Below are 288,358 nucleotides of genomic sequence, written 5' to 3' on the forward strand. Positions count from 1 at the left end.
GCTTAGTGTGTACAAGATCCTGGGTTCAATCCCCGGTACTGCTTCCAAAAATAAATAAATAAATAAATAAATAAATAAATAAATAAATAAATAAATAAAAACTTGATTACCTCCCCTACCAAAAAAAAAAAAAAAAAAAAGAAGATTCATCTGGCAACAGAGTGGACAGTGCATCAGGGGAAGAAGAATCAGAAGAATATCACTGTAATTAAAGTAAGGGTCATGAGGCAAGAAACTGAATGATGGCAGCGGGTGAAATGTATATGGAGCAGAATTTGGCCAATAACTTATTCCTTTATTTTTCATACATCCTTGAATAGACCATGCAATTACAAAGGAGTTAGTAAATATATGAACTAAGCAAAAATGATTGAGATATGAGAACCAATGTCTAAATATATGCATCCTAGAAAAAGAAATATTACCATTAACTACTGAAGAAGAGTATGGAATCCTATCGACCATTCAGGAGGTCTACAACAATTTTTATTCTTAATAATACCACATGAGACTAAACAAATAAAACATGGTGATTAATTTTCCTAACCAATTTATCTGCTTTTAAAAATTTTAACTATACTTTCCTTTCTTCTATAACTATCTCTACATATTTAAGGATTTAAATGAAAAGATTGCTTTCAACTAAAAATTGAATTGCGTATAAAATATTTAAAAAATACATAAATGTTATGTAATTTATTTTACATCTGGTGAAATAAAATATTATACAGTATTATAAAAGGAGAAACATAAAACAGTATATACACAGTAAAAAATAATCCATGTGTAAAAAAATCTGTGTGTAGGAACTGACAGGTAGGAAGCCACACCAATCCTCTGTGTCTAAGTATGTTGGAACCAGAAGGATTTTTTTCATCCTTTTCTTTTTTTCCAAAATGTCTATGATGACAGTGGTTATATTTTGCAACCAAATGGAAATACATGCATTAAAAAGAAAGTTTGAAATAATTTTTCCAAGTTCACATTGCTCTTGATTCTTCTAGGATCAGTTTAAATCAACTTGTCTACTCAATACCAATTTTCTGTCAGATTTAAGTGCTTAAAATGGAATTCAAAAATTTAAAGACAAGATTTTAAAATATGAACTGAGGTTTTTAAAAGCATTTATTTATGTTTAGATAATTAATTGGCAAATAAGAAGAGCACAGAAGAGAATGCACTGAATTCCTTAGATGAAGCAATAACATACATAAAAATCGTCAAAAGAATAGCATAGGAAAGGAAACTGGTTTCATTAAATCCATGCTTTATATGTTGAGTGAAAAAACACTTGTTTTGATGGCTGTGAATGTTGTATTTATATCTCAGTAGTCTGAACTACAAATATCCAATGTATTGTGTAGTTTTTAAGGACTCCATTGTATTCTTAAAGTACTTCCTTAATAAGAGGTAAATTGTATAATGGTAGAACACATCTGTGTTTGATACAAAAATTCAATGAAACAATTTAATAATCCTCATAAAATATTTATCTACTTGAGTGAATTAACTAAATACTCAATGGGAATTGCTTTAGTTCTCCATAGCCATTTACCCACGTGGTGTGCTGTCTGCACAAATGCTCCCAGGAGGTGCGCTCTCCATACACTGAAGGAAAACTCTGTTGTACTGATGGAAATTTACAGATGCAGACTCCATAAAAGGAATAAGCAAGGGAAAATCAAATACTGAAATGACTTGATTACATCCCTCTTTAGTCATAGTTATGTATTTTCTTTGGGGAATAACTCTTGAAAGAATTTGAGGGCCAAACTGAAATTAGAAACTATATGACCAAAAAACACAGCAAGCAAAGTCAAAAGATGACAGACTTCAATAATTAATTAGTAATATATGTTATAATTAATGTCTATATCCCTAATACATAAGTGACTCTTAAAATATGAGGAAAATCATAAAAACCAAGGAAATAATCAAAATCCTAGCTGGAATTTTTAATGGAAAATAGCAATATGATTTTATATATATATATATATATATATATATATATATATATATATATATATTTCATATATATATATGAAAAAGTCCAGGAAATAGCCAAAACTATCTTCAAAGAAAGATAAAGTCAAAAGATTTGCACTATGATAAACATTTTTAATTGATTAACACTATTAAAACAGGGTAATATTCATACAAAGCTATAGACAAATGGAACAAAATAGTCTAGAGACACATATATGAGCATGATTTTTTGTCAAAAGTGTCATTGCAAAGCAATAGGTAAAGGATGATGTGTTCAATAAACAGTGTTTTAAACATAAGTGGAGAAAAAAGAACCTGAACTCTAGATCATACTTCACATAAAAATCAATATGTAAAAGAAAAAATGATAAATGATAAAGCTTCTGGAAAATATTATAAAATAATATATATATGACCCTGGGGTTAGCAAACATTTCTTAAAACTCAAAAACTGAAAATAATAGATAGATAAATTGATTCATTAAGATTAAGTATTTCTGTTCACCAAGTGATAACATTAAGAAAGTGAAAAATTAATCTATAGGCTGGGAATAGATATCCATAATTCATATATTAACAAAGAACTGATTTGTGCCTGTATATATATATATATAAGGACTCTTGCAAATCAAAAAGAAAGCAACAGAAAATGCAATAGAAAAATAGAATAGCTGGATGGACACCCTCCTCTCCAATAAAGGAAAGAAATAAAAATATACTCACCTTCATTTGTCAGGAGGAAAATGAAAATTAAAATCACAATAAAATGGCATTACATTTTGACTAGAATGGCTAAAACTAAAATGGCTGATAATAACAACTGTAAAATGATAGAGCACTCATACATGGCTGTTGGGAATGTAAATTGATACAACCACTTTAAAAAGTGTTCACTCATAGCTACCAAATCTGAATACATACAGGACTATATATCCTATGACCCAGCAAGTCTACAATCTACTCCTAAATAAATAACCAATAGACATGCATATACACATGAAAAGATCTGGACAAGAATATTTGCACAGCCCCAAACTGTAAAAAGGACTAAATATCTCTAAGCAGTAGAGTGGATAAATTGAGGTATGTTCATTCAATAGAAAAGTATACAGCAATGACATTGAAAAAGAACTGTTGGTATCTGAGACAACACAATGGATCTTACAAACCTAATATTATCAAAAGAAGGTCGATACAAAAACAATGAATACTGCATGGTTCCATTTATTAAAGCCAATAATAAACAAAAGTAATTTATAATACCAGAGGTCATGAGCGTGGGTTCTTCTGGGTTGGTAAGAAGCAGCTGTAACTGGTATAGGGCAGAGGTTCTCCTGAAATGCTGGAAATTTTTAATTACCAACCTACATGTTGGTCATGTGAGCTTACTTACTTTATGATAAATCAATCTGTTGTACTTGTACACTTTTCTTTAGGTTTTATGTTGATAACAATTATTTTTAAAAACAAATAATTATTGTTCATTGCTAACCATTCTCTTCAGTGCTCACATACACACTTTCTCTCTTTTTCCCATATATCTAATTCCAAAAATGACACAACTGATCTCTTTCAAATACCTACGCCCAACTGAAAATTCATCATCCTCTTCTCAAAGAGAGACACCAAAATTCACGTCCAGTTTCTGAATTCTCATCTGAGTTTGAGATCTCCGGAGGCTGTGAATCCCTCTTGGTGGATTTCAAATGTGGCTCCTCATGGTCCAACAAATGATAAATGGTCCAGCTAAATGATGAATCCGATCATCTCAACACGTTCATAGCATCACAGTAAAGGACAAACAGTATCATTATCACAAAAAGAGCTTCCATTTGTAAAAGGGAGAAGGGGAAGGGCCACAGAGAGGTGAGTGGTCTACAATGTGTATCCCAGGGGGATACACTGCTCTCTAAGAAAATGAAGTCCTCAGGGGACAGTCAGATTCTGAGGACCTTCCTGCCACACCTGAAGGAAACATGGTGGAAGACTCCCTTTCTGGGACCGCATTGCTTTGGCACCTCTCTTTCTGCTGTATATTTTGAAGGGATAATGATTGCCTTTGCTTAAGAGCATTCAAAGTTTTGTTTTCAGATGTTGGCACTTTCTGGCAATAAACTCCCTTAAAATTTCAACTCAATGCTAAACCTTTATTCATCCCACAAATATTTACTAAATGTGTATAGTTTTCCAGGCATTATTCCAGGTGCTTGGGATACATGAGGGGGCAAAGCAAACACGAACCCCTAGCCTCAAGGAGACTGTATTCTAGTAGGAGCTGATTGACAGTCAACAAAGAATGCAATAGTTACAAAAATATGTACTTAAGAAGGTAATTAGTGCTGGTTATAAAGTAGCTGGGCATGATCTACTAGGAAAAGGAAGGTCTGGACTGGAGGACAGAGAAATAGTGGAAGAAAGGATGGCACTTTTTAGTATGCATGTGGTCAGGGGATGCCATTTTGCAAAGGTAAAATTCTAGCAAAGATTTGAGGAAGAGAGAAAGTCAGCCAAGAGAAGAGAATTCAAAGGGGTGGAAAACAAAAAGACAATTCAGGGGTAGCCCTCAGGGGTAGCATGCTGATAAGTCTAAGGAATATAGAAGGACGCTGTGGCTGGAGTGCATGAGGGCAGGGGAAGCCGACAGTATCAGGAAGCACTGCAGAAATCCAGGCTACACGTGCTGGTGCCTCACCCTTCCCTGATCTCCAGGTCAGCTTAGTAATGATGGAGCCAATAGGAAGTTTTGTTTCTGGATGTATATTTATCTCTCGTGATTCCATGGCTTCTGTTTGATTACTATTGATGGGATTACCTAGGAACCAAAGCTAGAAATCTTACTGAGTTATGATCCGCAAAGATCCATAAAATCATACCTTATCTTTTCTTTTTCTCCTCTTTGTAACTTGCTCTAGTCCCAGCTCTTTAAGCCTCAACATCTATTCTTCTACCTTGTCCTCTGCCTCAGGGCAAGGTGAAAGCCAAAGTTCAGAGACTGGAGGCTCAGCTAACCTGTTCCCTGATCTCAGCCTGACCCTCAGTGGTAGAACTAACACCTCTATGCAGGGGGTACACAGGTGGTGTTTGGGAGGGGCATTCAATCAGCTCGTTTTCTAATGCAGAACAAGGATGTCCAACTTCTGAAGAAAGAGACTGTCCCTCTTCTAACCACATCTGGATTTAGCTAAATTTATCAGTTAAAGTTTCCTCTGCAACATTTTGACAATGTTTGTCAAGTACAAATTTTTGTCAGTCAGAATTCTTTTTGTTGCAAATGACAAAGGTAAAAATCTCAAAATGGCTCAAACATTCTTGTTGGTTGACAGGACTGGAAAGTCCAGGGTAGGTCTGACTTGAATCCTGGAACTGAAATAGTACCATCAGCTCTGTCTTATCTCTGCTTCCCTCTAAATTGATGGCCCCATTCCAAGCGGCCAGGCCAGGTAGCCATCAGCAGCTTAAGATTCCCAGTATCTCAGTTTAGCAATAACCACAGAAACAGCTTCTTATCCCAAGTGTAAATCTCAGTTCTGGTATCAATCAGGAGCCCAGTCGTCTTGGCAGATCACCTTGCTCTGTGTGTGTGTGTGTGTGTGTGTGTGTGTGTGTGTGTGTTTGTATGTGTGTCTACGCTGGTGGAAGGAGAGCATTTTTGGCCAGATATAAGCTACTTTATATCCATCTCTGTGATGATGGGAGGGCAGGGTGGCGATCCACTATGATTGACAGCACCACCAGGACCAGACAGAATTGGAAAGGGGTGGTTCCCCCATAGAAGGGATGTTGAACAGTCAAAAAACTGACAAAATTAAGTTTCCCGGTGTGAGCAAAAAATATTGCAAACTGTATCAGTAAACAAAGAATGCTGAAGCCATCAAGTCAGTGAAGACAAGCCTGCAGCCCGGCCTCTGCAGACACTCACAATGGTGCCCTCTGAGGGGACTCAGAAAAATAAAGGACAAGACACTGGCCCTAGGTAGCTCGGTGTTTGTCAAAGGAATGAATTCAATGAGCTCAAATGTTTGCTTCCTCCCATACATAGAAAAGCACCAAATTCTTTAACTTGAGATGCCTGGTTTTCTTTAGGTAATTAGTAACCTTTTATTGTTCCAACTACCTGGCCTTTGTTGTAAAGCTCCTATGTATCCTGGCTCCTCCCCTACCTCTTCAGAGCAGTCCCCCAGAGTGATGTGAGAGGCTGTCATCCCAGCTCGAGTCCTCCCACCAAATAAAACAAAACTCTCAACTTCTAGGCTGCACATTTATTTCAGTTGACACTGGTATTGAGTTTTTAAACACTACTCACACTGCATAGAACTGAAAGTTTTATTTTTGTTTCTGTTTCTAATTCTGACTCGATGAACTATTCAAATTATTCCTTCTGTTCCGAATTTCAGACTTTACTATCTGTGGGGCCAACTGAAGTCCTTCAAAGTACAATGACCCCCATTCCTGGGCTCTCGGGTGTCTGCCTGCAGTCCCTCAACAGATAAAGTACATCCTTAACTGGGCAGGTTTGCCCAAACAAACTAATAGCCCCAGGTAGTGCCTAATGTCACAATAGCTCACACTGGCCTGTTTCAGCCCACCTTATCAGAGTCACAAACCCCATTGCCCTTTACGGACTGTAAACTTCTTACCTCACCTACAACCAATCAGAGACTTGTGTACAAGCCGATCAGGCACCTTGTGACCCGATCTTATAAAACATCCTAACAACCAGCCCTCGGGGCTCACACAGGCACCTCTCATCTGTGTGGACCACTGTTATCTATGACAGTGTGAATTAATAAACTCCTTTACCATCCTTCTCCTTCATCTTTGGTAATCTTTTACCAACCCACGTCCCTGGCCCACCACCACGTTATGTCCCACAACACTTTCTCATTGTTTAGTATATGTCTTATGTTTCGCTTCCAACTCAGATTTACTTCTAAAAACATTGGGTCTTCTATTACACTGGAAAGGATCCTTTTTTTCCTGCCATGTATTTGCCTACATATAGTACAGTAATTAATAAAGCAAGTTTTGATGTCAGAAAGACCTGGCCTTGAATACTGGCTCTTACCATGTGCTAACTAGGTATCTTCTAGCAATTTACTTAGTTTTTCTTCTGTAGAATAGGAATAATAACAGGATCTTCCTTTTAATCATGTTGTATTAAGTGAAATAATCATGTAAAGATTTTAGCCTATTATTTCTCACATAAGAAAGATTCTAAAAGGCTTACTGTTAAGTATTACTATTGTTAATCATAAGAATTGCTCTTGAGAAGATGAAAATAATTGTAAAAAGACCATAAATATTTAAAATATAGACTTCTCTATAATTCATAACTTCTGATGAGTTGTCTCATTAAATTCCACAAGAAATTTTAGTGACATTTATTTATAGTTTTAAATGTACGAGTGAGAAATCCTGGCCATTCAGGAGACAAATTGCTGAATAATATATCATACTGGTATAAAGTGCCATAAAAATGTACTTCTTTGTGTTTTAATTATAACAATATTCTATAAGTCTACCAAAACCTTATAAATATTATGTACCAGGCCACGAGCCTTAATTTAGAAAAAGTCTGGATTAAAGATCCAACTTCTGTTCAGTGACGACAGCACTGTTGCCCTTTCTACTAACAATGAAATATTATGCAATTAGCGTAAAGGACTATTTGAGTGGATGGCAGAGTGAGCTGCATAATGAGAAGCTAATTACAGGGAGAGATCCTGGCTGCAGATCTTTGTCAAATATTTCTTTTCTGACAAAATCCAGAATATTCGTGTGACATTTATGTGCATCAGCTAATTTCTAGGATGAAATGGGGCAGCAAAAGACTGGTCTCAAATCAAGGGGAAGTACTCCACGTGCCCATTATTTCACACTTAAATTTCACGTTCTTTCATAATCAATCAACATGTAAACACTGATGTTGCCGCCTGTGTATACAAGTCGAGTGGAGAAAGATGGATGGGCAGTTCTTTACCACCAGAAAGAGTAAGTAATTTGTGGATTCCTGACGAACTGTTTTCTGACTCTTAAAGTTTGTAATAAACAGTTTCTTGCCCATGAGATGGATAGGTAGAATCAGAAACTGAGTGAAACAGCTTATATTTTCTTCCCTGTACTCAGTGACTCAGTCTCTGCTCAGTGTGTCTAAAATATCTCAAAAGGACAACAGCGATATTTCCTTCCTTGTCCCACCTCTACCCTGTCCAACCTCCACCAAGTTAACAGAGACTCTAACCAGGAGTGTTGGTCTAGAATAAACAGACCTTGAACACCAAAAAGGATGGGGGAGTCTTCTGAATATTATGTTACTTTTAATAAGTCTAGGTCCCAGTCAAGTAGGTTTAGAGACTGATTGGAATGTGTAGGATTATGGCTGATTACCTGCACATTCCAAACCAACAATCAAGGGCCAGGTCGAGCACACAGTATGACAATAGACGGAAGACGTGAAGTTCAGGCTTCCCCAGAATAATTTATTTGAATGGTAATGAAAAATATAAATCTAAAATGTATTATAATAACTGTAATATAAATTTACTTTTCTGTAATCATGTGCAGTTTGCAAACTGCCTTCACATATATTATACTTTCCCCACTACCTTGTGAGCATCTCAGAGCGGAGATTTTAATTCATTCATGTTGTAACCTTCAGGCCTCCCAAGTTCCGTGGGTGCCCTCTGGCAAGTTCCTAGGGTACCGATTGTAGCCAGGAAGCCCCCTTCCTCATAAGTGTGGGTCCCAAATCTACAGAGCTCTACAATTAACTTCTGATTTGATAACCCATCCTTTCTCTTTTGTCCCGTCTGTAGGGGTGAACCCACTTCCAGCAGTTACTCCCTCTGTGAATCCCTCATCCTACCTATCTGAATTTTCACTGCTCTAATAGCTGATTGACAATTCTTCATTCCAAATCCTATTAATTTAATTGCTGTGGTTTCTCTTTCTTGACTGAATCCTGGCTGATAGAGGAAAGAGGGTTCAAATAATGTTGGGAAGACTGGAGTAGTGTCTTGGCTGAGTTCATCACCTTGAAAGCTTACTTGTGCCCTTTACACCCAGATCTTGGTACACAAATGATATTTTTAAATAGACTTTTCCACTGGGGTCTTGCTGTCAAGTTGCCTCCATTCTCATATCCCACTCCTACTGGTGAACGCGTTAAGGCTTCTAATAATGATAACTAGGAATTTTCTTTTTTTTTTCCTATTTTGAAATTTTATTGAGTTATAGTCAGTTTACAATGTTGTGTCAAATTCCAGTGTAGAGCTCAGTTTTTCAGTTATACATGAACATACACATATATTCATTGTCACATTCTTTTTCACTGTGAGCTACCACAAGATCTTGTATATATTTCCCTGTGCTCTACAGTATAATCTTGTTTATCTACTCTATATACACTTCTCAGTATCTACAAATTTTGAACTCCCAGTCTGTCCCTTGCCACCCCACATCCGCCCCGGCAGCCACAAGTTTGTATTCTATGTCTATGAGTCTGTTTCTGTTTTGTATTTATGTTCATTTGTCTTTTTCTTTTCTTCTTTTTTATTTGGTTGATAACTAGGAATTTTCTGATGCTAGCTAATTTTCCTGGAAATAGATGTCTTTGACTTCAGTTTTTACCACCACATTTTGTGAGTGACCTGAGCTGATGAGAGAACGAGAAATAAGTGAGAACAAAGACAATATTTCAGTTAGTCTATTGCCTTGAGGAAAAGGAAAGGAAATACATAGAACTGAGAGTCTAAACCTGATTGCCAACTGTACTGTAGGAGAAATGGTCAGGTGGATTTGCCTTTCTTGTTTCTTGAGTTTTATTAAGCACTCTGAAAAATTTAGGTCTCTTTGTGTTGAAACAGAACGCAAAAACACACAAAGTCCACCACTGAGGCAGCTCTTTAAAGAAAGTGTTTCAAACATTCTGAAAAAAAAATGTGTTACAAGGAGGCAGTTTCTGAAACTAGCCAATTCCATTTGTTTTGAACTAAAAACAAGCAATCATGATACAGATTGATAGAGGCATGATAGTACCTTATACTGCACTCGCTGTTTTTAAGAGCTCCATTCGGCTGCTAAGTCGAATAATTCCCAAATCCTCTCCATCCACGATCTCCTAGTCAAACCTGTGACCGGATAGAAAGGCTCAGCACTGTCACTTTTACAATCCTTCTTCCGATATTCCTTCTTTCACGATCACCACCAACTATCCTTTTTAGAAAGATTTTCCTTTTTACTGACATTTTCAAATAAAATATTGAAATACCTTCAAGCACTACTTTCTAAAAAGACAATAAACCCCCGGAAATCACATAACTTCTTCATCCCTCAAGTCTTTTCTCTCATTCAGTAAGTGTTTTTGCTCACACACTATGTGCCGGGCGCTGGGTCCGTGCTGAGCATTGGAAATTGAGAGACAACCCAGATCTGGAGCCTTCCCCCAGGGAGCTCAGCATTTCTCAAGATAAACAAATGTCTATAACACAGGACTGGATATGGTGACTAGCAAAACCAAAGGAAACAAATAGAGAGCAATGGAAGTTCAGAAAAGGGCAAGATTAATCTGAATCGTAGAGGGTCAGAAATGGAAGAGATGACACTTGGATTTAATTCAATGCTGATGAATTTCGCTACACAGCCAGGTGGGTGTCAGGATGGATTGGAATTAAATAAATTAAGACTTAAATAAGATACACCCACAAAGTAAGAACCAAACTTAGGGAACTGAACTTTGCTATAGGTTCTCATACTTCAAGAATATCCAGCAGTAACTCCATCAGAATGAACTAGGTAATTCCTAAGAGACTCCTCAGACCAGTTCCTAAGGTTTCTGATTTATTGGCTGAGGTGAATGAATGCAAAAATCTACTTAAATGACACTGCACATGATCCATGTGTATGCCTTCATCTGAGAGTCCTGATCCCAGGACATGATTTTAGACCACAGGTGACAGTGCAGAGACACCGCCGAAATTAGGGACATCCAAGCTGACAAGAGCAGGCATTCTGACAGTTACATGCACAAACAGAGCGCAGCAACAGGTCAGGAAACCTGGGAGCAAACAAGACCCAGAGAGACTCACAGCAAGGCAGCTCACAGCAAGGCAGCTCACAGCAAGGCAGCCGGGCTATTTGGGATTTAGAACCGAGGACTCTGTTCTAGGTGAACATACAGGGAGAAAGCCAGTTGCAAACAGCAAAGTAAAGCCCACAGGTTTAAAGTGTTCTAGGTAGTGTGCCAGAAAGGACTTGGACACTGGAGAACATATCCAGGATTTAGTTAAAGAAATGGGGGACAGGACAAGGAAGACAGAAGCCTAGTTACTAGAAGTGATACCAGAAGCCCATTTTCTTAAAACTTTTTAGCACTTGTTCATTATCAGAATCACCTAAGGAGTTTTATAATAATATATACATATTCCTACATTGGACCTAGAAAATCAGAATCTCTGGGCATGGAGACCAGAAATACAAATTTTTGTAAAAAGTTTTTTAGGTAATTCTGATTTATTCAGGTTTGAGGAGCACTAAACAAGGACTCCTTGTACTTCTCTTCTCTGACCACAACCACCACGTAAACCCTCACCAGTCAAAGGTCACGACAGCCTGTTGCTGGAATCAGGTGGTACATGCTGGGGATAAAAAAGCCTGCGGACTGGCTGTTGACGTAGTGACGTCACAGCAGAGGAAACGTCGACGTGCAAGTTCTGTGAGTTTTGGAGCCAGTAAGAGATTTCCAGCCTGGAAAGTCATCCACGTTTGTTGTTGTGGTCTTTCTGTCTTGTAAAGGTATTTAAAATAGTTCTCTGGCACATCGATACTTAAAACAGTTAAAAAAAATGTCTTCGGCCAGTTCTCCTGCTCCATCTCAGCAAATGAATATCATTTTCAGGGATTGCTGAGCCCTCTCCTTTGAGATTTTTTTTTTCACCAAGCGACAAAGAGCAGTGTTGAATCTGATGTTAGCGTAAAGCAAACAGCGTTGGCAACGTTAAAATATTTGCTTGTTTCATGGCCCTATGTCACATTATGCTGTATTAAAAACAAAATCTGCCTTTAATTTCAGCTTTAATTTTATCTCCATCTAAAACAATAAATGGCATCGGCAAATCACAGGAAGCAAAGTTTGAGCTAGAAAGGCAGTAACCTAACTAAGCTTCATAACAGATGGACCCTCTCTTGGTAAGAAAAGAGCTGCAGAAGCACAAGACAATCTGTTTCAAAAATCAGTAAATTTATGCTAAATAGGGCCCAATGCGATGGGGCACCACCCAGCTGAAATTCAGCCAGGCCACCTGATTCCTTCTTCTATTGGTAAAGACCATGTCGTATGAACCAGCTGCCATGGATGTGGTTCAGAAATCTGTCCCTAAAAAGAACTCTGGGCCATCTGTGCTTGTAGTTCTATTAATAGAATGTTCTCCAAATCATAAACCTTTGTCCCCATAAACCTCACAGCAAGACCTTCTCCAACATGAGATTGGAAGAACAGAACTCATTGGCATTTCTTGTGTTTGACTGAGAGGGTACCTGATCTGAAGGGAAAGGGGGCCACGGCTATGGTGAGAACCCAAAAAGACTGTGAACTCCTTGAGAACAAAAGTGTATCTTTCCGCTTTCATTTTGCTAGAGTCAGACACTGTGCCTAACAAAAAATCATCTGTTGAATGTTATTGAAGTGCTTTGTAAGTGCCAAGCACAGCACAGAAGTTTTATAAGGTTATCTCATGATGGAAAGAAGAGTCGGTATTATCCTAAAGAAAGATAAGGAAACTTAGGCTCATTGGGTTAGTGGTTAACTGAAGCTGATGCAGACAGCGAGGCAGGCACAAAATTTAGACACAGAACTCGTTTATTCCACATCTCTGGCAATTTTCATTTCACTTTATTTATCTATTTATTTTTTGATCTTTTTGGTTCTGCTTTGGAACTTCAGCTTTGATTGTGATTTGTTTTTCTGGAGTAAACTTTTGACAGAAGGCTTCTATGGCTCATGAGAGAAAGGTGAAATGACTAATGAAGTGAGGCTGAAGTAGCAGTGAGATCTTTAGGAAAATTATATTTAGGAGCTAGAAAAACAAGACAGCATTTGAGACACAAGAGAGTCAAGCCAGGCAGAAAATATATGTTTGATAAACATCAGAGAAATGGCAGAATACGTGACATTCTCCAGGGCCATACATGTTGCTGCAAATGGCATTATTTTATCATTTTTTATGGCTGGGTAGTATTCCATCATATAAATATACCACAACTTCTTCATCCAGTCATCTATTGATGGACTTTTAGGTTGTTTCCATGTCTTGGCTATTGTATATAGTGCTGCTATGAACATTGGGGTGCAGGTATCTTTTTGAAGTAGGGTTCCCTCTGGATATATGCCCAGGAGTGGGATTGCTGGGTCATACGGTAAACTGCCCTAAGTTTCAATTATGTTAGGAGGGAAAAAATGACTTCATAGAACATTGTGCTATACAGTAAAATTCAGAAGATTCCTTCCCTCAATGGAATGTGAATTTTATGATTGTCCCTTTCCCTGAGCTGACTGACCCTTGGTTAGGACACATTACATGTTCACAATGTTGGTATTCATGAGACTGTCAGCTGGTAACTCTTGCAATAAGTTGTTTGCATCAAGTACAATAACAAAAGCATTTTCATTGTCTTTTTGTTAAAAAGCTGATGCATAGGCAATAAATCACACAAATCACTGCATTATCATCATCCATCCAAATTGTTCATAAGTGGATGAAAGAAATTCTTTCATTATTCCAAATATTTTCCAAATATTTAATTCTGGACAGTAAAAAAATGAATATTTTCAACTTATTCTTTCATTCTTAGTTTTTCATTCTGACTAGGTTTAGGAAAACAAAAACACAATTTTCTTATCCTACTTCAAATAATTCCACAAGACTAATTTCTCCAACAAAAACTCCCAAATCTCTGTTAAACCTGTATCTAACAGAAATGAAGACAAAATTAGTGAGCAAAATAAGAGCCAAACCTAAGGTCTAACACTGTTTTGTTTATTCTTAGACACCTCTTTATGAAGTGGATTGTCTAGAATTTAAATCTATTTAGAAAGAAGCTTGGGATTTTACCTTGATGATTGGACTAATTAGATGCTAGGTAATAGGATGGAAGTTATTATAAACAGGGCCTCTGGAGACAATAAATACACCTTTGCAAGGATTTCCTACTTTGTAATGGAGGCAAGGATGCCAGTGTTGTGAGAGGAAAAAACTGCACTGTATTTTCTGCTTTCTTCTGTCAGCAAATATATATGTATACACATATGTATATATTTACAGTAAGAAATCATGGTGAATAACCCTTTGCTTTAACGGATTTGCATAGTCTTCCCATAAGGGTTGAAACTGTTAAATGTATTGCTTGTTAAGAAACATTGTATTAACTCATTTAATTTTAAACTTTTCTAGGTTGTATTTAACACATCTCAGAAAAGGTGACTATAAATCCAAATTTGATTGGGTCCATAAACATCACATTTACAAATCACTGCTTTGGGAACCATGAGTAGTCACAACCTGTTAAAATTCTCCTTGTCTCTTCTATTACCAAATGGAAGGACAGAATACACGCCAAGATAATCTAGACCAAAAAGAAATTCTCTCTAGGAAACAAAGCTGAAGAGAGGAAAAATGGAGTTTCCAAAGGAGCATCTGATTAAATGAAAACAGCCGGGCAGACAGCAGCACAGAGGATAACATAATGGTTATTTCGCTCCTGCGAGTATTGACCACAGGGAGAAAGGGATTTACATTGTCACCCTTGCTCCTGTCTGACAAAGTCTAAAGTTTTCTAGGTCATCACGTACCCAGTTTTATCAAAGTGACTCTCAGACCTCACATAACTATATAGTTTCTCTTTTGGCTGAAGTTAATCAAATAAACTAGGAGGTCTTTGAGGACCAGGTTAATCCTGACCTGGATGTATTCATTTTCCATAGCTTGTTCAAAGAGGAAACTATTTAAGTCTTAGGCAGCCTTAAAAATAACAGAAGAAACATTTTCACCAGAACCTATACATTAGATGGGGACAGGGGTGGGTGCAGAATAACCATTTTCAGATGGCTTTTCTCTCCAACATTTGATCACACTCATTATGTTTTGGATGTTAGACTTTCAAGCTTGCCGACATTTACAGGGACGAGGAAAGAAAGATGACAGTGACTGGTCACAAACACCACTGATTAGGAGGAAAGAATAACATATAAAAATATGGTGAAATTGACATGTCTAGATTAGGGGTTTAGGACTATTCAACTCTGATCTGGGGGATCACAAGAGAGGTTGTCCTGAGTGAGGGTCAGAATGTGTGGGGAAGCAGCTCACCGGAGTACAGCAAACGATGACATCTGGAAAAACCATTCCCTGAATAATCTGACCATAAAAAAAGGTGAATGACTTACAAAACAAGTTCTTTCTTTTTCAGTGTCATCAATGCATTCTCAACAATTCACCCTTAAATGACTGAATTTAAGATGAAAAGCATTTAGTTTCAATTTTGTGAGCTATAATGTATTCTATTAGAATTATCTACTCATCTTGTTTGTGTTTAATCTAAAATCTCACTTAGGCATGATCAGAAATGTTTAGCCACTCATGAATACATTGTTTTTAATTTTGTAAGGCTTTGTCAAAGCTGTACAGGCATGTATTTAGTCAAATCGTTCTCCAGGTTTATTCAAGAATACATTTTGAGTCAAATAGTTCTTCATGAACTTACCAAAAACCAAAACAAAACAAAAAACATGGTGTCCTTATACCCTTCACCTCTATCTCATTCTCCAGGTAACAATTTTAATTCTTTCAATTGTTCACCTCTGTATAACCAACTTAGACTGCCACTCCCTGAGTTTTCAGCTTTAGGCATAATTATGGATTTCTCACCATGGAAACTGAGGATTTAGCTTCTTTTCTTCACCACTCCCTACCCCATAGTTGTACAACTTTCTCCATTCTCCCAAAACTGTACATCTCATTGTGATTGGTTAAATACTTAGTACCAAGCCATGCAGTTTGCTACAGTGACTTGTACAACTTTTTTTTCTCCCTGGAGTCTTCTATGATTTGTTTCCTTAGTTTACTATGTACCTAAAATTAACTCATCTTCTATTTGTCTCCTATTTGTGTAACTTGTCTTATCAAGTTGAAACATACCATACATTCTACTAATTTCAACTTTGACAGGCAAGTTTCCTGACGCTTCCTGACTTAGTCCCATGTGAACTGCTTGCTCTCTGGGTCTGTTGCACAAGTCGTCATCTTGAGAACTTCTGGACTGTAATCCTGGGGACTCCCTGAATGTCTCTTGTGTATTTCATGTCTCTTTTTCTTCCCCTTTAGATGTCCTCTCATTTTACTGGAATGCATCTTCCAGTGGCTTCCAGATAAAGGACGTGTGGACCTTGATTCATTGTTGTTTTGCTTCAGGTGTTTCTAACGAGAAATTCAATTACATTTTGCTTTGAACAGGGCAGAACAAAGAAATGCTCCTCTCACTAGGCACCCTGAAACCAGGGGAGACACTAACAAGGTTATCGAGGCCTCTGGAGAGGATGAAATGCGAGAAGGGAAAGCAAAGCCCCCGAAGGCCACTGGTATTGGTACCATGCCCTCCCTCTCCTATTTATTGCCTGGCGCCATGCCCTCCTTCATCACAGCGGTTCACAGTGAGTGGAAAACATTGGACAAGGCCCATGACCTGCTGTGCAAAGTTGGCTCCCATGGTCCAATGGATTTATCATTTTTATGACTATAGTGACCCAAATGACCTCCCCCTCATTTTTAACCACCAAGAAGCCCCATTTGACCCTGAGTCTAGAGAATTCTTTTTACAAAGTACTCCCCCTACTGACAGGGTGAGGCTACTACATTTTATTGAGACTTCCCGAACCACCCAAAGGCACCAGCGGGCACTGACCAGGCTGCTAGACATGGAGGAAATTCCCGCCAGACACACAGAAACTCCAGCCATAGATACTCAAAACTTACACCATTCTACCTTCGCTGGCCCAGAAGGGTCCCCCTGGAGCAAATTTCCCCTGACAGAAGGGGCTCCCCACTTCCTCTCCAATAAATCCCTGACCTAACTTTGCCCATTATAGAATACACATGCAAACCACTATTGGGAGTTATGAAATTTCAGAGTTCCTGGTCACCCATCTCTGGAAGGCCAGCATCTAAACTTCAGGCCCTAAAACTAACGTTCTCCCAACTCCAGCCCCGTCTGTCCGTAGTCCATCCTCTTGCCACACGGCCACACCCTCTAACTCCTTTTGTCTCAACCCATACCTAGCCACTCCCTCTGCCCCTTTCCCCAGCCTCTAGGACTGGCAGCCACCGAAGCCCCTATCCTAGAAAACTGGTGGCTCCCCAGGGTTTATCCTACTTGCCAGTGACAAGCGCCCCCTACACCAGTCTGGTGGCCCATTGAGGCAATAAAAATACACAGTCCTTTTGGACCCTATTAAATGTGGAGCTCAAGTCACTGCCATGCCCTCTAAATTCCCAGGAGGGAGCCCTTCTACATACAGGGCATGCCGGTAAAACCATCAAATGTACAAACCTATTCTGATTTAACTATTGTGTAGCACCACATACCTCAAAAAGTTTTCCCGCTTTCCCTGGTGGTGGCCTCCTTGGTTTCTTCTTTTCCTATTATAGACATGGATGCACTGACACAAGTCCCTGCCACGTGGAAGCAGCCCACGTTCCTGGCCTTCCTGGTGGAACTTGCCCAGTGGATGCTGTTGACTCTTCCTCCTCTGGTCAGGATGGTAAACACCCACCCCCACATACTGACCTTAGGGCACTGAAGACTTCTGTCTCTTGATATGCTTGAGACAAGAGTCATTATACCCACAATCTCCCCTTTCAGTGGCCCCATTTGGCCTGTACTTAAGCCGGTCACTCCAGAATGGTGCCTCGCCATGACTATGGAAACCTCAGTGCTCAGGTTCCCCCTATTAGGGCTCCAATTCCTAATATTATAGAATTGATTGAAGACGCACAACCAGCACGAGGAGCACCCTCCACAGTCACTGACTTGGCTACTGTGTTCTATTCTGCTCCCACTGCAGAGGCATCCCAGACCCAATCTGATTTCCCTTCTGAAAGGGCTCAATGTTCATTTCCGCAGCTCCTAATGGGATATTTAAACATCCCTACAATCGCATGTAACCTCTGCTGCCAGGATGTAAATACCTTACAGTTGGGAAATGGCCCATTTGGGCATTATATTAATGACATTAGGAGGTCTCTCTGAAGAAGTGGATTTGCACACTTTCACACACCACTTTTACCAATGTCACTGGGCAATGGCCCCTCCCAAGACCCAAGGCCTAGCCTCATTGGTCAAGTTTCTGGCGTTATCTGGTCCTCTAAGTGCTGGGAGATGCCCCAGCCATGAGATAGCAATTCCTCACTATTAAACCACCCACTGCACTCAGATAGGCATGACACATGCTAGGCCTTCTCATGTTCTGTCACTAATTCTTTGCCCTGTATATCCAATCACAGGCAGGTCTGCCACCTTCACTGGGACAAGGCTCAACAGTGAGCTTTAGAAGCCATCCAACAGGCCATCCAACAAGACTTACCTTTACTCCCACCTGGCTTCATATTCCCAATTGAGTTCTTGGCCATACCTTACTATGCCTCCCAGAGTCTCTGGACCAAACATGAGCCTACCTGACTTCCTATGGGGTTTTGGACTAAAGGCCTACCCACAGCAGCAGCCCAACCTATTTCCCTTACCTGACAACTTTTGACATTCTACTGGGCTCTTTTAGAAACCAAGGTCCTAACCAGCCCCCACCTGGTACTGCTCTGCACCCACGTTCCCAAAATGCTCTGGGTTAGCCATGACTCCCAGCAGAAGTTTGGCACAGCCCCTGATGCCTCCTTGGTGAAATGGAACTGGTGCCTTCAGGGGAGAGCTCAACCTGACCTCAGAGGCTTTTTCAAATACAGGAGGATGTGGCTTCTCCCATGCTTAGCCCATTGCCTGAGAGCCTTGTGGAACTGGTAGCAGCACCCACACTTCCTCCTCCTCTGGGTACTTGCGGACCCCCTGGAAGCAACTGTCTGAGATGGACAGGGAGTTGGTATTCTGCATCAGTGGCAGTGCCACCATGGTGAGGAATGCCACTCACTGGAGGGTCCCAGAACTCCCCCTGACCTCAGGCACCTCTCTAGTTGAGAAGGCAGTTCCAGCTCAGACCAGTGGATGGAACTCACATAGCCCTTAAGGAGGTTGCAAAAGGGCCCTTTCATGCACCTCGCGTTCTCATAGACTCCTGGGCTTTTGCTAATGGCCTTGTGGTTTGGTCTGGCCATTGCAGTTGTTTTCAGAAACGCGTACTTGAAACACAGACCAAATACAACTGCAGGCGACGCCCAGGCTGCCCGTCACTCTGCTCTTCCAGGGTATATTTCAAATGCTGTGCTGAATATTGCATTCTGCCAGCCTTCCATCTATCTGCATTACGGAACAATAACATATGTAAATAACCGAAAAGAACCCCAAAGCCTTCTTTATTTCCATCACAGTTAAAATATGTAATTAGAACCCAATGATCTGAGACTACAATGCAGCTCCATAGGAAATGGCAAAATCCAGATGTGTGATTCCAAACGCTATCTTGGGGGAAAATAAGTCTGTCTTCAAGATCATGGCGGAAATTATGAAGAGTAAGTACCACCCCATTAATGGCTATTTCACTCCCATCAGCAGCTGCTCTTCAGAAGGGATGCCTCATGTTGCCAAGGGCCAACAGGCACAGGAGAGAGGTAAACAATTCTCCGTACACTTATTTTTTTCTTAGTACACAAAATTAGGAAAAATGACCCAGAAACTCCTGGAATTAGCCATTTTTGTTATTTAAGTGTTGATAAAATGATCATTATAGACATACTTTTATTATATTATTATTATACATGTTACCATAGAAAATTTAGAAGATAGAAAGTAGTTTTTAAAAATTGTCCATAATCCCACCAGCAGCTGACCACCACACTTTCTGTCTTTTCTGCTACCCTTCTAGGCATAATTCCAATCATTTAAAAAACTGTTTTACTGTGTTTGCACAAATAATCTGATTCCAGGATTAAAAAAAAAGTGCATTTCTTACAACTTCTTGACATTCTCTGTTACTGTGACTGAAGCAGCATGACTTTTGGGGAATTCAGTGCTTATCTGAGGCAGCTATAGTTGCCATGTACCTTATCAGTGTGTATATTTATCTACATAACTCCTCATTTTCTCTCCTCTTGCTTTTACAGGAAAGAAAGGGTTAGCAGTGTACACTCAACCCCCTTTCCCCCAGTAACCATAAATTTGGGAGTATGAGATTTGCAAATATTAACCAAAACATCTCTATATTTTATGTATAGACATAAAAATAGATGAAAAAACCCTGAAATTTCTGTATAGCACAGGGAACCATATTCAATGTCATATAATGACCTTTAATGAAAAAGAATATGAAAATGAAAATATATATATGTATATGCATGGCTGGGACATTATGCTGTGTACCAGAAATTGATACATTGTAACTGATTGTCCTTCAATTAAAAAAATAAATAAAAATTTTTTAAAAATAGAGTACATTTGAAACTCATTTTCATGACAAATACCACAACTTTTTCTTCTCCTCCTTTTTTTGCCTCTTTTCTAGTGCTTCTCAAATATTGTACCGTGGTGTAGTTTAAAAGGGCGAAGCATAAAAATTGTCAGTATGAAAGGTTAAATTATGAGTGCTTGTCAGTGACTCACAGTTTAATCAGTTGGAGTGGATAAGCTAAACTTTCCATCAACTTTAGTTCTATTGTGCTTTCTGAACAATTAAGAAAGAAAAAAGCGACAGGAAGGCTGGAGTTGCAAAGGGAAAGGTGGATGTGAGCGTACCCTGGGGCAGACCCATGGAATGTCCTACAGCGTGAGTATCAGTGCAGAGGGGAGACTGAAACACCTGGGGTCGCACATCCCTGTTTTGTCATTGTTAGCCCAAATACAAATGAAAAATAAAAGGTTTGATTCTACCTGTTGGAAATAAGGGAAGAGACTTCCCCCTCCTGATTCCTTCATCATTTACTTTGGAAAACTTGTCATTGTCAATTCTTTTTCTGTCCTTTTAGAGATGTATGTAAATCCTTTTCAAAGGCTAGATAAGTGTCTGTCCAGTTTTATAGCCCAGGGATGTTCTTCTTAAGGACCTGGGAGCCATCTCCTCAGACTCTCATCCTCAAGATAATACTCCCATCTCAGTTGAAATGAGAAAGAAAACGCTTAACTTCCTGTGGGCATCTGGATCCAAGTTGCAAAGTACCTCTTCTTTTCTTTAGATAGAGCAATTAGCAAACACAGGTGTCTGCCTAGGCCAGTGAATTTAGAAAGAACTGTGTGCTAAATGGTGCTGCCAACTCCTCTCACCTAAGAACTAGTTACCGGTCATCTTAAGATAATTTATGGCATGTGTTGTACCTGCTTAACTCTACAAAAGGGTCAAATTTCTTCCTGTCTTTGCAGTCTCTCTAGTGGACTGTGTGTGATGTGCATCACATCCTAGTTCAATGCTTATTCAATAATAAAACTCCCTTCTTTCTCTTCTACCTTCATGTAAAGAATTAGGTGTTATCAGCCAAATTATGTCCCCCTAAAATTTATATGTTGTTCTAACACTTTGATCTTCAGAATGTGACTGTATTTGGACATAGAGTCTTTAAAGTGGTCATTTCTTTAAAATAAGGACATTAGGATGGGCTGCAATCCAATTTGACTGGTACCCTTATAAAAAGAGGAAATTTGGACACAGACACACAGATACGAGACCAGGTAAATACACAGGGAGAAGGTAACCATCTACAATACAAGGAGAAAAGCCTCAGAAAGCACCAACTCTGCAATGCTTTCATCTCAAACTTCCAGCCTCCCAGAGCTGAGAGACAGTAACTCTCTGCTGTTTAGGCCACTCTGTCTTTGCTATGGCAGCCCTAACAAACTAATATAGCAGATTTTAATTCTGTTTCCTCGACTCTTTCCATACTTGCTTCCTTCCCTCGTTTTTGCCTTCCACAAATATTTATTGAACATGCAGTGTTTGTGCACATCATGTTCTGGGCTAGGATCTGCAGATATGAAGTTGAATAAAACATGGCCTTTCTCTCGCAGAACTAAAGGCAACAGGAAGGGACGAGGAAATAAATGAATTACTGGAGTGTGATGGATGAAGCGTTAAGCGGCGTTCATTTCGTCTTCCACCTTATCTTCAGTGCCTAGCTCCTGACATAATCCATAGTAGACACCAAGTAAATATTTGTTGAATGAATGAGGGGATACACAGAGAAGGAGCCTCCAAATTGGACTTGTGGGTCAGAGAGGACTTCCAAGAAAAGGTGATATTTGAGCTGAGCTTTGAGAGATAATTAGGGGTAAATTTTTTCCAGGTAGGAAGAAAATTTCAGGCTGAGGAAATGCTATGCTTTATCACAATATGGTACCATGAGATGCATCAAGCAGTATTTCAACCAGATTCTGCATCATGAGATCTAGATTAGTTATTAAAGAGCTCTGCAGTATGTATCTTCCTCTGTGCCACTTCGAATTCCTAACCTGAGATTGATCGTTAGAGTATCCTTCCTGCTTCTCCAATCATAAGGACAAATCTTAAACTTTGATTGAAAACTAAAAAGTAGCATACGTAGTTAAAAAAAAAAGGACTGAGAGATCAATAAGATATGAGATGAAGCTGTAAATTTTTCAATAAAAGCAAAATAATTCAAGTTTTAAAATACTTACTTCTTTAGATAAAGGGATAGAATTCAATTGGGATTATCTATAATTTATAAGTGATAGATTATTCCATTTTAATTAATATTTAATATGATCCAATGCATTACATTTTCCAAAATTTCCTGTCATCACACTCAGGGTTCCTTTTCCATAAGCAGTACAGTGTAATTGGAAGGCCCACTGGCTTTGAAATCAAACTACCTAGGTTTGAATCCCTCCCACGTACAGGCTTGATGATGTTAAGCAAGTAACTTAATCTCTTTGAGTCTAAGTAGGTTCATAAATGACACTAACACTAAAATGACACTAACAATGGAATTTATTTCATAAAGTTGTTTTTCAAGATTAAAAAAGACATTGTCTTTTAAGTATTTATAACACATGACAATGCATTTTATCATTATTTCACCTTATTTTTAATAAGGGGCCAAATCAACAAAGTAAGAGAAAATATCATGCTTAAGGTTATGTTGCACATATTGGTTTTCAGATTACCGATACTCTAAATTTGAATCTGTGTAATTATTGACAAAGGTCATATATGTATATATTTTTAACCTTAATGCATTTTATTTTTAAACTTTAGGAATGCAATAAGAAAAATACAAAAATATTAAACACTTAAGACCAAATTTATAAAAATAGCTTAAAACTCCTTTAATTTTTTGCAGTTTAATTATAGAACAATAATCACACTTATAAATGGTCATGTGAACCTAGCAAAGGTTTATGTGAGATTATTTTTCTAATCCAAGCTTTTTTTTAAAGCAAACTTTATAAATCATAAATTACTCATTTGGTTAGCATAATGATATGAGGGAAAAAAATAGTTGACCTGGTATTCGTGCATACAAGTGAATGTAAAAGAAATCATTGACTTTAGCAGGATCTAGGAACCATGCAGTAGTTTTATTCAAGCTTATCTGAGTCAAAAGATAGAGTGAAAAAAAATAAGAACTAGCCTGCAAGAGACTTGAATTATTTAGACTAGAGAAAACATGAGTGAGTAGTAATTCAATATATACTTCAGTATATTATATTTTATATATATATATATATATATAAATAATACACTTCAGTATCTTCTATATGCCAAGGCGAATTACCATATATCTAAGGAAGACAGGAAATAGGAAAGGCATTTCAATGGAAGTTTTTGAAAGTATGAAAGACATTTTAGCTATTTCTACTTCTCAAGCAATGGAAAGATCACTGAGGTTGGTTCTCCATAATAAAAAAAAGAACTCATTGTTATATAAATGAGTCAAAGACTGCCTCTGTGGACTGGCACCTGGGCTGACTTTTTCACTGTAGAGTGAGACCTATTAGTGCAGAAGTTCATAAGCACCAAACTCAAACTTTTATGTACCCAATTTTTTTTTTCAAATGGCACAAAAAGTGGATTTTGAGCCATTGAGAGCCTACCTACTTTGTATACCCCACAAAACCTCACCAGCCATCTGGTCATTGAGAAGTCTGAGACTTGTGATTATAAAGCCCCAAGTTGCTATGGCAGTTCTGACCCAGGGACTCCCCACAGGGCTGCTGATGACATCAGAGCAACAGCCCCTGGAAGCACAAGTCCCTTCTCTGATCCCCCTCCCTCCGGTGCTCCCCTCTGGTTACTGGCCTTCTGCTGTGAGCACCACCTGTGAGGCACTGCCCCCTCGCCTGCAACCTTGTCCAAGTAGTGCCTAATAACGTCTGTTATGTGGTCATCGCTGTTTCCTTTGATTAGTCCCCAGATCTCTTGAACCCTGACACCATATTGCTTGAGAGCTGTCAGAAGCTTACTTGGCAGAAACTTATTTTCTGCTTTTAATGGCCTGCCTTTTAGACTGATGAAGAGGAACTGCTGGTGCTGCTGGTGAAATGACTGCTGGGCATTTACAAGAAGCCAGTACAAATAGTAGATGCCGCCCTGGGAGTGGAGGCCCCCGTGTGGGACAGCAGTGGATAGAGCTCGTCTGTCCAGCTGGGCCATGGAATGTGCTCTGTCCTCTGTTAACGTCCAGGGCAGACTTTCATACCAAATCAGAAAAGCAAAAAACTCTCATCCTGGCTACACCTCTTTATTTCCGTGTGGAATGTCTTCATGGAGGAATAATATAAAATTGTATAATCAGCTGTTGTCAAGAAGCCATGTGAGAAAAACATACTATTTAAAAAATCCCCAATGTTCGTATAACTACATAAACAGTGTCAATATTGTTTTGCGGCATGTGTGTAAAGATGACCATGAGAAATTCAGTGCCATAAAGATAAGATAATTCTCCTAAGAAAATCTTATGACGAACCCTTATTAGATGGTAGCTCATTGATACTAGTTTTTCCTTAGTCCAGTTTGTTCTGTTTTGTTTTTGGCCATGTCTGCCTCTGCCCAAGGCAGGACTCGTTCTTGTATCAGAATTGCAGTGATTTTGTGGTCTTATTGAATTTGTCTTTTCTGATTGCATTAGAGCACTTAGCTCAGATCACTACGGTACTACTGACAACATGTATTACAGTTCATTGCTATCCTCACTAGGCAGGGAGTTTCTTGGGTGCAGAGAACACATCACATCCATTTTGGTATCCCCATCACACAGCGCTGTGCCAGGCACACATAATACCAACACAATTTTATTGATTTGTTCCATTGAACTACTGTAAGCTACCTCAAATCCTTTTCGGTAGCAGACAAAGTAAAATATAGCTAAAAATCTTCAGTCAGATTTCAGAAAGAGCATCACTGCCTCTTGACATTGAAGTAGAACAAATATTGTACTATCATTGTTCTTCTAAGAAAAGATAATTTCCTACGATGTAATACAAACATTTCATAAAAGATATTAAACACTGTCAGGACAGATTTGGCCTCTCAACAAAATATGCTGACTGTAGAGGATGTATGTAAATCACTGTTGTAAGCACTGGAGGAAACGGTGACTATGGTGGAAGCTGAAGGAAGAGTGAGGAAGGTATGATCTGTCGTATCCGGATTCTATCAATTGGTCCCAACTTTCCTGTATTTCTTAGGCACACGACAACTAAAGAGAATGGTAGTGATTATGAACATGTCCTGAGTCTGTCCTTGAACAGAATCTCTTTAAACTCCAAACGGAGGCTTTGAAATAACTGTCATTTAGGTAAATATAGGATGAAGTGGAATAGAAGCATAAATCTATTTCCTATAACGTTCCCTTCAAATAAAAACTCATTTTGACAGTAAGAGGCTCAAGGCAAAAGGCAAAGTTAGCAGCTGCGTTGTGTGGAAAACCTTTATTTGGGCACCAGTTTAACTTGCTCCAGAAAGTTGTAGAAAGGTAGTGGGAATTCAGGATTCTGGAGTTCCAGTCCACCATCCTTCTGTGATCTCAGGACAGTCACTCTTTCTTGGTATTTTATGTGAAGCTCTAGTTAGAGTGCAAGGGATGTAATCAGTACTAATATTTGACAACTTCCTGCTTTCTCTACATATTAAATGATCATTTTCCATCTACACTTCCCTATATAGGAAGTATGGATTCTGTAATATTAAGGTAGTAAATACATTTACACTGAAAATAGAACATGTACAATAATTTTAGTTAATTTAATGGTTAGTATTATTCATGCAGTTAAATTTCATGCTAAAATAATATTCTTTCTTATTTGAAAGCAATGGACAATAGATAGGGAGTGCTGTCTTGGAACGGGATTCAGATGGGAAGAGATTTAAATGGGCTCACAAGATAGATTCCTGTAGACTTTTCAGACAAACTTTCCTTATTAGATTAAGACCCACATTGTTTTTAGGCTATAAAACTTAAATCTAAAAACTAACTAATTCTATGTCCAAAGTTAGAACAAGTCCTTTTCTATGGAAGACAGCACTTTTAAAAAAAAAAAACTAGCATTTTGGTTGCTATTGTCAAATCATAGGGATGAAGCAAACTGAAAACCTACCTATTCTGTTCTCTGACATTTACAGCCACCCAGCAGCTTCCCACTGGACTTGAATAAAACCCAAACTCCTAACTGTAGCCTGCAAAGCTTACAGGAACTTGGCTCAGCATCTCACCTTCCTGTCCTCTCCCTGGCCTTATTCTCTGGACACTCAAGGCTTCTTGTCTTGCAGTGGTGCCCTGAGTTCAGGCCAGCTCAGGGCCTCTGTACCTGCTATTCAGCCTGTCTGTGGTGCTTTTCTCCCAGACTTTGCATGGCTATTTCCTTCTCATCATTCAAGTTCCAGCATCAACGTTGCCACCTCCAAAGAGACGTCCCTAATTCCCAATTTGAATGATAAATTCCCAACTTGGCCACTCTCTTTCCTGTTGTTTTATTTTGTAGTCTTCATAGCACATCTTAATATTTGAAATTCTTGTCTTATTAGTTTATTTATTTACTGTCTCTTTCAATATATATATATATATATATATATATAGTATATATATATACTAGTATACTATATAGTATACTATATAGTATATAGTACTAGTATATATGTATATAGTATATAGTATATACCCTAGTATAATGTAAGACCTAAGAGACCAGGGATCCCTTCTGTATTGTACATAAATTGCTGTTCAATAAATACTTGTTGGATGAATGGACGAATGAACAATTGAACATGATTCCAGCCTGCCTTAAAATATCTCCAAAGAAGGATCCGACTTTAACTATCTAGTTGAACTAATTGTAGAGTTTTTTCCTTATATTATTCAAAAATACTTCTCTTTTAGTTACTACTGCTTATTCTTGCTCTGTTCTTCTTAGAAAAGATATCTCATATTTGAATTCTTTTCCCCAGATCAAGTAATTTAATTTCTTTAGGCTTTTCTCTTGAGGTTTAGGCATTAATATTCTAACAATGTAGATGTCTGGTTCTCCCCTGAAACCTATTCAAGTTTTCCACATTGCTTTAAATCTTTAAAGGCTGGAAAAGTAGTCATTATATGAATAATGTCCCGACTAGTGTTGAATGCATATGAATCACCATTTAATTCACAAAAGGGGTAGATTGATGGCTAATAGCAATTTGTTCCCTTTTCTTTTCCTGATGAAAATTAAAATCTTATTACTACAGTACACATGCATGTAGAAATATTAAATTAAAGTTATATTCCTTATAGTAATAATTTCCTCTTTTCATCATTTTTGAAAAGAAAGATGACTTAATGTTTCCAGACTTTTAAAATGTAGCTCAATAACCTTTAAATAAGTGAGTAACCATAAACAAATGTTTTCTTCAGATCCTTATTGGTAATTAATCCCTTTTTGTCCTTCCTTCTTTGTCACGAGTTTCAATAATTTTATGTTCAATTTGTTGAGTGGCCTCTGACATCTGGGCTGCACAAATTGAATCAATGGCATCTGACATTAGACAGCTGCTCATGATGCGTGTGTCACATTTCACATCACCTCTGAAGCACAGCCTCTCAAAGAATCCCAAAAAGATCAGGTCCCCTTTAATAAATATGGTTAGAAAGTTATTTGTTCTGCATGTAGAAAGAATATCGTCATGTAGTAAGAAGATCTCTGACGTTAGCCGTATTCCTTCTGATGCTAAGTACACTGTTTAGAAAAGAGCGTTTTCTGAGAATGGTAGCTCATTCGTCCCACTATTTTGCCAAAGATGAAAATCTGTCCTGCTTTTAATCCTTTTATCAAAGTCTTTACTGTATAACACTTTTTCACTGACCAGAATCTGAAGATTTATGAATATAAATTGTGTAAGGCAGCTATCCCTTTGCCACACGGGGGCAAAAAATCTTTCCAGTATGCAAAAGATTGACAGCCACTGAGGTATCTTAATATCTAAATAGTACTTAATGACATCTTACTGGTTTCATTGCTTTTTCGCTTTGTTTGCACGGAGAGTGTGTGTACACAGGATTTCTGAGTAAAATCAAATGAGAAAAGCTTGGTGGAAAATAAATGCATTTATTGATTGATGACTTGATACAGGTGAATTTAAATTTTTTATGTGCTTAGGGATGAAAAGATGTGGCAAATGATGGTATGGACAGAAAGGAAGCAGTGTTTTGGACAGGACAAGGCAAAATATAGAAGCCCAAAGAAGCAATTCTTGGAGCTTAGTAATTTTTGAAAGTATTTACAAGGCTAATGCACTTTGTTATCTGTTTAGAAACGTTTATTAACCTGCAAACCCATGATGCATAGTTTGCTTGGCCATCACAAATGAGATGTCAGATCTCACCAGAGAGATTGTGCTTTTCCTCTAAATACAGCACAGTGCCTGGCGCATAGTGTGTGCAATAAGTACTTGTTGACTGAGTTAACCAACTAATGAATTTCTAAATATTTAAACTATGAGCATTGACACTGAATCTAGGCTAACTGTTTAAGCTTAATTTACACCCTTCAGTCACCACCAAACAAAAGGCCTTGTTGACTCTCCCCTACCCTGTGTTAGGCCCCTATCTTAGACTGTTAGGGCTGCTAACCCCAAGATACCATGGACTGGATGTCTTATGAAGAACAGAAATTGATTTCTCACTGTTCTGGAGGTTGGGAAGCCCAAGACCAAGGCACAGGCAGGTTCAGCGTCCGGTGAAGACCCACTTTGGGGTTCATAGATGGCCTTCTTCTTGTGGTGTCTTCAGGTGGTGGAAGGAGTGAGGGAGCTCTCTGGTGCCTCTTTTAGAAGGGCACTAATCTCATTCGGGAGGGCTGCATCCTCAGGACTTACTTACCTCCCAATGACGTTATCTCCACATACCAATGCTGGGAGTTAGGTTACAATATGCAAATTTGGAGGGATTCATTCTACAACAGTTTTCTTGATATAGCTACTCATGACTGGACACGGTGGGGACATATGGATCTACAGCATCCATCACACTTGGATATTATTGTTTAATTACTTGTTTTCCCAACTAGACTTGGTGCTATAGATTCTGTGAGATCAAGGACCATATTTGCCTTTCTCACAGCTGAATCCTCTGTGCATAACAGAATCTGCTGCCCTGTATAAGATAAATACTTGAATGAGTGAATGATTCACTGGCAGTATCACTGGGGTGTCTGCATTTTTCCAACCTCCGTTCTGTCTGCTTTTTCCACAGCCCTCTGTATTTTAAAGCCAGATATTTTGTGAAGGTGAATTTGCATCAAGTCAATAATCCTCCTGATAACCACATAACCAGTATTTTAATGCTCATAAATAAAAGAAGGCCTTTGATGACCTTTGTCTTTTAAACTCATTTTAATATTACAAAAGCATGTTCAACCAGAAGTATATAGCAGTTTCTAATAATTATAAATGTATACTTTAAAAATAAATGTATACTCAAATTCAGAAAGAAAGGAAAAACATATTTTGGCAGATATTCCCATTTATTTTACATACTGCCTACAGATAATGTTTGGTCTACCTATTTATTATTCTCCAATTCTGAATTTTGTTGTGAATTATATAATCCTAGTGAGCATGTTAAAAATAATAAATAATATCATTTAATAGTAACTTATGGTGAAAAAGAATATGGAAATGAATATATGTATGATCATGTATGACTGAAGCATTGTGCTGTACACCAGAAACTAACACAACATTGTAAACTGACTATACTTCAATAAAAAATATATATTTACAAAAATGATTTAATTAATATATTTTGCTATTACACTATAATTGTAAGGGAAAATTAATCTCATTAAGATTATTCTAGGATTTTAAAATAATCTTACTTCTTTTTTAACTCTGATGACAACTAAGAACTGAATTACTCATAGTCATATTATCTCATAATAATACACACAGATTTTTTCATGCTTGCATTATTCAATCTGCCTGAATAAATCTGTCACTTTTAATAAAATGCTCAATATTTCAACATCATCAATTATTTCCACCTAATAATGTTTTGCCCTGTAAAAGCTATTAAATTAATAGTGTCACACAGTAAAAGGTTATACTAAACACGTTTCGAATGAATTTAAGGAACAGTTAGTAAAGCATTTAAAAATATAAGATAAACTTGGTATAAAATGAAAACTACAGAAAAAAAGAAAAATACACATAACTTCTAAATTGATACATGGTGCTTAATTGTAAATATGCAAAAGAGGATTCTCTATACAAAAGCCAGTTACATGATGCTAAATCACATTTAAAATATCATTTTATCTGTCTGATGTGTCTGTTTCTCTTATAATCTTATTAAGAAGCTATCATAAAAATTTCTGAAGTATTTTGAAAAAGCAATAAGAGTAATAACTCCGTCTCCACTCTGATGAAAGGTAGTTTATACTGAATATGATTGTCACCTGGGAATAGTTACAATATCATTTTCTTCCTGTGACTCACTTCTACGTCATATGCAGCTTTAGGTCTTTTTTTTTTTTTTTTTTCCTTGTTTTTCCTCTGAGATGGCAGTCGTAGCTCCAGGATTGGAGAGCAAAAAACCGGTGGTCCCTAGAAAGGTCAGTCTTAGTCATAAAGGAGATGAACATCTGTGGGGTATAATTTCAGAGGCATCAGTCAAGTTTCCTGCTCCCAGAATACCTTCTCACCAATTCCAAATTTCATTCCCAAGATTCATTATTTTACTTCAGGTAGGAATAACACCAAAAATAATGAGTTCTTCAAAGACATGACATTTTGACTTAAAAGTTTAGTGAGGTTTACTATCAAACTAAACCTGCTAGATGGAAGGGCAGAGAAGAGGAAGGTACAAAGATCCTGAGTGCCCAATGTGGGTGGAGCTGATGGGAAGGTATTGTACATGCAGACCTAAGGGGAGTCTTAGGAGTCAGATAACACCTGAATTTCTTACCTAATTGCTGTGAGTCCCAAGAAATCATTTGTAAAATGAGAGTTAACAAAGCACCAGCCTTTTTTGTTTTTGAGGGGAGGAGGGGGTTACATGGGTCAAATATTTCTTTACTATGTAAGATGCTTTGCTTAATTCCTAACACACAGAAGGCACTCAGTGATGTTAGTTGCCCTAATTATCCTCAACCAGAAAAGGTGCAGAAAATCTTTGTAATGTTTTTTAAAAAGTAACAAGGCAGAGTTGTCCCATTCGATTGCATTTACAAAAAATAAATTATTGAAAAAGGTAAAATTATTAAGGATTTCAAGAGGGTGACAGCACTATAGTCAGCCGTCTGGACTCCTGAGAGCAGATCCCAGTGTGACCGTGCGGGTCACCACCCGTGAAGCTGGCCCTGACTACAGCATCCCTCCTAAGGCTATCAGCGAACTGAAACTCCCTTGAGGACCATTGTTTTTTTTCCGAAGACTTTTGTTCGTCTGGAGCGTCTAATACACTGTCTGATTCACTTTTTATAAATATCACTCTTACATTAGGTGGAAATTTGATGGGGTGGAAGAAAGGAGTCCAGTTAAGAAGCTCTTGAAGTGGTCTTGCTGTTAGTAAAAGTATTCATTCTATTTCTCCGTCTAACTGGGCATCATGGCATACCTGGCATTAGAAATCCCTTGAAAAATGTTTTCCTTATCAGTCCTCAGAGATCACATTTCCATAGAATATATTTAACCGGCAAAAAACCAACAGTGCATGCCTTTCCTTGTATTTAGTGCTCCTTTTTCTAACAGATATTGAATCATGAGGTTAGGACTTTGGTCACGAATTCCATAATACACCGAAACCATTTTTAACTAAAATAAAATAACAATATAACAAAATATAGCCAAAATCATGCTTCGTAAATACTATTGCACTAATGACCTAAACTATTGCTATGGAGGAAATTCTTTAATTTGACTACGTTTCCGAATAGCTTCGATAATCAGTAAAACACGGCCAAAGCTCCCTTTAGTCTCTACAGTCGCATTGTCTACAATAGTATTCAAAAGGGGAGAGAGACAGAGCAAGAGAGCACAGCCGTCTTCACAAACAAGTACAAACGCTTTTCAGGAGAATGAAGCTCCTGCTTTATGGAAGTAAATGTAAGATGGCAGGTTAAAGGCAGTGTTTTTCAGGTGAACACACTGCAGCAGCCAGCGACGCCATTTAGTCCCTTCTCTTTACTTTCAGTAGAAGGAAAGGGTCTTCAAATGCACAGTGAGCTCACTAATACTGCTGTTCTTATTGAATTGGATTTTGGAGTAAGGACAAAACACTAGAGATATAAAATCCATGACTTTGTGCAATTTCATAGAGATTTAAAGGGAAAGAAACTACCATTTTGGTTTTGAGCTTAAGGTAATTTCAGGGATAATCTAATCGGATATTCGATATTACAGATGAACTAATTTCCAGTCAGAGAGGCATGAGTGACTTACCCAAGAATAGTAATCAAGTTCATGTTTTAAAAAGACAGAGTTCAATTTTGTAGAGGAAAAATATACCTGTAGATAATTTAATGAAAGAAACTGAATCATTGCTTTACTACTATGTTATTCCTAGTTTGCTAACAATTTTTTAATATTATTGCACTATATGCAGGAATGGTTGGATACTAAAAAGAAAAAAAAATCTACCAAGATATTCCATTGCTATTACTCTCGGTTGGAATTTTTTTTAAAGTAATTACAACAATGTGTTTTTACTATAACAAATTATATTATGGTGCCCATAAACTTTTGCAAAGATGTGAGAAGATATTACAAATGTTAAAGAAGTTATGCACATTTACATGTAAAATACAAATAAATAAAATACCACTGAAGTGATATCTACAGATGTACACATGTATAGTATATAAATACACATATATACGTATGTGTGTGTATGGTGTATAGTATACTAGACAAAGATGTTTTTACCATGTTTTTCCATGTAACTGAAATATATATATATATATCACTGCAGATTTTTTTGCCTTTTCATAGACAGAATTTTTATGACCTAACATGAGGCATCTGTCACAGAGAATGACAGTTCCATAAATTTTAGCTCAGCTGTCCACATCCACCTTGGACTTAAGGAACACATTTTGATGATTCATACATACAGGGTAAAGGCATCACTGACAATAAAATGACTTCAGGCTATGTAAAGCCATAAATAAAGGGAAATCAAAACTTTCATACACATAATCCATGCAAGAAATCATTTTGTAAATTTGGCATGATGGTAGCAAATCCCTAAAAAGAAAAATAAATGTTTATAGTTTTCATGGTTTAACACATTCATAGTTCTCCTTCCCTTCCTTCTCAAAAAATGTTTTGGAATTTTATGGTGCCCAGCATAAATTTTCTTCCAGTTCCTTGTTTTTTGAAACATGCCCAATAAAAACTGATTAATTAATAAGTTAATGGAATCAAGCATTTGCTTTCCACAATTAACCATACTGGCCAGAGCCTCCTCGCTTCTCAAACCTTAATGTGCGTATAAATCACCTGCGGATCTTATGAAACTGTAGAATCCGATTCAGTGGGGCTGGGTGAAGATGTGCATTTCTAACAGCAGATCCACGTGGCTTATTAAGGAACTAGAATACTTAGCCATGGTTGTCTCTATTCCCTCTCACACACAGTCATTCAACAAACATATATTGAACATGAACTGTAAACCAGCCATTGTGCCCTCCCAAAAATAAATTTAAGTGTAAGCAGACTTTCAAAAATTCTTTTTCCTTTATATTTTGCTTATTCCATTTCCATTGTAGGAAATAGGGTGCAAAATGCCCCAGGGAACATATGAATGAGGAATACTGGCTAGGCTTGCTGGAGAGTAATTAAGTAACACCTTCATTAAGTTAATTTTTTGCTAAACATCATTTAAATTCTAGGGGCCACAAGCCTCAGAAATTGTTACGAAAAGGAATGTCTCACATCCTCCCCTCTAGCAGTATAAAAACCCAGCCCGACAGTTCAGTTATGAGGGTCAACCAAAAGTTCATATCCTTTAACTCTTCAACATTTCCAGCCTTTATTTAAAGTAAGAAAACCTCCACAGAAAGAAGATGGGTTTTGAAATCAGACATGTTTGGTTTTAGATATAACATATTCCACTAATGTGTGTAATTCTAGGCAATATACATCAATTCCTTGGGCCTCTATAAACATGGATTAATAAAAATAATCTTTAATTCATTTAAAACATATTTACTGAATACCTCCAAGGTACTGGGCACTGTTCTAGCCCTTGGGATGGGTCAATGAACAAATGGACATAGACTTTTCACTCATGTGTCCGTTGAGTGGAAATAAAGCATATAAGTAGGACCTGGCTCCCACTTGACCCTCAAAAAAAAATGGTAGTAATTAGCATTCCTTAGTAGCTTTCAACCCTTTGGTGCTCTCCAGGTAAGTCCTAGGTGAGTGGAACTGCCATTTTCATAAACTTTCATAGCAGCTCTCACTCACTCATGCTTACAATAGACCAGGCTTGGTTCTAAGTGCTTCAAGTACGTGTCTACGTTCATTTAATTCTTAGAACAAAAATATGAGGCACATTGTTATTTTCATTGTACAAGGATAGGAACACTGAGGCTTAGAGAGGAAATTAAGGAATTTCCCAAGACTGCGAGCTGGTAAATAGCAGAGCTGGGATCTGAACTCACAGAGAGTTTGGCCTCGGAGATCCTGCCCTTAACCACGATGCCTTGGAGTAAGTGAATTAGAAGCATTTAAACTAGTCCAAATAGTTTCACTTCTCATGTTAAAAGTGCCTGGACCAAACTGTGTATTAGCTAGGTTTATCATGCCCTCTGGTGGAAAACCAAAGAAGGAATGACAAGGAACGTTAAGTGCAACAAGAAAAGGAGAAAGCAACTGATGTTCTGGGCTCTTGAAAAGCTCATGCAAATGGCTGGAAAACAATTCAGGAACAAGACATAAGAATACTGAGTAAGACTAAATAGTCAGCAGGATGTGGATCTCTCCCATACTGCTCCGTGGAGCAGAATCTCCAGAGTGACAACTGTGAAAGGGAATCTGGAGGTAAAAGCTCAAGGAATAAACATCAGAATTACAATGAAACGTTGTAAATCAACTCGACTTCAGTTAAAGAAAATCTAAGTAAAAAAAGAACACAGGTGATGGGATACTTAACATAAGATTATTCTAGTCTTATAAAATTATAGAATTATTTAGGAAGGAGGTCTGTTTATTGAGACTATTGTAAAAATCCATGAGTTTCTAAGCATTAGTATTTGGGCTATAATAAAAATTACAGCAGCTACATTTACTTACTATATGTCGGGTACTGCATGAGCTCTTTACCTGTATTTTCTCACTTATTCATTATGTTGATAGTATCAGGTAGGTGTTATTACCTTCTCTTTATAAATATGAAAACTGAATGTCAGAGAGGTTAAAAACTTGCTCAAAGTTAAATACTAAGTGGAAAAGTTAGGATTCCAGACCAGAAATGTCTGACAGTAAAGCTATCGCTCTTTCTGTTTTGGGACACTACTATCCCACAGGTGCTTTAAACAAATATAAATTCAGGTTTATGTAAGATGTGACTATGTACCTACTTCTGTTCATGGGTTGCGTTATCTTTTGAGCATCGACAGCACAGAATGACGTTAACCAAATGCAGTGGATGTTAAGCAGCAGAGCTTTAAAGAAGGAAGGAGTGGTTTCCTTCCTCTTCGCTTTCATCCTAATGACCCACCACATTTTTTTCCACTAACTTTGCCTACTTCATAATTCTTTTGAAAGCAAATGATGAAGTATAGCTGGACATTCTCATCTACGTCCAATACGTCAAGTGATATGGGACCAGAAAACAAGCCCTCATAACCAGAACAAAACAGGCATTAGCAAAACAGCATTTTACGATCTTCAAATTATAGGTTCCCGATGGCCCCCAAAGCACAGGGAGAAAGGAAAAGCTTATTCCTGGGGAAAGTGGGTGGAGAAGGATTTGTAAAGGGTCACAGCAGGTTCCACCACCGGGGTGGAGACAAAGCCCAAGTTCAGCTGCACACAGAGATGTCAGCCTGAATCCCTCCAGGTTCAGTCGTTCTTTCATTCATTTCTTCCACAAATATTAAGCACGTGCCGGGCGATGGGGGTAAGGACCTGACTTATGTTGGAAAGAGCAGTGGCCTGTTAGTTTGGGAGAGAGGATGGGGCCGAGGTCAGATGAGGAGCAAAGCTGGTACAAAACCATGAGTGGTGTGGGCGCTGAAGAGAAGTGTCCCAGTCTATTTAGATGACCCCTAGTCCTTCAGTCTCTAGCCAATGCCCTCTTACCTCTGTCCTGAGACCTAAACTTAATTTTTTAAGTGTGGTAGATCTGGGTCCTCGGGTACTAGCGTGTGACATGTTTAGATTTTGGGGCCAGAAAAGCAGTCCTCTGCTACTTAACTATTGTGTCATCTTAGACTAACGCTGTCCAACGGAAACATAACGCGAACCACATATGTAATTTAACATTTTCTATTTGCCACACTAAAAATAAATAATAAATAAAAGAAACAGGTAAAATTAATTTTCGTGGTATTTTATCTAACCAAGTATATCCAACATAATATTTCAACAAGGGGTCAATATAAAATTTATTCATGAGATTTTGCTTTTCTTTATGCCAAGTCTTCGATATCTGGTGTGCATTTGACATTTACAGCACAGCTCCGTTTGGATTTGAATGAGCCTCATTTCAAGTGTTTGGCAGTCACACGTTGCCACTGCATTGGACAGATCTAGACTTAGAATATAAACAATGAATAAAAATGTGGAACATAAGGAAGGCTTCTGTTCTTGATACCCAAGATCAAAATAGAAATTGTTTATATCAATTTATTGTAGTTAAACACTCTGTTGTGGGCTTTCTGTTGTAAGCTGACAATACAAATTGAATAGAAAAGCAGTAAACTTGTTTCATTCATTTTTATATTAAACTTTACACGAATGAACAAAATCAAAAGTGCAGCGTTATAAGAGCACCACCTTGTGGCTTTGTGCTGTTCACATTGTTGGAGTGGAATTCGGGGAAACGGGAACTACGCCAAGCAACCCAGGGGAGATTAGGATTTTAAGAAATTACTTTAGTGGAAGAACTAGCACTGTTCTGTCTTACACACAATCGTTTGGGCAGTCCCTCAAATTGTGTGAACTGAACATGGCAAAAGCTAACCTCTGGGTGTCAGATAACACACCAACATGAGCCTTGGTCAAAGGCAAACAAGGCTTTTGTGCTAATATGCAAATATAGTATTTGCTCCAGTGAAATATGACAAGGAGATCACTCACAAAAGACCAGTGCATATGAACACGTTGAGATTTTAGCAGAAACGCTGGAATATAATCTCCACCATCATAAGTGGTACAGAATGAATACAGAGCTGCCAAACCTTAACCTTCTTCGGTAGAATAAAGGTCTCAATGAAGTAGCATTTGCTACTGAACGGTCGCTCCAACTAATCAGAAACACCAGCGGTCCTGGCTCTGTGTTAGCGTGGCCAGGAGTGACTGTGTGAAAGTACACACCGCCCATCGGCCTGACCAGAGATGCCTTGGAAAGGAAGTCGCCTTGGAGACCAGCTCCTAGGAGAGACCACGTCTGAGCGGCGTCAGCTTCAGGGCCCTTCTGAATGTGGTCATCTATTCTTGCCACAACATGAACCACACCTAAGGAATCATTTGAGGTAAGATGTATCTAGATTCAACTCGTAAAACATAAAGGATGCCAGAATACAAAGAAAGACGTTTTAGTAAGCTTTAAGCTAGTACTGTGACTTTCTGTAAAAAAAAATGACTAAAAAATATATGTATCACAGTAAACACGAAAATACTTACATCTATGTTGTTCATTCTCCCTTCTGTAGCAGACTTCAAATAGCCTAATAATTTTGATGATCATACTAGTCCCAAACCTATCTTGGTCTGGGAGTGTGAGTTTTTTGTTCGGGGACCTTCTACACAGCTGTAAGGTGGCTTTTTCTCCTGTGCTTATGCTAGAATTGTTTCCAGGCCAAGAAATTACATGTCTTGGAGTCCTGGGGAAAACTTGAACTTCTTAACATTCATTAGTGTAGCTAATTGGGGAGCATGAAGAAAGGCTTCTGTTCATCTTTCTCTTGTCCGAAGCTCCTAGAAAGGTGTGCCCACTTTGAATTAGTTGTCTATTATCGCATAAACAATCATCCTGAAACTTTGGGGCTTAAAACAAGAAACATTTATGATCTGGTGGTGGGGCCAGGAATTTGGGAGCAGTTTAATTGGGTGTCTCAAGTTGTATTCAGGGACTAAAGCTGTCTGAAGCCAAGACTGGAGCTGGAGGATCTGCTTTCCAAAGACTCACAGACTCAGCAACTGGAAGAAAGCTCAATTCTCCTCCACGTGGGACTTTTTCCAAAGACCTCAGTTCCTCACAATGTGGGCCCCTCTGTAGGCTGCTCACAGTGGACCGTCCCCCAGTGGGGGATCTGAGAGAAAAAGAAATATAAATCACCATGGCTTTGATAACAGTCTTGGAACTGACATGCCATCACTTCTGCTCTGTTCTATTAGTCACATAGACCAAACCTCAGGCAGCGTGGGAGACTGCACAAAGCTGTAAATACCAAGAGGATGGGATCATTGCAGGATATTTTAAAGGCTCTTCTATTGAACATTTTGCTGGAGGCTTAAGCCAGTATAATATGGCAAGAAAAAGAAATAAAAGGCATATAGACTAATGGAAGAAATAAAACTGTATTTTCAGAAGACATAGGTGATCTACATAGAAAATCTGATAACTAGTTGACTTTAGCAAGGTTGTAGGATATAAGATCAATCAATTACATTTCAATATATTAAAGATAAATAATTGAAAACTGAGATTAAAGACACCATTTACAATAGTATTAAAATATAAAATACTTAGGAATAAATCTGACACAAGATGTGTAAGGCATGAAAAGAAAAAACATTGCTAAGAGAAATTTTAAAATACATAAATAAATGGAAGACCTACTATGTTCATGGGTTGGAAAACTCAGTGTTGTTAAAATGACAGTTCTCTTTTAATCTAATCCAATAGATTAATAGGTTCATTGCAATCTCAATCAAAATCCCATTTTGTATTTCTATAAAAACTGACAAACTAATTATAAAAGTTATGCATAATTGCAAAGGACCTAGAATAGACTACTTAGAAAATACTTTTTTTGAAATAAAAGGAAAAGGACTGTCACTACTTGATTTTAAGATTTATAAAGCTAGTTATCAAGGCAGTGTTGTTTTAAAGTTCAAGACACAAAGAGATTAAACAGAACAGAGTCCCGAAATAGTCCCTCATGTTTAGGTAAAACCAATTTTTGACCAAGAAGCAAAATTATTTCTGTAGAGAAAGGACAGTCTTGTTAACAAATGATGTTGGAACAAGCAAACAGTCATTTCAATCCATACCTCCCACTATATTCAAAATTTAACTGCAGATGGATAATACACATAAGTGTGAAATTTATAACTATAAAGCTTCTAGAAGAAAATATAGGAGAAATCTACATATGCTCTTAGGCTAGGCAGGTTTCTGAGATACAACAAAAGTATGATCCATTAAAGATAAATAATTGATAATCTGGACTTGATCAAAAATAAAGTCTTCCAAATACACTAAGAAATTGAAAGACAAGACACACTTTAATAAAGCACTTGTGCCTGGAGTATATACTCTCAGATATCAACAATAACACACATACACACATATAAAACCATTTGACTAGACACTTGACCAAAGAAAATGTATGATGGCGAATGACAATGGCAAACATCACTAGTCATTAGGGGGATGTAAATTAAAACCACAATGGGACACTGCTACACACATACTAGAATAGCTGAAATTAGACTGACAAGTGCTGATGAGAACGTGAAGTAAATGCGACTCCCACACACTGCTGGTGAGATTGTAAAATGATACAGCACCTTTGGAAACATTCTGCTATTTTCTTAACAAGTTAAAACATACACTGATCATATAATCCAACCATTCTACTTCTCTAGACATTTACCAAGAGAAATGAAAGAATACCACTTACAAAGCACTTGTATACAAATGATTACAGCACCTTCAATCCTAACAGCAAAAAACTGGGAGAAAAATCTCAATGTCCAACAAAAGGTGAACATACATATAGACGAAGTGGTATATCGAACAGTGTATTGCTTATTAAGTAAAAGGGATGAACGCAAAATGCATGAATCTCAGAATATTTAGTGATAGTCAGACGAGGAGTACATAACAAACTTATACAAAATTCCAGAAAAAACAAACTAATCTACAGTGACATAAAGATCGGTGGTTGCCTGGGGACTAATTGGAGGGATTACAAATGGGCAGGAAAACACTGGGGTATGATGATTATGTTCATTATCTTAGTTGTGGTGATGGTGACGACTTCATGTGTGCATGTCAAAACATCAAATGACACACTTAACGTTTTTGTCTGTCAACTTTACCTCAACATAGCTCAGGAAAAACCAGTGTTAATTTTATTGGTGGTTTTACTCCATTAGACAAGACACACCCACAAATCCGAGATAAATCCTCTACTTCAGGCTTCATCTGAGATCAAGAGCAAATACCTTTTAAGCTTCTTTGAGGCCCTATTGATTGAGAGGATCTGTGAGGCCCTCTTAAGTCTTTAGGCATCTGGTCTGAATTCAAACTCTTAATTTGTCTGTATGCATAATTGAAACCAAAATATATTCAACTTTAGAATTTAGGGGAAAAAATGTCCTTGTCCTAGGCTCTTATCAGCACAAACGTTCTGATTGCAGTCAAAGATAACATTTTATTCTACATACTCTTTTTAATCCTTTCAATACAATTTTTATTTATTTATTTATTTTTGGTGGCTGTTTAACCCATACAGTTTAACTGGTTTAGTGATGAATTAATACACCAGTATTTCTCAAAGTCTGTTTTATGGTCTTGTATTGAACCACCTCGAGATGCTTATTTCAAGACCCACCTCTACAACTACTAAGATACTGAGTGGGGAGAAAACTCTTATCAGAATAGAGCCTGGTAATCTCACAAGGTCCCCAGGCAAGTAGACAGATAAAGATCAACTCAGTTCCTTCACATGTAGCAATGAGTCCCCTACAGCTTCTTACCTCAGCTGTTTCTAGGATTAAAATGTTTATCTAAATAAAATACTCATAATATTTATTAAGCTTGTAATACTTTTATTCATAACAGGAAAAAAATTTATTCACATGTATATACAAAAGACATTTATTTTCTTATTTTGACACATAAAAATACAGAAATATTTACATATGTACAAAATATTAAAACATACAAACTTTACAAATAAGGAAAACAAGAAAGATTTCACAAAAGATACTTTTTGGGATATATACACACTGGAAAAGAGGTTAAAGGTGACAAAACATTTAAATTAACAGACACCAGAAGTTGATATTTCAATTGGTATTATTAATTTGGTAAAGCAAATAAAATGTCTCAAATGCTAAAAGATGGTAACCAAGAATTATATTTAAGACTGTCTAGGTAAAATTACATGGCTTTCCTTTACCATAAAATTGAATCAACTTTATTTTACCTCTGAATCACAATCATCAGATAACTAGTTTCCCTTTTTCTTAAAATATTTAAATTTTCTGGTTTATATTGAGTTTTAAACTTTTTCACATTAAATTGTAAAATATTTTAAGAGGTGTACATCCTCTTTGCTCACTGGGCAAAAAATCCCATGTACATTGATTTCAACATAAAATTGAAAATCACAAGACTTTTTTTTTTTTGTTTTAAATTAAAATCTAACATTTTTCTAACTAACCTTCATGATCAGTTACAATTGATTTCGTAAGAGATCACAATCTTCGTAAATTCTTCTTGCTTTTCTTAGTGCCAGGTAGAGGACCCATTTTATAACTGGCTTTTAGGGGCTTGCCATTTGAACAGTCTTTGGTGGTGTGATAATTACATAGGCACCTTGTACAATAATCAAATCCACAGCCTTCCCGTTTACAGGTTGCCCGTTGTAAATAGCAATCATATTTTGCAGGTGAATTACAGCGAACACAGGCTTTGAGGCTTTCGTTCTTTTTCAAAGTCTTGGCAACCTGGAAAGAAAAAAAATTCATAAACAGATTTTAGTAAGGACTGAATGTAACTTAGTAAAAACAAGGGCACCTCTACCCCAATACATGTATAAAGCACCAATGTCACACTCAACTCCCGCCCTTAAGCTTACTGTTCAAAGGGTGAGAGTTATTACTTGTCAATTGGTCCAGTGGTCACTTCCTAATGCTACAAAATGCTCTTTTATTCATGAATGCTACCCACACATCATTACCTAACTTAAATGCCCCCTTTTCTGTGAGGTCTTCCTGGTGTCACTCAGGAGTTGGTTACTCTTTTACCTCTAGTTCTATTTTTTTAAAGCACCTACCACATTATATGGCATTGATCTTTATGTAGCTGTGAAGGGTACCATGTTTCAGTATCTATGCAGTGCCTGATAAAATGCTCAATAAGTGTTTTTGAATAACTTTACGTGTTCTGTTAGTTATGTCAGGAACATTTAAGACAGAAAACTAAATTTTATTATATATTATATAAGACAGTGAACATTTTATTTCAAAACATGCAGATGGTGGTTTTTAAAATTAAGCTTGCAAAATTATTCACGTGTGAGTAGAATACACATTACTCAATGATTTAAAAGTATACTTGGAGGCCCTCAATTTCTGAAAGTTGACCTCTTCATGCTTAGCCCTGTTCCTCAGTTATTTAGGGCAGTAATTGTGAAACACAATATTGAAAAGTTTTATAAGAAACTTCAAAATCAAGGTTTTCCTTATCTTCTTAGTGCTTCCAAATCAGATCTCAACACCACTGAACTATCATAAACAATGACAAATTATATGTATTATTTTGGCATAAAAAGACATCTGTGTACTTTCCTAATTTGCTTAGTTGAATTATAAATGGTTTTCATACTCTACACCCTTTTAATAAATCCTCCATATATTTCTAATTTATTAAACAAATAATTACCTCAGAGAATTCACTGTGTCGACTATAAGTAGAACCTTTCTGATCACCTGGATCAGGTAACTTAGTTCGAGCATCTTTTTTGGGGAGAGTCTGGGTTGCTGATTTTTGCACAGACGCTAATGCAGTTCTGAATAAAACGTATTCTCTGGTTGAAGCATGTGGTGAAAACTTGATGTTCTTTTCCTAATTAAAAAAAAAAGTTTTAATAGGACTAAAAAACATTCTCTAGTATTCTCATCAAGCAGGCATTTTTATGTCTGTACATGTAAAAAAGGGCAAATGAGAATAAAAAGGATTTATTCTTGCATCCGATTTACTTGCACATGGTTAAGCACAGCCACACACAACTATTCAGACATTTAAAGCCTAACAACCAAGTTATTGACAGAAACTGCAAATCAGAAATTGACAAAGTACTTTACATGTTTAGTATATAGCACTTAATACATGATTTATAAAGCACTACTGCCAGGACAAAAGGTCACTCTTCCAGGCCACCAGCAGATGGCAATAGTCATGTTTACGTGTCATCTCAGTGTTATGAATGGATTCAAAACAATCTTTTAGATTAGAAAAATTTCCATAACACCAGTTTATAGATAAAGACACTGAACTTGGAGAATTTAAGCAATGTTTGTCTAAGTTACAGGGCTAGTAAGTAGCAGCACCAAAATTTGGACCTAAGTATGCCAACTCCTAGGCCTGAAAATTTTAATCATGTATTGATCTTTATTCTCAGAACTATCTCCAAAGTTACTATTTTGGAAAGTAAATTAATCCCCTTCCTACATTAAGAATCTTCAATATGTAGATAACTTACTGAATACCTGTTAACAGAAAAATACAAATGGTAACCAAGACTGGCTATACGGTCAACCCTCACCATCTGAGACCTGAGTAATTTCCCCTTTACTTTTGGACATTTCATTTCTATGGAGAACCTAAGAAATAAACGACTGGGGTGGGATTCCATCCCCTTTATCTTTGAATTTTTTAATGAGTTATGATATAAAGGATTTCCATATCATTTGTTTTCTTTACTATTTTCCTCTATTTCTAAAGGTAATAAGCACTGATATATATTAAAATTACAACAACTGCCAAGACTTACAGTAATTCTTTGTATTGCTTTATTGTACAATTGCAATGCCCCCTTATCATCTTCTAGAATCTTCTTCCAAGTTGTGCTCACCTTAGACACACTGGAAAAGTAAATTATAAAGGAAACAATTAGAGCATCACAAAGAGCTAAGATGAATATATTACAGGAACAATGACAGTGCAAAAGAGAAATTTCTATTAGCTGTGCTATACATTAGAATTGCCTGAGGCATTCATTAAGATTTAAGGATGCCCCATGGATAGTCACTTGGGTTTAATTAACAAAAATGGGGGCCAGGGCTCTGGATTTTTTGAAAGCTCACTATCAAGTAATTCCAAGTGCATCCAGGCTTAAGAACCACTGCTTCGTACTTCATTTTTTCACAATATCAACAAATATTACATAAGTAGCCCCATTGTATATATGGCACCATCTTGGCTATTTGGTAATGTTATAGACAAATTTCAAAGAACTTGAGAATAAACTGCTGTTAATAGAAATCAATTAAAAAAAATCCATTTTGTTAACTAAAATGTTGTGATGTTGATTATCCCTCAAGAAGCTAGCCGATAATAAAAATGAATACTTATGTCTGTTTTGCTTCAGCTATACTTCATGAACCAGTGTAAAGTAACACAAAGAGTACCTCTAAAAATTTTTTTTCAAAAAGCCAAAAATGAACTCAGTTGAGCTGGAGGCACTCTAATCCAACAGTCTTTATAAACATCTTAATTCTCAGTTACCTCAGCCTAACAGATTTTCTCTAGTGGAACAAGGAAGAAAGGGTAGTTTAACAGAAGGTTTCTAAGAAACAGTCATAATCAGATCCATTTGTGGGTTTCCATATTTTCATCACTGTCCAATTTAGGAGCCCTACATTGAAAATGGCCTAAGAACAGAAATTATTTCACACTTTCAAGTGGGACAAAAACCATAATTCTTATTGGACCTGTACATTAGACCTCGGCTGTTGTTTTCAAGGTAAGCCCAAAAGATGTAGCTTATCTATTAGCGATTTCAGAACAACAACAAAAAAACCCAAAAGACCCCAATCTAACAGAAAGTTTTCTAACATAGCATAAATATGAAATTTGAAAGAACTGGATTAAATCATACTTTCATTCTTTCATCTCAGTGGTACGCAGATAGTAAAATACTAGCAACCAGACAAAAGTTGTTACCTCAATTATACAGCACAAGACTACCTACTAAGTCTTGGCATGAGCTGGTGGTACTGAGCCATCTAACAAAAATGTTCAGTGGATTATACTAATACACTCAAAGCAACGATACTTACTTGATTAAGTCCATATCACTGAGCTGTGTTAAAATATTTGCTAAGAGATGTCTGAGTCCCCTTCGAAAGAGTTCACTGAGAATATCTACACATTCTAGGCCCATTTTCCTGCCAATTATATTCTGTAATCTGAAATTTCCACTGGATATAAATTCTTTCAGCTTCTCCCGGTCTATTTTAGGATTTCGCTTAGAATTTTTTTTTAACGTTGAACAAACCACTTTTGCAAAATGAAGAGCGGGCAGCAAGTTTTTGTTGGGATAGTGGTCTGGGCTTTGCGTCTGTGGCAGGCAGGACTGCGGACTGTCACTGAAATTTTCCACCAGGGGAAGGCTACTGTCTTCATGTTCACTGAGGCCACTTTGTTGTGAAAATGAAGAGTAGCCACTGTCTTCATAAGGGCCACTGGTCTCTAGTTCTTCTGTGTCATTTGAACTATTAAGTGTCTGTTGCACATGCTGATTTTCCTTATTATGCAAGGGCTTGTTTTCAGTTTCAAGTTCTACAGTCCTGGGGCTCACAATTGGTGACCCAATGTCTGATAACCTTTCATAGTCTTTAGTGCGGCCTTTATAAGAATCTTCCAAATATGCAGGAGTGCAGGAACCTTGTCTTCGACTGTCATCGGGTTTTACAGGTTTAACTTCAGAATGAACACGGTTATAATTAAAATCACACTTCATCTTAACAGAGAGAGTAGAACTTTCTTCTTTATAACCTACAAAAAGAACATGACATTATTTATCACCTAATGGCAAAATTTCAACATATCTCTACTTCTTAAGTTTGGGACATAGAGACTTAGTTTCCATTCTCTCAGCACGTGTATTGCCCATGTAGCTGTGAAACTATTCAAGTTTAATTATTGACATGAAACAATAATATAAGAAAATATTACTAAAGTCTTGTAAGTATATACATCTTCTTAAAGGGGCGCTTCAGAATAGTTTGCTTTTAAATCTATATAACATCTGACTTTTAAAGTCTACATCTGATTAAGCAGAAAATAGTGACAAAAGGGACTATTTAATAAATAGTTGTGCTTATGGGACAAATAAGGAAATGTGATACATCTAGAATGGGGTCTAAGGTAAAAGATATAGTGATCAAATACTTCTAGAAATATATTTAAAACAATGGAGGGGAATGTATAAGGGTCAAAACAAAATTTTGATAAAAATAACAAAAAATCATACATTTAAACATAAGCAATTATTATAAGCCTCACAATAATTAATCAAGAAATCTACAGGTAGTTTGGAGAAAGGACAGGAAAGGCGGTAAGTTTAATCATCCATAAGTTAACCAAACTATTGACATTTGGCCCAGACTATTCTGTTGTTGGGAGCTGTCCTGTGCACTGTAGGATGTTTAGCAACTTTTACCCATTTGATGCCACGAGCAGCCGCTACTCCCTAGGCAGGAAAATAAAAAAAAAAGTCTCCAGTTACTACTTACTGCCAAATGTTGGCAGTTGGAGGAAGGCAGAAGAAACAAAATTCCCCCCATTCCTCAGTTGAGAACAACAGCTTTGAAGGATGTTTAGGATTTTGTCAGGACATAGAGGCTGGGAAGGGGCATTCATTTTGAAAGATAATGTGAACACAGGCATAGTTCTGGGACAGAAGATAGTAGATGAATTCATAAAAACTGCTTAGCATTTCTGAAGGCAGAGTATACAGATGGTATGTACTTCAAATGTACCCCATCTACTATACCTCCTGCAAACCAATCATATGTAGGTAACAATTTACCCTGTAAGTAAATGTATGTACATGCAGCACATTTAGTCCATACTAAATACTGGTAATCTGTTCATATTAATTTTACTGGTTTTACTTAGAGTGGAAACTTTAAGTCAAAGTACTAAAGAACATCTTAATAGAAAAGAATCCTAGTTCCAAATGTCTAGCACAGTGAAAGACACATGGTATGTGCTCTAGGACCCAATAAACCTTGAACTGACCCTAAAGATTAGATTTAAACCTAGAGTTTAGGGGCATAAAGTAATTAACCCCCAAATTAACCCTACCTCTAGAACAAATTATTCTGAGTGGTTCTCTTTTACTCCGAAGAAGGGTAAAAAAATTTGAAGATATTTTTGTTTTTGCCTTAAGAATTACATATGATTTACACAGGACTGAATTTTATGTGTGAGGATTATAAAGAAGCCACCTACAAAGACACACCTTTTCTTTTGTTTGGCTGCCTAAAGGGAAGAGACCTGAAACCATATTTCAGAAACCCAATTCTTTTCAAAGTCATTCTTCCTCTGCTGTCTTTAGAACTCAGTTACTGGGAGACTATCCTATAGATCTTCTTTCATTCCACATTATTCTTTGAATATGGACAGTTCTTTAAATTTAGAGCTAGTAATGATTCAACTACCCCTTACAATTGTTTAAGTGTTAATAATTTCCAGTTTGTTTCCAAACACTTGGTTCTCACAATCTTATAAGGGAGAATGGAGAGGCACTATTATTTACAAATGAGAACACTGAAACTTATCTAAGTAACTTGCACAGGATTTGACAGGTAGTTAAGAGGGCGAGGTTATTCTTCTGGACAGTAAATTCAGTATTCTTTCCTCTATCTCACCTGGGAAGTGAGATAAAGAACATTAAAAAAAAGTATAAAAATACAGACTTCCAGACTTCTGGTTATAATCTAATAGTACATTATTTATGTTGTTGCTCAAAATGTCCCAACGTTTGCCATTGTAAGTCCATGTTCACTTGACATTCCTTACTTTTTGGCACTAAACTAGAAGGTCAGGCTCATCTTGTTTTTCCCTCGTTCCATCCATAGAATCAGTTATTTCTCCAAGGAACTCTGGTTCCTTTCACTAGTTCCGAAATCTGCATGCTGGTTGTAGATTTAAAGTGTGAAGTTACGTAACATTCTTTTAAAAATCTCCATGTAAAACTGCCACCTTTTAATATAAAAGGAGGCTGAAAGCAGACTATAAAAAGCTGATTCCATATCTTCTAAGTAGTTCAGTGCTTCCCCACCACCAATCCAAATGTCCCTAAACAATTTGGAAAATATAACTCATCTGATGCTATCCTGGAAGGGAAAAAGAGTATTACATGGTTCTGTGACTTCTTGAATCAGATAGATGAGAGTTGAGTCTAGTTTTGCCACTTCATTCATTTATCCAATGCCTACTTAATGACAGCATGTGGAGAGGGAAAGAAACCAGTCAGGGAAGATCTTCTGGAGGTGACATTATGAAATCTGAAAGCCTTGTCAAAATTCAGACAGAGGTGGACCTGGATGCAAGGACAAGTGCAGAGCTTTCAAGAGAATGGCTTGCAGGGCTGCAACTTAGCAAGCTAGGGGAAGAATTGATTGAAAATTAAGGCTGGAGAGATATAGAATGCTCTATAGAATTTTTAAGGTAGACGGATTTTATTTATCGTGTAATAAAGAGACTTTGAGGGGTTCTAAATAGAGACATTTGGTTTACATTAAAAAAAAAATGATTGGCAGTTGTGGAGAATGAATTGTAGGAAGGTACGAGTGGAAGCAGGGAGACTAGTTAGAAGAGCTAATCACAGGCGTCCAGAATGTAAGGCCCCTGAGACTAGGATAACCACAGTGGAAATGAGGATAACTGGATAGATCTGAGATATTTTTTAGAAGGGTAAAGTCAACAGAGGTTGGAGATATACTGTATTCGTTGTGGATGATGAAAGAAAGTGGAGTAAACAATTCCCTGGTGTTTAAATCTTGAGCATCTAAGGTTTCAAAAACAAAATAAAACAAAACAAAACACTGAGCAAGTAAACTCTTAAAGCCTGTTTCCTCATTTATAAAATGTGGTAAAACAAAAATGGACTAAACGCATGGCAGAGCCCCTGTCACGTATGGTTCAATAAATACAATCCATTTTCACATTATTTTTGAAAGCCAAATCCCTTCATATTCTTTATAATGCAAATCATGAACATTTTAAAGGTAGCAAAATACACTCTACACAGACCATGCATTTCAGAGAATTAAATATTTTTCCTGGGAATCATATCCAACTTCAAATGAAAATCCTTGCTCAGTCTTTTGACTAGCTTTGTGATCTAGAACATTCAATTACTCTTTCACTTTTTCTAAAATGGAGATACTAATATCTACCTCGTGGAGCTGGTAGATTCAGCACTACATTTCTTAAAACTCTTATTTACTGACTCAATAGTCCAATCATGAAAAACTGTATTATAGTTCACTGTACTTAACCTATTTAACTTTCCAATATGGATCTGACACTTCATGTTAAAATATCATAGTTAACTAGACTACAGTGTTTAAAATTAAAAATCTTTACAGCTATTCCAATACTAAATAATTAAGTTCCATAATCTCCAGTACCTGCAAGATAACCAGCATGTGCCCAACGTGAGAGCCATGGCTATTCCTTAAGAATTTAAGAGAGCCCCAAGGCTTGCCGCCATAAACTGCAAATCAGCCATAATCCCTAAGAGAAAATCTTAGAAAAGACTACTTTCAGAAGCATTTGAATATAATACATTTTTTCATTTCATTTCCTCAAACTTGTAAACAGGGAAAAAAAATCCAGAGGGACAGTAAATATTCTCTTGAGGGTCTTGAGGAGCAAGGTAGTAAAGACAACTGGAATTAAGAAATCAAAAAATATCCGTTCTTAAAGCCACCAATCTTTAGAACTTCACAGGGAGATTTAAGATCCAGGGTCTTCTACAAATAGACTTAACCTGTTAAAATTGTTTTTTGAGTTTTCTAAATTCCTTTCCTTAAAATAAGGGGCGTCTTTCAGTGATTACCAAATATCACAGTATCAAGTTGCTAATTTTCAAAATTTTGGGTAATTTCTGAGGTAAAATGAATGCATCTGGATCTCTTTTAGAGATAGCAACAAAGGGGATAAAAGTAAGCGTCTATTTGAGTGCCTTCCATCCAGGAGTTGGAATAAAAGACTAGCTTTTCAGGAGCACAGAAAAAAAAAAAACCCAAAACAAAAAAAGGATTCTTCAATTCTCAAATCTTCTTCCTAAGTTCTTCAAAATCGACTACGTTTGGATAAATTCATGGTTTTGTATTAAAAAGTGCATTCTTTTCCCCCTCTCTCCTTTTGACTCCAGGCCTTGAGACTTGAGTCACTGGGTAATAGGGGAAAAAGGAGAAATTGAACGTTTTTGTTTGGACATCCCAACAGGGCCCAGTCCGATGAGGGGGGTCCCTCCAATTGGCGGGAGTGGGTTGAGGGGAGACCCTGGAAATCCTGAGGGGTCGGAAGGGGGCCCTTCAGGGCGCGGGCCTGGCGGAGGAGGCGGGAGATAACCGCGAGCACGATCTCCCGCGCCCGCCAGGAAGACCGAGGTGGTGAAAACCCGGGGGGACTGACATCGGACCTGAGGTTCGGGGCAGACATGGAACAGGGGCGCAAGAAGTGCGCGTCGGGCCCCGGCCGATCCTGGGGGTCCCCGCTCGTGGGCCTGTCAGAGATGCAGCCCGGGGTGGGGTGGGGGAGGGGAGGGGGCATTTGGCGCCCAGGCCGGCGGGGTGGAGATAGGTTGCCCTTCCCCGCGAAAAAGGGCAACCCGGGAGGCCCTCACCTGCACCTCCCCAGGTACTGGCGCCCAGGTTCGGCGTGCACGGCGGGACCCCGGCCCGCCATCCAACCTCTGCACCCCTGCTCCCCCTCCCCGGACCCCAGCCATCGTTCCCCCGGTCCCGGGGCCCGCTGGGGCCCGCCGCCGCCCGCCCGAGGCCCAGCGAGGGGCCGCACGCGCAGCCTCGGAAGGGTGTCGGGGCCGGGTCGCGGTCCCCCCTGTCCCCCTGCACCGGGCACCCCTCAGGGAACGCGAGCCCCGCTCGCGCCCTCTCCTCTCACCCACCGTCCAAGGGGCGAGGGCGCCCGGCGGCTGTCAGGGCGCCGTAGCTGCAGCGGCAGGAACCGGAGGGCGGCCGTGGGGAGCAGCTGCAGGGGCGCCGGCTCATGCCAGGACAAGTGGAGTCCGCCTCAGGTGAGGGAACTGCCACCGCGACGTAAGACGGGGCGGCCAGCTTCTCAGAGCTCTAGCTTCTAAAAGGCGCCAGCTGGTACTTTTAAAATCTTTGAATTTGGTGCCCAAATCCGCAAGGCCCAATGGGGTGCGCCGCTTGCACGCGCGCTCCAATGGGAAGGCGGTGGGAGGGGGTGCCCTCACCCAAGCCCAATAGGAGAGTGCCGAGGCGGGGCCGAGCCGCGAGGCCCAACCTCCTTCCTCTTCGCCGGCTCCGCGCGTCCGGAAGGATGCGGAGGCCGGGGGCGGGGCCGGGGCGGGGCCTCCGAGCGCGGGGAGGCCGCGGCCCGGCTGCACGTGGAGAGAGCCTACCACGCATGCGTGCCCCCGCCACGCTTCTCTCCGCTGTCTGGGGAGCCGGCCTCCTGCGGGTCCAGATTTCATCCTGAAGGCTTCTGTCTGAAGATCTCCGATGGGTACAGAGGGTAGCCGACTTTCTCCGGTCATCTCACAAGCGGGAGTTTGGTGAGCGGCGACTCTGCTCGTCCGGGAATGCAGACTTTCCGGAAGACGAGCCCTCCCCCAAGCCCGGCTTTGCCCGCCTCTCTAGCATTTACGCGCGCTCCTCTCTCCCTCCTGGTTTCGCCCCTTCCCCTGCTCAGTCTTGTGCGCAGGCGCTGTGGCGGGCGGCGGGCCTACACTTGGCGGGTTGGCGCGTGCGCACTGGGGTACCCCGCGTTTCTCTGGGGGAGCAGAGAGCGGCGGGCCGCGGTGGGTGGGGCCGCGTCCCTCCCAGCGCGGAGCTGGTCCAGTCCCCCTGATGGCGGGAGACCTGGAGCCGCGTCTCCCGGAGGCCTTCCCTCGGTGATGAGCTGAGACAGTCACTTCTTTCTTGTAAGAGTGCTTGTATTTTCAACCACCGCTCCCCAGCCACCAGTGCTTTGTTACGGAAGTTAAGCTTATTAAATTTGTATCTACACTAATCTCCCGGGTTTCGTTTCTTTTCGTTAAAGACCAAGCGCACTCAAGTAGTCCTGCTTCTGAATGAATGAATGAATCATCCTGCCCTGGGAGTTCCAATTCTCACACCCTGGGACCGAAGGCTCCTGGTCGTGGTTTTCTAGTGGTGGAGGAATGGGTGAGAGTATTAATTGTTAAGTCTTTGATGACAAGTTGTACCGTATTATTAGTCATGCTGAACGTTTTACTCTTTGAATGTGTACTAAAGTGACAGTGCATCAACGCTCTGAAGCCATAGGACATAAGCTCTCAAAAGTCTAAATCCCAGTCTTTTGTAGTTTTCCCGTTCTTTTGCTCTTCTGCAGCCTCAGGGAGCGTTAATACTTGGCTTGTGGTAAGCGCTTAGTTAAATTGTTGGCAAGTCCTGTGTGAAGCAGGGCCGGCATCAGGATGAGCCACGTAGGTGCTGAGTGGATCCTGTCTTTACTATGTAAAGTTTTTGATAGTTAAGCATGGTTTTCTGCATTAATTTTTATTTTTTAGAATGTTGCATTAGTACTTTCCTGGATTGCTGGACTATTTGGCATCCTCAGTTTTGCATCTGAGTCATGTCTCTCACCTCAGCCTGGCCTGGAGACATAGGATTGAAAAGACAAAAGTCTTGTCCTTCAGGGAGTTTACATTCTAATTGGAAAGAAATTGGCAATGAACAATTTCAGTAAATGAAAGAGGGATATAAAACAACGTCAGCGGGTGGAGAATAGGCATAGTTCGGGTGGTCAGGAAGTTTTCTGAGGCTTTGGACCAAAATTGGGAAGTTGAGCTGGCAATACAAAAGTCTGCCTAATAGGCAGAGGAAAGAGACTGAATATGTTTGGTTTGTTACAGAATGACGAGAAGTAGATGAGGTCAGAGAAGTGGAAGCCAGAAGCTGTAGAACTTGGTTTACATGTGGAGTTTAGAGTTTCTTTAGCAGTGGGTAGCTGTTGGAGGGATTTTAGCAAGGGAGTGATTTGTTGAATGACTATTTTTTTTAAATCTACTAGGCACTTTTTAAATGTTAGCCTTTAACTCTCACAGTAACCCTAGAATTTTCATTTTTTGGATTGTGCTTAAAGTTCATCCCCACAGAACCACACAGCTAGTAAGCAAAAATTCCATCCCCGTTGTCTGGGATAAATCCATGTGTTTTCCTCTGTGTTATAGTGAGGAGTAATATTTGTCAGAGGCCTGATTGTTTTCAGTACGTTTTCACATTACTTCCCCATTTGACCTTAGAGATCATCTTTACTCCTTTTATTTTTAGGTGCAGACAAATATATGATGGGGGTGGGGTGGAGCGGTTCTCATTAAAATTAGTTGAGCACTTGAACTATAACCTTTGAATCTTAACCACAGCTTAAAAGTTATTCTCCAGCCATTATTTTTTAAATTTATTTTCAGAAAAAAGGCTAAGATTTAGGAAAATTAAAATTACTATGGTAATATAATATAAAGAGTGAAGCTGGAATAGTTTGAGTCTTTTTGCTTTTTGTTTATTAAGTTACTTAATACTTGATTTTAATTGTTAGAGCTTTAATTATGTTGAAATATCCTTAACTGACAATTAACTTTTTCAGTAGGTTCACAAGCACCTGTTAGTTTCAGTTTTAGTGAGAAATTTAGAAAGGGTCATTCTGAATTTTAACAAATGTCATCAGATGTATGTACCTCTTTCTGCAAATCAGTATCAATCAGAACTATTGAGTTTTTAGGTGCAAAATGACGTGCAGAGAGAAGTGCTCTGATTCTTTCAGCAAATCCTTATTGTAGACTGACAGCATACAAGATCGTGGAGTGTCTGGAAATGTTCTAATGGACAGGAGATTTGAGAATTGATGGAAGATTCTTCATGATTACCACTCTGACATTTTCTTTTTCCTTGGGACAGGGTTTGGAGGAGTGGAGGATGGGGAAGGAATAAGTAAACTTAACTGGCTCTCACAGAATGAAATCTAACATTACAGACCCTACACAATCCCAGTCCAACTTTCCTAGTTATTACCGATTAGAAGAGGTAAAGAGAAATGAAGTAATAGTATATTGTAATATTTAATAACCTGTAGATAGGTCCCTTTCATTCAAAAAGGAAACCAGAAAATCCAGGGGGAAAGTGATAAACCTGGCAGACACAAGCTTGCATCAGGCCTTAAGCAGACAGTGAATATTATGGAATGAACATATCTTGCTGTAGTCGAGAGTCACATAGGTCACTAAAAGCTGAATTCATCAACTGTTCCTTTGAAGGTAGAATGCCTTTTATGAGCAGAACATTATAGAGAAGAGGGATACTCTTCAAATTAAAATTCTCTGATGTGTATGATAACCTTTGGCCAGCTTAAATTCTAAACTGCCTTTAATGCTTTTTCTACACCCCCCTTTTAGAATAAGGTAAAAATTACCAATATAAAATTATGCTAAAATTTAGCACATAATGTGGCTTGAAAGGAAATCTGGCTAATGTTAACTTAGTAAAGAGGAAACAATTACCTGAAAATAATATAGTTTTGAATTTATGTAGTACATATGCTCATAAAAATTCAGACTACTGTTGATTCTAACAAATATGGAAAAATGTGCAATTTTGAGAGTTAACTAAACGTCTCCCAGTCCTCTGACATTTAAATCATACAACCTTAATAGTAAAATTGCCTTTGTTTCTCTGGAAATCCTACCTTGTTGTAAATAATTAAGTAGAATAGTGTCCTTATTTTTTTTAAATACGAGCTGAAATATTTAAATGTGAAGTATAACGTTTGTAACTTCTAACACCAAGCAAATACGAAAACATCTCTTGAAACTAGACAACGAGTATGAGTGTTTGTGCCAGTTAGTGATTTATTGCCTTACTTTGTGATATTGGAGCTGGACCTATAAACATTTCTCCTTTGCCAGCTGGTACCATGTTAAGCTTTGTCAGTAGGGGATGACAGACAGACAGTGCAGGAGGAAGGGGCTTCTTTTGTTTCCAGTGTGCTGCTATGCACACCTGCCAGGGGTGCTCTCGGACACTGTGGTGGTGAATTTTACGCATCAACTTGGCTGGGCCACAGGGTACCTAGATACTCAGTCAACATTCCTCTGGGTGTTTTGGATGATATTAACATTTTCATCAGTGAATATCTGAGAAAATCACAATGCCCTCCATAATGTGGAATTGCCTCATCCAATCCGTTGAAGACCTGAAAAGGGCAAAAAAGACTGGCCTTCCCTGAGCAAGAGAGAATTCTCCAACAGACTGCTTTCAGGCCGCAACTGCAGCACCAGCTTTCCTGGGTCTCCAGCCTGCTGGTCCACATGGCAGATCAGAGACTTGCCAGCCTCCATAATTGTGAGCCAGTTCCTCAGTAAAGCTCTTTCTCTACATATCCGCATCCTTCTAGCCTCCAGGTTCCAGGAGAAGCCTGACTAACGCAGACGCAAGGTGGTGCTTACCCTCCAGCAAGTTTTGCCAACCCCCTGGGGGGAGACTTATTGCTTACCATTCCCTGCAGGTCTGAGGTTCTGCTTGTGAGGTCTGATCCCCCACTCTGGCCCAGGGCAACCCAGGGAACGTCTCTGCCGAAGCCACAGTCTCCATAGGCCTGACTCTCCGCTCTGGGAGAAGGGATGCCCTTTCCAAGGGGCTGTTCTTTCCTTGGGGAAGCGTTCTGTCCTAGAGTAGTAGTCTTTTATCCCCTAACAACTTATCCCACCATCAGTTAAGTATCCTTTATATCAAAATTATCCTTGTTCAAATTAAAGGTAGGTTTCTGTCTCCTGACTGGGTACAGTAATTAATGTCGTATCTCTATTATTTTAAGTTTAAAGTTTTTCTTAAGAGTTAAACCAAATTTTCAATCATCCATTAAACAGTTTACATAAAGCAAAGGACTGTTTTTTCCTTTGTCTACTTCTTATAAGGAAGAGTCCACAATAACACAATCAGAGTCATGATTATATTGTATGTTTTTTACTAATACATTGAGAGAAGATTTATATAAATTACCTATGTCTTAAAAACACGTGTTACTCCCAACTGTGTTAACACATGTTTTTCAAGAGAATACTGATATTTCCACAATGTGATTTGCTATAATAGAATTTTCATAAGCTATACAAGTCTTTAATAATAAATCAACTTAAACTTTTTTGGAAATAAGTTCTACTAAAGATTCATAATTAGCATAGTCCTTCAACGACTGTACAAGTTCATCCAGTAGATACTTTCCTTGCATAAAAGTTTCAAGATCATGAAGTGACTTATTTATTCTGTGATCTGTGACCCGGTTCTGTGGAAAATTGTATGTTCTTATTTTCTCTGACCTTCCTTTAGTGCCAATCTATATATTAAAAAAAAAATATGAGATAGTTAAATTCAGGGCAACTAAGCCTACAAATTTAACTTACCTGGAGGTTAAGTTCTTGGTGTATAATTTGAAACACAACGTTAAGAACCAAGTTTTAAATATTTTGAACCATTAAATAACTTGGGAATATGATATGGAAAAAAGAATACAGGCTTTATAGTCACACAGGTTAGAATTTGAATTTTGAATCCTCTCTCTTCAGTAATTTATGGCTTCAGACAATTTATTTCAACTCTAAACTTTAGTTTCCCCATCTGTTAAATACAGACTAACAACACCTACTGCACAGCGATGATGCATACATACAGCCTGGCACACAGATGCTATTCAGATGGTAGCTAAATACATATAGTCTAACTTAATCTGGTCATCATCAGTCATGGTGAAGTGATGACCTCTGTGTAATAAGGAGTTAACAGAAGGGCCCTGTAATTATAAAAATCAAATGCCAAACAGGAAGAAAGTAAGTTCAGTTTCCTTTCTAGCTTTCTTCCATAATTTTCAAAGGATTCAAAATGAATGGGAACTCCAAATACCTTTTTAAAATAACCTGGATGAAAGTCTGAGAAAAACACCTTTGCATATAAAACAGGGCAGAGGTGTAGGTTCATATAAAACAAGTGTGGCCCTCGGTTGGGCCACCTGAAGTGCCCTAATTGTGACAGATACACTGAAATAATTTTAACATATATAAAAACTGGGTTCTTTAAAAATATTTTTATCCTTTAAAAGCATTTTTTTTTAAATTCACTTTTACCTGAATTTTTCTAGCATTGTATCTTTTAGTTGTTTCTTCTTCTAGATGCAGGCTGTACAGTTTTGCACGTAACTTTTTCATGGCCATCTCTCTATTTTTCAGTTGAGATCTCTCTTGTTGGCATTCAGAAACAATACCTGAATAATGTTATGAGAATTAAAGAGTTTTAATAGAAAAATCTTCATTTATTATCAAGGAATACTCCTTTTCTTTCTCATCCTTTTTCTTCTTCCTTTATAAGGGGAAAAAATAGGACTCTAATATAAAAAAGGAAGATCATAAACTTAACAAATAACTTTTATAGTTATCAGAAAACTGAAAATTTGAGTTCTAGCTCAAAGTATTATTGAAGGCATACATACTAAACAATAAGCATTAATCATTTAATATGGGTTTTTTGGTAACTTCAGCTAGCCACCATAATTTTTATTAAAGTAGTAATTACTTATTATACAGACTGAATTATAAAAGTTAATCTTATTACCAGACGTAATCACTATTAATATTTTTGAGGCTATCCTTCCACTTTTTTCTATTCCTGTTTGTGTTACATGACATCATCTTTAAGTTTAACAAGAGGATTTCCTCATATTGAAAAAAAAAAAAGTCAACCCAGCATGCCCATCAACCACTATCAATTAATAGGAATTATGCCTACTTGAGATCGTTTATAGTAAGAGGTTTTTGTATTCGTTCTAGGTTACTGAGGTTTACTATCCATATGCTCTTTACCATATGTACGTCACTACATTAATACTTGTTCTACCTAATAGTATTTTGAAGACTTAACAAATACTTAGCTATAGCTCCACTGCATAACTGCCTGGAATCAGAACCCCTGGGTGTCTGTAAATGGACTTAATAGAAAGGAACTCCTAAAATTACTTGCAAAACTTTGCATATAAGTATGTTTCTGGGTAGCAGATCCAAGCTTTCATTTTCTCAAAGGAATTCATTTCCTCCTCCTTCCAAAAAAGGCTAAGAACCTGTAACATTTAGAGCATTTTCTGATAAAGAAGAACCCATACTACTTCACTGTGAAGATTTTTTAAATTAATGGTATAGTCACTAACATGGCATTTCCTGGGGAGATCCCTCCCTCTTCTTGGCTTTGTCATTATCCTGCAGTGTCGGCTAAGGGTTCTAGATAAACTAAGTACTGAGTAACAATCCCTTGTAGCCTGTATTCCCCTGGTAACTGGGGATCTGTTTTGGTGGAAAATTAATCAAGTCGTTCAGAATTTGATTTCTTTCTTAGTGTTTTCTGCTGAAGAGGCAAGTGCGTACCTGTTGGAAGATGCACTATACGGACAGCGCTGTCCGTGGTATTGACGTGCTGCCCTCCGGCTCCACTGGCTCGCTTAGTATCAATTCTCAGATCTTTAGGGTTAATCACCAGATTAATCTATACACAGAAGGAAAAGCTGAGATTTTAAACAATTACATGTATGATCTGTTTAAAGGGCAGAACTAACCATTTATAAATAAAAATACCTGCCATGTAGAGAATTTATACAAGATTTAGAAGGTTTAAATTTAAGAATAGTTGGAAGGATACCATTTTTAAAACCTTTCTTTTTGGAAGAGCAGAATAACAAAATATAATACAAAACAAAATCAAGCCCTCCCTAATCCTCAAAACTGAGCTTCTCTCTCTATGACCCTCTACTTACCAACTCAGAACTCAGCTACTAATAGAAGTGTGAATGTAACAGCTAAAATGACATTTTGTGAAATATTTCTGAGTTTATAAAGACTTCAGCAGAGGTAAAAAAATGACGCTAGCTTAAGAACTATGGGAAGGGTTTATTTTAATTTTAAACAAAGGAGGACTTAAACATATTTTGAGGCAGAGGAGAGATAAATGGAAATCGCAAAGGCCAAGAAATCAAGGGTGTAGACTCAGTTCATAAATACACTGGGCTCTGACATCAGGATAATGCTCTGTCCTGGAGTCTGAAGCCCTGTATTTAAAAAGCTATTTCGTGAACATCTGTGGACCACTCTGACAGGTCCACCACCCGGGCAGCAGGGATCCCACCATTCAAAGGCCCTCCATGTCTCACAGCTTCTTATGTTACTAGAAGAACTAAATGAGGTGATATATGGACCTCAGTCTCCATCTTTTCCTGAAAACTCCTTTCATCTCCAAGATGCTTAAGCCAAAGTGACTAGTATCTAGGTGTGGCTCCTGCCATCTCTCCTACTTCCTTCTCTCCTTGAACTGTTCTGTTCTGCATCTCAGCTTCACACAAAAATTAGATCTAAAGAAAGGAACTCCATTAACCCTAGAGAGTCAAACAGGTCTTTTCCCCAAAATTAATAAGCAGAAACCCTCAAATTTCCTTCTCAAATCGGAAAAACAAGTCAGAAATTTCCTATCACTTTTCAGCAAAAGAGACGTTAAGCAAAAGAGAACTTCCCAACTAAGTTACCTTACAAATATTATACGCTGAGAATTTATTTGTGAAAATAAAGTATACTCATTATGAACACTTAACAATGTATTTCCATTTTAATATGATTGCATTATAAAGTAGCAATTCTGTTAAGCAGTCACCCTTTGTTAAAACAGGATTCTCCCTACTAATACCCTGGGAACAAGTCACGTGCAGAAAGTCCTTATAAAGATAATCACTCTTGAACTCTATTTAATACTATGTCTCCTGTAGAGATGGTCTCAAAATACCTACTTTAAGCTTAGTGGTAGGAAAAAATTAATAAATAGACAATCCAAGATTAGATAACTTATATCCTTAATTCTTACCTTCTATTGTTAAAATCATACTCTTTGGACTGAAATATTTGTAAAACCAACTCAAAATATGTGATGAAGGCCAGATAAAAAAAGGAGATACTCAGTTCAGTACAGTGAGTGTATTCTGGGGACAAGGCACTGCCCTGGGCCCAGGATTCCAGGGAGAGGGGACTGCAATGCCTCACCTCTGTGGGTTGGGGTAAGATTGCCACGGTCATGGTGCTTGTGTGGATGCGGCCTTGCTTCTCTGTCTTGGGCACTCTCTGTACTCTGTGCACACCTCCTTCAAATTTCATGTGCTTATAGGCTTCTGAGCCTCCAATGCTGGCAGACGCATGTCTAAGGCCACCTTGAAAACATTGGGAACACCTTGAAACATTTTATTATACCTGCCATTTATAAACAACTGACTATCACTTCTACCATCTTGAAATACATTTAAAAGAGCTTCAAAATAATAAGCATATCGATTATAAAACATATTGAAAATCTTTAGCACATCTATGATATTCAGTGTTTTAAGACTTGATATATTAATATCTTTATTGCTTATAATTATTACATGTAAAGCATTTTTGTTAAAAGTGATTCAATAACACTTCTAAAACCTTACTTTTAAAAGACCATTAGTCATTCAAAGGTTAGTACTAAACGACTAACATTTTATAGGTCATTTGAAAATTGGTATATTTGCATTCAAAATAATTATTAAGTAAATAAGCATAAAACTACTTAAGCATCCTTACAAATATATTATAAAGCCTTGTCATGGTCTTTCCAATCCTTTTCCTAGGATATACAGATAAATTAAATCTATACGTTTCTTGAAACAGAAAATCGAACAGTTTACTGACCTGTTTCACTTGGGAAATATTCCAGGGTTTCAAAATGCCATCTTTTAAATGTGGCATATTGCTGATACATATCAAATATCTCTGAAGTAAACAACATTGCCTCCTGACCCCCAACTCCAGCAGTTACCTCCAGGATCAAGTCACTTTCATCTGTTTCTTCTGAGGGAGCCAAAAGTAAGATAATCTGCAAATAGAAAAATATCACCTGTCCTATAATTAAGATTTAAAACTTAAACCATATTGCCAGTTAGAACTGTATAATGCATAACTTCCAAAATATATGACTGTTATAACTATATTAAAAATGCTGTAAGGTTCAACTAAAACTTACAGGTTTGTTTTCATTTCTTTTTGGTCTTCATGTATACTTTGTATCAGTTCCCTATTCAGTTAATAATTAAGTGCTTGCTGTGAGTAGGGCATTATATTGTGTGCAGAATGCAAAAGAAGATTCTAGCTGTGTCCCTTGGAAATGGATAGCCTAGTATGGTGAGAAAAAAAAACACTCAAATTGCATTTGTATTTTTTTGAAGCTTCTATAATATGAAAGACAAACTTGCAACTTTGGAACTGAAGATGGCCTGACAGATGACCTGGTCCAATTCTCTCATTTTACATGTAAAAGAAAATGAGTTGCCAGAAGTTAAATGACTTGTTAAAGAGCCAAACCTTAGTTACTGGCAGAACAGGCACAAGAACTCAGATCCTTGTGCCTACATCAGTCTTCCTCCCATTACAGCAGTATGCTTCATGCTTCAGTATGTGCTAATTAAGGAGATACAGAAGAAAGACTTCTTAGACGAGGGAAATTAAGTAAAAAAAGCTGCCAACATTTATTGGTTCTTTAATATTGCCAGGCACTCTGCTAAGCACTTTATGTACTTCAATTCTTGAACTATCTTGGGCAGCTACTACTAACAGCTCCACCTTAGGCTGTGAAAACTAAGTTTAGTTTGGTTGAGTACTGAAGTTGCCCAGTATCATACAACTAGAAAATGAAAGAGCTGGAATTTGAACCCAAGTCTACCTGAGTTTTGAAATACCACACTCTGTGTTGGTCAACAGTAATACTTGTTTTCTTACTTTTCCATCTCTCTAGCCTGTGCCAACAGTATGTGACCATTCAGATCTTGAACTAGCAAATGAGAGAATTTACATCTGTTTGTTAATTACTAGCCAGTGAGCAGAAATCGTTAATATATATGTCCTTCGACTTCACAAAAAAAAATTAGAAAATGGGTAGAAGACACGTGAATTTTCACTCTATCGTGGAACTATTCTCCTAGAGTGGGTGGTGGGGACACTAATTTTTGGTAAGTTCCGCACTTTGATTGAGAGACAGAATCTCTAAACTGAGCACCCACTTTCCAGGCTCCTTCCTCACCGTACCATGTTCTTACTTCTGTCTCCAGAGATAACAGCTCTGCTTTACAGAATTAAAGAGTGGATCTAATTTCACTATTCTTCATCTAACTCCGTGTGTTCTGCAGTTCTCCTAGGTATGACACTGAATCAATGCAATTCCATTTTAAAAATCCTGAGGGCCCATGCTAGGCTGGCACTCAAATAGTGTCAGAGGCACAAAGATCAAGAAATGTTCCTGCTGCCTTTCTGGCAAATCCTATTAATATGACATTCATCTTTCTTTCAGAGTTCTATAGTCCTTTTAGTACGTAAAAAAACAGGACCACAGGCAGTATGCTTTTTCCTGCTTTAGAAACCAGTTTATAATTATAAATACTAGCAAGCTGCTGAATTCTTGACTTGCTTTTATAAACTTCCAGTAAAATCCATTTTTACTAGAAGTAACAGTACGAATGCTTTATGCTTTGCACAAATACTATACCTGATGCTTCAACTGAGCTATTTCTTTTTGACACGAAGTTATTTCATTCTCTGCAAGTTTCCTTAAGTCTTCATTTTCATCTAAGAAAAAAAAGGTAGCAACTTAAGTTTTCCTTAATTAGTGTTAAATTGCTAACAAAATTCAAGGTAATAATTTTGTTATTATAACTGAAGGAAAAATAACAACTTGGGGGGTAATTTTAGTGGTGTCTGACACATAGTAAGTCAAGATTTGCCAAATTACATTTTCTGTTGTTTTTAAGCTAAGATACATTCTGCCAGCAACAATTTTCTAACATTGTTTACTTCTCTATAATTTGATTTTTAAAATATTTAACCCTTAAATCCACTTGGACTTTAAGCTTGGCTTAAAGTATGAAATCAATTTAATTTTTCCCCAAAATATATTTTTTTCTAATTTTTTACAACTGTCTGGGCATTTTCCTTTTCTTCTAAATGACTTAATTCAGACTCTCCTTAACTCTTACCTAAATGACTGCATTAGCCTTCTGTTTTCCATGGCATCTTCAGTCTTATTCCAGGATGATTCTAAACTGCGACAAATCAAGGTTCCTAAGCAACAAGGCTATCTCCATCATTCACTCTCCAATCTAAAAGCTTCTGCTGGCTCCTTCTGCCAGCAGGATAAAATCAAACTTTTTAGATTAGTATTTGAGCCCCTTTCAAAATGGTTCCAACCTCCAACTCCCCATAATTCTTCCTAGGTTAACACAGAGTTCAGTGATTAAGAGCTTGGGATGTAGAGTCAGTCCAATCCAAGGTCCATTCCTTACAAGTTGTACAACCCGAGCTGAGTTACTTTACTTTTATGCCTCGGGTTCCTCTTCTGCTGCATGAGGCTAATAGAACCTACCACATAGTTTATTATGTGAACTGAGTGAGTGAATAAAGAAAGCTAAACAAAGCCTGGAGTGTGGTAAAGGATCAATAAGGGTTAAACTATTACTGTATCATCTAACGGTGGGCCTTTATCCCTGTACAGGCTTTTTCAACAAGTTCTCCTTGCTTTCCTAAGTCTTTATTCATATATGTTCTCACTTTCAGCTGTATTATAATTAATTTTCTTGCCCCAGTAGATTGTAGCTCTCTCTAGAATGTTGCTACCCAATCTGTTGTCCACACACCTGCAGCTAGGCGTCCCCAGAAGCTTGCAGAAATGCAGAAACATGGGCCCCACGCAGACTCAAATGGACACTAATCATCTGTGAAACTTGTAAAAAATGCATATTTCTAGGTCTCATTTTCTGAGTCTGGGTCTCCTTAGCAGCCCCTTTCCTGTCACTTTTGCTGCTGGTTCCCTTACCACGCTTAGAGAAACACTGCTCTTGAACCCATAATAGGAATAGTGCCTTATTTGTTCCGGGTTAGCTAATGATCTCCTGCTATTAAATACGCAACCGATAAAAGTCAACTTAAGTTTTGTAAAAGGATGCAGACGGCTGTGTCACGGGAGCACAAGGAGAGGATGGGACCAGGACCCACATAAGGATGCCCTGGCCTCTGATGCAAATCAAAAAGGCCTACAGCTGGGTGGACTTCAAACTCGGAGAGACTGTGGACACCTGACCAGCGGCTTAGTGGAAATGACAAGCGAAGAGTCAAGAATCCGCTCTGAATCCCGTTCTCCTGGGCCTGGCCCTTACCATGCAGCAAGTGCTCGGTCTCCTGCAGCTCCTGCTCCTTCTCGCTCAGAAGTTTGGCCACCGCCACCAGCTCAGTCCCTCTGACCCGCAACTGGGCTTCAGACCCTACCTGGCGCTCGAGAAAGGTCCGCAGGGGCCCGCCGCGGGCGAACAGCTCCTCCACCGGCAGGCTACCGCAGCTTACGTGTCGCCGGGCTGGACCAGCAGCCCGGAGGGCCCAAAAGCCCCGAGCAGCACTCAGCAAAAGCCGGGACCGCATCGCTGAACTCGGACCGCCAAGGCCGAAGCGAGCCGTAAGTTCTGGACAGAGCAAGTCCCGCGACACCGTGCAGTTCGCAAAGAGGGGCGGGACCTAGCCGAGCCCCGCCCACCGCACGCGCAGCTCTAACAGGGCCTCCCGGAAGTCTGGCTGGGAACTTCCGGCCAAGCATTATTAAATGCCGCTTTACTAGCGGAAGCCGGAAGTTGAGGAGGCAGAGCGGAAAGCGATAGGGGCGCATCCGGGAGACCTTGGACACCTCCTCTAAACGCAAGGTAAGAAACGCCTACTTGAATGAGCCGGGGTGGAGTGTTGGGCCGAAGGAGGAAGGGAATAGGTCGTCATCACGTTTTCTGACGTCGCGGGTTTGTGTGCGAAGCACTCAGGATTTCAAGTACCGCATTGGAGGGCAGTGTAGTGTCCGCTTCGGGGGCCGAGGCCACAGCATGGTTGTCCTTTCCCGTGCCAGCCTGGACTGTCGTCTCCAGGAGAGAATTGTGGGATAGTCATCAGTGTGTGCATGTGTTTACTCCTCTTCCGTTTTTCCTGCTCCTATTTCTCTTTTCGACAGTGGTTAAAGCTCGTATTAACGAAGACGTGGCAGGTGGCTTCTAAGGCAACCACAAAGTGATTTAGCAAAATCTGCTTTCATGTCCTTTATCTGTTTATAAACGACTTACTTTCACACTGAGTCTCCTGCCCATTCTCACTTACTCCTTGTTACTCTGCTACGTTTTAAAGAGGTTGAGCATTTCCGTGTTCCAACAAACCACAGCCCGGCAAAGCCTTCAGAGCCCTGCCTCCTGTAGCCCAACCACCATTCCTCCCCCCACAACTTCAGATAGCGGATTAGTGCCAGGACTACTGAAGTTTATTGGTATAATGCTTTTTGCATTTTTCAAAAGACCTTTTATGGCTCACTAGAGGAATGTATATGAAGGCATAATACAACCAAGACAGCCTGGAGATGCAAGGGCTAAACGCTCAGTCTGGGAACTCCCACTACCTAATTGGTTTGAGCGGAGTTTACAAAGTGATGTTTTCTCTGTGCAGAAGACTGCCATATTGAAAAAGCTTCCATCTCATTAAAAAAAAAAAAAAACACGATAAAATACGGGAGCCCTGGACAGGGTTAAGCCATCCTTAAGTCATCTAATCAAAATGATTGATAAAATGAGCCTCTTTCATTTCTTTGCTCTACATACAAATGCAGAGTGAAGTAGAAGAATAAGATAATTATTCAAATAATTGAAAGCCGAAATAGGATTTGCTACTTTGAGGCTTCAGCTAACTCAATTCTTCTTTTCACTTTGAATGTGTATTAAAGCCAAACTACTTTATATATACTACTATATATATATAGTTTTAAAATACTGGCCAAAACCCAATTTAAAAAATTCTAATCTGAGTATAGAACAGGACTGATTAGATTGCTTATGTCTTTTTTAAGGAATAGTTATTTCCCAAGTCTACTCTCAACTTTGAATATTTTTTTAAGCATAGAACTGTGGGAACCATTTGAACTCAACATAAATCTCTCAGCTGAATTCTCAAAAGGAGTCATTTTAAGAATATATTTTATTATTTATAAAAGGTGCAAAAATGTTATAAGCAATAACCTGAGAGAACAATGTAGAGACTCCAGCCAGAAATTATTTTCCCTCAGATGGGTAAATAATTTAAGTGACATAAATAAGTGTACCTATACTCCTACAGTGTTACACCAATGAGGAAACAGTAAGTTGTCTAAGGATACATTGGTGAATTCTTTATTAATTCAAAACATTTTTAAAAAGTCAGTGTAATGCATGTGCATTTTACAATAATATCCATAGGTTTCCACAATAGAGTCAAATGACAACAGCTGTAGTTTGATTTACTTTGAAAACTCAAAGAAATATACTTAGTTTGAGATTTCTGAATTTCCTTACATTATTGTCATGCTCAAATTCTACTATATGTTGAAAATTCTAGCATTTTCAGGAATTCTGTTATTGTACATAGGTAAAATAATAAAATAGATTCAAGGAAGGGGGAATAAAAACCCAAAACAACTTGAATTGGAGGGAAAATCATCTGGATTGTCTATTCAGTTTATAAGTACCTACAGTTATTCTGGCATTGCAAAATAACCAAGCATGGTGTCTCAAGTTTTATTCATGCATTCAAAACTTCTTTATGGTCCACTAATAAATATTGGTGAAGTCCAAAATATGGATATAGAGTATTAAGTACAATGAACATAGTAGCAACAAAAATACATACGTTCAATATGATAAATTTTACAGAACCAAACACATTGAAATTATTTTTAATATTTAGCAAACATCCTAAAATCATATACAAGAAACGCTGTATTTATGACAAATAGGTTAAACCAAAGGGGAAAAATCAAGCCTTTTACATTACCCCAGTATTCAGTGTTCATTGTTCAGTGGAAGGCTGAACAATATAAAAAAGTACTCAGCAAATGATCATTGATTTAGATTACCTCTTATGACCATTAGTAAGACTAAAATCTTCACTACCCAAGGGATACAGAGGATTAAGGTAATTATACAGGTAGTTCAAGGGAAAAAAATCACTTTCACCTCCATTAAGTGAATACTGAACCTAACACTATTTTGGAGTTTTATTTTTCCATTTGAATGTCCAGTTCATTATGTTTTCTTCATAGAATTAAGTTCACATTCATTTAATGGAACCTAACAGCAGTGCTGAGGAGTCTGCTCAGAATTTTTTTTTTAATCTCAGTGTAAATGTCTAGTAAATTTACCTCCAATATAACCTCTTAAACAGTGGAAAAACCTAACAGACATGCCTCAGCCAGGTGATGAAGTTCAGCATCAACAATAGTAAGTCATGATGACGATATGTATTTTTGATTTGATATATGAATGGCACTTTGTAGTCTTCCTTCCAGAAACCGGAAACACCTGTCTAATCATGGGAAAAACATCAGACAAATTCCAGTTAAGGGACATCTTACAAAATACTAGACCAGTACTCCTCAATACTTCCAATGTCATCAAAAACAAGAAAACTTTGAGAAAATGTTGCAGCTAGGATACATGCTGACTAAATGTGATGTGGTACCTGGAATAGAATCCTGGAACAGAAGAAGGACCTTAGGTGAAAGCTCTGAATGAAGTGTGGACTTAATGATGCATTGATATTGGTTTATGAATTGTGACAAATGTCTCATGGATGTGCAGCCTCTGGGACCATCTGTACTGTCTTTGTAATTTTTCTATAAATCTAAAATACTCTAAAATAAAAGGGTGTAATGAAAAATGTTACGAACACACAGCCACCTTTTGTTTTATTTTCATATTTTCATGATAAAACTATTTTAAAGATCATGCTACTTCAGTATTAAAAAGAATACTTTCTATTTCATGCCAGTATCAATGTTTCTCCTGGCCAGTTGCTTTTAACTTAATTTTAGCTCTGACTGCTACATATTTATTGGACAAATTACCTGATAGTTATATTCTTCCGATCCTTGGGAATGTTGTTTTATTTCCTTTGGAAATAAAATTTTCAAATGGTTTCTCTTATTTAAACTTCGATTTAAACCTACAGCATTATACACACGTTTGCGCACACCCACACCCACACATGCACATCTGTACATCTCTGTGTGTGTGTGAATGTCATTGAAAGAGACATATTTCTTGTTTGTAGATTTAGTGTGATGTTGGTGAACTGAAAACACTGATTTTAATCAAATTATTGAATATTTGAAGCAATAACATATTAATATATTCCTCCATCTTAAAATAAGCGTGGCTATATTTTTTTTGGATGAATAATTAAATCAGATTTTTAAAGAACAACTTGAAAAAAATAGAGGAAAAGTGCATTAAAATGGCATTGAGACATACATTCTTGAAAATGGGAATTATTACTGAGCTGGAGAATTTTGATGCAATAATAATATTGTATGTAACACTTCATTCTTTCCATGTTTATTTCACTTAATTCTCATGACCATCCTGTAAATTAAGTATTATATTCCTCATTTGAAGATGAAGAAACAGGCTCAGAGAGAATAAGCGATTTGCCCAAAGTCACATGAGACAGAAATGTAACTTAAAGTCCAGTTTATAATTAAGGCCTGGTCTTTGGAAACAATACTTAACCACTCTGTGCACTGTTGTGTGTTGCAGGGGGTATTACTAAGAGTGTTGCAGGGAAGATCTGAAGCAAGTTTTTGGTATCAGTTTTATTGATAAATATTTGCAGTTGTAGCAAGTAAGAATAACTAAACTTTTTACAGATTGAATACTGTTTTTTTCAGGAGAACAAATATTTTATATTGTTTAGAAATTTTAAAAAAGCTGAAGAGAGCATGCAAATAAAATAAAAGTGTTTGCAAAGTATATTTTGAAATCTAGGGTCATAAGCTGTCAATATAAATAGACAGGCAAGAGAATTTTCTGTAAATATCTTTATCACTTATTAAAATAATCTACCAATCAATGAAGTGCAAAGTTTTCAAAACTCATGTTTGATAGGGTTCTATCTACAGGCATTTTGGATCTAAGAAATTTTAGGTGGCTTATTCTCCTATTTCTGATTGTATTTTAAATTTCTTCCAAAGCATCTGATATATTGTATTTTTTGCAAATATAATTTGTCGCAATTAGAATATGACTTTTTTCAGTATAAGTTAAACAGGTATAGAATAAAATGGATAAATTAAAAAATAAGATTTAAGTGTTATTTTTAAATCAGCATTTTAATGGGGTGAAAGTGTATTTTTGCCCCTAAGAAATAAATATTTACCTATTTCTAGCATCCTTTTGCAAAACTGAACTATCAGGTAAATATATGATACACATTTCATTCCATAAGTAAGAACATAGGCAGCATTAAAGGATACTAATAAACACCCATGCACCATGACCACATATCAGAACTGGTCATCCTATGTACATATTTTAAGATTAAAAAAAAAGACCACTTTATGGTCTTGATTTTTGCACTTCATAATGTTAATATCAAAACTGTGTTTTGCTTTTATTGTTCTTTTGCCAGTGTACCTACTGTGCTTTGAGCTGCTCTATAACACTGTCAGGACATACGTATTTCTTTTAGATAACGTGCTAATAACAATTAACTAGAGTAAAGAAGCATCATCATTCATTACTAGTGAGCTCTATGTTCAAGATCTATCTCTGAAGAAATCTGGCTCTCCAATTGATATATATATAATATGTATTTTTAATATAATCTATATCCTTATATTTCCATTATAGATACATCTGAAGTTAGACACCATAGAAAGAGCATTAACCTCTTTCTGTGTGCATTAGCAGATTCTAACAGCATGGAAAGGTATCTTGGCAATCTAAAACACAAAGGGTACCCTCTAAAGTGCTGCTTTTTCCCCAGGGAGGAATTTACTCACTAGGAAAAATCAAACTCTACCAAAACAAATATTGTGCTCTTGAAATGGTAGCATAGACACCAGTTGAGGGCTCTTTTTGTTTGTTTATTGTAGCTCTGTCATTAAAACAGAAGGAATTATACCATACTTTAAAAAGTGGTAGAGTTGCAAATATACAGACATACTCTTAGATAGAAACTTTAGATATTTTGAAATTAAAAGAGAAACCTCCCCTCCCCAGAAAATAGGAATTTAGCACAGAAATCCTCACACAGCGTGATTACCAGCACCTGATGTGTAAATCTACTTTGGAGTCATTCTCAACACAACTTCCTGACCAGGTTTCAACAGGGTGTATACCAGCTTCAAAGTCTCTATTCTTCAAATGCCCAGGGTTAGCAATTAGGACTCTTTATAAGGGTCCTTATCTTTTACATTTGGTAAAATGTTAAAGGTATTGTCACACAGACAATTCATCTAATAGTCCAAAGTATCTTATAAAGATAACTTACGACTAGCAGGTCACCATCATATATAGTAACAACAAGAATATAAAGTCTACGTTTAAAAAAAATTTATGCATGCAGTGTATCATAGTATATTACATATTTTCTAGTCATGTGCACCAATTTGTTGTACCTCAAACACAGCAACAAGTATGATATCACAACATATATTTGTATACATCACAGTAGCATAACAAACTCAATTCTAATCAAGAAAAATAATTTAGGAACAATAAACTTCACAATAGAAGTGATGATTCTTTTAGGTTTTTCTTCACTCATTAGGAAAAAAAATACGACTTTTTGTAAACATCTTCATAGCTATCTTTTTTCAACATATTAGTGAAAACTGTTATTCAAATAGTAAGTATCTAATAGACCTGGATTAAGTATGTCTTAACACACTAACACTTTCAGACAAAAACAGGCATTTGTTAAAAGAAAAGATTATTATAAATATTTTCTATCTTGTATTTTAACTACATTTTCATAAATAATGTATTTAAAAGTGCTGAATATGATAGGATAGTCAGCAACGCCAGTGTAAACAGAACATTTTGTTTTCTCCTCTGCAAACTTTTTTTTTTAATCCCATTTTGTCAAACACTGCAACAGTTAAAATATTTGCATAGGGAATAGATAATAGCCCTTTTAACCATATCTCCTGAATTCTATTTAAATTAGAAAATAAATTCACTTACAAAACAATTCTTGAAATGTTTTAAGTTTTATGGAAAAAAGAAAACTATGATGCCAGCCTTTCAAGTAACATAAATTAAAAAAAAAAACCCAAACTTGTTTTTTTAAAAAAAAAAAGTTTAATAAATTAAAAAAAATGAGAGGTAGTTAAAAAATGACAAAGGAAACCTACAATTTTAATAACATCCTTAATATAAGGCCAGTATTCTCAGTGGATATAAATATTTTTAAAACTTTCATTTTAGGTTACTCAATATTATGTTTATTAAGTTCACGATTAAAAAAATAGCCTCCAGGGGATATTAATATTCAAATGTAACACCTTGATATAAATATGACACTGACATTTTTGCGTGTGTGCGCACAGTAGGATACTGTTTTCTTGAATGTCAAAAGTACATGCCAGAATCAGGCAGGTATTTTTTTTTTTGTCTTAAAGATTTAATGGTACTTATAAAAAATAATATGGCAGCTAGGAGATTTGAGCACTGCACTGCCTTTCAGTTATGGATGAGTATTAATAGTTTGGTTTTAACATTTTTTAAATAAGTCATTTTTAAGATACTATGTGAAAACAGTTAAGGTCTGAAGTAGAGAATTACCTTCTAGATAACCCTTATAAAACATTTCTTGGTTAAAAACTAACTTAGCTTTTCATTGGATTTCACTTTCAAGGAAAATATGCCACAGCACAGGTGCTATTCATCAAAATGTTTTGTGATGCTACATGTAGGCATTCCTTTATTAGATCCTTTCTTTATATTCCAAAACTAAGTTATCAAGCTTATTATTTTTTTCTTGCTGAAGTACATACTTTACACAACCATTTTAGAACTGGAGAGCCAGTCTTTAATAAATTAATTACAGTATTGGACATCTATTATATACATAGGTTCATTTTCTTCTATTACAATTAAAAAACAATATCACTCTGATTTGTCATTGAGATAGAAATCTTCAAATTGTTTTGTGCTTTTTTTCTCTTTTCTTCTTACATATATATAGTTTTTACATAGCAAACTCTTCTGTAATGAAAATGCCGCAGTTTTGGCAGTGAACAACCAGAGGAATCCCCCGTTAGGATTTCCAACAAACAGAGATAAATAGCTCTTTTTTTCATGTACAGAAATATTGGCTTCAAAATTAGTGTACTGAACACAGTATATAGTATGTTAAATGTCATAGTTAACAATTTAAAAATTGGCTTTTTCTGTCTTAGGTTATATTTAAAAATGCAAACCACAGCCAGTTTTTTGGCAATTATTTCTATAAGACCATATTGCACAAAAGTCCTTAAATACAGATATAAGTTATGCCGTTGGATTAAATATTACAACAGCTACGTGGCAAATGAAGCAGTTTTACTTTGCACATGCAGTCCCTGGATACACTAGGAGACTGTTCATAGGACTACAAATACAGTTTGCTTGCAAGTAGAATGCGTGTTGAACAAAAACAAACTTAATATGGCAATTCATTGTTTTATGTGGTATTTTCTCTCCAAACTTAACCACAGATAACCTTGATAAAAATGGAGACAAAGACTATATGGTTGTATTTTCACAGTAGCCTGAGGAATGCTAAACTGTAGTTCTCCAGGAACTCAGTTTCAGATGTTACTTAACTACTTTTCTTTCTCATCTCAGCCCTCCAACATGATTTTTTTAAATAAAAATTAAGATTCAGAAGTAGAGCTGGCAGTACTTTCAACAAATGACTTATAAATTTGAGAGTTCAAAAACCTTGGGAAAGAATCTCTGTGCATTAAGGTATAGATCTGAAGCTGAGCATCTTCATACATGTGAGGATTAGGATCCAAGAGATTTCTATCGATCACCTCTCTAACTCGAGAATCGAGACTGACCTAAAAAGAAATAAGAGCAGATACATTAAATAATATTTTTTCAAAAGATCTCAATTCAGTAACTATAGGTTTGTGACAATTCAGAGAAATCTAAGAGTAAACCTCAAAGAGTAAACCTAAAATCCTGAGGTTATGTTTTCAAAGGTTACATAACCTTGCATACTTTTCTTCTTTCAAAGTTGAATTAAACAAAAACCAACTTTTAAACAAGAGCTTTGGTTCATAAATATCTTGGCTTACTTGGATTTACCTTTTCTATGCATTTTTCTCTGGTGTGTTTGACAATTTCTATTCATTGTTGAGGTACCAGAGAATTCTGGAGCCAGAACATGAATTTCCCTCCTCCTATTATGTGACTGCCAGGGTGACTTTCTCCATGGAACAAGATAAAAAGTCTGGCAGAGAGTAGTTCTCTGTCAAAACGTAACGTGTATATCAAATGCTGATTCCCAGGGGTTTCATATCCCAGTAAGTCCTACTGTGTCAGAGGTAGGAAACCAGGGATGTGGGAGGGCTGACCCCAGTGGGCATTCTTCAGGTCTTACGTTTACTGGCAGGGCATAGCAAACTCTGTAGTCCTCACAGAGCAATACATCTAGAGATCTCTGTTCTAAAGATTAAGCAGAACAATTGCTTGAAATGTAGCCTTTGAAAGGAGAAATGTAAGTAGGAATTCAGAGTACCTGTTAAAGTAATCATACAGAATTATTTGGAAAGTTTCTTTCTCACTAAATGCTAATCCTGTTGGAACTGGTAGGGTATGTTGGATCCAGAAGGTGGGAAAATTAAATAGCAGTCAAGGCATGCCTGGGGAGTAGGACTAAGCTCTGCCCTGAAATGACCTGTTAGCAAAGCTCTCTAAGAGGCGAGCACCATCTCTGAGTCCTGATTGGTGTCCTTAGTTCTCACTGCTGAACAAGGACCAGGGCATCGGCGTCCACAGTTATCTGCCTCATGATGTACTCAAGTCTAAACAGGCTTTTCATGTATGTATCTAAACTGTCACAAGCGTTTTGTGAAAGACTTTTTGGTTCTGGCTTCTTTTCCCACCCACTGTTTGGACTAAGCTTGGGTCTGAAACAGCCCCAGTGACTGAGGCCCCTCATATTTCATCTGGTGTCCCCAGATTCCCAAGCTCTGTAACCTGTGTGGAATTGGGTTCAATGATACACCCGAGGGATGGTGGCCATGGGAGGACGTGTCAGGAAATGGTGCTCCAGACCCCATTTCAGTGGTTTGGCTAGACTAACTTACACATAGAAGAACTTAAAACATTTCTCGGCTGAACTATCTATTCTTCTCTCTAAATTCTAAAGGAAAAAAAAGAAAAGATGTTCTGGAAATGGATTGTTCAAGCTTTATTCTCTGCGTTGTTGCCATAAGGGTCATCATAAAGTATAAAGTAATAAAAAGTACAGAATTTTTATCTAAGTTTTATTTTTGAATGTCATTTGTGTTTATACTCAACAGGAAAATGTTTAAACTGGAGTTTAAACTGATTGATCTTATCCTGAAATGTAGTATTATGGTAAGGTGAGTCATAAACACATTTCTACTATTTTTGTAAATGGTGCTCTTACTTTCAAACTTAGGAACTATTTGTTTCATGGGAAAAAGAAACGTTAGATTAGTGATAAAGAAAGAAGGTCATTTATTTCTTAAATAATAGCATAATGAAATATATGCTATTTACCATATAACATATATTTAACATATTTAACATATGATAAATGAAACAGTTTATCAGGAGCTAGAATGATATTGGTTATCTTAAGACAGAGAAATAAGATACTTTGAATTACTAAATGTCTTGAGTCCTCATTGCGTGATTTAATTTTTTTTTACAAATTAAAAACAGTAGTGAAATATCATAGAGAAAATAGTACCATTCAACATTTAGTAATCTGTAACAAAAACACATTTGCTGTTTCCATTTAAAAAATAAAATATTTACCTTAATATCTGGTTGTTTGTTTGAAAAGGTTGTCGGTCAGTCAAAAGAAGTGTAGAGAGGTCAGATAACAAGGACAAACCCCATGGGTATTACAGTCTACAGTTTCATCTTGTGGCATCTTTGTGCTTCAGATTGTGGAACATCTATAATACAGGTCAGCAGGGGTGGATCCCAGCATGGACCTGAGCCACATTCACCCTAGGATTCATGCATCATTGGATGGCTTATAAGGCCATCTTATCTGGGTCCAGTGCATAAGGGACTGAGGGGTTTCCTATAAAAAACTCATCCTAAGGGAAGAGAAGGTTGAGCAGCACAAGACAAGAGCTATCCTTGGACAACGGAAATTCTTTTCTTACTCAGTCCTCACAGACTCCCCTCTGGGTGGGGCGCAGTAGTAACAGAGTTAAGAAAAGAACCACTGCTGTGAGATAGGGCACCAGACAACATGCTGATAGACTTGGCAGCATTTAACTGTTGGTGTTAGCAGTGGTGGGGACGTTGGCAGTGTTGAGAGGTGGTAACTGAAGCAAAGGCTGAAATGACTCTGTGCTAGGACTCAATGAACTCGGAAGCATCCATCACCATGGGGAGTAGGAGGTGGGAGAAGAAAGATGGGTGGCTCGCAAACATAAAAATACCCACCAGCAAGTGCATGAACTAGTTGGGAGGAAGATGAAGCTAAAGGTTCAACAGGAGTGTGGGGGTAAAGTGGGGAGAATGAAAACAAATCTTTCTAGTGTGGCTGCCAAAACCTGGGTCAAACTGAGTTATTTACCATGCTTGACCTTACTAGATTTCCTACCCCTGGCTCCAGTTCCCTCACTGATGATAGGTGAATATTACCCAAAGGGAACACCCTGAGTTTTGACCCTGCCTTTCTCTTCTAGCCTTCAAGAGGCAATGGAAATTTTGACTCTTTGGGCCTTTTTTTTTTTTTTCCAGGATTATACTGAAAATGGTGAATTATCACTGAAAGTCTTTTACCCTCATAAAGACCCTCCTTTAAGTCAGTTAATTCTTTGAACAATTATTTTACACATCATGATTAAGTTTTCAACCTGTTTTTTCTATTTTATTTTAAATTTTACTTTATCATGATTGAGTTTTCAACCTATTTTTTTCCATTTTATTTTAAATTTTACTCTTAAGTTGCTTTGTTTTGGATTCTCTTCCAAGTAAAATTCTGATTTTTTTCTTTTTCTTTCATAAGTCCATATTAAATTTTACCAATTATAGTTTCTGCCATTTGAGATGTTCTTTATAATTTTAACTAAATTTGGTCTTCTCATGTTAAATTTTATAGATCTGAAGACTGATTCTTTCATTTTAATACATTTTTTTACCATGAGTACTTTTAGTTGTATTATTTTGTGTTGTTTCTACTGAAAATAATTATAAATTGCAAATAAGACTGATTATTGTTTGTTTATTTGTTTTTGATGGGGGGGTAATTAGGTTTACTTATTTATTCTTAGAGGAGGTACTGAGGATTGAACCTGGGACCTCACACATGCTAAGCATGCGCTCTACCAGTTGAGCTATACCCTCCCCCCAAAACTGATTATTGGGGTGTATTCCTTAGAGCAAGGATCAGTGAAAGGATAAAGTGGAGTAATCATATTCCTGGTGGAATATAAGTTATGGGAAATTATCTTGCTTCTGAGGGGGAGTTCAGACATGTGATTAAGGTTGCTCATTCTCATTGTGTCTCGTGTTCTAAGTTTGGGTTCACAGAAATCTATAGTTGTGTCATGAACAAAATACTAGACAATGGAATAAGGAATCATCATACTGCAGTTGGAGGAGCACCACAACTGGAGCCAGAGCACCTTGGGTTGTGTCCTATCTCTGCCAGATACACTTAGTGTCCTTATTTCACCTTCCTTTGCTATAAAATGGTGCCACCTGTCCTAGAGGCTACAGGATTGTTGTGAGACATATTGTAATAATAAGACCATTTTGTCAAAACAAAATTTAAGCCCAATGTAAAGTAATAATAATAATAATTGATCATATGTATAATGATACCTTTTGGTCAAACCCAATGTCTTTAGACTTTGTATCAACTTGAATTTTTCTTTCTCAGAGTGACCTTACCTGACTAACCCTATTCTAACTACATCATTTGACCTCCACCCCCATCATAGTGGTTACCATGATTTTTAATTACTTATTTTTGACATGATTTGTCTGCCTTCCTGAAACAAAAGCTCCATAAGGTATAGGCCAGTGTTTTTCTTGTTCACCATCACATCCCCAACATCTAGCCCAGGACCAGGCTCGCAGGAAGTACTCAGCACATATGTTTTGAATTATAATAAGCATAAGAAATGACTCTAGGAAAATACAATCAACTGAGTCCTGTTTAGAAAAATGGGTTTAAATCATAAAAATGCTACATTCCCATAATTTTGCTTGAAGAGTCATCTGTCTAGATGCCCACATAGAACCCACATGTCTATCACATATGCATTATTTTTAGATAATCCTGGTGCTTAAATAGGCTTATTACTTTTTTTTTTTCCGTCCCAGATAGCCGCTGGAGGTTTAGGGTGAAATCAGAAGAAGCAAACAGTTTCTACTATTATTAAAATTGCCATAAAGCGGAGTCTGAAAGTCATAGACAGAGTGGGTTTTAGAGCTTTTTCCACACCATCATTCTACAAAATGAGGAAGCTGAGGTCACAGAGCATCGATGTGAGTTGATCAGTATCAAACAGATGGTAAGTGGCAGGGCTGGATTACAGCCCTGGTTAAGGACAAAGCCATCGCTAAGGGGATTTGTAGAGAACTGAACACACATAGTTTTCTTCAATTCCGCTGTCTTACATTTGTTGCAGGATTTATAATTATCTCTTTATTCAATAGTTCAGTGCTATTGAACTATTGTTGGTCATACTTCTTAAGTAGACTTTTTATTAAAGTTCTTTATTTTGCTGGGTTTGTCTTTCCAACACTTAATAAATATAAGCTGCCACTAGCATCAGTGATGCATAGCAAAGCTACTGTTAGTCTTAACCTCTTCTTTATTACCTCTGTTTTATTTTCCCCTTTGAGGATATCACATAAAAAGAAAATTTGCTTTTGAAAGAAATCCTGTGTTTTATTTGTTTTTAGATTTTTAAAATTTTTAATATTTGGTCCTTTCCCCTCTTGAAATGTATACTGTACCAGAATGGAAGTTATATTGCCTCCTGATTATAAACATCTATTTTATAACACTATGCTCAAAATATTAAAAAAGCATAAAATGTGCTCTTAAAGCAATGAAATTTAATTTTCAGCACACTGGCCTCATGAAGGAAATATGCTATGTATATATAGATAATTTTAAGAATGTAGACTTCCTGTACACTTAACAAAGAAGAACATGATAACTCAATCAAATTAAGGGAAAAATGAAAGTCTAGAGAAGAAAAACGAGGCTCTGGTTAAGAATAAAATCGTGGCATTTTCAGCTGTTTAGTCATTATTTTATAAATGACTCAAATGTTCATATTCTTTAAGAATATTCTGAGTATAAAGAGTTATAGAATTTCAGAGGTGGAGAAGCTAGATTAGTTAGCTCCAAAGTGGGAAACAGATTCCCAGCTCCGACGGTTTGCAGAGGCTGCTCTGAGTTCTGTGTTGAGAGGGAGTCTGAGGCTGGCTCTGGCAGAGCTGTAAGGAGGACCACCAGTGGTTAGCCGTGCCATTTGCTGGGGAGGATGCCACTGTAGCCAAGGGCCTTACAGCTGTCTTTCTGGATTTGGTTTATTACCCTCTGTACCTTTGTTTTTATTTTTGTAAACAAATCAACTGAACATGGAGGCCCAGAAAACTGAACTAATTTATCCCCGGCGACATAATTAAGTTGAAGCAGAGCCAGGGCCAGAGTCCTGGGCACGTGGATGTTGGTTCACTGTCCTTCCCACCGTGTAGGCAGGGCTCACTTGAGGGGATATGTGTTCTCGCCAGTGCTGGAGGACAAAATCTGAAGGATGGTAACTCAGTATTGTTAAATGGTTAGTAACGTACTGTTGATTAGAAGCTGACAAGTTTTTGTACAGGAAGGTTAGTGAGATACAGTATTTCAGGAAGGACCCTGGCAAAGCTAGAAAGTGCAGGCCATTTTATGAGATTATTAGTGAGTCAAGTCATTTGACTCGGCTCACAAGTAAATATATCTATATCTGGGCATTAAAATATAACTTTTTAACAGTTAACCATTTGTAATTGCCTACTTTAGGTTTATTAAGTTTTTCTGCTAAATAACAAACCAATATAATTACTATGCTGACAGAGGAGCAATCATGCAGTCCAGTACCTTAGGTCTGTGTCAAGAGTTATTTATAAGTCAGCCACCAAGTAGCAAAATGATGAAGATCTGAATTTCACCTTTGTCTCCCTCTATAGTATTTAGAGGATATTAAAGAGTGTGTAATGGCCCAAATGTAGATGTTAGAAAAAATAAAGGAGAGAGTAAATATGGCAATTACACTAAGTATGAGTATTTAATTTAGGGAAGGTCGTATACTTAATCAGGAAATAATATTTTAATGACTTTTTGGTGAAACTCATGTTCAGAGTGAAGAAATTTGGCTAAAACAAAACTCCATTACTTTTGTAAAATGCAAATCCAATGATTTATATTTCAGTAATCAATAACTATACTGTCTCTAAACTGTGGCCCAAAGAAGCAATTTTGTGAAAATTAAGTGTTTTATAAAGCTTCACCAATGTGTGACATGTGAAAATCAAAAGAGTTGTCAGGACAGTGGGAAAATGTTTCCCATAAAAACTAAAACTTAGAAGATGGAGACTGTAAAATAAAGGAACTGCGTGCACTTAATATGGAGAATACTTTTTCTACTAATGTTACTTTAAAATGGGACAGTCATCATTTTAAGATGATACATAGACAGTACAAAGGAATGGACTAGATTATCCAGACAATACTCATTTAAAAATGATACACATTGCACATTTTGGGGAGAGAAATGGGCTAGATAATCTTCCCAAAGACTCTAATTATGTGTACGTATGGGCAAGAAAAGCACATCTCTGGGCACACTGGGTTTATTTGATACGCTTGTCATGTACCACAATGTTTCAAAAAATGGAGGTGAAATTAATACGCTAATAAAATTTCAAGTAGAATTGGTTAGATGCTGAGGTTCTAGAAAGTCCAGGAAACTGAAGGATGCATTTTTAAGATGCAGAATTTTAACGGTGTTAGAAATACTAATGGCATCAGTAATAAATGTATTGAGGCTACAGAAACAATTGTCCCCTCCTTGTTTCCATGAATACTTTTCCTATGTTAATACAGGAAATAAAAAAAAAAAAACCACCATCTTTTGTGTATCTAGTTCAGGTTTCTCATTTTGTAGAGACATTACTGGAGTGCCCTGGAATACTAATGGCACTTATAGCCTAACTAATGCATTAAAAAAAAATGATGTCACTCATATGTAGAATCTAAAAAAAAAAAAAGAGAAAAAAGAAGGCACTAATGAACTTAACTACAAAAGGGAAACAGACTCACAGACATAGTAAACAAACTTATGGTTACCAAGGGGGTAAAGGGGGTGGGAATGGATAAATTGGGAGTTCGAGATTTATAAATACTAACTACCATATATAAAATAGATAAAAAATTAAATTCTTCTGTATAGCACAGGGAACTGTATTCAATAGTAACAACCTATAATGAAAAGGAATATGAAAATAAATACATGTTTATATACGTATGACTGAAACATTATGCTGTACACCAGAAATTGACATACTGTAAACTGACTATACTTCAATAAAAAAAATCATTTAGGTATATACTTCATTAGTAGTGAAATAGCATATACAGCATCCCAAACACACAGATTGATAAAGTAGATACAAATTCATCTTATAAATTTTGAAAAGTAAGGAGGATAAGGCCAGTTGGGGCCACATCAAGTGTTGGACGAGGCAGATGAGTACAGACTACTTCTGGGGGACTTCATGTCTGTGTGCACGAAGAGAGGGGTGTGGAGGCTAAACTCTGGGACCAGAAAGTACCAGATCAGAACATTTAAATGCAAAGGTAAAAATCACAGTGGTTTAGGAGAGAGAGAAAAGGCAAGAAGTGGCGTGCAGAAGAGAGGCATTCTAGAAACCTCTAAATTCAAATGCTTAGAAGCATCTCTGGAATTCAGTCACTCAGCACTCCAAAGGCCGGGCAGACTATTAGCACCTCCCTCACCGAATGTGTGTAATTCTGGTAAATGGAAAATTTCTCATGAATATTTGTACTGTACGTGCATGACTGGGACATTGTGTTGTACACCAGAAATGGACGCATTGTAACTGACTGCACTTCAATTAAAAAAAAATTTAAAAAATGGAAAATTTCTCAGGAGCAAATTCATTTTTAAAAAGTTAATGGAAAAGTGTTCATCCGGTTGCTTGAAATGTTCCTTGTTTACCAGGCACATCCTGGCAATGGGAAAAACAGCATGTACTTGCAAAAATGGAAACAGAACCAGTAAAATAACTCATGACCCATCTCTCCCTCAAGAATATTAGTGGGTCAGAAAGACTTATTCTTCAGTTCTGTAGAAATTCTATTATTTTACACGCATCAACATGGCAGGATTTTTTGTTGTTGTTTTTTACCTCCTACCAGAGGTATTCAAACCAGTACATATGTGGAAAATTTGCTAAAAGTGTGGATTTCCTGGGCTGTCTTTCCAAAAATTCAGATTCAGAAGTCCTGGGTGGGTCTCAAGAATTTGTTTTTCAAACAGATGCTCCAGGGGATCCTCTACAGGTGATCTAGGGATCACACTTTGAGAAACACTGCCTCAAAGTAAGTTCTTTTCCACTGCAAAGTCATGGCTAATTGTATTTAATAGGCTTCCTAGTGTTAGTTCTGAAATAATCAAGTAGACTGCTACCGGAGTCAACCATCAAAGCACCGTGGGGAAACCTAACCTCAAACACGAGGTCAGGTGGATTCTCAGAATGGAATCTGGATTATCTGCCCAGGGAAGCCTTCTAGCCTGTCCACACCCCAGGCATGACTCAGTTTGGACAGAGGTCCTTTTCAGTTCGTCCTTGGTCTTAAGAAGCCCACATCACTATCTGCCAGATTTTTACCTCTTTTGGTGATAGGATAGAAATGTAATCTTCATATATCATTCTGGCCTTTTCTTCTATGACTTTTTTGTTCTGCTCTTTCTTCAAGTCTTCACAGGCAAGCCAGAAAAGTAGGTTCTCCTCACTGTATTCTGTTCGGAGGAACTCTCTGAAGAGGTTTCTTCCGGCCGGGGCCTTCATCATCTTGTCAAAATTTTGAGACCAGGACAAGACTTCATCTGAAGTGGGGTTTTGGCTGCAGAGACAGAATGGGGCCATTATTAAAGGCAACTTTGACATGAAGGCTGGCCCAGGTGTAGGAGAAGGCAAACAGAAACGCTATTCAATTGCTGCCATCTAGTGGTCATTGTGACTCAGTTCGGCCTGAGCTGGCAAACATCTGCCAGGACTAGGCTAATTATTTCTGGCTCTTGACAAAAATTCCTGTAGGCACAAGCTACGTGTTAGGGAGTCAAACATTCGGATAGCAAGGGGCTCCACATACCATGCACGTGGTCATCATAAATTCCTAGTGAAACTTGGAAATGTTCAAACCATAACAACCTATTGTAAGTTGATAGAAACAGTTTATACATTACTTTGAAAGGCAAACTGAACTTTTTTGTTTGCATCAGATGTAGCTTTTAGTTTTCAATCCATAAGATACAGTTTCTCTTCCCATCTCTGGTATTTTTTATTTTCATTTTCACAGGATCTAAAATAAGAATACATAGTGTGGACTTGTCACGTATTTTCCTAAACTTTAATAGTTATTCTAGTCAATATTGTGAATGGAGTTATCACAGTTTAAAAGGACCAGACCTTTATCATGACATGAGGGACTTTTTAGTTTTCCATATTCAGATCTTCAACAACTACTTTCCTGCAGAAACCACCAGTTATTACTTCCTTATCCATCAAAGAAGTAGAGGAGAGAAGCTTGGAGATTCTTGTGGTTAAATTGATCCTGGTTTTGCTTTCCCATTCATTGGTCTGTTTAATAATTTTCCAACCTAAAAATACATTTGTTCCAAAAAGTACTTATATTTTATTTATTCTTACCTTTTTGACCGAGTATTTTAAATAGATTTGCTACCATTCCAAGATGCTTGAACTTTCTCATTCAAACATTTTTAAAAGACAGAAAAATTACTATGAAGCATCCACATCAAAGCGTTCTCATGAGAAGTGGGAAAAGAAAGCACCTGTTATACCAAGAATCTACTTCAATTTTAGTTTTATTCTGTAAAGACTGCAATTTAGCTTCTCACTTTGGAGACAATATTTGGTTAGAGTATGACCTGATGGAACTGGGGCCAGGGGCCAGCTGGGTGTCCTTTCTGACTGACTTAAGTAATTCCATCTTTTTGTGTGTGTGTTTTAGACTCTTCCCCTATAAAGAGAACAACTTAAAAAATAGCCTCAGAAAAGAGAAAAAGAATTAAGGCAATTTGGGGAGCTAATTCACATAGCAGTCATTATATTCTGAAAGCGGTTAAGCTCAGGTAATGCTTTAGCCAACAGCACAGCTCATAGAAAAATCAACAGAAAGCTATTGCAATCACAAAATAAGATCTCCCAGGCTGAGTGTGCATGCATCGCCCAGAACCATTCCGAGAGGACCAGGAAGCCCGGGACTGTGTTTCAGCGCTGGGTAGGTGTGAACAGTGCGCGCACACAAGACACAGTAACCATGGGAACCGCACTCACCACTCCTCTAGGATCTGGATGCTCTCCATCTTTGTGGTGTGTGTGGGTCTTCCCGCGCTTTCCCCTCTTTCTTCGTTCCTAACAGTGAGGCTGCAATGTAGTACAACGCTTTATTTTGTCAAGGGAAATCATTTCACGAAAAGCAAAAAACTCCAGGAAACTACTTCACGGAAGAATTTTTTTCAGCTATGTGAGAATATTTAGAGCACAGAAAGAGCACCACCATTTCTACATGACGAGTGAGCCTGTGTCGAGTAAAGGAAAGAGAACCCTTATTTAACAAAGGAATAAAGTGCATCATAACCTCAAAAAATGGGCACTGTTAGGCATTTGGACCTTGTCCTTACATAATTTGAATTACTAAAAATCTCTGAGATACTTACGTGATTCTATGCTTTAATATGCGATCTATGTCTTTATGTTACTCTTTGGTGTAATGTCATTTTGACTTTTGGTTAATTCTATTCATTGTCTGTTTTCCATTGATTTTTTCCCCCATTGATAGCTAAAAAGATAAAAGATAGAGAAATCTAAAACAGAGTTTGCTAAGTTCACATCACCCTTCTCTGCAGACCAGGTTTGGAATCTCATTAATTCATCCTTCCATTCTTAGGAGCAAGGATGAGGGTGGAGAGAATGTAGCAAAGGGGAGACTTTAAGGAACAGGGGCCAATCTACAACTGAAAGTGAGACTAGACAGAAATTTTAGTTGAGAAAACGGATTACCTGGAGGAAAAAGACCCCGGCAGGAATTGGAAAGGATTCTTCAGTCTGAAAGAGGACACTTTAATAGAAAAATAAAATATAATAGTGAAATTGAGTTTTTTACTTATTTCTAGGGAGTGTGGTAGATTCATTGGTGGAGAAAGGAGGGACCTCTCACAAAAGTGGTGTGGCCCCAAGAATTCTGAGAAGCAGCTACAGTAGCCAGTTGGTACTCAAATGCCCAGCAAGCTGAGCAGTGCTCTTCAGGGAGGTAGTGATGTCAGACGCCTCCCAGCCTTCAGTGCAGGGGAGCCACGAGGAAGCAGTGAGCTGGAATTCAGAGGGAGCCCACCATGGGTTAGGTCTCTGCCTATGGGCTCTGTGAATGTGTCTGCAGCCTGAGGCAGCCTAGGAAGCCACCGTCCCTGATGATGCCACACGATTAGGTCAGGGATGTGTTGAAGGGGAGAGCCATTCACTTCTCAAAGTATCTTTGAGTTAAGACTGCATCTCTGGCAGTTGATGTATTTCCAGTAATTATGGGAAAGTGGGTGGGAGGTAGGACTCCACCATTGACAAAATTCTCTGAAATTTCCTGGGAGAAATTAATGATGCCAAATGTATAAAAAATGCAACTTGGGGGGGTAAATTCTAGAAATATCACATTTAAATGGGAAATTTGTACTCATTCTGCCAAGCTTCACCGCGCTCAGATGTTTGTGCGTGTAAAGTAAGGAACTATAAAAAGACTAGAAAATCAGCTTGCTTTCACTGATTAAATAATAAACTCCTTGGAAATTTATTGCTGTTGCATTTCCCCACTGTGCCCCACAGAGTGTGGCACACCAATGCAGGTATACTTATCTGAGGCAACATCTTTGAAACAATTTGTTCTCCATTGTGTCTTTGCTGTAGAGCAACAAATCTGGAATCCACACCCATGATTCACAAGTTTTTGAACATGAATTCTGGCTCTTGTATCTGTTTCTGCGATATTTACAAACATCCCAAATGCCACCATATTAGAGTGAACACTGTGAAATATTGGATTGTGTTTATATCTTTTATTTCTGCAGATGGTAAAATATGGACACACATTTGTGCTAAAACTACTTATAACTGACATTTGGTAAGTGCCTAACTGCTCACCGTTTGCCCCATTTCCTGGTTTACTATTGGACACAGCAGTGCTCTGTAGAAAGAAACTGACCTTTAGCAATCTATGTGTTCTTTTTAATCAGATGTCCTTTAGAAACTGGTTTCAAAGTTTCATTTATCAAGAATCACTGACAGTGCCCTTTTAAGATGACGAGACATGGAGAAAATACTAAGAGCGTTGGTACTAGGCTGTTTGCCACTTTTCAAACAACTAAAGCCAGGAAGAGACCAGCATGTACGTACAGTGCTCACTACGGAGTCTTGATCAAAGCTTAGATATTTTACGGAAGAAGGCGCCAAGAGCCTATGCTAAGAATAGTAAAACAAGCATTTAAAACCCCATTAGAACCACATGATACCACTCATATGTGGAATCTAAAAAAGAAAAATAGAAGACACTAATGAACTCATCTGCAAAACAGAAACAGACATACAGACACAGTAAACAAACATGGTTACTGGGGGGAAAGGGAGTGGGAAGGGATAAATTGGGAGTTTGAGATTTGCAGGTATTAACTACTATATAGAAAATAGGTAAACAAGTTTCTTCTGTACAGCACAGGGAATTACGTTCAGTATCTTTAGTTACCTATAATGAAAAATAACATGAAAACCATTATATGTATGTATATGTATATGACTGAAACATGCTGTACACCAGATACTGACACAACATTATAAACTGACTATACTTCAATTTAAAAAAAAATCCTTTTAGAGATTTTTCTAGAATGATGACTTTGAGAAGAGACAACACTTGGTACATTTCAGAAAATAAGGAAATAGACCCTTTGCATGTGGGTGGAATTTCTGTTTGCTTACAGCGGAGTTTGGAGAGTGGGGTGGGGAAAACAGGACCTACTGCCCTTTACCTGGTTTACTTTGTCCAGTTTGCACACTATCTAGTTTACCTGCCCATCATCATGGGTACTTGAGGGGCCTATTTTGGAAGACAGTCTGCTTTTTAAAGAAAAATAATTGGTTCTGAGGGAGAATTCTTGAAACGTTTGCAAATAAGATGAGAACTTGGCAGTAGGCATGGTAACCCTGGGATAGAGGCCGATCACAAAACCACATATATGTACACAAAACCCTACTGAGGGATTAATAATATGCTTAAATTTAATCCAGTACAACATCAAGGCTCAAGAAAGAACCACTGTCATTTAGTAAAGGCAAGCCATTGTTTTAATACTCTCATATCGTGATACCAGATTTTCTTTTATATTTAATGCTTCTACCTCAAATTTCCCAGTGCAAAAATGGAATCAACTTCCTTCAGGTTCAGAAAAAGAATTGGTAAGTTACTCTTCAGCTATTTCATTTTTTCTCAGTCAAAATATCCTGGTAAAATCATACTACAGCTCTATTTAGGAGTCAACAGCAATTTACAAATACGTGTGAGACACCTGAGTTACGCAACGGTGCTTGGAAAATCAAGACAAACGAGGGAGAGGTTCTGAAACTGAGGATTTCCGACAGGTTAATGGCATCACAGAGCATTACAATGAGAGCTAAAACAGAGGTGTTTGCTGGATGGAGACCTAGCCAAAGGGAATTCCAAACAAGGGAGGAAAATCATGTGTAGAGTTGTTAAAAAGGCCTATAGAAAAAAATGGTCAGATGGGATGTTTCTGGACAGGAGCCATACATTAGACTAGGCAGGGAGGTGTGGTTATGCAGGGGCCAAGAACACAATGAGGTGGACCCTAAGTGTAGGATCTACCTCCTTTCAGACGGTTTTGGCTTTCCATGCTTTATTGTCTCCATTCACAATGGGAACGACAGTAGTGACCTACTGCACAAGGTTGTGAAGCAAAGACTCCACGCTTGTGACAAAAAGGCAAATGATTACACATGCTCGATTCAATGGAAGGGCAAGGTGGCTGTGTATTCAAATGACAATCCGAGGTTTACCAAAGGGCTTTTTATTTCAACCCAAGGGAATAAAGCCTGACACTTTGCCATTATTATAAAACACGTCTTCATACATCACCTGACCACTTCTTCCTCCCAACAGTCTGGTAAGGTCAGCAGGGGATTTGAGATTAATCACTCCCATTTTACTTAAGAGGAAGCAGCCACTGAGGTTGACCTACTCAACACACACGCCTAAAACACAGCGGGGCTAGCACTAGAATTCACGCCTTCTGATTTCCCGTCTCCTGCTCATTTTCGCTGTGCAATGCTTCCTCTCTTGACGTAGAAGACTTCACTGTGGTATTTTGCCTTTTCAGTTATTTACAAACACTGATTGCTCTTAAATGTTTGGACAGGGTAAATCTCCTAGCACAGAGCCCTGTATTGAGTGCACAGCATGTCCCACAGCCATCAGACTCTATGCGGTATTGCCCAGAGGACTAAATATACAATAAATATCAGCGAGGAGCAACTTTCGATTCCTGGGGACTTGAGATAACCAGGGAGAAAGGAGCTCTCACGGAAGGTTTGACAACAAAGCCTGACTAAGGAAAAGAAGCAGGGATGCCACTCGTGATGGCAGAACAGGTGTTGCTCCTGCAAAGAGTCTCCCTGGGACGTACCACCTGCTCCCATCAGCAAAGACAACTCTGGGGAGAAGGGAATTCAGAGAGGAGAGGAGCGCTGATGCATTGCTTTACAGAAAAGAAGGAAAAAGGCAGCAGAAGGGGGCACGGTAACCACATACCACCTACAATCTCAGGCATAGAAAACCTCAGTTATAATCAAACCTACGACTGAACCGCATCTCTTTCATTTATACGTTTTGGTAAAATAATTTAGTTTTGAATGGGCTGTGTGAGGATGGGAAGGTTGGTTAAAACTTTGTGTCTGGAAATGTTCCACAACACTTGTCGCAGAAAACACTGCCCCTATAAGTACTCCTTCTATTTTTTATAATCATTTATCACATGTTACAAAACAAGTGTTTCATTTGGCTTCAGCTTTTATTTTGTAAACAAACCTCTTCATAGTAAAATAATTTGTTATTAAAAATCTTTCCACTAGATGGCTGTGTTGCCTTTATAAACAATGTTTTAATCCAAATGAAATCTGAAAGTTTGTAAGTGTAATCACCCTTATTTGGGGGGTGGGGGAGGACCCAAAAAACTATTCTTCTATGTATGGAGTTTTAATAATTACATCTTTCTAAGAAATTTGAAAAGAGCCATCCAATTTTTCTGTGAATGAAATAATGAAACTCCAAAGGGATAAATTCAATCTTGGGAGGTGTGCATAATTGCACCCATTTTTCCTTTTTGCTATTTAGAACATCTTCTGGATCCCCCCCGGCCCCAAGTCATTTAAGTTAGGAATATTTTAGTCTTGAAAAGGGCAGGCATAATCCTATTCACATTGTAGTTATCCTTTCCAATAATGAGATGTTTTGAACTCTAGTGATTCTTGCTGGGGTAATATAGACCTTGAATGATACATTCTTAGAACAAATTAATTAGAAAGGGTTTTTAACTACCAACAGGCAGGAAATATTTTTATTTAAAATGATTTAAGAGTCATCATGAGAGTGAATCCTCCAAATGCTTCTAGTCCCAGTTTGGGTTGTCTGTATATGCTAATCGCTTCTTTTGCTGCATGGAAAACTGAAGACAAAATCTCTCTACCTCCCCTGCTTGCTCTCTTTGCTACCAATTTCCCTCTGCACATGCCTCTGTTTGAAAAGATGGGTTTCCAAAAATCCCTTTTTCTATTGGTATTATATTTTTATTTCAAACTCTAAGCCACATATTCTAGGTGCACAAACACATTCATTTGACTTAGAATGCCAACTGCCTTTAACAAGCTATTACATGGCTAAAATCCAGGTCTACTATGTCAGCTTATGTTTAATTAAATAACCAAGGCCTCTATGAGGCATAAATAGAGTTTCTTTTTTTTCCCTTAAAATTAAGAGAATTACAGGATTGAATATTTAGATGTACTTTATATAATACACACCAATCATTAGAATCTTCTACCTCAGTTCCCAGGTTGATTGAAATCCTATTTTAAGCTCTTCCTTCAACCCACTGTAATTTTCCCTGTAAGTCATAATTAAGTTAGTGGACGCATTTGTGGGAAACTAAGTATCTGGGAATGTGAAAGGCCAAATGGACTTTTATTTAGTTAGTGGACACTGTTATTAAAACGGCATGTAATCATCCAGGTCCTTAAATGCATCAGTTAAGTTGGAGCTGAGGCTTCTAGGTTGAGTTAACTTGTGTCTCTATCATAAAAAGCAGAATGAAAAGGTTAGAACTTGAGCAGCTGATACTCAGAAAAACACTGGACAGCGGGCAGGGCCACCTCCCATCCACTCATTCATTCTTCCCTGGGTATTTTCCAGTTACTGGGTGTGAGTGTGTTTGGGAGGAGGTGGGGAGCATCCTTGAGAACAGCTACGACTGAAGCAACGATCCCGATTTGTGGGGCAAGCTATCCCCAGCAGATGATGCACTTACAGCACCTGGGAGCCTGTGAGCGTGTGGTGCCAGCCACAGGGATGCGGGTTACACCAGACTGGACAGAAAGGGCCAGGGATACAAAACGCAAAAAAACAGGTTCAGTTACATTAACTGACAATACGGAAATGGCACATGCTGAGTGTCTGGGGCCACGTCCTACAAAGTCTGGTCACTTCCCTTCAGCCTGCGACTTGCAAATAATATCCATCAATAAAGGATTATTCAGGGGGTCCCTAGGAAGTGTTGAACCATAAACTAACTGGTTTCTATATGTAGTTAATCACATCTTACAGATGAAGAGACTGAAGCTCAGAGAGGCTGAGCAACTTGCCAAATATTTCACAGTTACACGTTATGAAGCCGGGATGCGTCTGGGCCGAATCCCAGTGAGGTTCTCTTCCCTCACCGCAGCTACCTCTTGAAAGCAGGCTTTGCTTGACAACGGCATGTTGTTAGAATTTGGGCAGAATCTTTCAATACAGCAAGACCTCGTCTATTTATAATGAAACACATGGGGTTGTTACTCGACTATGACTTGTAAAACTGGTTGATTAAAAGGGTTCTGGACTTTTCAATAATCTATGTGTCTTTATACCAAAAAGTAGCAATGGCAGAAATCCGCTTTCTACTTAGGAACCCATGCTCCCAGGCTGCACTGCCTTCCCTTTAGGAGCTGGTACCTCCCGAGGGTTCAGTCTGTAGCTCACTGCTCTGCACGCCGGGCCATCAGCTCTACCTCCTGCACGCTGTGTGCTGACGAAGCCCAGATTGTCATCTCTCACCAAGACCTGCCCTGCAAGGGCCAATCATCAAAATCGCCACCGCTAACTCCTGGGGACCTCACACGGAGCATGTCCAGGCCACCATCCCATCCTGCCCTCCCACGTCCTGTTCCAGCCACCTCGCGTTTCATGGCCTCACCGTCCACCCGGCCACTCGAGCAAGCAAGAGCATCATCCTTCCTCTCCTCGCCTACTGCAAATTCTCTTCTTTTTATTGAAGTCTTATCAATGTACAATGTTGAGTTAAATTCTAGTGTACAAAATATGACACACATGAACTTAGTTACTGCAAACTCTTGACAGTACTTCCTAAGTGCTTCTTGAAACTGGAATCTCTCCATTTCGTTTAAATCACCTTTTTATTTTGAGCTCCTGGCATCTCTCAAAGAGACTTTTACAGTAAAAGTCTCCTACTATCCTCCTTGTCTGTCTTGTCCTTCCACACACTTTGCATTGTCTCTGGAGGAATATACTTAGAACATAAAATGGACTTCACTCCCTTCTTACTTAATAACCCTCCATCACTTCCCACATCCAAAAGAGGTGTCAAGTACTAGCTTCTTAACACAGCAGAAAAGGCATTTTGTTACGTGGCGTTGACTCTCTCCAGTCTCCTGTCTTGTCCTTCTGGAATTTATACCCCAGCAGTGCTGACCAGAGCTTACTGCTCCCTCCAGGAGTCCTAGCTTCTACCCCTCGCCAGTACGACCAGTGTTGGTGCTGATGCTAACACACACACAGGAGAAGGAAGAAAACGGTGCCTAAGAAGAAATCCAGTGTTTCCGTAATTGGCTGCCACATAATTATATTCAGGCCTGGGAGGCTGCGCTTGTAATTTTTGGAAAAAAATTTGGTGACACAAATTTCCCTATTTTACAAAGTAGACTCAACGGGAAGAATCCAAATTCAACCATCCATTCAACCATTCAATGCCTTAGTATTAATTCAACACCGACTGTGTGCCAAATAATAACTTATAAGCCAAAATACATTTTGGGCTATTTTAAAGCATGAAACTTCTGTGTATGTTTTTGAAAAGGCCCAGAGCCAATGGATCAACATGAACTTGTGTGAATTCCACTGTAAAATCCACATAATATGTTTCCTGAAGGCAGTCACCGAGAAAACCTAAACACAAGTCCCAGAGGAGAGTTCCTAGTACGGAAACCAGCGCAGGGAGCTGGGCGTCAGCTGGCCCTCCACATGGGCAGCCTTGTCCAGGGTGGGGGAGGCGTGGCCGCGGGTTGCCAAGCTCCGTTGCCAAGGTCACCCAGAAGCTCCGCCACGTCCTGGCCCACCCAGGCCCAGGTGGCCCTCACCACGTCACCACGTCTAGTGAGTCAGCCGAGATTGGAGAGAGCCTCCCTGGCTCAGACCCGGAGATGGATGGAGCCAACTGGGGTGTCTGGGCCAGTGGACGCCACCCCTGTCTCCCTGTGTCTGTCCTTGGGGGCACTGCCCGGCCCCCCACCCACAGTCCCCGCCTCCTGTCCCTCTAGGATTCTGGGCTTCTTCCCCAGACTGAGGCTCCTTCTGTCATCCATTCTCTTCCCGACTGAGGACTCTTCCTTGCTTCCTTTGGAACTCCCTTGCCAGGTCACACCCCCTTCTGCATCTCAGCCTCGGGTGGCCCACGTCCTCCCCGGCCCCAGCCAGCACCCATCGCTGTGAAGGCTCTGTCTCCTCCGAAGCAGCTCCTCCACACTCAGCACTGGGCAAGGTGCAGGTTGGCCTTCCTCTTCCGCATCTTCTGAGGCTTCCGCCCTCTGACTTCCCCTTCTCTGCCCCTCCTCAACTCACCGCTCAGCTCTGTGATTCCGTACCAGGCTCCTCCTCCTTGGACCCTCCCCTCTATTTTTTACCCTCCACCTCAGGGCCGTTGTGACACAGGTGTCCCCACAGGTGCCCGCAAGGCTCCCAGCAGGACCCTTCATCGGTTCCTCCCTGACCTGGTTTCCTCCCGCTGGCTGTGAGCTGCCTGACCGTCACGGCTGGTCCTTGCCTTCTTCCAGCCAGAATTAACTTCATCTTCTTTCTTCAGACTTTTTCTGGTTCATCCTTTCTACTTTCCTAAATCAGCTGAGGTCTAATACTTTCATCTAACACTTATTTTCCTCACATCTATCTTTCCATTGTTGGCCTAAGGACTGCAGTCTGACACTCAGAAAAACTATGCATTTACAGTAAACAGAGACACAAAGAACAGTATGCTTTCAATGGAAAAGAGTCAAGAAATTCTAGTGGTAGTTTTCCAATAGCTAGCCCTCTGGTCATGGGTAACACAGACTTGGCTTGAAGAGTAAGCTTTTCTGGAGGGTGAGCTGGGGCGTAACGCCAAGTATTCATGTCTAGATTCAACTGCTTATTGAGAGTATGTTCCCTGTCGATGCAGAGACAGGGAGAATCTGGGGAAAGCTAATGAAGTGAACAGCTCCTGGCAAAAATTAGCATTTGATAAGCTGTAAATGAGCGAATTAAACGCATGATGCGGAGAAGGTCCACAGTCCTGAAGCACACCTTCGGTTTTGTGTGCGTGTCCTGGGAAACCTGGGTGCATTTTGGTAGATGTCTTTGGATCGTGTGAGTTTAAAGATCATGTAAGTCATAGAAACTATTGAGAAAATTCATCTATGACATAGCGAGACAGAGTTTCAAAGCTGGAACTCTTGGGAAGTGGTGTTTTTGATGGTCTGGTTCCAAGCCCTTTGGAAGTCCCCTGCAGATGACTTGTGCTCCCACTTGAGATGAATCACATCTGCCAGGGCAACAGGTGGAGAAGACTGCATATTCACTGGGGCCTCAGATGAAGTGATTCCACGTGCATGTGTGAGTGGATTTGTTTTCAGGGGGTGGTGCTTTCTTTACCATGGAACAGACTTGGATTTTGCTTTTTCCATCAAAAAATATTCTTTGGCTTTTAAAACGTGCGTTTCAGTATTTCCATTGGCAAAGGGCTAACGTGTCACAGCGTCAGAGGATAAAACAGCACTGTTTATCAGAAGCTGTGGTACTTGTTAGAAATAAGGGGAGGGGCAACCAAAGTACGTTTAAGAAGTGCTTAACATATACGTGGTCAGATCTGTCCCGTGGTCTGGAAACTCTGGAAACTAATGTGTTAAAAGGGAGACAATTTTAGGTTTCAGAGGGCTAGTTAATGTACTAAATTCAGTTCTGACCCATTTTCCTGCGAAGAATGAAGACTATCCCATGCGGTGGGCCGGATCTTGTAGTCCATGGGATTGCAAATCCCGTTTGAAAAGTTGTTTTTAATATAATTCTTGGAGCCTTTGCAAAGTCAAAAGCTTGGGAAATGGTTCATAAAAAGCCTGGAAATGAAAAGTCTGGCTGTATCATCTTCAAGTGGACAAAACAGGGGGCTGGCTATTAAGAGACTCGCATTTCAGTCCCACTTAAACTGTCATTAATGAGCTTAACGACAACAGGCAAGTCTTCAGTTGCCTTATCTGTAAAATCAGATGCAGAATTTTGCAAACACCAGTTTTTTAGTGAGGACATCTTTTCTTTCATACAAAAGTGTATACTTTAATCTAAAGTAAAATAGCTAAAGAGAGAACTACTCCCTTGGAAACTGCAAGTACCCACCCCACCTCCGTCCTGTCCCAGAACCACCTCCTCAGCACCACGCATGAGAAGTCATGGAACGTTCTGGAGGCATGGAATCGGAAGTCTCCTGAGTTTAATTTTTTATGAGTGGAGACAGAAATCTGTCTTGCTTGATAGGACACTCCCAAGAGCAATAAGGAATTAAAACAGAAATAGATTAGCACCTACAGACTCCCTTGTTAAAAATAGTCTGGCTTATTTTAGTACAACCTCTGATGTTTAGGGAGGGGTCCTGGGACAACTTGGAAATTAGCTTTAAGCTCGAAATGCATTTTGAAAGCTCTCCCTTTCTGTCTCCTTTGGAGTCATTTTGTTTTGTGAGCGCAACTCAGTTTCTAGTTTGCAACACACTTTTTCACAGGTGTCTGAATGGCCTCATGGAGTCACACTGTCTTGGTGATGGCAGTTTCATGAGGAGCCCACATCTTTCAACGGTTTCTTTCTCATAAAGAAAAGGGAAGAGAGGTAACCACCTGCAGAGGCAGGTCACTCTGAACCCTGATATAAGGCGAACATTAAGTTTTGACAGTGGCAACCTTGAACCTCTAGACAAGTGATCTTGACAAAACTCTCCTGCTTGAGAACAACTTGGTCCCACGTACAGAAGGGCTGCAAGTTTATAGACTGCCTGCTTTGCAGCCAGATGGATGCTTGGGCATCCACGACTCACACAGCACAGGATAAAGGGTCTAACCCTCACTGCCTCGTTTTCTCTTCTTCAAATGGAGGGCTGAGGGGAGAAGAGGGAGGCTGATCTGGGGAAGAGGAATGATTCCTTTGCGGGGACAGAGGGCAGATCAGCTTAAGAAGCCATTGTGAAGTAATCCTGACTTTTTTAGCTTTTTGAAGGAAACTGGAATTATTCAGCGGTTATGTATTTATCCTCTGTATCATCGCCCAAAATAAGGCATAGTGGTAATTTTATAAAGACAGAGATAAATTTAAAAATGAGAGAGGAGCTGACAATGAAATATGAATGAGAAATGCAAATTTGAGGAAAATACGAAGTTGTTTTAAAAACTCCTAACATGTGAGGCTGGAGTGAGGTATTTCTATTTATTACTCGATATAGAAATTTATTTTCTTAGCACTCTATTTCCTTAAAAGGAGGTAAAACCAGCTCCATGACAACTGTTCCTGGTTACGAATGACAGTTACTTCATACTTTGATTTCTAACTTTTTTGTCCCTAAATTAGGTTTTTCAGTATTTCTCTTTGTTCTGCTCCTTTGACCTAGCCTGGAAAATTTGAAGAACAGTTCTTTCCCTTTTTTTTCTCCCCACTCTAATAAGCCTTTACAAATTCTTTTTCTAAAGTCAAAGTACAAAAATTATGGTATTTAAAAAATGCATGTGTGGAGGACATTTCCATTTATAATGAGATAATGGAGGTACAATTAAAATCCAATTTAACTTCCATTCCTTTTTTTAAACAGTTGCTTACATTAGAAATTACCTATCATTTATCATGTATAGAAGACTTGCACGTTTATAGACTGCATTTTATGGCGTAGACTTGGGTATCCATGACTCATTGTCAGCAAACACAGTTCTTGACAACGTCAAGAACTAACAGAACACTCATCCAATGCACCACATGTTTAGGGTCCAAAGACTTGTCACCCTGGAGGTGTGGAGAGTTAATGCAGCTTTCAAAAGCTGTTTTATTCTCGATCCAGTTTGTGTCCTGTGACAATCTGATGCTCATGAGCTCACGTTGAATATTTTGTTATTTAATGTGCACTTTAAGAATTAATAAAAGCAAGTCTTGCTAAATATCTGTAGGACAGATGAAAGCAAATCTCACTAAACATCTGTTTGACAGCAAATATTGTACAACTAAACTTCAATGTTTGCTGTTTTAATCCTACAGCAATTCAGGAATAAGTTTTTGTAGGCAAATAAAATCATCTACTAATTACTGGAACCTGGCAAACTGCAAATGACAAATAGAAGTACAGTCCTCAACATGATGGAACAATATATTCTTGATGTTTTATACGAACTTTAAAATCAATAACTTTCCTTTCCAAGATAACTTTTTGTTTTATAAACACAAGTTGATCTTTTGAAAAATATATACATTATCTGAAGGAGCCCCTCTTTAAAGAGATTTCATTTTTCCAGTGTGAAGTATTCCATAGCCCGGTAACTTAACTCTTATTAAATGCATACTATAGGTCAGGCACTGTTTTCATCTTGTATGTGTTTGATTTCATTTAATGTTGAAAACAACCTTATGAGGTAGGGATTCTTAATACTATCATTTGACAGATAAATTTAAGGATACTAAGTAACTTGTTGAAGGTCAGACAGTGACAGATGGCACAAGATTTGAAACAGGTAGTCTGACTTCAGAACCACCACATTCAGTCACTACCCTGTATTGCATGGATTAAGACCAGACCTAGTTCATTTCCTTAGAAGATGGAGCAAAAGATTACACAATTGTACTGAAATCTTTCTCTCCTCTAGAGCTCTATTTCCTCCTTCTGAAACACTTAACTTAAGATTTAAGAATGAAAGAAAAAGGAATCATATATGACTTCCCCCAACAAAGACTCATCATCTAGGAAGCAATTTTGATATTTATAGAAACTATCTTAAGCCTTCCAAATTGCTAAAGTATCGCACTTCTGGCAATGAAGTTTTCTAGAGAGCTCAGAGCTTGTTCAACAGCAAGCCTGCCATGGGAGCATTAGATGTTTCCTTGTGTATTTTGGCCACCATGATAGACCATCATGCCACTGTATCATCACAACAACCTGGATGGATGCTGGGAACCTGCAGAGATCAAGCACAAGAAGGTGTCTCAATCATCTGGGCCTTTCCTTAGGGTTGGGAATAGGTCAGCGAGATCCAGAGGACCATTGCTAATCCTGTGAAATGGATCTTAGAGGATCCCAAAACGTTTGGTTCTATGGAAAGTTCCATCAAGTCTAGCACTCCCCCACCCTGCCCCCGCCAACCGAGAAAGCTCATCTCATAAATCTTGGGACTCTGGGCCTTATTGATTTTCTTATCTCGATACACGTTGGGCATTTGGAACTAGAGCAGGTTTTCTGAGGTGTCTGAATCATGGACATTTAGTACCAGACGGGACCTTGAGAATCAACTGGTCTAAATCCTCACCACTATGCCAGTGAGGAAACCGAAAAATGGAGACTACAACTGTGTATGATGTCACAGAGCCTATCGTGATAAAACCACAGTAGAAAGCAGGCTGTCTGGCTCTAAGTTCAGAGTTTTTAACCCACTGGCTTCACACCCATCACAGCCCCTGAGCTTCCAAACCTGTGGATGTGCATCTGTGGCACTTCTTCCGGCGTCCTTTTCCGGAGTCTGTGGCTGAGGCTGCCACCTGACCCTGATTAATCTACATCCTAAGAAACAGCACAGAACTAAAACACTACAGTGAATACTACATACAGAACCTCTAGATATTACTTTAGTGTCCCCACACCTTCTGGAATGTGGGAGAATGTTGTTTACTGTTAAATTAATATATAACCATAATCTTATTTTTACCCATAACTTTAAGAAGCATGGCTGGAGAAAAACATGATATAAAATATAAAACAATATAATTTTAGAACATAAATTTTTAAATATAAAAGTATAAAATAATATAAAACAAGATGAGTATGGAGAAAACCATGATATAAAATCAATATAACAATATAAAATAAAGTAATCATTCTTTACCTTATTACCAATTTACAGGTAGATTCTTAGGATATATTATATATTGCCTGTGAAAATGTCTGCATCAAACCAATGATTGTTTCCAGTAATTCCTACTGGTATAGGGGGAAAATAAGGCAGATTGAGACATTTCTATCACCCCAAGAGCTGACGTTCACGTTCACGCCAGTTCTGAGCCTGCTCAGGGCTGGTTGCATCACACAGAGAAGAGGACGTACCAGGAGCAGCTACAACAACAGCACCAACAGAAGCAACACGTGTTGTTGGGCCTCTGGTTTTCAGGTGCTTGAGACACAGCAGGTGCTTCTTCATTCTGGGGCTGCTGCCTTTTCCGCATTTCAGCTACTGCAGTGCCCAGCCGGCTAAAAGAAGAGAGAAAAACAGAAGGTCTGAAAAAATTATGATGAAGGTAAGCTGCCTGTGCTGAAGGAAGCACCATTTGACTTAAGGAGTGGGGAAGAAGATAATTTAAGAAAAGGTAAAAACGAATACGCTTTAGCAGGCAAACTGAACATCCTCCAGAAAAATTTTTTTAGGAGAATATTTGAAAAACTTTGGGGATAAATTTCCACCGTCATCTGCTGCATACAATTATAGGAAGTGTTGCCACGTAATCAAAATCAGTTGGTAAGGTAAATATGACAAGGTTTGAAAATTTATTTTGAACTTCCTTCTTTACTCAACAATGATTACACCTGCTTTCCTTTATGAACACCTTTAAATGGTTATAGGGGGTGTGAATAACTCGTTTGTCCCCTGATGTTTACAGTAAGGTTAATTGAGCTTTGCACATCGTCAATGCCAGGTTTCTAACTCATAACATCATGAGGAAGAGCAGTTTGTTTTTGCTGCCCTCTTACCTCCTTTTGAAACATTCAATCTCCTTTTTGGCACTTCTGGCTCACTGTCCAGGGGTCTTATCTTGATAATATTCTCAAAATACCTTATTCTGTGTTAGGAGTCCTTGTTGCAAAGGCATCGCCTCCCTTTCCTCCAGTCCCCAAGTTTATTTTCATTTAGTATGTAATTGTGAAAGATAAACACTGTCAAATCCAGGAGAATCATTTTTGTGGAATTTGTATATCATGGCAGATAAGAAAATATTTGGGTACACAATGTCCTACCTGTGACCTTACAAATCAAGACAAATGAGTTGCCACATATTTATAAGACTGACCCTGATCTAGGCATTTAAGAATAAAAAGTAAAGTCTTGTTTTAGTAGATTTCAAATTTAGTGTGAACTTTTAGAAAAAAGAATGAATTCTACTGAATAACGTATTCACAAATATGCAATGTATGTAAATCATACATATATATATTGTCATATGTGTGACTGACAGCAATGCTTATTAAAAATATAAAGTACTTTGGGTCATTTTGGAATTGTGAGCTCATGACCTAAAAAATACATCTTCTGTCCTGAATACAATTATAGACACTTAAAAAAAAATACTTTAGTCTTGAAAACAAGATAAACATCTCTTTAGACCAGAAACAGACCAGAAAATCACATTGGTAGGTGAACAGGGGCTAAAGCCACAGTCATTTTGTAATTCAGGAACTGGAACAGAAAAGTGTAAAGGTTCCTTCCTCCAGTGGGGTGAAAAATGCCATGCCTTGAGTAGTGGGAAACCAAAGTTCAGGTTACCTGAATAAAATCAGGGGCAGTGGTTCTGCCACTCATAAAAAGACGCTGAAAAAAACTATCGGTACCCTCCATGGTACCTAGCTGCAGGAGGGAGAGGATGCTGAGAGAGCCAACCAGACCTAACGTAGGTCCAGCAGCCCACAGGTTCCGTGACTGAGTCAGGGATGTCTCCAAAACTATTGCTGGATGAAAGGAAACCCTGAGATGCTGATGAAAGAGCTGCTTTGGGACTGAGGGTCTTGACAGACTAGTGAAGACAAGTGAAAAGCATTGCATTACAAAGAATGAGAGTGCGAAATACACCTCTTACTCAGTGTGTTTCCTGAAAGCAAAACATCCAACTTACCACTAAAAACCACAGAGCCAGCTCAACAAGCAGAAGATGAGTGCGCTCCTGACCAGGTGGAAATCGCAGAAGCATACATTCAGGACGAACAATGTGATAAAGGAAAAAAAAGTTTCATATAAAGGAACAAGAAATTATAAAAACAAATATAGGCAACAATGAAACAAGAATAGGACAGAATGAAAAATGGAAAACGTACGAACAAAACACATAGCCATGAGAAAGAGAGGGAATAATCGCTCCCCAGAGCAACTCCCAAGAGAATGGGGGACTGACAGGGTCAAGGGCTGTACCCAGAATTCAGCCACAAGATATAAAAAGATGAAACATAAAGAGGGAATTGAGACGAGAACAGCAGTAACACTGAAAGGCTCTAACATGAACCCAACACAATTTTCATCATCAGGAGAGAATTAACAGATGGTCAGGGAAGTAGTATTTTCAAGGAGGGTGGCTGAAAACTTCCCAGAATCAGAAGAATGCCAAACAAAACAAAGCCTTTCATTGAAAGAGAATACCACATGCTGAGCAGGATTAGCAAAATAAAAATAAAAGTAAATCCACACTTTTATGCATTAGAATAGAACCACAGAACTCCAAGTTAAAGATACAAGCGGGATTCCCCACAGGGGAGTAGCAAGCACTGACAGCAGACTTCTCACGAGTGGCATTAGATGCCAGAAAACAGTGGGTGATGGGGTAACACCTTCCAAGTGCTGAGGGAGAAAAGCTATCACCCTACAATTTTATATTTAGCTAAACAAAAATTCAAGAGCGAAGGTGATTTCTGACATATAAACTGAGTTTATTACTCAAATACTTGCTGGACTCTACTTCAGTCAGAAGAGGACAAGATCAGAGAGACGACTGGAATACAAGAGGCAATTAAAAACTAAAATTGATAAAATATGATGCTGAACTTAATGACTGGCTGAAATAAAACCCCATGTATCTCTGTTTAGAAACGGTCTAGAAAGAAGTCTAGTCTTCATCATAATCTTCTGGGCCAATCAGCAGCATTTGACACAGTGACCACTCCATCCTCTTTGAAACACTATTTTTTTCTTGTCTTCCTGGGCACCACACCCATGTTTGCTTTCTATCTCACTGGTCACTTCTTCTCAATCTATTTGCTATTTCCTTCTTAACTCCCTCACCTCCAAGTTTTGGATGGCGGCAGTGCTCTATCTTTAGAACTCTTTTCTCTCTCACTTCTTGATGAACTCATTGAGACTTTTACTAGACCTGACAGTTTTCTGTTTGAAATTCTCAAATTCGCAAGTCCAAAGGTGATTTTTTCCCCTGAATTCAGGACTCATATGCCTAACCACCTATTTGACATCTCCACTTGGTTTTCTCAACTTGGCATTTCAAATGTAACATGTTCTAATCTGACCCTCTTACCTTCTCCCCCCAAATTGTTTCTCCCAGTCTTCCCACTTTCAGTAAATTAAAAGCCTCATCTTTCTAATTACTCAAACAAACAAACAAAACCTTTGAAATCATCTTCGACTCTATTTTATTCAGATCCCACATCAGCAGATTGGCAAATGTGAGACCTCTTAACTGGTCTCCTCCACCACCGTCTGTTTGTACCACTCCTCATCTCTTCCCTTTACTCTTCCATTCCATTCTATTCTCAGCACAGACTGTGCATAGAAAACACCCTTCTAAATCTCTTGTAGGTGAATAACCATGCAGAAGAGTGGCATGTTTTTGGGTATTGGATGATCACATTCTAGAACCCTTAGATGCATCTACTTCCTGTGTATCATGGCAAACAGTGGTACTGAGGGTAATTTGCTGGGGTTTATCTGTAAATACAGAGGGTAAAATCTACATAACTGTTACATTTTTCCTTTCTAGAGTTCACTGATTCTAGTTTTTGCCAAAACAAATCTTCTTAATGTCATAAATGAAAAAAGAAAAATAAAAGTTTTGCAAAAAGATACACATTCCAAGGATTGAAACAGTCAAACACTTTGGAAGATGTGGGTGCCAATGCTTTTTCCTTCCTCTCAAACTCCTTAGGGAGAAAGATGGTTAAGAGACCACTTAATTTCATAGAGTAGAAGAGAGTAAAACAGGAAACTGGTTTCTCCTTTGCAAAGAAATACATTCCTGTGCACAAGATCAAGGCCTCAGATTTTTTGAGCTGTTCAGCCCCAGAAGGACCCAGCACCCAGGGGCAAAAAAGGGTCGGGAGTAGGTGCAGCGGCATCCCAGGCTGCTCCTCCCACACTGGCCACCTTCAAGAACATTTCATTTAGTTCTCGTAGTGAGGTGCAGGGAAAGCTGTGATGGAGTAAGATTAATGGCTCCAGCACCACCATTTTCCCCTCAAAGCTTAGACAAATCTGTTAACAAGGATAACCCATAATTCTGAGATAGTGATCAGAGAGGGATTTCCCTTTGCTGTATGTTACCTGTATCTTCCAAGAAATGAGTAGAAAATTAAATTCTGACCTCATTTCTAGTTGTACAGAATTTTACCCCATGTTGTTTCTTCTTTTTCTGGATTAGATGCAATGATGAAAATCATCCTTATGGAACAAAAGCGAAAATCAACAAGTGGAACTACATCAAACTAAAAAGTTTCTGCACATCAAAAGAAAAATCAACAAAATGAAAAGGCAATCTACAGAACAGGAGAAATATTTGGAAACCATATCTGATAAGAGGTTAATTTCCAAAATATATAAAGAACTCATACCACTCAATAACAAAAAAAAATCTAACAATCTGATTAAAAAATGGGCAGAGGAACTGAATAGACAGTTTTCCAAAGAAGACATACAAATGTCCAACAAGGACATGGAAAGATGCTCAACATCACTTATTATCAGGGAAATGCAAATCTAAACAATAATGAGATGTTATTTCACACTTATTAGAAAGGCTATCATCAAAAAGATGAGCGATAACAAGCACTGTCCAAAATGTGGAGAAAAGGAAACCTTTGTGTATCAGTGATGGGAATATAAGTCGGTTCAGTCACTGTGGAAAACAGAATGGGGGTTCCTCAAATATTTAAAAATATAACCATCATATGATCCAGCAATCCCACTTCTGAATGTATGTCCAAAGGAAATGAAAATAGGATATCAAAAAGATATTTGCCCCACCATGTTTATTGCAGCATTATTCACAAAAGCCAAGATACAGAAACAACCTAAGTGCCCATCAATGGATAAATGGATAAAGAAGATGTGACACACACACACTGGAATATTATTCAGCCATGAGAAAGGAGGACATTTTGCCATTTGTGACAACATAGATGGACCTTTTGGGCATTATGTTAAATGTGATAAGGCAGACAGAGAAAAACAAACACTGTACACTAACACTTATGCATAAGATCTAAAAAAAGCTGAATTCATAAAAACAGAGAGTAGAATCATAGTCACCAGAAACTGGGGGGTAAATGGGGAGATGTTGCTCAGTGGTACAAATTTGAAGTTAGGAGATGAGTATGTTCCGAAGAGCTAATGCACAGTGTTGTGGTTACAGTTAACAATACTGTATTACATATTTTGAAGTTGCTAAGAGACTTGATCTTAAATATTCTTACCTTTAGAAAAGAAAAGAAATGATAATTACATGATATGATGGAGGTGTTAGCTAATACTATTGATGCAATCATATTGCAATATATAAATTTGTTTGAATGATGTGCTGCACACCTTAAATTTACACAATGTTATATGTCAATTCTATCTCAATTTAAAAAATACCTTCACAGTTTGAGCAATGAGCCAAACAAAAAATGACATTTAAAAAGATAAATAGAAAGATATGAACTTAGATCTAAAAAACCAGAATAAGGCGAGGATGGGAGAAATATGGCTTAATAGGAGTATATCTAGGCAATTTACTGGACAGTAAATTCAGTGTTAATCAACAGTGTGATATAAACAAAATAGTTAATGGAAATTTAGAATGTATTAAACAAAGCATGTTTTCTAAAACAAACTGTTCACAGGTCTTCTCTGGGCTGGTTAAATAGTTACGTTTAATTTTGGTCACCACAATTTAAGAAAGAAATTGAAAATTTCTCAGAAGACTAAAAGAACAAGAGTTTAAAAAAAAACTCAAAAAATATCTCATGAGAATACTACTCTTGGAACAAAGGTGTTTAAAGACTCAGATAATCTGAATCGTAATATTTGAAGTGATACCATGTAGAAGAGAGTACCAATCTGCTTTGTAAGATCCCAAATGCTAGAAGATGGATCGATGAACAGAAGCAATTGGGAGAGTCTTGCTTCCATAAATAGAAAGTCTGTCGGATACTCAGATAAGACCTTAATTTACCAGTGAGGTTAGTCAAGCTTTCCTGAGCATTCAAGTCAAGGCTGGACAATTCTGAAAAAGGTTGATTTCCAGGGGCCTCATGGATGGTTTCACTGAGAAAATTGTTCTTAGTTCTGAGGTTATTGCTCTTGAAATGGGCTGCCCAAGCTGAGAACTCTCTTCAAGATACAGTGGCGGAAACTCTAATTTGCAAAGATGCAGGCACCCCAAGACATGGAAGCAACCTAAATGTCTATCGATAGAGGACTGAATAGAGAAGTTGTGGTGTGTGTGATGGTCAAGATGTTGCTATTGGGCAGAGTATTGATTACAGAAAATCAGACTGAATTGGCAAAGAGCTGGCTCTGCACAGCAGTATCAGTGACTTACTGTCTCACTCTTGGTGTGACAGTATTCTTAGAACCCAAACTTAGAAATACACCAGTGGTGATGCTCTCCATTCCCACCCCCAAGCTGTACTCCACCCATGGCGTGTAAATGACCTCTGGGGTCAGTCTGCGCCTACATCTCGCCTCTGCCATCCACTGGATGACCTTCGGTTAGTTACCTCATCTCTTTTTGTCCCAGTGTCCTTACCTGCAGATAACTTGATGATAACAGAACACAACAATACACCATCACTACCGTAAGGATTAAGTGGACTGAATGTGTAAAACACTTGGAACAAATCCTTGTGCATACAGTAAGTGCTCAATAGTGACAGCTCTCTCAAGGTAATGCTGGACAGAGCTGTTCATAATGTTGCCAAAACGTTGGTGTTGTACAGCGTTTTCAGGCTACAGATGTTGAAGATTTCCATCACCATCTTTCTGCTGAGAGACCATTTCACGTCTTACAGGGTGGGTTGTAGTTTTGTGTCCATTGGTTAGACTCTTCCTGTCTCAGGGATCTACATACACAAAGGCTTACTCGGTGAAGAAAGAAGACCAGTGCTTTGGTTTTTCCTTTTACCACGAACACTGTAATTTTTATCACATGTAAACGAACCGAATCTCAAGTGACTCACAGTACCCACAATCAACTCCTTATCCGACAATCACAATTCATTATAATTGCAGCCATCTTGTCATGTTTAGTGAAAGCATTCAGTTTCGTCACATAGTTGTTGATTCAGTGTTTAGCCCCCAAAAGATATTTGCTAAATAAGCCAAATTTGTGAGGCCCTTTTTAGCACTGGGACGGACAAGGAAGCTGTTCACCATGTACAGATATTTATTCCTAGTTGGGACTTCTTTTCCCTGCGAAGGAAAACAACTCAATTCTCAATTTAAAATTTCTGATAACTCCTCTGCTTGAGCTAACTCAGCATCTATCTATATAAAGGAGTAAGCTTTCATTGCCACTTCTTACCTCCTAACATGCTCATCTAAAAAGAGTGCTATCCAAACCGGGTTTTCCCTTTTTGGGGGTGTGTGGAGAGAGGGGTATTTTTTCGCATGCTTTTTTCAAAATTACCATATTATGATTACACTAAAAGAAATTCAAGAAGTAAACCCTTAGTGCATTCAGAGAATAATCGCTAAGAATATGATTCAGTCCACTCTTTTGGCGGTTAGAACCTGGCTCCATCAGTAAATACGTTCATGTGTTTCTTTTTCCTTGGCAATATATGAAGCTTGCTAAAATGCCACATTATGTTGAGTCAGCAATTCTTTCATTATATGTTCATAAATATTCATGAACACATAAATATGTATCATAACATATAAATATATAAAAGGACTAAAAATTAATTCCTCCTGTGCTTTTCTTTATCGTTAAAGCACAGAATTAAATCCATGTCCTTCCTCTCCTTGTTTTGGCTCAGGAGTATCTATCGGGTACATCTGAAAGCATTATTTGATGGGGCTGTTTGAAAAAGGCACCTGGGGCAGCTCAGCTGCTAATTTTTGTCCCCAGAAGATTCAGCCATTTCCATTCTGTAAGACATCACGCCTTCTACTCTGATAATTCTGTACTTCTATCAGCTTTCTATTCTATTTTCTTCTTCTAACTATGTGTACCAGCCTATTGATATGAGAACCAGACTGTGACCTCTTCAGGAGTCTCCGTTTTCTTAGTATCCCCAGCACCGGCGGGGGTGCCTCCTCCAGGCGGTCTCTGCAGACCCTCCCAGCCTGTGGGAAGGCGCCTGGCACTGCTTGACCTCCTTTGACCTGCAATTCCATCTTGCTTTGTGCCTTTGTCATTGGTGTTTTTCTTCCCTACTAGACTATGAGGGCAGGGTCTGGGCCATTCACTGCAGTACTCTTGGTCCACGTGGAAGTACACTTATGAGTCTCAGCTAAGAACTGATGTTTTGTGAGCTGGGGCAAGTATTCCACTCCTCATGGAACCACCCTGCTGTTTTGCTCTGAAGAAATTTAATTTAACTAGGAGAATTTTCTTTCATCAAGTTTATCCCATCTTTTTTAATTCTTTATATGTTGGTACCTACCCATGTTTGTGTATTTTGGAATCTAACCTAAGCCAGTATTTAATTCCACACATAAGTATAAAAATTTGTTATTTTGATGCAAATATCATCAAAGTGATAAAGTGGTTAAAAAAAAAAAGCACCATATTTTCCAGGAATCTCACCACATGAATAAACTTGAGAGTCAGTGAACTCAGTCAAGGCACATTCAGTGAGTGAAACTGAGAAAAAGAAGGCTTTTCTAGCACAAGTGAGTAACAGATGCTCTCACAGAGGCCAGATTTGCTCCAAGTGAAGGGAAAGATTATGCAATTACTTAGTCATTTCAGAAAGTCTAGAAGACCAATCCAGATAAAGAAGCACTTTAAAAAAATCTAATGTTTTCTTGGCTTATTTAGGCTTTGCTTCGGATTAGAACAGCAGCATTAGCTTAGGGTGAATGTTTTAGAAATGGGACCAAAAATACATTAGAGCAAGCAATTTTGTCATAAACACTGCCTGGCGACAATGAGACTCCTTAGCGTGGCCCTATTACTGCCATTGTGCCATTCTAGAAAATACCAGTGATTAATATGGAGTCATAATGTGTTTACTTAGGGAAGTAACTGACAGCACTCTCATCTATGTGACATATTCATTTTGGGATTCATCAAGCTGCTTTTCAGAGAGCCGACGTCCTCATTGTTTCAATTCACATAAAAAAGGATAAGCAAGTTAACATAAGGAAAGGAAAAAAAGAGACAAAATGGGAAAAGAAAAAAAAATTCAGTAGAGAAATCACAAAACCACAACATTTGGACAAAGGGTGTGCCAGAGACTGTTTCTCCTAATAGTAATTATTCATATAATTATTTTAGATAGTTACACAAGCAAGGATAATTGCTGTGAAAATTCAACATAGAGCAATGTTATATAGACACGTTAAATGGGAATAAAGGGATTAATACCATGTGGAAGCATCTCCAGAAGGAGCTAAAGCATCCGAAATGCATCCCATTTATGTTTGTGTTTAAGGTAACGTCCCTGTATGCTGTGCAGAGCCTCTTCTACCACTAAGCCAGCGCAGGTTACCTCTGATTCTCTCTTGCACTTTGTAACACGTCCATACTGAACAGCAGCTCAACTCTGCCGTCTCCTCAGACGCATTCAGCACATGAGGTAGTATATGGTATACACTTTGGTATATAGAAGTACAGTATATTCTTTCCAAAGTTACCTTCTGTATACTTTGTCTTACATTAATAGACATCTTAAAAACAGAACACTTAAAGCTGCAATTAGTAATCAGTACACTTTCTCAAAAGCCCATGTTCGTATTCAAGGTGAAGAGGATTTATGATCATCTTTCTACTTAGCACATTATTATGTCTATTTAATCAAAATAATTATTTCCTTTCACTCTGCCTTTAACGTAAGTCATTTCAGCAAACTGGTCCCCGTTACAAAGTTCATACCAGTTCAATCTCTCTCTCTTTTTTAAACAAATACACCAACCTCCAGGAAGTACACAATGATGGAATCAATTCAATCAGCTCTCTTTACTCACACAGCAAAACATTTTTACTCATTCCGGGAAGAGTGGGCAGCAGCTATTAGAGAGGCTGAACATGACGATGGAGGAATTAAGGCTTTACCCAGAAGCCCCCGACGCAGCCATCCCCAACCACCCACGAAGTACCCTCCAAAACACAGAAAAGAGATACAAAATAACAGGTTTTGTATTTCTGGGGGGAGGCCAGGAGGTGGGGAACCATAATTACTCTCCATCTTCCTATATCCATGGAAAAGCACTGGTAATGAAAGAAACTGTTGGTTTGATTTTTAACAAAGAATAACTTGGAGGGACGAAGTGGATGTTGGCAGTAACATCCAGGACATAATCAGGTCAGATGGGCTTGATAAATACCAACTTCAAACTTCTAGGGTTATTGTGAAGATATTAAATATTCTCTCTATACAAGATATATACGTATATTCATGTATGTGTGTCTATGGTAACTGTATATATATATATACATAAATATATATATATATATAAATACCAGTTATCTGTATGTTTTTTACATATGCATGTTTTTCACTGTCTCCGAAATCCTCTGTGCTCTGCTCACTACATTTTATGGTACATACGTGTATACATATGTTAATATGTGTTATATATATAATACTATTACACATACAATACACACATATAAGTATATATATTTACAGAGAGAGAAGCTAGCAGAATGATAGGCACATAGTAAGTGGTCATATCATTAGCTATTCACGCTGCCATCATAATGCTACTTTCCCAGCTCACTGATCCTCTGATTGAGAACAGTGACTCTCACACTATTGATGGTAAAGGACCAGGGTGTTTCTTTGTCTTGTTCTTTGTTTCTAAATTTCCAATCAGCCATGGAGCAATGCTTTGGTCAAATACAATAAAAATAAATAATAAAGTGAAAAAAAAAAGTAATGTACAAGCCCCAATTACTTTTTACTATCAGATTTAACAGACACAAAATTACTCTGTCAAAGTGCTGGAAACATTGCTAGATGCTTCCTCTCCATTTCGTTACTTACTTTGTTGCTGACCAATGAGAAATGTTTTGCAAAGCAGCACAGGGATACACACCCTGAGTAGCAATATTCTATAGTTTGTACCAAATGCTGGAACTGGCTTTGTCAGGAGAATATACTCTCTTATAGTAGTGACAGGTCAAATCATAGCTCTACCTCGTACTCTTTGGACAAGTCACCATTCTGAGCCCTAGGCCACGCAATTGAAAAATGAAGACAATAGCATGATCTAATTCTCCAGGATGTGTGAGGGTTAAATGAAAGGGTCCTTGTAGTAAGCACAGTGCTGGGCACAAGGTGAGCTCTCAACCTGTGTCAATCACACTTATTTTTATGCTTCTGTCCTTTCTATGCAAGTGTTTTGAAGATAAGGGAACTATCGAATAGTTATTTGTATCTCCAGCATCTCAGGCAGTGCCCGACTATCACTAGCTGCTCAGTTAATGTTGAGGATAATGATTTCTCAGGTGGGGTCTGAAACATTAGTGTACTTAGGAGAGTGCAAAAGTATATGCAGTTCATACACTGTTGGAACACATGCCATTGCATTGCTCTGTTCCACGCAATTCATAAGCCATTAAGATATTTAAAAAATAAAAGATGGTGATTATCATAGGTCTCAGCGAACGTTGGCCTCATGAAACTGGGGCTTCTGACACTGTGTTACTGAGTTAGAGAAGAGAGAAGTGGGCCATATAATTAAATAGAAGGGGGGGTGCAGAGAATTCTTTAAAACATTTTTTTTAAAGACTACTTTAAAGAGCAGCTGTAGGTTTGTGACAAAATTGAGAGGGAGGTAGAAAGATGTCCCATTTACCTCCTACCCACCTTCAGCATAACCTCCCCCATTACCAACACCATTCACCAGAACGGTGCCTTTTTTTTTTTAACCAAGGATGAACCTACATTGGAGCATAATAATCATTCAAGGTCCATAGTTTACCTTAGGGTTCACTCGGTGTTGTGTATCTTACAGGTGTGAACAAACGTGTGATGGCATGTATCCATCATTATAATATCATAGGAGCATTTTCACTGTCCTAAACACCCTCTGTGCTCTGCCTATTCATCTCTCCTCCCTGCATTCCACCCCTGACAGCCACTAATCTTTTTATTGTCTTCACAGTTTCGCCTTTTCCAGAATGCCTTATACTTTGACTCGTACAGGACGTAGATTTCAGATCGGTGCCTTCACTTAGTAACATGCATTTAAGGTTCCTCTGTGTCTCTTCACTTTTCATGGCTTGATAGCTCATTTCTTTTTAGAGATGAATAACACTGGATGTACCACAGTTTATCCATTCACCTATTGAAGGACATCTTGGCTGCTTCCAAGTTTTGGCACTTATGAAGAAAGTGGCTGTAAACACGGTCCACAGGATTTTGTGTGGACCAAAGTTTCCAAACTCCTTTGGGTAAATACCAAGGAGTGTGATTCCTGGATCTTATAGTAAGATTATGTTAGTTTTGTTAGAAACTGCCTAATTATCTCCAAGTGGCTGTGTAATTTTATGTTCAACCAGAATTTTTTTTTTATCTAGAAATTTTTACGTACGTTCTCATGCAACCCTCAGAAAAAAACCTATGAGGTAGCTACTGCCATTTTATATATAAAGAAACTAAAACCAGAGGGATGAGTCATTGGGTAGCTGCCTAATACTCAGGTGTATGAAGACTTGACTGTTGATCTCTACAGAATATGATCCTTCTTTAAACTTAAGACTGTTCATATCCAGAGTCTATGATCTTTCTCTGTGAAGAACTCCTAGGCAACGTGGTCTAGCACAGATTTCTACAGCAAAGCTCTCATAGGATCTAACAAGTGATCATAATCTGCAGTAAGACCCTCATGCAAATTTCTCTGCCAGGCAATGGGCATATCCCAGATGCTTCTGAGAAGCTGGGTGGCTCAGTCCATCCATGGTGTGTGATTTTGTCAGTCTCTCTCGATGGTCTAGATTTCTCTGCCTTTCCATAATAACTTGGAGTCATCAGAGTTGAATTGCTGTTCAGAAAAGAAACCTATAGAATGGTCAGCACTTACTTAACTATCTCCTGGTGGTTCATGATATAAATATATTTTCAGTTATTTTGTTTCCATTTCATATCAGCTATGAAATGTTTGAGCTCAAGTGAAAAATACACAGACTGTGGTTTACAATGGAAGGTTTACAAATCTAGAAAATCAATGAACATGCATCTGTTAAGTTCTACATACGGTTCATATCTAGCCAAAGACAGTGTCTTAATTTTCATCTTTGACGCATCAGTTTTTATTAAGTTGGTTGCCATGAAAAATTGTACATTGGCTTTGCAACAGAGGGGCAACCCCTTCATCGCAATTACATCTCCCAAGGGGCTTCTAAAATGTTTCAGAAAACAGTATAAATGTTATTTCAGTAGAATTACCATAAGGAAACATATCACTCATCTCTTGTACAACCACCCCATTCTGCTCCATCCTCTCTTCCGGTCTCTCCTCAGTCCCAGCCCGGGACATGCAGTTACCATCTTTTCATCCAAAAGGGCTTGCCGCACTGAAGAACGTCTTATAGGCTTCTCCTACTTTTCCAGCTTGATGTGCCATTGGCAGGCCTTTGATAACTTGAGGATACTCTCTGAAATTTTCAAAGAGTGTTTAGCAGTCAGGGTCCCAAGAGGTAACCAATGGCACAGTCAGATATAAAGAGTATTTAATAGTGAGTTGTTTAAAGAAGGTATGGGAAAATGTAGGGAAACCCTAACAGATAAGGCAACACCCTGGGGTTAGGTAACAGTAATAAGTAGTAACAGGTGACATCACCACTCCTAGTCATGCAGGACTGAGGAGGGAAAGTAGTTCCCAGAACCTAGGGACAGAGAGGACTCGGGGGGAGAGGCCTGACCAAAGCTGTGACCTCAGGTAGGTCAAGAGACGCCATCAGCCCAGGTGACTGTGCAGGAAATAATATCCCAGCCACTTCCTCTGCCTCCCCTTCATCTCCTGCCGGTGCTCATCATTGGCCACATACATTGATGTAACCCATACAGATCAGTTTCCTGAGACACAAGAGGGCAGAAAAGAGAGGGGACCATTCTGGAGGGGCAAATGAAGGCTCCCCAGCAGTGACAGCTGCTCTGTTGGCCCATTTTCATGTGTGCTCTGTGTACTGACTGACTGATGACAAAATGTACTGAAACGGGTTCACTTACCCTTACTTAACGTTGTTAAGTGTTATATCTAGTCCTAACACAAGATGGAAACGAAACTCGGATATGCCTTAAGAGGTGTGTTAGAATTCAGGTGAATTTAATGACTATTAACTTGAGAGTTTCATGTCATTCTTGAAATATACAAAGGAGGATTTTTTTCAGCATTTAAAATTTTTTGAGGAGGAAATGAACTCTGCTATCCTCAAGAAAAGAGCTGCCCCTACTGACGAGACCAAATTTACACAATTTCTTCTATTTCCAAAGCTTATAGTGTTTTCTGTGGTGTATTGTAAAACAATTAACTTCTGGCTGTTTATTCTCACACATCCAGCACGGCTAAAAGTCAGCAATGTTCTGTGGATCCCAAGTCAGTGTTTCTGAGTTTTAACACAAGACAAAATTAATTCAACACGAGTGGCATTTCTCCCAATAACACAGCCGCTTCACTGTGTTTGGCTCTGCGTCCCTCTATTCAACTAGTCATGTAAAATTTGTTAAGAAACTATTCATTTCCAGTCTTTTTTTTCCCTGTTTTTTCTTTAATGGAGGCACTGGGGATTGAACCCAGGACCTTGTGCATACTGAGCAATACCTTTCCCCAAGAACACTATTTTCAAAAGCTTCCTCACAACAAAATTCCCTCTTAAACCAGAATGAATGAGAGAAACACTGGGAACTCTCTAGTTACCATATTGAAAAGACCATGGAGTAGAATGGAAAAAAAAATATGTCTCCTTAATTCTGTAATTGGCAGGAAAAAGGCTGCCTTCCTTGTTGTGAGGTATGGAGATGTTACAAACAGGATCCAGTTTATTAGAATTCCTCCTGAGCCTTACTTAATTGGATGTTGTCAGCAATCTTCAGTCTCATTATTGGTTGCATTGGTTGTATTTTTAAAAGGATTTTTGCACATACAGCTGCCCATGGTTTGTATCGATGCTAGATTACTTTATAGATCGGTTGACTGATTGATTGTTTGCCTTTCGTATGGAAACGTCAGGCTGGGAAAGGAACTAAAATCCATTCTTTGAGCTTTTCTTTTGAAGTACAGTGTTGAGAGAAAAAAGCTTGGCGAGGCAGAGATCATCATCTGATCCCCTGTTAGTGCAATTCAGCGTGAAACCACAGGCTACCCTCCCTGGGTGCTGATTAGAATAGAGAGCAAAATTGGGCTGATTATTTCAACTAGATGAATTTACAAAATGATGAGTAAGTAACAATACAAATAAACAAATTTGTGCGTTTTATTCTGTGCTGTGCTTAAAATTATTTATATAGATCAAATTAGGCAACCTAGCTTTAAATAAACTGAAAATACTTGGATTTGTTATTTTTGTAAAAGTCTATTCTTATTTGTCATTCACAGGTAAACCTGGTTCAATGTTCATACCATTTTCAGAGAAAACAATTGAAATTTAGTGTATAATAAAAATGAATATTACTCTTTTTAAAATAGGGCTGGAAGATACAAATTGCCATTTGGGAAGGATAAGATTAATCAAATCTCCAAACTATATGCCAGAATGTACACTAAATATATTCCAGACATAAGTGCAAAAAATTGAAAATATACAAGTATTACAAGAAAACGTAGGTGAGTTCCTTTATAACCTGGGAGAGGGGAAAGTCTTAGAAATCATGATCAAATTCCAGAAAAAAATAAAAGAATCTGCATGGCAATAAACAAAGCAAAACAAAAAATGACCACCATAAGCATAATCAATGGACAAATGACAAAGTAGAAGAAAATACGTTACATTCATACCTTAAAGGGTTAGTTTCCAGATAAATAAAAAGCTCTTTTTAGAAGAGGAAAAAGACCAAAAACCTAATAAAGGATAGATAAAGGTGTATACAGATGGTTCACTAAAAATAAATATATAATTGCACTTCATAATAAGAAAAAAATTTAACCTTATGCATAACCAAAGAAATACAAATTATATTACATTGATACACCACTTTCCAAGTATCATATTTATAAATCAAAAGTTTGACAACATACCCTGTCAGAAAAGCTGTGAAGAAAGAGCTACTTTCTGTATATTACAAGGGAAAAACTTGCTCAGCCTTTGTGATGGGAAATTTGACACTATTTAACAAAAGTACATGAATTTATCCTTTGATCTAACCAACCCCACTTCCAAGAATCTACCATGAAGATTCATTTCTAAAAATATGAAAGAGCACACGCATGTGGTTATACATTACAACATAATTTATAGTAACAAAAGACTAGAAACAACCAAAATGTCCATGGCGACGGGGGCTGGCTGAATAAACTGTGATACAGTCTGTGGTGAAGTGTTAGCCAAGCCCTTTTCCCTTCTACACTCAGTTAACTTATGCTTAACTGTACTCCTGGCAACTTGGTAAATACAGAATATCAACTATATCCCAGCATTATTGTCCCTGATACAAATGACCCCTGCCTGGTACATTGTTTCTGGACTAGGGGGAGTTGTAAATAAATTGTAAAATATCTTCACTGAGGATGGTGACTTTTATAACTAAGCATATGCCTTGTGGGGACACTGAAAACTATGCCTATGGAAATGTTACAAGACATACTGACTCCTGTGGGAACCTGGGTTCTCCCCACCCTTCCCCAACCCTTACCCTCACTCAGTCTTCTGTGGATCTCACCTCCTTTTGCCTGAGATGTGTCACCCAGGGAGAAGCCCCCTGCACTGCCTTTTGGGCTGAAACCAGCAGGGACTATGGTGTGGATTTCTGCTGATTTGGGATTCCTGTCCTTTATCCTTCTAAGCAGACTGACAGTCTTGGTTAGGAGAGCCTAAGAAAACTCACTGAAAGGCACGCCTACAAAGTGGACAACTATGCACCCATGAAAAATGAGAAATCTCTCTCTAAACTGATATGGAATAATTTCTAGCATATTTAACATATGTGTTAAATGAGGAAAGAAAAGGACAGAATAATGTGTGTGTGTGTGTGTGTGTGTGTGTAAAAGGGAAATAGAATACAGGTGAGTGTTTCTGTGTATAAACACATACATATTTTTGCACACATATTTGTTTACTTTCACTGAAAGGAACAAAAGAGATAATCATACTGGTTACAGGGGTGGATAGGTAGGAATAAAGTAAAAGGAATAGGGACTATTAGTAGTCAGATTTCTCAGAGTATAACTTTTTACATAGTTTTGACTTTTGAACCATGTTTTGCATGTTCAAAATCTAAAAATTGTTTAAATTCTGAAACTGAACACAAATATAAACAAACTAATAGTATATTAAATGAATAATATAATCGTATACAGAAAAATGTACTCAAGAATTTTTAAATACCATACTCTGACTATACATCCTTGGTGGGTTATAAATAAAGAAATCTTAAACTTTACTCAGTAGGTTTTGTGTTAACAGTGAGACTGGTACTGCCATTATGAAACTATTATACACACATATAGGATGATACGAATATATTATTTATATAATAAGTTCATGTAAAATAATAGTATTATCAAGAACCAAGATTCTCAATGATAAAAGAAATAGAACTATAAAATAAAAGTTAAGAAAAAATTACTATTGTAACTGAGTTAGAATTATTCATGTGGTCTTATGATTTAAAAAAATGTATTTCCTTGGTCTTGCCACTGAAAACCTTAAAAGTAATGACAACTCAGTAGCCATAAACATACATAGCATCTGGATCCTAGGTTCTAAATATTATTCACTTAAAAAAAGGAACCAGAATTCCTTGGAGAAATGGTGATTCTGGGCCTGATATAGGAAAATACTAAGATGAGCCAGGGACATCTTGTGCCAGATAGTAAGGAAATGCTTAAAGACCAATGGATCCACATAAAAAGAACTAGGAGCCAGTTTGGAAAGGCTCCCATTGGCCAGAGTTAAAATAATTTAAGCATCTGAAAAATAATGGATGATAACCTTTCAGGTTACACAAATAAAGGAGAAAGAGGAACAAGTTAAATGACACTAATAAGAAACAATAAGGCAAATCCAAAATACAGGAAATTCTCAAGTACGACTCCCTGCGCTCCTTGCAAAATCATTGCTATTATTGCTGTGGGGGGAAAAGTGGGGAGAGTGTTCTAAATTAAAAGGGACTAGAGAAACAGAACCAAATGTGATACATAGGTTTGGGTTAGATCCTATAATTCGTATTTCTATTTCAAAATTGTTTTGGCTAGTCTAGATGCTTTGCATTTCTATATACTTTTTTAGAATCACTTTCTCAATTTCTACAAAAAGTCTTTTAGTATTTTGATTGAGATTGAATTAACTTAGAAGAAATTGGCATCCTAAATATATTGACCCTAATGATCCATGAACATGGTATCTCTCTATATATTTAGTTCTGCTTAAATTTTTCTCAGTGCTGTACAGTAGTTTTTCAGGGTTTAGAACTCATATATTTTTAAAGACTTATCTATAAATATTTCAGGCTTTAAACAGTTATTATAAATGGTATAATTCAATTTCAACTTCCAGTTTTTCCTTGCAAGCATATAGAAATAGTAGCTTCTTGCATATTAACTTTGTGTTTTGACTAAATAAAGTCACATCTTAGTTGTAGTGGTTTGTGTGTGTATGTGTGTGCAAATTCTTTAGGATATTACACAAAAATTGTCTTCTACACACAAAGACAGCTTTTCGTCTTCCTTTCCAATTTGTAGTTCTTTTTCTTGGCTTATTGCACTGGCTAGGACATCTAACACAATATTGAAAAGAAGTGATAAAAATGAACATCCTTGATTTGTGCTTGACCAAAAGGGAAAGCATTCAGGTTTCACCATGAATCGTGGTGTTAGCTATTGATTTTTCATAGATCCTCTTCAACATCTTGAGAAAATTCCCTTCTATTCCTACTTTGAAAAGTCTTTATCACAAATGGGTGTTGAATTTTGCTGATTTTTTTAAAATATACTGATGTGATTTTATATGGTTATATGGTTTTTCTTTTTATGTAATCAATATGGTAAATTCAATTAATTGCCTCAAATGTCAAGCCAAATGTGTATTCCTGAAATAAAAGCTAATTTGTCATGATCTATTATCTTTTTTCATGTATTGTTGGGTCTGAATTGTGAGAGTATTTTAAATAATTTTTGCGTCTACATATATGAGATACTGACCTATAGTTTTCTTTTAATGTGTGTATTTAGTTTCCATGTACTAGTAGTGCTGCTCTCATAAAATGAATTGAAAGTGTTCCTTCCTTTATTTTCTGAAAGACTTGATGAGGATTAGCATTATTTCTTCTTTAATATTTAAGAGAATTAAGCAGCTATGTGGACCTTATTTTGAGGGAATTTTTAAACTGTGAATTTAATACTTTAATAATTACAGTAACATTTAGATGTTCTGTTTAAAGTTCTATGTCTTTCAAGGAATTAGTCCATTTTGCCTAAGCTGTCCATCATTGGCATAAAATTGTTGACAGAATTCTCTTATTCTTTTAGGATCTACAAGATCTGTTGTGATGTTCCTTTTTTCATTCCTGATATTGGTAATTTCTGTTATCCCTCTCTCTTTTTCTTGATTGGTCTCACTAGAAGTTTATAAATGTTAGTTATTAAAATTAATCAGCTTGCAGTTTGAGCAATTTCGTATTATTCATCTGTTTTCTATTTTCATTATTTCTGCTCTTATCTTCATTCCTGCCCTTTGTTAATTTTGGATTAAAATCTCTCTTTTTTAAGCTTATTATTCTGGAATTTTAGGTAATTTTGAGTTGAGACCTTTCTTTCTTACTAACAGAAGCATTGAAAGCTATTAAATTTCACATATACACTGCTTTAGTTGCATTAGAAAAATTATGTTTTCATTTTCATTTAATTCAAAACATTTTCTGTTTCTCCTGTGTGTGTTTTTTTGACCCAAGTTTATATAGAAATATGTTGTTTAATTACTAAATATTTGCATGTTTTCAGGTATCTCTGTTAATTTCTAATTTAATTCCATTTTGTACTGAGAACATTTGGTATATATTTTTAAATTTAACTTTAATTTTTAAAGTTAAAAAACAATTTATGGCTTAGCAAATGGTTTGTCTTTGTAAACATTTCACGTGTACTTGAAAGCATATTGTGCTATACTTGAGTGCAGTGTTTGTAGATTGCAATTGATTGATAGTATTATTTGAGTCTTCTATATCCTTTCCAATCTTCTATTTGTTCTACCAATTACTTACAGAAAAATGCTGATATCTCCAATTGTTATTGTCAATTTTTCTCTTTCTCCTGTCAGTTCTACTAGTTTCTGTTCTGAGTATTTTGAAGTTTTCTTATGTGTCCATATACATTTATCATTGTAATTTCTTCTTGATAAAATGTCCCTTTTTATTCCTGATTCTATTCTTTATTCTGAAGTCTAGGTCTCTAATAGCAATATAGCTCCTCCAGATGTTTTATGATCACTGATTTGACAGTATACCTTTGTTTATTCTTTTACTCTTTACCTACCTGTGCCTTTATATTAAAGTGAGGTTTTTTGTGGCAATATATACAGTTGGGTCTTGCTTCCATGCAGCCTGCGGATATCTTCTAAGTGGAATGTTTAGACCATTAATATTTAAAGTGAGGATTGATATGGTTAGCTTTAAGTCTATCATATTGCTCTGTTTTCTAATTGTCTCATCTCTTCCTTCTCCTTTTTCTCCCTTGAGTAAATTTCCCTTTCACATGTCTCAGTTCTTTGTGTTATTTTTCTTGCACATTTTAGTTTTTCATATGTCATAAACCCCATAATACACTATTACTATTGCTCCTTTAACCAATGAATAGATATTTGAAGAAAATGAAAAACAAGAAACAAGTATTTCATATTTACCCACGTATTTACCATGTCTGGCCAACTTCACTTCTTTGTGCAGACTTATTTCCTCATGCTATCACTTTCTTTTTGCCTGAATAACTTTCTTTCATACATCATGTAGTCCAGTTCTGCCTGGCACACATTTTCTCAGCTACTGATGATCAGATAGAACTTTAATTTAGATGTCTATCTTGGGAGATAGATGGAGTATGTAAAAATTCTAGGTTGACTGTTTCTTTCAGTACTTTAAAGTGCCATTCTATTATCTTTTGGTTTGAACAGTGTTTGAAAAAGTTTGTAGTCATATTAATCTTTGTTTTTGTGTACAGTGTGTGTGTGTGTGTGTGTGTGTGTGTGTGTGTATTTTGGCTACTGTTAGGATTTCTACTTATTACTAGCTTTTATGTTATTATAATGTCTATGTGGTTTATTTTGCTTGAGGTTCACTGAGTTTCACAGAACTGTGAGTTTACAGAATTAATCAAATTTGGAAAACTTTTAGCAACTATTACTTCAAATATTTTTTGTGCACTGCCCCCTTCCAAACCCTGGAACTCTAGTTACATATATAATACACTCTTGACACTTTTTATTTGAGTATTTTTTCTCTTTGTATTTCAAGCTCAATAGATTCTATTACTGTATCTTCAATGTCACTGATTTTTTTTTTTGCAGTTATCTACTCTCTTGTTCAGCACATTCAGTGATTTCATGGTATTGTAGGCATTATATTTTCATCTATAAGTGTTCCACTTTATTATTTTTTTCTATCTTTCGTTTCTCTTCTCATTATGTTCATGTTTTCCTTTAATTCCTGAACACTGCTATAGCTTTATTAACATTTGTTTTTTACTAGTTCCATCATCTATGCCCTTTTAAAATTCTATTGCTATAGCCTTATATTTCTCCTGGTTATGAGTCATATTTTATTGTATTTTTGTATGTCTTGTAATTTTTTTATTGGACACTGGACAAGGCAATTTCACATTGTTGGATGCCTACATTTTGTTTTCTTCATTTAATGGGAGTTGAACTTTGTTCTGACAGGCTGTTAGGCTACTTGCAGATCATCGTGATCCATTCAAGGCCCCTGTTTTAAGCTATGCTAATATAGTTCTAGAGCAGCGGTCACTCCTGGGGCACTTCAGCTCTACTACTGAGGCCTGAGCCAACTGGGGTGCCCACTGAACGCTCCAGGTGATTCCTGTGGACCATCCATCTAGTCTGGCTGGTTAAAGCTTGAGTGGCTTCCTGTCTAGCTTTAAGCTCTAGGAACTGTTTGGCTTTCAATTCTCTCATTGTTTGACTTTGTGGAGTGTCACCTTAAACATCCAAGACCTAGTACCCAGCAAAGACTTAAGGAGACCCTTGCAGATTTCTGAAGTCCTTTGTCTGGGAAGTTACTTCCTCTATGGAGCTCTCCCTCACAAATTCCAGCCTCTGTCTCCCCCAACATAAGTCTGTGTCTCTAACTGGATACTTCTCTGAGTTCTGTGTCTCATTCATAAAGAATACTTTATGAAACTAAGAAAGTTAGTCTTTTTCATTAGTTTGTAGGGAATAGATTAAAAATAGTTATTATGGATGTCAGTACAGATTTTTTTTTTTAAAGTCTTTTTTGGTAAGATTCTGAAACAGAGTAAGGTCTACATCCTGGCCAGATTTATGGGAGGCAAACAGTATCTAATTTCTTTTACATTTTTAACTAATGGATCATTTCCTACAAGAAAGCTTCCAAAAGGAAAAGCTGGCAAAGTGGTGAGTCTGGAAATGGATTCATCGTTTATGGAAATCAGGTCATTAGTACTAACCTTTGATGGACGCGATTCATTAATTCTTGGACAATATTGATGGAGGAGGGAGAAGGAGAAATAAGCAAGAAACAGAGCCAGTAAATATTACTGCATGGCTAGACCTTGGAATTGAAGTGTAAGAACTGCTAGCACATGAGTTAATTTTAAACCCAAAGAGCCATATTTTAACAAAGAAAAGTCTGAATCATAAGCTAAAATTGTTTGAATTTGTTGATGCCGCAAACTATAAAATGGTGTGCTCATCTTGAGAAGACAATATTAGTTTTATCACATCAAAAGCTGTAATATAGCTTTCCAGATAAAGAGCTTATTTTTTAAAGAGACAGACAACACATACATACACATATTGAAAATATCACTTATTATTATGAAATAGGAATGCTGGCAGTATTCATGCATAACATTCAGGTATGATGTGTGATCTTGGGTTGTGAGAATGCAGTGATGAGTAAACTGTTGGAACCTGGCTGAATGACTAGTTTGTTTATTCAGCAGAGGAAGGAGATGGCCACATTGGAGAGAACTGGTCTGCTGCCATGCATGGTGGTGGAAGGTTCTGGCATTGCAGGGATGGGAGTGGCAGAGCTTCATCAATGCTAAACAGAAGCAGCAAGGGTGTCCTTGTTACAGCCGCCTCAGCTGGGCCCCTGAACAGTTAGCCATAAAGCCTGTCTCACTGGCTCTCTTAGAAATCTGTGAGCCACTTAAAAGCCTTTAACAAATCTGTTTTCTCTTTTATTGTAGAGCGGATTCTATATCTGAAGTCAATAAAACTTATTGGGTTTAGCTACATAGGGGTCAATGACAACCAGAGGACAGGCTGTTCTAATACAGTCAGAGGACGTCAGTCTGATTGGAGGGTGACGTACAAAGAGGAGGTAAGGAAAGGAAGCCAGCTAGCTTTAACAACTCTTCCAAAAGCTCGGTTGTGTTAATGCCACCCTCCTAATTTGTCCCTCCTGCTTTGCTTCTCCTCTTTGGTAACCACAAGTTTGCTCTCTGTATCTGTGTCTTTTCTGTTTTGCATATACATTCATTTGTATTATTTTTAGATGCCACATGTAAGTGATACCATACAGGACTTGTCTTTCTCTGACTTACTTCACTAAGCATAATATTCTCTAAGTCCATCCACATTGCTGAAAACTGTAAATCAATTACATTAAAAGAAGAGTTTGGTTGTGAAGGAGCGAGGAATGGCAGAGAACAGCTGGAAAAGGATGTAGAGTCAAGGGGGGTAGTTTTGATTTGTACAGATGGAAGCGACTTCAGGCTCCTGAGAAGGCTGGCATGTAATATAAGGGACAGGTAGAGACGGCCTTCGCTAGGAGAAGCTGGGCCTCCTTTCATGTAACATAAAGGTTACATAAGTCCAACAAACAGCTTCCTTAACTCCAGAGGGGCTGGGAGTAGGCAAATATTTGTTCTGGGAGAGCCTTAGCTGGTGCAGGATGAAGGAACTGAGAAATACGTAGGAAATCCCAAATGGTGACAACAGAGCAGTTACATTCATTTAGGTACATAAGGAAAGACTCAGAATTGTAGCTGTGTTACGTTTTAATTAAACACATTTGTGTGCTATTTCTTCATTTCTATTTGTGAACAATATAACCATGTTGTAAAAAATTAGGTAATGGAGAAAGAAAAAAAGTCAATACCTAGACTTTATAATTTCCCAATGCTTTTAAAATTGTTTTTTTTTAATTTACACCCAGTCTTTTTTGCTTATTTGTTTCTATCTTGTATGATATTCACAGCCGTCATTTTCATAGTATAATATTTAATTGCCATAATTTTCTTAGCCTTTTCTCTATTGCAAGCCAGGACTATACCTAAACTCAATCATTGCAGAAATTTAAATTCTAGCTCTGAAAAGGAGCTCGGGGATCATCAGGTGCCATACACTCTTCACATAGAGGAGAAAACCAAGACACAAGCAGCCGAATGAATCCCATCAGGACCAGACAGCAAATGAGCAGCGAGATGAGGACCAGACCCCTGAGCCAGAGCAGGGATGGAGGGCAGCTCGCAGACCTGACTGCACCTACAATAATACTCTCGCTCAGTGCTTTTCAAAATTCTAGTCTGTAAATTGTTTATTACTGGTCACACTGAGACAAGAGTCTTGCAAAAGAATTTGGGAAGCAGGCCACTGATTTATATTTTGTGGGTTATCAGAAACTATCAGCTCACGTTCCAGCATTAAGCCGCAGATCATGCCCCGAGCAGGACAGCTCTAATTGAAAGAAAAATCATCCACAGAATCTCTGTTTCTCTCTCTACCTATCAATGGCATTAGTAATTATTACGCTGGAGTTTCACAGCCACATTTACTTCATTACTCTTTAACGGTTTTTCCTTAACGAAATCAGGTAAGTGCCCAAGAGATTCACCTTTTGAAAATAAAGCACACATACTCGGTCTGCAAGTATGAACGTGATGTGTTTACCGTGCAGGGGTACGTGGCTTTATTTGAAGAGGTTCACATATGAACATGGGGTGTAGAGGACGTGGGCTGTCCTTTTAACCTGGTCAGTTTCATTGTCTGCTAATTCAACAGAGTTTTCGGATCCATGTTCTCCTGTTTGGCTCTAAGAGAAGTAAACCCTTGAAGGATAATTACATCCCTGCTAACTCATAGGCTTCAGTTATTCCTGACCACTACGGAAATAATTATTTCAAGAATTTTTATAGATTTAATCACCAAATGCGCAGGGTAATTGTAACCTTCTTTCCCCTGCAAACAGTAGAAAATAACAGTACTAAAAACAAACAAACAAAGAACAAAACAAACAAAAAACCCAGGATGGCACAATGTCAGAATTCATCACACACAACGTGAACTGATTTTCAGAACTAATGACAAACTTGGATACAGGGCTTCTTAAAGATACATATGATAACTCAGAAACTATCTGAAAGTTAATTCCAAGCCTGAGAATAATTCCTATTGAATCACCAGGGTGAAACAGAACACCAGAGGTCACTGATTTCATTTCTCACTCTACAACTCAGCCTGTGCGTCAATTATGCTGAAAAGAAATTATGAATTCTGTTTTTAAAAATCTTGAGAAGAAGTGATGCCTCAGTTGTGATGGATAACGTATTTACAGCCACCCTGAAGGAAACCCTGAGTCCTACAATTATTATTACTGCTGTTGATGGCAGCAGGCAATATTCTAAGCACACCAACTATACTAAATCATTTAATTGTCACAAACATCCTAAGAGGCAGGCACTATTATTTAACTCCATCATATAAAGGAGGAAACTAAATTACAGAGAGGTTTAACTTGCTCCAGATCAACAGTACAGTGGTCAAATGTGAACCCAGGTAATTGGCTGGAGAGCCTGTGCTCTTAATTACTAACTAATTGTTTCTCAATGATTTAGGATGAATTAATTCATGACATTACCTGGAAGTGCGATTGAACCAATTCTATGGTTCTTTTCATCTCAATAGCCTTCTGAGCTGTCCAATATAGTAGCCACAAATCACATGTGGCTACTTAAATTTAAATTAGTTAAAATCAAATGCTATTAAAAACTGACTTCTTCGGCCACACTAGGCACATTTTAAGCAGCTAGCGATTACTGGATTAGATAGCACAAGTCTTCCATCACAAGGAGCTCCACTGGATGGCCCTGGTCTAAAGTAACACGAAAATTCTTAATAATCGATCAAGCATTTTGCTTTTGTGCACCTTCTCGTTTTGTAAGGCACTCTGCAAATAAAGATGGTAGGTGGAAGTGGCAAGGTTTACAGGGGAAGAAAATTCTACCAATGTCTGAGTGACGAAATTTTTAAAAAGCAATTTAGGAAGTGCAACCAAAATATTTTTTAGGTGGTGCAAGAATTAACAATAAAGCAACTTAGAACTCTCAGAGTAAAATCAGTGAGAATTCAAATGTAAAAAGTATTTGTTATTTGCAAAAATAACCCTTTTTTTTTTTTGGTAGATATGGGAACAAAGTGGCTTAGGAGACATGGTACAAATGCAACTGTATTTTAAAGGACTGTAATCTAAGCCCCTGAATTTTATTCTGTGAGGAAGACTGCAATAACTGAGGAGATGGTTTCTTCACCCAGAAAAAATAGATTTGAAAGGCTAACCCAGCCCAGCTCAAGTAAATGTTTGGTTTGACAAAAATGACTCAACGTAACCAACCAGTCCACAGCGGAAACATTTATCAACTTACAGCCTGAAGACACTAGTCACTTAATGCATCTCTTGCTCGAGTGCAATGGTCACCAAGTGGCAACCTTCTCATTTTGACTCCGTTTTCACATGATCTGGTAGTGTAAATCATTAGAATACCTCTGGTATTCTACTTGGATTAAGTGTATTTTCCCCCATTCTTAAAAAAGCTTTTTGTATGTGTGTATATGTGTTTATTACAAAAGCTGAAAATGTTTATTGCAAAAAATTTAGAAAGCATATTCACAATGATAAAAAATATTCCATAACCTAGAAACAACTCGCTAAGACACACATTTGTGTGTGAGTGTGTATACTATACAAAATATAAATACATACATTTCCTCTACACATACATTTCCTATAGTCTTTTATAAATGCAAATATCTACACACACCACTCAGCTGCAAACACAAGTCACCTTTCAAAAGAAAGGAAAGATGACTCAGACACAGAGCTGACAGCCATGGAGAATTTAGTCCTAAGCCTTAAAATCTAATCAAGAACTTTCAACATTGTCCCAGCTGGACTCCAGAATTTCTATGGGGCAGTATCTTTTGTGAGTTTCCCATTTCCCCCCCTTTTGAAAAAATGTCTATAGTGGTTATCCTTTGCCTGTCCCACCATGCTATGTTGGGTGAATGGGAGGCAGGTCACCTGAATCTTTAGTCTTCAGATGGAGAGAAGGGTCCTCAGTGAGCTCTCAGTAAGGAGAGCTATGCCTGAGCAGCAGCACACTGGAGCTGACTGAGAGAACGAGGCTTTGAGCTGATGATGTGCAGGGAGGAGACTTTTGAGAACCTTGAAGTGGTCCCCAGTGATCCCTGCCTCCCCAGACTCACACAAGTGTGTAATCCTCTCGTCTTGAGTATGCCCTGGACTTACTGACTCACCGTTAAGGACGAAAATGTGGTAAAAGTGACGGGATTTCATTTCTGAGATGAGGTTATAAAAAGCTTGTGGCTTGTCTTGGTCTCTCTCTTCTTCTTCCTCCCTCTTGTACCCTCCTCACTTCTCTCATCCCTCCGTCTGCCATTTTATGGCAGAGCCCACGTGGCAGGGAACTGATGTCTCCAGCCAACAGCCAGACAGAACTAGCGGGCTCCTGCCAACACACGCGCGAGTGAGTTTGGAGGTGGGTTTTTCCCCAGCTGACACCCTGACTGCAGCCTTGTCAAAGAATTTAAGCTAGAAGAACTCAAGAAAAACTGTGCCCAGATTCTGATCCACAGAAACTGTGAGATAATATTTGCTGGTTTCACTAATAAGTTTTGGGATAATCTGTAATATAACAATAAGTGTCTAATACAGATGATGAGTATGAGATAAAATTGAACCTCTGTTTTACTTTGCCAATTAAAATTTCATATGTATTAAACCTAATCTATTCTTGTGTTTACAAGTAAATGCATAAATTAAATGAACACATGACACTTTTCTTTCTAAAATGCCTTTTACTTTCAATATGTCTAATTGTTTCCTTTTTATAAGTTAATTTTTAATTTACAAATGAGGTATTTTATATCTTACGGATCCTGAGGGAGTCATTATTCTTATTTTACAGATTTTGCTTTCTCATTTGTCAGTTCTCTCATTTGTTGGAATTCTTGCTTTTCTTTCATGATACTTGTCTTTCTCGGCCATCCTTGGCTGACTGCTCTCCTTGGTGTGTAAGGTTCCGTGTTTGCCCGTCTGTGGATGCTTCTGGTGGTTGCGGGGTGCAGAGTGTGGCATGCTGGGGGTAAGGTGTGTAGGTAGCTTATCTTTGGAGTATGTGGTTTACCTGTTTATAGTTCAGATTACAAGCCACCTGGGATAGTACCATCTCCTTTTAAGCCATTTTTGATGCATTAGCCTGGGGTAATTGCTGCAGCTGCCCACTTATCATTATAAGGGGAAAAGGAATGGGTAGCAATGCAACTGTTCCAAACATAATTCCAATTGTTCACCTAATGGTTTTCCCAGAAACATATCCTGCCCTATGTATTTTGTGACTGTATGTTTGTAACTCTCTAGCACTGTTGCCACCTACAAAAGAGTTTTCTGAAACAGTGTTTGGACTGTGGTTCCCTCTAGTCTTGTTTCTTTCAGGAATGCTTCAAAATCTCTGATTGGCCAATAAAACTGTCTTTTTTTCCTCCTCCATTATTGTTAGGGAGACACACACACACAGATATGTTTTTGTTTATTTATTTGCTAGGTAGGCAGAAATAGATTTACATGCTCATTTTGCCAATTGAGTCCAATTAGTAAAATACACTCATGTTCTTGAAATTAGAATTCTACAGACGATGTCATCTAGAAAAGACCCTTTTTAGTAAAACCGAAAACATGGATCTAAACTAATTGCAATACTGGTAATTAGGTAGTTGAAAGGAACAATTAGGAAGTGATCTAGTCATCTGGTGAATGTTGCTTCTGCCATCAACATGTTAAGGAGTTATGCTACTTTGTAAGAAAGTGATATTTTAAAAATCTGGGTAGATGTATACAAAAAGTGTGGTTCTGAAATTGGTCCAGATGATTACACAATCTTTTTCTCAAGGGCAATTAACCACACTAATGATCCGTTTGGACTTGGTTTTCCTTCCACTCTACACTCATTTTACAGTCTGCCAAAAAAAAAAAAAAACCCAACAAAACCTAATATTTTAGCTGATGAGTAGAGCAAAGAGAAAGATGATTCGGGTTTTTTTTTTTTTTAGCACACATAATTATATATGTAAGACAAATATATACATAATTTAAAAGCTTGTTTTATAATTTTTATACCATACTAGTGAATGTGTCTAGGCTGTATCCATGGAATGTGTTATGAAAGCTTTTTTTCCAGAAAACAAAAAGTGTTAATAAATCTTTTCCAGACATCAACATATAGTCCATACGATCTTTAACAGGTGATTGTCTCGGCAGCTCCACCTTACTCATAATCTGTTTCTCTTTGATTAGCTCAAGGATTGAAGAGTGTATGAAGCTTTCAGGAAAATCATTTATTATGCCCAGTTTAAATTTTCCCTTTCATAAATGTTTTTATGAGAAAGAAATCCATTTAGGTAAAAGAAAAATTATTATCAATTTATGAAAAAGGAGAAATTGGGATGTTGATCGCTTCTTCATTATTAAGAGTGCTCACTTTTACAATAGGTAGAGGCAAAAGTGCACATTTCATCTCTTGGATTCTAACGCTTACAACATGACCCTTTAACAATTAATACGATAATAAACCAATAATTTAGGCAAAATGAAAGTATTTATAAAGACTTAAAAATTTAAACATTTTAAAGAAAATTTTAGTATTTAACATTACCTAATTCTCTATGGCAGAAAGTCCTAAGGAAAAATGTTTGGTTTAGAAACAGCATGGATCTGGGGTAGATTCCTACCAATTAATCTCACTGTAAATCTCACTGTAATCTCACTGTAAACTAAGATTCACATATTGTTGCTGCCTCAGAACACAATATAAAAGCACAAATGACTTTAAAATGTGTTCCACTGGTGTACTGAGATACTGGATTCCACTCCTGGACATGAAAACATGGCTATTTGGGAGAATTGTCTTATATGATTTTGTCAAGTGTAAATGTATGAGTATTTTTAAGGAAATACTTTCATTAATAGTTGTTGAGCTAACATCCCCATAACTACATATTATGCAAAGACACAACAGTTAAAATCCATACACTAAGTTTAATGATCTTAATACAAATACTTGGCTTCACAATACTATTTCCACTGAATAATATTCTGTAAATTTAGGGGAATTAAAAAAAGAAAATTTTCAATTGGTATTTGACAAGACACATTTCTAGACCAAGACATGAGTTTTTTCGATGAAAAAGAGAGTGCATTAGAGAAACTGGTAGAAATATGATGTCCAGATTCAGCTGAAATTACCCTAAGACTGATAGTTACTACCACAGTACATAAAAATCTTAAGTCAATTGTTAAACATTTTTCAAAAAATTACTGGATCTACTTTCTGTATATTTTTCTTTTAAAAAGTCCAGGCATCTATCATCTTCTTTTAACCTACCTAGATAAGTGTTATGTTAGAATTCTACAAAATACATGATTATCCACTTTGGATAATTTTTCTTTGCCTGAAGAAAATGCTGTCTTGTTGATACAGCTAAACACAAAAATGCAACTTTAACATTATGATTTTCATGGTAGTAGCTGAAGACTTAGGTAACATTTTCTATAAAATGGTCAAAACAGTTCTTGCTGTTTGGTTTTTGACATCGAAGCTTTTATCAATATCTGTTTTTATTAAGATTTCTCTAAGAAACCAAGGGAATTTGGTATCAGTATTCTAAAGTAATGCCCCATTAGTTTGATGGTTTTGTCATAGAATGTTTCTTGTCTTCACTCACTTCCAACCTCATCTTTACTCATTCTACCTTTTGAAGGAAAAAACGCACAATTATACATGGCTTGGAGCAGACTGGGCTTGGGATGCCACAAAATTAAAGTGACACAGTCCACTTACAAAAAAATCTGTAAGCCACAAAGTCAAGTGAGACTTGGAAACGCTAGAGGTCAGAACATTGCTCACAAATTATCCCAGTACAATTTAGGTTATGAATGTTTTGGAATTATACAAACAGCATCTGATGACTCATAAAACTTGTACCTTAAATGTGTTTTGCTGGGGTGCATTCCTTTTAGTCCGAGTACCCCCTGAGGAACAGAGTGTTACAGAAGCAGTTATGGTTTCAATTTCCCCTGTATGATTTGCTTTCATTTGAAAGCCAGTAAAAGGGGGGAAGATGGACTGGCTGACTCCTGACATTCTCAGGGCTGCAGAGTACCACATTTCCACTCTCTTTTTATCAGGGGATAGAGTCCTATTAGTGACAAGTAATAACTTGGGGAAGCCAGGAAATAGGAAGATGTTACTTAGGAAACATTATTATCAACAGTAACGAATTAGTCTTACCAGGCTCCATGTACTTGAGACTTTTTTAAGTTTTAAAAATATTTCATATGTAGTGTTTCATTTGATTCCAAATTGTGGGTTGGTATCCTTCAACAATGGGTATTTTTATGGTATGTTCATGCTATCTACAGGCATATAAGCTGCATTTTAGATTATCAGGGCAGTCTGACCTGATACTGTATCTCAGAAACTCACTGTTCTCCAGGGATGTCTTCTCCTGGATGCCCAGTATGGTGATTCTTTTTGTAAGTCAATAAAGTATGTGTGATGTTAGTATTGCTTTGGTTTATCTTTCTGTTTTCTACTTGGAGAAAGCTCACTTTATTTTCCACAAACACCTTACCTACAAGGCAAGGGACCCAACTCCTAATTATGATCATTCCTCAGCTTTCTCCAAGGATGAGAAATAAACAAAGACACAAGAGGTGAGGACACTGGAACACATTTGGGGAAGGCAATTAAAGGGTAGGATAAACGGTACATAAACTTCACAGAGTCTATAGAGTTAGGGAGAACAGGGAGGTACGCAGAAGGTACCAGTCTTAACTTAGCAGATGAGGAGATAAAAATACAACAAATGTCCATTTATATCCTTCTGGAGACTGGAAGTAGTATAGCAAAAAGATCATTTGTCTTGGACTCAGAAGACTTTGGCTTCAGCCCTACCTGTACTAAATCAGTGGGTAAACTTTAACAAGTCACTTAATGTCACTGAGCCTTGGTTTCTCCATTTGTTAGGAAGGCTGGCTCTGTTAGTAGAATATAGATGAGCTACAACTTAACAAATTTAATTCTTTGTCTGTTTTTTTTGTAGCTCTTTGAGATGTTTTCAATATATTATTAACTTGACAATTATATAAGCAATCAATGGGAGAAGGACAGAAGTCTGAAAATAATTTTCTAGCCTCTTTTTTTTCCTTTCCCCTCTTCATCTACTCACAGAAGGAGATTTCTAGTGGAAGGCTTTTATACCTTCTCTCAAACAGAATATCCACTTTATTATCTATTAAAGCTCTGTTAAATATTTTTGAATTATGATGCTCAATTTTTAAAAGTTTTAACCTTTCTTATAATGACCAGATTCACACATGAATATAATTTTGTGGTTAACATCATCTTTGTAAATAAAAGAAATCAGATCAATATCTCCCCAAATAATCATTTTAATAATAACACAATACCCCAAATATGTCCATTAATACAAATTTGTTGGGTCTGTTTTTGTGGGCATTTCTTAAAAAGTCATCATATTTTTAACCACATGCATGTCATTTTTATTAATCTATCACGGATATGCTGTTTATTTGTGTGTGTGGATTCCCAAGTTCTCATTAATATGTCTGTCAGGGAGCGTGAAGTCAATGAGGTAAATGGTACCTTTTTTGATGAAATATCATCCAAGAGCTGAGCCAAAGGCTGGACATACAGTGGGCATTCAATAAGCATACTGAGTTAATGATGATGGTGTTGAAATTAGAGCACCACACTCTTGAATCGCTTTCAATGAAGTTCTGGTTAAATTTTGGGGAAATAACATTGAACAACTCTTACTTCATGTTAACATTATTTTCCCAGGGTGAACAAACTTTCAGGTGACTATTACAACTTTTTTCCTGAATTTTTTTATTGTGGTAAAATACACAAACGTAACATTTACCATCTTAACCACCATCCAATGTACAGTTCAGTGGTATTAAACACATTCATGATGTTTTACCCTCACCACCATTCACCTCTTGAACTCCTTCATCTTGTAAAACTGCAGCTCTGTGCCCATTAAATAATAATTCTCCATTCTCCCCTTCCACCTAGCCCCTGGCAACTACCATTCTACTTTCTGCCACTATAATTTTGACTACGAGTAATTATTATACTTTTTCAAGAAAAAGTAATTAAAATAGTTTGGGGAAAATAGAAATTTAAGTGACTTATTGTCTGAGGAAACACAATATTCATGAAATTCAGTTTTGTTCAATTGCTAGCAAATTATTTAGCGATCCTGAGTAGCAGAGAGAGCAAATCACTATGTTTGGTATAATAAATGCATTTTGATGTTAAAGAGAGTCTATTAAAAAGAATTTAAAGGAGTATATCTTGGCTACCATGTGATAGATATTTTTTAAAAAGCAATCGAATGGAAGCAGCAACAACAACAACAAAAAAGGAATAAAACAGGAGAAACATTTCACGTTTCTAAAATAGTATCATCATATTCGTAATTTTAAATATTTCTACTTTGTGTTCCAGGGAAAAAAATGCTGCAATTTAATAAATGATTTTGAAATTGAATGACAGATGTATTTACTCTAGGAAAATCTATCTACTTAATAACTGAAGCTGTCGTACAGCAGGCTTTTGGACGATACACACTGCAGGGATACAGAAATGAAATTCTAGAACTACTCCAAGTGACTCTCTGAAATTGACACTTTAAGAGGGAGACTCTCAAACTGGTTCTACCAGAATGCCATTTCTCCAACTTTATGGGCAGATTATGAAAAAATTATTGAGTTATACTATATATTAGTCATAGTTGCTGAGTCATGAAAGGAGAGGCGTGACTCTCCACATGGGAAGGCACTTGATTGTTTAGTCTATGAGAAATATTTGTAGCTTGGTTTGCCAATAACTCCAAACAACACTTAGTTTTCAGCCCTGAAAATTTGAATATATCAGCTCAGGTCTCTAAAACACTTAGTTTGTCTTAGAAGATGGTCATCCAGCCAACGCTTATTAGACATCTGTGCCCCAGATAAGTGTTAAGTCCAAGAAATACGAGAGAAAAATAAGACAGAGAAAAAGAAGGAGCCAACGTCACAGGACTGCCAGGGGGAAGGAACGCCGTCGGCAGAGGCACAGGGTTAGGAAAGGGCGTAAAGCGTTGGGGAAACGAGAGTTCAGCGCGGCTGAACCTTACTTGCTGTGTGATGTTGCAGAGTTATTCAGCCTCTCTGGGCTGTTTCCTCACTTGAAACACAAACAGGGGTGATGCTAAGACTTACTGTCTCCTTGTGAGGACTTTGTGATGCAAGTGAAACGCCTGGCGAAGTGTTCGCTTCCTACGTGCACACCCGGTAACAAGCCTTCTTAGCGGCCCCAAGTGGGAGATCGCGGGTATCGGTTTGGGCTCTTTTCCTTACCATGTTAAGCTGGCCATTTAGTCGCGTTGGGTTTCCCCTTCGTTTTCTACAACAGGAGAAGGATCAAACTAGATGACACACAGAGATCTCTAGTCTCTTCCAGCTCACAGATCAGGATTGCTACAAGGCCATTGCCATGTAAATAATAGTTCCTATTAACATCTAAAACGTAATTTTTTTCCCTATAAGAAATATTTTCCTTTTCAAAACTTTGTCATGTCAAATTTGATAAATAGAAGGGGCAGAGAATTGGCCCTCATGTCTGCAGGTCGAATGATTAATTTAAAACCCCAAACCTCCGACTTTCCTGTTTATTTCTGATAAATTAACTTTTCTTGAAGGATTTCAGAAAGATGATAAAAAACATCAGAAAAACATGGTCAAAGGCAGAGACTGTCCTTTTATAAGAAGGCTTCTTCCTCCAAATATAACATTGGCGATAGGAGAACCATCTTAGAATCTGTTTTGTGGCTGTTTCAACTCAGTATCTTGTTGGATTGCAACTTAAGGATGAAATGTAATAGCTTGGCGGGCACTCTGACTTACTTGTTCCTTGACAAGTCATGGAAAAAGCAGCGAACTAGTCAGCTGTAATTTGTGGCTTTTGATAAAATATGCATTGTAACTGCATGAGAGAACAGTCAAATATTTCTTAAGAGCAAAAGCAAAGAAAAACGATCCATGAGTTTAAATGTTTATTACACACCTTTCTTCTTTAATCCAACAATGTTTATTGAACAACTATTACGTGTCTGGTAGGGTTGAGACAATAGCGACCCAGAGATGAATTTTTAAAAAGCTTTAGTAGCCAGGAGTGAGAAGACATCACAGAGATGAAGGGCAGTGAATTAACGAGTTCAGGTCCCCGTGTGGTCAAAGGGTTGCTGATGTTTGGGAGAAAAATGAGCAAGTACTCAAAAATGAGCAGTGGGTCAGAGAGGACAATGCCTGATACAGAGATTACGGAGGAGGTGCAGAAATTTGCCATGTGTCAGTTTCGGGAGGCATGACATCGGAGTGAGTGTCTAGCACAGGATGGAGAACGAGATCACTGGGAAAGAGGCAATCAAGGAACTCGAGGATGGATCTCTAAAATTATTAAGACTAGGAGTGAGGGGGTGAGAGTGACAGTATGCCAAGTGTGAACATTGGTGAGAAATGAGGGAGAGCGACAGGAGTTAAAGAGATCACAGTACAGAGACTGGTGTTAGGTGATGTAATCTGATTACGGGAGATTCAAATTTGGTGATTTTTGGGCAGGAGGGGGAGAAACTGGTCTGGAACGGGCCATGGTGAGCAAGAAGGATGACCTCGGGGCAATGTCCCTAGGAATAATTATAAGGAGGTGAACTGAGGGAGTGAGAGAAAGAAGGGCCAAAAGGACCAGAGTGGAAGATTCTCTGGGTTGCTGTTAGGTGACCATTTTTTCCGATTTTCATGCATCTCTTCATGGCCACGGGTCTTATCTAAAGGCAAATGTTTCCAGAGCCCCCTTTCCCTTTCTAAAGTGAAACGGACTTGGAGGATACATTTTATGTTATGATCTAGACATAGTGGGCTGCAGGAGGAAGATGGACTTGCACACATACACATGGCATTTAGCTGAAATAAAAGTTTAATCCACTCCCTCCCTTGTACACACTTTTTAAATGAAGCCACAACTTTCAAACCTTTCCTTCTCCTTCTCTTCTAGCAGTTTAGTGAAAAGTGACCTTGTCTTTATTTTTAATATTTAATATTTACTGATTTACATTCAGGGACTTTCAGAACTTTTAATTAATCTTTTTTTAAAAAAAGATTTAATGGAGAAGATTTGGAACAAATTTTAAATACCCCTGGCGGGGGTTGTGGGAATGAAGTTAAAGTAAGTATAACTCTGACTTAATTTGAATTATGTTTCTATCTATTATTAGAGAAGCCTAACTATGAAAAAAAAACCTCTTCTAAAATTTATCCATAAATTAAAAAGAAAAGCTGTGTCTGTCCTTAGACAAAGTATGCAGTCTGCCCACATCAAGTTTCTCTCTCATTGGAATCTGAGTGACTTTGTATTTTATGAGTGGCTTTGTGAAGAACTAACAAAGAAGAGTTTGGGTGGGAAAAAAGAAAAAAGAGAGAGAGATTGGGCTTTTAAACCAGAAGTCCCGGATTCAAATTCTGATTATGCCACTCATTACTTCAATACTGTATATTGTAATATAGTAACACTTAAATTCTCTCCAGTTCAGTTTCCCTATCTGTACAGTCACTACCCCACAGGGAGCGCAGCACTCTCGGGGGGGTTAGAGGATCAAAGGAGAAGACACACATGAAGGTCTCATCATGGCCCTTGACCCTTCATCCTCAAACGGTCCCTGGCTACTCCAGCTTCAGCGTCTTCTCTTTAAATCTCCAGCCTTTTAAATGAGAGCGAGTTCTAACAGTGATATTTTTGAGAGGTTACCAGTTCCCCAGTCGAAGTCTATACTGAGGACATTCTCCTGGAGGGGGCAGAAGAGTGAATGATACATACTTTCAATTTGACAGGAATTTTCCCCCAGGAAATCAAAGGAGACTAGTTGAGGCATAATTCACCTGGTAGATCATTTACCTAGAGGATCCAGTCCCTGAATGTTCTGGTGAATCAAAATTTCATGTAAAAGACATAGCAGACAATTTATGTCTTAAAAGACAAAATACTTTATTTGTGCCACATTTCTCTTGTATGTATTTTATATTTTTTTTTCTGTAAGAAGCAATAATAGGCTACAGTTTGGTACAGTTTATCTGTTCTTTCTTCCAGAAACTTGTTCTTTCTCTTAGACACTTGTTTTATAGTCTGATGTAATTCTCCACATCAACCTCTCTCTCTAGGATCAAATGTTATAACTGGAATTAGAATTCAGAGAGCAAAAAGGAATGGGGATAGAAGTCTAAGTACTAATACACATGGGACATTATTGCTCGATGTTTTAATTTACCTAATTCATTCCTCATAATTCTATCAGATAAATAATCTCTCCACTTTACAAATAAAAAACTTGAGCTTCAAAAATTCTAAGAATTTGCCCATGTTCTAAGCACTGGAAGTAATATTTGAACCTAGCTATATGAATTTCAAAGTTCAAGCCTATCCTACCTACCCTATTCGTGACTGTACTGTAGGCTATTAATTTAAAAGTAATGGTAGATGTCATTTCTATGCGCAGCAGAATCCTTTCATAAAATGGAGATGGAGACCGGTAGGACTGATCTTGGCAGCTCATGGCATATGCCACCCGTGGTGACTGTTCGGGTAGGGTGGCTGTGAAGTGGTAATGACCAGTGAGATACCAAATTCACTGCCTGGCATTCCATCAATGCGGAGACTTTCCTTCGTACTTTGATGGCATTTTGCTCCTCCGCAGCCTCCTGTTAGGGAAGTGATAACCTTATCACCTACGCCCTTCAGCAGGCTCTAACAGTGGACACCAGACGACGCTGTGAAAAGCCTCACGGGGCACAGTGGGGAGGAAAGGCCAGGAAAACACGCCAGGGACACCCGCTGTCTGTCATCTTCTCTGGAGGTAAAACTAGCAAAACTCACACATCTCCCAAGTTAAGCAAAGTCACAAACATGACGTGTGCTTGTACACGCATATGGGAACACGCAGAAAGACCAGCTCTAGAGTCGTTCCGTTCCTGGAGATGTGATTTGGACAACAGAGGAGTAGAATCGTTAACTGAACTGGAGCTTTTTATTTGCTATAAAGCTTTAGCCTTTCCTAGTCAAAGAAAACCATGTCTACAGCTTTCCATTCTAGAGTCCCGTCCTCATCACCCTGTGACCTATTTCCACCTTTATTTTGGATGGGAGCATACCCGAATGGGAGCTAATGTCATTTTTTAATGTTCAGATCAAAGGGAAAAAAGAATCAAAGAATCAGCTGGCACAGGCTCGGGAGTTAGACGGGCTGGTTTCCTGCATGTCAGTCTGGTTAATCAATTCTTCAGAGAAAGGAAAAATGAAAGTAGCTGGATCATACAGGCCTTGCAACTGGATGAAGCAAAGTGCATGATCCTTACTCTGAAAAATGTAGATACAGAATGTAATACAGGTGCAACCAGATTTGGACTTTATCCAGAACCCGTAAAGCATGTAATGAAAACATTAGGACAGACAACTATCTGAGTTTCCTTAAAATGATTCAGGGATTGTTCACTGACTGACTGACTGACTGACTGACTGTAGCCCATCTCACTCCAGTGGCTGTGACAGTGTCACAGCCAGCAGTGCCTCTGAGAGTGCCCCCGGGCCCTCTGTGCGTGTGGAGGAACCAAACCACCGTTGCCACCCGAGGGCTGGCTTATGTGGATGCATCCCCAAATATTTATTTTTCTCTTAATATTAACTCTTTGAAATGCTAATAAGGGTGAAGCCCAAAACATTTTGGTGCCCTCCTCACATAAAGCCTACGATGCAAACATCTCTGTGTTCATCGTCTGTGTGTCTTGTTTTCTGCATTCTATCGTAAAACATTTAATTTTAGCCACAGCCCTGACACTCAGTGGCTGGCACATGGCAGAATCTCAACCATAATTGCTGAATGAATTAAATGAATTGTGCAGTGAGCTTTCTCTATTGAAAGTCATTACGACACTTACGATGTCCATCTCAGAATTTTTATAGCTCAGTGAATAAAGAATATGTCTAACGTACAGAGAATGTCTTGCAATAACCCATACAGCTGTTGTGTTAACTGAGAACCCAGGCCACTACCCAAACCTACGGACATCTAGGATGGTATAACGTTTGAGTGACGACTTACTGCTAGCCTAGGACGTTGGATTCATCATTTCAGTTTAACAGAAGAGTGTGTAAGAAATAATGGGCAGAAGTGTTACCTATTTTTATGATGACACCTTTAGTAGTGACTTTTTTGATTCCTTTTGCTTTTATATTTTATTTAAAATAGGCTGTAAAATATTGCTGTCATGGACAGAGGGCAGGACAGAAGAGGTCTACTTCCACGCCCTTCCACAGAAGGCGGGCTGCAGGATGCCGCTTCGATCTGGTAGTTTCAGCCCACTGGCTCCTCTGGGATGAAAGAGCCACGTGTGCGCTTCAAGTGCAGCTACTATCCTCTTCTCCTAGCAACCGTGTTATGTTAAAGCCTGGCTGCTGAGGTTGCCAGGATATTCTTCTATTCTTGTCCTCCATGACCAAACCAGAGGGAAGAGAAAGTGTAAACCAAACTAGAGATAAAGATGCAGAGAGAGGGGGACTCAGAAAAACAAAGTGCCCTCCTCCTATCATGAGGAAGTAAACTGAGCACATGACTTTGGGGTTAATGCTGTAAGCAAATTGATCATGTCTTTTCTTTTGAGTAAAGTCAGAAAAAAAAACCAAACGTAAAGACAACCTACAAAATCATGATGATTGAGTATCTTCAGACAAAATTGACCACTTTAGCATTATTCATTGAAAACCACTCTTTTCCAATAGAGGAAGAGAGGAAAATACCTCCAAATTGTCAGAGTGACCTAGAAGATTCTGAACTATGGTTCCCATTATGCTTCATGCAGGAAAGTTTTGAAGTACGTACCACATGTCATTGAACCAAAGACATCGTCGGTTGTAAAGTGCATGCTGATTTCTGAAATGTGAAAATGTGAAAAAAAAAAGTGCATCTGAGAATTGTTGAAACATGGTGCACCATGTTACTTCATCTGGTATTTCAATCAATTCTGAGATAAAATATCTTCCTGATTGATAGAAAAGGAGGCAAAAAGTTTCTCAGAGTCATCTCGCTAATAAGTGCTAGAGACAGAATTCAAATCCGTATCTGTTTCACTACTGTGTTCAAAGTCTTCATGATGCCATGTGACCCCTGCAATTCCCACACAGGTCATAAACAAAAATAGTTTCCAGCTGACATGCTTACAGAACTTTGTAGTTATTAAAGCGATTGTCATATTCCTACTAATTCATTAGGTATCATTAGCCCTGCTTTAAAAATGAGAAAAACTGGACCCAGGAAGATGGGATGACTTGCTCAAGGTCATATAATTAGCAAGTGGCAGAGGCAGGAGTAAAAACCCAAGATAAATCACCCTTAATCCAAACCATGTTTGACTAAGGTCAGACATTAACTAACTACTGGGCCTGAAACCGGCATTGGCATAAAGATTATTTAGAGAATATCTTTGTTGGATATAGAAGAAGAGCTGTTGAGCACGTCAAATGGATTCACTGATTTATTCAACAAACATTTATTGAATGGCTACTTTGAGCTGGGCTCTGTTTTGGTACCTGGGATACAGCCGTGAATAAAAGACATAAAATGCACGCAGGAACTTCTGAGCGCTGCAGAGAGAAATAAGGAGACAGACAGGGAGGGGGAGATTGCAATTTTAAACAGTGGTCAAGGAAGGCGTCCCTGAAATGCAACATTTGAGCAAAGAAAGATACAGGAGGCAAGCAGGTGAGCCACATGGATAACTGTGGGAAGAACATTCCAGGCAGGAGGAACAGAGGGCCTGAGTTGGGAATGTTCTGGCCCACTGTGTGCACAGCTAAGAGGCCACATGATGGGGTCAAAGTTACAAAGAGGGGAGAGTGGAAGGGGATGGGTTCAGAGAGCTATGGGAGTAAAGTTTTGCAGAGGGTGTGTATAGACAGATCACACAGGGCCTTGCAGGTCAGTGTAAGGATTTTGGGATTTACTCAGAGCAAGATAATAACTTTAGGCACAGCAGCCTCATGGAATTTGGCATCTGGTCAATTTCAGTGACCCTGTCCTCAGCATCCCAGGGATGTCTACAGCATCAGTCCAATTTAACCGTAAACCAACTGGCAAACATGTTACTCTGTGTCTGCTTTGTTATTGGGTTATAAAGGATGGCCTGTTTTAAAGAGTGTTGCCAGGTAAGCTTTCAATTCATGGACAACTATTACATACATACATATTAGAGACCTATTATTTGGGCTGGGCATCTTAAGAAAAACTTCTACTCCCCCCAGAATTCACCCTACTTTCAATAAGCTTATAACTTGGCTGTGAGATCGTAAAAGTCTGCACCAAGGGTTCACTGGTGGAGGAGTAAGTGCAGAATTATGTTGGACGTAGCCAGAGACACTTCTATTGAAAACAGTATGGGAAGTGAGATTTTTCCGAGTAGGTAAAGGCAGGTAAAACGTTCCATCCAGAGGTAACAGCATGAGTACAGACTAGGAGATTTAGAATAGCACGGCCTATCTTTTAAAGGTAGACTCATTCATTCAGTGTGACTGGGGCGTCAGGTGTCTGAGAAGAAAAAGCAATGGGGACAGCCAGGCAGGGTGGAACCAAGAGGGAGAGAGCCATGCAGAGTATTTGGATTTTATCCGTAGGTGATGGGGAGACACTGCGTGCTTCCTAAGTGTAAGGCAGCTTCAGGAGTGACATGTTTGATCATTCTGGCACCAGTGTGGAGGACAGGTGGAGGGAAGAGAGCAGGCTGGCAAGGAGGCTGTTGCAGTAGTCCAGGCAAGATGCTGATGGTGAACTGGAGGAGAGGAGTGGAGATGGAGGAATGGGGCAGAGGTAAGCAGCACCCAAGAGGTTGCCTAGGCCCGGGTTGGGGGTAGATTAGACAAGAGCAGGGTGTGAGCTGGGGGATGGTCACAGTTGACTGCTGGTGTTCCAGCGTGGGTAACTGGGTAGACGCTACCCAATAAGAACATGGGAAGGGAAAGGGCTTGCTCACAGAGAGGACAAGAACACACGTGTCATTGTTAGGATGCAGGCAATTTCAGTAGGGGGAGAGGCCACTCTGAGGTGGCCAGATAGGATTTATGAAGGTCTCAGGACTTTAGCTTAGACCTTCCAAGGCGGTCAGGATTTAGAAGAGTGCAGGGAGACATGCAAGCATTCCACACAGAAAGTGTGTGAGCAGAAGGCAGAGAAGCAGCAGAGCAGGAAACATTTTTCTGGACGTGATATGCACGCTGGTCTTTGCAAGCAGGAGAGTGGTGGAAGAGAGGGAATGAAGAGGTGCTTCTTCAAACAGTACACAGTCTGCATCTGAAATCTTCCTTTTGGAGAGAGAATTCACTGCTTTGTAAAGCATCCAGGTCCACTGTTGATCAGCAATCCCAGGTGACTAGTGGGAGCCGCTGGAAATGTCCTGATGACATTGACAATAATCTTGTATGAATATTACAGTTCTTTGTCATGCTAGGATTTCTGAGTTCACTGAGTAACTTTACAGCTATAGTTAGAACTCAGTTCTCCTGACTCCCATCTCAAGATTAAACACACATTTTAGTGGTTTAGTATTCATAACCACTGGCACCAAGTTTTCTGCAAACAGCTAATATTACAGTTATATTTAACGTGTCAAAAACAAATTTAACACAAGTTTAATACTTTAGTTAAATTTATTACATCTCACTATGAAGCCTTTCATTGTTCTTTTAAGTTAAACTCTCTCTATAATAAAATGTTCACATTTTATAAAACAATTACTAGTACAAGTAAATTTCTTAAAGTCTACATCACATTTTCTATTGTTAAGAGGCACGGTGAAAACTAAACTTAAATTCCATCCAAAAGACACTTAACTTTAAAAAGTTATTATTTAAAAGTCTCAACTATAAAAATATCACTTGCTCTGTTTAGCCTTAAATTATTGCAAATAGAGGCAGAATACTTGTAATTTCAAGTCCATCATTGCAAAACATAAAATATCAACTAGAGAATTAGCTACGGTTACTTATTTTCCTGGAATACATTCAGAATTCTTTCCTTCATTTCCCCTTGGTAACAATCAAATTCCTAACAGTTCTTGGTAATTCACCATTTCTTGCTTCAATGCCATCCTTGAAAACAAAGCCATCCTGTGATTCTGTATATGTTATTATGAACCAAAATAAATCACAAGTAAAAGGGGAGGTCAGATTGCTCCACTTGAGTTCTTTCAGGAAACAGTTTCTCCTATAGTGTAACTGGAAACTCTGAGTACATGTCAGTTATAGGGCAATCTGCTAAACACCTGTCAAAAAAAAAAAGAAAAAAGCACCACATCCTTCCGCGTAATTTTAAGCTGCCTCTGCCTCTTCTCTTTTACATCTTTACTCATTTTTATTCATTTCACTCCCATTCTGGCTTTGCATATTATACAGCTTCCATAGATAATTTTTCCAAAAGCTCAGACACAGTAAAACTGCATTCCTATCTTATTGCCTAAATCTGCATTTCAGGAACATATTCCTTTTGGTTTTCTACCTCTGTTAAATGTGATCTAAATTTTCTGATGTTCCTCTGAATTCTGCTACATCAGTTAATTATGCTCTAAATTCTCTGAAATGCACCTCAGAGCCCAGAACACTAGGAAGCAAGCTTGGCAGGCAAATGCAAGAAACAGCTAAGGGATGGAGACGAAACAGGCAGCTCATTCCTGGGAAATTCCTGGAGGGAAGTCAGATTTGTAGCCTAAGAAAAATGAGCTCGCTTCTCCCCCTTGTGCCCAGAACTTGGGATGCTCTCAGCTCTGTATTACTTTGAATGACAGAAGGCAGGAGAGTGGACTATCCTTCTGACCTCTCATTCCAGTATCTTCTGAACTGCAATTAATACAGTTGGAGCAGGACAATATATGGGTTTGAAATAGGCTGATGTCATGTCAGTTTCTTAAACAATTAAATGTAGAAAATTCCCATTATATTTCAGTCTGCTACAGCCACCATGCCCTTGGTACACCCTCATTTAGCCTCATTTATTTTCAACCAATGGAGGAGTAAAAGAAAAAAAATATACGTATATAATATATACATATATTATTAGCAGTAATGTATTTTATATATACATATGCATATGTATATATATTTGATAGCCCAGCTTTATGAAGGACCCTGAACACTTTACAAAGGAGTCCCTCTGTGAGCCACGAGCCACATACATGGCTCATGGAGGCAGGCATTTTTGTCTGTTCTGTTCTCTAATAAATCTGAATCTCCCAGAACAGAGCCTGCCACATAGTAGATGCTCAAAAAGTATTTGTTAAAAGAGAAACTTCACTGGATGAACCGAATGCAAGAAGTCTGCCTCTCATTCAGCATCAATCCCTTTTACTTTACAACTTTTTCCCCAAATCACTTATTCTTCTTTCCCAGATTATTCCTGTAAAGGCCAGATGCAGCGGGACATGAGAAAGAGCCAACCACAAAACACCATAGAAGGTGAATTTCATTTCTGCTTTGTGGTTTCAAAGAGCTGCAGTTAAACACTGATTTCTTCCTTTCGATTTTAGTATCTGAACTTCAGTTTCCTGTTTATCTCTCTGCTTCTGAATGACAGTTCACGGCTCTGGCTTCAAATAAGAGAATGAACGTATGTGAAAATTTACCTGGTCTCAGATTGCATTTAAAAGACTCTTTTCCCAGTGAATTTGTGACTTTTCTTTTAATACTCTGTTTCATTATTACCTGATCAAAACTACAGTAACTTACTCTTGCTCATTACACAAAGGCAACATTTATTAGATCGACATCCCCTTATGGAACAATTTAACCGACTATAAATAGGAAACTCTTTGTTCACTTGTTTGTTTTAACAGACAAACATTTGGTCGACGGACTAAGTAATACAGTTAATACTATGATCAAAACTCCTCACTCAGCATACAAAGAAAACTAGATTGAGCATATTTTATTCTGTCTTTTCTAAGCAGAAAATATTTTTTGGCATTTTGGATGCGTCTAACAAAGCCCCCCCACCAAAAAAAATTTTAATATTTGTCCCACAACATCTTTCTCCTGGCTATGAGTTAAAATATTAGAGATGAGGAGATAAAGGAAAAAAAAAAAAGAACCCATTTATGTTTGCAGACTCAGATAGTTTCAAGGTGTCTCTAGAGTTTATTATGCTCCATGATTCTAAAATCCCTTGCCTGTCCATAACCTTGGGGAAATTCCACTATCTCTAAAATGCTATCCTGGTACCCTAGAGTCTGGAAGCAAAGCCCAAATAGGGCTCAAATAATCAAAAAGCCTTCTAAGCATCAGGTCTAACCTTGCATGAATGAATGAATGCATGAACGATAAATACTGCATGCTGTTCCCTAATATTTCTTTTTATTCTGATATAGAGGCATTTTATATTTCTCAGGAATGAATAACATTGGTGCTCCAGGAGATTCCACGGCATTTTCCCCGTACCTTCTCCATTGATAATTTTGCTTCACACTGCCAACAAACCTCGTCCTCTCTAAACCTAAAATGTTGATCAAAAATTTTCTTGGGTCCCACTACCACCTCCGGCTGCCATTACCTCCTCTCCGCATAGTTCGCTCCTCTCCACAGTCTTTCAAACAACAGCTAGCCTACATTCGCCGTGCTCTCGGGCTCACCTCCTACGCCGGCTTTAGTCTTGCATGGACCGGTTCCGGTTTCCTCTCCAGGATTCAGGAACTTCTCTCAACTGGCACCTCAGCTTTTCCATTTGTGTGTCAGCGACTTGATTCATGCTTGAGGCAGGTGTGATGCCCTCCTTGGACTGCTAACATACACACGTACACAGCCCCCTCCACCCACATTTTAACACCAAATTGTTAACTGCCAGGATGGATCATAAAAGAAGATGCACCTAACAGCCAATTACTTTTAGAAAGAGTCCTGCAACATGATTTATGTTAAAACAGCATACAATATTTTTGAAAGGCATTCTTCAAAAGTTAAACGGATGATGTTAAACAGTTTTAACCAAAATGAGAAAAAAAAAATGGAAGTTGTCACTTTGTACGCTTCCCACTTAGCTCCTCCCCTTAGAACCCTGACCATTGAATGAATATTCATGAACTTAGAATTCACATTCGGACCCCTGCTCCTTGCAAGTGGAAAAGAAAATACACAGAGCATCCATGCTCTACTTCCAAGCCCTACTGTTCTTAAAATCCCCAGTACAAAGTTTGTCATGGTCATAACCATCGCTCTCTTCTCAGCTAGCACTTTCAGGAAAATTCACTGCATTCCTAGCACCTCCATCCATTCAGTCATCACATCAATCCCGAGCTGAGTTCTTCCCCAACCACAAAACATTTGTCCCTTCAATGTATTGTGCACCTACTCTGTTCCTGGCTTTGTCTGATGTACTAATTTACATTCCCTCCAGTGGAAGGAGGGAGACTGATAATAAAATAACTTAACAGAGCAGTAAATGCTACAAATTAAATAAAGCAGGTTATTATTAAAGAGTGACAGGGAGTGAAGGGAGGAATAAAGAAGGGCCAACAATAGTCAGAAAGGACAGAAAAGTTCTCTTTAAGGAGATGACGTTTGAACTGAAATGTGGATGATGAGAAAGATCAGGAGGAGAGTTGTTTGGGTAGAGGGAGTGGCAAGTGCAAAGGACCTGAGGTTGCCAGGCACTTCGTGCCCTTTCTCCCCAGAGTTCTTGGAACCAACCTAGTCTCTCCTGTCTAGAGTGTTCTCCTCTCTAATGCTATCTTTTTTTTTTTTCAATTTTGTTAAATTGTTCTCTTTTTTTTTAGTGGAGGCTGCAGATTGAACCTGGGACCTCATGCATGCTGAGCATGTGCTCTATCACTAAGCTCTATCCCCCAGCCCTTTCTAATGCTATCTTATATGCTGATTTTTTAGACTCAAGAGTATTTGCATGAACAGCTAGTCTAAAATTATCACTGTCTCACTGGTTTTTAGAGACTTCATCTTAATAACTACATCCTTGACCTTCAATGGCTTAAGAAAGAAAGAGCAGTTCAAAGCAAGCCTGCACCTGATTCAGCAGAACCACTGTGGACCTCGATGTCTAATATGTCACCCTTCCTTATCCAAGAATACATGGCACATACAATCCACAGAAGCAGTGCCGGGGGGCAAAAAAAACCAACTTTTGAAAACTGTTTTCTTTCATTAGCCAATGAGTTACAGGGAACCTGTCCCATAAACCCTTTTATTTTGGCTGCTGGAACCTCAGAGCTGAAGTGTACTGCTCCTGTTATGATAACAACCCTACGCGTGTTTTGTGGCACGTTCACCCCTCCCCCCATTTATTTCTCTTTGTGGCTTCTTATCTTTCTTTTGTTTAATTTTCATTGCCCTCTGTGAATGTGTTTTTATTTAAGCTGCCTCGAACCTTTTGGAAATAGATGGTGCATAAATCATTAATCACAAGTGCTTTCTAGACAATCGCAAGTTACTTCCTCGTTGCAGAATCTAACGTGTTGCCTTGGTCCTGATCTCACCCTGTCTGCCCCCTGACCTAACTCCACTGCTCTTCCTTCTTACACCTGTCTCCCTTTACTAATCTGTTTGGGAGATTACTAAAAATATGTATACGATTGGTTAAAAACAAAATTCCACTTCCTTGGTTTCATAGTATAGTACGTCTTCATTCTCTTTTTAACAATTTTTCTCATTCGGACTACCTTAGGTATGAATATATGTATATATATGTATGTATTTTAGTTTCTTTTTTTTTCCCCACATGCCCATTCAATATAGACATACTCCAGGATTCTGTTCTAAGCTCTACAATTTTTCCTTTAGCAATCACCTATTACTGTTACCTCTAAGTAAAAGATTTTCAAGTCTTATTTCTAGCCCCAGCCTCTCTCCTGAGTTTGCATTCCAAATTCCCTGGAATCATTAGAACCTCAGAATCAGAATGAGGCCTTGCAGTTCTCTTACCTTCCTAATCCTTAACACTCCTCCGTAACATCTCTGCCTTCTGTTTGTCCACCAAGCACTTGACAGGCGCTTACCACCTTGCAAGGAAGCCCATCTACTAAGCTGGCTTTGACTGCTAAAAAGTTATTTCCAATAGGATGGCAAAATCTATCTTAATGACCTGTGCCCACTGGTTCTAAAGCTATTTTTAAGAGTCACAGCAGGAGCTAAGATACACTAAGTGCCAAATGTGTGCCAGGGGCTTTGCTCGTGTGGTCTCCTTACCACTCTGCCATGTGGTTTCATTATTCCCATCGTGACACTAGCACAATTTAAAATGAGTCTAATCATTCCACATGGCTCTTCTCCAGGTGGAGAAACACACACATTCTCTAGGGGAACCACTCTATTCTAGGCTAAGAAAGTACAAATTCCTCTAATCACTTTTCACATGAATTACTGGTTTTTGTTCATTTTACCTTCTGTATTGCAAACATCTAACTATGGTGTCTAGAAGGAAAGAAATTAAAAATAACATTCCAGTAGTGGTTTGAAAAATGCGGAGTAGGCATTTTTCCTACATTTTTCCCATATCCAGAGAAAATCATAATTTGAAAAGACCTATGCACCCCAGTGTTCACAGCAGCACTATTTACAATAGCCAAGACATGGAAACAACCTAAGTGTCCATCAACAGATGACTGGATAAAGAAGATGTGGTATATATGCACAATGGAATATTCATACACACAATATGAAAAAGAATGAAATAATGCCATTTGCAGCAACATGGATGAACCTAGAGATGATCATACTAAGTGAAGTAAGTCAGAGAAAGACAAATATCATATGATATCATTTTTATGTGGAATCTAAAAAAGTGATACAAATCTTATTTACAAACCAAAAATAGACTCATGGACATCAAAAACACACTATGGTTATCAAAGTGGAAAGAGTAGGGGAGGGATAACTTAGGAGTTTGGGATTAACTCCAAAAGATATATACTTATCTACAAAATAGATGAATAGCAAGGACCTACTGTAGAGCACAGGGAACTGTATTCAATTTCCTGTACTAACATATAATGAAAAATAATCTGAAAAAATATATATATATGTTTAAGTTAATCACTTTGTTGTATACCTGAGACTAACATTGTAAATCAACAACACTTCAATAAAAAAACAAAATAAAAAATAAAATTTCAGTGTCCATAAACAAAGTTCTATTGGAACACGAGGGAAAAAAAAGAAAGAAAAATGCAGAGCAGTACAGAAGTGTCATCCACTTCATTCTGGACACAGTGCCTCTCTGGACATAGCCTAGCACCAGATTCCTACAGAATCAGCAGAGCAGAGCCGATTCCTACACAATTGACAAGGCTTTTAATCACCAGCCCACTAAACACCTGCTAGAGCTCCGATGGATGTGGCAAACCCCTGCCCATGCTGAACTCAGCTTATTTCCTCCCTAACCTCTTCATCAGTTTGGTCTCTCCAGGTCTTGACGGCATCCGTGTTACCCAGACACACAAGCTCAAATCCTCCATGTTGGCGTTAAGGGTGTTTTCACATCTTCTAAATCCCATTGGTGACCAAGTCACGAAGGCTCCGAGTGGAACTCATTTTCATGACGTCATCTTCCCACTGCCTTAGGCTGTTGAGTCTTTGGCTGTTTCCCAGTTCAGGTCTCCTCTTCTCTCACCTGGCCAGCTGAAGCCCTGGTCCTGCCCCACCTCTCCTCGTCACTGCCCACACCTGACATGCCCATCCCTCACTCTGTGATGCCCCACTTACATGGCGCCCGTGACACTCTGGGCTCATCAAGGACAATGCTCGCTTTTCATGTTGGTATTAATGCCCCCTTCCTCCTTCCTGGCTCTATCTGTGGTTTCCTGCCCGTACTAAATGCTTCTGGAAAACTGTGCCATGAAGTATTTTTTGAATTTTCCTAGTTCTGTGCCTTTATTCACGTTGTCTTTGAGCCCGAGGAGCAGTTCTTTGCCTGTCAAATTTCCCCCTTTCAATACTTAGAGAAAACGTTACAACCTCTAAAACACTTTTGCCAGATCCTGGTGTGGCCATCTAAAATGAATCGAAAGCTCCTCATGGCATTTTATCTCTCTCCTAGGGCATAATAGTTAATAGCAATTTACGTACATATTTTCTTTCTTCAGTGAGTCTTTAGTGTCCTTGAGCCTTGGCTACGATTTATTTAATTTGACTATTCCCGATGGCAGAATAAGGTTCCAATTAGCTGCATTAATTGTGAATCAGGACGCAGGAAATAACAAAGGTGAAAGGGATCAGTAGCTAAGCACGAAGGAAAGTTGGAAATCTCATGGAAACAGTTGCCGGATCAGACACACGCAGGCCACCTTTACAGGTGTACCAAAAGACCTCTCTTTCCTTCCATGATTTCTGCCTGCTCATAATTTAATTTTTTTAGATTATGAGCTCTATGCTCAAGCACGTGACCTCCTTCTTTTTCCCTGAGATCCAACCAGACTGGAACTCTCAGGGGCTGGTGGTCAGAGGCCGGCACACTCAGTGCCAACGTTGATTTTGGTTGTCATTGGCAGCTTCCCTAAGTAACTCCTTTCAGTGTTCCCACTAAGCCATAAATCCACATTCCCTCAAAAATAATCTCAGTGACAACGAGCAGGCAAGCTTCTCCAAGCACACTTGTCACTCCCCCGAAGTCTTAATAAATAGTTTGGACATTAAGTCACTGTGCTGCCCACTGCTCAGTAAAACAAAGCTTAGCATGTGCATTTATTCACTGCTGGTATTTTGAATCAAAATGTAAAGATCCCTTTACGTCACAAAAATAAAGTTAATTTTATGTAAGATGGACGTAGGAATAGTTACATTTAAAAAAGAAAATTTGGAGCAGATTTTTAAATCAGAGGGATTGAATTTTGGTATCACCTACAAGAATTTCTCACTATTCAACGTAACCTATGTCAGGTCAAGAAAAGTGCTCTGCATTTTTTTCCTTCCTGGAATTAAGATTTATTTAATGATATTCTACCTCATGAAACACCACTTGCATTACTCAGATGTTCAGTCAATGAAATTACTGAATTAATGGAAAAAAATTACCCTCTTAAGGTTAGGTCACATGAATTTACAAAACTGGAAGTGGTTACATAATACAGCAGAGTTATGTAATAATGTATTGAATGATATTATACCTGAAGATATAATACGTTTTTGGCTAATAGTCTTGTTTTCTGAGCCTGGCCTTCCTGCTTTATACTTGACTTCCCTTCTCATCTCATTGGTATCCCTCCTTGTATTCTAAAGTACGCATCTCTTCCCCTCCAGCACTTGGCTATGGTTACACAGCCATCAGGTCAGTTTTTTCCTGCTCTCAACTCACACAAAAAGAAAAAAAAAAGCAAAACACATCCATATACTTAGACATTGACACATAAAATAATCTATTCAAAACACTAAACTTGGGAGACAAATCCAGTGTGCAAGGATTTCTCCATCTCTTGGTTTTTAAGCACTAAGATTTATACACAAATACATCCTTCAACTAAATCCATCACTTATATACATGTAGGTGGGTCATTAAACACTGGACTTAACTAAAGGTAATTCAGTCTGCAATGTTTCTTCAACAGCAAAAATTCAGATTACTGGACATGAGCAGGTGAATAAAACATGGGTTCTAGTAGCTTGAATCAAAATCGCCCAAGTTTACTTACTCATAGACTAGCCAAGAGACAACAATCAGGCCAGTGTATTCTTGACCATCAGGAGGGAATAAAACAGCAGCACTTTCTGTTTTGTTTGGTTTTTCCCTTACAGACGGAACATTTGAATTCTTGATAGGTTTTAAGTATCAGGGAAAAATTATGTGACTGTCTTAAAAATTACCTCGGATATCATTAACACCTATTTTTCTGTAAAGTATTTGATGTTGATTCCTTCCTCTTCAATTTCTCTATGTACAATCGATATTTGTACTACTACTACTGCTGGTACTACTGCTGCCGCTAGTACTGCTACAAGCGAGAAATAGGAGTCAAATGTCAAGCTCCTCCCAAACAGTAGGTCGAAAAAAACTTAATACTCCAACTCACACTCTAATTTATATTAGAGTATTTAATACCTCAATTCAATACGCAGCATCAGCTAGTCATAACCATTTGCAGTTATATAGGTTATTATATTGCTTTATAGCATGGCTATGCCTTCGTGTTCTCATGAAAGATACTCATCTTTCCTTTGCTTTTATCTACTGAGTCTCGACCATGCTAAACTCACAGGTCACCAGCAACATGATGTACGGTAGTGCTAAGTGAAATAAATAGAGAAAGAAATAAGTTCAAACCTCAAATTAGCACATAGTTACTTATTAACAGCCCAGTTAAAGGTTTAATGACAAGTTAGATTTGGTGGCTGAAGTGAGGGTTTAGCTTACTTTCCAGTTAATTCATTCATGATGGCAGTGTCTTTCACTGCCACACAGAGGCAAAGCAGCTGTATGTTCACAGCATTTTGCTAGGAAGGACTTGAAGTCTTTACTCTGGTTTTATAACTGATATCAGATCTTCCTAGATCAGGATAAATCTAGTTGCTAGATTTAGAGATCACTCTAGTGATTTCAACAAGTAGGTCTAAAGATGCTCTTCTCCAAAATCAAATGTATGTTTTTTTTCATATCTGACAAGAGTATTTTGGATTTCTGGTCGACTTACTATATTACACAAAGACTGTCATCAATGAAAGAACTGTAGTAATATCGGGAGAAAAATTTCTATTTTTACCGCATAGGAAATGTGGATCGTGAGGGAGGGTGGGGCTGTCACTTTCTCTGTCTCCCTTTGCTCACCCCTCCCTCAACATTTTAAAATACCTTAAATTAGATTCCGATGATCACCCAGGACAGCCTTTAAGTGAGGGGGAAAAAAGGCACAGCGCACTTGTATGCAGACACCTTGTTTACTTTTAGTGAGGGAGAATTAGGAGTTGGGTAGGTTCACAGAGAGGGCTGCGCCTCAGGGCTTCCGTTGTTTGGACCCGGTGGTGGTGGTGAAATCACCCACAGCAGGGCCACGTCCTGCTCCGCCTTCCTCCCATCTGAGCCTCTGCCTAGCAGCTTTCTTCAGGAGTGGAGATTCTACACTTTGAGGTCAATTAGCCTAAAATTCCTAAATCCTCAGGAGATCTTTGCTCCTTACCCCCGTGTTATATCTGGTTACGACTTGTAAACTTAGAATGACCAGTGCTCACCTGGAAAGCAAAATAACACCAAGTTGAAGAGGCTTCTCTGTAAACTTGCAGGAAGGGGCCACACTGGATTATATTGCATCCAAAATCCTATCACTGAGCCTGGCACCTAGTAGGTGCTCACGGCTGTTTATAAACGAATGAACGTTCATTTCACAGGTTGGTTAAACAGGCTGGATGGGAAAGGATCACACGACAGACATACACAGAGAACAACTTCAACATTAATATGGACCCATTAGTCAAGGCAAATACTGGCAAGAAATTAGAATCCTTCGGGCACTTATCATCTCCATGATGCTAATTGGGTTTCTTTTAATTATTTAACTCTAGTGCAGTATGTAACGCTCGCATAGTGATTGCAATACATGAAGCATTTTTACGGACATAATTTCATTTACTCCCTCAACATTTTAAAAGTATGTTCGGTCAGTCTGCAATTGATAGATAATGATACTAAGGCCCAACAAGATTAGGGCTAAATCTCTGTTCATCTGAGTCCAAAATTTGGACTCTTCCTACCAAAGTACATTCTCTGCTTTCAGAGTCTCTTTCTTTCAAGGGAAAATTTCCATATGCTTTTTCACACTCGCTTAATTAAATCATATAGATTGCCACTTTGCATATAGCCAACTTCCAAATATTGGTTGACTTCGAATAACTGAAGCCTGACAAAACAGAAGCGTCGAGGGAAACCAGATGGAGACATGGGGTAGTTTTCCTAGATCCAAAATGGACTTTTCAAATCTCTAGATTAGATAGCTTGTCATAATACACCAAAAAACAAGCCCTTACTCTTTATTGATCCCAGAAATACAGACAGTGTTGTCAGCTTTCACAAAAGAATTTTCACTGGATTAACTCACTACACCATTGGGAAGGCCCGGGATAATTAAAGAAATGAAATAAACATTTACCTGCTCATTTGACTTATGTCATAATGTCCCTTGGGTTGTGTCTGTTTTATTGTAATGCCATGGCTCTTGAATTATAACCTTTGTATTTCAATAGCCAATCGAGGTACTATGAAAAGCCTGTAACCTAATCCAAGGAAGTAAATATTTGCTTTGTGAACCACATTCATTGTCTATAATAAAATTATATTTATTGACACAGAGATTTTTTTTAATCTCAAATACAAAGTTTAAGGAATTCAGAGATACTTTAGATGTTTATTACTCACGCTAGAATTTCAAGTATGAAGCATTTATACAATTTAATGAAAAAGCCTGTGCATCTAGTAAATAGTAGAGCAAGAACTCAAGTCCATTTCTATTTGAAATGAGGTTTTCTGTTCCACCAGAGCTCACTGCTTTCTCCTACAGGAGCCTCCCATTCATTACAAATTCCAGGGTCACTGATTCTGAATTACAGAGGCTTTACTATATCTGATAAACTAGAACCCACAACCATTCTGAAATTTTATACTTTCTAGGTAGTTTAATATCTAAGGGACTTCACAGATTATCCAAGCTAAATATTTAAGCCTTTGAAACCAAATTTGTCAAAAGTCACAGAATTGAAAAATTCACAACCAGGAATTTAGCAGATCACTGAATCATGTGAAACACTTCTCTACTGACACAGAACTCATTAAGGTACGAGATAAGATTCTCAACTTTTAAATATTTAAATTTCACCTATGGTTTAAAATCTGAAATAAGATAGGACTCTAATATGACATGGCTTTATAATGAAGCTTAACTGATTTCATTCTGATGAGAAACTTCAATTAATGATCTGTAGGAACTCCCTTTACTTTTGTATTTCCTTTCAATCTCCTTTATCTCAGGAAAACTAAAAACCTTCTCCTGTAACACTGGCAACTGGCAGAAATAATCGATGAAAATCTGGGAACTTGTCATGTCATGTACACGCTACTTGTTCGTAAGGTGTGAGTGTGTGTGAACTGTACCCAAACAGAAAAATGATTGATCCCCCAACTAGTAAAAGGAACCGTGTACCTTGGAAGGCCTGAGCATGGTGGCAGGTGGCAGTGTGTTACGGACATCATAGCAGCTCTGAACTAACCCTGTGGCTGATCCTTCTCCAGACTTTGGTGGTGTCTGCTCCACTCCATTTGGGCTCGAGTCCAGTTCAGCCACAAGGATCTCTGTAGTCTTTGCCACATATCTCTTTTGTCACTAAGCATTTCCTTTCTTTGCTTACTTTTGCCTTGTTCTTTTAAAATTAACATTAGCCCTCAAATAAATAATAAAACCATACCTGAATACAATGGGGAAAAAAATGGGCAAAAGACTTGAACAAGAGATCCTCAAGACAAAAAAAAAAAGTGCTATAAGCATGTCAAAATAGTTATCAGCATTATGAGTAACCAAAGAAAGAAAATTTTGAAAAACATTATTTTCACCTATCAAGTTAGCAAAGATTTTTAGAAAGAGGATATTATGTTGGTGAAAGCTAGATGTTCTGAGCATCAAGCCTAAAGGAAAAGATGCAATACAGCTATGCAGACAAAACTAGACATCAGGGTGCCTATCCGTTAAAACAGTAAAATACTGGAAATAATAGAAACATTATTTAACTAACTAACTAGCTAACATTCAAAAATAAAAGAATAGTTAAATAAATTAAGACATCCACAAGATGAATTATTCTGTAGTCACTAAAATATATTCAAAATACCAATTTCAGTTTCTTGGGCAGTACCAATGAGGTAATACCAATTTTTAAAAAAGCAAGTATGAAGTTCTACAATACGGTTACAATTTTTTAAAAGTTTCCACTTATTCATAGGATATGAACTGGTGGTGAACTGCCCTTTAGGTTCAATAGCAGTTTTTCAGGCATTGGGAGAATTATAAACACTCAGTACACACTAGGTACACATTCAGCACTTTATACACAATGCATCACCTTGTGCTCGCAAGCATCTTAGGATGTGGGTCCTTATCTGTGTTGTTATACCTGAGGAAACTGAGGCTCAGAGCAGGTAAGGGACTTGACCACAGTGACAAAGCTATTAAATGGAGGAGCCTGGACAAAGCTAAGGTCAGCCTGACCCAAAGTTCATATTCACCATGTCCATGTCAGCCCACAGGTAATTTAAACTTTGTTTGGAAACAAACCAACACTATAAATGTTATAGTAAAAACATGCATATTCACAAAGTGACAGTTCTAAAAACTGCTTCCTCCAAAGAGGTGGGATCATGATCTTTAGAATCTCAAACTAGTGTATTTGGAAATGAGCATGAGCACTCTTCCAAAAATAGGTGAAAATCTTGGAAGTCTTTTGTGAACCATGTCAATTCTGCAAAATTTATTCATGGACAAAAAATCTTATTTAACACCTGTCTTTTGCCAGAGATTGTGCTAGATGTTGGCAACGTAGCAGGGATAATGGTATAACTGAATTTCTTTGGATATTAGAGAAGTGTTTGGGGGATAAGTGGAGATGGGAAGAGACAGGGAGGGTGAGAGTATCTACCAATCTAACATTAAAATTCCTGGCTACCCACATCTAAGGATTTTTATTTCTTTAAGCTTTCTCTAAAATCTTACAGTATTTCTGAGGATCCAGGACACCTCCCCCCCCCCCCCCGGAAATGTCATAGAATTTTAATCCTCTATAATAAATTCATACTTATATTCTAACTATAGTAGTCAGATGAAATCAAATGCTTTTTAACATCACATGGCATTATTCTCATCCACTGGGTATACAGTGGTCCTTGCATTTGCCTTTCTAGGTGGTGCACTATTTTCAGTGTTAAGTAAGCAGAGTTGGGCCATCAAAAAAGGATTCTCAGCAGAAATGCAGTTGGATGGGTTCCCAACCCTCTTGGCTCCACATCTCCTTGTCCATGCCCACCTTTCACTTTTGCAGAAAAGCCATGTCTCTCAGCAAATGGACTTCTAATATGAAGGCCAGTAGCTCTACAACTGTAAGTTAACAAGTAAATGCTTTCTTATTTTTTATTGTATGAGTCAACCAGAATTTTTTATCAATTTAGTTTTAGACTTGGCTGTTATATAAGGTCAAATGGGTAAGGCTACATACATTTCTCCTTTTCTTCAAGGCCCCTGGCACCAGTGGTTAGAAATGCTAAGGAATGTTTTTTTATATTATGATTATGATTATTAAAAAGTATAAGAAGGCCATAGGAATGATAATGACTTAGACCTTCAACATTATGAATTCAAATAAATTAGGATCCTGTAGGAAGATTCTCCCAAAGCAGAGAGAGATCTATTTGAGAAGGAAAAGCTGGATGCCTTAGAATTGAACAGGAACAGCAAATCAGCTCTCCTTGTTAATTCTCTTCCCTGGGGACTAAACACCAAGTAGTAGTTGAGGAACCACAGCAAATGGATAGAAATTGGCACAACAGACACCTTACGTTGTTTGTTCTGTAAATTAGGTGGTTCTCTTAACCTCTCGGACTACAAATTTCAGACGAAGGATAAAGTGCCCATGACTCTGAGATCAGGTGTCACTGCCATGGAGATTCATTTTATTTAATAAATGATACCATCTAATCCTTTTGTAATAATAAACACTTGTTTTCTCATCTCCAAAAATTGTAAATAAACCGCTCTCTCATGACTTCTTTATATATGGTTTTTAAGATTATAAAAATAGTGGATAAGTCTACTCTCCCAAGAGTGTGTTAATTATTGTTTTAGTTCATGCTAACGGAAGAAACGGCTTAATAATAGTAACTTAACTGGCGGAGGTCAAACTGCTCATTTATTTGAATTAACGAGTATAAATCACCTTTTCATTAGGTATTAGTGCCAAAATGTAGACTTCATGGATACCTGCTATTGTTACCACAAAGGACTTTAGAAACAAATACAATTTATTTAAAGTGTTTCACAGTTTTCAAAAGTATTTAATACACATAATGCCTAGCAGCTATGAAACCAGGCGAAGAATATTATTCTCCATTACAAGAGTAAAAAATTGTTTCTCATTTCCCCCAATTAAATGATTTTCAGAAGGTTCATCACCAGGAAACCCAGTATGTATGAACGCCGGAAACGCAGATGGCAACCAGTCTCAGAAATGCTTATTCCAAATGGGAAGCAAACTACACGGGCGCTCTCTCTCATTTGTGATAGCCATCCCGTGACGGAAATAGGCTAGTTGTAAAACAATTTTAAAAAAGAAAGTACTATGGGAAGATTGCAAAGTTCTCGAGACAAACCTTCAAGTGACTCAAGAAGGAATCCTTTACCGAAGGGTCAGAGAGGTTAGGAAAACTACTATGCCAGGAGCCAGGGTCCGCAGAGCGACCGAGACTGTCCCAGGTGAGTGGGTGTCCCGGGCTCCGGCTGAAGGCGGAGGGCGCAGGGCGGGTCCCGCACGGCGGGCATCTTTTTGGCCAGACGACCCTTGCTCTGTCTCCAGGAGCCCGGAGACTCCCGAGGCTGGAACGGGCAGCCCGGGACGCCCTGCCAGCAGCCTCCCGCTCGCGAGGAGGATCTCCCCATCCTCGGCTTCCGAGGCCAGCCCTGTCTCTCCGCCATCCTCAAGTCCTCCGACATTTTTCACGGAGACAGGGCGGTAGGGAGAAGAGGAAACGGCCGAATGTCTGCACCCAGCCTCTGCCGCAGCACATGAAGAGGGAGAGGAGGAGGAAGGCTGGCGAGTAAGCAGCTATTAAACTGTAATTCTATCGACAATATAAAGAATCATCATCACCTACAGCAAAAGAGTCTTGGATACACCCACCTGGGCAGCGGCTAGGGGGCTGGTGGGCGTTCCACCTCCTCGCCCCCTCGATGGCTGTGAAATCTACCCCCCGCCATACACACTAGAACTCCCTTTCCTCCGACCAAAGGAGGGGAAAGAACAAAAGAGGCCCCCGCCCCCTACACGCACACACACACACCTCAGATGTTTTGCGGATGCTCAAGGTATGCATTTTTGCACCTCCTTTGGCTTACACCTTCCCCACCTGAATAGTGCGTTTTCCCAAAGGTAAAGAAAGAAAAAATACCACCCCGAGGTGATCGGTCGATCGGACACTGTTAATTTCACATTTGGTTTTCTAACAAACAGCCACCCAAATCCCGACCGAGCGCCCCGCGGGGTCTCCCGCCGCCCTCGGCCCTCGGCCCTCGCTGCGGGATCCCCTAGGCGCCCAGCTCTCCGCTGGGGACCCGACTTAAGGGTCTCCGGGCGGGCAGGACACTCACCCTGCCGGTCCGCAGCAGCTGGAGGGCGATAAGCGGACCGCGCCGTGGCTGCAACGCGGGATTCAACTTCCCGAACCTGCGGCGCGGCCCCCGCTCCCTCCCGCGGCGCCGAGACCCCCGCACCGGCAGCCTCCCCCGCCAGGGCACAGGCAGTAACACTCTCCGCCCCCTCTCTCCTTCACCTCCCCCCTACCCCAACCTTTAAAAAAATTAATCCATCGGTGCAAAGCAGACATTTTGATGTCATTTACTTAGCAGCGCTCGGTTTCAGAGGCAACATCTTACCCAGTCGCCTGGAGGTGTGGGCAGTTCACCGATGGGTCCGGGGGCGCGAGGCTGGGCGGCTCGGTCCTCTAGCGAAGCGGGTTTGCTGCCATCCGCCCAACTTCAGCACCCAGCGGGCGAGGAGAGAGGGAGAGAGGCGAGGATGGAGGGGAGGGGGGAGGGGGAGGAGGGAGAGGTGGGCGGGGAGGGAGCGGGAGCCGCTCGGCAGCGCGCATGCGCCCCGCGGGCGGGCGCAGCCCCTCGCCCGGCTCGGCCGGAGGTGCCGCTTCTTCCCCGGGCGCGCGACCGCGTGAGTCACGGCCCCGCCCCTCCCCGGGCCGCCCGGCCCCCGCGCGCTCGCCTCGGCTCGGCGCCCGCGGGGTCGAGGGGCTCGGCCGGAGCCGGGAGCTCGGGCGACTCGGGTCCGCGGTTTGCGGGAGCCTTGGAGACCTCCGAGCCTCCCTGGATGGGAGAGGTTATCGCGCCCAGGCTGCTCCAACTTCTCGGTCGCCCGCAGCCCGCGTTATTCATCGTGCGCTTTAGCGGAATGCTGGAAGCCAGAGCCTGCCTTTAAGGAACAGAACGGCCGCAGCCGCGGGGTCCCAGTGGAAGGCATCCCTGGGGGGCGGGGGGTGCAAGGCAGTGGGAAGTTAGGCAAGTTTTGCTTACCAAAGGACCCGACTTTCTGAAGGGTTCTTCACTTCATTGAAGTCCTCAGCCAGAATCTGACCTTTTCCCCTAAGAATTATTTCAGATGCTCTCTGGTCTGGGATACGTTCCGTCTCGGACGTCAGGACCCCCGGAGCCAGAGTTTTGAGTGAGAGAAGCTGATGACAGGCCAAGAATCGTGAATTACTAACAGAGGTGTTGATGCTTGGGGCCGGGAGCATCCTTCGGGGACAGCTTCTGGCTATCAGGTCTGATAATTGTTCTGTTCACCAGCAGAGCCCAGCTTGAGAGTGAAGGAGCTTTGGATACTTACTGCATCCTGAGCGCTAGATTGCATCTCCGATGATTAGATTGAAGTGTCTGTGAGGGTGAATTAGGGAAGCGGGTGTCTTTCTCTTCAGATGTGACATCTGTGGGAAGCGGAGTGAGTTCCCGGCAGGAATGATTAGGCTTTTTTCCTTATACCTATTTAAAACTGATTGCTTGTAAATATATGTGGTTTCCCATTGTTTGTGTACATTCAAAGAGTGTTTTATCATTGTTTCAGGCTTCTTTACGAAACACCCTCCTGGCCTCACCCCCTCCCCACCTCTCCTTGACTTAACTGTGTCTCAGTTTGGTCTCGGGCCTGAGTCTAGCTCTTCAGAGTGTATTCCCTGGACTGGTCCTGGTCCACGGATTGTTCCTCACTCGTCTGTAATGAGAGACACATACAGAAATTGAGAGTAAGATTTAGAAACTTTTATAGCAATTTGACAGTGCCTTGGCATCCAAGCACATTTGTCAGTTTGACTTTGTCTGTTTTATTTCATTTGTAAAGTAATCCATTTTTTGGTTGGATTTTATAAAAGTATTGGTCCCCGCACGACGCATTGGAAATAAAAAGTCCTTCGCCAAAAATGGTTTGAGTAGCACTGAATTCTTCATAACTCCCAGATTTATATCTCCAACTGACCTCTCACAGAGATCTTTTATATCCTCAACTATTTTTACATCTCTACTTGAAGATAGTTAAAATAGTTAATATTTATTGAACAAGTACTCTGTGCTAGGTACTGATCTAAATGTTTTGCACATATTTCTTACTTTCTCTACAAGGTAGATACTATTATTATGTTTAACAGGCATCTCAGAAGCGGAACTCCAACTATCCACCCCCTCCAAAACTATTTTTCTTCCAAGTGTTTCCACCCAGTTACTCCAGCCAAAATTTTGGAAGCCATCTTTGTTTTATCTCTTTCACCCCTACACCAATTAATTAGCAAGTCATGTTGACTCTAGAATTTATCCCCAATTTGTCCGCTTGTTCCCCTTTCCATTGCTATAACCTTAGTCCAAGCCAATCAACACATTCTCCTAACCAGAGCTGAGTGATCTTTTAGATACATAATCAGATCATATCATTCTTCTGCTTCAAACTCTCTAATGAGACTTCCTTGTGCTTTAAATACAAACCCTAATCCTTACCACAGCCTTGAAGGTTCTGTTTAATCTTGTCCAAGCCTAGTTCTCTTATACCATGCTCCTGAAGACCTTGCTCTGTGTGCTATAGCCACATCATCCTGTTTCTTTTACTTTCCTGAATAAGTCTGCCTTATAGTACTTGCTGTTCTTTTTGTCCAGAATCCTCTGTCCCACAGACCTTTACATAGTAGTCTCCATGATACCCTACAGGTCTCTTCTCAGATAGGACCTCCTCAGATAGGCCTTACCTCACCAACCACCCAATGCAATCTGCCCCAGGGTTCTTCTCTGTTGGATCCACTACCTTCATTTTCTTCCAAACATTTTGCACTCTCTGAATCAGCTTGCATTTGTTTTCTTGTTTGTTATCTCCTCATCCCCTCTAGAATAGTCTCTCAAGAGCTGGCCCTACATTTTTCATTGTTTTATCTGTAATGCCCAGAACAAGGTTTGACCCCTAGTACATACTCAGTTAGTATGTAGCGAATCAATACATAACTGAGTGAAGAAGTAACACACCTAGGGAAAGTATTCTTCACTTTACCTGATACTTTTTCTTGGATCCTCATTGCTGCCTGTGAGAATCTGTTGGTTCCTAGAAGGGCAGAGATAGACGACATGGTTTCCTCCGCCCACCCTGTCAAAGACTGCTTCACAGAATGATGCAGCTTTAAACTAGATGCCAGAGTCGTGTTCCTAGAACCAACTTTAAAACACACATACTTGATGAGAAAGATCCTTACTTCTGTGAACTTCCCTAAATTGTCAGAATGGCTGTTTGGGCAATTGTTTGCACCTATGACAACTTGGCTATTCTGCTAATCATTTACTTGCTGAAATCAAATGTAACCTCTTGGTGACTTTCTTCCATGGTTGCAGCTAATTGTGTAATCCTTTATGTGTTAGCTAGAATCTTCAATGGTGCTGCTCTAGGAACTGGCCACGTTCTGAGTGTAAGGTGGGTGAAACCAGCCACTGCTTTAATGACCGTCATCTTGTAGAGTTTGATCACTTACAGCCTCTGTGTGTATCTCTGGGTCTTAGGAAATGTCTGCAATGCCAATGATATTAAATGATGACTAGGTCAGTATTTCAGTTCAATAAACTTTATTAATGTCTACTATATGCCTGACACTGTCTTCAAGTTTTTTTGCAAAAAATGTAAATGTTATATAAAATGATTACATATGACTCAGAAATGGGTTTCAGTTCATTTTGGCCACGGGAATGCCTTCTCTTCTCTTTATGCAGATTTTCAGAGCTTATTGTGCTTACTATCATTAAACAACTATGTGGTAAATATGAAGAGCAGTGTTTGATCATGATCATTTCCATAATATTGGGAATGTGTTTCAAGTAGAGAGAATCTGGATACAGATTTTGGTATAGTGCCTTTATAGTGAGGCAGATGGGAGACCTGAAGACAAGAGTATTGCAGACAAAAGATACTGGGAAAGGACAGAGCATCAGAATACTGACAATACATTCGCTCATAATTAGGGCTATTTATCATCATTAGGAGACCTGGAATTTACCTCAGTGAGTTTGGTGCCCTTCAAAGTTTATTTCAGAAAGGAATTATGTAGCATCTTTACATTTTATTCTCTCTTCCCCTCATGCTCATTTATTTAAAAATAGCTGCTTTACCTTTGAAAAGGAAAATCTTTGCTTGAATCTAGGAAACCCTGGCTGCTCCATCTGGACAAACTTCTCTGGAGTGGAGTGTGGAAGGATAGTTAAAATATGACCACTTAAATACACTTTTTCTTTACTTTCAGTAAATGGGGCTCATTATGTTTCTTCAGCTAGTTTAATTAAACCTCAGAGACAGGCTCTTCTTGGGGAACTTATTAGATGGAAAATACTTGTATTTCTTCATCAATATTTGAAGGCGATGAGAGAAAGGAAAGAAAGAAAAGACAGTCTGCCTTCCAAATATATGAGATATAACTAGAGTTACACGTTTAATAGATACTTAATTTTTTATACATCATCGCTTATTAATGTCCTCTTAATTGTTTAACCATCATTGAACTTAAAAGGCTCAATATTATTCTTTCAGAAGAGCATTAGTGAATTTATATCTCGAGGTAATTGAATGAGCCCATGGAAGCAGATGTAAACACCTGCATGTGATTTTTATCAGTTATGCCCAATTTTTTACATCATAAATTCCCACAATGGCTTGGCAATAAGAGTTGTTTCCGAATCACTCTAAGTACTATATAGAAGCTCTCACTAAATAGACCCTACATGCTTACGTTCTGTTTGCTACAACAGATCTATCATGTAATATTGGACAACAGTTCTCTGCTCCCCCATGAAAAAATCGTGAAATGTTTATCTCACTTAGAGAATGTGATGAAGTTCAGTTATTACAGTCCTACTTCCAGAGCTTGGTGGAAGGAAGACGGGAGAGAGGCAGTGGTTTGATTTCCCACTTGTTTCTCACCGTCTTCACTCTGCCTTGGTTCGTGGCAGAGTAAGTTCAGAGATGCATCTAGTCAATGCAGACCTTAGATAAAGATGTCTTGTGTTCAGGTGGGCCCAGGCGACTAATTTTTGAGTCCCATATTGAAATATACTTTAAGTTACAGATCAGAAACTCCATACTCACATTGCAAAGGTTTGTTGAAGATTCCATGGGCTCTTGATTTTCTGTGAACTAGTTTTGCAGTGTGAATATGTTAAAATAGTGTATGAAAATTCTTATAATCACACTTGTCTTCACAGTCGAATATTAGTAGAATCTACCTAATGCTACATGATTGCCTATTCAGGCTTTCTCCTGAATAGGCAATTTTTTATTCATTCATTCACCCATTCACTTAAAAAGCTCTTAGAATGTATCTGTACTGCCATTGTAGGGAACAGAATTACAGTGGAAAATATTGTACCTACCTGTCACTATGAATTTATAATTCAAGTGAGACAGGATTTACATACATGAAGCTACCAGAAGAAATCGATGAGAATACTTCAGACAGTGGTATCACCTTTTCTTCCCAGGCAGCAGGCCAGAGAATGATGAATAAGGAAGCTGTGTGTTTTAAAATCAGAACCTGAATTACCCAGCAGAGAAATTATACAGGATCAGGGTAGCCCATGGAAGTACACACGGATGACTTTCTTTGTATTGCGTGGGGCTGGTTTTGAGTGGTTTGCAAATTTGCAATAAGAGTTCAAAGGAGAGGTTGAGAATATAACATGTTTCAATAGGAAGTTACTTGTTATGCTTTTGGTTGATGGTGACTTAGAAAATATTAGGCACCTTCAATACCCAAGGCTTCGTGCAGGGCTCGGTGAAGTCTGAGTGGAAAAGTCAGAAAATAAGAAAAGAAGGGATGAGTAGCAGAGCCCAGAGAGATCACACTTGGGTGCTTATGGGTGACTGTGGCCCTTCAAGGGGCCCACAAAGAATGGCGACCACTTGTATATGCTGAGATGTGTGGAAGGGCATTTGGGTTGGAAACCACAATGTGGTATCAAGACTGTGTGTTGGTTCAGTGAGAATTACTGGATATGTATAGGAAAACTTGAATAGCATGGCTTAGTTATAGAACGTTATAAAGTTTAAAGGTAGATTGAAGCTACATCATGACGGGAGAGGGGTTAAAATCTCAGATATGGCAAATGTGTTTCATCTCCATACCAGCTCTAACTGCCGCTAGTACTGTGTTGAGTAGAATGTTGAGGCCACATCTGAGATTGAGCAAGAAATATGATGATGATTATTAGCAATATCTGATATGCTGTTGTTACACTGGTCTAGTATTTGAAATCTCTGTTCTAGTCAATTGGGAGTCAAATGATTTTGAAAGCGGGGAGCTGTCTCCATTCAGGACAATAGTTCCTGGAGAACTCTCAAAATGTTATTTTCCCTTTAAAACTGGTATTCTGAAAATAATGAATTCACTTGCTGCCAAGTTGGGATAATGGAAATTGATCTCCAAATTTCTTTCTTGGGATTTGACAAATACATATTAGATGCATTTTAAAGGCTCTGAAAAGTTTCTTGACAAGTTCCTTAAAAGGAACAAAACAAATAAAAATCCCAAATCATATGGAGCTTATAGCCTGGTGATGGAGACAATCAAAAATCAAAGTAAATAAATAAAATGGATGGTAAGTTAGATAATTATAAGTGCTCGGGGGAAAAGTAAATCCGGAGGATAAAAGAGGATGGTGGGTGGGCATATGAGTTGAAACAGGTTCTGAAATTGTACATTGGGTAGCAATACAGCCTCACCAGGAAGGTGATATTTGAGTCAAGATACTGAAAAAACCAAGAAATAAAGTTAGTGGATACCTGGAGAAAGAATATTCCAGCAGAGGTATCAAATGGTACAAAGGCTCTGAGGGCAAAGGATGTCTGTCATAGTCACAGAACAGCAATAGGGGGAGCTGTAAGAGATAAGGTTAGAGAGAGAAAGAAGAGGTCACCGTGTACTGCCTTGTAGCTCAGGATGTTGACTTATGCTTCAGGGTAACTGGAGAGCCACTGGAGAGTGTTGAATAAAGGAGTGCCCTGAAAAAAGCCATAGCCTTTGAGAAGATTATTTGCATTGTGTATATAACACAACTTGATAAAGAACTGTTAACTATCAATAAGAAAAAGACAACCACCAAATGGAAAATGGGGAAAGTGAGACGAGGTCCACTCTGGCTACTGCAAGGGGAGAAGCAGGAATGGGGTTAGGGGACATTGCAATTAACTCCGTGAGGGGTGATGGCGGCAAGGACCAGTCTTGGAGCAGCGCAAGTCTTCAGGAGCCGTCAGATGCTTGATCCATTTTCAAAGCAGAGTTTACAGGATTTGCTGACTGTTTGGATGTGTGGTATAAAAGAATTTGAGGAATCAAGGATGACTCCACTGGTTTTGGCCTGATCACAGAAATTTTCCTTTCATAATGATGTGCTTGACTTCCTGCTTCCACAGCCCTCCTCGCCCCACGGCCGAGACCAATAAATTACTATAAACAACTTAACCAACAGTTCCTGCAGGGCTTCTTGGTCCAAAGAGCAAGAGGGATTCCAGAAAGAGGCAATACAGAGAGCCCTGTATGCAGAGCCCACTGGCTCTGCCTCTGCCAGCCTCTCCTGCTGCTGCTGCTCTGATCTTGAATCCTGGCTTTAGATCTCCTCCTTTCATTTTGCTCCTTTTGCCTCTGAATGCCCACTTTTGTTGTCTGGGCAAGGACTGCCACTCTATTACCCAAGTCCTTGACTGGAATGAGGACCTGCTTGAGTGCTATGCTCCCTGCTACCTGCTTCCAAAGTCCTTGCTGCCAACCACCTGCCTGCCTGCGTGTCCATTGATTTCCTGTTGCCAAATCCTTGACCCAGAGATCTGCCTAGCTGCCAGGACATCTGCCTGTTGCCTACGGTTGGACCTCTCTGATGCTGGTCACTTGCCATTCTCGCCTGGACCTTTGCCTGTTACCCGTCGTCACCATCCCCAAATGCTCTGTGGCTTTTCCCATGCATTCAGTTCTTTCCAGTTCTTAAGATCATTCATTCATTTAAAGATGCGTTTCATTCTTATCTGCATTAATGCATCCCAGTTAACACTGACTGAATGCTAACTCTGAGTCATCTACGTGTTGGAGTCTGTAGATAATAGGTGAATAATATGTAGGCTCCATTTCCTAGGTCCTGGAGAATCTTCCAGAGTCTAGAAGGATGTGGCCTCATGAAGGAGAGACATGAAAACAATATTTACAATGAATTGTGATCATTGCCCTCCATCTGGAATCATCTGGAAAAAAAATGGAGACATTTTGCTGCTCTACAAAGAGCATGGTGCAGTGTTTTACAGCTTGAAATGGGAGCTAATCTGATGGAGGCTGAAGGCTTTGCTCTCCCCCTCACTAACTGAGTGACACCGGAAAGTTAATTTACCTCTATTACTTCAGTTTCTTCCTCTTTGAAATGGGACTAATGACTAGATGTCTTACAGGGTTGCTGAGAGGATCGTATAAGATTTTCATGGAAAGTGCTTTATCACAGCTTCTGACACATACTGAAGCACAATGAGTTTTAGCACATCTTCATTTCCTTCTCTTCTTCCTCCCACCTCCCCTAGCAGTCTAAGTGGGGGTGAGAGGGACCAGGAAGAGAATCCTTAGCATGAGAGAAACATTCTCTGATCCCAGGGGCCTGGGCTAGGAGTCCAGGACCCTCAAAGCGCCCTGTGCTGATCACAGTCATAATACTGCTTAGCAGTTACCTACTTCTCTGTGCATCTCCCTGTTAAGATTTTTGCATACAGTGGCCAGGGACTTGGCTGGCTGAGCATCTTATGTACCATGTATGAATAAGAATCAGTGAATATTTGTTGAATTTAAAAATAAAGAATGACAAGGCTTCCCATTGGTGGTGCCAATCACATCACATATGAAAGAAGGAATTTATCCCATGAAAGAGGAAAATCTGTCTCAAGCATTAAGAAGCGTGTGAGCAGAGCTCTGTGACATGGGACTCCTAACGTATTCAGGACATCTCAGGCTGTGCTGGAGTCATCCATCTAGCTGTCTGTGTGTGGCGTGAGGTTTTGAATTTTGAAAGGTAGGCGGGAGTCAGATCAAAAAGGACCTCGTATGTATAATAACTGAAAAATGTAGACCTTTTTCTGGGATGCAGAGCATGAAGGATAGGAAGTAAGGCCCTTGAAGCTTTTCATGATCTAGTCCTTACCTCGCTTTTTCAGACTTTTTCTCTTGACTAACAATTGATGCTCCAGAAACACCAAAATATTTGGACACCATCCCTTCACCAATCCTCAAACATCACAGTGCTTCTGTTTCTTGCTTTGTTTCCTTGCTCATGCTGTTTTCAGTGCCTTGAATGTATCCCTCCCCTCTCATCACCAACACCCTTCGCTGAGCCCCTGCCTTCAGGCTCACTAGTATTTATCCTGTAGCCCAGGACTCTCCATTTCCAGAAAGCCTTCTGGAATTCTGCCTTCCATAGCTCTCAGGCCGTCACTAAAGTTCACATCAATGAGTGCCCACTATGTGTCAAACACCCTGGTATTACTTTGTGTCTATAATTTGATTTAACCATCAAAACTTATAAAATAGATTATCTTTTTTTTTTTAATTGAGCAAACTGATATACTTTCTTGGGATTTATTTTACATTTTGTAGATGAATAAACTGAAGCTTAGATAAATTATCTAGGGTCAAAGAAGGTCTGAGCTGTGGCACTTGATGTGGGGGCCATCATCCCCACCATCTTTGAACTTGAACACTATACTTCACCGCTTAGACAGGGTCGTGTGACACTTCCCTACCTACGAGCATTCTTTTTAAAAGCAGTATCAGTTTGGTAGAATATTAAGTTGACTGAGCTTTCTTTTCTCAGTTACAGCCTTAAAACTTTCTGTGTCAAATCCCTTTTTTCCCCATTCCTTGATGATATCTTGGGCGGATTCCATAATTATCTGGTCACTTTCCATTATTCAGTTCACCTCAGCCCAGTTTAACTTTTTAATTTATCTTTTTTAAAACCCCTTTTTCTTCCCATTGCAGGACTGGCTCTTGGCATAAGGGACTTGGAATGAAGAGAGAGCAGCCTGCTCGGTCACTCTCTCTCCCACCTCCTCCAGCTGGGATGCAGCCCCCCCTGGGTTGCAGGGAGTCAGGGAGGAGAGGGATGGAGAAAAGGACAAACATCTCTTTGCTTAGCGGGTCTCGGCTGCTGCTCGCTCCTTGTTGGCTGTACGTGTTTGGAGACAGACACTCACGGGCTGGCATTTTCATTTGTATGGCACGTGCCCAGATGCTGGCTGTCTGGAAACACATGTGTGGGTTCTTAGGAGGGCCATGCAGGGACTCCTTCTGTGCAGATCCCTTATATTTACTCCAGCGCTTCCACTATCCGTCTCACACCAGGTCCTGACACTGGTGGTCTCCCCACACACTCCTGTGGCTGGAGTCTTCTCGCTGAGTGGGCCGTCCTCTTGGCTGGGACACCAGCAAGTTGGCTCAAATGTAGGTAAGTTTCACGATGTCCACACATTTATGAGAAATTCACACAGCCTTGTTACCCCAAGGGTGGAGAGTGCAGAAAGGCATCCTGTCCCTCGTCCCCTCTGCCCCACCATCCGTCCAGTCATGGGATTGATGAGTGAATCTATAACCTAAGCAGATGTCCACTCAGGGTCCTGAGCTGGTGCTGCCTCTGTAGCATCATCTCTCATCTATGGCTTTGCCTTTAAAAATATCTGTATGTATAAAATGTATCATTCATAATGAAGAGTGCATGCACAGTTTAATGAACACTAATGAAAATAGCTGCCATGTATTTAACCATTTTGAGAATGAAAACATTTCCCAGGACCTGAGTTGTCCCTGAGTATGCTCTCTGATTCTGGATTTTGTGTTAATTCATTCCATGCATTAAAAAAAATTAATCTTAGCGCATGTACATGGTATTCATTTTCTACTGCTGACATAATAAATGACCACAGACTTGTGGCTTAAAAAATTACAAATATATTATCTTACCATTCTGTTGGCTTGGAGTCTGACATGGGTCTCGTCTCTTCCAGTTTCCAGAGGCCATCCACATTCCTTGGCCCATGGTCTTTTTCCATCGGTAAAGTCAGTGATGTGGCATCTCTGACCCTTCTTCCTTAGTCACACTGAGTCTCCCTCTAAGTGAATGAATCACTTAGTCTCCATCTGACCAAAGCTGGAAGAGATTCTCTGCCTTTAAGGATACATATAATTAGATCGGACTCATCTGGACAGTCTCCCCATCTCAAGGTCCATAACTTAATCACATCCTCAGTCTCTTTTGCCAAGTAAGATACATATTAACAGGCTTTGAGGATTACAATGTGGACATCTTTGGAGGGGGTGTGATTTTACCGACCACATATATGTTTGCCATAAAGACATTCTGTATAGTTTTGCCTGTGTTCATACTTAATATAAACAGAATTCAACAGTACGTATTTTTTGTGACCTGCTTTTTTTGCTTAATACTAGATTTAGGGTTTATCCATGTTGATGCATGAGATGCAGAATATTTATTTTCATTGGTACATTGAGTTCTGTTGTATGAATACACTATGCCAGAATGTAACGAATATAGTGTACCATTTATGTATCTGTTTTACTGCTAGTAGACATTTTAGTGCAGTCATCCCTCAGTAACTATGGGGGATTGATTCCAGGATCTCTGCAGACACCAGAATCCATGGATGCTCGCGTCCCTTATATGCAGGCATACCTCATTTTTATTGTGCTTCACTTCATTGCACGTTGGAGGTTTTGTGTTTTCTCTAAATTGAAGGTTTGTGGCAACCCTGCATTGAGCAAATATCTATTGGTGCCATTTTTCCAACAGTATTTGCTCACTTCGTGTCTCTGTGTTACCCTTTGGCAATTCTCACAATGTTTCAAACTTTTTCATCATTGTTACATTTGTCATGGTGATCTGTGATCAGTGATCCTTGGTGTTACGGTTGTAACGGTTTTGGTGCACCACGAACTGCGCCTTTTTAAGTCGGCAAACTTATTAATGTGCGAGTTCTGAGTGTTTCACCCACCTGCCATCCCCGCATCTCTCTCCCTCTCCTCAGGCCTTCCTATTCTCAGAGACACAATAATATTAAAATTAGGTCAATTAACCTTACCATGGCCTCTCAAGTGCTCAAAGGAAAGGAAGCATCACGTGTCTCTCACTTTAAATCAAAAGCCAGAAATAATTGCTTAGCGAGGAAGGCATGTCGAAAACTGAGACTGGCTGAAAGGTAGGACTTTCGGGCCAAGCAGACAAGTTGTGACTGCAAAGGAAAAGTTCTTGGAGGAAATTAAAAGTGCTACTCCAGTGAACACACGAATGATAAGAAAGTGAAACAGCCTTATTACCAATAAGGAGGAAGTTGGAGTAGTCTGGATAGAAGGTCAAACCAGCTACAGCATTCTCTTGAGCCGAAGCCTAATCTAGAGCAAGGCCCTAACTCTCTTCAGTTCTGCAAAGACTGAGAGAGGCGAGGAAGCTGCAGAAGACAAGTTTGAAGCCAGCAGAGGTTGGTTCATGAGGTTTAAGGAAAGAAGCCATCTCCATCACGTAACAGTACGAGGTGAAGCGGCAAGTGCCTGATGCAGAAGCTGCAGCAAGTCATCCAGAAGATCAAGGTGAGAGAACTCACCAAGCTGATACTACACTAAACAGCAGATTTTCAGTGTAGATGAAGCAGCCTTCTATTGGAAGAAGATGCCATCTAGGACTTTGACAGTGAGAGATGAGACGTCAATGCCTGGCTTCAAAGCTTCAAAGGACAGGCAACTCTCTTGTTAGGGGCTAGTGCAGCTGGCGACTTGAAGTTGAAGCCAATGCTCGTTTACCATTCCAAAAATCCTAGGGCCCTTAAGAATTATGCTAAATCTACTCTGCCTGTGCTCTATAAATGGAAAAACAAAGCCCGAATGACAGCACATCTGTTTACAACATAGTTTACTGAATATTTTAAGCCTGCTGATGAGACCTACTGCTCAGAAAAAAGGATTACTTTCAAAATATTACTGCTCATCCACAAAGCACCTGGTCTCCCAAGAGTTTTGATGGAGATGCACAAGATCAATGTTGTCTTCATGCCTGCTAATGCAACATCGATTCGCAGCCCATGGATCAAAAAGAACTTTGACTTTCAAGTCTTATTGTTTAAGTAATATATTTTGCAAAGCAACAGCGGCCATAGGATAGTGATTCCTCTGATGAAACTGAGCAAAGTAAATTGAGAACTTCTGGGGAGGATTCACCGTTCTAGATGACTTTAAGGACATTTATGATTCATGGGAAGAGGTCAAAATATGAACATTAGCAGGAGTTTGGAAGAAGTTCATTCCAGCCCTTGTGGATGATTTTAAAGGATTCAAGACTTTGGTGGAGGAAACAACTGCAGATGTGGGGGAAATAGCAAGAGAACTCGAATTAAAAGTAGAGCCTGAAGATGGGACTGAACTGCTGCAGTCTCATGATCAGACTTTAATGGATGAGAAGGTGTTTCTTACAGATGAGCAAAGAAGTGGTTTCTTGCGATGGAAACTACTCCTGGTGAAGGTGCTTTGAAGATTGTTGACATGACAACAAAGACTTTAGAATCTGACATAAACTTAGCTGATAAAGCAGAGGCAGGATTTAAGAGGACTGACTCCAATTTTCAAAGAAGTTATGAAAGAAGTAAAATGCTATCAAACAGCATTGTGTGCTACAGAAAAATTGTTTCACAAAAGGAAGAATCAATTGATGTGGTAGATTTCACTGGTGTCTTATTTTAACCACCCAACCTCCAGCAACCACCACCCTGATCAGTCAGCAGCCATCAACTCTGAGGCAAGACCCTCTGCTAGCAAAAAGATGACAACTCGCTGAAAGCTCAAATGGTGGTTAGCATTTTTTTAGCAATAATAAAATATTTTAAAATTAAAGTATGTGTATTTTTTTTAGACATAATGCTATTGCACTCTTAATAGACTACAGTATAGTGTAAAACATAACTTTTATGTGCACTGGGAAGCCACAAAGATTCGTGTAACTTGCATTAGTTCTATATTTGCTTTATCGTGGTAATCTGGAACCAAACACACAGTATCTCCAAGATGTGCCTGCAAAATAGCAAAAGAGTAGACCCTTTGTGTCCATGGGTTTTGCACCCACAGATTCAACCAATTGTGGATATGTGTAACTGTGGATACGGAGGGCCAACTGTACTTTTAAGTTTGTTGATCTGAATATTCTTATAAATATCCCCTGATTTGTGTGAATGCATATTTCTTTAGGGTTGTATGTAGGTGTGGAATTGAAGATATTTCAAATATTTCTGTTCCATATTTGCTCCTGAGAAGTCAACCATTAAGCAATTAATCATTTTTCTTTCATGTTATCTATCTTTTTTTCCTCTGGCTTCATTTAAGACTTTCTCTTTGTCTTCATTCTTTGCAATTTTACTACAGTCTTGGTGGTTTTTTTTTTAATATATTTATATGGTTGAAATTTGTTGGTTTATTTGAGCTGAGAAAGGCTGAAAACAAATGTTAATTACCTTCTCTAGAAAGTTAGAATAAATAAAAAATAAGAGAAATAAATAAAACCTGATAACAATCAATAAAAACCATAAGTAAAATTAATGAATAAAAACAGATACTGGGCAAATACTCAAAGTAAAGAATGACAGGGAGGAAATAACCATCAAAACAAGTGGAAATTTTACAAATTGTGAAAGATTTATTTGTACAAGTTTTTGCAAATAAATTTGAAAATTCAGCCAACCAAGAAATGATGAAATAGATTTTGGCAAAATTATAAGTGGGGCACGTTGAATTTGTTTGTGCATTTAAGCATTTAAAAAATTGGTGATAAACGAAACAGATTAAAATATATAGTGTACTTTGACAATGTGGAGATACCTGAGCTGACAAAAATGCAGGGGAGAATGGGAAGAGAGGTTGGAAAAGGAACTCACAGACTTCTCCCTAAATAATTATAGGGATTGAAAGAATGTAATTTAAAGTGACAAATCAACCTAACCATGTTTAAGTAGAATGGTAAGCACTAAGAGAGACAGTAATGTCGAGTGAATTTAGATAGTGAAAGAGGAGAAGAAGGGAAAGTCTAGAAGCTAATTTTATTATTTCTAATTCTACTAATGTCCACATACATAAATAGACTCAGTTAAAAATATCAAATTATATGGTGGACTTGAGGTCCAAAAGGCTTTCATATTAGTACATGCAAATAGGATTACCACTCTTATCGACAAGAGATTTTCAGGTTAGATCATAGTAAACCCCAAATCTGTGCTATGTACCAGAGGCATTACTAAAACAGAAATGTTAAGGTATAAAAGTAAATTTATTAAAATAAAAAGGCATGTCTCAAACTTGGCATTGGACAAAATAGAATTCAAGCTAAAATGCACCAAATGAAACAAAGAAGGGCAATTTATAAAGCTAAAGAACAAAATTCAAAACAGTGACAAGTTAAAGTAGCACAATACTGATTTTAATAAAACAGAAATCATAGAAAAAAATGCAAGGGAAATATAAAGAAATACATTAACAACAGGAAATTTTAAGTAACCTCTCTTAGTCCAAAATATATCAATCCAAAAAAAAAAAAAAGCAATGATGGAGAGGATCTGAAAAATACTATGTTTATTTTTATTATTAATATTTGAGTTTATAAATTTTATATTAAGAATTGCTGAGCTGGTGTCCCAAACATTATATTATGTAATTTTTTTTGGCAATTATAATTTTAATTTCTATTTCTCCTTAGAAAACAAGAATTTATAGGTGAAAAGCCTTTTTGGTTACTAATATTGTTATCAATTTTGTCTTACTGCCTAATGATAAAGGAATGTTTTCTTTTATTTCTCTTTTTAAAAATAGATTTTTCAGTTTTGTTTTGAGCTCTTGAAAATGTCTAATTCATATTGTCTAGGCTACTTAATTACACATTTATCCACACAATCTACTGGAGTTTTTTGTTATGGTATTGATTATATCATTATAAAATGTCTTTCTTTGACTCTAGTAATAAGTTTTGTTTTAAAGTCTATTTTTCCCATGTTGTAGCCACACCAGTGACTTTTTTTTTGTTATTGTCATTCTTTGCATGATATATATTCTTCCATCCTTTTACTTTCAACCTATTTATGTTTTAGGCCTAAACTTTGTGTCTTGTAGACAGCATATAGTTGGATCATTTTTTAAAAATTATTTATTTTGCCATCCTCTGCCATTTGATTAGAGTTTAATGCATTTACATTTAATGTAGGATTTAGATCTTCCAATTTTTTATCTGTTTTCTATGTGTCTTATGTCTTTTTTGTTCCTTAATTCCTCCATTACTGTCTTCATTTTGTGTTAAATATTTTCTAGTGTGTCTTTCCATTTTTTTAATTTCTTTTACTATAGATTTTCGAGTTATTAGTGATTATCCTGCAGATTATCACTAACACCTTAATTTATAACAATCTAGTTCAGATTAATATAAATTTCAATAGTATTTCAAAAGTATGCAGTCTTTCCACTGTAATTTACAACCACCCCTTCCTTTATGCTGTATTGTCACAAATCACACAATTATAAATTGTGTGCCTATAAACATAGGTTTATAACTATTGCTTTATGCAGTTGTCTTTTAAATTAGAAAAGAAAAAATGCAGTCACAAACAAAAATAAATTTGTGCTATTTTGTATTCATCAGTATAATCATCTTTACTGGTGCTCTTCATGTTGATCTGAGTTACCATCTAGTGTTTTGTTTTCTTTCTTTTTTTTTTTTTTTTTTGACCTTCAGCCTGAAGGATTTCCTTAAATATTTCTTGCAGGACAGGTCAGCTGGTGACAAACTCTGTTTTCATTTGTTTTGGAATATTTTATTTTCTCCTTAATTTTTAAAGGATAATCTAGTTGGATATAGAGTTCTCAGTTGATAGTTTTCTCCCCCTCCCCAACATTTTTAATGTTTCACTCCACTGCCTTCTGGCCTTCTTCAATTCTGATCAAAAAATCAGCTGACAGTCTTGGTGAAGATTCCTTTTGCATGATGAGACACTTCTTTCTTGGTGCTTTGAAGATTCTCCCTGTGTCTTCGCTTTTTGACATTTTAATTATGATATGTACAATCTCTTTGGATTTGTTGAGCTTCTTGGTAATGTAGATTCATGTTTTCTTCAACTTTGAAAAAAATCTGTCCTTTATTTCTTCAAATCTTTTTTTCTGCCTCTTTCCTCTCTCTATCTTTTCTTTTTTTCTTTCTTTTTTTTTTTAGGAATCCTATTATGTGTATGTTAGTACACTTAATATTGTTCCAGAAATCTCTAATGCTCTGTTAACTTTTCCTTATTCTTTTTTCTTCCACAGACTGGGTAATTGGAAATTGTCCTATACTTAAGTTTGCTAGTTCTTTCTTCCACCTGTTCAAATTTTATGCTGAGTTTTGTACTGCTATTGCACTTTTCAATTCCAGAATTTCTTTTTTGTTTCCTTTTATAATTTGTATCTTTTATCAATAATCTCTATTTGCTGAGACAAAAAACAAAACAAAACAAAACCAACCTATTTGAGTTGGTTCTCCCATAGAGCCCCCTGCAGGTCAAATTATGACAATTCTTTGGGAAGAAGGCCTTGAAAGAACTCAAGATCCACTCTGTTCCCTCTGTTGCTGGGAATGAAGACTTATTTTTAAGGCTACCACTGAACTGGTTTGTGGGGATTGTACTAGGGTAGGTTAAGATGTCAGACAGCTTACTGTTCTTACCAGAATTCAGCCATTTTTTCCTTTAAAAAGTGCTCCTTGGCTTTCTGTAAGCCTTAATTTGGTTAATTGCCAAAGCTCTAAAAATATTGACTCTGACAATTTTTGTAATTTTTTTTGTTGCTTTATGAAATGGCAAATTTTCACTGTTTCTTACTCTACTGTTTTCCTCTACTGGCTTTTTATTTTTATATTTCTTTACTTTTTCAATGGTTTCCTTAGGAACTACAACACATTCTCGATTTGTTGCAACATACCATAAATGGATAAATATTATATACTCCCTATGTATAATGTAGAAAGAATTTCTTGTAGTTCAGCTTTCCAACAACAAATTCTATCAGCTGTCATTTATATGAAGATATTTCAATTTTACCCTCATATTTTGAAGATTATCTTTTTTTCATAAACAATTTTTGACAGTTTATTTTCTTCCAGCCTTTAAAAATGTCATTTCATTGTCTTCTGAATTGCTTTGCTTATGGTAAAAAGTCAGAAATGTCATTTTTGGCTGTTACTTTAAATGCAGCGTGCCTTTGTTCTCTGGCTACTTTCAGAAATTTCTTTTTACCTTTTGTTTTCATCAAATGGAACTATAATTTGCCCAAGTGTATCTTCCTTTGTATTTACTCTATTTAGGTTTCACTGAGCTTCTTGTATCTCTGGGTTGTTATTCCATTATTTGGCTCTTTTGTTCCCACTATATTCCCCACTCCCACTCTCCTGGAAATTCAATTTCATGTATATAAAATTAATGAACATCACTTACACTTCCTATTTAGTTTCTTCTATTCTTTTATTTCCTCTGTATGTATTTTACAGAATTTATGTCAGTCAGCCTATCTTTAGGTTCGCTGCTAGTTTTTTCCCACTCTGGTCATTAGGCTGCTAAACCTCTCTAATATATATATATATATTTATTTCATACATTGAATTTTTCAGATCCAGAATTTTCACTGTATCTTTTTTTCTTGAACTTTCTATTTATTTACTGAGATTTACCATATATTTTCCCATTCTTCCTCTTTTATTATAATTTATATTAGTATTTTCAAGATCTTTGTCTGCTAGATATAGTATTTTGATATCATGGATTCCCTTTCCTTACTTCTTTGCATGTCTATTAATATTTTATTTTGAATCAGAAGCATATAAAATAATAGTGGAGATTGTTATACCTTTTTGGATGTTATTTTTCTAGACAGTGAGAGCTCTTCTCAATGTCTGGCAGTAAAATGTGTGTGTGATGGGTAACCAACTTTAATAACATTGGAATCATCTCTTGTTAACCCAGCCCCTAGCTTCCACTGAGGTTAATACCCCTGATCTTGTTGGATGCAGTCAGTTGCCCATGCTTTTATCTTTCCTGCAGTGTTTAAGGTTCTAGGCATTGTGAGAATGCCCCAAGTTTCTTGTGTTCTTTCTGTATCTCATTCTTAACTTCTCTTTTCTCCACAGAATTAGTAGCTATGAACAGAAAACATTATCAGGCCAAGAAAATTATTTTTAAAAAAGAAAACTAATACAAAGTCAATGAAATAAACTTCTACCTTAAAAAGCTAGGAAAAGAAGAGTAAAATAAACTAAAATTTAAAAAGGAAAGAAAGTTTAGAGAGAGAATCTAGAGGAGAGAAAACAAACAATAAAGACCCCCAGAAGCAAGAACAAGTATTCTGAATTCATCAAATTACTGTAAATCCTCTACCATCGACTCTTCCCAACAAAAAATGAGAGAAAACACAATTATCAAAATTAAGAGGGAAAACAGGGATAGCATTTCAGATGCCCAGCAATTAAAAGGGTAATGAAGGGAATATAATACATGATTTTCTCCAATAAACTTGATAGCTTAGGTGAAATGGACAAAATACCTAATTATAAATGAGAAGAAATTGAAAATCTGAAACTTCCTGTAATTTTTGAAGAAATTTAATTTGTAATGAAAATTTTTCTCACAATAAAAATCTTTGCCCAGATGGCTTCACTGGTGAATTTAACAAATATTTAAGAAACAAATAATTCCAAACTTGTATCAGTGATTTAAGAAAATAGAGCAAGAAACCTTGCTTTGCTACAAAATATTATATTAAATTATATTAAAAAAATTATATTAAAAAATTATATTGAAAAATAGAATTACATGTGAATAACATTCATTAAATATAAACAAAAAATCCTCAGCAAAATTAGTAGTATATCTAATTTACCAATAAATAAAAAAGATATATACACATTATAAAAATGGGGCTTGTCTCAGGAATGTAAAATTGGTTTAACATTAGAAAATCATCAATATAATTCACCATATTAACAGAATAGAGAAGAACAAGCAATCATCTAAATAAATTGGGGAAAAGTGTTTGACAAAATACAACAGTGATTTGTGATTAAAAACTATTAGCCAACAAGAAAAAAGAAGAACTTCCTCAATCTGATAGAAGATTCTATGACAAACATAAGAATAGTCAAAAGTCAATGACATACAACAGAGAATCCAGAAATGACCTACATTTTTACAGTCAAATAGATTTAAAGAGTTGCCAATGCAATTCAAAGAGGAAAAGAGTATTTTTAAACATATAGTGCTAGACATTCATAGTGGGAAAGAAGAATCTTGACCTCCACTTCACTCCATATTTTAAAAATTATTTAAAATAGATTATAACTCTAAAGGTTACAGGTTTATGAATTAAAAAAACTTCTTAATAACCCTGTGTATTAAAAAAGAAATGATAAATTTGATGTCATCAAAACTTTCCATCAGAAGTCAGTTCAAACAATGAAAATTTAAGCCATATAGAAAATATTTACATGCATACATCTGATGTAGATTTCTATATAGAACCTATTAAAAACTCCTAAAAATCTATAATAAAGAACAACCTAATCAAAATGGGAAAAATATTTGAACAGAATCTTCGCAAAGAAATACTACAAATAGTCAATAAACACAGAAAATGTACTTAATGTCATTAGGCATCTGGAAAATGCTGATTGAAACCACAGAGAGATTATTTACAGTCAGAAACTACAATGTAAACCATGTGAAACCACTAGCCCAGGTGAAATTTTAAAGTCTGAAATTATCAAATTTTGAAGAGGATTTTGAGTAAGAGGGACTCTCATACATTGCTGGCGTATAAAGTCGTACAACAGTTTGGAAAACTGACAGTTCTTTATAAAGTTAAACATGCTTATTCCTTATGACCCAACAATTCCATATCAGGTATTTATCCAAGGGAAATAAAAACGTGTCCACAAGACAGTTCATGAATGTCAAGGCAGCATTATTCATAATAATTCCAAACTGGGAAAAATTTCCCTCAACAGAAGAGTGACTAAACAAATTACAGCGTATTTATAGAGAGACCACTACTCAGAAATAAAATACGAACAAGATTATTGAGACATACAACAACATAAGTGACTCTGTAAACACTATAGTGAGTGAAGGAAGTCAGACTCAAGTGATTCTATTTATATGAATTTAAAGGACGATGGTTTTCCTCGGGGGCAAATTGGAAGATTCTGACTGTTGTGTTTTTTAATTAATAGACATTAGTAAGTGTTATGCTCTTTTTTGAAAGAGCAGTATAAATTGACCTCTATTTGACTTGTTTAATACTTTTTGACTTAATTCCACCTCAAGGTGTTGTTCACTGCATTATTTTGTATTTCCTTGTGTATCTATATCTTTGTTCATCCTTGAATTTTTTATTTTTCCAAAAATCTTTGTTTTAGGTATGACAAAAAATTGGATTTTGCTATATTAGTAATTTGAATATTTTAATAAGTGATTTAAGCTTATTTATCTTTACTTAGTGATGAATACTTTTCATCTCAGTTTGCTATGTTGTTTTATAACATGTTTTCTATTTGGTTCAATGTTTCTAGTTAAATTATTTCAATTATGTGTCTTTTTTGATCTTTTCTGTTGATAGTTCTTTTTGTATCTAGAAAGTTATGACTTTTAGATTTAGTAGTTTTTTTATGCTAATGTTTTATATTACTCTTAATTATCTCTTTCTTTAAATACCATTTGTTGGTTTCCTATCACAAACAAGACTAAATTTAGATCCTCTCTTTTGCCCTCCCCCTTCAAGTTTAATCTCTAGCATTATTTTAGAGTTAATCTTTCCACATTTAGCTTCTACTACCTTATTTATTAATCTAATATATACTGTTAAGTCTTAAATATACATAAGCTTCTACCACTTTATTAGTTAGCTTCAAGTAATACTGATTTACTTCTAATTAATTTACACGTGGTGATCTGCAAACTTATTTCATTATCCACTATTCTTTCATTGGTTATTTTTGAACAGATAAAACTACATATTATTTTTTTCACTCTTATCCCATGCTTTAACCTTGGTTCCACTAAATTAAATATTTGCTAAACCTTCTACAAACTTTGGACGTTTGAAGCTTACTCTTTTGTAGATTTGTCATGAAGTGATTGTGGGGATGATATTCTTTGAGGGCTTCCAAATTTATAGCTATTTGTCTGTGCCTTCTATTTTGAATTAAATTTTGGCTGTACATAAAATCCTTGTCTCATGTTGTCTTTCCCTTAAAATATTTTTCAGAAGTTACTGCATTCTTTTTCTAACAAAAATCTTGCTTTGGAGAATTCTCATATTAATCTGACGATTGTTCCTTTGTAAATGATTTTGACTTTTTGTCTGGATACTAAAGGGATCCCCTCCCCATTTAAAAAATAGAGTAATTTTGGCTTAGAATATGGTTCGATGCTTATCATTTCTGGTCAATTGTCTCAGGTGCACAGAGTGCTCTGCTTTTTAATATTTTATTTCAGGGAATGTTTTTCAATCATAGTTTTAAGTATTTGTTCTTTTCCATTACTTGGATTTTCTTCTTTGAAGACATCAATTATAAGTATATTGGATTTTCTATTTTCTATCTTCGATGTCTATCACATTATAATAGTTTCCTATTGGAGCTATAACAAGTTACCCCAAACTTGGTAGGTTAAAACAATACAAGTTTGTTATTTCACTGTTCTGTAGGTCAGAAGTCAAATAGGTGGGCTGAGTTGTGTTCTGGAAGCCGTAGGGGAGAATCCATTTGCATGCCTTTTCTAGCCTCTAAAGGCTGCCTGCAGTCCATGGCTCATGGCCTTGCATCTGTTATGACCTCTGCTGCTGTTGTCCCTTGTCCTCTGTCTGATTCTTATAAATACCCTTGTGAATATACTGCACCCACCTACGACTTCCAGGACAATCTCTCCATCCCAACACCCTTAATTTAATCACATGTGCATAGTCCTTTTGCCATGCCAAGTAATATTGTCACAAGTTCTGTGTATTAGAATGTAAACATCTTTTCTTTCTTTCTTTCTTTCTTTCTTTCTTTCTTTCTTTCTTTCTTTCTTTCTTTCTTTCTTTCTTTCTTTTTTGGCCAGGGGAGAATTATTCTGCCTACTATTTCTCAAATCGTATTTTAAATCATTTTCTTTGTTTCTGTTTGATTTTCCCATGATATTCTTCTTTCTTGTTCCTATTTCCTTCAGTGTGCCATTTATATGTGCTTTGTGCTTTTCTGATTTAGTGTTCTTTTATGAGATATTATTTTAAAAAAATTCTTTACTGTTCCCTATTAATTTCTTCTGAGCTTGTCTATTTCTTGTGTATGCTGTTTTTATCAAAGCTTTAAAGTTCCCCTAATATTGAAATATTACCTTGCAGTTTTCATCTGCTCTCTGACCTCATTTTTCTGCTGAATTCTCATTGTTTGTCTGTGTTACCAAGGCCTCATTTATCTTTTCATCATAATAATTTTGTATGGTGTTAGAACAGTTTTTGTCTTTGTTTTTGTTCCCATGTTTGAATGAGGAACAAAACAGGGTGAGATTTCATGGGAGAAATGCAGGCTGTGGTAGTTTTTTCTGCATCACAGTTTAAGAATTTCTTTCCCTGTTTCGAGCAGGTAAGGTTTAAAATATGCCCTCTCTCCGTTAGCTACTTTGTTTCTCAAAGCAAAGTCTGGCTTGGATAGAGTTTCTGTTTCTTGTCTGCGAGGTTCACAAGCCTTGCCTTCCAAAGTTCCTCATACTTTCTGAGGTTTTCTTTCTTTTGCATCCTTCAGAAATTCTGTGTTTCCACATGTTTCCTTCCTTGTTGAATTTAGTTATTACCAGTAGGGTGAAGCATTTTCCTTCTGGAGGATGGGAGTGTTTTCTGGATATTTGTGAAATTTTACTGAAGGCTGGAACTCAGAGCCATTTCAGTTTCCCCCACATCTTTGTGGTTTTTGGTACTTTGCGACTCTGAGAGTGTGAAGCCCTTTCTTAATTTCACTGGCATATACCCATCTTCTGAGCTCTTATCCACCTTGTCTTTAGCTTTACTGGTTTTTCTATTTGGTTTTCAGAAGACGTTTGGGTGATTTAAATCAACTACACCAGTGACATATCATGTTAAATTCTGACCTACATTTCAAGAGAATCACAATTGCCGTGTTGAGATTAGACTATAGGAGAATGATAAGGAAGCAGGGAAAGTGATTTTTAGACGGCTGCAGTCACCCAAGTGATCGATGATAATTGCTTGGAAGATGACTATCAAAGTTGGACTTTCTGAAGGCAGAGCCTTAAGATTCACTGAGGAGTTGGATATTAAGGGGAAAAAAAAGGAGGTAGAACGTTTTGCAGGATGGAGTTGTCATTAACTGGGAGATAGAAGCTAAACTGAATTGAGAGTCAAATTAGTCAGGTTAGGGTTAGGCTATGCTGCAGTAATGAACCCGGAACTCTCAATTTCTTGAATAATAGATAAGACAGTAGCAAGTGGCCTTCCTTCTTCTTGTAGCCCTGCCATCAGAAACGTTTTGCCTTAACTTTGCCCATAGTAGGGGGACAGTAAGGGGACAGTTAGCGGGAGCATCACAGAGGGTGGGGCAGTTGCTTCTGCTTTTCCTCTTCCTCCTCCTCCCCCTCTTCCTCCTCGTTCTCATCTTCCTCCTTCTATTCTTTCCGCTTCTCCTTTCCCTCTTCTTCTTCCATCTCCTCTTCTTCTTCTTCTTCCTCCTTCTCCTCCTCCATTTCATTTTCTTCCACAGTCATCACTTCTGCCCACATCCCATGAGCCGAAACTCTGTTGCATGGACCCAACCTGAACGCACACGAGCTGGAAAATTCTCCTGCTGCCCACTTGTGTTTCTTTTTCAATAAATTTCAGTTTGAACACGTACTACTTTTTTAATTGTTATGTTTAGAAATTCTTTATATTCTCTGATAAATAATTCCTTGCATGTTATACATGTTACAAATATCCACCCCTACCCCAGTCTGTCATCTGTTTTTTAACCTCGTTTAGAGTTGTCATATGGGATATGTTAACTTTGTACTCTATTTTCCTTTGTGACTTGAGCTTCCTACATCTTAAGAAATTTCTGCTTGTCTTGATATAATAAAGATATTCTGCTATGTTTTCTTCAGGAAGTTCTAAATTGTTTAATTTGGTTGTTATACTTGCTTATTTAATTTCATTTGGGGTCATACATTGCTTTATTTTTCCATCTGACCTAATATGTGATGCCACCTCTGGCTTATATCAAGTCACCTTTGGCTTATATCAAGTCCATTTATGTGCAGATTTATTGATTTATTTTTTGTTTTTGTTTTTTTGTTTGTTTCCATTGATGTATTTGTCTATCCCTGTGTAGTAATTTCAGAATATATTTTGATTTCCCATTTAGCTGTTAGTCTTTAATTTCTTGATTATTTTTATTTATTTATATTTTCATGTGCATTTTGGAATCAGCTTGTCAAATTTTAGCAAAAATTCTGTTAGTATGTTGATTTGAATTGCATTAATTTATAGATAAATTTGTAGAGAAATGAAATATACATCATGTTGAATCCTCTCTTCTGAGATATTTTCATGTCTTTCTATTTGTACTTCTATATCTTTTAATGATATTTTCCAATTTTCTCCATGTAGGGTGCTATTCATTATTTATTTGGTAACTCCTAGGCTATTTAAACATTTTTTTGGACTAAACTTTTTATTTTCATCTTTTGTTTTTAGATTTCAATATTTACAGGATTATTATTTCATTGTGTATGTTATTCATGTATTCCAACTACTTGCTGGCCTTTTAAAAATTACAATATTTTATCTAAAAAAATCTGTTTTTTGGTAAAGAATGTAGTTTTTGTTAGTAACCTCTTTTGTTAAGATACATTATGTAAATAAACAGCCTAGAAAAATGCCTGATACAGTAAGGGTTTAATAGATGTTGAATATTTTTATAGCTGTTTTCATTATTTTTGTTTTTGGAACATGAACGTATCATGCAAATAATGACACACTTTTGTGTTTTATTTTATAGTTACATCTCATTTCTTTTTTCTGTTATATTATGTTAATTTTGAATATTGTAAGTGATAGTAAGAATGCAGCTATATTTTAATGAGGTGACTTTTTCTGACCTGGTTGACAAATTCTTTTATCAGGTTAAGGAAGTCAACTTCTATTTCTTGTTGGCTAAGAGCTTTGAAACAATCATGAATACAAGTTGATTTGTACAGAATGTTATTTTTGCAGCTATGTAGATAATGTTTTTTTTCTCCTTTGGTATGTTAATATCCACGTCCCCGTCCAGTTCAGGAGGAGAAGCTCAAAGGAGGCTGGGATTGCTGTTGTGTGAGCTAGTGTACATTCTCTTCTCAGTACACCCCTTTGGCTTTCAGCATTCAACCTCTACTCACTTTCTCATATTTAAAGTTCCAAATAACCTCATAGTAACTCCAAAGTGCTACTGTCTACCATGATGTATTCATTCCTGTACTGACAAGACAAATTTTGTCTCTGAAAGCCATAGCACAAAGTCTCATCAACTCCTGTATTAATTTCTACTTTATGTTCTTCCTCCTTAGTTCCTAACTCAGCAGCATCTTGATACCCTATAATCTCTGCACTGAGGTATCATTATCTGCGCATCGTGTATTGTATCATAGGTAAAAGTGAGAGCGAAAAAGAAAAAAATCGTATGCAAATACGAACATTCCAGAACAATGAAAAAACATGAGTCATCACTGTGGTCTTCATTTATAAAGCTGTTCACAAGGTCATATTTGATCTATACTATTTTCCTTCTCAGCTACTCATTTCGTATTTCATCTGATCCACCAACTAAAGAAAGAAGCCCAACAGACCTGCATTTCCCAGTGAAAGGGGCACACACATCATCAAACTTGCGCAGGTCCTGAGGCACAGTTAGTAGCATGGGGGGCAGTTTACAGGACGCCTTTCCCTGCTGCCCACCACTCACCCTCAGCAAACACCTGGGCCTCGTTCAGAATTCCCTCTGACTAACTGAGAAGAAAAAAACCCCAACCCTAGTCTGCAGTGGTTCTCACGATTTCCTGACATCACACAAATTTGGATCACGATGGCTCTCCATTTGCCATTCAGGGCGGTCCTAAAGGACAGTGGAGTAGGAACTCCTCCAAGTAGGAAAAAAATCAAGCAACACATTCATTGCTCAAGCGACATGGCAGGACCATACAAAGTCCTGGCCAGCCCTCAGTTGTTCTAGCCCCCAGCCAACAACAGCTGTAACAGCTGGGGCCCAGACATTGTAGAAGAGAGACGTGTGATCTCCACCAAGCCCTGCCCCCTGCCCAAAATTTACATCTGTGAGCTAAATAAATGATTGTTGCGGTTTTAATTACAACTTAGGGCGGTTGGTTATTCTGTAATAGATCAATGGGCAACAGCTCAGACAGACCAGTTAGCAGAGCTTCCTGCACTGAAGGCTGACCCAGCTGACTCCAGCCCTAGGGCTTCCATTTGCACCGACCCCACTCAAAACTGCCAGCCTAATGGGCTAGCTGGCAAACGTATCAGAGCAGGACAGCCAAATGCAGTCTGTGTTTCCTCCAAAGCCCGAAAGGGCCACCACATGTGTTCTCTCTCTGTGGGAGAAGGTACAAGATTAAACAACATGTGTTTCATTTTGGACCTGTAAGGAATATTGCAAACATTGAATACCTAGAAACTTGTGGTGGCAGGTCCCTGAATTTTCCCGAACCTTAGCATCCATCCTCTAACATGCACATTTCTTCGTAAGGTTCTGAGGGTGTGTGCCAGTTCCTCCTCGCTAGATCTCATCAGCGTGATATCATGAACATAGTAAACCAAGGTGATTCTCATAGGTACCGGCTTTATGCTGTTGTTGTTCAACGTTTATTCCAACTTCACTGAGGATAGAGGTCTAGGGCCAGTCCCTTTTCTATTCTAAGAGGGGGAAGGCTGAGGCTGCACAACTTTTAACTCAATTTTGAATGGCTATTTTGCGCTTAAAAAAAAAAAGTGTTTCCTGGGCCATTTTTCTCTCAGCTTTGGGACGCTGACTTTGCTAGAAAATCAGATTAATCAAGTTTTGTTCAACAACACAGCCTTATTTTAACTACGCTTTGAAGACTTAAGAGAGCTCTTTATGCTCAGTTGAGATGCAAAAAGCTATTTTGAGACAGCTGGTGAAGAAAAATCGAGGAGCCTGGAGCTGTGATTAAGCAGCCATCTTAGGAGAAAACTGACCACAAAGACAGACATGAGATATTTCTTCTGAGTCCCGGTAAGGCAGTAATTCCTAGTGCAATGATCAAATTTCCTGTCCTAATGGGAAAAAAGGGTCTACACATTTTTTTATTTATATATCAAAGAGGAGACCCTTCTTTCCTGAAAGCTGGAGAAGGTAGATGAAAATAAATCTTTGAATATCAGGTTCAGGGGTACTGATATGAAATATCAAATAATTAAATTAATAGAATGTAGTAAAAGACATAGTTTAACACATTTATTATCATACATGTTATATCTTAGAAAAGAAATCCCCTAGTCCATTTGGGTACATTCCGGCTGAAGACATTTAGGCCAATCTATCAAGAGAGGACAGAAGTATATGTGTAGATTGATGCTTAGAAACGCCATTATTTTGATTTTCTTTATGTAAGTGAGAAACTCCAGGTGATGTATCATGATTGATCAAAAAAAAAAAATCCAAGCACTCCTCTTCGCTAGAGAATGGCTTGGATACTTAGCAGTGAGCCACTCTCTCAGACTGGCTTTTGAAGGACGAGGATGTGTGTGCCCACACATTTTTAGGGTTTCTCGAATGCTCCCCGCACTTAGCTGAGAGCAGATCCTTTTTATCACTTAGGTGTTTTCTTTCCAAATAAGAGGGAGTAAATTAGTCAAGAGCCCTTGCTTGACATTATCTGGCTTTTGTTCCATAGGGTTTGTGGTCATGCTTATAAGAAAGAACCGAGATTGAATTTTCTGAGTGAGAGCACGCCTTGCTGAGTGTTGGGGGTCAGTGAGGTGCTGCATTTCCCTTGGGCTTGGTTAGGGGCCCTCTACTCAGTACTCCATGCACCCAGACCGTGAAAGCACCCTTTTAAGAGAGGAGAGGTTTTATGGCATCTTGTGTTGCATTATCCGTTCTGTGGGTTAAGTCCCTCCGGTTCAGACATGACTTAAACATTTCTTCTAGGATCAAAGACGAACGTTACTCTAACGTTACGTTTCTGTTGTTTATTTTTTATTGTTGTTAATAATGCTACACATGCTATCCAGGAATTCAGAAGTTTATGTACCGTCCAGATATATTTTGTCTTCATTGTTATTAGTAAGTCTAGCTGAGACGAGAGACGATGCTGGCCAGTCGTTTATTTTTAGGCCAGCTATTTCTGCCTATTTCCCGTCTTTTTGATAAATGTTCCGTCCATTGCTTCCACTAGTAAAAACAAAACAAAATTGTTAGGAGAGGGTATTATTAGGGTTACCTAGACAATGAATATTCCCAACTTACCCATAATCATTTATGTTTTAAACTATTATTTATAATAGTTCATCTTTAATAGTTTATTTCTATAAATAATTCTATTAATAATAATAGTTATTCATAGAATTAAAATCACTATTAATTAATTTTAAATTAAATACTAATATTGAAATAACAATATCACTTAGCTATTAATTTAAAACTATTTATTAAAAATCACTTTCCCCTTTTTCAAAGTTAGAGCTGTTCAAAATCCCTCTTCCTGTTGCTAAAATGACTTATGTGTGAGTGTATGTTTTGGGAGAGGAGATTTTCTCTGTATGTTTTTCAGGATTAGTATCAGTTTAATCCTCCAGAAGGAGATGGAAGTGAAGCAACCCACTCTTGTTTTCATATCACAGATCTATATCCTTTTCACATTTTCAGCATGTCTATTTCAATGCTTTTGAGTGGGAGAGATTTGTTGGTGAGCATGGCTTGTTGGAAACAGATAAGACAAAAACTTAAAAGATAAATTGGCGATTCTTTTCCTAAATGACTCTCATTTAAAAAAGAGAAAACAGAAAGGCTTTCATTACTCCTTATTTTGGAACTTTTAATGGAATGCTATTAAGAAATGAGAAATATTTGTTTAATAGTCATTACTATTGAATATAATTTAGTCATAGTACATGTATTGATCTATTACTCATTCTTCTCTCTACCCTAGTATGAATTAGGAAATTGGGAAAGGAAATACCAAATTAATATATATACTTTTATGGAGAATAAATTATGAAAAATAATTTGGAAGGAACTTTATCTTAATATTAGGAATAATCTGTAAATCTACACAGAGTAGAGAATTTAATGCTTTAAAACCATTGGATATCTAAATTATAGGTTAATTACTTATATTGTTTTTAGAATCACTTTGCTTATGTTTAAAGTATGATAAATAATTCTTATGTTGTCGTGTCCAACTGCTCTTAAACAATAAATGTCAATTTGAGAAAAAAATATGAAAACAGGGTTGAATTAGAAAGAAGACTGAGTAAGAAGACACACAAATATTTTTATTTGTATCTTACCAAGTTATGTGAATCAGATAAGATTCTGATGTTATTTTAAAGCAAAGCTACATATTTTAAAAAGCAGGCATGTACTTTGATAAGAAGGCAATGCCAGGAAAAAGTCCTGTATGTATATTTTGAAGAGTCTCTCATAGAAATAGAACAGTGTTGTGTATTATTTAAATCAGATGAATAAGAAGCTTTTATTAAAGAGTTTAAAAATATCTGGACATTGAATGTGTTCTCTGTTGATACTAGTTTTGTTTGAAATGCTCTGTGAATGTTTGCCCTTAAAAATATTAAAATCATATTTTTTATCAAAACATTGCTGAACTTGACTCTAGAATACATTACAAATAGGAAAAGAATGCCAATAAGTTTATTCTCTCTTTACCACACATTTTAAAATATTGATCTAAGGATACAAAGTTTAAAAGACTACCTTATCAAGTAAAACACCAGAAATGAACATTTAGCCCAACATAAATATTGACTATGTTCATAAATGGGCTAAATGTGGTCTATTGTAAATAAATTGGCATTTGTCATAAGGGAAATACAAATCAAAATCATAGATATAATTTCACACCTACTAAGATGGCTATAATAATAAAAAAGAGAAAATACCAAGTGTTGATCAGAACATAGCAAAACTGGGACCCTTATTCGTTGCTGGCAGGAATGTAAAATAATGCAGCCACTGTGGAAAAATTTGGTGGTTCCTCAAAGTTAAACACAGAATTATCAAGTGACCCAACAACTTCACTCCACTTCCAAAAGAATTGAAAACAGGGACCCAGATACTTGAATGACAGTATTCTTTGCAGAATTATTTATAGTAGCCCAAAGGTGGAAATAAACCAAGTGTTCATCAACAGATGAATGGACAAACAAAATATGATACACACATATCATGGAATATTACTCAGCCATAAAAATGAATGAAATTTTGATACATGCTACAACATGGATGAACCTTAGAAATATTACTCTAATTGAAACAAACCAGATACAAAATGACAAAATATTTTATAATTCCACTCATATGAAATATTTAGATTAGGTAACTTCATAGAGACAACAAGTAGATTAGAGGTTATCAGGGGATGGAGGAGGGAGGAATGGGGAGTTATTGTTTAATGAGTACTATTTGGGTTGATGGAAAAATTTTGTAAATAGATTGTGGTGATGGTTGCACAACACTGTAGGTGTAGCTAATTCCACTGAAGAATACTTTTAAAATTACAATAGTAGGGCAGGGGTATATCTTAGTTATAGAGTATGTGCTTAGCATGTACAAGGTCCTGGGTTCAATCTTCAATACTTCCAATAAAAAATGGTTACAATGACAATATTATGTTATATATATATAATCTCAATAAAAATATTTAAAAATAAATTAGCTACATTTATGTTTAAATTAGAATACTGGCTTTGTACATGTTCATTTTTAAAGAAGGGAAAAATATGAGAATGTAAGGATAAAAAATAGGGGTTGACCCAGTTGAGATTTAATTTCTGACATATGATAATATTTTTCTATGCTATTCTTGCCTGTAGCATAAACATTTCCTTGAGATACTTAACTGGATTCTATCTGAATATAATCTACACATGAAACTAAAATCTTTATCTCTAAAGTTGTGCTTTGTGGTATGCTGGTTCCCATCCCCTTACAAATTATTCTTACAACATAAGGAAGAAATCACAGTGAGAACTTACATGAACAAAGTCTAGTTTTAGTATCTTTAAAAGTAAAGATTAGAATATTTATGTGGTAATGAAATCCTAAATGTTCAATACTTTGGGGATACTTGAAAACGAACGAAATATAAAAACAAGAAAGAGCTGAGAGAAAAGTTTAGTCTATTTCAAATTATCTGCATAGTTGAAGCAGATATAAAACAGATTATCCTAAATGGATGATAACACATAGATCAGTTATCTTTGATAATAATTGTGTTTCTGAATTTCTCTTTGAATATAAGTGGGAATGTAAATAAATAATGGAGCCAAGTAAAAGTATGGCACCCAACTTTCCCATCCCACGCTTGTGTGCAGAATCATCCTATACTTAGCTTTGTAGTGAACAGTACATCAGTTACTCAAATTTGCATTGATTTGCAGATTCTTTCCGCCCACATCATTGCTTTTCTGCTTTCTAAGTTCTCTTCTTTAAATTTTCTCTTCTTGAGAGCTTCCTCTCCACCAACAGCTGAAGTCTGGATATTCTCATGGCCCTAATAAAAAATGCCTGCTGCTAAGGTCTTCAGTGGTGGAAGAGTAAGGAGTGGTGGTGCACAAACGATATGACCAGACCTTTGGTCTTAGGCTTCTGTTTGCCTGAGTTCATTGAAATAGACTTTTAGTTGATTTTGTGCTCTTCACTCTCGCAGCCACTCTCGATGTTGCCCCCCACCAAAGGATTGTTCAAAATGCAGATGTGATAATGCCCTCTGTTTAAAAATATTTTTATAAATCTCTATAATGGCACATTTTCTTTATGCATTCTATTTAATTTAATAGGAAAATAATAGGGAAATAGGAATTGCCTATGCATGAGATGTCTGCCATTCTAAACAGAACCACATTCTTGCCAAAATGAAAATTCCTCATTCTAAGGTATTATATTGAAAAATCAGGCAGATATGCAGGGTACTATAAACCTAGTACTAGGACGAACTATGCTCAACAAACCTCGAGATACCTTCTATTTCACAGGATTTCACCTCTACTTATTGGGCAATCAAAGTAAACAGAGCAGGACAAAAAAAGGAAGTTCTTGAATTTTAGGAGAATCCCATTATAACTTCAAAGGCTCAATTTTAATAAAATCAAGTCAATTTGCATATACCCATCTGCTCCCTAGAGAAGAATCTTCAATAATGTTCCTGAAATTTACACCAGTCTTCTTGCAACATAATGATTTGTAAGATGATCCACTTGGTTTTCTATGTCTGCTGGGTTTTATTTCTCCTTTCAGAGTTTCAGCACTACTCTTCAACTCATTGTGAGATCTGTAGAGAGATTGATCTGGGGTGATGGTTTCCCCAGCGAATGTTTCAGAAAAGAGGTGGCCCTTTTTTGGTTGCAACAGTCCTTTAAAAAATATGTGGGCTAGCCTTGCCTAATATTCAGAGTCCGTAATTAGACAGCACTGACTGTGTTCTCTGTTCTAAATCCTCAGTCCCCCCAGAAGACTCTGTTGCCTTGGTTTATGTTCCTGTACACATCACCCTAAGGAAACAGAGCTAGTCTCTGTTTTCAAGCAATATTTTATTTATAAAGTTTGTGTTTATAAGAGCACTTATGACTTTTGTAGAGATGGATTGTAAGCTTTGGATTATTTTTCAAATTAATGCTCTGCCTCTTGGCTTCATTGGTTAGAACACACTGCTCAATAGTGAAAAAGTACTCATGGTCATGACCCAGTCCTTGAACAGGCAGCTTTTAACAGGAAACCATGCAACCTAACGTGGAAAGTATGCTTTACTGTACGTCCACCCTCTTTCTAAGCGTGCAGCCAAGATGAAATGTCTGTTTTTTAGCTTCCTGTCTTGCGAAATGAAGGGGGAAACCATCTGTGTGGTCTTAAATGGACTGGGAATAATGGTGAAATAACCCCAGTGGCTGGTATTATGAAATCGTCTTTTACGCTCGTGATGACTTAAAATCCCTGCTGAGAAGTCAGGGAAGGAAAGTCTTTCGTCACTAGTGCTCAAAAATATTGATGACCTCAATCATTTTCTGGAGCATGTCTGTACATATTTATAGGAGATAACTTAGAAATTATAATACTTTCATGCATAGTTGATTTTTATCAACATTATAAATTAATATAAATATCTTGTGCTATATGTTTGTTTTGCTGGAATCCACTTGTTGGAAATTAAGCTCTGAGTCACAGAAACATCTGGGCAAGAAAGTGGATGACTCAGGACAAACTCATCACCATTACAGAAATTTAAGGAGTGTGGCTTTCTAACAATGAGTCATGAACATCCTATTCTCACACAAAGGGCAGGGGTCTCAACCACTTCTCTAACCCCCTCACCTACCCTCTGCATCTTCCTCATATTATTTGGATTGATTTGCAGGCTTCACTTGGAGAAAGAAAGCATGTCATTTGTATCATGATTTTTGGCTTGCATTGATGTTTAATGACTTTATCCAGCAGGAGCCACAGAAACATACAAATGATACCAATAAAGTCATAAAACAGGAGAATCTTTGAATAATAACATTGACTAGTTATTTGGGATTAGTGCTTACCCCAGAAATTCAAGAAAAAAAAAAAACCTGAGAAGTGATGAACCATTTTCATTTCAATGAATCTCTAATTTATTAGCCTTGTTCGTCTCAGTAAAAAATAATGAAAAACTGTCCCTGCCATATCTAAGGCATAGATTTCATGACGATGGGTACATCTGAAGCTAATGTAACATTGTAAATCAGCTCTACTTCAATAGAATAAATAAATAAAATATTACACACATTCTTTTCAGGTTAAATAAGACAGAAGATTGCATAAATATATATTTTAGAAACTCTTGCCTTAAATATGTTTTTAATTATATGGCACTCCTGGTCCTACAGTGGTCAGACCACATGTTTAAATCAAAGAGTTTCTGGTGAAGGATTAGAGCACTTATAGTCCAAAGAGTGCTGACTTTTTCTTTCTTTTCTTTTTAAAACTTGCCACTCTTTGGCCGAGGCTGAACTTTCCATAAGGTTTGTTTTTACTTTAATGTTTCAGTTTATGATCTCTTTTGTAGATTGAATATGACATTCTGGGGTTAGGAAAATGGTGACGTATTTTCTAGAGAACAAAATTCTCCCAGCCTGGAGCAGCCATTTGGAAATTATTTAATCACTCTAAGGATAATCTTAAAAACATTAGGTTATTTGTCATGTGGTATTCCCAGAGGTGAGCAGCCAATTTCACACTAAGAATAAGCTTATCCAGGATTGACACTGCTTCACTGTCAGAAACACAAAGTACTCCTGAGCCCTGACAGTTTCTATTAACCAATAATTTCAGAGAGATCTGAGTAGTTTTCCATGCAATGCCTGATGTTGGGAAGGTTGGATGCTGTGTGTCTGTAAGATTCAGCTGTGTCCAAATTGAAATATAAACCAAATTAAGCCAGTTTAATGCTGTAGCTGAATTCTAATCAAACAGTGTACCATTAATTCCTTAAAAATGTAAGAAAATTAGAAATAAAAATGTAGGAAAATTTGGACATGCTCACTACTAAAAGTTTAAAAAGTTAATTTGGTCAGAACTGTAAAAATAGTACGCCATTTAGAAAATTTAACATGCAACTGAATTTTGCTCATGATCACACTTTATTGGGAAACAAAAATGTCATACATGTATAGTAATTAAAGTAATTCTCTAGCATTTAGGGGGATTTAACTGTCTACTCATTGTTGTAGTGCTTTTGCTGGAGTAATTTCCCTTCCATTCCATTCAGAATTGGGAGGTAGAGCCTGTCCGTGGGTCTGCATTTTTCTGTCTTCTCTTCTTCACTAGTGGATTTATCCAAGTGCTTCCTGGTTCTAACCAGAGGACACTCAGGAAGCAGCATTGCTGTGACCAGGGACACGAGGATCATAGGCTTAAAACTTGAGATCTTATTTGCATCTGGGGTTTTAGTGTCAACTCTTCAAGTTGTTATTATAGCCTTTGACCAACTAACCAAAATACTGATGCTCACTGGCCTTGTCAATAAAATCAGTCCAGATTAACTGAAAGAAAAGCTGTCGATGAATCCAGGATTTTAAAGTTAGTAGATTTTATCTTTATGATCATAATACATGAATTTTATAATTTGTTCATTTATTAAATTTTGACTTATTTTATACTATGTGTCCAACACTGTGTTTGACAATAGGGATACAAAAATGAGTATTAACAGACATGCTCTTTGCCACCACAGAACATAATGTTGGGGGTTAGGAGGATAAAGAGCTCAGAGAGTGACATGATTTAAATAAACATACAAACTAATATAAAAGTGCACCTCTGAAAATACCAGAAAAAGTTATCCACAGTACTATGAGACTCTTAACCATGGGAGGTAAACTATTTATCAGTGACAGGAAAAAAATGCTTTGAGAAAATGATGAGATCTGAAGGAGGATTAGGCATCAGCTAGGCAAAAAGTGGGACAAATTCAGGGAGAAGAACATGTGCAAAGGCCCTGTGGCATGGGGAAGATGGCAAGTAGACAGCATTGAAAGAAGGCTGGAATAAGTAGCTACAGAAGAGAGCTTGGAACAAAGGATGTTACATGGGATCCAGATATTGCAAGTCTTCATAGTTCAACTTAAAACATTCTGTCTTGGTCTTAAAAATAATGGGCATTAAAATGGAAGGGTTTTAATTAGACACGGGAGGGTGATGTGGTGAGATACCCTTTTTTTTATAAACAAGATCACATTTGAGGGACATCAGAGTGGATGTCGGTAGGCCTGCCACTAATTTAAAACAATGTTCTGGTGGAATGATGTTGGGAGCTTTTATATCTAGTTTATTAACAGGTCTATGCTTCACTAAGCATAAATATGAAATACAACAGTTTTGGTTTTTTTTTTTTCTTACCTTTTTCAAATAAACCCTGTCAGATCTTATTTTTCCATCCCTTAGTGACATCTGAACCGGTGCAAACCTTTTGGATGCTTTCAGTCATCTGGTCCAGTTCATGTTGGTCCCATTTAAAACTTCCATTTCACTCTCCTCTCAGCTTCCTCTCATCATCACCCAGGCTTTACCCGGAGAACTGTCAGTAAGGCAGGTGCCACCTGTGTTTTTACACCTTTTCCCTTAGCCCTTCCTCCTTCGGTGTGTTGAGAATCTGGAGGTGAGATCAAGAGAAAAGGGATCAAATGTCTTTTCTTTTACCTGATGACAGTGCCTCCTCGTTTGACCATCATTCTCTGGTAAATTTCAATGGGCTGGAGGCATTCCCTTCGGAGCAGACTTCTAAACGCCACGGTCTTTGATGGAACGCGTGCATGAGTTCTTTACAGAGCATTTTCGGGAGCTCCTCACTACCTGCCTGTTTCACTGTTCTTCCTCCCACCTCTCAGGTCCCACTCACATCTTCGTGCTGCTGGCTTTTCCTTGCCCAGCAGCCAGTCCTCCTGCATGAGGCACTGGCTAGATGACTCATACCCGAGTAACGGCTGCGGTGTTTACTGGACCTTGAGAGGCTTACTCATCCTCACTCTCACTAATGTGGAAATGCAAAACAAATGTGGCTGCATCTCTGAAATGACATCTCTTTCCAGTTCTTTTTTGTCTTCACTCCAACAGTCACAAATAGTATATAAACAAGTTTACCAGAAAAAGAGAAGACAACGAGAAACCATCCTCTGATCTCTTGACCTGACTTTCTGGGGGCAGTGATGGTGCTGGTGGGTGATCAGTGATTCACAAAATTACAGACCTCTTGCTGATCATAACTTCCACTCTTCTCCTTGAGTTCTCTTCCTTGTGATAGCCATCAGTTTTTGTAGACGAAAGGAGACCGTTAAGATCATGACTGGAAGTTCCAGCAGGTTTGGATACTTCTTAATAAACCCCGAGGAGGTGTCTGGATCCCACATGTCTCCTGGTGTCTTTAGAATGTGGGGTAATCTGTATTTTCTATTCCTAGCTTTAGCTCCTGCTTTGGCCCATTACAACGGGGACCATCTTACTTGGACTCCTCTATGGCTTGGACTATGATGGCGTTAATGGCAATGGAGCTGATAACTAGGTCAGAAAAAGACATGATAAAATACATGGCACTGGGTGACAGGCTGGATATTGAGGATGGAGGAGAAGAAAAGGAAAAGAGTGACTCAGGTGTCTGTTTTATACAGCTCAGTGGATGGTGTTGGGAGAGAAAACACTTGAAGAGAACCAAGGGCCCCCTTAATCCCACCTTGCCCCACGGGAAGAGGAAGCAAGATGATAAAGTGACACATGTTTAGCTTAAGAAAATATCAAATAGACAGGTCTAGAACTCAGAGGAGATGTCCAGTCTGGAGACATACACTGATAAGTCACTTTCTGTAGGTGATGATGGAAGGCATGAGTATGGATGGTCTTGCCAGAGAGAGATTTATGGTGAGATTACAGTGTAGTACCCACGTATACATATGCATGTACACACACACACTCACACACGCACACCCATGCAGAGGAGGTATGGGGACACAGACATCTACAGAAAGACACAGAAATTAGAATGATTTTTAATGAAGCCTTTAACTGCCATCATTGTGTCCCAGTCACACATCCTATGACTCTCCCTGTGCCTCTGTCTCTGCGTCAGGTGGTTGGTCCTATAAACTCAGGGAACCTGTTGATGGGCTTACTTGGTTCCCATAGAACCAAAAAGTACACAATCTCATTTGACAATCAACAACTTCAACTTGATTATTTGCTTTTGATACAGTGTTCAGAGAGTAGAAGGCGAGTGGGTGATACAACCAAAGGTCTTGGAAAATATGGCTGGATAATAACTCTAGCTTTTCCAGGTGCTCAGCTGCATAAACTGCAGGGAGGCACTAAACTGCAGGGAGGCACTCACACCTGCCTCAGGATGGAGGTCCTGGCAGGAGCAGCATTGTGCTCAGCTTGGAGTCTGGCTGGGAATGTGAAGGCCCAATAGTCACTCCAGAAGGGACAAGTCCCAGGGCAGAGAGGGTGGGAGGGGTAAGCAAAGGCTGTGGTTGCAGCAGGCGAGGTTTCAGACAAGACTGGGGACCCTGCTGGCCAACTTGGGGCAGAAGACTCAGGGTTCTCCATAGAGGTGGTCCAGAACAAAGAATGTTCTGAGAACTCAGAATTTTTTTTTTCTTTTTCGCTACTGCTACCATACCTTTTCTTCTGAAAATAATGATTTTTATCAGGGTGGGCTCACTGAAAGCACCTAGTAAAAGTGTAAGAAATGGTGTAACGGTAAATGATAATGACAGTAATGCACAAAATGAATATTGTTTACTCACATCTTCACTTCTACTAAGTGCAAGTTTCACCATCCAGGCATTTATGGTCTAGTAGAGGATGAATGTCTCTCCCACGTGGCTGTGCTTCACTCACTGTAGTCCCTGGGCGGAGTCACCTATGACTCTGAACAACTTCAGCAGAGCAGCCACACCTGCAATTGTCTTGGGAGACCTGAAGGTGCTCGGATGCTGAAATTTAAATCCAAGGTGCTCCAGGCACAGCCAAGTATTGAGAACTTCATCTTGGAAAAAAACCCAGACCATCCAGAAAGTGCTTCTTGATGCATTATTAATAGTCCTTTCTTACTTTGGGCAAGAAACATCTTGCCCTGGGCTTGAATCATCTGAGGCTCTAATGAAGCGGTGTGTGGGGCTGAGGAGCGCACCTCTACTCTGATTTTCATGTTTAAGGGATTTTCTTAGGGATCTTAGGAACCAACTGACTTCATATTAGAGATCTGTCTTCCCTCTCTCTTGGTGTTGAAACGCGTTCAAGATTAGGAAATAGTATTTGTAACGGTGGTTTTCACACTGTGTGTCATGAAGAGAAGCTCCTGAAAGAGGTCAATTAAATGTTTGGCCTCAAATATCCAAACTAATGGCTGAGATTTATTCTTTAAGCCACCAAGCTTTCTTTTCGGCCTTTGTAAGATTTAACATTGTTATGAAATGATTTGACTTGGGGGTGCAATTGTCTCAATAAAGCAGTTCATCCTCTTAAAACTTGTGCCAATTTTCTTGGCCTCCCCTTTATTCAGTCACGGCAAGGGCTTCGCTATACTGAAGATCTCTTAGGTGTCCAGCAGGGAGACATGGGCAGGATGGTATCAGAGTCTCAGCTGGGTCAGGGGCTCGCGTGTGAGTTTTCCGGGTGGCTTTGGTTGCCCACATGACCAAAGGAAGGTGTGGGTCGTCTGTGGTCCTCCCCTCCTGCCCTCACTCTTCAGATTAGGGAACGTAGGATAGAAATGGGGTGCTTCTGGCTCCATGCCTCCAACATGATTGTTGGATCACAAAATATTAAAAATTCTTCTAAGGGATACATTTTCTCAATTCACATAAAATAAGAAAGGATAAGTCATTTTGTTTCCAGGCGCTTTAGAACAAGCTTCCAAACAGATATATTGTCAAGAAGTTTTTCTCATTCGCTCCACCCCTCAAAATAATAACAGCAGTGATAATAATAATTGCAGTAGCTACCATGTGGAGAGCACTTGGTATAGACCAGGCTCTGTGAGAGGTGCTTTATCTGCACTATGTCTACTCTTTACAGCAACCTTGGAAGACAGATGATGGTGATGATGATGACGACTACTACTACTACTATTCCATTTCACATAAGAGAAAGCTGAGACTCAAGGAGGGGGTTCAGTGATATTTTTTAAGTTGCACATTGGGTGTGTGTATAACTAGGGATTCAGAACTCCATGTAACTTAAAAGTCTGCATTCTCTCTTTGTTGCTGCATAGAACCAGTTTATCCCACAGAAAATCCAGGCAGATGCCCATTTTCAGTTGCCAGCTGTGTGCTCAAATCAGTAACATGAAGTTGATCTTAAAGGTTGGCTGCTCAATTCTCATATAGTCAACAGATATCTACTGAGCGTCTCGTGTGGGGCAGGCAGTGCTCTGAGTTCTGGGACACAGCAGTGAATGGACTAGACCAAAATCCTACTCTTGTGGGATTTGTAGTCCAGTGAGTATGGATGGATCATAAACGCATTTATAAATAAGATATATGACGTTTCAAGTGGTAATAAGTACCATGGAGAAAAATAAGTCAGGAGTGTTCTTGTGGGAGGTACAATTTTGAGTATGGTGTTTAGAATGTCTCACCTGGAAGGTCAGGTCTGAGCAAAGATGTGAAGGAGGAATGAGGGAACCATGCAGGTTCAACACACCCCATGTCTCTCCATTGGTGGTATGAATGCCAAAGAAAATTGTCTTTCAGAAAAAGAGAACATGGTTAATTCTTGGAATACAGGGTACTATAGACTGATGTGAAATTAGCAATGAATCATTTAGGGAGGAAGAAAACACATAAGCTGTTTGGCGCTGAATCCTAAGCTTGGTGCTGGTGGGTACAGGCAGCTGTGAACATGACCCCAGCCCTACTTTGGCATTGCTTACAGGGTGGCCTCCAAGTAAACAGACAAAGAGGTTAGGGAATGATGCTATGATGGGAGCTGACAAGGAAAGATGCCTCAATCTCTCCCAGGGAGGCCAAGCACTGACTTCTTGCTGAAAGATGGTTGCTAACCAGGTAAAGGAGGGAAGGGCCCTTTAGGCTGTGTGGATACCATATGCAGAGGTTAAAGGTGAAGAAAGCACAGTACACTGGTGGAAGCAGAGACACCTCTGTAAGAGTGGGATGTAGTGGTCAGGGAAGGAAGAGAAGACTATTTGGTGTCAATCAGTATTTCCCACATTGCATTCTGGGAAGGGCTGGTCCCTCCACAGGGGTGAAGATGCTTCGCAGGAGGCTGAGGTAGACCGAGCTCAGCCCCCCAGGGCATCAGCAGCACATATGAGCTCTTTTCTTTTTTAAACTTGTTAATCTCTGTGTTACTAGTTTAGGCCTATTACATAATATGATTAGAAAACACTTCTTGCACGAATTTGATGATCTGTGCAAGTAAGATTAAGTCAAAGAGCTGAGTTTGGATTGTAATTTTTGGTATTTTTTTTTAAAAGAAAATTGTATTGAGACATTACTTCAAATATGAATTACTGATGTCTGAGAACATTCTCTCTGGCAGATGGAGCAGGGCTCATCACTCAGCTAATGTGCTGAAAGTGGGTTATTTGTCTCCTGAAGGACCCATTTCTTTGGTTCCTAAGTGAGGGAGGCCAGGTGGGGCCTGGGGCAGCTCCAGCTGTAAACCTGGTCTGTTTCACAACTGTTGCAAACACGATCATTTTCTTTGACTGTCGTGATGTAAAATGGACAGGAAGCACCATGTTCAGGTGATCACTTGACTTTGCTGTCAGTGTGTTTCCCCCCAGTCTGTGTAGTTTTGGTCTTCAGACACCAGTGTGTCCTCCCCAAAGACCATACCCACTCAGTGTAGAAACCCAGCCTGTACATCTAAGATACTTTAGCAAACTGCTATCAAGTATTTCATTATTTGTGATCCCTGTTTTATGAAGACTTGGGAATTATCACACTATCTCGTAAGTACACACTTATCACATAATTCCTGAGCATCCGTTATGTTCCAGCCGCCCTGATCATCTGGGAGGCTTGCATGTTAATCACCACAGAGGATACACACATTTATGAAAAAAGCAGACTTGAATTCTAGCATTACCTACCACTCACCAGCTGTGTGGCAGGTTACACGGCATCTCTGTGTCTCAGTTTCCTAATCTGTGAAGTGGGGAATAATCACCACATCCTTCATTAGTTAGAAGATAAAAATGAGCAGCCCCATTAGCTGATAAAAAGAACAACCCAATGTGGTTGTTGAGAGGATTAAATGAGATATTGTGTCTGTGGGGTTCAGAATAGGACCAGTCATGCTGTAAATGTACAAATATTAGCTATTATTTTTATTTTCAGAGATTCCCAAGGGAGATTGGAAAACAGGGTCAATCAGATGTTCCTGCCTGGGTCGAGGTTCAAAAATGAGGCAGATTTATCTGAAATGATTCACTGTATCTGAGATGTTTGTGGTGTAGGTCCCAGTGGTGTCTAAAATAGAATGTTCCTGTATATTATTTTGCTTCCCTAATTTTTGTCATTTTATGAGGCTATAATGGGCTACTATTCAGGCTTTGAGCAATCCAACCTCCTTCAAATACATTTCTTTTCTATTTCAGTCAGTTTGTGTTGGTCTCTGAAGTTTGCAAACTAAAGCTCTGACTAGCACGTTCCCATTTGGATGTTTGAAAAATAAGGTTCAGAAGGATTATCAATCTTGCTCAAGTCCTTGAAGCTAGTGAATAGCAGAGAAGGAATTCAACATATATTATCCTCACTCTAAGGCTTTGATAGGTCTTCTATTAAATAATCAATGCGTTCATTTAATAAATGGTTACATGGGTTTCTTTGGTATTTTTTTTGAACAATATAAGGCAATTACCATTTGAACACTAAGCTATGTAATAGCACTTTATTTGGGGGAACTCTCACTGGTGAATTCTCTGTCTAATATTCTTATGATCTTGATGTCTCTCATTGTTTATCTGCGGTACCCACTGTGATGCAAAGCTCAATGCAAAACAAATAATTTTCAAGCTATATTATAACACGTGCAATTAGGATTAAACGGTGAAATGTAAATTATAGTATTTTATAGTATTAATTTAGTTAACTGTTAAAATGAATTATGTTTTAAATATCTAAGAGTGAGTTCTAGAGAATATTATTTAGAGAAGATAGTATGAACAGAGGCACACTCTTGAAACACCCTTCAGAGAATGATGAATGCTGTGAATTTAATCGCCCAGGTTCCTAGGTGTGTGATATTTCCTTAATGTGAACTATCCAAGTTATCGGGTCAATTCATAATCTTCAGGGAGGGCCGTTTTAATTTCTTCAGCATTGTATGGAGTCTTGTAGAAATTATTTGGTCTATGCCAGTTTCATGCTGTGGTATATAGGCTTTGATGAGGATGATGGAGTCATCAAAGCAGTCTGAGACCAAAAATGCCAAAGCAAACCATAATTCCAAGGAATAAATCAGAACTGAGCTATTAAGCCAGAGAGGAATCTTGAAAGAAGCCACAGTTCAGCGTGAAGTTAGGAATGAAGAGGCTACTGCCTTTTAGGCCAAGGGGAAAAAAAAGAGAAATATGGAAGATCAAAGGCAGGAGGAGCTGGGGACACAGAGCAGTGGACAGAGCCAAGAGTGCCGGCAGTGAGGTGTGCACAGAAGCTTTCTCAATGCCTGGATGCCCAAGACGGTCACTCTCCACTTTGGGTCTCCCATTAACTGCTCTGTGGCAACACCCGTGAGATTTTGACAGGGAGTTTCTGGGTAGATGGACCTGACCTTTTCATGTACCCAAGGACCACTTAGTCAAGCCAATGACACCTTCACTAATTGAGAAACTCATTCAGTAAGTTACTGCACGTGACACTTCAGCAATGGAAATCTAGCCACATATCAAAGAAAATAATTCTCTTCTATACTAATTTCCACCTTTAATTTTTTTATTTAAGAGTCATTTATGTACAAGATAAAAAATGAAACAGAACAGAAGGGCTTCTAATGAAAACAACAGCCCCTTGTACACCCTCAACATACCTAGTTTCACTTCCCAGGGGAAAAGAATATAAATAGTTTCTGTATGTATTTGTTTTTTATTTTTTTGGTGGTTATGCTTATATCACTTGATTTATGGGTAACTACTTATTTATAGATTTAAGAGAATAGAACTTAGCCGACACTACACTCTCTTTTCCCAACCTCATATCATAATTTTTTATATAGTGCTTCTGTTAGCTACATGTATGTCTTTAAGTGATATTCTTTCTTATTCCAACAAATTTCAGCAATGTCTCTTGACAGCCTCTACCACCTTGAAGGGTGATGCTACAGATGCGTCGTCTTTGCCTCTGTCTCTCCCACCTGCACCTCCTTCACTGTGTGTCTGCTCCACCTTGACTCTTACACTGTCCAGGTTATAACATTTCTATTGTATTTCATAACCACAGGAAAGCTTTCAACTGTGTACACAGGTTGATTCCAAAATGCTAAAAAGGCACCAGGGAGTCCATTCTGTTTGTTCTTTTGGAGCTTCTCCTCGGTGCTGCTGTGTTTCTTCACAGGCCTAGGGATCTTCAGTTATCTGTTCATGTTTAAAAAACGAAGACTTAATTGGTTTTGAAGGAAACTAGTCTGGATTTCTCTCCCATTGTTGTGCCTCTAGGATCTTTTCCCACTCGGCCTTTTCAATGAATAGGAAATACTACTGTGAACTTTCTTTATGGAAAAAGGCTTATCACTACCCTTATCAACCTGAGGATGAAAAAGAGACACGCTAGTTTTTAAAGTGGGGTCTCCCACATGTCTGAATGGGAAGGACTTTCTTTGGGAGTTCCAGAAGCCTGCCCACTGGCCCTATATTTCCATAGTAGTTTGGTAAATGTATTTGAAATGCTCAGGTGTTTGGGCTACCTTCGGAATGAAGAATGAAGGAAATTTCAGGCACAAGATATTACTTCTTCATAGAAACAGAATTGAAAAGTGATTGCCAGGAAGAGGGTGCCAGGGAGGGAGGGAAATAGGGAGTGACTGGTAAAAGGGTACAAACTTTTAGTTATAAGATGAGTAACTTCTGAGGATCAAATGCATCACATGATGACTATAGTTGATGACACCATATTGTAAACTGCGATTTGCTAAGAAAACGGGACCCAGATGCTCTAAATAAACAAATGAATGAATAAATAAGGCAGTAGAAGTGTCACTTAACTGGATGGGGGATCCTTTCACAATGCATGTACATTTCAAATCATCACATTGAACACTTTAAATGTCTTACACTCTTATTTGTCAATTATACATCAGTAAAACTGAAAAAAAAAAAGACATTCATTCTTTATCACACTCCTTTCTCAATCTTGACCTCACCAATCTGAGTCTGGAACCTCTCTGGAGTCTGGCTTGAAAGATAAACTCTTTTTTGGTTGTCATACCCCTCTGCGTATTTCCCACTGCTGTTTTTAATCCGCTGACAGACTTCTACTTTCTTTCTGTCTTCCAGAAATTTGTTGAAAGTTATTTTTATCTTTGTGTGGACCATTTTCTCCGATGTAATGAGTTTATTTATTTAATATCATTTCACTGAGGATGTTGGAAGGGATGGAGATAAACACCAGCTCCATGTCTGCATTCTTGATTCAGAAAGCCAACAATGACTTTTTGACACCTCTTTGGAAGGATCTTATAAACTCCCCTCAAATTAAAAAGAAAAGAAACTAGCCTGCTATATTTATAATCCTTTGAAATATGCATGAAGCTACTTACATTTTTAATATTATTCATCAAGGACATAGAGCAGGATTCTAATCTGATCTAATTGAGGCATCAATTTTCTCCATCAAGTGAATCCCTGAAAGTTTCCTGGAAGATCAGAGTAAGAGAGACATTTAGATCCCAGAGTAAATTCTGGTATTTCCCATGGGGCAAATCAAGGTTGTTTTATTTGTTTGATAGTTTTTGTCTCTGAAAGGAAAAGGATAATTGAGGAAACCACAAAGAAAAATTTCAAAACCTCAGAGAAAACCTCAAAGAGAATATTTCACCGAAACTCTTTAAGACGCAGGCTTCTTCGGTTTCCCTGCTGGCTGGTTTTGAGAAGTCGACAAGCCTGAGGGAGGGGTCATGTGACCACAAACTGAGCCGAGAACAAAGATCACTCTTTCTGTTTACATGGTGAGGAGGAGGGAACCAGGCTTTAGCAGCCAAAGGTCTAAAATAAGCATGAGATCAAACAAAAATTTCTAAAAAATGCAAATTAGAGAAGGACTCTTAGGTGCAGAAAGGATGGAGGCTCAGAAGCAGGCATTACTGAATAATATAACTGCAGATTTCATGTTTCCAGTAATATGGAGGTTTGGATGAAAAACTGAAAATCATTCCTTGAGGATTGCTTTGTTAACTTACTTAATCAACCATTTGTTGATTCAACAAATATTTATTGAGCAAGTATTAAGCTGGTTACTATGGGAATTCTGGAGATCCAGTGGGGAAAACTCAGACTTGGCTTCTGCTCATAGAGAAATTAAGATCTGATGTGGATCTTGACAGTTAAAGAGACAAACGTCTTTCTGGAGATCTGTCTAGCTAGGGCCAAAGCACATCAAGTAAGTCAGCAGATTTTGTTACGACCTATGTGCTCTTTCATGCCAATCACAGTTAAGTGACTGATGAGACTTTTCAAGTGCAGATATTGACATTAATAGAGTAAATGCATTCCTGAGAGTAGGCAGTCTTAACCATCAGTTGAAAATTACCCCTGCAAAATACTCTTCTCAGCAGTATTGAAGTACAAATGTTGTGGGTTCTCTAAATTTTGCAGAGAAGCTGCAGTTAATTTTCTGAAGCCGTAATGGTACCAAGGAGTTTGAATGGGGCACACACTTTGATTTCATTTCCAGTTAAGAAAATACGAATTTGTAACTGGTTCACTCTGGTCAGATTCCAGAATCAGTGTGTTGGATTTTGATCCACACTTGCAGTCACCTTTTCCCTCCTGATGGTTAGTTACCTTAATGTCTGTTTGCAATTATGGGATTTGATATAAGGCAAGTGGAATAGCTAGTGTAGAGTTTAAAAATACTGTCTCCCTTTAGAAATCAACATGAGAAAAAGTTTGATGGAAACGAGTGAACTGAGTATGCATTTAACCAGCTAAAGCTACACCAAAGGGACAAAAAGAAACCATATGATAGTAAAAATGTTGCTTTGATTGACACTGGGCAAAAAGCCAGAGGTACTTGATGGATACTCTTAAACATACTGAATTGTTTCTGGATCAAACACTCCATAAATCAAGGTAAAATGTGAAATTTTTCTAGTAAGTTGTGAGGCTACAATGAAACGGGTTTCTTACTGAGCTCCAGAGCTGAGCCATTTATCATGACTTAAGTACCCACTCTCTTTCTCTCTTTCTCTCTTTCTCTCTTTCTCTCTTTCTCTCTTTCTCTCTCTCTCTTTCTTTCTTTATTTCTTTCTTTTCTTTCTTTTTTCTTGCTTTCTTTTCTTGCTTTCTTTCTAGTAAAGGACAGACATAGATACATGCATTCATGTAAAAATAGATTCATGAAATATTGACTGTGTGCAAGAATTTCTCTTCAGGAATTCTGAAGAAGGTTACAAGTTTGTCTTTTCACACATTTCTTTGATTAGAAAAGCCACCTAACAGATTTCAAGAAAATATTCATGAAAAAAACTAAGCATTCTTAGGGTGTAACAATGTCTACACTTGGTAAAGCAACTATTATGATACAGTGACACTAACAACCTACTGTGTTATATCTCAGGATATCACTTACATTATTTTGTCAATGGTGGGGATTAATTGTTTAAGATCTGCTTCTCCAATTATACTGTAGAACACTGAGGCAGGAACCATGATTTGTTTCGTGCAAGATGGGTACATAATAAGGGATCATGACATTTTATCAAATTAAGCTGCCAAATATTGGGATACAGTGATAAAACTAGTTTGTATGACTTCATATTATCTCCATATATAATCATGATTTGTGGCAAAGTGGGACAAAATTTATGTGATTCATGTAATTTTTGTATGACTCTCTCCATAAACTCACAAGCAGATATATCAGAGATAAAAGGATGAAAACCCAGCAAGTCAACATGCAGATTCAGATAAATAAGGGGTGTCCTAGAGATGTGACAGCCCATAGGACAAAAGTATTTTCTCTTGGGGAGGCTGAGTGCCAGGTAGTCAAACACTACCCCACTGGAGAACTGGGATCATTGGCATCTATGGTCATGGTGTACTCGGGGTGCCAAGGAGCAGGGAGCTAGCAGGCTTGGGGGAGGGCAGGACTAGATAAAAATTAGTTTTATCTACATATATATCTTCTTTCTGCAGCCAAGTGATGATGTCGATAAAATTCTAGTGTGGCTGATGCCAACGTAGAAGGAACAGAGTGAAGCAAATTATTTCTGCAAAGGTCACTAAGAAAAAACTCATCCATGGTGGATGCCAGGGCCACTTAACAACAACAGTAACAACCACAGGTGAGATGTTTTTGGAGTGTTTTCTATTTGAAAAGTCTATTAAACAGTTGGCATGCAGGTGTTATTTCAGTTCTCACAAATTCTGTGAGATATTCACTGTCATTTCATCTTTATTACAGATGAGGGAGTCACAGGTATGACAAATGGAGTGTGTCAGGATGTGTCAGAGTGGGGACTCAGTCTCAGGCTACTTGGCTCCAGGTCTCACGCCCTTGACCTCTGTGCCCCATACCTGGGAAGTCTGAACAGCCACAAGAGAGGTAGAACAGAATCACACCCCAGGGAATTTGGCTGACAAGGACTATACAGTGGGAGCCAGGCAGGGGAGCTTGGTGGGGAAAACCAGCAAACCAGCAAAGAAGTTTCATTACAAGTAGGAATTTACACAGGGAGACTGCAACTGATGCTCTGGTGGGTGCTTTGTGCTCTGTCCTTTCCTAGGCATAAGGTAGCAGATAAGGCACTTCTGTTGGGTAAGGAAGCTTGCACCATTATAAACACCAGATCCATTATTCATTGTTTTAGGACACTGCTATCACGGTGTGCTCAGAACACTGGTGAACACCCTTCATCCTTCAGTTTATGCTACCAATCAAATATTTTTAAAAATATTTTATAAGTATGCCATAAACACAGGGAAGTTGAGTAGTGGATAGTTGTTACTGCTTGAAGATATTTAATGTATCAATAGACTTAATCAGTATTTATTCAGCACCTCTTATCTGCTGGATACTGATCCAGGTGCTTGAGCCAGATCAGGAACAAATGCACATACATTCTTGCATGCTTGGAACTTGTCTTCTGATAGGGATGGACAATAAACAACAAATGTGACCTACAGACTATTAGAGGTGCTGTGAAAAGAATTAATTAGAGTATGGGTGAGTTTAGGGCTGGGGAGGACACCATAATTTTAAATAGCTTGAGCAGGCTAGAACCTATAGAAAAAGTGTTATTTGAACAACAATTAGGAGGAGAGGATTGAGTCAGCCATGTAGATATCTTGGGGAAGCGCACATCGGCAGTGAGAAGAGCTAATACAAAGGTCTCAGATGTTCCATGTGTTCTGTATTTATTTCGTATGTGTGTCGTGTATGTTGTGGCTGGAAGCGGTAGTGAGTGTTTGTGGATGTTCTTTTCTGATTGCTTACATTTTCTCAGTGAAACAAGAAGCAGGATCATCAGCTGAGAGTCAGAAAGTGGGAGATGAAGGAAAAGGAGAGCGGGAGAAAGAGTCACCCGTCAGTGTGGGGAGTAAAAGGATGACTCGTTGGCTAGGGCTGCCATAACCAAGGACCACAGACTAGGGGCTTAAAAAACTGAATTTCATTGCCTCGTGGTTCTGGAATCTAGAAGTCTCAGATCAAGGTGCTGACAGGTTTGATTTCTTCCGAAGGCTCTCTCTGGCTTGTAGATGGCTCCCTGTATCTTCACCTGGTCTTCCTTCTGTACCTGTCTGTGTCCAAATTTCCTCTTCTTATAAGGACCCCAGTCACATTGGATCAGGGCCCGTGCTAATGACCTTATTTTAACTTAATCTCCTCTTTAAAGATCCTATCTCCAAATATAGCCACATTCTGAGATACTGGGCATTAGGGCTTCAACATATAAATTTGAGGGAAACATCCAGCCCATAACAGTGAACTAGAGAAATGTTGTAGCATATATTTCTAGAAGGGTCAGGGGTTAAGTATAAACAAAGAAGAAACTCACTAGGGATAAGGGTTTGGGGTTTATATTTAAGTTTTAAATGACCTCTCCTCAGCAGGTTCAAATTTAGCCTTTCCCAGTTTCTTAACAATATCTGAGAAGTCACAGAAAAATGTGAAAAATGAAACAGCAACATTAAAAAAAACCCCTAGCAAACAATAAGATAAAGAGGAGAAAAGAAGACATAAAAGGAATTCTGGAAGAACCCCGGCAACAGAGGGTTCTGGGTGTGGAAATTTTCAAGCCAGAAAAACTAGACAACAGGTGGAAGAAAGAACTCAAGCTCAGTGGAGCAAAACTGCACCAGATCACTTACCACTGGAGAATAGTTATTGGACTTGGCGATTCTGCACAGTAATTGACTCGCCAAGTATAAACTTGAGAAAATAATTGAATTATTACCCCCATAAGACTAGCAGCATCATGATCGATTACATAAAGGGTCTGTGGGAGAACACGCCTTCTCTGTATGGCCTGTGAATTCAAGGGTGAGACGAGAAATGAAGTCATATAGAAAAACAGTGCAGGACAAGGAGAAGGAACACCATCATGAAAACACAGAGGGAGAAAAGAAGTCTGAAAATTATCACAAAATCGCAGAGAATGAGAAAAATCTTATTAGAATTCAAGAAGACGTCATTCAGACCAAATAGGATCCAACGTAAGGACAGACTAGGCAGACGTGAGACTGCCACAGGATGTGATGAAAAAAGACAAACAACAAAGAATGGCAAAGGAGCTACAAGTAAAATAGCCAAGCATAGTTCACCCTGGAGTGAGGAAAGGTCAGAACTAAAATAGTGGGGAACAGGATTAGTGATTCGGAAGATACAGTTCAGAAGTTCTTTCAGAATTCAGAGATAAATGACAAAAAGGAGGAAATGAAAAACTGACCTTATTGCTGAATAAAAATTATCAAAAATTAACTGAAGAGAGACAATAATCAAAGCTGCAACCAGTTACAACTACCTTGCATGTGCATATTGAAAGTTCACCACATTTCGGGCAACAGCAAATGAGAACAGATTTATCCTTCGATGTATCCTTGTTCTGCAAGAAGAAAACAAATTGAAAAATCAAATGGGTTGTCCTCTCCAGTGCCACAGGTCCTTTATAAATAACCACATAGAAAAAAATCTACTAAGATGTCTGATGCAACTAGTGCCAAAGATAGCACATTCTGCAAAATTTTAATTTGATCTAATAATGATATAATCAGTTGATTTATCTCTGCTTATGAAGGGAGATAAAATATATTCAAATCTGGAAATGGTTTATTAAAAATACCACCTATATAATATTCTTGAAACAAATTACTTGATAACACACCAATTGACAGAGGTGAAATAAAATCAGAGGTTGAATGACAGGCTGAGAAGATAAAAAAACAATAAAGTAAATAAATAGTCATATGAAGTGGAATGATGAGGAGTGTGGAAGCGGAATAAAGTAAAAGCATTTCTACACAAAAATGAAAATAAAGGCTTTAAAAATATATAATATTAAAAATCACATCACAGCTGTTGCTTGGTAATGTCTTAAATTATCTTAATAAAGACCATTATGTGAATGAGGAGAGCTTTGAAAAATTTAAAGGTTAGCACTAGTAGAATATATGTCTTTTAACACTGTAAATTACATAAGCAAAATAAAACTTCTTAAAAGCCCACATGGTAAAGAAATCAAGAAAACATGAAACAAGATAACAGAAGTCAGATCAAACATGGGAGTTACAACTGCGCTGAGAAAAAACTCGCTCTGCTGTTTGAGAGGAATCAGTCATCACAAATAAGCAACATCCTTAAAATGACACCCACTCGAGGCGTTTTGTGGCAATTTTTATACACAAAATGAATTTAAAAATCTGAAAAGCATATAAAAGAGTAATTCAGAAGGGCTGCTTGAAGAATGGAGCTCTTGGATGAAGTAAAACAAAAATCAAATTAATTGAAACAGTGTCATAAGTGCAAAGAGATTTCAAAGAAAATATCAAGCAATTTCATCAGGCAAATGAAGGGTTTTTGATATTCGTTATCAGATGTGCAGAACTCTAGGTAAAATGGCTGGAAAACATTAATTGGGGCAAAGAAATTAAAAGGTTTAATGTAAAAATAAAAGTGTAAAGCATGCAAATAAAATTTTAGTCAGTTATTATGTAATCTTGTAGCAGGTCAGGAGCTTTCTAAGTTTGTCACAAAGACAAAAACTATAAAGGTGGATCTTTAAGTTTCAAAATTTCAACCTTCTGCACGGCCAAAAAATTAGCCAAATCAACAATACGACTAAAAGGTTTTAGAAAATCTGTGTAAATATTTGCAATGTCTATGACAGACAAATAATCAAAGTTTTTAATATTAAAAAAAACTCTCAAAATAATAAAAATAATTGTACAACTCAAGAGAAAAATAAGTAAGTCACGACATGAAGCAACAATAAGAGAAATAAAAGCAACACATAAATTTGAAAAAGTTTAACCCAATTAGAAATCAAAGAAATGCAAAATAAAACGACAATGTATTTCACCTTTTAAATTGACAGGACAGGTCTCTCTTTTTTTTTTTGTCATTTTGTTTTTAAAATAATAATGGCATCTTTGAGTTTGCAGGTAATTAAAAATTATCATACATTGTTGACAGGCATATAAATTAGCCATCTTTCTTGAAGGCAATTTGGTTACCTAGCAAAAGCCTTAAAATATTCATTTCCTTTGATTTAGTAATTTTACTTCTGGGAAGTTCTTCTAGGATTTATTCACACAACAATGTGTTACAAAAGAGTTCAGCACAGATGTGTTTATGCTGGAAAAAAGTTTTTTTTTTCCTATTGTATTTTACTAAAGACAAATTTTGAAGTGGAATATTTTGCAGCCATTAAAACTTAATTTTCTGAGAGATATGTAATGATAGAAAATTCCCACATTAAATGAAAAAGAGCAGGTTAATAAATTTTTATTATTCATATTCTATTTTAAAAATATATTTATGAAAAGAAAAATGAATAAAAGGAAATAAAAACAGCAATGATTTTTTTGAGATGGTAGAATTATGAGTGATTTTTATTTTATTATTTTATACTTCCAAAATTAACTGTAATCATAAGCCAACTATAACAAAGTATAATTTAGAAATACCCAGTATTGAAAGGAAAGTAATTTGGGATTTTTCTCCTTAGCTTAAATCATTTGAATATTTTTCTAATTTAAAGTTATTTCTCATTCCCCAGGAAGAATTATATATACTTCTACTATGTGACCCACAAAAGAAATATACATATGTGTATATACTTATATACATTTAATTTGTTAATATATTTGGTTCTACCTTTTGGACTATAAGCCTCTCAATCATAGCATCCTATTTTACTAATATTATAAACACAAAATGCCTAGCTAGTAAGGTGATTTTTTAACATATTGTTAGTGCTTATTAAATATTTGTTGACTTGAGTGAATTTATTCCAGTTCAATTATGGAGATGGAATCTTATAGAAAGAGTAAATGGTTTATAAAATTATCCAATAATGCAACACTTTGAATGCAGGTTATCTAATTAGTATCTTTTCAATTTGACAACTTGAATGTTCATGTGTTTAAGACATTTAATCTGCTCTTGTTTTATCTTTTATGTTTCATAGCCATTGATATATTTATAAATAACTTTTAGAAAACCTTCATTTTATGTACAATTTGTGATAAATACAGGATTTGGAATAAATTTATGACACTTTAAAAATACTATGTTTATATATTTTGTGGACTGTTCAAATTGGGGACTGTTCTGATAGAAACCATGATGAGTTTCCACAAATTATAATGTCTAGGGTCAGTCCATTTTCACTAATTTTCATATACGTTGCATTTCACTTTCACATAGAGAAGTAATGTTAATTTTGTCTCCCTTTGGAATTCTAAAAGCAGGAAAATAATGGGATGATGTGTGTTATAGAATCTAGTTGAATTGCACTGTGGTACCCTTGAGACTTAGGGGCACACAGAGCAGGTAAGCCCAGGAAAGAGTGTAATATATGTGATCTGTATTGACACCACCTGGAGGAACTCCACAGCTATAATGAGTCCATCCTTTTTATGAAGAGTCTCATAGTTATCATTTTATTACTGTCAGTCAAGTGAGTTTTTTTAAAGAGATCTCTTTGTGTTTGTGACACGTAGAGGTTTAAAATCTAATTGAGCAGAGTAAACAGAAAAAATACAATAAAAATAACTGAATGTACAATGACCACATGCTGCATACCTATTTTCCTGGAGTAATTATTGGTAGCATTTCATTTTCATTCTCCTATCTTTGCAGACTTTTTTCTTTCTAGCATTACCCTAACGATAAGGTACGTTAAAGAGTGTCAAATGAGTGATAGAGCCGTGTGAGAGAAAACTGAAGGACTTAAGACCCAAGAGTTTTCCACTGTGGCCTTCATGCCCGCTTGTCCCCAGCACCTGTTCCACCCACTCTTGCACATGACATTGTCCTGAACTCTTCCTCTTCATCCTTTAGATAAAATCCAGGCTGCCAAACAATGGCTGCTAATCCCCATGAAATACCCCTGCTTCCTGTTTCCGGAACAAGCTGAACTTGATTGATCTCCTTCCTTCTGCTAAAGCTCCATAAAACAGCCCACTTCCTTCCCCAATTTAGAATGCTCCTTCACTCCTTCAGAGCCTTATTTGAAGTCTTATTTGAATATCTGGCTGATTTTCTTCCCCAAGTAGGAAATACTCCAGGAATTCAGAGGTGAGGTGGGAGAGAGTATTTCTACCATTTGTGGTCAATGAAGATTAATGGAGTGGAGAAATATTTGAACTGAGCTTAAAGAGTGAATTATTTACAGATTAAAGAATAAATTTTATATACTTATAACTGCTTATTAGGATATCTGTTTTCACCCAGGTATTCCTACGTACTTCAAGGCTAAAAATATTTTAAGGCAAAATTAGAAGTTGGCCAACTCCTTGTGAAGGTGAATATATGAGTATGGGTACTAATTAGAGTGTAACTAAAGCAAGCAACTGTGGAAAGTCTCATTCCAGAGGGGACTTTAGTTTCTTCTAAAGCTTTTTGAATATTAATATAGATTCCTAAAACCTGTATACATTCTACTCCATGTAATCACACAAAAAATTTCGCTTCAGAAAGAGCGATTAAACTAAAAGCATTTTCTTTGTATAGAAAAGGGCCAAATAATTTAGAAATACATTTCAAGAACTCTTTGACTTATTATAATGTGACAAGAACATTATCACAAATAACAAATATAAATGTTCTCTTTAATGTGCAAATGCAGAAACATTATAATAATCAAAGTATTTATGATGAGTTCTAAGCTGCTCTAAGCAATCAGATTGAACACATATTCACCTTTGCAAATTTCATTTGACCCCCTTGCTCTCTTCAGAGGGAATATGTATTTTAGTCCTAAAAAGAGTACAATTCCTTTCAGATATGGGAGAATTAAAGTGATGTCTATCTTTCTCTCTTTCAGCTGGACTGGGGTATGAGTCCAGTTACAGAGCATTGAATCTACCTGGTCTACCTTTTGGGGAATAGCTTAGATAAAGGGACTGATATCTTACTTAGATTAAAGGACAAATTGTGTGCTGATAAATGTTTGGAGAAAGAGGGGGAACTGATTTGTAGTGCTTGCCAATTTTCCTGTTATAAATACTGTCACCTTGGCCATTTCAAGTGACTTATGTGATGTTACTGAGAGCAAAGTTGGAAAGAGATGTGCAGTAGGACCCCATTATACAATAGTTTCATCATCTAGATGTGGTGGGAATAATCTCAAGAGCATGAGTAGAAATAAAATGTAGGAAACTAATTAAGAAGTGATGAAGTTTATATATGTATTTCCTTTATTTAATGTAATTTATTTAATTGCAAGTTTACATAATTTAACTTTCAATAATGGCTATGTTAACAACTGACTTGCAAAATTGCTGAAATGTAACGAGAGGCTCTTATGAGCTGGAAAAGAAGCTCAGCACATGCTCTGTGTGTTTAGTCCTTTGTTTTCAACATATAGCCCCAAAGATGGGCACCCCATCAACACCATCTTGGAACTTAGAAATGCAAGGTCTTAAGTCACGCCCTAGATCTGCCAAGTCAGATTTTCCATATTAACAATATTTTGGGGTAATTTCTACTCAAATTAAAATTTGATAAGTACTAGAAGTTTTACTCTAAGTCTGGATCAACCTCAGGTTTGGGCAGGTTCTTGATTAATAGAAGAATAGAAGAATTTATTGCTGACACAAGTTCTACACTTTGAGGGGATATCTTTTTAAAACCTATGACTGTAAAACTCAATTAGATTATACATCTTGAAAGCCAAGGAGAACGTGGAATTTGGATAAAGGGGAAAATAGTAGTATAGGTGTATAATCTACATGACTTTAGATATAATTAAAAAGAAACACCTACTAAACAGAGGCACAGGAATGCCTACAGATATAACAAGGAATGTGTCATGGTATTCATTTTTTTTCACAGTAAAGAGATCCAATTATAAGTTGGACATCAACAACAGAATTATTCTTCCTACAGATGGGTATTTAAAAGCCTCCTCCATTCACGCATAGGAAATAGATCTGCACATGGAAGACAGAAACACTTGAAGTGATAGCAGTGCACAAAGACAGCCAAAAGAACTGCTGAAGACAGCACTCCAGAGCTGAGGTAAAGTAGAAATCCTGAATTTTGCAGAGAGTTTTGGAGAAAGCTGTCCTTCTTAACAATCTCAATCATCAGAAGACTAAGATGACAGGTGGATATCAGCCAGCTTCTTCTCCAACTCCCTCGGTGCGTGTTCAATGGCTCGGGGACAAAGGGAACAGGATGGCAGGGATGGAGTGTCTCTGTGAACTCAATGACTTGGGCTTCTCCTCAAAAGAGGATAACCTAGCTACTGCTTACTGCTGAGAACCCAGCCTCCCAATGAGAGAGAGCATCTCTGAGTCCCTAATATTGTGGGAATGCTTGAGGGGACCAGCCAGTGACATGTGGCTGATTGACTACATTGAGCTATTTCCATCGTGATTAGACAGAGAGTCAGCTTCACTGAAAAAGACTTGTTTTCTGGGTATGAATTTGCCATCACTCATTTGATGCTTCTGCCAGAACCACCATCCCATGGACTCCCAAAACGCCTTATCTGCAGCCACGATATCCCAGACTGCATCATTTCTGGTCACGGAACTAGTTTTGTTGCAAAGGAAGTGCAGCAGTAGGCTCGGGCAAAAGGAATTAGCTGGTATGAGAAGTCCTACCTTATCACCTAGGAGTGGCTGGTCTACGTGAAAGATGAAGTGACTACTGAGGTCTCAGTTAACGTGTTAGAAGACAACACCGTGAAGGAAGGAGCTTTCGTCTTCCAGGATACAAGACATACTTTGAATCAGAGCATTATGTGATGTTTTCTCCCTTGTGCTCAGAATACATGGGTCTGATAATCAAGAAGTGAAGTAGGTATGTATATGACACATACAACATAGCATATCATATATATATGTTACATTGAACAGTATATGAATATGCATATTACACTGAACAATATATGAATTGCATATTATCTTGGTCTGTTTAGGCTAAGATAAAAACACCATGGACTGTGTCGTTTAAGGAACAAACCCTTATTTCTGGAGGCTTGGAAATCCAAGGTCAAGGTGCTGGCACATTTGGTGTCTGGTGAGCACTCACTTCCTTGTTCATAGACGGCCGTCTTCTTGTTGTGTCTTCGTGTGGTAGAAGGGGCAAGAGAGCCCTCTGGGGCCCCTTTTATTTAAGGGCACTAATCCCACTTGTGAGGACTTTACTCTCAGGACCTAATCACCTCCCAAAGGCTCCACTTAATACCATCACACTGAGGATTAGATTTCAACATAAATTTGGAGAGAGGGACACTAATGTTCAGTCTATAGCATATATATTGAAGATACATAATCTTATATGTCATACTTTTATGTTTTATAATTTTATATACACACATGGCAATGTTCCACTAGGTGAGACAGTAATGATTCAATTGAATTGGAAGATGAAATTGCCACCATCTTCAGCTCCTCATGTCCCTGAAGCAACAGACAAAATGAGGGAGGTGACTGATGGACAGAGTGATTGATTCCAGTGACCAAGGGGAAATTAGGTGATTACTAATTCAGTAGAGGCAAGGAGGATAATATCAGAAATCAAGTAATTTTTCTGGAATTCCTCTTAATTCCTTCCCATTAGTGAAGTTCATGGAAAACAAAAGCAACCAAAACAAGAAAGGATGACTGAAGGCTCAGAATCTTCAGGAATGAAATTTTCAGTTGCTCTTCCAGATGAGGGGTCTAGAGCCGCTTGGGACTAACTAAGGGCAAAAGAAAGATGGAATAGTAATGAAGTAAGGACCTCACACGGTCAGTTGCTGCCTTGGGACCCATTACAGAAGGAAAGATTACCTATTCTACTGTGTTCTGAAAGGATCCGTCAAGGCATGGGACCACCTATGTGGCCTCTGTGGACATAGGCAAGGTTGCCAGGGCGCTGGTGCAGGGAAGTTCTCCTACAGAATCGGGGCTCAAGAAATTGGCACTAAAATGTTGATATCTGGCTACTACTACTACTGCTATGGTAATAAACTTCCCTTCTCTGGAAAAAAATAAAAAAGAAAGACTGAAGTAGATTTGCATGTTTTCTCTTTGCTTGTAATGTTATTTATGCATATTGTCTATTTTTCCTTTCTCTGCTTCCTTCTTTCTGTTATTACTGTTTTTTTTTTAACTTGTGGGAAGTTAACATTACAATTTAGTCTTTAGCTAATGGAATATTCAATGGGACTGTAACTGAAATTGCAGAATGATTAATACTGCCATTGATGGGTATAATAGGTGTTGAGACCGAGTAATTTTCCATTTGGGGGACAGGGTGAGAGCTTCTTTTCTAGTATGAAGGAAATTTCCATCCTGCTAAGCAGAAGCAGAGTTTGTTGTATGGAGGCTGAAATGTGTGTAGAAGTATGTGTGTGTTTACTGTGTGGCCAAAAGGGTGGACTGTGCCAGTTATTGATTTATTGCTTCTCAGCTCCAAACTCACCCTTGTTTGCCCTGCTTTGTGATGATAGAATTAGACTCTGCAGGTTACATTTACTCTTTGCCAGCTGGCTTGGGATTCGGCTCTCCTGAGAAGACACAGGAGGGACAGCAGGGCAGGAAGAGGAGGAGAGGGCTTTTCTGCTGCCGTGTTCTGTTTTCCATGGGACATCGAGAAGACTGGCGTGAAATGGACACAGGAGTACATACCACAGCTGAATGCACTTTACCTTTTACTGAAGACACCCCCTAGCAACTGTGCTCATCACCAGGAACTGCTTTTGGGGTTCAGTGGCAGCATCCTCCAGCAAGTTTCTTGATCACCCTGATGCCAAGATGCTTTCCTGGTTTGACAGTTTCACAAAGAGAGTTTCCATCAAGCTTCCTCATGATCACAATGGCAGGCACATGTAGAAACCACACCAGCCACCCTGAGGTCTGGATCTCAGCCTTGTGCCCCCCCTTTGAGTTTCTGAGTTCCCTCCTAATTCACTTTCTCCTCAACCCTAGGAGAGTAACCTTCCTACGGCTGCTTTAGTAACCACATTGTAACTAGTTAGAACTTCCTGGTGAGATTTCTGTCTCCTGAATGGATCCTGACTGATATGTATAAACTTATTACTTAAAAAAAATTTTTCCCTTCGATAAGAACTTTGCACAATAGCCTAAATATTTTATTATAATATTTATCAAGTTAAAATTTTAGGACTAGATGGGGTTCTCATGTTTCTCTGTGGGTTGACACATTTTCAACTCATCCTTTCGTTAAGCTGAAGAACTGCTGTATGTATTGTTACATATGTGCATCTATTGTGTGGTACTTTTTACTATCATTCCTGTTTCTAACTTCTTCCTATAGTACGCAAGTTTCTAAGATTGTTGTAACAACTTCCCACAACTGGGTGGCTTAAAACAACAGGAATTAATTCTCTCCAGTTCTGGAAACAAGTGTGAAATTGAGGCGTTGCAGTCCATGCTCTCTGAGAAACTTGTGGGGGACTCCTTCCTTGCCTCTTCCTAGCTTCTGGCAGTTTGTCAGAAATCTTTGTCCTTCCTTGACTTGTGACAGCATCACTCTACTCTCTGCCTTCATCATCACATGATGTTCTGATGTGTCTCTGTCTTCACATGGTCATCTTCTTATAAGGACACCAGTCTTAGCAAATTAGAGGCCTACCAATTCTTAACCAATTCTGTCTGCAAAAATCCCTATTTCCAAATAAAGTTATATTTGGAGCTCCTGAGGGTTTTCCTTTTTTGGAGGACAGAATTCAACTCACAACACATTCACATCATGAAATATTAGCCATTCAATTTTTGGACATGCATATTCCTGATACACTACTAAACAAGAAATTAGGTTACAAAATTTACATAAGCCCATTTTTTTCTTAAAGAAAATACATTTATTTTTATAAATAGAAAAGTGTCTATTAGGATAAGCCTTAAATCATAATAGTAGTTATCTCTGGGTAGAAGAATAATAGAATTACAAATTTTTTGGTTTATCTATATTTTCTAATTTTTCTACAGTGAATTTGCCTTATGTCTGTGATAAAAATAGTTTTTATTTAAAACAATTAAAACTATTGTAATAAATAATACACTTGTAGAAAAGCTTATTTTCCAACTTTTGAAAACAGTTTGCATTTTCTAAAACCAATATTATACAATGCATTGGTAACAATAAGTAGTTGTAAATCAGGAAAGGAAATACAGTTGACCCTTGAACAACACAGGGTTCAACTCCGCTGGCCCACTTACACGTGGATTATTTTCAATAAACACAAACTGCAGTACTACACAATCCATGACTGTTTAAATCGGTGGATGTGCAACCTGGGATATGGAGGACCTACTGTAAAGCATGTGGATTTTCTGCTACTGGGGAGGCTGGCCCACCTGCCCCTCTGTGTTGTTCAGGATCAACTGGATAATAAGGCGAATGATCGACTGGATAATAAGGCGAATACTTGATCCAAATGGGACAAAGTCTATCAGCAGAAATTAGAATGTCAATAAGAGATTCTGGTCTTTGTTGGTCTCTAGCTACAAAGCTTTGAGAGCATTTCATTTTTAGAAAACAAGTAATAATGAAATGTTTTCTGCCATATAAAAGTGCTAAAGGGAGTAGAATTCCATGAAATCAATTTAGACGTAATCAATTCACTTTTAAATGGGTTTCTTCAGGTAATTAAGTGTGCATACAGTTACTAGGGATTTTGTATATTTTCCTAGTGACTTTTATATAAAATATGTTAAGCCAAACCTTACATTGAATACTTTCTCTGTTCTTTGCACATAGACAGTGAAAATTTCAGGGCAAATATTTTCCTTATCTGTAGCCACTGACTTTTATTCTTTTTCTGTTTTGGAATAAGAAATGTGGAGAGTAAACTTGCTCTATATTCAGACCTTTGTCTTTCAAGAACTTTCCAAATCTTGTGCATTTAGATTCTAGTCAAGTGGAAATGCAGTTTCTCCTCATCACTGGGATGATCCAACCTGCAGTGCAGGACACACAGCAGCTGCTGTTCTCTGTATCCACCGTCCACGTGGGATATTCTCCTGAAATCTCCACTGTACTGTCTCAGAGTTAAATCCCTTCTGCTGATGTTTCCCATCCTTCATTAAGCAAGTGTGCAGTGAATGCCTGTTCTGTGCCACATACTGTGTGTGGAACTGAGACTACAGTAGTGACAAGACAGAAGCTGTCCTGCCCTTATTGAATTCACGGCTTGGTGGAAAGAAACACTTGAATGTTTAAATCATTTCATTAACCAATAAACATTTATTGAATGTCTACTAGTAGCAATCACTGTTCTAGGTGCCAGTGATAAAGCAGTGAAAGAAAAAAAAAGATAAAATCCCTGTTCTCAAGAAGATTGACTTGAGGTTGATATAAACTTACAAATATTGATGTGCACTAGAAGAAAAGTTCGAGAGTTCAAGGACAACATCTATCGGGGAGAAGTGAGCTAGTAAGCAATTCAAGATCTCCTGAATCGTGATGTCCGAGCTGAGCCCTGGAAGATAAGAAGAGGTGAGCTAGGCAAAGAGGACGAGCAGAAGAAAACATACCAAGTAAAGAAAACATTTTAAAGACCTGAGCAAGTTACTATATAATTGTGGGAAAAAGTCCTGAATATGAAAATTCAGAAGTGATTAAAAGTCCTAGCAATTAATTTTAAATCCCTGACCAATTAATATTAATTAAGTGACCATGGAGTTAATTTCTCTTGGGGCTTTTTCCAACATTCAATTTATGCTAAAAACAATTAACATATTAAAAAATGCATATTCATTAGGAAATTCTGATCAAGAATAGGAAATTGGAGATTATATTTCTCCTCTTAGGATGAACTCAGTGCTAACAAATAACGTATATGTAGTCATAATTGTACAATATTTTAAAAAATCAAAATGAAATTTAACATTTTTACATTTTAAATTTAAACATAAAGGGAAGGGAACATGTTCATTATTAGCAGATGTACAGAGCTGAAGAATAATTTTTATAATTTTTGGTGCTTCTGAAATACATGTTCATTGTGTAAAACTTTTAAAGTAGACAAAGTTATAAAAAAGGAAATGATCATGTATTTTCATGTAAATACACACTAAAATTGGGTCGTTTGGAAACAGACATAAATTAAACTAAAAGACTATATATAGTTTTGAAGTTCGTGTATTTAGGATATTCATATATTTTTCATAATAAAAGCAGTATTGTTAGGTTCCTTGTTTCTATAATAATTGAGCTTAAATGATAATGCGTTTTAGCAAATCAGAAAATTATACTCTAAGCATGTAACTTTTTTTTGTTGAAAACATATAAACATAGATATATTTTGTCATGGTGTAAATGGTTATGCACTAAAATAAACTTTCTAGTATTCTGATTACTCTTGAGAGTAATATAAAATATAATATTAGCCTAATATAAAATATAGATAATGCATTACAGATATCAAGCTTAATAAATTTAGCTGAAAAAGAAAACATTAATAATTGTTAGACTAAAAATATGTTGATGATCCTCTCTGTGTTTATTATATTCCAACTTCTTAATTTTCCATATTATTTTCACTATAGTAGTTTGTTCTTCTCTAATTACATTTGTTCTTTTTTTTCCTCCCTACATATACCCAATGACCAAAAGGAATATGTAAAATATAGCTACAATAATAATTTATAGGATGGCAACCAAAATATTTCATCAAGAGTACGATGCATAAGATGAGTCACTAATAAACTTTCATGATGCACTAATGCCCGGGCCACAGGTGGGTTTGTGAGTTGGTTCTGGCCAATCATATTTCCCCACCCTTTTCTCCACAGTCTGTGCCTTGTTCCTGAGTGCAGGGTAGGAAAGAGGGAGGTGCTAGGACAGGCGGGAAATTGATGCTTTAAGAACACTTGGCTCTGTCCCAGCACTTCCAGATCTTCTGAAATTTCACTCTTGCAAAATCTGCCCAGATCTGCTGGAAATCCAGGAAGCAAGTGCATCGACTCCGCCTGACTCCTGGTCCTCAGCCCCTAGCCGCGCTCCAGATCTCCAGCTGATAATAAATGATTCCCCTCCATGTCACTACCAACTGCCTATGGTATTAATATGTCATTGCTCTTCCGGTGTCACGTTCTCTTTCTGTTGTTCATCATGAATGAAGCATGATGTTCTATCATAGAACGTCAACTTCTAGAGGGCATGGATTCTGCCTACCTAACCATTTGAATTCCGTGTCAACCTGAGCATCGCAAATATTTAAACTCTTTAAAAAATCACTTTTTCCTGCTGCCGCTGGATGAGGGAGTGGAGCTCTAAGCTGCAGCAGCAGAAAACATTCCTTCTTTTAAAATTGACATCCGTTAAATTAGCATGTCCAACATTACTTGGAAAAAGTTGAAATATACTTGCAGACTCAGAGTGAGGAAAATAAAGCAAGGCATCTAGTGTTTACAGTGCAGCTGCTTCTGCGAACTCGCTGAGCCTGGAAAAGGGTAGTTAGTGCGCTGCAGGGAGAGGCGAATATCAGAACGTGTGGCTCCTGCCTTTGTTCCCTTTACAGTTATTTTCCTGTTAAGCAATCCAGAAATCTAATATTCTAACCTGAGTGCATTGATTTACCGCGGTATATTCCTGCTCAGTTCATTTGCATTCGTGTTGCTTTTTAAAAATTGTCACTATGATCCAGGCGTGAAAAATGAAAACAGAACTAAAATTGTTTTAAAATAACTCATATGCACGTTTTTATATTTAGTAAATCACTCCAGATTTTTTCCAATAAGCACCCTGAGATTTGGGGGTCTCTCCCTCAGGAATCAGTGTGCTCAAGCTTCGAAAAACTAGCTGTTGTCTCCAACTTTGGGATTAATAAAAGAAGTGAAAATAAATGTTAACTGCTACTCCATTTATGGATTCTGAGGATAATTAGTGAAGACCCTTTCCATAAGAAGTACAATGAGAGCACCAGTTAATTCTGTGAAAGGCCTGAAGAGCCTGTCATACTATTCTCTGATGTGTTTTGTCCAGGTCATGAGGACTAACTCAGCATTTGTGGATGGAAAAAGCAATGACAATATCCTGAGTTTTATTCAAAAAGTAAAAAACTCGAGCAACTAAGTGAATTAACATAAATCTTACAGTAAAGAAAATGTTCATTTCCAATTATTTTTAGTTAAAATTTACTTTTTATTGAAGTATAGTTGGTTTACAATGTTACATTGGTTTCAAGTGTACAGCAAAGTGATTCAGTTATATACCTATATACACACATACATGTATCTATTCTTTTTCAGATTTTTTTTCATTATAGTTTATTACAAGATACTGAATGTGGTTCCCCACACTATGTAATAGGCCCTTTCCTTGTTGGTTGTCTATTTTATACACAGTAGTGTGTGTATGTCAGTCCCAAACTCGTAATTTACCCCTCCTCTCTCCCCTGTCCCCTTGGGTGACCATCAGTTTGTTTTCCATGTCTGTGAGTCTATCTATGCTTTAGAATTAAATTTATTTGTATAATTTTTTAGATTTTACATTTATTTATTTGTAGTTATTACTCTAGAGAAAACCTGCAAAGTCCAATTAAACCCAGCTTTCAATTTTGAATTACTGCCCATATACATGCACGCGTATACATACACACATGTACATAGATATATAGCCGTGTATACACTACATTAGCTTGCTAGGCTGCCGTAGCAAAGTACCACAGCCTGGTAGCTTACACTTTTCTGGAGGCTGGAATTCCAAGATCAAGCTGTCAGTTGGGTTTGTTCCTTCTGAGATCTCTTTCCCTAACTTGTAGAAAGCCGTCGTGTCTTTGGGTCTTCGTGTGGTCTTCCCTCTGTGTGTATCTGTGTCCCAATCTCCTCTCCTTATAAGGACACCAATAATACTGGATTAAGGCCTAAACTAATGACTTCATTTTAACTAAATTATCTCTTTAAAATCTTACCTCCCACTGTAGTCACATTCTGGGGTGCTAGGGGTTAAGACTGCAACCTTTTTGCACCACAATTCAGCCCCTAACAAATATTTTCTTAAAATTCAGTTAGTTCAGTATTTTTACTTCCTTAAGAATTTACTTATTATTTTATAATGAACAATATAAATAAATGGGACAGAATTTTAAAAGGCACAAAATGTTTAGTCTCTCACAGGCCATCATTACTCACGCCCATAAGCAATCCCTGTTAAAAATTGCTTATTTTTCCAGAGAGATATTTTATGTATTTATGTGCATTTATGTGTGTGTGTGTGTGTGTGTATAATTAAGTGAAAATAAGCAGAATGCAGAGCAGTGTGCATGGTATGCTTCTATTTGTATTTCAAAAATGTTATGCACACATATGTGTGTGTATATATATACGTGTATATATGTGTGTGTATATATATGTGTGTGTATATATATATGTGTGTGTATATATATATATATAAATTATTTTGCAATGGATTTCTCACCTAAAACATTTGAATCTTTGACACATTTGGAATTTATTTCTAGCTTGTCATCTCATTGTCCTAATACCTTTCTTTGAGTAAACTATCTTTCCTCTGTCATTTGAGATTCCGCCTTTATCATTTACTGAATTCCCATACTGTTTGGTTCTTTTTATGACCATTCTCTTCTGCCCAGTTGTTCAGAGAAGGTTGTCCCCCATTGTCCCTGGTAGCTCTCTCCACCCTGGTGAGGACCCACAGCTTCTCTTCCTCCTTAGTGAGAAGAGTCAAGGTGGTTTCAATCTCCCACACATTCTCCAGGTGTGTCCAGTGCTGTTGTTAAGCTCCTCTGGGAAGATGGCTTCTATGTTAGCCTCTAGCAGTGGAGAGCAGTAGGGTGGCAGAGTCCTGCCACTAGAGTGGGGGCCAGGATGAGGCTGCCTGTGCCCAGCCCCAGTGTGAGGCTCCAGTGTGTAGGGAGAGACTGCAAACCTGCACCCTCTCCCTGTGGGGTCCCACTCACAGTCCGTGATGATCACAGCCACTGCCCCAGATCTTCTCTTGACATCACTGATAGGGAAGATGAGGAATTTTGTTCTTGTAGTTTCATAATACACTTTAATGCACTACAGTTGGTCTCACCTTATTATTCTTTTCTCAGACTTTTCTTCCTGTTTTTCTGATCTTCTTCTATAGTTCCAAGAACACATTCTAAGTTGCAAAAATGTTATTTTCAAAATCCTAATCAGTTTTGCTTTATAGATGACTTCAAGATGCTTATTCTCTCTGGAGATGAAGCAGCTTAAGGACTTGGAACTGATTCTTGTCAGGAGAAAAGTAAAAATGAGGGACAGTGGCCAGAGCTGCCTCTGCTCGATATGAAGTAAAAAGGCCTGTGTTGGGAGCCGTTTGCACTTCTATATATAACAGCCCAAAGACATGGGTGTCTGGGGACCAGATGTGGACCCTGTGAAGGGACACAGTGTGAGGTTATCCTGAAAGGGATCTCACTGAAAGGTGCTGCTTGGAGGGGAGAGATGATACTAGATGCACTGGGCGCCAGAGCCCCGCTCCTGAGAAGGCAGTCACCCGCGGCCGGTCAGAGGCCAGGCACTGCCCTCATCCAACTGGTGTGTCTGCAGTGGAGGTTGGCTGCTTCCTTGCTCCAAGTTTATTTTCATCTCCTCAGCCTCAGCTCTCTGGTTCTGTGGTTTGCATTGAGGAAACTGCGATGTCAGAGCAAAACGGTGCCGTCTTGTAGAGTTTGTAAAGTTGTAGTGAGGGACTGGTGGCCTCTCAAGTCACTCTTTCATGGGATATTCTTGCGCGTTTATAGAAAATGCCTGGGGGGATCATTTGTCTGACTTTTCCAGCTTTCAGTCCAGAGGCAGGTACCATCCTTTCCTGCTTTTCATGAGGAGGTTGAGCCGTAGGGAAGAGTAAGGAGAGAGGGCAAGTGTCTTTTCGCCCATTGATGCTGTTATAATCTAGGCGTTTGCAGCCTTTATGTCATAAACTTTGAAATATTGATAATTAGGATATTTAAATCCTTATCTTTTAAACTTGACTGTTTGATTTATCAATTAGGACTATCCTAAACCATTTGGATTTGTTGATTTAGCTTTGCATTTTTGCAATATGAATGGCCAAATTGGCCACAGGAGATACAGAAATTATAAAGAAACTTGCCACTATAGAAGATTTTTTTTTTACAAAGGAGCCATAAAACTGATGATTTCAATGTTTTAAAAATTATCCTGGAAATGGGGAGAAAATGTACATTTAAAAATCTTTCTTTGAAATGAAAAAACATTGATACCAGAAACTAACAAAAAAGTTACACAAACAAAAGAAAACTGTAGTCCAGTTTTATTATAAATATGAGTGTAAAAACCTTAAATATTTGCAAACATAATGCATCAATATATTGAAAGCACAAGTTGAATATGTCTATTATAGAACTGATAAGATAGTGTAACATCAAGAAATCAATTAATGCATTTCATACTAATACATATGGAAGTATCTATTAGATAGGAAAACCAGAGATATAGAAGTTAAAACTTATTAAAGTAGGAATATTTATTAACATGATTATTCATACTTTAATTTTAAAATTGTCTGTGTATCATTATATTTACCTATTTATCATCCACTTAAATTTATATTTGTTTAGTAGTTTACTGAGCAGACTAAACTCAAAGAGATGCAAATTGGAAACATGTTTCTCTTCTGGCCTTCAAACAAGCGTGTCCCATTACTCTTCCTACTCATCCTTTGATATCTCAGGAAGATCTGTCCACTTTCAGGTATTAAGGATTCCGATCAAGCTTCAATGTAAACGTCCCATCTCACATCCAGTGTAAAACTTCCCCTTTCTTTCCAGCTCAGGCCCCACCTGTCACCTGTGGGCCTGCATGGGAGAGGGAGCTGGTTTGTTCTCTCACTCTTCAGAGGCTCACTCTATCTTCTCTTCCCTTTGAGGCTTCTGAGTTTGCCATTCTTCCTTAGTTAGCATCAGTTGTCCAATCCAGGGCATGCAAATTGAGCGCTCTTAAGAACTTCTACCAACTTGATTTTGGTGCATTGGCACAAGACTAAACTTTTCAGCATCTCTGCAAGCATCAAAGCTGAGAGCGAGGTGCCAGTCTACCCTTCTTGCAGAAATCTTCATTCTCTGGGAGTGGATCTTATGGAATCTCACTGTCTAGGAGCTCACTGGGAGGAGTGGGCAATGTTTATCCTCTTATCGTCATGCAGAGGCCAACCACCTACTATCACCACAGGTGCATTCTTCTAAATAAACCCCTATATTTTGCTGATATGGGCTGGACAGGGTGACAACCAGTTGCCATCTCGTGGCAATCCCTAGAGAGAGAGGTCTGGCAGCTTCTTGGCTGTTTTCTTTAGAATGTTGAGTTCTTATCTATTATTATCTGCTTTGGGGTTTTAGCCAGAATTCTAAGAACAAGAAAAGTCTCATTCTATATCTTGTTATGTAAATCTTATCCGAGATTTTCTAGACTTTAAATGGATACCAGCTTTACTTTTTTTTTTCTCCTTTTCAAATCTGATCTGTGAGTTATTTCTTTTCTAGATCATAGACAAAATTTGGGCAGGAGGTCTCATGGGTTTTCCTGTTATTTTAAGAAGAGTTCTTTTCCTAGTTTAATAATAACTTAATTTTTATAATATTGTCCCATTTAAAGCTTCCTTCACCCACAGCGTGAACATGTTTAGAGCTCAAACACGCATGACTTGCAAAATGATGGGGGTGAACGGTCTCCTCTCGTGCTTTCCACCCTCCTCACTCTGGGAAAGCCAACTGCTTTAGCCAACAGGGCAAGTGGATGGCACAGAAAGTAATGATCTTGGAGAGACCTCTCAAAAAAGGCAGCCCACTAAGGTAAGAGGGCCCTTAGCACTAAGATGATGTGGGATGGACTGCCAGAGTCTTGAGCCTGGGGGCAAGCCATGAGAGGACAGCTCCTCACATCAGGGAACTGTGCAGGATGGAGACGTTCTTGGAGAGGTCTGCAAAGAGTGAAATTAAGTTGTAAATCACGGACAAGAATTACTTTTAACTGCCATGCATTTGGAAGCGGAAAAAAATAAAACCAACCATGGATCAAAAATAGTTTCAAAATGTATAAAATGTTTTGAGCTAAATGATAGCAAAATATCATATATCAAAGCTTATGGGTACAACCAAAGCAATATTTACAGGGAAATTTATAGTCTTAAATATTTATTTTAGGAAAGTCTTTTTAAGGACAGATAAATTGCCAAAGGAATAATGATGCTAAGGTTATAATCCAGAGAGTCAAAAAAAGCAAAAGAATCCTAAAGAAAAGTAAGTTCAACAAATATGTCAACGTATCTGTCTGGTGACAAACTTTTGCCAAGATTGATCAAGGTAACAAGAGAGAAGTAAGAGCTGTTTTTTTAAAGCATGATAAAAGGGTCACAGTTTAGATGCAGCACATATTAAAAGATAATATAGAATGTCATAATAACTTTATTGCTGAAATCTGAAGCCTTAGAGGAAGTGGAGAGATATCTGGAAACTGATTCAAAACTGAATCAGGAGGAAATAGCTGAATTGTTTTATTATCATGAGATTAAGTCATCATTTAAAATCTTTACACTTACGTGTAAGTATATGTGTGAAGCTGAAGCTGATCCTTCTCTTCTCTAATCATTAGAGTTGCCTTCCTTTTCTCCTCAGCACTTGAATAAAGACCAGAATTGCACATAGATGCCTAATTTATTTCAAAGCTTCCATTCTTCTGAGCCTGCAATACCATTTTCACAGCCCTGAGGGAGAAACCGCCAGTATTTTTTCACCCCAAATTCTTTGTTACCTTCTTCTTCACTAACAGAACTTCAATAGTGGTGTGAAAACATACCAGCAAATAATGGGATACGTTATTTGTATACAATACCATTTTGTAATGGAATGCAGTACATGGTTTGCTTTTCCTTCCGGCTAGTTAATAGCCTTTTAACCAAGATCTTGGTAAGTGAGAGACAAATAAAAGTATGGATCACAGAGCTAACATCACACCTCTTCTCCTTCCTTGTGGCTTTGAACAATGAAAAGCCTGAGGCATCATTCCTGAAGTCATTGTAGAATAACCAACCTTAGTAGTGCGTTGCCCAAGTTTAGGTCTATTTCCATGACATAGAACAAAATTGTACCCTGTGTAAGCCAATAGTATATACTTTAAAAAAATTGTTTTGATATTATAATCAAACCTTATCCTAATACATACATGGCAGAGAGCACGTAGTGGTTTTTCCCGTTGGAACACAAAGCCAGAACACTGTTCCCTGGGTCTCTGACATTCACTTTTGAGTTTAGGGTCTTGTCACTACTTGCTTTTCTTAGGACAAACCTTAGCTGAAACAGCCACCTCTATGACTTGCCAAAAAGAATCTGTTTTTAGTGCAAAGCTTTGTAAATTTTTATTTGATTGTGAGATTTTTTTTCCATCTATTTATTGTCTCTGTGATAGCATTAGATTTGAAGGACTCTTAAGTTCTTTCCATACTCTGCCAATTATTTCCCATGAATGTCTCAATTTTCTGGTTGTAGGTAGCTTGTCTCAGGGGGTTCAGAGTGGGAGGCCCCAGGTGAGGCCATGTTGACAAAGATGCATCACATGGAGCCAGGTGGAAACTTTAAACCAGCCCCAGGAGATCTGGCAACTTTGTAAGAAATTTGGTGTCCACTTCAGTGTCTAGTTCCTGCATATTCACTTGAAATTTTAAAGCATTTTCTCAATTCAGTCAACTGGCATAACATTGCACAAATCTAGTTTTCTGCCTGGAACTTCCAGTGCCAAACCATGCATTCCCCCCAAATGGAGATTCCAATCTCAGTGTGGTTTCTATGAGAGCCTTTTTACTTTCTGGTGATGGTCCAAGAACCACATCTGCTCACGCTGGGTCCTGATTTCCCCTCTGCTCCTCTCTTCAGAATCTGGGGTGACAACAAGAATGTACACACTGCTCAGATCGAAGGTGATGATTTAAATCTGAAATCCAGCTGGTACAACACCTTGGCTTCAAAACTCCAGTTTTACTCACATTACCACCATCAAATATAACATTTTGAAACATTGACCTGGGTGACTTAACCCCTCTATTGAAAGAAAAATGTCCTGGAAAACAAGAGAAATCCCAAAATAATGCACAAAGGGAACAATCAGTCCCCAGTGATACTTGAAATCTACTTTGCTTCCTTTCCTATTTACCAAAGCTGCTCTGAAGCCCAGCACACGTCAGTCTGGAACTTTTCTGCACGTGTCACCTTTGTGCATCTCTTAGCTTCCTCAGACCCTCTCGTCTTCCTCCAACACTCCCAACAGAAGCCAAAATACCCAAACTAGTAAGAAAGTCTCCTTCATAGAACAGAGCGGGTAGAAAAGAAAACAAAATGGGACAGAGAATTCTTTTTCGAAAGTAGGGGAAAGAAGGCTGGGAACACTTTTAGGTTAATAAGTCATCCTGACACAGAACCAATTGAATATTCATCTTTCTCATGTTAGGTTGAGAATATATATATTTGATCAGTCTTGAAGGCTGTGGATTGGGAGGCCCTGGTAGATTTCTTGAGTAGCTAACCGTCTGTGACCATTGTTTACCTAAACTACAGACACTGTGTTTCTATATACTAGAGGGAAAACCACATTTTCCTGCAGAGAAGCTGTAGTCAAGGCTACAGCTAAACAGCTACAGATGTTTATTGCCCATATGCCTCCTTTAATGCCTGTTTGATGAATAGATTCTGACCACAGACACAATCTAGGTGTTGACAGAACTGGTTAGAATAAAGTACTCTCCATCAGATATAAAATCAGTGGATAAAAAGGGATTGGCCAGGAAAATTCATGGAGGAGGTGTCATTTTTTTTTTCTTACATACTTTTTTTTGGAAAGCAAATTAACTGGACTATTTCTGACTTCAGGAATAAACACCAGTGATTATAAGCAGATGATCAAATACTAGAAACCATCAGACCCCTTCTCAGCCTCGCGGCTTCACATTCAATGAAAGATTGCAAAGTGCTGAAAGTTTCATTAGCGTCAGCGCACATCATGCGTGGGTCCAGCCTAGGGCATGAGAAGAGGGCTCTTTCAGAGCAACCAGATGTGCTCGCAAGGCACCAGGGATAATTCATAGAATTTTTATTTTGTTTGTGAATAAACACTAGACATGGATACCTAATAGTTTTCCATGTAATCAGAGATAAGCCAATAAATTGAAAAAGGAGCAGCAGTAAAACCAATCAAGAAGATCTGATGGACAGATCCTGTAAGATAGAAGATAAAGTTTACAGCAGAAAAAGGATATTTTTTATGAACAAATTTTAGTAGTACAGTTTAAAGGGTGTCCCTTTTTTCCCCATCAGTTAGATTCAGAAAAACATAAACTATATGAATATGAAATAAAAGACAAGATGATGAAACAACAGATGAAGAAGGAGCTAAGAGGCATTTATACATTTAAAAAGAGAAAAGCTGAGTAAGGTGAAAAATATTTACATTTGAACTAACAGACTCACAGAGTTTACATATGCTCCTTGTTATGGCATGAATTGTGTCTGCTCAAAATTCTTATGTTGAAGCCCTAACCTCCAGTGTGACTGTACTTTGAGACAGGGACTCTGAGGAGGCAATTCAGGCTAAGTAAGATCATAAGGGTGGGGCCCTGATCCAATAGGACTGGTGTCCTTATAAGAAGAGGGACAGATAAGAGTGTGCGTGCACAGAGGAAAAGCCATGTGAGGACACACTGAGAAGGCAGCTATCTGCAAGCCAGGAAGAAATTTAAAAATATGTGGAGGGTACATCAAAAATGTAACATTCACTGATTAAAAACAATTGCTCCTCATAAGCAAAAATACTTCATTGGAAGAGACAAATACTTTCATTTAGTGTCCTAATATCAGATCACTTCAAGATTGGAGAAAAAATCCTTTAAACCCAGTCTTCCCAAACTTTGTGCTGAGATGCACTGGGGCACGACCACCAGCTCACTGGGGTGCAATGGTATGTTTTACATTTTGGGGGGAAACACAGGGATACTGGGTACCTTTCAGATGTTATGTAATATACTAGCTTAAGGTACTTTATGATTTCAATATTAGATATCTATGTGAAACTGAATTTTTTGATAGGTGCTTTGCTAAAAACACATTATCATGTGAAAATCAACGTGGAACAAGCAATGAGGCTCAGGCGTGCCATCTGACTCCAAGGTTTGAGAAGGTGTGCCGTGTTCGACAGGCACACACGCTTTGTAATAATCATGTCATCATGATTATTAAATGATTTAAGGGTGGTTATTAAGTACTATTAAGTTATTTAAGGATGCCAGGGACCAAGAAAGTTTGGGAACCTCTAATCAATCAGAAAGGCAGTTGAGCAGGGAAAAAAGAGAAGGAAAAAAAAAAGTTAATTATAAAAATAATACAAATGACCTTGCCTCAGATTCTCCCACAAAAGTAAACTCCAGCTGGTGAAAGAAGTTTTTATTAATACACAGCCAAACTGATTTCATTCATTTTCAAAGCTTTTCATGAAGATATGCTCATCATATATATTTTGTTAGTGCTTGAATGTCTGCTACTGGTTAAATGAAAGGAAAGGTAATAGCAGAAGATGGACTTAAACTAAAGATGAGCCAAATCAAGATTACTAAGCAGTGGGGGCTCATCATGTAAGTGTTCTGAAGACCAGTGCTGAAAGCAGTTACTTGCACATATGGCTTCAGATCACTTTAAAGGACAATATTTTTTTAAAAAGATAAAAAAAAGTTTAAATCCATTAAATAATAAAAATCTGTATCTAAAACCCTACTTTTTCAGATGATAAACACTAACAAAATTAATGTAATGATTTTCTTTAATTAAATGTTTATTAAAATCTCTTTTTCATGATTTGTTGAGAGAATTCCAGGTGCCAATTACTTCTAAGTTTTTGACCCAATTTCCCAATGTTTAAAGGTTTCCTGTGATATTTTACTTACACTCTATCTTACCTAGAAAATCAATTTTTAGAACTTATATAAAGACAATTTTCAGTACTGTTAATATATGAATGATTATAAATTGAAGAGAAAATAATCAAATAAATGTGACTTTATTTGAGTTTTGAAATTCCAAAGCCAAATATGTAGCAGAGAAATATATGAACATCTGACTTTAATTATTTTAGTGTTGATTTAGTATAGAATAAATTACTATTCTTCCTAGCTACTTTAAAGTGCTGGGTTTATTTAGATATATTTATAATGTGTTTTAATGATTTTATAAATAGAAACTAACTGATTAGGCATATACGCTCAACTTTTATTATTATAGAATTCACTTACTTTTTTTTTTTGAGATTTCTGGGTAATTCTTATCTATGTTTCAGACAGAAAATACTATGCACTAAAAGAAATTAATCCCAAATGTACACATTTGTTTTAAAGTCAATAACACAAAGGTCAAAAACTATCACAAATACGAAGAAAACTAGAAAAGTAAAATACTAAGATGATAATAAAGGACATTACTCAAGTATGTTTTTGGAAGGAGGCAGAAGTGAAATAATTCTTGCAGGTATGAATTCTCTTTTTTCAAGTTTGGGAATAATGCAGTTTTGCTCGTGGTAGAGGAAGGTCAGTATCTCCTCCGAGTCTTTTCCCATCACTCTTTGATTTCACAAGAGGGATTTACTTTGATGGACCAATCAGGTTCCCAGGAAAAAAATATTTAGACCAGGAACAGCCCTCCGGGTTCTCTAGTCCTGTTTTTGTTAGTGTACCACATGACGTTGCTGTAGAAAACAGACGGCTGGGTGCAGCCCAGTGCTGTGTCCAGCAGACTGCTTTGCTTTATTTTCTGAGGCTTAGAAAGTGGTGAAAACAAAACAAAACAAAACAAAACCCCAAAAACCTGTTAGAAAGAGAATGCCTTGTGCAGTATCACAATGTGCTGTGGATGAGCGGACACAGAAGCTGTGAGCAGAAGGAGGACAACGCCGTGGGTAGGAACCTCTTGCTTCTGTGCCATCCTCACTACCAAGCTCCCTGTTGTAACGAGTGACCTCAGACTATCAATGTTCCTTTGCCCTCATATCACTTACTCAAGGTGCAAAGTCCAGGAAAAAGCACCAATCTGGTTAACTTTGGTTACAAGCTGGAGTTGACTGGGACAGGAAGAGAGACTTTTTGGAAGGGGTGCAGCCCGTAACGATGCTAGCCACTGCAGTGGTGGATGGAGATGGTGCAAACTGAAGTCCATGAGCAGGAATACGAGCGACCACAATGGTGGGCTCCATTCAGCACGTTTTTGGCCCACATCAATGCCTACATGTTGGCTCCCCGTTTGCCACTTCCCCCATGTGGACAGCTATTTTCTCATGGAATTTTCTTTCATTAAAACTGTTTTGATCCTCCCTCTAAGGAAAACCCAACTCGAAATTAATTAAAAACTAAACTACATAAAGACTTACTCAAACAATTTAAAAGTCTTCTTGGAAGTCACTTTATTTCTGAGTGAGTAACATCATGTACACCATGATGTTAAACTTCAATGTGCCTGAGACATACTGAAGTTATTGGTTAAAATGTAGATTCTAGTAGATCTGGATGATTCAGTAGATGCTGCCATTCCATGGACCATGAGTAGCAAGGATGTAGACAAACGGATTCAGAAAGACCAACATTGAGGAAACTGAAAATGAGCAGAGGAAATGAAGAGCCTTGTGAACTAATATGAGAGCTTTGAACTCCATCTTGAAAGTGATAGGAATCTGGTCTATCATGGTCAGAGGTTTTTTTTTTTTTTTTTCAGTAGAACCACTTTTTTTTTTTAACATTTTTTATTGATTTATAATCATTTTACAATGTTGTGTCAAATTCCAGTGTTCAGCACAATTTTTCAGTCATTCATGGACATATACACACTCATTGTCACATTTTTTTCTCTGTGATTTATCATAACATTTTGTGTATATTTCCCTGTGCTATACAGTGTAATCTTGTTTATCTATTCTACAATTTTGAAATCCCAGTCTATCCCTTCCCACCCTCCACCCCCCTGGTAACCACAAGTCTGTATTCTCTGTCCATGAGTCTATTCCTGTCCTGTATTTATGCTTTGTTTTTGTTTGTTTGTTTTTGTTTTTGTTTTTTAGATTCCACATATGAGCGATCTCATATGGTATTTTTCTTTCTCTTTCTGGCTTACTTCACTTAGAATGACATTCTCCAGAAACATCCATGTTGCTGCAAATCACGTTATGTTGTCGGTTTTTATGGCTGAGTAGTATTTCATTGTATAAATATACCACATCTTTATCCAGTCACCTGTTGATGGACATTTAGGCTGTTTCCATGTCTTGGCTATTGTAAATAGTGCTGCTATGAACATTGGGGTGCAGGTGTCATCCTGAAGTAGATTTCCTTCTGGATACAAGCCCAGGAGTGGGATTCCTGGGTCATACGGTAAGTCTATTCCTAGTCTTTTGAGGAATCTCCACACTGTTTTCCATAGTGGCTGCACCAAACTGCATTCCCACCAGCAGTGTAGGAGGGTTCCCCTTTCTCCACAGCCTCTCCAGCATTTGTCATTTGTGGATTTTTGAATGACGGCCATTCTGACTGGTGTGAGGTGATACCTCATTGTAGTTTTGATTTGCATTTCTCTGATAATTAGTGATATTGAGCATTTTTTCATGTGCTTTTTGATCATTTGTATGTCTTCCTTGGAGAATTGCTTGTTTAGGTCTTCTGCCCATTTTTGGATTGGGTTGTTTATTTTTTTCTTATTGAGTCATATGAGCTGCTTATATATTCTGGAGATCAAGCCTTTGTTGGTTTCATTTGCAAAAATTTTCTCCCATTCCATAGGTTTTCTTCTTGTTTTACTTCTGGTTTCCTTTGCTGTGCAGAAGCTTGTAAGTTTCACTAGGTCCCATGTTACTATATACAGAAAACCCTAAAAGGTCCACACAAAAGCTACTAGAGCTGATTGAAGAATTCAGCAAGGTAGCAGGTTACAAAATTAACGTTCAAAAATCAGTTGCATTTCTCTACACTAACGATAAATCAACAGAAAAAGTAATAAAATATCTGGGAATAAATCTAACCAAGGAGGTGAAAGAATTATACACAGAAAACTATAAACCATTGATGAAGGAAATTAAAGAAGACTTTAAAAAATGGAAAGATATTCCATGCTCCTGGATTGGAAGAATCAATATTGTTAAAATGGTCACACTGCCCAAGGCAATCTACAGATTTAATGCAATTCCTATCCAATTACCCAGGACATATTTCACAGAACTAGAACAAATCATAGTAAAATTTATATGGAACAATCAAAGACCTAGAATTGCCAAAGCATTACTGAAGAGAAAGAAAGAGGCTGGAGGAATAACTCTCCCAGACTTCAGACAATACTATAGAGCTACAGTCACCAAGACAGCATGGTATTGGTACCAAAACAGACATATAGACCAATGGAACAGAATAGAGAGCCCAGAAATGAACCCACAAACTAATCTTCAACAAATCTTCGACAAAGGAGGCAAGAATATACAATGGAATAAAGACAGTCTCTTCAGCAAATGGTGTTGGGAAAACTGGACAGCAGCATGTAAAACAATGAAGCTAGAACACTCCCTTACACCATATACAAAAATCAACTCAAAATGGATTAAAGACTTAAACATAAAACAAAATACAATAAACCTCCTAGAGGAAAACATAGGCAAAACATTATCTGACATACATTTCAAAAATTTTCTCCTAGAAGAAATAAAAGCAAGAATAAACAAATGGGACCTAATGAAACTTACAAGCTTCTGGTCAGAGTTTTGTTTTAGAAAAATCATTCCACGAGCTGCTTGGAGTACACGGGGGGGGGGAAGAGAAGAGTCAGAGAAGCTAAGTAGGAGACAAGAAGCGATCGAGTCATCTGGGCAGAGTCAGATTAAAGGCTAATTGGCCACAGAAAGTCAGTCTATAAAGCACGCTTAATTTGACAGAAATGCACTGAATTACGGTGCCAGATAAGCCAGGTTTCCACCTGCGACTGACGTAATTGGTGAAATGTGAAGTGATTCTGCTACAAGGAAAGTAGACTGTACCTTTGAGGGTAAATAGCCCAGCATGTTTTTCTTCTTTTAACCTATATCACAATTGCTGCGCATTGTGGAGCACGGAGGTACATGTGAGGGCTGACTGCAGGCCTTATATTTGACTGTGAGACTGGCTAACTAGAAGCCTCCTGAAGTCCGAAATTTTTTCTTAGCACCAGTTTCCTTCTTAGCTGAAATAATGAGTCAGGTAGTATGGTAACAGGGAAATGAGCGATCTAGTTTAACATCTAGCTCTAAGCCTCTAAAATACCTCCCAAGATATGGTCTGGTTCACAGAACTAATACATCCAAAAAACCCATTTTTAGTATATCCAATAAGGTAGCTCGGTCCTTAGTAAATATGAGTGATTAATGTTATCCCGTGAAGAATGATGAGGACTTGGAAGCAAAATGTAATTCCAAGTAAATAAAAATGCAATGTTACACTCAGTAAATATAATAAATCCTTTTGGAACACAGAGAAAGATCATTAGACAATTTTAATTAATGTAAGTTAGGCTCTCCATGTCAAAACAAATTAGTGATTGAACTCATGTTTAGAGAGAATTTGCCTGAATGGCCTTGCAGTAGCATCCACAGGGATGTTCATAGGTGGGATTTTGAAGACATTTGTAAGAAGAAATTAAACAATAAAATAAGTCAGATAGTGAAGCCAGGCAGCTTATCTTCCCTTTAGCTCCCTCCATGTGTATGCAGACCACCTGATCCCTAAGTAGGAGTGCCAAGGGAATACTTCCGCTTGAACAGAGGTAACTTTAGAAATAACTCTGGATGCTTTTCTCTTCTTGGTGATCTGATTCTTCTTCTTGTGCACCTGCCACTATTTTTCGCTCTAGTGAAGAATGTTTGTGTGTGTGTGTGTGTGTGTGTGTATGTGCATGCACATGTGTGCATGAGTGCACCTGTGTGTCTATGTGTGTGTCTTTATGAATGATGCTGGGATGGGAAGAGAATATGATCTCAAGGGAAGTTACTATCATCCAGGAATATAAGGTAGGAATCTTTCATAGGAAGAATAGAAGGGTGGAGGGAATGAATACAACAGGAATTAAGGGGCTGTACTAGTTTCACATTTGGGAATCTGGAGAGTGATCACTGCACAGTGTGCAAATAAATAGGGAAGCCCCAGGAGGTGCGGAGGGGTGAGAGTGCGTCCCGGCAAAGAAAAGAGTAAAGAGTGTTCCTCCGCGCTTATTCTTTCCAAGCTTATGTGGACTGGACGGGGTTTAGAAATTCCCAGTGGAATCGGGAAAGAAGCTTACTATAGGGCCTCTGTAGGAAAAAAAAAGAGTGACCCCAGAGCAGAGACAAAGGTTAGAGAAGCCAAACAGATGAAATGGAAAAACACGGTGGTCTGAGTCAAGAAGGGAACACCAGGGTCTGAGTTTACTGAAAGAGCGGACCCTAGATCCATCTCAAGAGTGTACGCCAGCGAGGTGCCAGAGACCAGGAAGGGAAAGTATACTGTGTTTCAAGGGCAAGCAGGGACCCAGAGCACGGGAGCACACCCTACACATGAATCCCAGGGCCATGTTCCTGTCTGCCGTGGTTATTTATAAGCATTTCTGTATATCCAGGTTCCATCTTGAACTGGAGCCTAATTTAAAGCTTAAGCAGTTGAAGAAAATAGTTGCATCTTAAAAGTAATGATGTCTTACAGTATTTTAACTAAAGATTTGGTAATAATTGCTTTGAATTTTACTTGATTATGACCTAAACATATTCGATATTTCAGGATTCAATTCAAGAAGCAGCACTATTTTCTAGACTTTGAATTTTTAAAAAAATGTTCAGTCTAAATTCAAACAGCTCATTAGAGAAAGCTAAGAAGTAAATGATCTTCCTAGCCCAATGGTGGGTATACTACTGTTATTATGACTACTTTACATGGTAAAGATAAATTATTGTACTTGTGAAACAGAATATAATGTCTAAGGATATTAAACTTCTTCGTGTTTCTCAAATTTGTTAACAACTGGATTCTAGACAATGTTGCTGCCCTGAATTATTTTCTCTCTGAAGCATGTTGGCTTGGATAATTTTTATATTATAGAAGGTTTTTAAATGCTTTAAAGTATCTTCTAGGAGAAACTGGTTTGCTGGACGTCTGTGTCCTTCTCTCCGTGTAGGACTTTACTTTTTACCGGGGGATGGGTAGTCCTAATGGTAACATCAGAAGTGTGGAGAAGTGACTCTCTTTTGGGAGTTTTATAAGGCTTCTCCTTAGCGCACTGGAAAAACTCATTTGCTAAATGGAGCCTCACTGTACTAGGAGATGTTGACTTTGCTTTTTTTATGTAAGTTCAGCCTGTTTGGTTCCGGTATTAACCTGATTTTGGTCTTTTCTCTTGATCTCTGTCTTCTTAGCATAAAAATATTCATTCACGATTCTGCAAATAGACAAGTCAAATTACCTTCAGGTTATTTTTATTTTAATATTTTATTTTCAAGGCTGATCTTCTGAGAGTCTTTTCTCTTATCTGTGAGAAAAATTAAAATAATTTTTAATAAATGAGTGAAGTAGTTCTGGACACTTTCATCTCTTTATTATTGATGGTTAATATTTTTCTTAAAAAATCTGGAATGTAGAAGAGCACTCAAATAAATTGGAAGTTTTCTCTATATTTGCTCAACTAGTGTATTTTTAGAGAGAATACACTATGTACTGTTTTTGTTCAAAATCTTGTCTCCCAAGAAATAATCAGGACATCTGATAGAAATAAAATGATGCAGAATTTAAAAGGCTGTTGTTGAGATTTTATTTTCTTTCAACAATTAATACATAAGCTTTTACACTGACATGAATTTGTCAGTTACGTTAGAAAATTCCTTGCAGATAATGAGAAGGATCAGTGCATGTAGCACGTTTAAAATGGTGTAAATTATGCCAACTGCGTTTCTAGGCACCAACACCAGAAGGCACTGCAACACTGCAGTTAGTGATCTGCCTGCCTGCCTGCCTGCCAGCAAAGGTGGTGTTTATTCACAGCATGCTCGGCACATGCTGTTAAGCTGAGGAACTGACAGTGAGGGGTCCGTTGTAACTACGTGTGATTTTAGGTAGGGTTTAAATACAGGGTATTTTCTGTTTTCTCTCTGTACGTGAGTGCTCAGGAATGCATTTCATTCCCCTTTTGTCTCTTTCTTTCTCGATGGCAAAAATTAGTGTTTGGGTGCTTGTGATGGAAAGAAAGTCATAACTGGCTGTATCTGTTTGAATTTACTAGTGGTCTAGAAAACTAACTGAGTGGCAGGAAGGAAAAGATCTCAGAAGATGCTCAAGAATAACTTATAAAAGATTAGAAGTGTATTTATTGTTGGGCAAAAAACACTTAGCTGAGTATTTCTGTTTAAAATTGTGTCAAAAATCTCCATATGGTCATAAGCACTATTGAAATTTTTTTGCTGCTGACATTAAATGATGCCTGATCACTGGAGATTTTTCAGAAGAGATCAGTAACTACCGAGCATTGATGTTGGTGGGCTAGTCTCATGTCACAGGTGGAGCTGGGCTCTGTGTTCTCTGAGGTGCTCTAGAATTCTGTGATCATATGATTTTATGACAATGAACATTATTTGATAGCAGTAATGGAGATGTCACCAGGAATATTGATTTGTTTAACTATAGTAAGATGTGAGCACCTCTAGTTAAATTTGTTTCTTAATGACCGTATTGTATTGGACATTCTCAGAAACAGCTTGTTAAACAACAAAATAAATTACAAAACTTCAGAAGTGTATTGCTATTACAGTTCCTGTTTGTCAGATTAAATAAGAGAAAATGCAGAAACAAATTGTGACATCAAAATTCAATCGATAGATTTAATGAAGTGATTTATTCTTTAAGAAATACGATAATTGAGAATCTCAAAAGAAAGCTAGATAAGACAGATGACATTTTGGATTTCCTTTGAAGAAGATTCTAATGCCTATTACTTCTAAATTTATTGCATATGAATTTGTTCACATTTATCACCAACGATCTGAAAATAACACAATATTTTGGAGTTTCTCTCTGTATTCCTAGAAACAATAACAGGAAAAAAATAAAGCAAACTATTTAATTGAGAGTAGGAAACGTTGTTAGGCGATACATGTTCTGCAAATTTTCTTGAGAAGGTAATTTGATGACAGCAATTACTTTTGTTAGGAGTAAAACAATCCAATTGCTATCTGATAGTGAAGAGATATTCAAATTCATTTCTCAGTTCTTTTTTCTAAAAATGAAAACTGAAAACTTTATATAACCACTTAACAATTTGTCATTTTCAGGAGATAAAATTCAATACAACCTTGCTTTAGTATACTGCTGATAAAGAGAAAAAAGCATTCTCAATATTTTTTTTTTAGTCCTTTTTTGCAGGGGAGGTTAATTTCTAATGACAAGGCTTTGAAAAGACCAACCAAGGTTTCTGAAATGGCCTTGCTCATTAACTTGTAGTTTTTATGAGAATATTTTATGAGTATATAAATTATAGAGAATATGTTCTATTTTCACAAGTCAGGAGAGAATTTGGGGACCAACTAAAAGTTACCAAAATAAACATGTATTATATTTTATTTTTCCTTATTGTTGTTTCATATAATAGTTTCATGATTTAAAGTATCTTGATATTTTATGCCTTTATCAGAACATAGATTAACATGGACTTTTTCCGTATTCATCCTTAAATTTTAGTACTGAGACAAGGAAGACATGGACAAGCATCTGAGGTCATTAAAATACCTAGAAGGTAGTGAGTTGTCAGAAAATCAGACCATAAAAGTTGTACATGTTGAATTGTAAAGAGGGAAAATGAAACAGTAACTTTTAAATAAAAGGCTAAAATAATCTAAACCCAAAGGTTTGAGTATTTGTATTTTAGGACTCCTCCCGATCTGAATAAGTGACTCAAGAATAGCATGTGAACTGTAAGGATGGATGTCAAAAGAAAAAGATTCTTCAGAAAAGATAACCAATATAACATGCAATGAAAATTTGAAAAGCAATGTAAGATTTGCGACAAAGTTGTAATGAATCATGACTCCTAAATGGGTTGGAATTCTTTAATCTGAGATCCATTTTTGCTAACTCTGCTAACAGATTTGAAGCAAACACACGTGTTGATAAAAAGCTAGTAAAACAATGAAGCTAAACATACCACCATATCTCAAAGAATCTAAGAGAAGATATAATTGCATTCTTTTAAACCCAAATTTAGTTAATTATTGTTTGTTAAAATGCCCTTTAGTGAAAGCTTGACCATAAAGTTAAAAAAAAAATTACAAACCACAAGTAAAAAACCACACATTGAAATACTTCATGATTTTCAACACTGCCAGTGTTTTACGTTATTATTATTAATTTTTTTGACAAGCCATAAAAACACAATCCGTAGAGCAGGGTCAGAATAAAGTTTACTATTGAGATAGAATGCTTATATTTTCAGTTCTAGCTTCCTGTTTCTGTGAGGAAATTTCATCAAAACCTATGGGAGTGTGGGGTCATGATAGATATGACTCAAGATCATTTCAAACCATCATGCTTCCTTTCAATTATTTTCACAAGTAACTTAAAATCATAAAATTATTATGTGTGTTATTATTTCAAAGTGACAAGTCAGATTTCTATAATTTACACAGGTTCAGTAATAAACTGATACTGAATATTTTGCAATTTTTACTAATCTGTGCTAAAATGTACTTTAATGAGCCCTTTTATCAATTCTAAGTAATATGCACATTTTAACACATTGCATTCTCATTGAAATTCATTTAATGTAACACTTTCTCCATTTGCACCCCTTTGGTTGCCTGGCAGAGCTTAATACTGTTCATTCCCGGGGGTGGAGTTAATCAATACTATTGTAGTAATAAACTTTGGGTTCTAATCATTAACAAAGAGAAGAATAGTATATCTTAGAATCTGGAGTAAATAAAGACAGTTTAAAAAGGCTAAGATGTATTACCTCTCCATATTGGGGTTTATTCTGTAAGAAGAGAAATTGGAATGTTACTGCACTGGCCCTCATTGACTTACATTCTAATCTCAAATAATCTTTCTTTAAAAAAAAAGAAATGCAATTATCTCATACGGGATTATTTGAGATATGGTGATATGTTTAGCTTTATTGTTTTGTTAGCTTTTCATCAATATGTATATTTGCTCCACATTTGTTAGCAGAGGTAGTAAAAATGGATGTCAGATTGAACAATTCCTCATCATGAAAGCCCCAAATGACTTCCCATCTCAAAGTAAAATCCAAAGTTCTCACAGCCACCTTCAAGACATGGCAGGGTCTCTGAGCATGCTCCGACATCTAATCTCTTCCTTGCTCACTCTGCTCCACCCACACTGGTCCCTGGCCATGTTCCTGAGCCCAGCATACTCCAGTCTCAAACCCTTTGCCCTGGACCCTCCCCCTGCCTGAGACACGTTTCCCCCACATATCCGTGTAGCCGGCTCCCTCATGATCGGTTGGTGCTCTAAAGACTTTCTCAGTGACGCCTTTCCTGACCATCCTATAGAAACGCTTCCCCACTCTCCCTCACCCTTACTTGCCTTATTTTTATTTGTAGAGCTTATCCTCACCAGACTTAACACTGTACTTTACATGTTTATGTTTTCTCATTTATCTCTCCCAGTAAGTGTAAGCGCCATATGTTTTTCCATCTACTGCTTAGGGCGATGTTCCCGGTACCTAGAATAGTGCCAGGCACACAGCAGGCATGGAAAACAACGATAGCGGGCTCCACGTTATTCAGAATTGCTCTGGCTGTCCTAGTGTCTTTGCCTTTCCATATATTTTAGAATTTTGCCTATTTACAAATAAAAAAAAAATGCTGGCATTTTGACAGGAATTGTGTTAAACTTGTATATCAATTTGGGAGAATTGATATCATTACTATGTTGAGTATTCCAATCCATGAACATTGTATTTGTTTTCATTTCACTTAGATCTTTTTTTTTTTTTTTTTCTATCAACAATGTGTAGCTTTGAGTATACAGCCTGGTCTATATTTTGTTAGATTTACACCTGAGGTTTTCATTTTTTGACCAAATACAAAGAGTGTGGTATTTCTAATTTTGGTGTCTAATTGCTTACATAGAGAATTGTAATAGCTTTTTTAATGTTTATCTTGTATCCTGAGAACTGGTTGAGCTCATTTAGTTCCAGGAGTTTTCTTAAGATTCCTTGGAATTTTCTATGTAGTCAGGATGACATTTCCCATACTAACAGTTCTACTTTTTCCTTTCTGATCGATTTGCCATTTATCTCCTTTTCTTGCCTTATTGCACTGAGTAGAATGTCCAACACTGTTGAATAATGGTGGTGAGAATGGACTTTCTTGCCTCGCTCCTGATGTTAGGGGAAAAAAAAGCAAGCTTTCACCTTAAATAAAATGTTAGTCATAAATATTTTATTGACATTCTTTATCAATTTGAAGACATTCTCTATTTTTTTATGTAAGTTTTTTTTTTTAATCACAGATGGGTGTTGAAGGGTGTTGAATTTTGTCAAATGATTTTTTTCATCAGTTGGTATGAGCATGTGATTTTTCTTCTTTAGACATTAATATAGTGGATTACATTGCTTGATTTGCAAATATTGAGTCATCATTGTATTCATGGAATACATTTTACTTGATCATGTATATACTTATTTTAATATATTTATGAATTCTATTTACCAATATTTTGTTAGAGACTTTTGTGTCTATATTTCTGAGGGATATTGGTTTGTCATTTTCATTACTTTTTTTTGTCAGGTTTTGGTATCAGGTATCGTAGCTTCATAAAATGAGTTGGAAAGTTTTCTCCTTTTTTTTTTTTTTTTTGGAATTGATTGTGTGGGATGGGTCTTAATGCTTCTTAATACCTTGGTAGAATTCTCCAGTAGAATTATCTGGGTCTGGAGATTTCCCTGTTGGAAGTTTTTAAACTATGAAAATAATTTCCTTAACAGTTATGAGGACGTTCAAATTATCTATTTTGTATTCAATGAGTTGTAATAGTATATTGAGGAATTTTGTCTGAGATATGAAATTTATGTTTGTCTAATTGTTTTTAATTTTTTCTTATTATCCTTCTGATGTCTGCATGGTTTGTAGTGACTCCTTGTTTCATTCCAGATAGTGATAATCTGTGTCTTTTTTATTTATTTGTTTGCTTATTTATTATTTTTGTTAGAGAGTTGTCAATTTTATTGATTTTTCAGAGAAGCAATTTGTTGTTACATTGATTTTTCTCTGTTGTTTTTCTATTTTAATTTCATTGTTTTCTATTATTTCTTATTTCCTTCCTTCTACTTGCTTTGGGTTTATTTTGCTCTTCTTTTCCTCAGATCTTGAGGTGGACCCTTAAATTATTCACTTAAGAATTTTCTTCTTTTCAAATACATGAGTTCACTCTGAGGCTAGCTTTAATTCTGCCCTACAAATTTTGATGTTACATTTTTATTTTTATTCAGTTTAATGTGTTTTTAAAAATTTCCCTTGAGACTTCTTCTTTGACCTATGAGTCATTTAGAAGTCCGTTGCTTGGTTTTCAAGTCTTAGAAGAGTCTCCTGCTATCTTTATTGATTTTTAGTTTTATTTGCTGTGGTTAAAGAACACATTCTGTATAATTTTAATTCTTTTAAAATGTAGTAGTTTGTTTTACACTCTAAAATATGCTATAAATGTATACGTTCCTTTGGCACTATAAGAATATAAATTCTGTTTTGATGCGTGGACTGTTCTATAAATGTCCATTGGATTATGTTTATTAATGGTGGTTTTTAGTTTTTCTATATTCTGTGTCTAGTATGTTCTGCATTTTGCTGAATTTCTTGCTAGTTCGTTTTATCTATTTTTGAGAGAAGGGTATTGAAGTCTCTAATGGTAACCGTGCTTGTCTGTTTCTCTTTTCAGCTTTCTCAGTTTTTGCCTCACATATTTTATAGATCTGTTGGTGCTTACATATATGTAAGATTGATAAGTCTTGCTAGTGGATTGACCCTTTTTCCATTATATAGTGCCCCATCTCTCTTGGTAGTTGTTTTGCTCTCAAGTCTATTGGAGCTGATATTAATGTAGCCATCTCTGATAACCTTTAATTATTATTTGCATGATACATCTTTCTCCATTTTTTTACTCTCTACGTGGCTTGTTCTAGTTGAAGCAGGTTTCCTGTAGACAGTGCAGACTAAGAATGTAACTTACAATCCCAGCATGCAAAGGATGTTGTGACCATCAAGCCATCAGCCACTACAGCTGTCTCCAATTGTTCACCCTGAGGGTGGTTCAGGATGGGAAAGAACAGGATACTGGCCCTAGATAGTTAAGGGCATATCAAACTATGAAATGAAATTCATATTTTATGACAAGACAAGAAAAATCTAAACATAAAAATTTCTTCTCTGCCCTTTGGCCTCCTCTCTGCCCTCACTGTGTATTGTGTGTCTGCATTATGCATTGACCAAATCTTCCAGAGGCAGAAATTCCTGCTCAACCATAAAGAGCAACTTTTTCTAAGACAACTCTTTAAAGGTAACATTCCTTCTTGATCTTGTAAAGGGTCACATGACACTTAGATCTGGATTATATAAACTGTCAATAAGACATTGTTTGATGTACAACCTTCTGTCTCAGAAAAAACTTATGTAACTGTGTCTTGACTTCTAATGGGAGGAACAGTTCTCAAGAGTTTTCTGAGATGATCTTCCCAGGTTATAATCCTCGAATTTGGCTCAAATAAAATTTTCCATTTCTTTCTTAGATTGACTGATTAATTTTTCATTGACAAAAAGAATGATTTCAATGAGCCCAGACTCCTGCATCTTCCCGCACATAGAAAAGTGCTAAATTCATTAACTTGGAATGCCTGGTTTTCTTTAATTAACAGTAATCTTTTGATGTTCTGACTACCTGGTTTTTGTTGCAAAAACCCCAGTATATCCTGGCTCCTCCCTTGACCCTTAGGGACATTCCCTAGAGTTACCTTAGAGGCTGCATCCTGGGCTTGAGTCTTCTGAAAGTCCACCGAATAAAATGTAATTCTCAACTTTTAAGTTGTGCATTTTTCTTTTTTTCAGTCTACAACAGCATGTAGTTTGGTCATGTATTTTTTAATTCATTCTACCAATTCTCTGTCTTGTAATTGGTGTGCTTAGACCATATTTTTAAAGTTCAAGTACAGTCAATTATATTGTGTCATTTTCTGGTGTACAGCACAATGTTCCAGTCATGCATGTATACACATGTATTTGTTTTCATATTTTTTTTATTAGAGCTTATTACAAGATATTGAACATAGTTCCCTGTGCTATACAGAAGAAATTTTTAAAATCTATTTTTTTTAGGGTTTTTTTGGGGGGGGGCAGGATAATCAGGTTTATTTATTTACTTACTTTTAGAGGAGGTACTGGGGATTGAACCCAAGACCCTGTGCATGCTAAGCATGACTCTCTACCACTTGAGCTATACCCTCCCCCTAAAATCTATTTTTATATATAGTGGCTAACATTTATAAATCTCAAACTCCCAAATTTATTCCTTCCCACCCCCTTATCATTTCTTTTTAATATAAGCATCAATATGTTAGAACTTAAGTCTTCCATTTTATTTTTTGTTTTCTAGTCTCTGTTTTTCATTTCTCTGTTTTTTTCTTGACTTCCCGTGGGTTACATGAACTTTTTTGAGATTTCCACTTTGATTTATCTATAGTGTTTTAGATATCTTTAGTATCTCATTGTCTAGCTTTTTAAGTCACTCTTCTAAGTTATATCTATAGCTACATATCTTGTCACAGTGTATAGGTGTGGTCATTTTACTAGTTCAAGTAATGAATAGTAAACTCACTTTCCCTTACATCATTTTATCATTCCCCCATTATAATATAATTGTTTTAAATATTTTTCTACAAACTTCTAAATTTTCTCACATAGCGTTATAATTTTTGCTTCCACCAGCAAACATAATTTAGAAAACTCAAGAGAAGAACAAAAGTCTATTTTATTCACTCACTGTTTTGCATTCCCTCTTCTTCCTTCCTGCTATCCCCAAGTTCCTTCTTTCCTATTTCCTTTTTGTTTGGATAGCTTTCTTTAACCACTCTTGTAGTTCAAATCAGCTGGTGATGAATTCTCATCATTTTCTTTATTTGAGAATTTCTTAATTTCCCTCTCATTCCCAAGGACATTTTCCACTGGATATAGGATTTGGGGTTGCTAAAATCTTTGCTTTCATTACCTGAAAAATATTTGTCATTCTCTTTTATCTTCCATGGTTTTTGATGTGAAACCACTGTCAACTTAGTTCTTTCGTTCCTAAAGGGAAAGAGAAATTTTTCTCTGTCTGCTTTCAAGATTTTTTTGTTTTTGATTACAGTGTGACATGGCATGGTTGTCTTTGGGTTTGTCCTGTTTTGATCAGCTTCTTGACTCTGTAGGTTTTTGTCTCTTGCTAAATTTGGGAAGGTTCAGTCATAATTGGAGTACTTTTCCAGACATGGCTTCTTTCTCTTCTCCTTCTAGAAATCCAGTGACATAAATGTTAGATCTTCTGTTACATTTCCATCTATCCCTGAGGCTCTGTTCATTTTTTCTGAGTCTATTTCCCCCCATTTTCAGGTTGTATAATTCCTGTTCTCTGTCACCCAGTTGACTGACTCTTTCCTGTCACCTACATTCTGAGTTGAGTTCATTCAGTGAACTTTTAATTTTGGTTATTGTATTTTTAGGTTTTAAAATTTCCATATAATTCTTGTCAAAAAAAAAAAATCCAGAAACAGTAACAACTGAAACCAGATCAGTAAAATAGCACTTAGTAAGAGGTTATTGTGCATGGAAGAACAGTTCACAGACTGCGAGCTTTCAAACCCCAAACTGATGTGAAGCTCAGAGGCGTGATGTTGCAGACTGGCTTATAAAGTGAAAATGGAGAAGCTGTTTGGCCTTGACAGTGATCGGTTATTACGAGCAGATTTTCAGACAGCAAGGGATTGGTTAAATGTGGTAATCTCACACCATTTTTAGGAAGATGATTTAAGTTTCTTTTATGATTATCAGAGTTATTGACAAGAAATAACCTGTTAAGTTTTGCTTATGTTCATGAAATAAACTAGATTTAGTTTTGTGTATGTGACTTAAATGATTTTTGTCTGTTTGGGGCATTTTCAAGTCAGGTCTCCATGCGATTTTATTTTCACATTTCTTATAGCTCTATTTCTTTGCTGAGATATTCTTTCTTTTCATTTGTTTCAAGAGCTTTTGTAATTGAATTATTGACACTTTTTTTTTTATCATGGTGGCTTTAAAATTCTTGTAAGGCAATTCTAACATCTCTCCCATCTCAGTGTTCGCTTCTGTTGGTTGTCTTTTTTTTTATTCAGTCTGAGACCTTCCTGGTTCTTGCTTTGATGGAGAATTTTAACTGAAACCTGAACATTTTTTGTACTGTGTTAAAAGACTGTGGATCTTATTTAATCATCCTGTTTTAACTGTCTTTTTCTGGCACTGCTCTCGCAGGAGACAGGTTCTCCTGCTGACACACAGGTGGGGTGTGCTAGTCCCTGTCCCTGCTGGATGGAGCGGGCGTTCCCACTCCCCACGTCCTCTGCACTGACTGAGGTCAGGTAGCCTAGTTACCGCTGGCCGTGGTTATAGTTCTGACTCTCCAGGCCTTCTCTTACAGCCCCCCAGCAGCCAGGAGCCTCATCACTCCAGATGGAGGTGGGAGTCCAGGCTTGCCACGTGTTCTGCACTGACCCTGTGGGGAGAGTCTCATAACCCCCCAGGAGGGTAGATGACCTGGCTCCCTGCCTGGACTTCTCTGACACCACTGTGGCAGGGGAATTTTAAAGGCTCTTCTTTATGGCTTCATAAAGATGGAAATTTAGGCTTCTTACTCGGTCTTTGCTGTGAGTGTGGGAAAGCATGGACTTTTCTGGGTTGCCTGGCTGAAGTAGTGTGGTTACTGCCTACAAGTTTCCTGTCTTTGTAGGCTGCCTCTTTCTTGATCCCTCGTCTAGAGAAAGTAGGCATTTGTGCGTGGGGGTGTATGTTTTTCCTTTGTATCTCAGCCTTTCCAAGTTGCTGGCTCCTCCAACTCCAACTCTGAGATAGAAAAGGCTAATCAAAGAAACCCACAGACTCACAACAGGGCCACTTACTGGGCCTTGGTATCTCTGGCCTGTTTTCTCTCCGCCTGTCAGAGTCTTCTTGTTTTAAATGTAAAGCCCAGTTCTTCGTTGGACTTAGGGGGAGGAATAGGAGGAAGTATGTCTGCTCTGTGTTCCCAGAAATGCAGGTCTGTCTCCAGGACACGTTTGCTTTTCCATTAGGGGGAGTTTGGGGTCTGCCATCTTTAACCGGCTGTTGTCTTTCCCTGACAGAAATTGCTTACAGGTAAAATATTTTTGCACTTCATCGAAGTAACCAAACCAACAAAAAATAATGATATGAACTAATCCTTCCTGACATTATCTCTCTTTTTATTTGTCTTCAACACATTTTTCAAAGTGTACAGCACTTTCAAAACCTCATTTGCATCCAGGGAAAGGTTTGCTCCTGTGTGCTTAGAAGCTGTGACATCTCTTAAACCACTGAATTTGCTGCAACTATGTTGGCCTCAATTCTCCAGTCAGAATACAGGGTGATACTATAACATTTGGACTCTTAACTGAGAGCTATTTTGCCCCCAAGAGGGGCATTTGGAAATACTTCGGGAAATTTTTGGTATCCACAACTGAAGAAAGGATGCTGTACCGGCATCTAGTGACTTGAGGTTGGGATGCTGCTAAAAATCCCAAAGTGCACAGGACATGACCTCCCCAAAAAAGAATTATCCCGTCTGAACTGTCACAGTGATGAGGACAAGAAACCCTGCTGTAACCTGCTCCCTCGCTAGATACACTCACACCTATTATTCAGCAAATAACAGGTGGGAATTGCCCTCTGACAGAGCGACCTTGGGAAACAGAGTACCTTTCCATTCAAAGCGAAGGATCAGTAGATGCACTGTGCTCTGAGATACTCAGAATTGAAAATAACGATTATATGAGACAGAGCAGTTGTCTGAGTGCGTGGATTGCATGAATAAATAATGTGCACAGTGAGTGAGGCTGTGTAGCCAAGGGGGTTCTCACACTGCTGGTGGGAATGTAAATTGGGACAAACACTGGGAAATTGCCTAGCCGTACCTAATAAAGCCCGTGATGTACATACACGGTGACCTAGAATTCGAGGCCCAGGGAGAAAGCCCAGAAGCTCTTCCACGTTGGAACTAGGAGACCCATAGTAATGCACACAGCAGTACTTTCCATAACAGAAAAAACAGCTGGAAACAGACTTTCCCTCAGTAATAGAATGTACACTAAGTTATGGTCTATTCGTACATATAAATGCGGTAGATCAATGAAAATAAGTGAATTATAGCTACACGTATTGCCACTGAAAATTTCACAAGTCTCACAGCTAGAGAAAGAAGCTTGTTAGCAAAGACTGTAAACAGTATGATTCTATCCATAAGGAATTTTAACACTAAAATGTATTGGATGGTAGTAAGCGCAGGTTTGTAAAACTAAAAAAAAAATCATCCCATGATCATCACAGATGTCAGGATGGTGATTTCCTGACCTCCTGGGAGACAGGGAAGAGGATGCAGGAGAGAGGGAGGCAGAGGTCTGTAGGGCATGAGCAATGTCTACTTCTTAATCTGTGTGTGTCCACGAGACTACACAATTATGTTTTATGATTTATAATCACAAAATCATGCACATACATTTGGCATACTCTATGTATGAAATATATCTAGTGCTATTAAATAAAAAAATTATATAAACAAAATGTGTTGTTAAGGAATAATTGTTCTTTAGGACATATATTTTTAAAAAAATACTAAGAAAAAAAAATTATCAGCATATGTTAGTAACATCCAAGGCAGAAAGAAGCCTAATCAGTTGGACAAGAGATTATAAAAATAATCATAGACATGTTATTTCATCTTGGGTGAAATAAACCCTTCCTGCCCTTGGCCCTTCAACCACCTACTCCAGCTGACCACCTAAGTCTCTTCATTCTGAGTTACATTTAAAAGTAAAATTCTGATCATAAATTTAAACTGCTACTGCAAGTTGATGATAAACATGAGTATTCTGGTTATCAGAAAGCCAACTGAACTAAATGCATTTGCATTCTGGCTTATGGACCAGTCGTGTCCATCTCCAACACATGGCCAGCTTTCTGTGGCTTCCCAGACCCGCAAAGCTCAAGACCCTTCCTGAACTCGGTGAGCCCACTTTTACCACCCTCTGCACCATATCTTTTAAACTTCTGTGTGATCTCTACTATTACAGTGGCCTGCACAATATTACTACTTAACATTTGCAGAGAAGTTTTTAATGTTTTCCAGGTGTTTTCACATGTATTTTCATATTGGAACTTCATAATCATGCAGAGAGATGAGCAGAATAGTTATTATTATCTCCCTTCTTTCGCTGAAGAATAACAGGTCAAGGGACAAATACAATGGATTGTTTTGTAAACTAGCTGTGAACATGGCAATATAGATAGATTTTTAAAATATGGATTAAAAAAAAGAAGAAAAATAAGAGAATGAGATGTGTGGGTACAGTACAATTTATGTAAGGTAATAAATGTGTCTAAAATCACATCACATGCTTTAGGAGATGCATCAGTAGATTTACATAAATAAAACATACTAAAACAGTTGCCTATGATTGGGGGAGAAGAATAGGAATTAGAAAAAGGAGAAAAATGAGAATAAATAGAGCCAGCAACAGAAGGTTCCCGAATAGACAGAATTAAGATGATTTGGAGTTAACTGAGTTTTTTTTTTTTTAGTTGCATTGATTAAATGGCCAGTATTAGAAACCAGGTCTCCAGAATAAAATAAAAGCTAAAAATATTATTTTCCTTTAGCACATACTTCTTACTATGTATAAAGCAATGCATTAATGATAGTAGAGGGACTAAAATTCCAAAACATAATTTTTACTCTTGAGGAACTTATATAATTACAAGAAATGTTCAGAAAATATAATAGCAGATTGAAATCACAGTTTATGTGAACTATAGAACTGAAGTCTCAATGCTATGCCTGCATAATTGCCAAATAGATGATTTACACTAACAAAAATTGCTATATGTCATTCATACAAATAATATGCATTGAATATCAACTTGGTGCCAGATTCAAAATATGTCAGCTAAAAAACAGGCAAAAATTCTTAACCTCATTAGGCTTATATTCTATCTGGGAGTGTGAGGCTATGAACAATAAACATAACAGATAAGGAAACTGCTACAGATAGAGTATTAGAACACAGTAAATGCTCTGGGAAAAACAGCAATGTGAGGGGTTGATAGTGGAGATTTGGGGTGAAAATTTTATATTAGGTTTATCATTAGAGTCAACCTCATGTAGATAGTGACATTTGTACAAAGATCTGAAGTAGGTGAAGTGGTTAACTGTGTGAATATCTGTGAAAAGAGTATCCCAGGCTGTAAAGAGAGATGGTGGGAACTGCAGGCGAAATAGTTTTGGGGAAAAGATGGTGCAGTCAGTTTTGCACAAGTTAAGTTTAAGATGTCTGTTTGACAGCCAAGAGGAGAGGTAGCATAGGCAGGGTACACGTCAGGCTGGAATCCAGGAGAGCTGCCTGAGCTGGGAGTACTCTTTGGGAGTGGCTGGCATATTATTTTTAAAGCTGTGCTTCTTTGTGAACTCTCTGATGGAGTGCATGTAGCTAGGGTGAAGCAAAACAAATGTAACATCCTGGAGGCCAGGTGACGAGTGTTGGATGGAGGGAGAGATTAATGGAGTCAAATGCTGATAACCCAGAAGTGACAAAATTAATGAACACAGGACCTTTTTGTGTGTGTGTTTGTTTATTGGTTTCTTAAGGATGCAATTAAAATTTTTTTTCAAAAGACAATGTTTAGAGCCGTTTTAAGTTTACAGCAAAACTGAGAGGCAGATACAGAGATTTCCCATATTTCCTCTGTCCCCACACATGCATAGCCTCCCCTATTATCAACCTCCCCCACAAGAGTGGTACATGTGTAACAACAGACAAAACTTCATTGGCATATCACAGTCACAAAGTCCACAGTTTACACTGGGGTTTTCACTCTTGGTGTTCTATTGAGTTTGGACAAATGTATGACATGTATACATCATTATAGGGTCATAGAGTATTTTCTGCTGCCCTAAAATTCTAAAAAGATCTAAAAAATGTATTATAAATGTGCTCACAGATTTGAAGGAAAACTTGAACATATGAGGTGAGAAATAGAGCCATAATAAAATACACCAACTAGAATTTTATAGAGATGAAAATTTATTTTTTAAAATGTACTGGATGGGATCCATAGCAGATAACAGACTTTGCAAAGTAAAAGATCATTGGACTTGAATACACCAAAATAGGACTATCCGAACTGAAACAAACAAAAAAAATGAACAGAACTTCAGTGACCTGTGAGACAACATCAGATGGTACAACATACATGCAATTGGAGTCCCAGGAAGGGTGGGAAGAGCGGAGATAGTTTCGCTGCTGCCCCGTCATAGGGAGTGGCTCTCACTGAAGGATTGACTTTGGAATCATTTTCAGCAACAAACTAGATACTAACCTGCTGTGTCCCCTAAACTTTAGGGACTCAATTTAGCCTTCCTAAGTTTCTCCTGGAAAGCCCTGTCACCAGGTTTGAGATGGGTAAGAGGGAGGCTCACACACAACTGAGAATTCTCTCCAGAGAAATTCTTTCTGTTGGCTTCTTAGCCTCAACATTTTGATTTTCCTCAGGGTGGCTTGAAGGCTGCATAACCTATTTTTAACCACGCCACTTGCAAGTCCAGCACAGATGGGCTAGCACTTCTTTGTGGACTGTGGGAGTCTTATACTCATCATTTTATCCTAAGCCTTTTGAGACCTTTCCCAGAATTTTTGTATAATACTACACTACATTCTGCTAAACCTTGAACAATTTCTTGTCCTCAGAATAAGAATATTGCTAACATTAAACCAACCCTTTTATGTTTCTGGGTTACCATTATTAATGTTATAAATGTGCTTTGATATTTTTACAAAATGAGATGTGATAATGACAAATGAATAATAATAATTCAGCATAGTCTTATAGGACTACATAAATAACTTAGAAATACTAAAAATCAACTGAACTGACCAATTTTTGTGACTATAATGTTGCTGTTTTAGACGTCTTTAAAAGTTAAAATTACTTTAATTTCAGTTTTCATCATAGGAAAATGACCTGCCAGACCTTACGCATCATGAGCTTATATGTCTTTGACCTTCAGAGTTTTGTTCCTCGACCACTTCTTTGCCTGGAATACCATCCTTCAATTTTTTTTTTCCCTATATGGTCAAATATTACTCCTTCAAGTTTAGGTTTCAGTTCCATCAGCTTTACTAAATTTTTCTGGATTTCTCCATTTACAATTTTCCTTTTTACCTAACTGCTATAAACTTTCTAGTTTGAACTATGTAACTTGGCCTCTACCATGAGTTATAACATACTGCTGTGTTTCTTGAGTTTAACTATAATAGAGGTTCCAGAGATGGGCACACAATACAGGATATCAGAGTGTGGTCTTGGTCTTCTGGGATGATGGGTTAGATGCTCAGAGACTTTCCTACTGGGTGGCATCTTTCTGTCAATGAATTCAACACTGTTCAGCTTCCTCTCCTTAAAGTCTGACATACATATTTTTTACACCAAGAGTGGACCCATCTTTCAAGAATGACTTCAAAGTAAGTAAGATTTCAAAGGCTGGTACATGAACCATAATACTTACGTTATTACTTTATAATAAGAATTAGAAAAGCCAAGAGGATTGTAAAATTATGTTTTCTGATCAATGTATTCTTTCCCTGAAAAGATATGGGAGAAGCCAACTTACAATTAGAAGGAAGCTTGATAAATGTGAGATCCAAATGAGTTAAGTGGATTTATCCAATTTTAATATTGTGTAGTATTAGGCTAGGAAAGTCTGATGCATCTATTTCTACAACTATGAGTTGCCAAGTGGGCCATGCTGCTTTTGTTCTGGGGCCAAAACTCTTTCTTTCCTGGACAATTAGGATAGTACTATTAGTTTTTTGCTTTGGTAATATTCCTTTTTATATCATTGTCTGGTTAGATATCTTACTTTGGATAATATGTTCAATTAAGTAATAGTCAAGTTTTGTAGTCATTGGAGATATCTACTGTTTCTAAGGTGAGTTCACAAATCCCTCATCTAATTATGTATTGATTTAAGAATTTAATTACTTTCCTTATTCATGAAGTTTTGGGTATATATCACTCTTTATGACAACAAGTTCTTCCATACTATTTTTCTTGACCGATTGTCGATTACTAAGTGTAGCACCACATCTGATATGTCTTGGATCTCTCTTAAATACCTAATGCTATTTAAGTCCTTTAATAAACAGTTCATCACTGCATCTATATTTGATTAACAGTTAAAAATACTGACCAAGCATTTTTTATTTTGATTGGATGTCTGCTCTATCTAGGAAATATTCTCAAGTCACATACATGATTGAATCTCAAACCTCCCTAATTATTCACAAAATTTTCCTTCTGAACATCTCATCAGGTTTCTTATTTAATGTGGGAATTACTTCTGTTGTTGTCACTAACGATTTCTTGAACTTTATTCTTCTAGCTCCAAACTGCCTTCATTTTCTGCCTCCTGACTGCACTCCGTTTTCTGGCTTCCGTGTTTTTAAATCCCACTTTATGAGGGAAATCTTCCCAGCATATTTAGTGAACAGTAAGATTCTAATGCTTTCTCTTTGTTGACTGTGCTCCCTTTCATTTCTATTAGGGAGAAAAGTAATTTGAAAAAAAAATAAAGAAAAATTGAAAACAAAATAATATAGTAAAATACTTGTAATGTTTGATCTCTCTCTCCTTCTCTGCCTTTGTGAGCATAAGCTAAATTACATGTGTATATGGGGAGAATCAATAAATTCATTGTAGACCATAAACATTATAATTAATGATTGTGCAGAAACAAACATGTATATGTAATAAACCTATCAATGTTAGTGAGATTCGCAAATCACCATACATTCTAACCAAAATTAGTTTTATATAGTAGGGCTTGTTAATGCAGATAAACACAGGCAGTTAGAAAATGTGAGGAACACAGGAAGATGCAAAGTGAAAGCTGTGGCTTTCTACTTTCCTCTCCCATTCACTCCTCCCAATATCCTCCCCAAAGAAAACCACTGGTAAGAGCTTCTTGATTCCTTTTGAAAACCTCTGTGTACTCTTCTGAAACTTGCCCTTAATTGTTTAATATGTGTTATTGTAGCTGCATGAACGTTTCCCCCGTGGTCATTTGGAAGGCTTGTAATTTGCCTTGGTTCTTCTAGTGGTGGCTTTTTTGTCATTAGGGAATACATCTCATTGCTCTCACTGCTTTAGCTACTGCAGCTGGGCTCTGCGGCTCCCCCTGCTAGGAAAATGGAAACTTTACTGAACTACATCTTTCCCTTAGTTTCTTTCCCCGTCTCTCACTCATTTTAGATTAGTTGGTTTTTTCTTCTCAGGCTCGTTCCTTCACATGATCCCGTTCATGGCGCTAACTGGTACAGGAATCCTCTGTTTCCTGGTTCCCCAAATTTAATGCTACCTATTGGCTCCCTAAAAAGGAAGGTGAAGAAATGAGAGCACTTTCAATTTATTCCATTTTTATTCTTTCTTTCATCTTCAAACTGTGATTACTTAATTCTACATTTTCATATTTTATCTTAGCTTGTTAATTCATATCTGACACAGTTTTTTAGGTAGTCTTTGAAAAATAAAACTGCAGTGTTTCCCACTGGCCTTTTTAGCGTGGTTTCTTCTTTCTTTTTGTTTTGTTTTGTTTTGAGTTCCCTCAATTCCAATACAGATTTATTAAGATTTGAATTGTGCTGGCTGTATTTCCCAAGATCTTTCATATTAGAGAATGTTTGCCTGCCAGCTTTTTATTAAATGACTAGTTACATGATCTTGAGTCAAACTTTTTTATGTCAACATTCAGTGGCTATAGTTTCATTTTCTCTTGATTCTGGATGCTGCTGTGAAGAAGAAAGCATAGATCTATCTGATTTTCTCTCCCAGGTGAGAAATCTTCCTCCCTCTCCTAAGATTCTTAAAGAATTATTTCCTTTTCCTTTAAATTTAATACCAACCAGAAGACATCCGGATGTCAACCCTCTGTGTCATTATTTTCTGACTCGAAGCCTCTCAATCTTCAGGTTCAGTTCTTTTTTATTTAAAATAAATTCATATTTATTGTTTGAAATGTACTTTCTGTTCTAATTTTTAGTTCTTTAGGGTCACATATTTTATAAATTCTGGTGACAAATGGTTACTAGACTTTTCCTGGAGATTGTTTTGTAGTGTATATAAATGTTGAACCTCTGTGTTGTATGCCTGAAACCGATGTTGCACATCAACTATGTTTCAATAAAAATATGCAAGTAGTATTAACTGTAGTCACCATGCTGTGTATTATGTCCTCATGACTTACTTATTTTATAACTGAAATTTTTTCCTTTTCATCCTATTCATCAGTTTTGTCTACCTTTCCTGCCCCCAACACAGGCGACCACTAAGCTGTGATCTGTATCTGTGAATTCGGTTTTTTTGTTTGTTTTGTTTTTCCTTTTTAGATTTCACAGAAGAGTGAGATCATACAATATCTATCTTTTCTGACTTATTTCAGTCAGCATTATGTGTTCAAGATTCATCCATGTTGTTGCAGTATTTCTAATATATTCATCACTTATATAATGACATTCTTTGATGTTCTTTTCCTTGATTCTGAAACTTCAAAAATATCGTATTTTGTTTCATCATTTTATTTTGCTTACTTTTAAGCTACTTTATATGATGACACACTTATGGGTTCTTTTTTCTTTTTTGTTGGTTGCTATTATTTCAGCAATTGTTTCTCCAAATTACTTCTCTGCCCCTTTCTGTCTCTTTGCCTTCTGAGACCCCTATAATGTGAATGTTAGTTTGATGTTGTCCCAGAGGTCTCTTATGTCCTAAAATTCTTGTTTATTTATTTATTTATTTATTTGGTTCAACTTGGATGATTTCTACTGCTCTGTCTTGCAGTTCACTGATCTGTTCCTCTGTATTATATAACCTACTCTTGATTCTACTAGTGTATTTTTTATTTCAGTGATTATATTCTTTAGCTCTGTTTCATTCTTCTTTATACTTTCTACCTCTCTGTTAAACTCCTCGCTGCATTCATCCATTCTTCTCCCAAGCTCATTGAGCGTCTTTATGATCAATTCCTTGAATTCTATTTTGGGAAGATAGGTTACTTCTACTTCTCTTAGTTCTTTTTCTGGCCTTTTATCTTGTTCCTTCATTTTGAGCATATTTTTCTGTTGCCTCATTTTGTTTTTTCTAGGTATTAGGTATTAGGTAGGTCATTTAGGTTTCCTGATCTTGGAGAAGTGGCCTTATGTAAGAGGCATCTTATGAGGCCCAGCAGCACACCCAGCTCTGATCACCAGAACTATATGCAGTGCCCCCTATGTGGGCTACAGGGTCCCTTCTGTTGTTGTGGGGCTGACTGCTGTGGGAGTCCTAGTAGGCAGGCCTGGCCCCTTGGCCAGTTGGCTGCCAGGCTCTGCCTATACAGAGTCTGACAGCTGCTGGTGGGCAGGCCTGGGTCCCTGGACAGCTGGCTGAATGGCCTGGAAAATCCTGGGACTGGTGCCACCCTTCCAGTGGGCAGGGCCAGGTTCCCTCACAGCTGGGTTCTCAGCCTGGGGATCTCAGAATTGGTGTAGACTGGCTGGTGGGTGCATAAGTCCCATGTGTTAATAGCTAGAGGGAGGGCTCCAGATGGTGCTTGTCAGCACCAGTGTTCTTGTGTTAGAATGAGCTCCCATGGATGGGTGCTGCCTGTGCCTGTGTCCCCAGGAGGAGTCCCAGTGACCTCCTGCCTCTCTGGGAGGTTCTCCAAGATCAGCAAGTGGATCTGACCCAGGGTCCTTTCAAATTACTGCCTCTGTACTGATATGTGAGATTTTGTGAATGCCCTTTCAGAGCAGAGTTTTTGTTTTCTACAGCCTTCCAGCTCTCCCATACGCAAGCCTGCTGGTCTTCGAAGTCAAACATTCTGGGGGCTTATCTTCCCAGTGCAGGGACCCTGGGCTGGGGAGCCCAGTGTGGAGCTTGGACCCCTCACGCTTTGGGGGAGACCTCTGCACTTGTGATTATTCTCTTGTTTGTGGTTCGCTTACCTGGTGTGTGGATCTTGACTATTCAGCATCTTAAACCTCCTACCCATCTCTTTGTGGTTCCTTCTTTGTATCTTTAGTTGTGGACATTTTTTCCTACTAATCTTCAGGCTGTTCTCAAGGAAGCTGCTCTGTATATAGTTGTAATTCTGGTGTCCCCATGGGAGGAGATGAGCTCAGTGTCTTCCTACTCTGCCATCTTGGCAACTCCTGTAAATTATTATAAAAGCAGCATTTGATAGTTAATCTAGGCTAAAGGTGGCTGGAAAGCATATTGAAAGAAAAAAATATTTCTTAATATTAGCCAAGAAATTTTCAAAATGTATCATGGTGATAATCCTCATCTAACATCTTAATTTCAATTATATGTAATAGGAGGCCCAGAAATATTAGCTGTCTTTCTACTCTTTTCTTCTTTTTTCAATTCTGATTTTCACCTCTACAATGTTGTAATAATCTTTCCTGGCTATTGTCTGAAGGGGATTATGGAGTTCTGTGCAGCCTAAAACATTCTGGATCTAGGGATAGTCCATGCAGGAATTCTTTCTAATAAAACTACTGGTTGAGTGAGTCAGGCTAGAACAAAAAGGTTGAGTATTCAAAATTTATTATTCAAAGAAATGTATCTATTTATTTAAATGTTAATTAACTTTTATTAATTGATCTGTGTAGATGTGTAATACCCTTATACATATATTTTGTTGAATGTGTATGAGTGGCATTCTTTAATTCTTTTTAATTCAAAATGAAAAAAAATGTTAGCCAGCAGAATATTTTTGTTTTTGCCATCTAGGTAGGTATAGTAGCAAATAACTATCCTCGTAAGAATCAATAAGGGGTTGAGGGAGGTATGAAGACCTTGAGCATTGCTTTATGGTTGAAATTGTATTACAATGAATTGTTTTCCATCACTGTCTAAATTATGGAGTGCTTAATGCTTATTCTAGTGAATAAGTAAACATTTTACATGATTGATTAATATGCATATAAATCATGTAAATGGACTAATAATAAGTTGTAAGGTCAATAAGCACACTGAAGATTAATATAATTTTATTGCCAAATGGATACACTGGCCCACTTAAAATGAATCGCCCATGCTTTAAATCAGCAGACAGACAGCCAAAACACAGAATGTAAAGTTTGTTCCAGGTATTAAAAATCAGTGAAGTTCATTTAAAACACACACGCACACACACCCCACACACACACCACACACACACACACACACCACACACACACACACACCACACACACCACACACACACACACACTTTTGCAGAGTTGGCAGAAAAAGTGAATTTAAAATAATAAAATTACCAAATTATTCATTTATTTCACTATGAATTCAAAAAAGAACCAAGATATTAATAAAATACAGAGTTCAAAAAATTGTGACATTGCTTTATTGACCTAGTTGTTTTTAAAGTACTGTTTTTCTCAACTCAATATAAATGGATATTTCAATAGATTACTTAGAAAGAGTAAAGAAATAGTCCCAGCTGAATGCAGTTGATACTTACCCAAGATAAAAAAAAGTATAATTGAGCACCAATGGACATTTAATTTTAGATCATACACGTGGTCATTTTATCTCTAGATCTAAACTGCTTATTATGTGGATGTTATTATGTGTATGAATTATTAGTGTGTTAAATAAATCAACTCTATTTTAAACATATATTGCTAAAATAATATTATAATCATTGGCTTATTTAAATAGTTACTTTTGAGAATCATTCTCACTAAGGGGAATTTGAGGGGTTAATTAGAAGCACTAGAGACAGAACATCTTAAAACATTATAACATAAAAAGACAGTGGAATCAGTGGCCAGTATATTAGCTGGTCTATATTAGAAAGTAGTCACTGTGTGACCCCTTCTGAGAAAGTTTTCACATTAAATCTGTATCATAAGCTGGTTAGGAAGAGGAAAAGAAAATGACAATTTATGCAAATTTAAGACTTGTGGCAATGTGTTCATTCAAGAAAGCCAATGTATTAAACTTCTCAGTAAATGTGGAAATCTGATATTAGAATCAAAAGATAACTTTTCTAGAGATAGCAAACTAATTAGTCTTTAGAATATAATTCTGTTTTCTTTAATTGGGATGTTATAGTTCATTATCCTATGAAAATTAACTAATTTATAATCTATTAAATGTTTTTCTTCATAATTTATACACGTCAGTGTTTTAAATGATTAATAATGTCTACTCCGATGGCATACAGCCTGGGTACAAACCTTGGTTTCATCACAATTATGAAAAATTATCCCAAATTATCCAAATTCGAAAAGGTCAAAGGCTGATTGCTTGAAACCTTGATATTATTTTAGAGCATTTTAAAATTAGCTGGTTTGAATAAAAGTTAGCTTTCCTGCTCATAAATTATCCCTTCTCAGAGGCTCTTAAGAAGTGAAACTTATTGCACAGAATATTTGAATAATAACATGCAATGGATAGAGATGTTGATTTGCCACCACTAGGGTTAGAGATTAAAGGACAGAAATGTATACATCTTACACTTTGATAACTTGATAGAGAAAAACTTCTAAAAGGTGTTATGGTTTCATTTCTCTGTAGAAGTGTAGCCAGTTTTACGTGGAAGTTAGTTTCTCATTCAGGCATTTCTTTCCTGTTTGATATGTTCCTGAAATGTTCTTTTATCTAGATCTTTTTGTCTTTCCCATTGCTTTCCTTATTAATGAGCCAGATAACTTTGACATGACTGAGAAACTTTTTAAATACAAATATGTCAGAAACCTTGATAAGTGCATATAAAAATAGTTTTCCGTGACTTGTGACGTGCAGAGGAAGCAGAGGAGAGCCCCCATGACAATCTACCACCGCACATATCACTGTTATAGTCTCTTAGGGCTGTCATAAAAAGTACCACTAACTTAGTGGCTTAAAACAGAAATTTATTCTCTCACTGTTCTGGAGGCTGGAAGTCCGAAATCAAGGTGTTGGTAGGGCCATGCCATCTCTGAAGGCCCAGGGTGGGGATCCTTGCTTCTTCCCAACTTCTGGCATCGTTGGCATCCTCGTCATTCCTAGTTTGCAGACATATCGCTCCAATCTCTGTATCTGTTGTCACAGTCTCCCTGGGAGACTGTATCTCTGTCTTTCAAGTTCTCTCTTCTTATAAGGACACTGGATACTGGAATAGGGTCCAGTCTAATCCAGTATGAGCTCATTTTAACTTGATTATGTCTGCCAAGACCCTATTTCCAAATGAGGTCACATCCGTAAATTCTGGAGGTATAAAATTTCTAAATATCTTTCAGGGGCAGAACATTCAACCCACAACGCCCAGCTACCCATCTGGGCTGATGCGTTATCTTCCTTTCCTTTGTTCTGTATGAACCTGATTGTTGCCAACTAAAGCCAAATGCTCTGCCTGTGCACTGATCCCATCCCTTCTGGTGTATGAAACGCCATCTGAAAGTTTCCCTCTCTCTCTCGTCTTGTATCACAGGGTTTTTCTCCCTTAACTCAATCATCACCATTGGCATATGAACACATGTAATTTCTTCCACTTTAAAAACAAAGAAACAAAAATGAACAGTCCCCTTATTCTGCCCCATATCTCTCTCTTGCTAATGTTCAATTTCTTTGCTCTCTTTACAGCAAGACTCTGTAAGTGAATTTTCTATACTTCCTATATCTAATTTTTTCCTTCTTCTACTCTCTCTCTGCATGGCTTCACTGAAATTGCTCTTGCCAAGGTCAACAATGACCTTTATATTGCAAAATGCAATGGCTAATTCTTGGTCCATTTCATTGCTTTGGCACGTTTGATTGCTGCTACTTTCTTGGGAACTTTTTTCTCTGTCTTCAGGACACCACACTTGTCTTTTTCCTTCTGATCTCACTGATTCCTTCTCTTAGTCTCCCCTTCATCATCTCCCCAGCCTGGACATGGTAGAATGCCCTTGGGCTCAGTTTCAGTCCTCAAATCTTTTCTAATGACATGGATTTCCCAGGTGATCTTATCCAGTCTCATGGCTTTAAATACTTTAAAAATCTTAAAATTTTTAAATATTTGTGCAGTTGTTTCTCAAGTTTACATCCTCATCCTGACCCTCCCTTTGAAGCTTTGGACTGGTGTATCCCACAGCCCAATTCACATCTTTGATGTCAGTTTTTTATATGAATATTTTAAACCTTTGTTTCTTCCTACTAAATATAAACCAAATAAATTTAGAAGTTTTGTCCATTTGTTTTATTGTCTTGGTAAGTATCTAACGGTCATAGTGGAGGGACACAAAATATGAATTAACCAACTGACTAAAGGGATGTTTATTTTCATATCCCACAGAACACAAATAAAGCAACAAAAAATGCAAAGCCTATGGTTTTACATAAAGAGATAATACTGCATTGCAGAAGGAAGCCTTTTGGTGAGAATTGTTCTATGTCAGAAAAAAAAAATAGAACCTTACTTATTTCTTCTTTGGGATCATAGACTAATTGTGTATTTACATTATTTGGACAGATTCTAGAATGCCTGGAATATTATAGAAATTTTTGAGAAAGAATATGACTGCTAATTGATAGAAGGATCACCCTTTTGAAAAACAGTGCCTGAAATAAGCAGATTTTCCTATGGTAGTTTCTTCTGAAACCGATAACAGTTAAGAACAGGCAAGTTTCACAGGAATAACAGCTTGCCATTTCTTTGCTCACAAAAATGCATCGTTATCCTACAAATTTCATACTGGATCCTTTACCATCTGTAGTTTCAAAATTATCTTTCAATGATATTAGCACATTTATGCCATAGTATGGTGAATAGTTCCTTCTGCAAAATAAATAAATCTATATATTATAAAAGTTTCGCAGAAGCAAGGAGAATACAAGATCCCATGGTCGGAAACTACTCAGTACGGACGTAGGCAGTGTAATTCCCTTCCTGCACGTCCCAGGTTGTTTTCTCAGTAAATAACTATATCCTGGACTCGATAGCCCTCCACCCTGTATGTAATAATTTAAGGTCTGGTGCCCTACACTGACATTCATAACTTTGTGCAGACAAAAGAACTCCAAAGACTAGGATTTCTCACATTGAGTGTTCACATCCAAGAACCATTTTGGACACTGTAATAAGAGCAGAGTAATGACTACCATTTATTGAAAACTTACCAAGTGTCAGATAATGTGCTAACTGTGTTATAAACTTTCCCCGACTAACTTCTCACAATAACTTTATGGTATTGCTAATATTTTGTGCTTTTCATAGTGAGGAAGCTGGAATTAATTTGAAGAAGTTGACCTAGATCATTAGTAAGTAAAAAAAAGTAGAGATTTGAGCTCATGCTGGCAATCCCCAGAAACCCTGCCCATAAGCTGCGTGCCTAGCAAACCACGTGTTACTTATAGTACATCAGGGCGATGGATTCATTTGATGTCTACTGCGTTCTCCATTTACTGGTCCCTGTTAGCAGGCTGCCTTTGTAGCCTTTCTCTGCCTTAGCAATGACAGTCAATTTAAAAAATGAAGGCAACACCTTCCAATGCTTTAAATATCCATTGCATCTTTCATCTTACAGACTCTATTTGTCTCCCCTCTGTTTGTTTTTTTTCAAATTTTTTTTCACCTTTAATTTTCTGTATTTAAAAAGTGACATGTCTAGGTGTAGCTTTTTAGTTCTTATCTTACTTGGTGTTCTGTGCATTTTCTGATCTGTGGTTTGGTGTCTGACATTAATTTGGAGATATTCGGAGTCATTATTGCTTCAAGTATTTCTTCTCTTCCTTTCTCACTACTTCTCTGTCTGGTACTCACACTATACATGCATAACACTTTTCGTAGTTGTTCCATAGTTTTTGGATATTGCAGGACTTTTTTTTTTTTTTTTCAGTCTTTCTTCTCCACTTTTTCAGTTTGGAAAACACATCCTCAAACTCAGGGATTCTGTCCTCAGCCACGTCCAGTCTACAAGTGAGCCCATCAAAGGCTTCTCCATTTCTGTTACAGTGTTTTTGATCTCTAGCATTTCTCTTTGATTCTTTCTTAGGATTTCCTTCTGTCTGCTTACATTGCCCATCTGACCTTGCATGCTGGCTACTTCCTCTGCTAGAGCCCTTAGCATATACATCATAGCTTTAAAAAAGTTAATCAATGGTCTGAAAATTCCAACATCCCTGCAATACCGGAGTCTGGTTCGAGTACTTGCTCTGTCTTTTCAAACTGTGTTTTCTGCCTTTAACATGCTTTGTAATTTTTCCTGATAGTCAAATTTCAGTAAACAGGCCTTTAGTCATGTGGTGATAAGCTGCTGGGGAAAGGGAAGCATTGTATGGTCTCATGGTTAGGTCTCGGTCTTTTATTGAGCCCGTGCCTCTGAACTATGAAATTTCACAAGTCCTTTCCCCACTTAGGTGGAACAGAATGGCCAGAGCACACTGAAGTTGGGCATTTCCCTTTCTCCAGGTCAGTTTGAGAAGGAAAAGCCGGGCTGGGCTAACAAGATAACTCATAAATCTAAGTGTAACAAGTGTCAGTTTACTGATGTAAGTTCTGCTGGGCTAACTTACAAATCTGAAGTTTAGTGTCGGTTTGCTGGGCTAACAAGCTACCTCGTAAATCCAAGCTCAACAAGTGTCAGTAACGTGATCTGTTCCTAATAAGTGTACTAATTCCTTGCTTTTTGTTGTTCGAGCCTTATTGGCTAATAGCCCCATACTTACAATTAACCCTATAAAACCCCATGCACACGTCTTGGAGGTGCTCAGAGCTTCAGAGCAGAAGCCCCTCTGAGCCCGCCGGCGTAATAAATCAGTACTCCAACCCTCCGAGAGGTGCTTGTTTCTTGCTGGCCTGTCATTTCCATAACAAGTTCAATGCTGGTAAAACTCAATAACTTATTCTCTGGTAAACTATTTTCCCCTGAGCACAGGACTTGTTAAAAAGAACAGAATACTCTAGAGCTCAAAACGTTTCCTTTTGCTCTTTCCCTGCCAGAAGCATGAGGGGAATTTTCTCCAATATTCACTGAGAACCTGGTTGAGCTCCCGGAGGTAAGACTCAACAAAGTGTGGATCCTACCCGCTCTGTGTCTAGGCCTCCCTGGAGTTTTTAACTCTCAGGCTTGCCGACTCTGAGCCTCCAGCAATTAGTGGATTACAGCTCGTGTTTTCCTGCACTGGCTCCTGCAAAGACACTTTGCTCTAGCTCCCTCTGAGGGTTCTGTTTGGGGGTTTTGCTCTAGTAAGTTGTGAATCTCCGTATTCAACTATCTCTGTTCAATGTTCAGGTAACAGGCTACTATCTGACCTCACTTCTCTGATGGGTTTAGAATGGTTGTTGGTTCTTCAGTTTGTTCAGCTTTTTACTTGTCTTAAGATGGAATGGCAGCTTCCAGGCTCCTCACATGCTGAACCAAAAACTCAGAATGCTTGCTTTTCACATTGGTATAACAGTCATTCCCAAACTACTATATTTATATTCTTGGCTTGAAAGAATAAATACATAATCTATGGAAGATGAGACCTAGGCTTTTAACTGTTGGAGAGAAGGTTAAAATAAGGAAGAGGAAAGGTTAGAATAAATCCTGTGGTGTTGGATTAGAAATGTAAGTCTCAGTGTGAATTTGGTATATGGATCTGTGCACAGACACATATATCGAGATCCAGATGTAGATATGGAAGTAGGAGTAGCTGCCTTGGTGTATAGACAGATTTCTCAGCTGTGTCCATTGAGAGGGCCTAGTACTTATAACATCCCAGCTTTAGAGAGCCCGTCCAGCCCCTAGATACTGATTTCTACATACCAATTTCCAACAAAAGAAGTCAGAACTCCTTGGAGAAATGACTGATTTCAACACTGAGACAGTGCTATTGGTTGAATTGTGTTCCCCCAAAACCCATATGTTGCAGTCCTAACCCCTAGAATCTCAGACCATTGCCTTATTTAGAAATAAGGCGATTGCAGTAGTAGTTAGTTAAGATTAAGTCAGTCGGGTGGACTCTAATTCAGTGACTAGTCACGTTATGTAAAGGGAGAGCATCATGTGAATATAGAGAAACATGCACAGGAGAAAGACAATGTGATGAGACACAGGGATACAGTGGACTTCTACAAGCCAAGGCGGGAGGCCTGGAATGGATCCTTCCCTTGCAGCCCTTGGAAGGAACCTGCCCTGTTGACACCTTGATGGTGAAGTTCTAACCTCCAGAACCACAAAACAATAAACGTCTCTTGTTTAAGCTACCTAGTCTGCAGTCCTTTGTCACGGCGTCCCTAACAAACTAATACAGAAAGAGAAAATATAAAAGGAGCCTGCCTTTGATTACAGAAAATAAAGAAATCTTAAAAAATGGGAATATGTCAAGAAGACATAGAGGCCATCTTGAATATGGGACAATCTGAACTACAACAAAGAAATTAGTCACAGTAGAAAATTATAACCCATTGAATATAAAAAAAAAATCCAGTGACTTTATACCGAAGTGAACAAATAAATAGTAAATAAATTAAAGGAAAAGTTTTCCTTTATGGAAGAATTCCAGCTAAAAATGTAGAAGAAATGATGGTATTAGTAAATTAGCATTTGCCTAGAACTACAGTAATAATAACCAGTGGGAAAATGGACATTAGAATGAGAAGACAATGATATCATGGAAAGTACTATATAGGAACATTGATTACACATAGTGCCAATTACAATGGAGAACTCTAGAGAATACTGACTTAACCAAGTGGGCAAAGTTAACTTCACCAGTAATGGGACAAATTGACATGATATCCCTCCTGATACATTGCACTCAGGATGAAACTTCACTTCTGTGGGATTCCTGTAAAAATTCATATATAAATTTAGTTATGAGGAGACATCAGAAAAATCTCAAGTAAGGAATGTTCTGAAAAATAACTGACATGTACTAAAAAGAGTTTAGAATGGTAAAGACAGAGAAGACTGAGAATTGTTCCGTTTAGAGATGACTACAGAGACATTCTAACCATGTGTAATAAAGAGAATATCAGTAGGACATTTAGCAAAATTTGAATATGATTTATAGATTAGATAATTGCATTGTATCAATGTTATTTTTCTGATTTTAAAAAGTATATTTGGCATATAAATATCCTTTTTTAAGGAAATATATACTGAAATACTTAAAGATAAAAGCACATCACATTTGCAGCTTACAAAAATTGCAGGAAAGAGATCAACATTTCTATCCATTTAATCTGTTAATCAACCTATTTATCAGGGGGATGAATGATAAGATGTGGTAAATGTTAACATTTGAAGAATTAAGTTGCAGCATATAATGAAAATCTTTATACAATTTTTGCAGCTTTTATGTAAATCTGATTTTATTTCAAATTGAGAAGCGCTGTACTTGATAAGAGATAGGTAAAATGAATGAGAAGAGAAGTAATTTTTTTTTGCAGTTGTGTTTTGTCTGAGTCACAAGCGAAGTGATGAATTACTAGAGAATTTCTGGCAAACAGAAATTGTTGAGTAGATATGAAAATAGAAGGAGGAGTGTTTTTAAGAAGAAAGAATAAATTATGCGTCACAAGTGTGAAATTTATTCTATTCAGTAATGCTTTTTTTTTAGCTGAAGAAAAAATATTGAATACTAAACCAACAGCTTTTCAATATTATATCAGAATTTTAATTAAAATCATTTTAGAATTTACCCTTTTATAATAATTAAGTGAAACTTGCCTTCTGTAGGTTAATGAAAAATATGATTATCACAGAGACATTTCTAAAGAAAGACAAAAATAGGTAACATGATATAGTGGGAAATGATCTATTAGGGTGGTTATTTAGTATGAAATTAGAAATCCAACTTTTGATTCCTGATATAGGTCAGAACAGCAGAGACCTTGAAAATGAATGGTGACCATGTTATTAAAGGTGTTTTAACAAAAGGGCTTCTCTCAGGTTATTAGCATATGTTTAGGCTAAAGAAACCAAATCAAAGTAGCAACTAATCATGATTTAGTTTTTTAAGTGTCTTATTTAGATAACACTTGAGACATTTCAGTCTAGCATCATATACCAGATAAAACTCTAAGTCCTGAAAAATGGTCATCAGCAGGTTTTTGCCAGTGGTGGCAGGTTGAGGACACACTGGAATTTGGGCCCTGCATGGGGCCATCTGAGTCAGCACCCTAGGGAAATATACTTCTTTGATGCTGTAAGAATCAATGGGTCTTTACAATTTAACACATTGTAAACAAGTGTCTGGATAGCCACTCTTTTCAAACTTTTTCTTTTGTTTTTAATACTCACTAACCATGCACACTTAGATAAGGTCCTGCTACTGTCTTTTCTCATTGAAGGCTATGTTACTATGCTTCATCCTTCTCTCCATCCTTCTCTCCATCCTTCTCTCCTTGCCCCTCCTCCCCCTAAACATGTTTGTAATAAGTCATGATAGTTATTTGATATTCTTACTTTCGTTTATAGAATATTCCTACAAATTAGATCATTAGTTTTATAAATTTTATCACACTGTTGCTTTTCCAAATACAATACAGAGCTCATCATACTTGATGCATCTCTTCACGCCTAGCATTTTTACACACACTCTTTCCCTGTGGGACTGTTCGGATATGTACTGTGGAACTGGGGAAGTGCTGGGGGGGGGGGGAAGCTTTCTTCTTACTTCTGCAGTTTCTTTGGGAAATCAGCCAGATGGTCTGTGAAGCTGCTTTTCCTACTGTGTCATTTTGTGACATAAAACATCTTGTGGGGTTAGTGAGCATTTCTTCAAACAACAAAAAAAAATTAGGTGAAGGGGTGTATTGAATTCCTTCTTCTTTTTGGCATCTTGTTTGTAAAGCTAGATTGTACAAAAGGAGCTGAAATAGATTTTCCTCTTCCCTGCTGCCTCTTTCAAAAAGCATTTTGCTATTGATCTGCTGCCTGTACCACCTGGAGCAACAGTTCTGATCTGCAGTTCCTTTGAAACAGTTCTCAGCTACCTAGGTTTATTCCCCCCTCTCTTTACTTACCCTTCTGATAGACAAATTTAGCCAAGGAGTGTCTTGTAATAGCCTCATGGTTTATTTTTTAAATGAAAAATACAGCGAAACAACATTGGGCAATAGAATCCTTCAGAGACATCCACTCACTCATTATTCTAGTAACCTTGTTGCTTAAGTACAGTCAATCATGTCTTACACACCAGTTTGTAAGATCACCTCTGCTGATTTGTTACAATGTGTTTGGCACAATTTACAAACTTAAAGTTTGGTAACATAATGGTTTTCCACGCTGCACAGACACCAGCCTTTACTTGTTTCCTTGCTCATAGTATTTTGTTAGATCCTTGCATTATTTTGATCTATGAGAAGGATGAAGCTCAGCAGGTTGTGAGCATCTCAGTGAATCTACTAAGAAGACTGATGCGGGTTTAGACTTTTGGAGCATGTTGTCTTCTTCGGTCCCCGCTGTCCTGCTGTCATGGGGATGCATGTCACTCTCTGGTACACAACTCTGTTCTGAGTCTTCTTGGAATGAACAACTGTGAATCAGGAGACATGCTTACCTCTTCCTGATATTTCAGAACCAGTGTTATAATGTTAGCTCCTAGTCTTCTCCTTTTTTAAGTGGGGAAAATATTTGTTTTTTGAGCTCAGCAATGTTAATGGAAGATAAAAAAATATTAGACTCCATATTCTTGTGCTTATGAAGTGCGTCACCTTGCAAGGAAAGTGAGACACATGAAGCAACAGGCGAATGACACAAGACAGTGTGCTGTTAGCAGTAGCAATACCTGTGGCAATGATGCAGGAAAAACGGATGTGGGGCGTGAGGAGGGCCATGTCCTAGGCTTTGGTTGAGCCCCTGGGACACGCTCCACCAAATGTCCTTGGCTTCGCGCAGGAAAGAATTCAAGAGCGAGCCACAGGAGTAAAGGTAGATTTATTCAGAGAGATACATTGAAAGGCAAGAGAAAGGCCACGAGGTGTGGGGGTTGGGTGCTCAGATTAAGAGTTGGTACACACTCCATACACAGAGTGTGGTCCATCTCCAAATTGAGGGGGTGGGGGGGGCGGAGGCAGCGGCTGTGAGGCACTGAGGCACCATGTTGCCAGTTTTTATGGGCTCAGTGGCTTCATATGCTAATAAGTGGAAGGACCAGATTAACTAACCTGGGGAAGGGGCTGGGATCCCCAGGAAGTTGGCCATTTCCCACTCTTTGACGTTTTGCAGCTAGCCTTGGGGCTGTCATGGCGCCTGTGGGCATGTTATTCATCATGCTAACATATTACAATGGGGTATAAGGAAGCTCAAGATCTGCTAGAAGTTAAATCTCCCATCATCTTAAGCCTCAAGGCCTCCTGGGGGTTGAATCTTTCACCATTTTGATGGTAATTGCTGTAGCATTTCTTGAATGGCTGTGCCCTGCCCCCGTCCTGTCTCACAAGCATTGAAGAATTATCTTTAAAAATAAAGAGTTTACCTTTATCAAGCTTGGTTTCAAAAGGCTTTGAGAAAACTTGTTGGTTACCAAATCCTTTGGAAAACAAGTTTTGATTAAGAATCTTAAAAGAATAGAAAATGTTTTTAAAAATATCAAAAAAAGATTTTCAGATTTATTCCATAAACCATTGTACCAAAATAAGACTACTATGCAATCCTAAAATAAACTGAAAATTTTAATTAAAATGGGCACAGGGGTGGGAGGAATAAAAGAAATGTGGCAAAATGCTAACAGTTTTTTAAACTATAGGTAAACTAATTTTCTTTTTTCCTTAATTATGTTTATAAAAGTCATGTTAATTTTACAATTCATTTTAAATTATTTTAAAGTAATATGTTATAATTTAATACCATTATAAATTTGATGTACATGGATTTACCTCAAACCAATAGAATTTATTAAGAATTAAACTTTGCTTGGAAAATAATTTTTAAAAATTCCAGAAACTTCAAAATGTTCCACATTACAATGTGTTTTTAATCAATTGTTTTAGGAGTAATAAAATATATGATATCACTTAGGATATAACAATTAGCATTACCTTTCTGTTCACGTAGTGTTATTCATTTAAGTCGAACTATGACATTTGTAAGAGAAAACCATTATTTCTTGATTAATAATAGTGTTACGGAAACGACAGGCCAGCCAAGAAACAAGCACCACTCGGAGGGTTGGAGTACTCAGATGTATTACGCCGGCGGGCTCAGAGGGGCTTCTGCTCCGAAGCTCTGAGCACCTCCAAGAGGTGCACATGAGGTTTTGTAGGGTAAAGTACAAGCTTGGGATATTCGGCCAATAGGCATGGAACAGCTTTAGCAGCGTCATTATCACAAAAGTGGAGGCAGGGAGGCAGCAAACCAACATTCCAAAGCCAGATATGTATCTTTGAAAATCCAGCTGGCTAGCAAAAAAACATGAACAGCAAACCAACACTAATTAACTTAGATTTACAAGTTAGTCCAGCAGAACTCAGATCAGTATTCCATTACTTAGACTTGTGAGTTATCTTGTTAGCCCAGCCCAGCCTCTCCTTCACATTCCTAGACCTGTGAGTTATCCTGTTAGACCAGCCCAGCTTTTCCTTCACAATAGTAGACATTAAGCCATCGTCCTTATGCTATTATGAAAGTTACAAAAGCTTTGGTCTACTTAGTCATATAAATGACCATTCATGATACTTTATGTTCGATCAATAAAATATTTTATTCAAATAATCATGTCATCAAGTACCTCTGGCCAAGAATTAGTTCTGCAAATTAAGTTTTATTTCAAAAATTGTTAAAGAGAGATAAACAATCAATTTCTAGCATTATTGAAAAATAAACTCTTCTTAATTTATAGTAAAAATATAATTTTATAAAATGTATTAGCATAGAATATGGTCTTATTTAACACATCCCCTCCGGAGAAACTGTTGTTTGGGGAAGGGAATAGTGACATTATTTGGAAAGCCAGCAGATCAAGAAGATAGTGGGCTAGTGTCCCAAAGAACAATCTTGACCAGATTTGGATGCTAATTCATTTTATAGAACAAAGAAAGGGAGGTGAGGAGGTAAAGTAAAAAAGGCAGTAAGTTGTTGCAAATCTTTCCTGGTTCTGGCCAGACCCTGGAGGGGATGTGTTAATTTCTTCTCTCCTGCAGCCTTTCACAGGTCGGCCTGGTCAGGATGTTTCCTGTGAGCTTCAACAAAGGTATTTTAATTTACACTCAGGCACAGGCAGGCAGGGTCCCAGGACATGGGCCATTATGTACACTTTAAGCTAGAGGCAACATCCCTTTAGTGATTAACTTGTAGCAAAAACAATAGAACACAAAGTTTAAAGTAAAAGAAACAGATCCAATATGGAGTCAGATTTGTTCTTCCCCTTTACACTGCCAGCATCTGGTGATCCCTGGTTTTCCTTGTCTGCGGCTGCACACGGCTGTCTCTGGTTCTTCCCTCTTCTGTCTGTGACTTCCATAAAGAACACTTGTGATTAAACTTATGACTCACAAGTCAGAATGATCTCATCTCAGGATCTTTAACTTAATTATATCTGCAAAGACCCTTTTTTGAAAAAAAAGGTCACATTTACATCTGATGCTAAATATCAGTGAAAAGAATGGAAGGAGAGGAGGAATTCCAGAATAAACAAACTCCCTAATCAATAAATCTTTTATTATAGGAAGAGACTGTTATGGTGACTGGAAAAAAAAACAACAAACCAATTAGGAGATTACAGAAGATAAGGGAAGGGCCTCATCTATGGAAAGAAAGAAACTTCATATAATTGACGTTTCTTTGGTATGTATAAACAGTGTTGGCTGGGTCTGATTGTCCTGTTAACAACCTGAAATATTCAAAAAATGATGTTACTATCTTATGATTTAAACTATCCTCTGTCTCTTCGATGTAATTCAAGGAGTCAAAGAGAAAACTGTTCCAGTCTTGCTGAGACAGGGAGGGGGCAGGGCACAGCCACTCCAGGAACGCTACAGCAATTAACATCAAAATGGTGGAAGATTCAACCCCCAGTAGGCCTTGAGGCTCAAGATGATGGGAGATTTAACTTCTAGTAGAACTTGAGCTTCATTATATGCTCATTGTAATATATTAACGTGGTAAATAACACGCCCACAGGCGCCAAGGCAGTCCCAAGGCTAGCCACAAAAGGTCAAAGAGTGGGAAATGGCCAACTTCTGGGGATCCCAGCCCTTTCCCCAGGCTAGTTAGACTGGTCCTTCCACTTATTAGCATATGAAGCCACTGAGCCCATAAAAACTGGCAACAGGGCGCCTCACTGCCGCCTCTGTCTCTGTTTCTCTATTTAGAGAGGGCCCACACTCTGTGTATAGAGTGTGTTCCTACTTTTAATCTGAGCACCCAACCCCCACACCTCGTGGCCTTTCTCTTGCCTTTCAATGTATCTCTCTGAATAAATCTGCCTTCGCTCAACTGTGGCTCGCTCTTGAATTCTTTCCTGTGCGGAGATGATGCAGGAAAATGGATGCGACGCGTGAGGAGAGCTGTGCCCCAGGCTTCAGCTGAGCCCCTGGGACTACCCCGCCAAGTGTGGGTCCTTGGCTTTGTTCAGGAAAGAATTCAAGAGTGAGCCACAGTTGAGTATTTAAAGAGATACACACTGCATAGAGTGTAGGGCAAGAGAAAGACAAGGGAAGAGGTGTGGGAACTGGGTGCTCAAGTTAAAGTAAAAGTAGGTGCACGCTCCACAGACAGAGTGTGGGCCGCCTGCAAAGGGGAGAGAGTGAAAAAAGGCCACTTGGCCTGGTGTTGCCAGTTTTTATGGGCTCAGTAGCTTCGCAGGCCTACAGGTGAGACCATTCCAACTGCCCTGGGGAAGGGGCTGAGTTTACCAGGAATCAGGCCACCACCCATTCTTTGGCCTTTTGTGGTTAGACCTGGGACTGTCATGGTGCATGCAGGTGTGTTATTTGATCACACTGTTATAATGAGCATATAATGAAGCTCAAGGTCTACTACAAGTCAAACCTCTTAATCCTCAAGGCCAACTAGGAGGTGAGCCTTCCACCATTTTGGTGAATCTTCCACCATTTTGGTGTTAAATTGCTGTCATTCCTTGAGTGGCTGTGCCCTGTGCCCTTTCCTCCTGTCTCAAAGCCAAGGACCCACACTTGGCGGGTCACATCCCAGAGGCTCAACCGAAGCCTGGGACGCGGCCCTTCTCACGCCCCACATCTGTTTTCTGGCATCACTTGCATTTAATTTTGTAGCAGCTGTTTAACCTCACCTCATCTAATTAACTGATTTACATGTGTACCATACTTGGTTTTGACTAATTCATCTCACTGAGTCCTTGATTTTCCTTTCAGTCTGCTGGAAAGGTAGATTTACAGCATGATTGTGGTTTTCCTGCATGTCTGAGAGTGTCTTTCTGTTCTCTGGGAGGTAGTCCTGTTGCGTGGTGGATAAGCTCTGAAGTCTGGATGTTTGTCTTCAAACTTTGGTTCCATTATTTATTAGATGAGTGGATTGAGCAGGTTTTTCCATCTCTCTGTGTTCAGTGCTTTTACCTGTGAATTGGGAGTTACAATAATTATCATTTATTCAGTGTTAGTATGACACATAATTCTGAATGTTTCATGTGTACTAGACATAGACTTGGTTCACAGCACTTTTCCTCAAAGAGTTAAGATTTTCATCACATTTTGTCATTCAGCATTGCCAAGGAAATATGACTGAGTGTTCATGTTTTTATTTCTTTTTAAGAACCTTGTATTTTTTTCATTGGAACTCGTGGTATTGTTTCCAGTCCTTTCCATATGAACAAGTTCCACAATTTGATTGACTATAGTTGGATTTCATCACAACTTTGCCTAGAAATCACAGCTCCTTTTTGATCTGTGAATCTGTCTTTTCTCAGCTCAGATTTTTAGATATTATGCGTTTGATTATTTCCTCTTTTCTAGCTTTATTTATTCCACTAGACAATCATAATTGTAAGAGTTTGTTTTTTTGTTTTTTTGTTTTTGGTATGGGTGCCTGCTTCTTCTCTATTACCTTCCTTGTATGCTTACTGTATTTGCCATTTATTCATTATTTGTATTTAGAAATATGCTGAGAGAGAGAGAGTAGTAAAGTGGAAAGGATACTGACTCTGGAGTCAGATTAATCTTAACTTTAATCCTGGTATCAACATTCACAAATTGTGTGATCTTGGACAAACTCATTTAGCCTCTCTGATCCTATTCTCATCTGTAAAACACAGAGACTGTACAAACTAAAAAGAGTTGCGAGTTCTTCATAAAGTGTTCTGTATGTTCTACAAGTTATTTTTCTGAATGAATACTGTTGGATAGTCTCGTTGCAATTACCCTTTCCTTGTAAGGTCCTCCTTGCCAGCACCATTGCCTCTGCACACATTTGGTCTCAGCGCACTGGCTTTCCTCATTCCAACTCTTGTCTCGAGAACCATGGTACATTTATCCTTGGAGCTGATTTGCCCAAATATTGCATATTGGATGCCCTTTATGCAATTCAAATGGGTCTCCTGAACAACGCAAACACTATTGTCTCCTCCTTTTCCATCTTCTCTTTCTTAAGTCTCTGATATTAATTTTACATTAAAGAAACATAAAATGCTTCTTTACCCTCATGTCTTTTTCAAACTGAACCCAACTAGCTTCACACCAGAAAACCAGGAAACCATCTCAGTTCCTTGTCTGAACTTGTTTTCTATTCCTGTAAGTGTAACAATCACATGAGATTAGTTATAGTTACTTATCATCATGTCTTCTTGTATTATTATATGGAGCTCTTGGTGGTGAATAACCAGAATTGCGGGGAGCCGCTCGTGACGGAGGGCTGCCGAGCACAAAACTTGGGCGTAAAACCCCAAAGTGCAGGGCGCCAGGCTCTGAGATTGAGGCTGCCGAGCACAAAGGATGGGCCTAAACTCCCACAGTGCGGGGCGCCCGGCTCAAAGGTCAATTGAGTTAGAACAATCTCTGTCCCGCCACCTCTTTTACTAAAGAATGCACCAGGTGCGCCTATGCCTGAGGAAATATCCTGAGCTATTAAGTCACAAAGGACCTTCAGAGGGAGAGATACAATCGGCACACAAGTCAGTGATCTTTTTAGAGAACAATCACCTGAGATAATAGCACACGAGTCACGATGTTAGCTTAGAGGAACAATGCCTTAGTTTATCATCTTGGTTCCAGGAACTCTTAATCTTAGTTTTACGAGAACTGTAAACAATAATGATGTCTGTAACAATATACAAGTTAATGATTTTAGTACACGTTGTTAATGTGCCTTAAAACAATACCTTTGCCTACATGCAGGAATGTATGAGCTAATGGGTTAAAATCATATAAATTAACTGCAAGAAATAAACTCGTCGTCCACTCTTGACCTAGCGTCTTGCGGGCTAGAGTGAGACCCTCTCAACCCCACTTTTTAGTCTTGTCTTGTCTTGTTGTCTCTTTGTTACGTCTTTTCTTTTCTCAGTCCTGTAGCACAGGTTTCTGGACCTGATCGATTGTCGGCTGGCTCCGACACAGAATTGACTTACTTTTGTATTCTTGCAGTCACTAAAATAGTGCTTTGCATAAATGTTGACATGAATTAGTGCAGGGAGAATCTAGCTTGATGTGTTTTTACTACAGAAATGTTTGTACCTCTCATACTAACTGCATGTCACACCAACTTGCTCCAACCCCTCCTAGATTACAGAGTTAGAGAGGAAAGGGGTATAGGAGGTTTGGTTCAATGATGCCTATTACTAAAAGGGCCACTAGAGTAAAAGTCAAAATGGCAGGTTTTTGTGGCATGGTTTACCTGTGGCCTTATGTTCCATATCATAAATTTGACATAATAGCATAAAAGCTTTTTAATTTCCATTGCTGCACCAAAATTTGGAGATATTTTTATTCTACATTTCCAACAAAACTTAGACTTGACAATACCTTAAAAGCAGATGTCCAGCGAATATTTATGGAAATAAAATGCTAATATGAGTGCAAGTTTTTTTTTAAAGAATGATAGACAAAGATTTTGTGATCTGAGTATTTGCAAAGTTTTTGCTTTCTTTTATGGAAACTCTGTAGTTGGAGGACTTTAGGATTCATACATTTTAATGCTCGAATTTTAGCGGTGAGATTGAGGAAACTTCATGACTTGGTTAAGATGACACAGATAACCAGTAGAAAGCAGGGGGTAGAAGCCAGGCCTCTTGCCTTTTGACCCAGACACTTCCATTCTATAATGCTTTAAGAGGGAGTTCGAGATTTGCAGATACTAACTGGTATACATAAAATAGATAAACAAGTTTATACTGTAGAGCACAGGGAAATATATTCACTAGCTTTTAGTAGCTTATAGTGAAAAAGAATATGAAAACAAATATATGTATATTCATGTATGACTGAAGCACTGTGCTATACACCAGAAACTGACACAACATTGTAAACTGACTACACTTCAATAAAAAAAGTAAAAAAAAAAAAGAGTCAAACCAATGAGTTCAATATTTTCAATCTTCAGCAGATATAGTTACATATAAAAACATGTTTATTTAGCCTTAATTTTTTCAGTGTGTCATCAAGTAGACAAAAGAATAGGACTTTTCATTTTTTTCAATCTGGAATATTTTCTCAGTGTTTGCAATTTGGCTCAGTGATGTGTTGCTGTTACATAATGGATAATTAGCATGTCAGCATTGAATAGTAGTTGTTACAAAGTCTTTTTTGCAATAAGAATGAAAGGAATGGCCTTCTGCTAGTAATCTTGGGATGTGGCTAATACAGGGGCATAGAGGAAGGTTCACAAACTGGAAAAAAAAAAAAAAACAGAAACAAAAAGGGACAGCCTACTCTTTCTTGCCCAGCTATTGAAAGATCATTCTAAAAAGGCGTTTCAGCGGTGGCAGTGAGCTGCGCCTGGCTGTGTGGAAGCAGGACTAGAAGCAAGCAACACTTCCGATTTTTTTTTTTTACCTTCATTGACATTGGCTGTAGTTAAGAAGTTATTTGAAGTTGGCCAGATGGAAGAGAGCGAGCTGCTTCTTAAAGACAGGTCCCCCCGCCCCCACACTACCTGCCTGAAACCACAATGGACAAAATCAAGCCATCAAGAATGATGGAGATACCTGGTAGCAACAGGCTTTTTCCCTGCAGTCTGTAGCCCCGGTGTTCTGAAGGGACACTGTCGGGTGCTGGGAGCAGCACTGTCAGCAGGAGGAAGGGACGTCTGGAACAGACAAGTAAGACATTCTGGCTATCTCTTCAATAATCAAGACTGAATTCTTGGAATGACCAAGTACAGCCGGAGTTCTTGAACTAATCATAGCAAAGGGATAAAGACTTTCTCTTGATGGGGAAGAAGTGGGTATATGATTAGAATTAGAAATAAAAGACAAATGGTATTATTTTTTTCCACCAAATTGGCAAGAATATGGTTCTTTTGGAACTTGGTTTTGCAGGTTGAGGTCAAAGTATGCTACATGTAATATTATTAGCTTTGAACTGTTTTGAAATGATATCCTCATAGAAAATTGTGAACGAGGCGGGCTTTACTTGCAACCTTCTCACCATCCTTGTGCATGTCACTTTCATTCAGTTGTTTTCATATTTTCAAAATGTGGATGCATTACCTCCTTTATGCCATTATAGTATTTAAAACTGACTTGGGAACTCTTGAGATCTTCTGAAGTTAAGGAATCTTTACATCAACATTACTTAGGCACATTATCATGATAGCATCATGAACTTTGGGTAATTAAAACAAGGCCAAACAAAAGAAATCACTTTTTCAAAAATTCCATGAAGCTTTTCACTTAAAGGTGATTGTTAAGTAAATAGAATCAAACTCTGGAGATGGTCCATGCTCAGTGGGGCTGTGTGCTGGGGCACTTCTAGGGAAGAATTGGTTGTATATTTTTTTACTCCATCATAGAATTACTGGTGAAAGCAAATAGGGTGTTTTTAGAGACTGGGAAGAGGGTGAAGAGGAAGACAATAATTATTGAATACAAATTGTGAATGAGCAAGTTACTATTGATAACTTTAAATAAAGTAAGAAGGGAATTTTAAAAGGCAGGAAGTATTCAGGAAGACACACAGAAGGACTTGCTAAGTCAGAGATGGACATATTGCAAACTGGCTGAACTCACTTAAAGCGGATAGCCTTTAATGGCCAAAAACAACAACAACAGAAAACCAAGAAGCAAGGTTTTACAGCTTAATATTTAGATGGGAAACCTCACTGTTTTCCCATGAATAGATACCATACAAATGATCTGCTAACTTTCATTTTTTGGATTTTTTTTTGCCTTGGTATTTTTCAAATGTACACAAAGATTCTTATTACAGGTTTTGAGACATACATTAAAAATTGAGATCTAGAACAATATGCACAGATGTAGAGATTTTCTTGAAAATATTATTTTTAATTGAGTTCTCATTTTATAAATTTACACGTTATCAAACCAGATGAAATATTGCCAATGGCAGAATAATGTCTTTTTTGTGCCATTTAATCTTCATGTCTCTTATCACAAAATGCATATCTGAGTTGATACGTCAAGTCTGACATTTTTATGGTATGCCTTTATTTTATTGTTTAGAAACCTTTCTTGACAATTTAATGAAAAATAGTTACTATCTTAGGTTCTTCTAATGCTTTTTAGATTTTTTTTTTGTACGCAATGTTCCATGTCAAACTATACTTTCAAATCTACTGTTTTTAAAGTGAGATCTCTTTTTGGATTGTCATAACTCGCATTCAAATACCTCTTTGGCAAAGTCAGTTTAACTTGGAGGCTGTTTCATTTGTCTAAAGGTATCTTCCTACTGTATCCTTTTTTTTTCTTTTCCTTTTTTTTTTTTTTTTTTTTGGCAAAGGGGAGAAAAAACAGGTATAGCCCTGAGGATTCATTATACTGGTATCTAAAACCTTGTCAGTATCTAGGCTTTAAGATGTAAATAACTAAATTCAAAATGACATTTTACATTTAAAGAATCATTTTTCACATTTAAAACATGCATACGAGATTCAGCTGGGGTATTAGATACAGTCGTTTCTCAGTGTCCACAGGGGACTGATTCTAGGAACCCCTGCAAACACCAAACTCCAGGGACACTCAAGTCTCTTATATAAAATGGCACAGCACCATTTAATTTTGGCTATATATTTTTATTGGGTAGCTGTAAGCTTCTCTTGGGATCAACTTAATTGCATGTCTCTTGTAACCTGTGAAAATAATTTGAGTTTTCATATATATGTGAGTCTGAACTCACTTGAAATAAGTGATTGGCTTTAAAGTATCAATGCCTTGATGAAGCCAATTGGATAAAATTGAACTTACATTGCAATGACTGTACATGGGAGAGGAGAGGTGAGAGCCAAGGATGTTGTCCTCCTAGAACCTGGATATGTTACAAGTCCATCTCTTATAGAGAAACTATTCATTAGCTGAAATTCTACAAATCATATAGATATTTATGTAGAAGTATTAACAGAGGACCCTTCCAAGGGTAACTTCTTGAAGTTTAAAGACAATATTGCAAGGAGAGATTACCAGAATTCTGTCTAAACTGCAGAAATAGCACCTGTTGAGTCCAAGACCAGGACATGCACATCTAAAAAGATCATCTACATACTGGGTTGTATGTATGTGTGTGTGTGTGTGTGTGTGTGTGTATGAATATGAGTTACTAAGATTCTTGGATTTGATGCCAGAAAGTGAAATTTGGGAGGCCAAAATTTCAAAAAGCTGTCTTTTATTCTATAGAATAGGACTAGCAACATCAAAGTCTCCTGTGAACTTGTTAGAAGTATAGACTTTTAACCACCATCCCAGATCCATTTAATTCTGGAACTGGAACCCAGAAATATGTTTTAATAAACACTCTAGGTGATTATGACACATTATGAAATCTGGGAATCATAGTTACCGAGAAGGTAAATTGAACTAGACCTAAATTTTATTTTGCTGGTTTTTAACCACATTAACTTGGCCAGGTCACTCAACCCGACTGTATTTCTGCCATTTTATTGAAAATTACATACAATGTCATTATGTTGATTGTCTCAGCATCCATGCAAGTGATTAGGAGAGGGGAGTCCAATGTACACCTAAGATCATGAAGATTAAACACTAACTTACGGAACAACTGAATAGATTCAGGAAAGCAGATGCTGAGTCAGTAATGCCACAGAGCAAGCAGCAGAGACAAGGAATTCTGGAAATCTTATTTTAATGGATAGTTTTATGGGATTTTCTTCCAGGAACTAAACCAGACAGTCAACTTGGCAAAAGCAACTGAAAAATGAGAACAGAAGACCACTCCCATCTAATAGCCTGGCTTAACCCCTTCCAATTACTCCTTCATCCCCAGAAAAGATATGAGGATATTAAATGGAGGAAGTATTTGGTCTGCTTTATTTGTGTGTGTATTGTGGAAAGTGGATAGAGAGTGCTGTATTAGAGACCTGTATAATGTAGGGAGATCAGTGGGCATCTAGACGATGACTCAGAAGGAGTCAAGTGTCGGGCTCTCTGAGAGGGGCCAAAGCCAGTGTTAGAGGGTCTGACCTCTAATCCGAGATTGCTTGCTAGGAGTGTGTGTAATAATGAAACGCTATGCAACGTTATGTGATGACCTGCTATGTGAGCAGGCTCCTGCTTACTTTCATTACAGTCACTGTGTCTATTCTCACTTTACATTATTGGCCACAAATCTCAAACAGACAAATCACATGGCCAAGAAGCCTATTTTACGAATGAGTCAATGGCAGACCATTTCATATTTTTGCATTTTTCCTCAGAATCTCCATACTCCCTCATTTCCCCACTGCCCTTGAACTGATGAACTGGCCTCAAATGTCATTAGGGGGTGACGGTATGGCTCAGTGGTAGAGTGCCTGCTTAGCATGCGCAAGGTCCTGGGTTCAGTCCCCAGTACCTCCATTTAAGTAAATAAATAAATAAACATACTTAATTACCTCCCCCACAAAAAAAATTAGTAGATATATTTTTTAAAAATGTCATTTGGAAAATATAGAGGATCGGAATTGAAATTCCTTACCTGAATTTACACTTTCTGCCTTTACTCCTGTAGAAATGGGTTCGATGAAATGTCCTTGCTCCCAGGAAGACCTATTTTTTATATCCTATTCCCTCTCATCTTTTCAAACACTTGATCCAGCAATTACGTCCTCTCCCTCCCGCATCTCTTTACCCCTCTCTCTGAATCATTGCCATCACCAGCCAACGTGCTCTGGAACTTCACATCTTGGTCTCACATCTCCAACACCTCATTTCTGTTCTCCCTTTTAGAGCAATGTTTCTGGAAAGGCATGTCTGACCTTTTCAAGTCCTATTCATGCTTTTAAAAATTGTTTATAAAACAACATTCTTTTAATTGCACAACCAATAGGATCAATATTAAGAAATTCAGAATATAGACAAAGAAAAAGAACAAATGAAAAACTATCAAAAATTCCTTCACCCAGAGAAAATCAAGCTTAAAATTGAATGTATGCTCCTTCTTTTAAAACAATTTAATTTAAAACTTTGTCAGGTAATACATGCCTATTTTTTAAGGAGCAGACACTGGGGTGAGAAAAAAGAGACTAAGTCACCCCAGATTCTGACTTTCCGGAGACAGCACTTTAACCCCTCCAAAGCAGGAACGGAAGTCAGCCTGTGGGGTTTGCTTCAGAGTTCTGCTCCTGGCGGGCCATGTGACCTTGGTCAGGTCCCTTAGCTTTCTGTATTTTAGTTGTCTCTTCTCCATAATAGGTATAACAATATTACATGGCAAAAGGGGTACTGTGAGGATAAGATGATTGGAATATTGTTTAGCACACTGTATATATAATACACAAGTATTACTTGAACTGTTTTTGTGATCACTGTGAATTGCATAATTCTAAATGGAATGTCTATATTAATATGTCTTGATTTTTAGTACTCAGACAATAACTGTAGACTACCTCATAGTTAGGATGTTTTAGCTCTTTTACCTTATCAGATAAAACACACATCACCCATCTACCACTAAAGCCAGATCAAAGCTTTCACTTCAGTCAAAGAGTGTAATATATTGATGTTTTACTTTTAAAATCCTTTTGCTGTCATTTTAGTGTAGTTTTGGGAGGAAATGAAGGTAAACGTGGGTGTTCTATCTGCCAAGTCGAACTGGAAAATTCCATTGACCCTTCTTCATAGATTAGATTCTAGCTTTTGATCCATTGATACTGCTTAGGAATATGTCGCCAGTGACATCCACATTGTCAAATCCAAAGGCGACTAACGTCTCTTCAGTTGACCTCTCAGCATTCAGCACTGTGAACTGCTTAGTCCTTAGTAAAACGCTTTCCTCTCTTAGCTTCTGTGATGCCTTCATCCTCTCCTTGGCTCCTTCTCAGTGTCTTGAGTTATTCCCTCTCATCTGCTAGACACCAATGTTTTTGAAAACCCCAGGGCTTTGTCCTGGGACTGTTTCTCTTCTCTATCTGCATTCTCTCCCCTTGGACAATTCGTTTTGCTCATATAGTTTAAACACCACCTAATGCTGATGCCTCAAAAATGTATTTCTCCCATGATCTCTCAAACATACATCAAATGGCCTCATGAATGTCTCCAGGTATCTAAGAGTTATCTTAAAACTACCATGACCGAAATGTATGTCTGCATCCCTGACACTGATGCACAAACCTACAAAAAAATCTAAATTAAAAGCAATCAAGCTCTTACCTTTCCTCATCCCCAGGTTGATAAAGCCAAGACTTAAGAGTCATTCTTTCCTCTTTCTATTTTCTTATTTTAGAAATAAATGCAACATCAAACCTGTCGGTTCTGTCTCTGAAATGTAT

The 288,358-nt window shown here is 38.0% G+C and overlaps 3 protein-coding genes and 2 long non-coding RNA genes across 12 annotated transcripts; 2 read left to right on the top strand and 3 right to left on the bottom strand.

Moving 5' to 3' along the window:
* Positions 1-41,760: 41,760 nt before the first annotated feature.
* On the bottom strand, positions 41,761-52,497 carry FBXO5 (F-box protein 5). 3 transcript variants are annotated; one of them, XM_072966062.1, is made up of 5 exons: positions 51,952-52,254; positions 46,082-46,799; positions 44,794-44,884; positions 43,683-43,865; positions 41,761-42,745 (listed from the first exon to the last, which is right to left on the bottom strand). In XM_072966062.1, exons 1-5 carry the CDS (start codon positions 52,052-52,054, stop codon positions 42,494-42,496), a joined length of 1,347 nt encoding a protein of 448 aa, XP_072822163.1. In that variant the 5' UTR covers positions 52,055-52,254; the 3' UTR covers positions 41,761-42,493. The 3 variants fall into 3 exon arrangements, with proteins under 3 accessions (XP_072822163.1, XP_072822165.1, XP_072822164.1); XM_072966064.1 differs by lacking the exon at positions 51,952-52,254 and adding an exon at positions 52,435-52,497 and having other exon boundaries at positions 41,762-42,745; XM_072966063.1 differs by lacking the exon at positions 51,952-52,254 and adding an exon at positions 52,432-52,463 and having other exon boundaries at positions 41,762-42,745.
* Positions 52,498-56,994: 4,497 nt separating this feature from the next.
* Positions 56,995-65,818, bottom strand: MTRF1L (mitochondrial translation release factor 1 like). Of its 6 annotated transcripts, XM_072966067.1 has the most exons (9): positions 65,286-65,389; positions 64,110-64,175; positions 63,623-63,702; positions 62,446-62,541; positions 61,777-61,960; positions 61,108-61,271; positions 59,452-59,569; positions 58,165-58,301; positions 56,995-57,380 (listed from the first exon to the last, which is right to left on the bottom strand). In XM_072966067.1, exons 5-9 carry the CDS (start codon positions 61,871-61,873, stop codon positions 57,180-57,182), a joined length of 717 nt encoding a protein of 238 aa, XP_072822168.1. In that variant the 5' UTR covers positions 61,874-61,960; positions 62,446-62,541; positions 63,623-63,702; positions 64,110-64,175; positions 65,286-65,389; the 3' UTR covers positions 56,995-57,179. The 6 variants fall into 6 exon arrangements, with proteins under 6 accessions (XP_072822168.1, XP_072822167.1, XP_031535789.1 ...); XM_072966066.1 differs by lacking the exons at positions 64,110-64,175; positions 65,286-65,389 and adding an exon at positions 65,395-65,532; XM_031679929.2 differs by lacking the exon at positions 62,446-62,541.
* LOC140697767 (uncharacterized) lies at positions 65,734-68,847 on the top strand. The gene is made up of 2 exons (XR_012075088.1): positions 65,734-65,819; positions 68,456-68,847. It is a non-coding gene; the product is annotated as an uncharacterized lncRNA (long non-coding RNA).
* A 4,753-nt stretch (positions 68,848-73,600) lies between these two features.
* On the bottom strand, positions 73,601-160,046 carry RGS17 (regulator of G protein signaling 17). The gene is made up of 5 exons (XM_006197713.4): positions 159,905-160,046; positions 99,407-99,550; positions 84,774-84,863; positions 83,085-83,319; positions 73,601-74,008 (listed from the first exon to the last, which is right to left on the bottom strand). Exons 2-5 carry the CDS (start codon positions 99,523-99,525, stop codon positions 73,820-73,822), a joined length of 633 nt encoding a protein of 210 aa, XP_006197775.1. The 5' UTR covers positions 99,526-99,550; positions 159,905-160,046; the 3' UTR covers positions 73,601-73,819.
* Positions 75,477-78,585, top strand: LOC116281465 (uncharacterized). The gene is made up of 2 exons (XR_012075089.1): positions 75,477-75,541; positions 78,498-78,585. It is a non-coding gene; the product is annotated as an uncharacterized lncRNA (long non-coding RNA).
* Positions 160,047-288,358: the final 128,312 nt, after the last annotated feature.

Source organism: Vicugna pacos, chromosome 8 (assembly GCF_048564905.1).
Source record: "Vicugna pacos chromosome 8, VicPac4, whole genome shotgun sequence".
Taxonomy (NCBI): domain Eukaryota; kingdom Metazoa; phylum Chordata; class Mammalia; order Artiodactyla; family Camelidae; genus Vicugna; species Vicugna pacos.

Bases quoted from the DNA above. Each gene is read 5' to 3' on its own strand.
- RGS17 (XM_006197713.4), bottom strand. From the start codon at position 99,525: ATGCGGAAAAGGCAGCAGCCCCAGAATGAAGAAGCACCTGCTGTGTCT. The intron at 83,320-84,773 runs GTGAGTGCGGTT...CTGTCTCTGCAG, and splicing joins ATCCAGATCCTAGAGGAGTG to CCAAAACCCCACTTCAGATG. The intron at 74,009-83,084 runs GTAAAAATCTGG...ATTTCTTTTTAG, and splicing joins CTATCCTATCACCAAAAGAG to GTCAGTCTCGATTCTCGAGT.
- MTRF1L (XM_006197714.4), bottom strand. From the start codon at position 65,544: ATGCGGTCCCGGCTTTTGCTGAGTGCTGCTCGGGGCTTTTGGGCCCTC. The intron at 61,961-63,622 runs GTATAGTATTTG...TTCTATTTGCAG, and splicing joins TAGCTCAGTTGAAGCATCAG to ATTATCTTACTTTTGGCTCC. The intron at 61,272-61,776 runs GTCAGTAAACTG...AATGTTTTCAAG, and splicing joins ATATTTCCCAAGTGAAACAG to GTGGCCTTAGACATGCGTCT.
- FBXO5 (XM_072966062.1), bottom strand. From the start codon at position 52,054: ATGAGCCGGCGCCCCTGCAGCTGCTCCCCACGGCCGCCCTCCGGTTCC. The intron at 46,800-51,951 runs GTGGGTGAGAGG...TTCTTTTTGTAG, and splicing joins GCGCCCTCGCCCCTTGGACG to GTTATAAAGAAGAAAGTTCT. The intron at 43,866-44,793 runs GTAAGTCTTGGC...TTTTTTAATTAG, and splicing joins AAGCAATACAAAGAATTACT to GAAAAGAACATCAAGTTTTC.